The 288,358-nt window shown below is 42.1% G+C and overlaps 1 pseudogene; it reads left to right on the top strand.

The window, feature by feature from the left end:
* The first annotated feature begins 240,554 nt into the window (after nucleotides 1-240,554).
* Nucleotides 240,555-240,672, top strand: LOC126485467 (5S ribosomal RNA; annotated as a pseudogene).
* The last annotated feature ends 47,686 nt before the right edge of the window (nucleotides 240,673-288,358 follow it).

Consider the following 288,358-nt stretch of genomic DNA (forward strand, 5'->3'; position numbering starts at 1 on the left):
AAACCTCTGCCAGGCACTCAAATGTGATTTGCACAGCATGCATGTAGATGTAGATGCGGATGTACATTTGAGTGCAATAAGAACAAGAGTGTCAGTAGCACGCTATCTTCAGCTGCGTCGGACGCCTTCATTTATAAAAAGGATTCGCCATAAAATATAATCTATTCCCCTTTACATTCAATAAGCATCATTGCCTTGTGCTGATGAATTTTCCTTTCTTGTTTACTACTTTCGAGATCTGAGCATGACGTATGTTCGAATTTCTCAGTTTTGGTTTTTAGCTATTGCGGTCAACGCACTGCACTTACTACAAGGAAGTGCTTCAGATGTAAACGTCCTACCCACTATTCCAGAAAGAGGTCTTTTGTTTCTTACACGACAAATGGAATATCAGAGGCCTTGTAAGTGCAAAAGCCGGCCGGTGTGGCCGTGCGGTTAAAGGCGCTTCAGTCTGGAACCGCGTGACCGCTACGGTCGCAGGTTCGAATCCTGCCTCGGGCATGGATGTGTGTGATGTCCTTAGGTTAGTTAGGTTTAATTAGTTCTAAGTTCTAGGCGACTGATGACCTCAGCAGTTGAGTCGCATAGTGCTCAGAGCCATTTGAACCATTTTTGCAAAACCTCTTAATATCACGTTATCGCGTGTCGTCGTAACTGCCGTCTGCTTCACGTCTGCTGTGCAGCGAGCTACCTTAATTTAAGTATTAACTGTATTTTTCTTACTTGTCACTTCTTCTTCCGTGTGTATTTGCTTTTAGGAAGCTTTAATTGTCGGGTGCTATTAATAGTGTTCCATAGATTTCGTGTTTGTTTTGAATACAGTCAGAGAGAGTCCCTTTAGTCAGTCATAGTGCCAGTAGTGCTAGTGTTTGTTTTGAATACAGTCCAGAGACAGGTAGTGATATTTTAATTGTTTTCTACAAGAAGTGCCTAGCAACCACAGTTTAGTTAATAAACAGCCGCCTTTAGTGAATTAGCAGTCTAGTTAAAGGTTGATTAACTCTCTTCAGTAAATTGATTCCTTAGAATGGATAGGATGTGTGACTGCTGTGTACGGACGCAGGAGGAGCTGGCCACTGTTCGCGAACAGCTGAGCGTGTTGATGGCCGCGGTCAGCCGTCTTCAGGCTGCTGCCTCGGAGTGTAGCGGCAGTGGGGAGTCTGGTGAGTCGAAAGGTACACCTCAGGTGTTACATGCTTCACCCACTGCCCCTGCTGTCGAGACATCTTCGCGTGTACTGGGCGCGGTTGGGCCACCCTCCCCCCAAATCGAGTGGCGGGTTCAGCGGCGTTCGCGGCGCACGAGGCGGAGGGTCAATGTGGAGGCTGGCCGTGTGGCATCGCCCGCTCTGCCTGTGAGTGGACATGTGGCTGCTCCTTCAGCAAGATCCGAGCAGGCACACGGGGGGGAGGGGTTTATTAGTTATTGGGAGCTCCAACGTTAGGCGGGTGATGGAGCCCCTTAGGCAAATAGCGGGAAGGTCGGGGAAGAAGGCCAGTGTTCACTCTGTCTGCTTGCCAGGGGTCTCATCCGAGATGTGGAGGAGGCTCTGCCGGCGGCGATAGAGAGCACTGGGAGCACCCGACTGCAAATTGTTGCTCATGTCGGCACCAATGACTCCTGCCGTCTGGGTTCAGAGGTCATCCTCAGTTCGTACAGGCGATTGGCGGAATTGGTGAAGGCGGAAAGCCTCGCTCGCGGGGTGAAATCAGAGCTAACTATTTGTAGTATCGTTCCCAGAACCGATCGCGGTCCTCTGGTTTGGAGCCGAGTGGAAGGCTTAAACCAGAGGCTCAGACGATTCTGCGGAGATCTGGGGTGCAAATTTCTCGACCTCCGCTATCGGGTGGAGAAATGTAGGGTCCCCCTGAATAGGTCAGGCATGCACTACACGCCGGAAGCGGCTACAAGGGTAGCGGAGTACGTGTGGAGTGCACATGGGGTTTTTTTAGGTTAGAGAATCCCCTCCCTAGGCCCGACAAGACGCCTCCTGAGACGCAGCAAGGTAGGAGTAGGCAAAATGCAACAGGGAATAACAATATTAATGTGCTAATAGTAAACTGCAGGAGCGTCTACAGAAAGGTCCCAGAACTGCTCTCATTAATAAACAGTCACAACGCCCATATAGTACTAGGGACAGAAAGTTGGCTGAAACCAGATGTAAATAGTAATGAAATCCTAAACTCAGATTGGAATGTATACCGCAGAGACAGGCTGGACAGTGAAGGGGGAGGCGTGTTTATAGCGATAAGAAATGCAATAGTATCGAAGGAAATTGACGGAGATCCGAAATGTGAAATGATTTGGGTGAAGGTCACCGTTAAAGCAGGCTCAGACATGGTAATTGGATGTCTCTATAGGCCCCCTGGCTCAGCAGCTGTTGTGGCTGAGCTCCTGAAGGATAATTTGGAAAATATTTCGAGTAGATTTCCCCACCATGTTATAGTTCTGGGTGGAGATTTTAATTTGCCGGATATAGACTGGGAGACTCAGACGTTCATAACGGGTGGCAGGGACAAAGAAACCAGTGAAATTTTTTTAAGTGCTTCATCTGAAAACTACCTTGAGCAGTTAAACAGAGAACCGACTCGTGGCGATAACATATTAGACCTTCTGGTGACAAACAGACCCGAACTATTTGAAAAAGTTAACGCAGAACAGGGAATCAGCGATCATAAAGCGGTTACGGCATCGATGATATCAGCCGTAAATAGGAATATTAAAAAGGGTAGGAAGATTTTTCTGTTTAGAAAAAGTGACAAAAAGCAGATTTCAGAATACCTGTTGGCTCAACACATAAGTTTTGTCTCAAGTACAGATAGTGTTGAGGATCAGTGGACAAAGTTCAAAACCGTTGTACATAATGCGTTAGATGAGTATGTGCCAAGCAAGATCGTAAGAGATGGAAAAGAGCCACCGTGGTACAACAACCGAGTTAGAAAACTGCTGCGGAAGCAAAGGGAACATCACAGGAAACATAAACATAGCCAAAGCCTTGCAGACAAACAAAAATTACGTGAAGCGAAATGTAGTGTGAGGAGGGCTATGCGAGAGGCGTTCAATGAATTCGAAAGTAAAGTTCTATGTACTGACTTGGCAGAAAATCCTAAGAAATTTTAGTCTTATGTCAAAGCGGTAGGAGGATCAAAACAATATGTCCAGACACTCTGTGACCAAAATAGTACTGAAACAGAGGATGACAGACTAAAGGCCGAAATACTAAATGTCTTTTTCCAAAGTTGTTTCACAGAGGAAGATTGCACTGTGGTTCCTTCTCTAGATTGTCGCACAGATGACAAAATGGTAGATATCGAAATAGACGACAGAGGGATAGAGAAACAATTAAAATCGCTCAAAAGATGAAAGGCCTCTGGACCTGATGGGATACCAGTTCAATTTTACACAGAGTACTCGAAGGAACTTGCCCCCCTTCTTGCAGCGGTGTACCGTAGGTCTCTAGAAGAGCGTAGCGTTCCAAAGGATTGGTAAAGGGCACAGGTCATCCCCGTTTTCAAGAAGGAATGTCGAGCAGATGTGCAGAACTATAGACCTATATCTCTAACGTCAATCAGTTGTAGAATTTTGGAACACGTATTGTGTTCGAGTATAATGACTTTTCTGGAGACTAGAAATCTACTCTGTAGGTATCAGCATGGGTTTCGAAAAAGACGGTCATGTGAAACCCAGCTAGCGCTATTCGTCCACGAGACTCAGAGGGCCATAGATACGGGTTCACAGGTAGATGCCGTGTTTCTTGACTTCCGCAAGGCGTTCGATACAGATCCCCACAGTCGTTTAATGAACAAAGTAAGAGCATATGGACTATCAGACCAATTGTGTGATTTGATTGAGGAGTTCCTAGATAACAGGACGCAGCATGTCATTCTCAATGGAGAGAAGTCTTCCGAAGTAAGAGTGATTTCAGGTGTGCCGCAGGGGAGTGTCATAGGACCGTTGCTATTCACAATATACATAATTGACCTTGTGGATGACATCGGAAGTTCACTGAGGCTTTTTGCGGATGATGCTGTGGTGTATCGAGAGGTTGTAACAATGGAAAATTGTACTGAAATGCAGGAGGATCTGCAGCGAATTGACGCATTGTGCAGGGAATGGCAATTGAATCTCAATGTAGACAAGTGTAATGTGCTGCGAATACACAGAAAGATAGATCCTTTATCATTTAGCTACAAAATAGCAGGTCAGCAACTGGAAGCAGTTAATACCATAAATTATCTGGGAGTACGCCTCAGGAGTGATTTAAAATGGAATGATTATATAATGTTGATCGTCGGTAAAACAGATGCCAGACTGAGATTCATTGGAAGAATCCTAAGGAAATGCAATCCGAAAACAAAGGAAGTAGGTTACAGTACGCTTGTTCGCCCACTGCTTGAATACTGCTCAGCAGTGTGGGATCCGTACCAGGTAGGGTTGATAGAAGATATAGAGAAGATCCAACGGAGAGCAGCGCGCTTCGTTACAGGATCATTTAGTAATCGTGAAAGCGTTACGGAGATGATAGATAAACTCCAGTGGAAGACTCTGCAGGAGAGACGCTCAGTAGCTCGGTACGGGCTTTTGTCAAAGTTTCGAGAACATACCTTCACCGAAGAGTAAAGCAGTATATTGCTCCCTCCTACGTATATCTCGCGAAGAGACCATGAGGATAAAATCAGAGAGATTAGAGCCCACACAGAGGCATACCGACAATCCTTCTTTCCACGAACAATACGAGAATGGAATAGAAGGGAGAACCGATAGAGGTACTCAAGGTACCCTCCGCCACACACCGTCAGGTGGCTTGCGGAGTATGGATGTAGATGTAGATGTGAATTACAGATTTTGGTATCTCGAGCAAGCAAGTGATCAACACGATGAATCGAAATTGAGAATTGCTGGGATTTTCTTTGGTTTTAGTGAGTGAGCACAATATTTGGTCTATACGTACACAACAGTCGGCTCAATAAAGGAACATAGTTCATTACTCATAGGTTTGGATAATACATAAAGAGCTGCATAGACAAGTAAACGCATGACATGCCATGAAAGCTGTAGGCGAAGATGATATTTTGAAAGGGTCATGGGCATTTTTCCCGTTGGAGATGGTCCTTATTGGTTTTTTGTAGAACACTACAGCAAAAGGATTGGAAGGATTTGCAAACTCCTTAATATCTGTTTAACTGAAGTGAGAGATAGACGAACGGAGAATCTAGATCTTGAACTAAGAACTACGGCAACGATCTAGCAGTTATTCATTGTTCTCCAACGAAGAGGCAGCTTCTCTCCCAAAGCAAATTCGAGTCTCTAATGGTCTGGAGTGATACGTGGCAAATTACTGATTGTGTAAATTAAAAAAAAGAATACCAGATATTATTTTAAGAAATTGCATTTCATGAAATAGAAAAGAATTGCGCCTAATAACGAATTTATATGACGCGAATGGAATAAAAGTCTCACCACTTATCTAGTTTTTGGAAAAAATTATGTAAGGTAATTTTCCTGAAAATGTGTATTGACAACAGGATGTAGCTGGCCGTCCTGTGGAACGTAGCTGAACGTTTACAAGGAGTCTGATAGTATACGATCAATGCGCGGACAGGAATGTATCGTTTTACTTACCTAAACCAATGTCAGCCCCTTATTGCCATAAGCAGTACTGTTCAAAACTGTGAAAGAGCATCCTGATGACAATACAACAAAACGAAAAGACAATTTAAATATTCCATCAGATAAATAGATAAAAAATTTATTTCTCACGTCACTAGCGACTGATGTGTAACGACAGGATCCTTTTCAGTACAATATTTCAAAATATAATTACAAATTTACTGTTCATACGAAGTAAAACACATGGTAGTACACATCAATAACACATATGCGTTACATTCTATGACCGAAATAGAATGTTCAGCAAGCCATAGGCCACTTTGAGGTTCGTAAGGTTTTCGTTTTACGCCATCTGTATTACTAGCGACATCATTCGCTGCAATATTCTGCTGTATTTTCGATGTTCACTGTTATGCACTTCACTCATTCAAAATTACAAAGTAAGGGTACAAAAGAATAGATAATAATTACATATCAGTCCACTGGTTTATGAAGTAGATCACTAAAACCGCCTTATGGGATACCACAGACATCCGTAGAGGAGGGGGGGGGTGGGGAATGTGGTAACGGTTACTTATTTACTAAACGATTCAAAATATTTCTGTCAATTATTATCTGAGACTCTACTGATCTGCAGGTTTAACATATCTGAGACATACGGAAAGCAGTGTCACCTCAGCAGTCACAATAGATTTGAATACTTTTTTTTGTACTGCCCCGTTCACGAAAAATTATGCCGGTTACTGGATGCGGCGGCAACTTTGGTGCTGTTCTGCTGTCACGATGCAAGCGAAAATGCACAGATCTGTGCGCGAACAACATTCCAAAAGATTTCTCAACCACTTCCACATTTAGCCCTTGTCGAATTGCGGTTCCCGGGGCCAGTTCCCAGATTAACCTAAACATGGCAGTATTATACGCACCTGACATTAGTCGCTCCCCCCAACCCGAAAATTCCCTTATGTTCGCCTGCTTCGTTTGCCGCAGAACGGAATCATACAGTGAACTGTTTTCTGTGAATGGAGAACCCGTGTTGGCTTGTTGAACATACATTCGAGGTTGCGTGATAGAGCTACTATGAAGAACGCGGTCACGGTATACTGCTAGCGTGTAGATTTGTACTTAATATTGGTAGCTAAATAGATCAGTCAATAAAAGATAATACCGTTTCCCGCGATGAAAGAGGGGAAAGAAAGTTTAAAATTTCTAGGTCGAAGAGGTACGCTATCCACGCATTGAGGCCTTCTCACTGTCTATGGGTGCAACAACGCGCCAATTGCAATCATAGAGTTAAGAATTCTGAAGCCTTGTTGGTCTGACAGAAACTGAAGAGATATGAGTACTGTCTTGATTCAGTCCTAGGTTGTACGAAGTTAGTTCTGTCAGCCAGATAAGTGGGGTTTTGTGAGATTTGAATATTCATGCAGTGGAGTGGTGGCCATGATTTAAGCTTTTTCGAATCAACCCAAATACAAGGTGTGATTCAGAAGTTTCAAGACTGATTCATTTCTGAGTAGGGGAGCGCGTGCGGACAAGTTCCGCCGAGTGGGGGAAGTAGTGGAGGGTCTCAAGGAACGAACTGACACTGCGGGAGTTGCCTCCGAAACCCTGGAGAATGCGCTTCGCTTGCAGCGTGAGTGCGTGTCACTGATCTTGGTCAGAAAGTGGGAGAGGCGATAATGGAACAGCACTTGGAGCAGCGTAATGCGATTAAGTTTTGCGTGCGACTGAACAAAACCGCCCCGGAGAATCTCGGTATGATTCAAGAGGCCTTTAAGGAAGAAGCCATGTCACGTACAATGGTTTTCATGTGGCACAAACGTTTCAAAGATGGCCGCGGAAATGTTGAAGACGACGACCGCTCTGGGAGGCCATCATCAAGTCGAACGGATCAAAATGTGGAGAGAGTGTGAGAACTTTGAAACAATGACTGTCGTCTTAGTACTAGGTTGGTTGGTTTGGGGGATTAAAGGGAGCAGACTGCTATGGTCATCGGTCCTTAGTACTAGATTAGCTGCTGATGAACTGCTATTCACTCAGAGTATGGTGTGGAGGATTGTGACGGAGAGCCGGCCGGAGTGGCCGAGCGGTTCTGGGCGCTACAGTCTGGAGCCGCGCGACCGCTACGGTCGCAGGTTCGAAACCTGCCTTGGGCATGGATGTGTGTGATGTCCTTAGGTTAGTTAGGTTTAAGTAGTTCTAAGTTCTAGGGGACTGATGACCACAGCAGTTAAGTCCCACAGTGCTCAGAGCCATTTTGTGACGGAGAATTTGATGATGCGAAAAGTGTGTGCGAAACTGGTGCCAAAAGTGTTGTCGGTGGATCAGAAGTAATGGCAAATGACTGTTTGCCAGGAAATGCTCCAAAAGTTGAATGTTGATCCGAACCTTCTGGAAAAGTGGTTACTGGTGATGAGACCTGGGTCTACAAGCACGATCATGAGTCAAAGCGTCAAAGCTCAGAATGGCACACTGCTTCCTCAGCCGAAGCCCAACAAAGCTCGCATGAGCGGGTCGTATGTGGAGTGTATGCTGATTGTATTGTTTTGTGGTAAAGGAGTGATTCACAAGGAGTTTGTTGCTCGTGGACTGACTGTCACAGGCGACTTTTACTTTGGAGTGCCCCGCCGCTTGAGGGATCGAGTTCGCCGCGTCCGCCCGGTGATCGAGGGCGATTGGATTCTCCAGCACGACAACGCGCCCGCTGACACGTAGCGGGCCGCCGCCGTCTGAGGTTTGGTCAAGTTCAACCCAGTCAGCACTGCCGCAGGCACCCTACGGCCCCGACTTGGCTCCAAGTGACTTTTTCCTCTTCCCCCGAATGAAGAACGGCCTAAAAGGGAAGCGATTCGACTCCATCGATGACATCCAGCAGGTTTCCACGAGAGCCCTTGACAGCATGACGCCCGAGGCCTTCCAGAAGGACTACGAACATTGGAAGACGCGCTGGCAGCGCTGTGTTAATGCTGATGCATCATATTTTGAACAATTTTAGTCCACTTTACTTAAATGTCCAATAAATTACTAGTTCTGACTTAAGTGTTGAAACTTTTGGATCACACCCCGTATTTAGCTTTATAAACATATTTTTATTCTACTTTATTTGTAACGTTCAATATAAATGGTATAAAGCGAGAAAGTAACGCAATAAATCCATTAAGGTGATCGGATGTGAAGCTTTATTAGCAAACTGTCATCAAAACTAAGTAAGTGCTGTAGTGACTTTTTTCTCCTTCCTGGAAAGTTAAAGTGGCATTTTCGGGAGTTATTTCTGTTGACATCCAAAAAGAATTTTTGTATTTGAGGATTTTAATAACTATGCGAAAATCACACTATTTTGTGAATATTTTCGACCTGTACTTCGTAACTTGTAATATAACTATTGAATAAAAAAGGTAGTGTTCATAGTCATATTAATAATACCAAACGACTGCATTCACTGTTGAAATATGCACAACATTTAGTTATGCTAGTAACCTACTTTAAAATTGCTAAGTGAGTAATTATCAGTCATTTCCAATACTGTTAGTTTTGCATTATTTCTGTCAAAATTAGTGCTTGGGCCTCGATACTTTTACAAAATCATAGAACCAGTTGTACAAAAGAACCCAGTTTTAGAATATTCCCTCTCATGGATACATTTCTGTCGACGGCCATGTAGAAGACATGCGTATAATTTGACAGTAGTGGGAAAATGAAAAAAAAAAAAAAAAAATGCTCTGATGTCTGCTTCAAAGAAGTATTTTAAGAATTGTTGAAACAAGCAGAAGAGTGATGAGAATGACGTATCACACACTATTATCAGAACTTCACCTTACTATTTAATGCATGTTTGCCTGTAGCGAGGTGTAAGTATTAAATAGGAATATTTCATGAGAACGAAAAGTATCTGTGGTTTATGCTTGACTACAGTTCGTCAGGAAACGTATACTCGTGTAGTCATGAATGGCACAGGAAACACCTACAGCGAATGAAGGAATGGCGTACAGTATTAAAATCGTTTCAACAGCAAAAGGACTCATACTAGTCATAATGGTTAATATTAGGTTGGAATCAGTTCTGAATGACAAATGACGAGGTACAGATGAATGATAGTCAATCGTCGTGGGAACTACTTTCTAAAATATATTTCAAACCCTCATATCTGAAGCCTTCCTACATTTTCCAATCTTTTCACTCACGATTGTATTAATCTACGTCTACGTCTGCGTTCATACGTTACATCGCATAGGGTAAGTCCCGATATATTAAGGCTTTTTCCCGTTCCATTCACGTGTGAAGTGTGTAAAGAATGAGTGCTCAAATACCTCTGAGCGAGGTATAGTTGGTCTAATGGTATCTTTCCGATCCCTGTGGGATCAATGCGTAGGAAGACTGCAATATAATCCTAGATTAATAAGGGAAAGTTGAGTCTGCAATCTTTCTAAGTAGCTTTTCACGGCATAGTTTGCGTCTGTCTCCAAAACTCTGACGGTCCAGATTTTCCGTCCTCTTCGCGACGCACAACCTTGGGTTTAATCAACATGATACCATTCGTTTTGCCCTTCTCAGAATCTGTTCAGTATCCCCTATTAATTCTAATTGGTAACGGTTTCACACACTTGAGCAATATTATATGCTGGATCCTACATTTTCATATGCAGTCTCATTCGTAAACTGAGACGTGTGCCATCTGTTTTACCAACCTTTGAGACTATGCAATCTTTTTTTAGTGCCCATTGAAATTAGTACATCCAGGTATTAGTATGCGTTGACAGATTCGAGCTGTAAACCATTGTATTACAGTCATTGGATACTACGCTTCTTTCTTTTACAAAGTGCATAGTCTTGTGTTTCCGAACATTTAAAAAATATTGACTTTTCTTTAGCATGACTTTCCAATCTTACCAAGCTCTGACTGAATATTCATGGTGCTTATTTGAGACAATACTTCACTAACTGCGTTATCTGCGAAATGTTGAGTTACTGTTAATACTGTTCGCAAGGTCATTAACATACGATAGAAAGAGAGAGGATTCTAACACACTTCTCTGGGGTACACCCTAAGTTATTTCTACATCTGTAGTTGACTCTCCATAGAGGATAACTTATTGAGTTCTCACTACCAAACAATTCCCAATCCTGTCACAAATTTCGGTTGGTTCCCAATACGTTTGATAGCAGTCGTAGATGTGTACAGGGTCCAATGCCTTTCAGATGTCGAGAAATACAGCAGCTACCTGATTAACTTCAGCCACCGCTTCCAGTATGTCATGTGAGAGAAGTTAAATATCAGATGACCTACGTTTACAGATGCAGTTGAACTGAGAATATATTATAAGATTCTATAACAATTGGATTTCAAGGACACTGAGCTCCAGTTTTATGGATCACTTCTGCTGCTCCTTTGTACACGGTCCTTTCTTTCAACAACTGAGCTCGAAATTTTGTTCGAGAGGCCTAACGTAGATTATAGTTAAATAATGGTCTGCCCTATTGTATTTGTTATGCCGTAAGAATTAAGACACAACTCACATACGTAAAATACGTAAACCTATCTCTTTCACTTCTTTCTGTGTCCTACTTTCCGTGTGATTTCTGAGTTTATCTATGAAGCTCACTCATTTGAAAATGAGTTAAATCTACATTTCATGCTGCACTACTGTGCAAATCTTTATTCTATAAATTACTGGATCCTAACGCAGCTTTTTGATCGTAATGCAGCATCAGCAAAAAGTTAATTCCCCCCAAAATTAAGAAATAAATAACGTTACCGGGGTGGTTAACTATTACAAGGATGGTATAACCATTTCTCCTAATCAGTATTAGGAGATGGCCATAGCACAACAAACAAAGTGGACGAGAACGCAAAGAGAAGCAACATAACTTGTAGCAGCTAGAACTACACAGCCCTGAAATGTAAGTTTCCATAGTTACTCACAGCCTAACTTACGGAAAAATGGGAAAGTATTGATATGCTACATGATATTAAGATGTATCACAAATTAAAATCATGAAGCATTCTTACTTTTCGTTGAAGTAAAGAGTGAATCGAAGCACCAACTTGTCACTTGCGACCATCACTCACTATCAACTGATTAGCAATGATGTAAAGAGGGTAGTTAGACATCCACAGCTGCTGGCCATCTCCTCCCTATGCCTGTCTATCCCTGCAGTACCTACTTGATTTCAGATATCATTGTAACAAACATACTTCAGAAAATAAATAAAAGATATTGACGATACATATTTCTCGGTTTCTAGTCTCGGTTACTAAAAATACTGCTCAAGAACCCAGCGACGTATTAAACTTTATGTTATTCCGTACCCCAAGAAGATCCCTAAAATGTATAGGGGTGTACGTTTCTTCGGTTATTCTCCGTTGTCTAAGGCTAGACTGTAGACCTGTTGCACTGGCAGTCTACTGTGGTGAGCTGCTATGTCCGCACGTTCCACTAAAAACTAGCGTTCATAATGAGCAAGCCGATTTGGGAAACTATCAGTGATTTAGTCCATGCTGATGTATTAGATGGATGTACGGAAATTGATACGACGGATGAAAATTTATATCAAAGCTGGAATTCGAACCTACGGCTCCTGTTCACTAGAAACACGCGCTAACCACTACGCCACCCTGGCACAGTGTCTTTAAACAACTGCACAACCTACCTTAGCATTCCACCCCCCTCAGTCCAAATTTCCATTTATGTCTCAACGATCTTAATAGGTTGTGCACCTATGCAAAGCCACTATGCGAAGGTGGCGTAGTGGTTAGCCTACCTGTCTAGTGAGCAAGAGATCCAGATTCGAATCGTAGCCATGGTACAAACTCTCATTTGTCGCTTCGTCAACATAGAGGCGTGAATGGGTAGTTCAGTTGAAGACGTAGGGGTGCAAAGGTAGCCCATGCAGTTGTGCAAAGCCACTGTGACATGGTGGCATCGTTGTTAGCACATCGCTTAGTGAGTACCCGACCCGTGTTCAAATCCTGGCATTGGTACAAATTCTCCGTTGTTTCTTTAGTGTGCATATAGACTTCAGCGATGTTTGAGACATGAAAAGGTCTCTGGAATCATGTCGTTCCATTTGAATGTAGAGTGTAAACTTGCAGTTATCCATATTTCAGAATAAACTGGTTACAGCAGCACTTCAAGACAACTGTAAGCGTAACTGAAAAGACTATAACGATTCAAACTCTCCGAGGACAAAAGAGCACGACTGCCTACTAGCGAAGAGCGTATTCGAGAAACTTCCAGTCCTGGAACCGAAAACTTCTCGCTGCAAAAATACCTCCTCACCAGAGCCCAGCTTTCCCCTGCTTTACGTCTGAGGTGCCCTACCTCTTCCTGTGGCTTGATGTGCAGTTTCACTACAAATATTAGCGTACTTTTAACACTACAGATCGCATGTTCAGTTGAATAATCAATGAAAGCGCCTCAGCACTCTAAACATTTTGCTACAAGCTACTTATCTCTGAGTGAGGAATTAATAGAATATCACTATTTATTTACAGATCGAATGAGTTGCAAGCGTTGTCTTTAATGTAGATGAGTCGTCATTGGTAATTCTTCTTTATTTGTGTCAGACGTACACTAAAATAAACACATATGCAATACATACAAAGAAAACTATACAGTATTTACCCAGAATTAGGCAACTTTAATAGCATTGGGTGCTGCAGACGTTAAGTCCTTCATGCTACATCTGGTTGGGCATGAGTTACTTTTGAAGAGATGCCGAGTTGTCTGCAATTCACCGCATTCGCACAGTGTTTTGTTAGCAGTTGCCAATTGCAAGTTACGTTTAAGGAGATTGTGCCTCGATCTTCGTAGTTAGGCACTACCGCCTCAGTTAACTATGCAGACGCTGCGTCTGCAACTTTTGGCTAAATCTAACTACTAACCATTGCGAAAATATTCGACGCAATGTCTGGTAGTTGTGCTGTTTTACTGTTGCTTTTGTTATAATAATCTAGAATTTAGGTACGGCATGACCGCCGTATTTGGATATCGGAAATCATATGAGCTAACACTGACAGATTATGTCTAGAGATCTGCTGCATGTTTTATTGTGCATAAGTCATAATTGCTGTCCGATGTCAGCAGTCACTGACAATCGGCTTCGTTAAGTCAGAATCACGTGTCTCTCTTCAATTAAAAACTCTACTCCAACCATAGTACAGCTTTTACAGGGGAGTGCTGCGTAAACATTGTGGATAAAATTCAGTCTTGTCATCCAGCTTAGAGTCAGATGTCCCTGTGACGTGCAACTACGCAGCATAAATACAGACGTTAAGAAATAGTACGAAATTAAAGTGGTCCTAGGATGAAGAGTTCTTTGATTATAACGAGACCTTAGGTACGCTGCACTCGTCGCATTAATTCGGAGTGTTTCCTTTATTTTTTACCGTAGCTCTGGACCAGCCCCATTTGCTACGAAAGTGAGTTACATTTGTGTCCGTTTGGGGCACTTCCTGGTGTAACTGTGGCTCCTCGATACTGAACATGCCTCCCACCAAAGTTTCTACTTCGCGTGGCGGTTTTGCGTATCATCAACATGGACAAATGCAATGAGTATGGATGATATGATACTCTATGGTATTCTGCGGTTTGAATTCACTCTGATATTTAGCAGTTGCACTGATTCGATTTTGTAAATGATACTGACAATATTATACACATGTATAATGCAATATTCATACTACAACTTCTCCCGGATAATTATTTTGTTCAAATTGCGCAAGAATTCCACCTGACGTAGTGTAATAATGTTGACTGTATGTTATGTCCATATTACCAAAATTACAGATTGTATATCAGAGCATTTATAATTTTTGTCATCGATGGATTTAATTATTCTCAGCAAATTGATCATGAAAAGGAACCACAGAATACCACCCGCACACAACACTGACGTATGGTGCCAGAAATATTATTCTCCGTGATTAGTGCGTAGTTGAATTTTAGCCTCATACAACAGCAATGAAACCTTGTTCAACAATAAATACCATCAGCACTGTTCTTAGAAGATGCAGTCTGATTCTATATATATTTTTTAAAAATACAGTTCAGTACCACCGGTGCACATTTATTTCTTACACATCGGAATATTGTTTGCAGTTTGAAGTAATTTAAATTTTCCGTTGAGATAAAAGTTAAGATGGCGGCCAACAAAAGATAGAGGATTGATGCCACCAAAAAAATTATTTATATAGTTTTGCAAATTAGTTTAACACAAACCCTTGATATTTCGACCAGAAGAACAGACGAAGTTGCTATATAATCTTTGATCCCCCTGATAAAATAATTAATACAAAATTATAAATAAAAGAAGAAGTGATTTTTCAATAATTAATCATAAATTGTTTCAACGCATTTGGATCTATTTTTTTTTACCGGAAAATGAACATAAAACTACAATAACTTTACGTTAAATGTTTTTCATTCAACAGACCTCAAATTGATTCGCGTCTTGCGTCGGCGACGTACATCAGAAGAAGACGACAAAAGGGTACAAAACAAAAGAAATGAATGTCATAGATTAACAAAGAATGTAAGACAAATGTTGTCTCTGTTTTCCCTAATTATCATCTTTTTACAAGATAATTACATAATTGAATGAATGTTATTGAGTTACGTAATTTTCCACACGTTCATATTCCATTCGTCACACTATATATATATATATATATATATATATATATATATATATATATATATATATATCGGATGTTATATTCGTCCATGATGCCGGGCCCTTTCGTAACCTGTGGAAGCATTCAGGACTCTATTAGCACTGACTAACGTGTAATATCATATATTGAAATTCCGTACTGTCACACCGAACACACTGTAATAAGATTGGAAATGATAAGGTGCTAATTTCTTACTCCCCTATTTCCCAGGTCGCTTATAACACTCTTCGTATTTTATTGATTTTCATCCGTATCGTGGGATCGAACAACCGACATTCTAGTTAAAGTTACTCTGATAATAACATTAAACACACCGGAATCCTCTGAAATGGAGTTTGAAAGCAGTAAAATGAAGAAGAATACAGATGTGGGACTTTGCTTGCCTCACTGTGACTTTTTTTCCGCTACAAGAGACGGAACGCACTGAATAAAATGATTGTTCACGTACCAGACCCGACGCTGTGGTATCACCAGCGATGGTTTATATGATGGCATCGACGTGTAGGACAAGCTCTTTGGCACCTTTCGCACCAGGCTCATGATCCCTCGGGCGAGTGGCGGAGCACACTCTTGGGGGATTAGCGGCCGAGGCCTGCCATCAACGAGCCTCGCGGCAAACTTGGCACGGCGGGGATAGTTGGGTGCTAATACGAACACTCCGCTGCCAGTTTAGTGACATGAGCTAGCGGAATTTCGCCATAGTTTCTGCTAAGGGTTGAAAACTGAGAGATGGCCAATACTGAATGAACCAAAATGGCGTATATTGTGGCCGTTATTCCAGAACATCAACCTTTTTTAATTACAGTGCCTTTTAGAAACCGGGGCATATTTGACGCATTATAAATGAAAGCTGATTTGGCACATCATTTCACGTTTGATGATTTGAAGGGCTGTGTAAGTAAAGTTTAAAGAAAAACAAGGCCAACTGAAACTGTATCTAGACTAATACACTGACTAATACACCCAGAAGGGTGTGAGGCAATGAATTGAAACTTCGCGGGTTGACAGAGTATGTGATGTGATGTGACGTGACTTCAGTTACTACAAATTGATGTCATAGCCATCTGAGATCCCCTGCTATTCCCACAGGACAGGATAGATAGTTTAATTTGTGGAAAGGGGCCAAAATGAGTGGCTGTCAGTTGCACTCGAACATACTACTTTATTCATTTGTCAAACATTACAAGAGTAAAAAAGACATTAAAAACAGAGCAAGCCAAACATTAACTTTAGAGCTTAATTCCCAACTAAATGCGCCATTCAATCTCACGCCTCAAGGGCCAAACAACCTTAATTTAAAACCGGCTGGAGGCCGATCACTTAAGACTTAAAACAGATATTTGAATTTAAAAGGCAGAAGGCCTTATCTTAAAATATTTTTCTAAATTAGGCTGAAGACCCAAACAATCTCACGCCTTAAAGGCAAAATAACTTTAATTTAGAATCAGCTAGAAGCAATACGTAAACAAACAACAAGGACAAATAAGAAAAGGGAGCACGTCAAACAGCACTCAGAAGTTTCCAAGGGCCGGCCTGGAATTCAAACACAAACGCCCGCTTATGTGAGACAGGCAGTCGGCCCAACAATTCCGTTCCACCCAACCATCACACAACAGGGAGGTCAATTGAACAACGCAGAAGGTATTGGCGACCACAACGAATTACACATTGAGCTGTCAAACTATAAGCCTGCTGGACAGCCACAACACGACGAGGAAAATATACTGCCTGAATTTACGTCAATGGCCAACGCAGGTAACCCGAACGTTAACGGCCACAAGGCAGAAGATTCCGCTGGTGCACTTCAGTTCAAAAATAATCAAGTTTAGTTCAACTCCAGAGGAGGGAGTCTAGAATTTCACCTACTTGAAAGTTCAGGCGCTCAGTCCGGAACCGCGCGACTGTTACGGTCGCAGGTTCGAATCCTGCCCCGGGCATGGATGTGTGTGATGTCCTTAGTTTAGTTAGGTTTAAGTAGTTCTAATTCTAGGGGACTGATGACCACAGATGTTAAGTCCCATAGTGCTCAGAGCCATTTGGACCATTTGAACCAACTTGAAAACACACGTTGTTGCTCGCGAGAATGTCCCAACAGCCCACAACGAAATGCAAACGACTCAATGTGAACAGTTGGGGCTGGCTGGTAGATTAAGTAAAGAGTCAACTTTCGTGTCCGGGATCGGTGAGCCACGGACCTCGTAGCAATGGGAACAGCCCATCACACTCCGACTGCGCGTGGACACCGCAAGCGACCCCGGCCAGACTCGAGCCACGCCATGGGAGACTAACCTCAGAATAGCAGCCAAGGTTTAATGCAAAGCATAACACGAGCCAGCCACGGCTCACCGCCGATGGTGGACATTCCGAGTAGTGCGGACCTACGATTGAGTGCTTTACACAGTGCTACACCATTCATCATCAACAGTCCCTGCTTTCCGATAATGGCACCATTTCAAACACAGACGTTCGTCTTGTGGTGTTAACGGTAGCCCATGCATGAGACTGCATTTCTTTACTCCGGCTGCTGTTAGTTTTCGACAAATGTTACAACACATAGATTGTTACAGGGACTCCATTACTTGTTCTCGGATGGAAGGAACAGATGTGAAGGGATTACAATATGCCCGGGACACGAGAACGCGATGCACCTTTGTGTTGGTCAAACGTGGCCGACGAATATCTTGACGACGAGTATTCCTGATCTTCATGTCCCCATGGAGCCTACATCAGAATTTCGTACGAATCTGGATACTGCACGATCGGGCCACCTGGCCAAATGGAGACCGACAGTGAAATCACTTACAAAACCCGTCAGGTGCTCATAATGCTGTGTCATACGAGTACGTGGTATGTCGTGATCTTCAGTGTGATCTCTCAACATTCTGACGCTGTCCCCTACACACCCTACTGCACATGGACAAAATCCCTTTTTTGGTGGCCGTCCCACCTCTCACAGAGAAATGCAACTCTAATCATACATATACCTGCAAATGGTGTTTACGTGTATATCCAGCCTTGCCTCCTGACAGCTTCGCTTTTATGTCAGACATTATATATTTGAGTTATATATCTCAGTAGAAACTAACATTTGACATTATAGATTGTCTTTTTATAACTCAATCAGCAACACGATTGATGGATTATTTGTCTTAGACCTGTAACTAATTTTATACGGGTTTCGAGCCTCCGGTGCAAATTATAAAATATTAATTACTTCCATAAGATTATTGATTGTTTTAGCCATAGTTCGTTGAGTTCCAACCCAATAAGTTACGATCAGAACGTATGGATATCTGCACATAGATTAAAAAAAATAAACATAGTATGTTTCTTGCTAAATAGACGTGCTGAGGTGTGAATAGTTTTCAGCAGTATTATCATCGTGATGTACTAACTGTGCAAATTACTTCATGTATATACACCGTCTGCTGCAGTGATCGATCATCTGTTCTACTTTTGTAGCAATTTTCCATACTCGCCGTGCGGTGCGGGGTAGGCGCGTGGTGAGGGGCATCTTGTCACGGTCCGCGCGGGTCCCCCCCCCCCCCCCCCCCTTCGGAGCTTCGAGTCCTCCCTCGGGCATGAGTGTGTGTGTCGTCCTTAGAGTAAGTTAGGTTAAGTAGTGTGTAAGCTTACGGACAGATGACCTCAGCAGTTTGGTTTCGTAAGACCTTACACAAATTTTCTTTCCATACTGTTTTGCGTCCTGTATCATAAACGTATTATTGCACATATTAGTGGCGTTATAAGAGAAGTGCCTCGTATGCTACATACCATCACATTACAATGTTGTACGTCAGGCCAGTGGAGTATCTCTGCCAGTCCACGTCATCTTCGAAAGCCAAAGCATATACAAAGCAACTATTTTATCGTACTTACGTTGTGATATTTTTGGTGATTCCTCTCTGTTAGCCTCCTGTAATGATCACTTATTCAATTATATTTATGTATGCGTAAAATAAGATATTTATAAACGTCACATTATGAAACGTCCCCTTTGAACAATTTTACATGACTGTGTGTAAACTGACACACAATATTTTTTAGCGCAACGCAATCTGACTTTCAAAAATCTCTACAAAAGAATGGCCCTGACTAACTTAAACCTATACCTTTCACAAATCACTTACCTCACCAAAAATCTTTGTTACTCCAACAACTCCAATACAGCGAGCGGCACTACTGCCAGCTAAATAAAGGATTCAAACTACTGAAGGCACTAACTACTGATAGGCATAGTCAGCAAATGAAATATTTTGATAGAGAACAAACAATGTATTTACCTTAATAGTCATAATATATATAGTAGTTCATGACATCAAGTCTTACAAATTTTAAAACTCCGCCATTTCTCTCCCCACATCCACCACTGCTGGCGGCTCACCTCCAACTGCGCAACCCTACGCGCTGTTAACAGCCAACAGCCCAACACTACAATAGCCGATATTACAACAATGGCAGAAATGGCGGAGTTTTGAAATTTGTAAGACTGGATGTCATGAACTGCTATATATATTATGACTATTAAGGTAAATATATCGTTTGTTCTCTATGAAAATCTTTCATTTGCTAACTATGCCTATCAGTAGTTAGTGCCTTCAGTAGTTTGAATCTTTTATTTAGCTGGCAGTAGTGGCGTTCGCTGTATTGCAGTAGTTCGAGTAACGAAGATTTTTGGTGAGGTAAGTGATTTGTGAAAAGTATAGGTTAATGTTAGTCAAGGCCATTCTTTTGTAGAGATTTTTGAAAGTCAGATTGCGTTGCGCTAAAAAATATTGTGTGTTAGTTTAAACACAGTCACGTAAAATTGTTCAAAGGGGACGTTTCAATTAAAACCGTAATATGAAATGAAACGTGATTTAAAACAATGTAGGAAACAGCTATAAAACGCGCAGAATCACTCGACCACTCGAACAGTTAGCAGACGCTCATGCAGTATTTCGTGGGCGTAATATCGCAAAAAATAATGAAACAGAATCACGTTTTTTTAATATACCATTCATAATTTCTCCGTCCTTTCCAGGATGGCTTATGGTCGTGAACTAATAAATACACTAGCAAATCGGTAAAGGAGTAAAATGTTGTTCGTGGTCGTAGTAACGTAAATCAAATTGCAAAGAGTACTATCATTTTTACGAGAAAGTCAAAGAAACTAGTACCACGCATGTGCCAAACGATTAATGTGTAGTAACTTTCTGATTGGTCTCCATATCATAAGTTAGAAAGAAAATATCGTAGATTATCAACTTGTTTAAAAAAAAAGCAGTTTAATAGTAGATATCACTCTAATATGTCGTCAAACGTCTTTATTTACTCAATACTGGGGCACAGACAGGTGCGTGTGCAGTATAATGCAAATGAAATTGCTCATTATCACAGGAAATACTATGAAAACATAAGACATTGCGTGGAGTGTCATGACGCAGACTGGCTATTGAACAATTCCATTATCAAGAACGAGCTGCTCGTGCTGGTTAACGCACGCTGGACTACCTTGTGCGACACGAAGCACAGAGTTTAGCCGGACATGATCAAATCCATGCAATGGAGTAACGATAGCTGGTCCGGTACACCGAACAGCTATAATGCCCTATTTGGCGGTATTACACGCTAGTCAAATGGTTCAAATGGCTCTGAGCACTATGGGACTCAACTTCTGAGGTCATTAGTCCCCTAGAACTTAGAACTAGTTAAACCTAACTAACCTAAGGACATCACAAACATCCATGCCCGAGGCAGGATTCGAACCTCCGACCGTAGCGGTCTTGCGGTTCCAAACTGCAGCGCCTTTAACCGCACGGCCACTTCGGCCGGCACACGCTAGTCTATGTACGTGCTAAATAGGTTGTCAACCAACGCCTCAAAAAATATGATGACGCACTGAACAATGTTTATATGTTCCACAAATAGAAATTGTTCTGTGCTATAGTGTTGGAACACGAATGGAAATATATTTGAAAGATTTGTTTGGCTACATTAGTAGGGAACCAATCTAACAGAGATGTTAAGAATTTCAAAATTGGCGACAGTTCCAGTAGATGTAGTGTTCACTCTGTGAGAGATATCGGATGTGGTGTTGAATTTACTTACTTACGACTTTATTTGTAACTAACAATCTAAACTGTGTTATCTTGAGTACGCGACGAGCAACTTTTCAAGCCTATCTTATTAACCAAAAGTTTCGTTGTAAAATACAGTAATATCTGAAGTGTGTTTCGGCTAATTTAAATTGTAGGGCTGTGTTTTCAGAATATGCAGGGTGAATAGGAACAGTAGTCGTCAGTGTTTTTGCAGAAAGCATCAAGAATTTGGCGGAAATGAAGTACCACCTGGCAGTATTCTCAACCAAGGAGAATATTATATGACTAAAGTATGTGGAAAAACTAAGCAGTCATTTAGACAGTACGTATATAAATTTATTATTTGGAAGACAACTGTTATGTTACTTTTCTGTCGGTTAGAAAAAAAATGAGACAATTGAACACATTTATTTGAACAGATGAGGAGTCATTTTTAGTCAAGGAGATGCTGTTTCAAAGTCTCTTCGCTCTTTCTCGGGGTACGTCTTGCAAATTCAAAGATATTATTTTTAAACATAATGTCAGTGGCTTACTGTAGTAACTCTCACAGTACTAAGGGGAGGCCCGTTAGTTTATGACAATCTTTTAAAAATATTGAAATCTGCTCCTGTAACTCATGCGTTAAAATTCTGAAGAAACGTTTATTGTCTTGAATGACTTTTAATATGAAATTCCGAAACTGTTTCAAAATTTTCCGTAAAACTCAGCCGAAGAATTTAAGTTCAAATGACTCTGAGTACTTTGGGACTTAACGTCTGAGGTCATCAGTCCCCTAGAACTTAGAACTACTTAAACCTAACTAACCTAAGGAAATCACACACATCCATGACCGAGGCAGGACTCGAACCTGCGACCGTAGCGGTCACGTGGTTCCAGACTGAAGCGCCTAGAACCGCTCGGCCACCCCGGCCGGCCAGAATTTAAGTCTTAATAGTGAAAGTGACTGTTCACAAAAAACCTTTCGCTGTTATTTCCAAGTCCAGTGACACCTTGTGCGTATGGTAATAGAACGATGTTTTGTGCTACGTTCTGCTCTCCTCTATGGCCTTCATTCCTTGCTGAGATAGTGTGGTCAATATTCTCCGCCGACCAGTCAACAAGCTGATTTTCCGAAGTTGCAACAGAATAAAAGATGTTCTTCGCTCAAGGAAACATTCAGCTGACAAACTACATGCTGTTGTAGTTTACGAAATCAGGTGTGAATGTGGATTAGGATATGTAGGCGAGACGGGGATACCCATCAGCACACAGATATATGAACACGAAAGATATATCCAACTAAGACAACATACCAGGTCAGCGCTGCCAGGATGACTGCGGCAAATAGATTTTGGTGAAGCTCGCGTACTGGCGAAGCAGCCTCTTACTTTCAGGAGCAAGTTTAGAGTGGCAATAGAAATAGTGAAGCGACCCACCGACATGAACAGAGAAGACGGGTACCAGCTTCCGCCGTCTTGGCTGCCAGCTCACTTCAAGGTATGCACACAGGCCCACGGAAGACAGCAGCTACCGCAGGTACATAGAGCACTGGCACGCCTCAACTTGCGCTAGAAAGCAGGAAAACAGCGCCACATTTCAACTGCCGCCTGGTTTCTCCATTCGCCGGTTACCACCAGTCACAAGCAGTAATGCCAACAGCAACCAAACAGTGGGTTTCCACCAATGAAAAGAAATGATGAAAACACCAATAAAGAATTTCTAACACCCTTCTTCTTCATCCTTTACAGCCTATCAGAATTAGATAATAACCACGTTTACAGGTATATAAGCAACAAAGTTATCTCATTCAGCCGTACACAAAAACACCCTGAAGAAGGCCACTTGCAACATGTCGATAGTTTTACGTATTGAAAAGCCAGAAAAAATGCCTGCGGAAGTCTACGATTATGCGTCTTTCATTAAGATTATTTTCATACAGACTTCCAAATGCGTTTCCTTTTTCACATAATATCCTCACGTTGTAGCAGATGTAACTGCAGGGATAACAACGGCCAGATGTAAACAGTGGCATTTCGACTGTGAATCCAACGATTATAGGTCTTTCATTAACCGATTCTTTTCATACAGTCCTCCCAATGCGTTTCCTTCTTCACATAATATCCTGGCGTTGTAGCAGCTGCAACAGCAGGCATAACAACGGCGAGATGTACACAGTGGCATTTCGACTCTGCGCGCTGACTCGGTGACTGCGGCACGGTCACCAGCCGTGACTTAAGGCCGGTTCCCACTAGGGCTGCCGCGCGTCAAAACCGCGCGTCAGCGGCGTAGTTGCCATGGAAACGGCGTCAGCGGCACGGCGCGGCGGGCTCTGCGTCGCGGTTTGACCATGTCGAACCGCTTCCGCTGCCGCGCTCCAGGTGCGCGCCGCCAATCACAGAACGCGCTGAGCTTGACATCAGGTACGGAACCCCGGGCCACACGAACTTTCGCCGATCCGCTGGCGCGGACGCGGCGGCAGCCATGAAATACTTATCATCCGATTCCAAGGAAACGATTCGGTAGAAAAATTTGATTCTTGGGCTAGTTACAGTCTGATATCTTCTCTCGATAAAGGACCTAATTTATTTTCGTTATTCGTCGTGGTTACTTGCTGTATCGCATTTACGTAACGAAATTTTAATGAGTGTGCAGAGGTAAAAACGCATTGCGTGGACTTTGCGTACAGTTCATTTTAGGTAATACATTATTGCGTATGAAATTTAGTCAACATATCGAAATTGGTTTTAAAGCTGAGAGCAGAACGATAGCAATCACCGTTCTCGAGATATTGAATGATATGTCGGCGGACGGGCTGAGTGGTGACCGTGCGCGGGTCGCTCGCGACGCGACCGATACTTTCGTTCTGCTCGTCGTAAACCATGTGGTTGTATCAACTGCAAATTTCGTAAACGGTTCAAGAAATCGAAACGTGTCTTTTTGCAAACGATAACTTGTAAAAACTCATATATTTCGTCGCATGATAAATATCCAAAATCTGTTTAACTACCAAGATATGAAAGAAACTACATTTTTTTCGGAAGGGATATGAATTTTTTTAAACAGCATTTCATAGCGTGTGTAATGAGAAGTTAAACCAAGACTAATTTGCTGGTATGTGATAAGATGTAATTTGCTAATTATCTACAGCTATTGATTATTTCCTTTGGAAGTAACAAACGTTTTCTTCTTTATCCTGTGTACTTTATTGGTTCAAGATGCGTTTCGCCTTTTACTTTAAGGCATATTCGGTGGAATCTAGAATGATTCAGTGTTGTTTTGATATGTGATACTTGCAGATTATAAAACAGTTCACATCTTTTTTTACGTGAATAACTGATTACTCTGAACGGAATGGACAGTGTCTTGAAAGGAGGATATAAGATGAACATCAACAAAAGCAAATCGAAGATAATGGAGTGTAGTCGAATTAAGTCGGGTGATGCTGATGGAATTAGATTACGAAATGAGACACTTAAGGTAGTAAAGGAGTTTTGCTATTTGGGGAGCAAAATAACTGACGATGGTCGAAGTAGAGAGGATATAAAAGTAGACTGGCAATGGCAAGGAAAGCGTTTCTGAAGAAGAAAAATTTGTTAACATCGAGTATAGATTTAGATGTCAGGAAGTCGTTTCTGAAAGTACTTGTATGGAGTGTAGCCATGTATGGAAGTGAAACGTGGACGATAAATAGTTTAGACAAGAAGAGAATAGTAGCTTTCGAAATATGGTGCTACAGAAGAATGCTGAAGATTAGATGGGTAGATCACATAACTAATGAGGAGATATTGAATAGAATTGGGGAGAAGAGAAGTTTGTGGGACAACTTGACTAGAAGAAGGGACCGGTTGGTAGGACATGTTCTGAGACATCGAGGGATCACCAATTTAGTATTGGAGGGCAGCGTGGAGGGTAAAACTCGTAGAGGGAGACCAAGAGATAAATACACTAAGCAGATTCAGAAGGATGTAGGCTGCAGTAGGTACTGGGAAATGAAGAAGCTTGCACAGAATAGAGTAGCATGGAGAGCTGCATCAAACCAGTCTCAGGACTGAAGACCACAACAACAACAACTGATTACTTACGGTGAATCGAGGTTTTGGCGGACATCTGCGTTTGCCCTCACCTGGTCACATGCTGGAGGTTGAACTAAAACTTAGATTATGGAACATAAGCACATTTTCATGTTCGCTCTTTTTTCTTCTGTCACTAGCTGTAGACATTTTACCGAAAACACTGATTTGAAGTCATAACCACAGTGTGTTCACCTCATGTCCCTTCCTGTTTGGTTTGTTTATGTGCATGTTGCCAATCTAAAGAATTATATGCTGAAAACTAATGTTTGTTTATTTCTGTCCTCCTTATATCTTTATGTGTGTGTGGCTAGCCAGTGATAGTTATAGAAAGTTGAAAGAGAGTGCAGTAGTTGTCAGACAGTGGTTGAAAGATTTGGTGTTCAGCTGATTTCAGTTCTGGTTTAAATGTTTCGTGGAGAAGTGCATGGAATAGTAAATTCACTGCTTACATTAATCGATAAAATAGCAAATAGCATTTCAACAGATGATTATTATCAGAATACTATCACCCAACCCCTTTGTCCTCACTCTTTGACGCCTCATAATATGTCCTGTCAACTTACCCCTCTTGTAGTCAAAGTTGTGCCGTAATTTCCTCTTCCTCTTCCTGCTCTAATTCCGTTCCTCTTCTTTAGTTACACGATCCTCATATCTAATCTTCAGCATTCTTATTGATCACCACGTTTTGAAAGCGTCCATTGTCTTCTTGACAGAACTGTTCATAGCCCACGTTTCACTTACATACAAGGCTGCACTCCACACAAATACCTTTGTAAAATTGTACCCAATCATTAGAATTTATATTCGATGTGAACAAAGTTTCTTTTTCAGAACGTTTTTGTTGCTATTCACAGTCTTCATTTTATATCCTCTCTACTTCTGCTTTCTCAGTTACTGCTTCCCTTGCAAGTCATTAAAGTCTTAGAAATGCAGTTTGGTTTCTGTACAAGTTGTAGATAATCTTGTGGCCCTATGTTTTAGAGCTTCAAAGAATCTTTTAATTAAGATTGTCAAAATCTTTCTCTAAACATGCAAATGCTATAAACAGAGTTTCGCAGTTCTTCAGTGTGTCTACCTAACTAAGTGGTACGATCAGTATTGCCTTGCATGTTCAGACATTTCACAGGAATCTAACATTGTGCTTATGTTAGTTTGTACAACCCCTCCCCCTCTCCTCTCTACATATTCCTTCCACTTTCTAGCCTTCTCTTACTTGCTTAGTTCTGGCTTGCCAGATCAGTCCTTGGCAGTTGCTTCTCCTTTGAGCAAAGTTTTCTTTGTTCTTTCTCATTTTCATTCCCCTGTTTTCCAAGTGCAAAATCGCGTTGCAATTTTGGACTTTCTGTCAACGTCATGTTTAGACATTTCTATTTCCCATGGCCTACTTTATTTGCTACATTTTTATATATTTCCCTCGTGTCAAATTTAATATATCACGTTTAATCTAACGATTTCTACTGTACCTTCTTCCCGTTCACATACTCTGCTGCATTCACCACTTTTTCTCTCAAAGATATCCATTCGTATTCTAGCGGATTCCTTTCTCTGTTTCAGTCAGTCGTTGCATTACGGTAGCTTTAAGATTATCGATAAACTGTGGGTCTTGACTTATTCAAGTTCCATTTCCTTAATTTGCTACCGCTTACTGTCTCTTTAGTTGTAAACTGCAGCTCGTAACCAATAAATTGTTGTAGGTTAGCGTCTGCACCAGGAAATATCTTATAATTTAAAATCTGGTTTCGAACACTTTGTTCCAAGTATGTATTATTCTTTCATGATTCTTTAGCAAGGTGCTGGCGATGATTACATCGTGCCCTGTGCAAAATTGTATCAGGTGGCTTCCACTTTCATCCCTTCCCCCAAGCCTTTGTGTTTTTAGTGTTTTCCTGTACCTGCTACCGTATCACACTTTAAATTTTTGTCTCGGTTAACCATCTGTATAATCTCTTTTGTCGTACATTGTTTCAATGTGTTAGGAGATAGTGAACAATCATGAACGGTAGTCATGAAATCTGTTTATGGTGAAATGAGAAAAAATGAATAATGAAATATGTAAAAGAGTACATTGTACAGAAAATGAAAAATTTGTATGTCTTCACCCAACTTCGTCTTTCCTTCATGTAGGTATAAGATATAGTTATTCAAACACACCGGTCGTCTCGGTGGGTCCCACCCCGTACCTCAGTGGCTGTTCGTCATTGGCTATCGCCAGCGTCTGCCGCTTCCAGATGGGAACGCCAATTCCGCGAGCCGCCGCGTCAAAGCGGAAAACGCTTGCCGCTGCCGTTGCCGCACGCCGCGCTGCCGCGCTCTAGTGGGAACCGGCCTTTAGTTGCTGCGCGCTATGGAGCAGGCCAGCGGCACGGGCCGGAGAACAGGCTGGTGGCTGCCCGGACTGGGGGGCGGGTGTGATAGTCGCCTAGCCAGGTGGTGTTAGGTTCCTATGGGACCAAACTGCTGAGGTCATCGGTTCCTAAGCTCGCGCACTAGTTAAACTAACTTACGCGAAGGAAAACACACACTAATGCCCGAGGGAGGACTCAAACCTCCGGCGGGAGCAGCCGCGCGACCAGTGGCTAGGCGCTGATGACCGCGCGACTACGCCTTTCGCCTGCCGGAAGGTGGTAGAGCTACAATGAAGATCCCAGGACTAAGCCAGTACATTCACAACGACTGATACACGGCAAGCGCCGCGTATGACTTCGCTGGCTCATCTTGACGCACCCAGCACGATCAGAGTTTAAATACAGGTATTCGGTGCTGGCTTCACTGAAGATCAGGAAGATTGTCGATGACCGACGTCCATCTGTTGTCAGCCGATTGTCTGTCAAACTGTGAAGCTTCCAGGATACTATTCAACGTCCCACCAGGTCATCGACATGGCGAAATGTGTCTATACAGAAGTGGGCACATGGCGAGCGGGTGCTTCTCTCAGCGGCTGCTAACACGGCAACTGCGCTGGCTATGGCTTAATCCATTACGGCTCCCTCTGTTGGCGCCCACCTACACAGGGAGAAATGATATCATGATACAATAAGAGAAAACAGAGCTCGCACATAAGTATTTAAGTGCTCGTTTTTCCCTTGCTCCATTCGAGAAAGTAACGGTAGAAGACTAGCTTCAAGGTGATGCCATGAACCTTATGCCATCAATTTAATTGTGAATAGCAGAGTAATAGTGTAGATGTAGATGTAGGTGACAGTGAACCCAAAGCATCGGACTGTTGCAGACGTCGCTGCGCTTGTGTGTGGTCTGGTATTGTTATGCTGATCGATAGGGAGCTCCTTGTGCCGACGAACTACTCGAATTCTAAACTTAGTTACAGCACGCTGTTTCTCACGCACGAACACAGTTACGTTACGCACCGCCATGTTACAAGCTACAATTCTGAGCCCTTTAGAGGCAGAAAAATCCAAATACGTTCACATGAAAAGTAAAGATGTAGAATTTAATATTTCTTTCATTTAAAAGAAAAGAAACTTAAATGAATTTCACATAAAGAATTCGGCGGAATTAGTTTTCCGCAGGCCCTCGTATAAATTGAATGCTGTCTCTCTCTTGTTAGATAAGTTATTTACCTCTGGCCGAACAGCATTCCCAAACCTACTATCAACTTTAAATCATGACAAATACAGTCTGTCCTGTAAGAAACGAGCTCTACATGTAATTTAACGGCGCCGGCCGGTGTGGCCGAGCGGTTCTAGGCGCTTCAGTCTCGAACCGCGTGACCGCTAGGTCGCTGGTTCGAGTCCTGTCTCGGCCATGGATGTGTGTGCTATCCTTAGGTTAGTTAAGTTTAAGTAGTTCTAAGTTCTAGGGTACTGATGACCTCCGGAGAAGTACCGTGAACTCTACTTCAAAGAAAAATCATGTTTATTAGTTTCAGTATTCGGTATGCTTTTCCGCCGTTCCTCTTCGAAAGAGCTTACATTCACATTGACTGCACAAATAACTGTAACTGGAGTTTATAGGAAGGAAGATACAATACGGATCTTTTGGGAGCCTACTCTAGCTGAAATTGAATTAAATCGTAAAAAGGCTATGGAAACTCGGAAAGTAGTGTCGTTCAGATGGAGAAGTAAAACTGGTGAAGCGTATAGATGCGGAGGGTCTTTTCCAACTTGAGTAACGAAATCGGCAATGCGAATAAAGTGCTGGAATCTTATGTATAGAAATAAAAGTGGCATTACCGGAGACAGAGGTCTGTAGAGGCATCCACCGTTCTCTCACAGGCATCTTTTTCGCTACCTACGCTTTGATTCAGTCCACAGAGAAACAGTTGTTAGTAGTACTACTCAAACAAAATAATTCCTTTCGATATTCATGAATATATTCATAGAGGAGAGCAAATAGTAATACAAAATATATCAAAAAATGGTTGCGACATCTGAAATAAGAGAGAAATTCTGAAATACCCGAATTAGTGTACGGAACAGTGGCGTTTCAGCAATACGTATGTATACTGTCCTACACCTCTTCTGGTTCATTCTTCAGTACGGTCGTTTAACAAAATGAGCCTCAGTTTACGAGATGGAAGTGTCACGCTAGTAACTCGCAGCAACTTAGGCGTATAAGTAGCACTAGTGTCCACAATGACTGGAGTTGCGATTGGGAGTCAGTACTGGCTGTAATCACTACTTTTTGTGAACGTAATGTAACGGCTTGTTGGCGCTATTGTCGTTAGAGTTAATGTATTGACTGGGATCGACAAAAAATGGACGCAATCAACGATCATGTTTTGCCGAAATAATGGTCTCCGAAATTCGCTTGAGAAGAACCGATCAAAATACTAAGGATTGGTAACTTATATTTGCCGTTGCGCTTTAGCGCGTGTTTACTTTTTGTATCTGATCTGAGATCTTAAGTAGTGACACTTTTCATCAACACCGATCAACGCAGCAGCATTGGCCAATTTACGTACCATACACTTTTTCCTACATTGCTGTATTGAGACACTGTATTGTGATGACTGACAGGAACTACAGTACCGACTATAAAAAGCGTGGATTTACTATAGGTATTCAAAGGACCTAACATAAGAAGTCCACATCACAGTAGTATATAAATTACACATCCACAGGCTGAAGTCACGAAGGAGGTATATCATCTTGGTGAAAAATATGTACAGTGTGCAAAATGCAAGATGGGTCGCTACGGAAAAAGTCATTGACTGACTTCATTATTGAAGAATCACACGTTTCGTACATTGCCACCATCAGGTATCCTTCAACGTCATTTTGCACAAACTTACAAATGTTACATGTTGTAGTAGTAGTAGCAACAACAACAACAGCAACAACGTTCATAAGCAAACTGCTACTAAACGCATAATATTGGAATAAATAAGTCACCTTACGTGCAGTTAATTAATTTTTCATCAGCGACTTATTCAGCATTTAGCAGACTGCACATATCCGTATAAAAATATTTTGAGATGCTTTTCGAAAGCATCAAAGGACAAACTCACAAAGAAGAAAACTTCACACAAAATACCACGTAACAAAAAAGAAAATATCCCCAGTAAACTTAAGATTGTCACCAGAACACTGTAGTTTTTTACTGAATTGCAAATCACACACAAACATTCGCGAATTCAGAGAGCTAGACAGTGAAGCATATGAGACCCTTCCAAATCGCACACACACACACACACACACACACACACACACACACACACACACACACTTGAAATCAGAGACGTTAGCCTGTGAAGCATATTAGAACCAATGGATGTATATCGATGTATGTATGTAGCAAAGAAATGAGGGTACTAAGGACTTAATGTGGAATCACTCCAAACAAAAGCAAATTTCTCGATAAAGAAGTATAGACAGTAACTGGAACCAATTAAGTGAAACATGTCCGGTACACAAACAGAATTAAATTCAGGGTTAGTTACACAGTCATTATGTTTTACAAGACAGTCGTGTAATTGGTTTATGTATCCTGCGCCGGTCATCAACAATTAACATACATTAATATTTGAGGTGAAATATAAAAAAAAGGGAAGATGTCAGCCGTCTATAAAAGTACACTGCAGTAAGGGAAGAACAATATCAACCACCTAAAACACGTGTGCAACTGTCTGTCCAGAACCAGAATGCCAATATTAAAAGACTAGTCCCTTATAATACGAAAATCCTTGCGTGTGGAAAATTGTCCGGTCGCAAAAAGTTCGTGGGAGCCAGGCATGTCTTTAAGATGTATGTTAACAATGTTAATATACCCAATTTTAATCGACAGCTCTATTTCTAACACCTTAAGTATCCATCCAAAGGCGCTGATTTACACAAAGCTTCGTTTTAATATGAGTGGAAGGTGTCTTAACAGAAACCTTTCAGTAAACATAGTAGTGTATTGAACAAAACATAGTAAAACCGAACAGATCATTCATAATTGCTGAATGATTTACAAACTCAATGCGTAAAACTTTGAAGACTCGATTTTTAATGGTTTGTGGAGTTACTTTTCCCAACAAGGTAACGAAGCCACTCTAACGTAAAGTATCAAACAGTAATTTGGTTTGAAAATTCGTTCAGCCGAAACGAGAACAATCCCGACTGGACACCTGCTGGGTCATCAACTGGCTGGTGCAATTAGTACAGTGTTTATGATTCTGAGGCAGGTTACCGTGCAGAAATCAGAGTACGGACCAAGAATGTCTTATGATAACGTTATCGCCTCTGATTTGAAGTAAAACTTGGTTTAGCTATTAAATCTAATTTCAGTTAAATTCGAGGGTAGGTGAATCAGTAATTGAAAATTCTGTATGTGGCGTTAACGTTAAAAGACGAACTAAGGCCAAACAAGGAAAGTATTTGTCTTTGGTTCATCGTTACCAACACTATCACTTTCTTATTCCAGATTTTTGAACAAAGCTACGACCCACGGTTTGCTTGGAGAACTATTCGTTTGGCAGTTTTATTTTATTTGACCGAGAACTGAGGTAACTTATCACTTCGGAAAATATTGTCCAGGCGGATTATCTGACTTCTTAAAATAAATAAATATATTGTGGATTGTAACAATTAAAAGGTAATCATGCCCGAAATGGCTTTTAGAAAGATCGTGATCCAAAGGAAAAATCTTCGTACTTCAATATCTCACTTTTACTCTTGTGACTCCTTTTTCTACTATACATATCATTGAAAGGATTATTAAATAACTTAGACTATGTGCAGAACATACATTACCGTATGAACTAATACAGCACAGCAAATTATTGTATCGGCAATGATCAAAGACAGTGGCATAAAAGAGAGCAAGAGAACAATGGCGAAAGAGAACAAAAGAGCAGTTACACGAGCGTCTAGGGTCGACGGAACTCGTCTGGCAGTGTCCATCCATCGCTCTGGGGTCTGAAGAAGACTTTATGAAAGAGTCGAAACCGGTCACTCACTCCAATAAAAAAAAACTGAGATCATATCTGTTTTAAATTTTAATTTTAACAAATTTTAAGATCGCTGACTATGTTTTCAAAAATTTAAAAAAAATTTGCAGACTTACGGTGACGCAACAAAAGCCTCCTTGGTTGTTGAGCTCCATAATCACACCTGCATCTGACAACAACATTCAACAAAAGATCACCGTGTTTGAAGCGCATTTAGGTAATTGTTACGAATTTTTCTATCCAAAAAAAACATCATTATTTGTATGACTTTTACATTAGCTTCTCTTCATACCATGTGGTAGAGATATTTTCCCATTTTATTTATTTCTGTCAAATGCTAACTGATTGCTAGGAGTTACTGGGTTTTAATCTTTTCTTAAAATTTTGACATTTTTCATTATTGGAGATAGTTTGAGTCACTTCAATGAGGTGAGAGTTCTAGCTTCTGCCTTCGGTTGATTATGTTCATTCATCTTTTCAGGCACGATCCAATGCAAAATAAGAAATATACTAGGAGTGGACGAATAGACGTCTGCCTTTGTTTTACATTCGTAATTTAGTTTTACATTTACATAAAAGAGCAATACACCACAGGAAAACATTATTATGACCTCAGATGTTTGCACATTAAAGTTTACAGACCACACATACATTTAAAAATTGTCATTATGTTCAAATATGACCAGACCTTTGGAGAATCTTCGTTAAATTTCCATGGGTAATAAAGTTTATATCTTTCTTTTAACAGTTTTTGCTGTATACACCCTCGTATATTTTTTTGTCTTCAACTAATTAGTACTTTTTCACTCTTCATAAAAAATGGGCAAATAACTGTGTTTGTCTGTTATTCGAATTTCATTACAAACTATAGTCTCCTCATTTACACATTTTGAAACAGGTCTGATGTCATTAAACGTAGAGCGGTTGTCTGTGGAACTCCCGGCGATACGTCGAAGTGAACTGGAGGCACGACAGCTCGCTGGCTAGTTTGGGGATCGACGTCAGGACCCTAGGATGTGGACAGAAACACGGATGTGTTGGCCAAGGTGCCGAAGGTGGTCGCCGGGACACGTGATGGCCAGGTTGTGTTCTTCCATAGGTCAGCCTTCTAAATCGAAGTGGGTACTTGAAACGTAATCGTCCCGTACAAATAATTTGCATGAAATGTCAGTTCAAAAACATTAGGTGGAAACGATTCTAATTCTGTTAATATAGAGTGGTCTAGGGGTAGCGTCTCTCGGACCCTGGTTCGAAACCTGAGACTGGTTTCATTCTGATTAACAATGAGGACTAGCGGCCTTATACATTCGGCGTAAGAAGTCACCCTCATTCTGCCAAAGGCCTTGTCAAAGAGGGCGGAAGGGTGGACAGAGGTTCAAGGCACTTTGTTGTACTACAGCTGAGAAACTGGCCCTAACGGTGGAAGAATCAGCAATGAAGAAGGCAATGCAAACCACTGCATTAAAAAAAATAACGTGTGTCCATAGAACACGTGGCCTGTAATTGAAAAAGTGTCACAATAATCTCTCCAATTGCAAAAGATTCCAGAATAGCCCCCTTTCGCATCTCTGGGAGGGGCTACCAAGGGGGAGGTGACCATCAGAAAAGGAATGAATAATCAACAAATAGATAACGTTCTAAGAGTCTGGGTGTGGATTGTCAGAAGCTTGAATATTGTAGGGAAGCTAGAAAATCTGAAAAGGGAAATGCAAAGGCTCAAACTAGATATAGCATGAAGACAAGAATTTCTGGTCAGATGAGAATAGGGTAATACCAACAGCAGCAGAAAATGGTATAATCAGAGTAGCATTCGTTGTCAATAGGAATATAGGGCAGAGGCTGTGTTACTGTGAACAGTTCAGTGATAGGGCTATTCTTATCAGAATCGACAGCAAACGAACACCAACAACGATAGTTCAGGTATACATTCCGACGTCGCAAGCTGAAGATCAAGAGATAGAGAAAGTAAATGAGGATATTGAGAGGGTAACACAATATGCAAAGGAAAATCTAATAATTCTGCGGGCTGGAATTCAGTTGTAGAGGAAGGAGTAGAAGTAAATGTTACAGGAGAATATGGGCTTGAGACATGGAATGAGAGAGGAGAAAGACTAATTGAGTTCTGTTGTAAATTTTAGCTAGTAGTAGCGAATACCATGATCAAGAATCACAAAGGGTGGAGGTATACTTGTAAAGGGGCCGGTTGATACGGGAAGACGTCAGTTAGATTACATCATGGTCAGACAGAAATACAGAAATCAAATTCTGGATTTGAATGTGTAACCTGGAGCAGATATAGACTCCGCTCGCTCTGTGGGAGTGTTGAAGAGTGGGCTAAAGTCTAAGACACTGGTCAATAAGAATCAATATGCCAAAAATGGCTTACAGAAGTACTAAGGAAAGACGAAATACGCTTGAAGTCTTCTAAGGCTATACATACAGCTATAAGGAATAGCTTAGTAGGAAGTACAGTTGAAGAGGAATGGACATCTCTAAAAGGGGCCATCACAGGAGTTGTAAAAAAAGTCACAGGTGCAAAGAAGGTAACTGCGACGAAACCATGGGTAACAGAAGATTCACCTCAGTTCACCGACGAAACAAGAAAGTACGAAAATATTCCGGGAAACTCAGGAGTACAGAAACTCAAGTCGCTGAGGAAAGTAGTAAATAGGAAGTGCAGGGTAGCAAAGACGAAATGGCTGCATAAAAATGTAGAGAAATCATAAAAGAAATGATTGTTGGACGGACAGATTCACCATATAGGAAACTAAAAACAACCTCCGGGGGCATTAAAAGCAACGGTGGTAACATTAAGAGTGCAACGGGAGTTTCACTGTTAAATGCAGAGGAGAGAGCGGTTAGGTAGATAGAATACACTGAAAGCCTCTATGACAGGGAAGATGTGTCTGATGTGGTTGAAGAAGAAACAGGAGTCGGTTTAGAAAGTTGATGGAATCCAGTATTAGAATCAGAATTTAAAAGAGCTTTGGAGACCTTAAGATCAAGTAAGGGAAAAGGGATAGATAACATTCCATCACAATTAATAAAATATTTGGGGGAAGTGGCACCAAAAGGACTATTCACGTTGGTGTATAGAATGTATGAGTATGGCGACAACCACCTGACTTTCGGAATAATATCATCCTCCGAATTCCATAGACTGCAAGGATTAGCGCAAGGTCAGTTTAACAACTCACGCATCCAAGTTGCTGACAAGAAGAATATACAGAAGAATAGAAAAGGAAACTGAGGATGTGGTAGTTGCCGATCCGTTTGGCTTTAGAAAAGGCAAAGGCACCAGAGAGGCAGTTCTGACTTTGTATTTGTTAATGGAAGCAAGAATAAAGAAAATTCAAGACACTTTCACAGTATTTTTCAATTTCGAAAAAGCATTCGACAACGTAAAATGTTGCAAGATGTTCGATATTCTGGTGAAAATACAGGTAAGCTATAGGGACAGACAGATAATACACATTGTGTAGAAGTGCCAAGTGGAAATAATAAGAGTGGACGACTAAAAACTAAGTGTATGGCTTAAACAGGGTATAAGACAAGGATGAAGACTTTCACTCCTATTGTTCAATTCCGTACCTCGAAGAAGCAATGATGAAAATAAAAGAAAGTTTAAGGAGTAGAAAAAGAGTTCAAGGTGGAGAGATATCAGTGATAACCTTCGCTGAGGACATTGCTTTCCTGAGTGAAAATAAAAAAGAATTACATAATCTGCTGAATGGAATGGCCAATCTAATGAGTACAGAATATGGACTGAGTATAAATCGAAAGAAAACGAAAGTACTGAGAAGTAGCAGAAATGAGAACAACGAGAAACTTAATAACAGGATTGAAGGCCATGAAGTAGATGAAGTTGAGAAATTTTGCTACCAATCCAGAAAAATAACCAGTGACCGACGGAACAAGGTGGATATCAAAACCAGACTATCATTGGCAAAAAGGGCATTGCGTGCCAAGAAAAGTCTACTACTATTGAACATAGGCCTTAATTTGAGGAAGAAACTTCTGAAAATATATGTTTGGAGCTCAGAGTTGTACGGTAGTGAAACATGGACTGTGGGGAAACCTGAACAAAAGAGAATCAAAGCATTAGAGATGTTTTGCTACAGACGGATATTGAAACTTAGAGGGCTGATAAGGTATGGAATGAGGAAGTTCTCTGCAGAATCATAGAGGAAAGGAATACACAGAAAACAATGACAAGGAGAAGGGACAGGCTGATAGGCATCTGTTACCACATCACAGAATTACATCCATGGTACTATACGATGCTGTAGAGGGCAAAATCCGTATAGAAAGGCGGACATTGGAATATATCCAGCAAATATTTGTGGACGTACGTTTCAAGTGCTACTCGGAGATGAAGAGATTGGCACAGGAGAGCAATTCATGCCAGGTCATATCAAAATGATGATAAAAAGTAGACTGTCGCTGGCCAATCTCTAAACTTAAAGAAAATCAATGTTTTTTACTGGTTAACCAATTACATGCCTTCGTCAGATGATGACGGACAAGTGCATATGCAAGCAGTAGGGAACGTAAATAATAATTATTTGGTAGTGGATTTTGGTGACACTTTGTTGCATGACGATGATGTTTTGTTTGTGGGGCGCTCAAGTGCGCGGTTATCAGCGCCTGTAAAAAGTCCCAATTTTTACACAGTTCATTTTCTTTCCCCAATGCAGTCTACTCACTGTCACAAATGATGATGACGGTGAAATGATGAGGACAACATAAACACCCAGTACGCAGGTAGAGAAAATAGCCAACCCGGCCGGGAATCGAACCAGGGACCCTGTGATCCACAGGTAGCAACGCTAGCCACTAGCCCACGAGTTGACAGCACACACTTTGTGAGGAAAATCATTTTCTTACATGGATTCAGAGGAGAGACGAATAAATTATGTCCAGTTTGACGATATGTTAGAGACAACTTGTTGGAAGAGAGAGGTAGACAATCAGAACATCTTAATCCGTCCTATAGTGTCACTTTATGTTGGGTAGGTTTTTTATAAGTGGTATTAGACGCAGGTTGTCTCTTTTAGGTTACTAGTGAGGCAGCTTTCAGTAAGTGTCAGGAACTGACTGTTTGTCCAACATTTCCATTGCAGTGAACCGAAATTAAGAGCGCAGTACTGGTGAACTGTAGAGGGTAGAAACCAAACACGTTTGAATTTAGTTTGAAAGGTTATCTGTTCTGTGCTAACATTTTAATGGTGCTCCATCGTATTACACTAATGACATTTATTGTAGTTTTCTTGACTGAATACAAGGCTATTATTCACTTCAATGATACTAAGGCGAAAGCTGAAGTCGCCAGCAACTTATTTCTATTTGCAGTTCGAGGATTAGATTTGAAAGCTGGGAGAAGACATTAACTGTTTGAAATTTGTATCTTCGTCAAAAATCACAACCTTCCACTGAAGCTATCGATCATAAATCAACTACTTCTTAGGATATGTAAGAGTCTTTTGATGTCTCTGAAATCATACATACTAAAGTGCATGGTGTAGAGGATGCTTCTCAAGTAAATAGGTAAGAGTTATAAGATATCTTAGAGTCACATTTTGGTCTTTGTCAACAAACCACTCGAAATTATCAGTACAAATTTAAAATCAGCAAACATACGATGTTTTTTGTTCCACCTTCTGCTATACTATTAGTACACAGGGGAAATATAAAGAATGAGATGCAGTAAACTGTTAGCTCAAGGTGTCTTCTCTTACTCCTAGGTGCACTACACGTATTCTACTGTCCTGTTTAGGTTATAAGTGTAAACAAATGATTCTTACCATCCTAGTGCAAGTACAGTGAAGTAAGTTTTTAAACTCGTTGACCTTCTACTACAAGAAATTATTTTCCGAATCTGCGATAAATGTGATTTGCTATGAACTTTTGTTAATTTGTGAGTGGTGTTTCAGATGTCTGTTGTATTTATGCCATTTTGGTTTGTGTGAAAATAACTATATCAAGCTAACAATGCTCAGCTATTGACTACTTCTAATATTAAGAAATGATCTTTAAGCTTCAAATGTACATTGCACAAAATTGGACAAACTGTACGGAATGAGAGAGAAAGGATATAGTATGACATTTATACATATAAAAAATACTGAGACCAAAGGGTAGGAAGTTACAGGGTTATGATGTAGCTGTATTTTTGTGATGAAATAAGATGTTGTCATTATACAGTAACATAAATGGCAGTTATTCTGAACAATGATGAAGGAATAACGTGGTTCTGACCAATAATGAGGTAATAATGTGTATTGAATTATGATGTATACAAAACATTGTTGAAGAGATATTTTTAAGATTAGGTGTTTCTGGAATCCAATGAGGAGTAGGACATGATGTTACCTCAGTAGTGATGATGTATGTGTATGTTTTTATGGATTATTATTTCAGGTAGTGAATCAGGGGTAAAGAAAGATTTTTGTCTAAGTAATAATGTTATATATGGTAAATATTAACTTTATAGTTATATTGGCTATCAGTGTCAAAAGAAAATCCAAAATACATTTAATAAGAACATTTTTTATTCAGAACTGTGCCCTATATGAATTTCTGACGAAGAATTCTCTCAACAGATATACTATGTGATCAAAGGTATCCAGACACCCACAAGGACATACGTTTTTCATAATAAGTGCATTGTGCTTCCACCTAATGCCAGGTACTCCATATCAGCGACCTCAGTAGTTATTAGACATCGTGAGAGAGCAGAATGGGGGCCTCCGCGGAACTCACGGACATCGAACGTGGTCAGGTGATCGGGTGACACATGTGTCACACGTCTGTTCGCTAGTTTTCCACACTCCTAACCATCTCTAGGACCACAGTTTCCAATGTCATAGTGAAGCGGAAACATGAAGGCACACGTACTGCACGAAAGCGTACAGACCGACGACAGTTGAAGAGGGTCGTAATGTGAGGCAGACATCAATCCCAGTCTTCATGAGGGGTCGTCGAGCAGATGCGCAAAACTATAGACCTATATCTCTGACGTCGATCTGTTGTAGAATTTTAGAACATGTTTTTGCTCGAGTATCATGTCATTTTTGGAAACCCAGAATCTACTATGTAGGAATCAACATGGATTCCGGAAACAGCGATCGTGTGAGACCCAACTCGCTTTATTTGTTCATGATACCCAGAAAATATTAGATACAGGCTCCCAGGTAGATGCTATTTTTCTTGACTTCCGGAAGGCGTTCGATACAGTTCCGCACTGTGGCCTCATAAAGAAAGTAAGAGCCTACGGAATATCAGACCAGCTGTGTGGCTGGATTGAAGAGTTTTTAACAAACAGAACACAGTATGTTGTTATCAATGAAGAGACGTCTTCAGACGTTAAAGTAACTTCTAGCGTGCCACTCGGGGAGTGTTATGGGATCATTGCTTTTCACAATATATATAAATGACCTAGTAGATAGTGTCGGAAGTTCCATGCGACTTTTCGCGGATGATGCTGTAGTATACAGAGAAGTTGCAGCATTAGAAAATTGTAGCGAAATGCAGGAAGATCTGCAGCGGATAGGCACTTGGTGCAGGGAGTGGCAACTGACCCTTAACATAGTCAAATGTAATGTATTGCGAATACAAAGAAAGAAGGATCCTTTATTGTATGATTATATGATAGCGGAACAAACACTGGTAGCACTTACTTCTGTAAAATATCTGGGAGTATGCGTGCGGAACGATTTTAAGTGGAATGATCATATAAAATTAATTGTTGGTAAGGCGGGTACCAGGTTGCGATTCATTGGGAGAGTCCTTAGAAAATGTAGACCATCAACAAAGGAGGTGGCTTACAAAACACTCGTTCGACATATACTTGAGTGTTGCTCATCAGTGTGGGATCCGTACCTGATCGGGTTGACGGAGGAGATAGAGAAGATCCAAAGAAGAGCGGCGCGTTTCGTCACAGGGTTATTTGCTAACCGTGATAGCGTTACGGAAATGTTTAACAAACTCAAGTGGCAGACTCTGCAACATAGGCGCTCTGCATGGCGGTGTAGCTTGCTCGCCAGGTTTCGAGAGGGTGCGTTTCTGGATGAGGTATCGAATATATTGCTTCCCCCTACTTATACCTCCCGAGGAAATCACGAATGTAAAATTAGAGAGATTAGAGCACGCACGGAGGCTTTCAGACAGTCGTTCTTCCCGCGAACCATACGCGACTGGAACAGGAAAGTGAGGTAATGACAGTGGCACGTAAAGTGCCCTCCGCCACACTCCGTTGAGTGGCTTGCGGAGTATAAATGTAGATGTAGATGTAGACATCACACAGGCATTCCAAACTGCATCAGTATCCACTGCAAGTACTATGACAGTTAGGCGAGAGGTGAGAAAACTTGGATTTCATGGTCCAGCGGGTGCTCATAATCCACACATTACACTGATAAATAAGAAACGACGACTCGCTTGGTGTAAGGAGCGTAAACATTGGACGATTGAACAGTGGAAAAACGTTGTTTGGAGTGACGAATCAAAAAAATGGTCCAAATGGCTCTGAGCACTATGGGACTCAACTGCTGAGGTCATTAGTCCCCTAGAACTTAGAACTAGTTAAACCTAACTAACCTAAGGACATCACAAACATCCACGCCCGAGGCAGGATTCGAACCTGCGACCGTAGCGGTCTTGCGGTTCCAGACTGCAGCGCCTTTAACCGCACGGCTACTTCGGCCGGCAGTGACGAATCACGGTACCCAATGTGGCGAACCACTGGCCGGGTGTGGGTACAGCGAATGCCCGGTGAACGTAATCTGCCAGCGTGTGTAGTGCCAACAGTAAAATTCAGAGGCGGTGGTGTTATGGTGTGGTCGTATTTTTCATAGATGTGGCTTGTACCCCTTGTTTTATGTGGCACTATCGCAGCACAGGCCTACAGTGATGTTCTAAGCACCTTCTGGCTTCCCACTGTTGAAGAGCAATTCGGGGATGACGATTAAAGCTTTCAACGCGATCGAGCAACTTTTAATAACGCATGGCCGGTGGCGGACTGGTTATACAACAATAACATCACTGTAATGGACAGGCCTTCTCAGAGCCCTGACCTGAATCCTACAGAACGCCTGTGGGATGTTTTGAAACGCCGACTTCGCGCCAGGCCTCACCGACCGACATCGATACCTCTAGGGAGTGCTTCACTTCGTGAAGAATCGGCTGCCATTCCCCAATGAAATTTGCAGCACCTGACTGAACGTATGCCTGCGAGAGTGGAAGCTGTCATTAAGGCTAAGGGTGGGCCAACAGCAAATTTAATTCCAGGGTTACCGATGGAGGGCGCCACAAACTTGTAAGTTATTTTCAACCGGGTGTCCGGTTACTTTTGATGACATAGTGTAATAGAGATACCTTATGGTTGACACCTGATCTTTCAATTTCCAGGAACTTTCAGTTTGTTAATGGAAATATAATATGAACTGAAATAGTAAAGGTTTTGTAGTCATAATGATGCCAGTGAATATGACAAATGCTAACATGATGTTACGCCAAAGATTTTTACAGTTGTATAAGATGTTGACTGTTACATGACTGACATCAATCGTGTTCTAATAATGTTTTCTGCTCTAAGATTGTGTATACAATAATTATCTATTCTGCTGATCACCAGACTCCATCCCGAAGCTATTCTAGTGACATATGTGGTAGTTATCATTTTGGCCATACAGACAAATGTGTGCACCTTAAGAAACTGGATCCAAGTCTTTTCATTTATGTGTAATACTTTAAGAATGGAGATACGTATTCAAGATTAATATTTTGTATCAGATTGGTGATTAACTGTTTACTTGTTTATGCAGTTGGTTGAAATGACACCAGAGCTTTACTGACAAAACTTATATGGAATTTATATTATTCCCAATTTGTAATATGAACACTTCTACTGTGTAGACATCAGATAAGTTATTTTGAATAAGGCACACTTACAGAAGATTACTGTGTTTTCAGGACAATCTGTTTTGACAGTAAAATCTATGTAACTAGTTATCGAATTCCTTTGTAAATTTGTTTCATGTATACTCGACATGCAGTGGAGATTATCTTGGTTAACACACACACACACAAACATAATCGAAAGATTATGTTGAATGGCTTCTGCTATTTGCTGTGGCCATAAGTCGAGTGTCACACCATGTCACAGCTTATGAAAGATGGGCTAATGGGAAAACTGTACACTGTGGCAGTTCAGCAGCAATGAATGTAGCTTTTCGGACTCTGGGTTTCTAGTGGAAGTTGTGACATGATATTTCTCCCTGTTTGTGCCTGCCTGGATAAGACACTTATTTTTTCTGTGGGTTGTCAGTGGAGAAACTGAAGGCAAAGTACTATGATCCCTGAGTATCCCCCAGTAATATGTCGATGTTACCATGTTAGTGAAAGTGTAAGAGGCACATAATTTTTTCCTCCCATTACATGGTGTTCGTCTCATAGATTTTCTCAATAATTTTGAGAAGACAATTTTAAGCATTTTTGTACCACACTAAAAAAGTGTCAGTTTTTCTTTCTTTATTGAACTGTCAAGAAACCTCACTTGTCTTCATAAGATTTCGTTAAACATTTGAAGAAGTATTGCAACTGCTTTGTAAAATTTTGTAACAAGTTGCATGAAATGTGTGTATACTTCTTACTTCATTTGAATTAACAGGAATCTTTAATTGTCCCAAAATGTTTCTCTTAAACATTTGTGCAGATAATTGTAATGAATTACTAATACTCTGCACCTTACTCTATAACTGTACTTATTTATGCCAATTTATTTGACTGAACAAGGTTCTTGATTTACCACAGCAAGGATCTTGTTGTGCCAGGTACTTTGTGACATAACAAATACCAAAAATAATTTACTACTGAACATTTTGTACACTATTTTTCATTATGCACTGTTATTTGTATTGCAACAATGTGCCATTTTTGTATGATTTTGTATACCTTTACCAATATTTGTATAAATTGTCACCCACCCTACGAAATTGTAACGACAGATTTTGTTGCATGCGATTGCGACTGTTTTCCTTGCGGAAATTTTTGTGTGCCTCCTACTAATGTAACATAAGAAATCTCCCTGCAAAATTCTTGCTTAATAGGAATGAGGTGTAGAAAGAGGGCTGTCGTATTTTCAGTAACGATTCGCAAGAAATATTAACCATAACTGCAAATGAAGTTACGAATTTCATAAAATGCACTAAACCTCTGTAACACCATTGAATCATATTCTTGGTAAGACTGTGTTGAAGAGCAGACATAGTGGTCAGAATAAGTCACAGAGTAGCAGCAGCAGAGTGTGTGGGACAATCTGGCAATGTACGTGGTTTGAAAAGGATGGAACCGTTCAGGCAGGACTGTTTAAAACGGATTTTGTAATAATGTATTTTGAGAAACGATATTGAGCAAATGAGATGATATAAGTGGAGAAATGATAAAAGCCAAATTTTAAGTGACAAGTTGCAGAAAGGTGAGCGTTCCTTGTCCACAGGTAGGCCAACAATTCTAATTTCCATCAAAGTTCAAGTCCACGATTATGCATAATATTTGTCAGAGTCTATTTGCGAAGATAATAAATCAGTTCAGAGGTTTAATATCAGTAGAAGATTTCAGTAAAGTTCTGTCTTGCAGTTTTATCAAAAGTCAGTTGTTCTAATTTCTTTGTTCAATTGCTGTGTGATTACAATAATAGTTCTCGCACCACGATTGTTTGCAACACTAAAGGCAGAGATTAGCTACAGTCCGGGTTAACATTTTGAACTTCGTCTTTTTGTTTTGCAGTCAGATGGCATAAGTAAAACTCTTTGAAAATAGATTGCTCTCTCGAAGACGTATTGTTTATTGTACCCGCTAGCCTGGATTTCACATCGTATATTTTGAGCGCCACATACACTCCTGGAAATGGAAAAAAGAACACATTGACACCGGTGTGTCAGACCCACCATACTTTCTCCGGACACTGCGAGAGGGCTGTACAAGCAATGATCACACGCACGGCACAGCGGACACACCAGGAACCGCGGTGTTGGCAGTCGAATGGCGCTAGCTGCGCAGCATTTGTGCACCGCCGCCGTCAGTGTCAGCCAGTTTGCCGTGGCATACGGAGCTCCATCGCAGTCTTTAACACTGGTAGCGTGCCGCGACAGCGTGGACGTGAACCGTATGTGCAGTTGACGGACTTTGAGCGAGGGCGTATAGTGGGCATGCGGGAGGCCGGGTGGACGTACCGCCGAATTGCTCAACACGTGGGGCGTGAGGTCTCCACAGTACATCGATGTTGTCGCCAATGGTCGGCGGAAGGTGCACGTGCCCGTCGACCTGGAACCGGACCGCAGCGACGCACGGATGCACGCCAAGACCGTAGGATCCTACGCAGTGCCGTAGGGGACCGCACCGCCACTTCCCAGCAAATTAGGGACACTGTTGCTCCTGGGGTATCGGCGAGGACCATTCGCAACCGTCTCCATGAAGCTGGGCTACGGTCCCGCACACCGTTAGGCCGTCTGCCGCTCACGCCCCAACATCGTGCAGCCCGCCTCCAGTGGTGTCGCGACAGGCGTGAATGGAGGGACGAATGGAGACGTGTCGTCTTCAGCGATGAGAATCGCTTCTGCCTTGGTGCCAATGATGGTCGTATGCGTGTTTGGAGCCGTGCAGGTGAGCGCCACAATCAGGACTGCATACGACCGAGGCACACAGGGCCAACACCCGGCATCATGTTGTGGGGAGCGATCTCCTACACTGGCCGTACACCACTGGTGATCGTCGAGGGGACACTGAATAGTGCACGGTACATCCAAACCGTCATCGAACCCATCGTTCTACCATTCCTAGACCGGCAAGGGAACTTGCTGTTCCAACAGGACACTGCACGTCCGCATGTATCCCGTGCCACCCAACGTGCTCTAGAAGGTGCAAGTCAACTACCCTGGCCAGCAAGATCTCCGGATCTGTCCCCCATTGAGCATGTTTGGGACTGGATGAAGCGTCGTCTCACGCGGTCTGCACGTCCAGCACGAACGCTGGTCCAACTGAGGCGCCAGGTGGAAATGGCATGGCAAGCCGTTCCACAGGACTACATCCAGCATCTCTACGATCGTCTCCATGGGAGAATAGCAGCCTGCATTGCTGCGAAAGGTGGATATACACTGTACTAGTGCCGACATTGTGCATGCTCTGTTGCCTGTGTCTATGTGCCTGTGGTTCTGTCAGTGTGATCATGTGATGTATCTGACCCCAGGAATGTGTCAATAAAGTTTCCCCTTCCTGGGACAATGAATTCACGGTGTTCTTATTTCAGTTTCCAGGAGTGTATTTACGTTCAAGATAAACTATTCCCATAATTCTGTTGTCTTGCACCAAAATTTATATATTTTGATATCAAAATAAGTTGTACATATTTCTCAGATATCAACTGGACACTTACAAATACGAGTCTATAACATGCAAGAAACTTTCGCACTACCCGAAGTGCTAAAACGGCACAAGATAAGAAATCTGTATTAAGTAATACAATTTGAAAATAAGAGAACAAAACTACTAAATAATGCACCATGGATTCTTAACGGAAAGCAATGGAAGCAGAATTGCGATTGAAGTGCTTGCTACAGGAAATACTTTCCTTGTTCACAGAAGAATGACAATATACATTTTGACTATTTAATCTTGTACATACATTTTACGACTTGAAGAAGAATACGAACAGAGTACTGTTGCCGGGAGAACACAAAGCTGAAGCATGACCTGCTTGTTGCAATAGGGAAGGCTAGAGTGACATTTTTAATAGCTAACCTGACGAATCCTGAGTGTAAGTTCTTTCAACATCCTCTCCCACCCTCCATGACCAATGGCGAAATGTGCCTTTTGGGATATGTCAAATAACTCGGAGTCCACGATGTAAAGCTGAATTGTTCTCGTACCTTCCAGAGCAGGACAGATCAACTAAGTCATATTCTCGACATCATTACGTCACAATGTTTCAGCAGCCAACAGCGCCGTGTCTCCTTCTTTACGGTCGTGTTAGCCTTTTCACATCTTTGACTAACTTTTGGTAACTAGTTTCAGTTAGGACAACACAGTTTTTAGCAGCTTGGCTCTTTGTTGAGATAAACTTCGCTGAAGTGTAGTAACACGTGAGCATGGCGTGATTTCAGTCTTTGCACTTCACTCTCTTCCGACATAGTGATACGAGAACAACGGGAAAGGATGGCGGGAGAGCATCCGTGGAACTTCAGCCGGATCTTATACACTGGAGAACTATTATGGCGATATCAGTGGAGTGACAGTTGAAAGTCTTACGGCAATATGTTGTCTTCGTAACCATTAACGAAGACCCAAATGCCTCCGCAAACACTGGAGGGGAGAAAAAAAGTGTAGGATTAGGCGTATAAATGATTTACCAGCAGACAATCTGGAAAACTATACAATGCCTAGGCAACTATAGAATACTAGCAGTTCGTAGCTTTGACGTTCGATTTTAGACATTTTGTACATTTGCTAGGCACTCTGTAGTTGCAGGATTTCACACAATTCCGGTAACATTTATACAAAGATCTTCCTCTACCACTTTCTATGATATCTCTCATCGCACTGTGGCATACGACTGCACACCCAATCGTGTACCAAATAATGTCCTTCACTTATGTAATGACATAAAAAAAAATTCGCTTTAGACGAAGTTGAAACTAGCTTCCTTCATGAATCATATGTAGCTGTTCACTTCAATATTTTTGTTTACTAAGTAACAAATTTTACACTAAATTCATAAATGTGACTAACATATTTACAATATGTACAATTGGCTTTCCCACTAGTTCTCTGCATTCGTGCTCTGAAGTTGTATCTGGTCTTGTTTTATTGGACTAACTGTCTGAGCTTCACACGGGTATAGTATTTACAAAGTGTACATTAAGTGTCAAAAGTCATGGGATCGATATTCACATATACAGATGGCAGTAGCGCAGCGTACACAAGGTACAGAACGGCAGTGCATTAGCTTAGTTGCCATTTGTAGGCAGGTGATTCATGTGAAAAAGTTTACGACTTCATTATGACCGCACGACGGGAATCCTCAGACTGCGAACGGGAAATAATATGCTTAAAATACCACTTCTCACATATTACTCTCACCACTGACAACACAGTTGTCGATGGCCTTCACTTAACGACTGAGAACAACGGCGTTTACGTACAGTTTGTCTGTACTAAGAGACAAGCAACTCAGCTTGAAGTAACTGCATAAATCGACGTGGGACGTACGAGGAACGTATTGTAACAACAACGACTCGTACTATTGAACATATAAGTAATTTTCTCCATCTGATTTTTCGATAAACTTGTGTAATTGATGTTCAATATTTTTCTTTCATGTCATTGTGTTAAGAAAACTGTAAATAAGTTTCAATGTGAATATTAACGTTTATGTCAAATTTCAAGTAATATTTCAACGCCCACCCAGCATGGAAAAATTCCATAGGCACTAAATGGAAAACTATTGCGACGCTGAGAAGAATTAAAGCGCCTATACGTCAAGAGCCATAGCTGTGGTTGTATGTGTGCTCTGTGCCTCGCCACCTTGCCACCCGCCAACCGCCGCATCGATACTAGCAGGTTGAAACTTTTAGTACTGTATTCACATGGATCAGAGAGTGAACTGTGTTTGTTTGGTGCAATAATAACCTAAATTTATACAGAACTTTTCTATCATTTAATTATCCTCACAACTAACCTAGACAGGGTCCTTTCCAAACCTTGTGCAATCCGAGTGTCCCTAAATGAAAATTAAAAATTGTGTTAATAATGATTATTTGCAGAACTAGCTATATTAGAATGGTGTTTAAAGAAATGTATTGTTAATGAACCAGTAAATGAACAGCGAAGGTCTAACGATAGAAATGAAGCTTATTATTTCGAGACAGATTTAAAGGCATTTAAATGAACTGTAAATAAGATGAAAAGAGTAGTAATTTATATACTGGATATCTTGAATGAATATTAATTCAGTAATCATTTTTTTTTAAGTACATCGATCACAACAGTTTCGGAGTCCCCCCTTCATCCATTTGAATTATGAAGTGTTCTAAATTGGTTTGACCAGCAAAAGTTAAAGTCAATATAAAAGTCAAAATTTATCAGTGTTTATCTTTATCAAAACTGACATTTTGTGTGTGGCGTGAAAGTACAATTTCTATGGCAACCTATGCCCGATTTTAATCAGATTAATAGACAATATAAACTTTTGTAGTACACATTATAGTGTAGTGTTATGTATTCATGGTTTTCCATATCAGTACAGAACGTGAAACTATTAGTTCAATAGATTTTCTGGTTCTAAAATTTTACTATATAATGCAGTTTTACAACTAGTTAGCATGAATATATACCAACTTGTACAGGGAGGAAACTCAGTTAATCCCTAATTAGGATGGCGACCGTATTATTGTCACATTGGTAGCATTTTATGGTTTTCTTTTGATCCGTTCTGATGTGTGATTGCATTTCGAACTTTCTTGACGTATCTTTGTTATTACAGGGTGGATGTAAGTCTGATTTGCCTCCATTCAGGCACACGCGGTCGATATCTATGTAAAAATCCTTTCTCATAAGGTGAATCCCGCTCAATTACCATAGCACAGGCTTTAATGAGTACTGTGTCACGGAGGTTACAGTATCCGTTAGGGTAATGGGGTGATACCTGTTGATAATGGGCTATGGGAGTAGACGACCGACTTGAGTGCCTTTGCAAACAGCACGACGTGGCCGCAGAGGCTCTCCTAGGCTCGTGACCATATGGGCTGGACCCTAGACGATTAAAAAACGTGGCCTCGTCAGATGAGTCCCTGTTTATGTTGGTAAGAGCTCATGGTAGTGTTCCAGTGTGGCGCAGACCCCACGAAGCTGTGTATCCAATTTGGCAACAATGCACTGTGCTAGCTGGTAGTGGTCTGTCTTTACACGCAATGGACTGGGTCCTCTGGTCCAACCGAGTCGATAATTGATTAGAAACGGCTATGTTACTCTACTTGGAGACCACTTGTAGCCACTTATCGACTTTGTGTTCCCAAGCAAAGACGGAATTTTTTTGGACAACAATGTGCCGTATCACCAGGCCACAAATCTTCAGGATTTGCTTTAAGAACATTTTGGGTACTACGGGCGAATGACTTGGCCATCCAGATCGCCCAACTTGAATACAATGGAAAATTTGTGGGACATAATCGAGAGGCCAGCTCTACATAAAATCATGCACCGGCAATACTTTCGCATTAAAGGACGGCTATAGAGATATACGGCTTGGGACTTCCTATGACTTGTTCATTCCATGCCACGTCTAGATGCTGTATTGTGCAAGAAGAAAGGAGGTCCGACACTATATCACGAGGTATCCCATGATGTATGTCACCCCAGTGTATGTAACTCAATAAAATTGATTAATTTAAGGAAACCGCTGTTCAAGAGCTCTGTACAATCTTTGTACGGAGGAGCGAAAACCGCGAAAGAGAAGCTAAGTAGCGTTGTAAGGACCAAATCAATGTCAGAAGACATTCAGTTGTGCCAAAATTAAATGCTCACTATTCACATCCAAATGCACAAAATTTAATGATTCGTACCCTTTTAATTCCTGGAAAGCACATGCATAATCGTCAATAGCTTAGAGCTACTACTGAGAATTGCTTAAATTTTTAGGTACTTACGTACCCACTCGATTGAAGTTCAGGAAAATTGCTCATTCTAAATGCTTTCAGATTCGCATCATGGCATCCTGGTGGCATTTTTTACCCATTTCTGTATACGTGATTGTTCTTCTATTCACCATACATAATCTGTATTGGAAAAGCAGGCACGGAGATGGAAATGTTAAAGATTAATTCTATCTGGAATATCAACAAAACTTACAGACTAAATATTCGTTGAACTTACAGCTACTTTCTGATTTACGGACTACAGTGCCCCGATATACATTAAAAATCGTCCATTTGCTTGATTTTCCACTGCCACATGGGCTGATTACTGACGAAGGGTTCATTATTCAGTATCATTAGTTCCATGTGCATTAGGTGGATCACCTCATTTCTAACTTCTTTCTATGCAATCTTCATTTACAAAAAATTCTTCTGATTCCTTACTCCCTTATTGGTTGGTGTAGTAGAGTACATTAACTTACAATGCTAACAAATATGTCCAAAGAAACAATAATACATGCATCTTAATATTACAGCTGAAAACGTATGGAAAGCCTCGTAAGTACTGCGTATACTACTTTCATACCTTGATGAGGATACAATCTTGGTATTCTGTTTCGTCAGGATAGCCTAGAAAATAACTAATACTTTCTCTGCTCATTGCCTCTCCTTTGGTGCAGGCAAGTGAGTGGGTGGAACGACAACAAGTTTCTTGTGGTTTAACATGCATATGATATATGTAGCATTTTTCCCACTTCTGTTGATAAAAATTAGAATTTACACTTCTTCTCCCTATGGGTTCTATTATTCACTTAAAATAAAATTTATTTTGTTAACGAACTAAAAATTCTACGACAAATGAACGTAATGTACTAGACTGCACAGAACTCTGCCGTCTTGTGGTGTGTAACATTAACTGAAATATTCTAAGAAATCAATAATTTAACCTACATCGACTAAATTTGCTATAAAAGTAGAGGCACGTTCACCCACTTTCGGCTTTGTAACCACTGAACATAAACATTTTAACTCGAGTAGAAGCCTCGGGAACCTGAAGATCTACCAACTGTAATCATACGTAATCTGTTTCAAATTTTTTATTTGTTGATACCAGCTATGTTATTTTGTTCTTTTTATTTATCATTTTTGTTTATAGTTGTTTGCTTTTTCTCTTATTCGATGACAGGTGCCTGAACAAGTGAATTCATGACAGATCACAGAACATTTGCTTTTACAGTCTTAACAAAATGTGTGATCTGTCTATTTTGTGAGCAATCCGGTCACAATTTATAGCGTTAGCACCTATAATCTGTGTTTAGCTATCAAAACTAACAGTCGTAATTATAGAAGCTATGTATATCACTAATTAAAAATTCTGTCTTTGGCGGCAACGTCAAAGAAGAACTGAGGCCAAACATTGAAACTATTTCTTAATTTATTATAATCAGTTTGTACGACAGACAAGGATAAGTACCAATACCAACACTTTCTGTTTCTACCTTTATGAAAATAGCTGCAGCCCACAATTTGCTTAAATAACAAGTTTCTCGGACTTCACAAAAAAATATGGTTGCAGATTGTAAGGAACGTAGCAATTAAATGCCAGGCAAGCGTGAGATGGTGTTTAAAAAGATCTCATAACAAACAGAAACTCTCAGTATTTGGATATTTCACTTTCATTCACACGAAGAATTTTTACTATACCTTTGATTGACTGCATTATTAAATAGTCTATTCGAAGAAAACATATTTTTCGATTTCTTAAAAGTGAAACAACTTTCACGATTAAAACAGCGCAGCGACAATCTTGTGTCGGAAACAACAACAGAGACAATGCTATAAGGGAAGGTAGGGGAACAAGGACATTGTAGACTGAGAGAGCAAGAGAGAAGGAACTTTACGCTCTAATACCTGGCATCATATGGTAATTTAACATTATTATACTTATACATTTTTTTATTCCGATGTTCATGCATGGCATGAACAAAATATAATTAGATACTGTTTCAACGAAACACAATACACGGTGTCATTTAATAACTCATCTTTAATTCTATTCTTTAAGCCTAATTGAGACGCTACACTACCACACCAGTGCTGCAACTTACGCTCACCGTAATTATTCTCGGATAGCTGCGCTATATGCCACGGACATGTGGATGGATTTCCTGTAGGGGTCGTGGGCGCTGTGCAGTGGTTGTAACTCTTAACCCTGGCCCCTCGCTAAGATGCGCTCTGCTGACCGTAACTTTAGTGTATCTACTGCGTTCTCTCAACTCCATACCTCTAGACACCATCTCTGTATTTTACAGCGTCTTCCTATGTTCGGAAATATTTTTCTGCCAAGCCCTGCACGTCTGCCAATAGCGAAAAGCGCATGAAAGGCAGCATACATTCTCTATCGGAACACAGAATCACGTGAAGACAATTCGTCACAACACCAACCAAACCAAACTGCTAAATCGCCTTTCCAGTTCTAAACAACAGTTGCTTATGCTCCCGAGGTACTTGCTGGTGGTCCGAATCCTATGAACACAGGCATCTGAAGCCACAGTCTCCACTCTCGGCAGAGAGCAGCTCTTTTTTTGTAGCAATCTATCCGATGTCTCACAAATCCGAAGCACTGTGCCTCCAGAGAACAGGCTGTTCGAGCATCAAGTTAAAATGGAAAAGAAACGTTGTTGGACAGAGCGCAGTATGTTCAGACCCTCGGTTTTGATGGACTTTAACAAAACCGTTCATCCTTTATCGTTCTCTCCTCCGTTTACCGTTGCAATAACTAGGGTTGGAGGACATTATGCCCAAGTTTTATAAAATGTAACCTTATGTAATTTTATAGTTTGAAAAACTGTTTTTTGTTTTCAATTATATCTAATGCCACGTTCTGTAACTGTTTTAAAATATTTCAGCAACACTTATACCAAAAATTTAAGTTTGCGCAGGGAATGTGACTTTTTGCTACAAATATCAAAGTTAAATCTTGAGGGCCCTGCTTACGGATCTGTACAGGGTGTTCAGAAATTGCCTGAATAGCTTGTGACAGTGTTGTAGAGGTCGCTGCACTGCGAAATAATAGCTAAGAAAAAGATTGGTTACTTTGCGCTGTTTTCGAGTAATTTAGCATTGAAGTCAACCAGTTAGGTCGCTGCACGACCAAACACAAGCAACTTGCTGGACATGGTGTCGCCAAACCTGTTCTTCGCTTCTTTACCTCAAACTGAACAAACGTAGATTTCGCTCACATACCTTAAATTTATCACTTATGGAAAAGTCACAAGTTAACTGGTGATGAGAATTTGAATCAGTGGTAACTGAAGGATTCACATATGTATGTGCATTACCACATTACGCAAGTGCTTTAATTTCCATGCGCAATGGCCTGATTGGCTGACTACAATGCTAAATGGCTCGGAAATCGTGTAACACATCGAATTTTTTATTAACAATTATTTCTGAGCACAACTTCCACTGCAACAATATTGATGAACATCCTGTACATCTTTAAAAACACTTATTTTGAATGAACCTCAATTACAGATCAAGAAATTTGTATTTTTAAAATTTATTGTTGTGTTGTTAAAGTGCCATCTCCGTCAGTATAAACTTATGAAAAAAGCATTGGTACTGGTAATATTGTGCTAAGAGATATTCTCAGGTTCTGGGCTCTACTTATACATTGGTAACTATTTAGAGACTACGTTCTAAAACTTAATCTCTCTTGGTAGCGCACATTATGAAAAATTTGTTGGTATTGCTAGGGTTAACAGATGTCATGTTGAATGAAAAGGGCATGCTAAATGCCGCTCCTCATAACATCCCGCATCTGTGAAAATTCTGCGCTGTAGGTGGTCCGCTCGAGTTGGTAGAGAGGCAGCAATTTTGCCACTCACTTACTGTCTCGAAGTCCATGCAATATATTTGGTTTTCTGAAATTACAAGAGTTATTATGACTGACAATATCGTCCATAGAAAATCAGCTAACCACAATATGTAAACAGCTAATTAATTTACATTATAGAGTTCCATTCGCTCGCAAGGAAGCAACTTTACTTATTGCTGAACGGAACCCTGAAAGCCGTTCGTTCAGAAATACTGAAAATACAGTAACTCAATGGCAAGAGTAACCACAACACCAGCTGTATAAATGAAAAACGGACTTTCCTCACAGGCCACGGTCAATATTACGTCATAACTTTGGAATCTCTTACTCCATCTGACTTTTAATGCAGCCCCTGGGTCAATCATCACACTTCAAGATCAGTATAATTGCCCCTAAAGGTCTACTCATGCACTGTAACTAACGAATATTATTGTGTTCAAAAGTGTGTTCATAACATAATGTGCTATATGGGAATAACTGATTATGCATTGCAAATATCGTCACCAACAGCTGTGATTTTTGTGAGATTAAGAAGGTGTCTACTGTAGTTTGTTCGTGTTATACGATCATATCAGCTAGTAAACGCACTAGCAAAACATGTTAAAACACAAAATATCTACTGGGATTATGTCTAGTCAGGTTATCAGAATTACCAAGTAGTTAAATGAGTGCCGAATTGAATGATACTTGTAAAATCAGCAAGTATTAGGATCAACTAAATTACTTCATCTGCGAAAATATTGTGGGTGTAAGTCTAGCACGACAATGAAAACAAACAAAGAAATAAAGTTTGCGTGTGATAGCGAAACTGTTTCAACGGATCAACTTTCTCTTATTGACAATTTCATCTTCACCCAACTGTTATGTGAGTGTTTTATTAAGACGAAATACGTAAATTTACTCAAATAATTTCTGTCATCTTTGTACTATGGAAAGATAGGGAAGACCATCGAAATGGAAAGAGAAACACTTGAAGTACAATCGTGTGCTAAAGCTAGCGAATTCAGTGATACGACTATGGGAAATCGTCTGAAAGGAGTCGCATACTGAGAGCGAATAGGTTATTCCAATAATCAAACCTACTGAAGACCCAATTTACGGCATTATATCGAAGTATACAGGGAATGAGAAAAACATTTTTTTAACAGTTCTCAATACAGCTAAAGAAAATGTCAATTAAATGTAATTTAATGTCGTCTAAGGAAGATACAGTCTCGTCTAAATTGACCTACTTTTCAACAGACGAAACAAATTTATCATTACAATAAAATAAACTGCCTTATAAACTGACAATTCTGTCATCACAACAGAGTGTAATATAAACAATAATTTCAGATTTCGAATCAACTTACTGGGGCATTACTGACGCCAAAAGAAAGTCTAATGAGGAGCAAAGCTTGTATAATATTATCTGTCCGTAACTGAATTGCCATAGTTGGCAACTTGTCAAGTTGGCCGGCCAGTGAGGCCGAGCGATTCTAGTCACTTCAGTCTGGGACCGAGCTACCGCTATGGTCGCAGGTTCGAATCCTTCCTCAGGTATGGATGTGTGTGATGTCCTTAGGTTAGTTAGCTTTAAGTAGTTCTAAGTTCCAGAGGACTGATGACCTCTACTGTTAAGTCCCATAGTGCTCAGAGCCATTTGAACCATTTTTGTCAAGTTGAGCAAGACAAGGGAAGTTAGTTAGTTAGTTAGTTGGTTTCGTGTTCCATTTATTAAGCACACGGTATGGTAGCCGTTATGAGTGCAACGTGTCAAGTGCACAAGCAGTGCACATATGAAACAAGATTCTTTAAAAAAAATATATATATATATATATATATATATATATATATATATATATATATATTACAATACACAGTTTAGGATTAATGTTTCTATTATTTACCCTATTCCCTTAAATGGCACAAACTGCATATACCATATTTAGAAATCTATTTATTCCTATTCAAGGATTCATATATGGTATAGAAGGAGTTGTCAAGGAAATATGATTTCAATTTTTATGACTTGAAGATCTGAAATAGTAACAATAAACATCACTTTAGTATTTACAGAAAACATACCACCACACATGTCAATGTTGACAAGTCATGTTGCCACCCCATCAACAAAAAATGACATACTTCAAAGTGATGGTACACCGAATAAAAAAAAGTACCAATGAGTGACGCAGACCAACAAAATGAAATCAATATAATTAAAACAGTTGCTCATTGTAATGGATATAAACCCATAATAACAGGAAAATTCCACAACAAAATCCAGACAAAAACCACAGACACACTTCACTGCAATCCACACAACATGCACACCAAGCCAAATCAGCGTGCCACAGAAGCAAAACCTAACATGCTACTCTCCCACATGTACGTCCAGTATCATACCAAATAGCAAACTTATTTAAGAAGAAAAATATCACAATCAGCTTTTCCAAAAATAAACAATTACAACAAAAAGTAATCCATGATGTAAATACCTCCAAGACTCCGTACAGTAAATCAGGAATATACAAACTCAAATGCGATACATGTTCAAAATGCTGCATTGGACAGACAGGCAGAAGTTTTGAAGTTAGATACAAAGAACACATTGATGCTTTAAGGTTTGGCAACTTGAACAAATCTGCATTTGCAGGCAATATTGCTGAACAAAACCATTCAGTGAGAAACAATGAGAACAAATTACAGATTTTACATCTAGCAGAAGAAGGAGCCACTATGAATATATTACAAGAAATAGAAACACACACACACAAAAACAGCACCCCAGACTATATCCTTAACGAAGAAACCGAAATAGCTAACACCCCTTTCCTGAAAAATATCGAAAAATTATTTTCCGCCCTCAAAAGCAAATAATATTCCTACGCCCATCTGGAGATGAAGTAACAAATTTATATATTAATACAATTCTCATGATGCTAAATGTAAATAAATAATATACTGTCTTACCTATACAGTACTCAATAAATGAACAACTTTACAATTAATGTAATAGTATTCGCTCTAAATCTCACAAAATCAGTGTCTCTCTCTACTAGTATAAAAAGTGTTTCAGTTGAATAATTGAATATATGATCACTTTCCAGACATGGTACATCTTTATAATCCAGAATGAGACTTTTACTCTGCAGCGGAGTGTGTGCCGATATGAAACTTCCTGGCAGATTAAAACTGTGTGCCCGAACGAGACTCGAACTCTGCACCTTTGCCTTTCGCGGGCAAGTGCTCTACCAACTGAGCTACCGAAGCACGACTCACGCCCGGTACTCACAGCTTTACTTCTGCCAGTACCTCGTCTCCTACCTTCCAAATTTTACAGAAGCTCTCCTGCGAACCTTGCAGACGAGGTACTGGCAGAAGTAAAACTGTGAGTACCGGGCGTGAGTCGCGCTTTGGTAGCTCAGTTGGTAGAGCACTTGCCCGCGAAAGGCAAAGGTCCCGAGTTCGAGTCTCGGTCGGGCACACAGTTTTAATCTGCCAGGAAGTTTCATCTTTATAATGTTATAATATATCGTAGCATCTTTGATATCGATATGTTTGTAAGCACTTTGTATGTATCAAACACATCGTGCGTTTTAGTAATCTATTGTGACAAATCTAAAGTGTCCAGTGAAAAAAAGACGTATGTAACGATATGAATGCAGTGGATATGTATTCACATCTGCTGGGTGAATGTTATGAAAACAAAGACTACAAACAGACATTTCACGTAATTCACATCCAATGAAGATCTGTAACGCAACCATCTATGTGGCGTTCTTATAATTATGTATTATTTTTATTCTAGGACTATTAATCTGTAAAAAAAACGCACAACATTTTTAAGAAAATCATGAAAACCGTCTGAAGATGAATCGTAATGATTCGAAACCGGTAACGGTACCTTTTAAATAAAGGAAGTGAAAATAAATTTGTTGCTGGCAGTTGCCTGAGCACCATCAAACTACTGTATTAATTTCCTTAGCATTATTTACAAATATACAGCAGCTTTATAATGCAGGTAAGCCTCTCAGAATAATCTCTAAAATACATAGCATTCCTATTTTGAGGAAGAAGCTATCAATTTTGTGTGTGACCTTATGGACTGAATGTAGTTTCAGGCACCTTTATCAATGCAGAAGATATCGCATTGGGGCTTGAGCGATTGGACAAAGTAATCTTAAATGTAGATTAGTTTCATAGCTAATCGTACTTGTGAAGAATATATTGATTTATTAGGGAGGATGCTACAAAAGTTTTCAAGTGCTGGACTCTCCAGAAATAAATGTCCATGTAAGATTAGTGATATAAAACTGTTGTAAGAGCAAGAACGGGAAAACTGATTTGGGCTTTCGTAAGACTGCGTTCATTCTTGGATGTTTTGCACTCTTTCCAACTTTTAAACAATAATTTGTTATTAAAATTAATGTAGAGAAGTCCACAGTGAAGTTGGTGAAACAACTGTCAGGACTTTGAGGCAATCAGGCATGCCCTTGTGAATTACGAAATTTTACATTACTCTCAGATGTCGGGTATAGTTGTATTGTCACTGATGATGCTTCCTTAGGATTGCTGAATGCCTGCCAGCATCTAGTTTTGGAATTACATACTGAATGAAACGTTATGATACTTTTCTTCAAAATATGTGAGATTATATGCTACAAAATGTATCACAACAGCTCTAACTATATATCAACAGACGACAAACCTGCTGCCTGGCTTTCTGACAGCTAGTTAAATTTTACTAGTAGAAAATTGAGAGCATTTTTACATGAACACAAAATCAGGCATAGTTTAATATCGTAATTTCATCCATAAAGTAACCCATCGAATAAAAAGTTTAGCAGATATGTGCGCTTATGCAGCTAACCACCTTACATGTAGGGTAGAATATCGTCAACTGATTGAACAAACAGAAACAATCGGCCACTATATACTACATATTGGCGCCAGGTGAAGTTTTATGTAATTTAAAGGAAAGAAACTAGTGCGCTGGAACGCTCAATGTTTGAACTGTCACGGCTAGCCTGCTGAAGGGGGGACCGAGCCGCTCGTGTCCAGCCCCACACGACTCGGCTCGGTCACGTACTCGCCCCACGTCTGCTGTCCGGATTCTGGACTCGCTGATAACCGAGCATGACCAGTATTCGCTGCTGACATCTCACCTCGCCTCGTCCCGGCTCGCTGCACTGTACTGTACAAATCCAAACGCCTCGCTGTCTCTCTCTCTCTCTCTCTCTCTCTCTCTCTCTCTCTCACACACGCACACACACACACACACCCACACACACACACACACAATGTATTTATCTCTGTCTCTCTCTCTCTCTCTTTTTCCTAATACAAAAGTAACGTTTCCAAGAATGGGTACGTGAAACAGCTAAATTGATAAAGCACTTGGAAAGGAAAAATGATACTTCAATACAATCGCGGATAGAAGACGAGTCTCAAACAGAAGATACATTTCTCCTTACATTAATAGGACACATGAAATAAGTGCTGTCCCTGTAAACTAGAAGACAACCATCTCCATAAAGAAAGCATACAAAGAACATTAAACACTTACAGACGTAACTTGTCATACATTTTCACTTATTCGCGACAGAAACAAAATTACAGTCATTGTTTATCAGCAGTAAATCACTAACGCGTTCCGGATTTAATTGGCTGCTACGATTTGTTGGTAATATGCCGTCTTTAGTAAAGCATCTTTCACTAGGTGCGCTTGTTGCTGTGGTACATAAAGTCCGGCTTGCAACTGCAGCCAGGCCTGGTGGACCTGTTTCATGTCTGCTCTACCGCTTTAAGATGCTATCATCATCTCCGGGGTGCATTAAAATGTAGAGGTCAACTTCATCTGCTGCGGATGATCCGTTGTTTCTCCATTCCTTGAAACGATCCCTCTTTCTGGGTTGTGATGACACAGTACTTGAAGGATCTATGTTAATAAACGAAAGACAGGTAATACACAGAACTGATGTGGAAATCATCGAAACGTTCGCGTAAAAACGAGGTGTTTTGCGTTAATGAAATATTACACGAATTTTAACATTATCGTTTCTATATAATACACTATCCACTAACTATGCAAAAAAGATTATGTTAATGATTGCATGTTGTACTTGCGTAAGTAGCCCACATTTGTCGCACATTGCTAAGAATCTCCTGCTTTTCATTTATTTCAAGCGTATTAAAAGATCACGGAAAGACGGCCAAAGAAACGTAGCAATTTTATGTCTGGAAGTGATCACCATCTTCTCACAAACGAAAGTCAAGGCTCGATTTTTAATCCTTTATGCCTCCTGATAAAAAATTCATATCGGTTAGCACCCATAAATTACGCTAGTTAGTTACAAATCTATCTCATATCATAATGAAACAGTGCTCTTAACTCCAGTAGTTACTTACCTGACAGTGATAATGAAACTGCAAATTTGTTGCAGTTTGTGAAACCAAAGAAGAACGAACTGGATTGTCAGTTTTTTTCGCTTCTAATTCATCTGTGACCTCTTTAATTGGTCTCAGAAAATGCACAATTTTTCCTGCAAGCTCATTATCATATCCTTGCAATCTGTAAGCGGAGTCGTTTTCCGTCAGCAAAGCAGAAACTTCGTTATACTGAGTGTGTAAGGATTCCAGCATAGTGTACAAGCTGTTGCAGATTGTGTAGACCTCTTGCTCCAACGATGATTTCAAAGACGAGCAGAGGCCACTATTCTCAATGTACCTTACAATGCATTTTGCAATATATATTGTTGATGCGATGTTCGGGGCATGATGTAACAAGAAGTTATCTTCATCGAAAGTATGGCTAAGTGCTGTGTATATACAATGAGCAGCACAGGATATCCTTTAGTGATTTTTCAAGGCCTTTATTACATTGGCACCCTGGTCGGAGACAAAAACAAAACGGTGCGCATGTCTGGCGAAATGTCCCAATCACCCATCGTCTCTTCAATTTCTTCCATAATATTTACTCCCGTCTTCTTGACGGCCGGGAATTTTGACGTAATTAAAACATTGTTCACAAGAGACCAATCTGTGTTAATGAATGTTTAGTAAGCGTCAGATAGTTCACCTGATTATGAGAATCAGTCCTCATATCAACTGTCGCAGAACATGTTCTATTAACAACTTCCGCAATAACAAAAGGCATGACACTGTTTCATATTGCATCAGCTTCCTCTTTGACATGTCTTCTTATAGTAGATGGATGTGGCATGAAATCTGTCACGTTAACTTCTCCATAATGTGCACCTGGATGTATTAATTCTTGGCCTAGTTCTGTGAAACTTTCACAGGAAACAGCATGAAAAGATCTCATATCTTTAGCACACATTGAAACACACTTTGCTGTAATACTATTTTTTATTACTGCCGGTATCCCTGAAGGAGATGTATCTTTGTGAGGTTTCTTGCAACTGTGTTTCTTTAAATGAGTGAATCCCTACTGAAAACACAGTAATGTGGAGCAGTTTATGCACGATACGTACCCAGTAGACGCACAGTTTTCGTCTACAACCAAAAGAAATGTGCTCCATACTTGGCTTTTTGGACCTTCCCGTTTCTTCAGTTTGTAAACATTGGTTTCAATCTTACGTCTCGCTGCACTGGCTTCCTCGCGCTGCATGAGTACAGAGAGAGGCACACCAAAAATGAGAAGCCCGTACTGGCTGCAGTCTCACACGGATAATGAAGCGTGTAAAGTGTTTGAAGTTACGTGCTACGTATTCGGTCACGGGTTCTATGCTCAGTCACTAAAACTAGTGCGGGCAGCCTGTTTAGTCGGGATGTACTCGCCCCATCTCGTATTTCGTGCTCGCTTACTCGGGCATGCAGGACTCTAAAAGGAACAAGTGGATGGAACCACATCCACAGCGTCCAAGAGAAGATCACTGTTGGGAGATTGAGACAAGCGTTAGTCGCACTTACAGAACAAGCAAACTTGAGTAAAACTTATTATGATAAAAAGTTCGATCATGTATCAAGTTGTCAGATGGGAGACTGCGTACTTCAGTGAACTCACCTGAAATCCTCTCTCCGCCTGTGTAAGAACTGCTTAATTTGGGTCCTTAACAGATAATCAGAACTCGTTGAGAAGTGTGCTCGTTGTTAGGCTACCGTAGAACCAACAGTGTAAATGGAGGGTATTCCTATTATGATATTCATAAGTATCTGCATCAATAATCCACCTTGTTTGTCGGTTACTAACGTTTGTAAAACATTATTTACACACTGAATCGACCTAGGATTGGCGAGGTCTATAACAGCACTATTCTTTACACTTAGAAAATTATTGCATGTACATAGGCTTCATGACTAGTGCATAGAATTCACCAAACCTTGCCAAAAGATTTGCACTCACAATATGTACCGAGTACTGGACACTACCCTGCCTGTACCACACAAGGCCTAACTAAAACGTGTACAAATTACATGTAACCTAAATAGGAACGATCACATAGATAATGCCGAATGTAGACCAAACCAAGGACAGCGATTCATTGGCAGAACAATTAGAAGTTGCACCAAGTCTGCAAAGGTAACTGCTTACACCACGCTTGTCTGCCCTATTCTGGAGTACTGCTGTGTGGTGTGGGATCCGCATCAGGTGAGTCTCACAGATGACATCGAAAAAGTTCAAAGAAGGTCGGATAGTTTTGTATTATCGCGAAATAGGGGAGATAGCTCCACAGACATGATAAGTGAATTGGAACGGCAATCATTAAAACAGAGGCGTTTTTCGTTACGACGGGATCTTCTCATGAAATTTCAATTACCAGTTTTCTCCTTCGGTTACGAAAACATTCTGTAGGCGGCCATCTACATAGGGAGAAATGATCATCACGATAAAATAGGTGAAATCAGCGCTCTCACAGAAAAACGTAAGTGCTCGTTTTTCCCGAGCGCCGTTCGAGAGTGAACGGTAGAGAGACACCTTGAAGGTGGTTCATTGAATCCTCTGCCAGGCACTTTATTGTGAACAGCAGAGTAATCACGTAGATGTAGATGTAAATGATAGCTAGTAGGGACACAAGATAGACACATTCCACAAGCAAATGTGTAGAGTCATGATTCAGACAAGAGATTATCACTACGTTTGGTAGTTTACCAGTGCTACTGTGATGTTATATTATTTAAAATTATAATACTGGTGTTCTTAAAAATGTGTGAGGAGACATTTTTGTATAAAACCATATCTTTTACTATGTAATTTACTTATTCTACAGAAAACTAACAAAATTTCACCTTGCAACTGAAGGCTGAATTTCTTGATTTCTGAATAATTCACAGTTATTGAAGTGCTGCACTAAGTTAAAGATTTGTAAATTTGTACCCGCCGAGGTAAGTTGATTCAAATGGTTCAAATGGCTCTGAGCACTATGGGACTTAACATCTGAGGCCATCAGTCCCTTGGACCTAACTAAACCTAACTAACCTAAGGACATCACACACAACCATGCCCGAGGCAGGATTCGAATCTGCGACCGTAGTGGTCGCACGGCTCCAGACTGAAGCGCCTAGAACCGCTCGGGCAACTCCGTCCGACTGCTGAGCCAAGTAAAGCAGCTAACAGATACATGGACGTTGTGTATAAAGCACTTAATGAAGGTATGGCAATACCTTTCATTAAGCAATGCAAGCTCTCAAATGTAGTACCTGATTTTGTAAAAGGCTACATTAATAACAAAGATTGCAATAAGTCCTCTGGTCTTAAAAAGAAACTCTTACACCAAATTTTAAATGAAAGAAGTGCTTAGTTGTAGTCCAAGAAAGAGAGTCTGAACGAAGAAGCATATGAACTGTATCTTGAACTTTCAAAAGTATTTAAGACCACCTAAAACTTCTAATTGATTCTTTTGGCCTGTACATTAGTTTATGCTTAGAAAACTGTAAAACTGAAATTAGTGTTAGATATGGAAGAAGGCTAGCCAAATTATTAAATCGTGTTGATGCTTCTGGCGTTCATAACACATATAATGGGGCGGCCGCCCTACCCCCATTTTACGAACGCGTAGTGAACACAACTAATATTTGTTTCTCCGAAGATGAGAACGAGCTTTTATGTAATGGTGTCAAATTTAATGTACAACCAATATGCACTTCTCAAAGTGTAGAAAATTTAATTGTATACCCCAAAGTTGGTCTTGATTGCTCTAAAATAGCGAAAAATGTGCAAGCAAGAATAGCTTATGATGCCTGTAAAATTGTCCAAAACGATTACTCTGTGAAAAATCCTGTTTCTACTGTACATCAAACGTTGAAGAGTATTAATCTTAACCATAAAAATAATGAAGCACTGGTAACTAAGGCTGACAAAGGAATTTCCTTAATTATCACCCACAAATGCGAGTACATCCCCAAAACAGAAAGGTTTTTTGAATAAAATCGCATCGAAGTAGACCCCACACCCGTACATCGGATCTTAACAGTGCAATAAAGTTAATCTGCGAGTTTCTTGACAAATGCTTTATAAACATGAATCCGAAACCACCTATTTTGAGAAGCCAGTTTAAGGAGCACAGAAGTTCCCATCCCATCCGTCTGATCGTAGACAGTACCAATAGAGCATATCGCAAATGAACCTGGTTCCTACTCCGTAAATTGATAGAGAATTTGGTGTTTGAAAAAAATGTCTCTGTCAAAAATTCGGTAGACCTGCCCAACAAACTCAAAACTTTAGCGTGTTCTGACATCACAACACTCGTATCATTTGATATTATAAGTTTGTATACTAATGTACCTGTTGATCAGACGATGGACATAATAGAAACCAATTCGCCACATCAAGAAAAATCTTCTGTCCCCGTGATTGATGAACTAATGGTCCTGTTACGCCTCACCCTCAGATATAGCTACTTCTCCTTTAATAACGAATTGTATTCGCAACCCAGTGGTCTAGCTATGAGCAGCCCGTTATCTGGTATCACGTCAGAGATTTTTATAAATTCATTGGAGCAAATGTTTTTTCGGAATTATCCAGACTTGGCAAATAATGTAATTTTCTACGCGAGATATGAAGATGACTTGCTGTTTGTGTTTGGAGGTTCCCATGAAGACCTAAAATTGTTATTTACCACTTTCAATAACCTCCATGAAAAAATTACCTTCACGCAAGAAGATGAGGCAGCTGATAGGACCTTAGACTACCTCGATCTGACTATCCATTATTGGCAACAAAATAGACTTCAAGACTTTTCGAAAAGCAACCTATTCCGACGTCATCATTCCAGCTGATTCCACCCATCCTCAGGCCCATAAAATGGCCTTCTTTCACTCTAGTGTCCATCGATCCCTTTCCATTCCGCTTTGGCCAGACAGTTTACAGAACGAATTAAAGGTCCTCGAAAACATCGCTCAGAATAATGGATATAATCCCAGTATAGTGAGACAGTTGTTTAACAAAAAAACACGAAAGAAGACACGACCCTTTCCAGCTCAGGTAACCACCACCAAGACGAGGGAACGAAATACATATAATTTCCCTTTATAGGTAACGTATCCTATGAGGTAGGTCGTTTGTTAAAAAACCTATGGTGTAGATTTTCATATCCTACCACCAAAAACCTTAAAACGAAGTTAATCCGTTCTCTTGATAAAGGTACTGATAAATCATCTCTGTCAGGTGCGTATAAGATCATTTGTGCTGAATGTCCCTGTTATTACATTGGCCAGACAGAAGGGTCCTGTTTGTTAGGTTTAAAGATCATCTGCCGACTAAGAGCGATGATGGAACACGAGGATCTACATTGCTTAACATCTTGTCCAAATGGCCCATGCTCCCAAGCCTCTAAAAGATGCAGAACGTTTGCAGAATGAAGTCAAAGGATGTAATTTAGACAACGTTGACGAATTGCAATTTCTTAAATATTTTATTATTGATAGAGAAGATTTACTTAATGATCAGTTACCACTAAAAAATAAAAATTATTTGGAAGGATTTCAACCTTTACTCCAGTGGAGATCACCCACAGTCTGCTTCGAATGGCCGATGCTGTTTCGTGTCTGCTTTACCCCTTTATTATAAAGCGATTGTACATATTGTCTCTATGTATTTTACATTACACTGGTAATGACACCTAGTTGCTAAGGTGTTTCTTAATTGGCCTGTTTTATGTTGAAGATATTTTATGCTTCGCACACTTGAATTTATTAGTTACTGTAGTGGGGCTTCGCCCTCTTATTATAATATTTGAATGTAAATTTTCATGCCCTGACTTTGTAGCTAGTTCTTGGGTAAATTGTTTAATGTACTGTACCAATAGGTAGGTTTGTCCATTTGTAGGACTGCTTCCCGTCACAATTTGTTTAGAATTTACTGTTGCTCTAAGTAATTTTGAGACAGCTTGTCTCTAGCGCTTGCGCTCGCGCATGCGCTCGGTCGCTGGCCGTGCCTCGCCGCGTTGCTCCTTGCTGCTTACGTGTGACTCTTATTCCTGGCTGGCGTAACTCCATCTACGTTTGTCTTAATGTTTTTAGTTTCGACGGACATAATGTTATGACTATGCGTCTTTATTCTGTGATATGGCCAACGTTTCGTCCTCAAAATAATTATATTTTTGTAAGTACAACGATTTTCTTTATTATGGAATCATTAGATTGAAGATGTATTTCAATGTGAAACGTATGTCGGTATGGGTTAATTTATAGTTTCTGAAGATGATACCATTACTGGCATCGAAACCTAGGTAAACTTATAAATTTTTACTTTGCAACTGAAGGCTGAATTCACGATTGCTTAAGAGCTGCACTATGTTAAAGATTTGTAAATTTATTTTCTCTCTTTCCATGGCATTAAGTATATAGGTGTTAGAAACAGCTGCTTCATTCCTAATACCTTTGTACTAAATTAAATCAGTGCTAGGGGAATGAAGGGAATGTCTTTGCTACTAATTGTCCGCATATACATAATATAATTGTTATACACTACTGGCCATTAAAATTGTTACACCAAGAAGAAATGCAGATGATAAACGGGTATTCATTGGACAAATATATTATACTATAACTGACATGTGATTACATTTCAACGCCATTTGCGTGCATAGATCCTGAGAAATCAGTACCCAGAACAACCACCTCTGACCGTAATAACGGCCTTGATACGCGTAGGCATTGAGTCAAACAGAGCTTGGATGGCGGGTACAGGTACAGCTGCCCATGCAGCTTCAACACGATACCACAGTTCATCAGGAGTAGTGACTGGGGTATTGCGACGAGGCAGTTTCTCGGCCACCATTAACCATACATTTTCAATTGGTGAAAGATCTGGAGAATGTGCTGGCCAGGGCAGCAGAGGAACATTTTCTGTAACGAGAAAGGCGCGTACAGGACCTGGAACATGCGGTCGTGCATTATCCTGATGAAATATAGGGTTTCACAGGGATCGAAAGAAGGGTAGAGCCACGGGTCTTAAAACATCTGAAATGTAACGTCCACTGTTCAAAGTGTCGTCAATGTGAAAAAGAGGTGACCGAGATGTGTAACCAGTGACACCCCATACCATCACGCCGGGTGATGCGCCAGTATGGCGATGACGAAGACACGCTTCCAATGTACGTTCACAGTGATGTCGCCAAACACGGATGCGACCACCATGATGCTGTAAACAAAATTGGGATTCATCCGAAGAAATGGCGTTTTACCATTCGTCCACCCAGGTTCGTCAATGAGTACACCATCGCAGGCGCTCCTGTCAGTGATGCAGCGTCAAGGGTAGCCGCAGCCATGGTCTCCGAGCTGATAGTCCATGCTGCTGCAGACGTCGTCGAACTGTTCGTGCAGATGGTTGTTGTCTTGCAAACGTCCCCACCTGTTGACTCAGGGATCCAGACGTGGCTGCACGATCTGTTACAGCCATGCGGATAAGATGCCTGTCATCTCGACTGCTAGTGATACGAGGCCGTTGGGATCCAGCATTATCCTCCTGAACCCACCGATTCCATATTCTGCTAACAGTCATCGCGATAGACTACAATCCGACCTTTATCAAAGTCGGAAACTTGATGGTACGCATTTCTCCTCCTTACACGCTGCATCGCAACAACCTTTCACCAGGCAATGCCGGTCAACTGCTGTTTGTGTATGAGAAATCGGTTGGAAACGTTCCTCATATCAACACGTTGTAGGTGTCGCCACCGGCGCCAGCATTGTGTGAATGCTCTGAAAAGCTAATCATCTGCATTATTACAGCATCTTCTTCCTGTAGGTTAAATTTCGCTTCTGTAGCCGTCATCCTCGTGATGTAGCAATTTTAACGGCCAGTAGTGTAGATGAAGTTTTGAATCTGCACCAATAGTGTTCTGAGCTACGTGAATAAAGGTATTACTGAAAGTGCATCATCATGGAACGGCTACATTCAACTTGGCGGTTTTCCATTTCTGAGTAAATGTTCTGCTGTGATTTTGAGCATGCTTTCTGTTCTCCCTGTGTTCCTTTGCGATTCTGTACACTGATTTGATTCTTTAAAGCAATGGATAATTTTGTCCTGGCCGACCTCAACTGTGAATTACAAGGTCATGCTGAAATGTAAGGGCTCTGAATTTCTATGTAAGAACTCTGAACCCTCCTTAGACAAAACAAACTTTTGTAACATGTTACATCTCCATTCTAGATGTCTTCGCTTCTAACGGACTCACGCTGTTGACGAACACGTTTCTCTCAAAGAGAGGCCAGTATATTGATACTGTCACTGTGGAATGCTTGTCATTGTCGACGGAGCCACATCTCACCTCTGCTTGCACAGCTTCATAATCATGAAAGTGAAAGCCTCGAAGCTGTTAAGTTCTGGAAAGGAATGAAAATCGAATGGGACTACTTGGAATTGTGAGTAGGATGATCGATGGCAGTGAACCCAAGGCGTCCAATAGTTGCAGATGTTGCGGCCCTGTGTGTCGTTTGGCAGTGTCATGATGAAGGATATGGTGCTCCATGTGTGCACCAACTCTTCAAATCTGTGCTCACAGACATTAGATTATAGCGCGCTCTTTCTCGTGCATCAACGAAGTTACGTTATACACTGCCATGTTACACGCTGCAATACAGAGCCCTTTAGCAGCAGACGTTTGCAACTTGCGTAAACGAAGCAGGAATATGCATGTCATTAAATACCTCAAGTGATATTGCGAACAGAATGAAATAGTAAGAGGCATTGCTTTTCAGAATGGCCTCATACACACAGAAATCAGTGTTTTAGTAGCTCAAGCAAGAATGGAAAAGAAAAGAAATGAATTTTGTGTCAATGTATGGACATCCATTCTTTATTTTCAGTTGTTGTATGACTTATATATGAGCGTATTTTTCCTGTAAATATTTTTCCTGTGCTCTGTTTTTTAAAAAAATATTGAGATCTGTTAGGAAGGGACATCAGTGTTGATCTCGGTAAGAAATATGTAATAAAAATCAGTGATGTGAACTTATTTTTATAGAGGTTTTTTGTATTATCGAGTGCTCTGTGAAACTATAAGACAATGGTGAACACGTATGGTGCTATCGAATGCTGACAACAAAACTATTACGCCAATAACAAACCAACTGAAGAATATTACACTTACGTGAGGTGAGATTAGCGAATTTTTATCCATTGGTGGTATTGGTGTAACGCCGGAAGTGCATATCCTCCTATTTCCTTCTGCTGCACTGCAAATTTTTTTCCTCATTTTGTTACCTGAAGATATAATGTTTCTGTGTCTTTGTATATTGTAATTGTTTTACTATTTGTATATATATGCATTTATAACGATGTATAATTGGTTTGTTTTGTGAATATTATTTGTATTTATGCGCTGGGTCTGGCCTAGGCAAAACTATGCTATCGAACGAATACATCGATAGGTCATGTGGAGAACCAAAATGTTTAGGATTTTTGGTAGGGTTAACTCTGCCGCATGGAGCGCGGGCAGAGCAGAGAGGGAGTCTGGGTGAAGTAGTGCAGTGGAGCGGGTGTGTTGTGTGATGCTCCCGCGAGTTGCCGCGCTTTCGGTGTTTGGCAGCATGTAATTGCGCTCGACTTGCTATGTTAGTTTCTGACACAGTGTCGCGGACGGGAGGCGTTAGCTGGCACACATCAAGAGCCCGTTTCGGCTGGAGACCGTGTCGAGAAGAAGGCGCGCCAACATCCAGCTTCTGCAACAGCGACGGCCGACAATGAATGACTGTCGCCACCTGCTCGACCGACGACTGCAGACCTTCAATCAACCAACAAGGAAGACTGAAAGCTCGTAAAATTTTAGAACTGTATGGCAGACCTCAGCTTTTAAAATTGTTGCATCACAAAATTACAGCAACCTATTATGAACCTTTGTTGCTCATTGTCCCAATTGCATTACCAAGCAGGGCTCCCTGCTTTTCCGGAATGAACCCGACTGTCGTTGAAATTCAAACGCCAGCATTAATGTAATAGCATTCGATTTCACTGCTTTAATTTCAAAGTTCAGGTATTCATAGCTGGCTACAATATTTAGATCACACACGTACAAATTAAGAGTGCGAGTTTTGTTAGCATATTTTAGCTTACCTGCGACTGCAGCTCAGCTTGGTACGTACTAAATTTTACTATTGTTAATTGTTCAGAATCATTTAATTCAAGTTCAAAGTTAAATCTCTTATTTCTAAATTGCGTAGATTCAAGTAGCTTTTGAAATGATTGTTGAGGTAGTCCAAGACTAACCGTATTTACTGAATTTCGATGTGCTTCAGAAAGAAAGCTCACTATTAACTTCAGTCACTAAATTAACCTTTGATTTTCCGGTTTTATTAATTCTTTTGCTAAATTAAGTGAGAGTGTAGCGAAATTTATTACTTCTGACAAACTTTCAGTTTTCACACTACACGTGTCAACCTTCAGTTGCCACGCTTCTAGTGCTAATTATATGTGTAATAACCTTTCTTTTTCAGTTACTATAGTAATTGTCCTTAGGACTGGCGACCGTAATTTCCCCCAAATCTCAAATATCTAATTACCGCTAGTTAATTGTTAACGTAACTGCCGCACATTTACTTTATTTATTAACTTTACCCCTTTTCAAAATTAATTTCCACCAGTTTCATTTGCATTTTTCCTTTCATGTAGATGTAACCCTTTTCTCCCTCTTTATCGACAGATTAACTTCGGTGACGATTACTTGTCCCAAATTCCCATTAGGTACACGCGGTTTAATTTTTCACTGTCATTAGGGTCGATAAGTGAGGGGGAAGTTACATTGGGTCGAAGGTCAAAGTCTTCTACGAGTGAGAGGAGACAATTACAAATGCGTTGGATATCACTGAATGGCTATGATGGACGTGTAACGAACACTATGATCAGGCATGGAGCAACCGACAATCCCAGCTGACTCTAGCGAAACATGATTGTGTACGTGGAGTTTGGTGTATGCTGTCATTATTGCAGTAAACTGTACGGTAAACATAAATGAAAATTTTCCCAAGAGACCCCTTTCTCAGTGCATGCTGGAGACATCAACTTTACTAGACTAATGTTGATATCTAACTCAGATTCAGACCGATAATTAACTGGTTAGATTACGGTAACTTTGACACTAGCCACTGATTACAAAATTGAAATACGTAGGAGATGCAGCCAAAGCTAAACACGAATCTATTCCGTATAATCTATCAAATCTCTGTCATTCTTATCTACTCTCTCATTCTTTCCTGCATAAAATGTTAGTTGTGTGTTAACGAAGTTCTTCTTTTCGGCACTAGTTATACAAATCGTGTGTTACGTAATTCTGATTCCTTTTTACAACATGTAACGTGATTACGATGGGTTACCTGATGCCTCTTAGAGTTGAAAGCATAGTATTCTTACATCTAAAGAGATATATATGTCAAATGATTTCGTAAAATAAAGAATGAATGAAGAAATATAAACAGCAAATTATGAGGTTCTTAAAACATAAATGGTAAATGGCGCTCTCCTATGCAGTACATTCACTTATCATAATAGCAACAACGAAAAGACTCAGTATTTGTCTTGTATTTTTTACATAATTTTGAGTAAACGTCAACTCAATTGGAATGACCCCTAATGTCTTTCGTCCTGTTAATTGTTAATTTCTGAAGGCCCCGTCACAGTTTTATCAGGCTTCCTTCGTATTCCACCCTGATGGAAGCTGGAGAGTAGGGGGATAAATTTGGCTTGAATATGGATCTGGGCTTAGAAATATATCTTGATATAAACTCTCAGTCGCGACACTTTGAATGTTACTGCGATCCCTATAATGCTAATCTACCAAATTATTCCAATAACTCATTAAAGTTAGTCTATAACAAGACAATTGTGTTAACAAAACTGCACCATGTTCTTTTAACTGTAGCTACGTAGTTAATGTTATTGTATGTCAAATGTTCAGCCCCTGAGTTAAGTAATGTTGAATTGTGCAATCATGTCCTGTAACAGGAATTGTCTCCGCCAATCAAGAGGACGATGAAGCAAAATATTGTGTTTCAACGACATTAGAGATAACACCGCCTCTTACTAACTTCCCGTTAGTATCACAATTACCTATGCAATTTGCGATTACCTTCCGTTACAAAATAAGGTATCTGATATTTTGTAGTAGTTCTTCTCCCACTTCAGGCATCGCTGCTAGAAGCCTGTATTATTCTGTAATGTGACGAGTTGTAAAATAATAGCCATTTTAGCTGATTTACAGATTTATTTAATAACAGAGTGCATAATCCTGCATAAAATCTTTTGTAAATGTTTTTCCTTTTGACTCAATTGGAGGTGTTTGGTTTGGTGATACAATTTTGTGAGAAGATTCCGTCGCAACGGAAAACGCCTTTCTTTTAATGATTTCCAGCCCAAATCCTGTATCATTTCTGTGACACTCTCTCCCATAATTCGCGATTATGAAAAACGTGCTGCATTTCTTTGAACTTTTTCGATGTACTCCGTCAGTCCTAACTGGTAAGGATCCCACACCGCGTTACATTTTCTTAGTGTCCTGCCAATAAAACGCAGCCTTTGGTTAGCCTTCCCCACAACATTTTCTATGTGTTCTTTCCAATTTAAGTTCTTCGCAATTGTAATACCTAGATATTTAGTTGAATTTACGGCTTTTAGATGAGACTGTTTTATAGTGTAACCTAAATTTAATGAGTTCCTTTTAGCACTCATGTGAATGACCTTAAACTTTTCGTTATTTAGGGTCAACGGCCACTTTTCGCACCATTCAGATATTTTTTCTAAGTCGCTTTGCAGTTTTTTTTAATCTTCTGATAATCTTGTTAGTCGATAAACGACAGCGTCATCTGCAAACAACCGAAGATGGCTGCTCAGATTATCTCCCAAATAGTTTACATAGATAAGGAACAGCAGAGGGTCTATAACACTGCCTTGGGGAGTTCCTAGAATCACTTCTGTTTTACTCGATGACTTTCCATCCATTACTATGAACTCTGACCTCTCTGACAGGAAATCGCAAATCCAGTCACATAATTGAGACGATATTCCATACGCAAGCAATTTTACTACGAGCCGCTTGTGAGGTACAATGTCAAAAGCATCGGGGAATCCAGAAGTACGGAATCGATCTGAAGTCCCTTGTCAACAGCACTCAGCACTTCATGTGAATAAAGAGCTAGTTGTGCTTCACAGGAACGATGTTTTCTAAACCCATATTGACTGTGTGTCAATAGACCGTTTCCTTCAAGGTAATTCATAATATTCGAACTCAATACAGGGTGAGTCACCTAACAATACCGCTGGATATTTTTCGTAAACCACATCAAATACTGACCAATCGATTACACAGACCGAACGTGAGGAGAGGGGCAAGTGTAATTGGTTAATACTAACCATAAAAAAATGCACGGAAGTATAATTTTTAACACAAACTCCCTTTTTTTAATGGAACCCCGTTAGTTTAGTTAGCACATCTGAACATATAAACAAATACGTAATCAGTGCCGTTTGTTGCATTGTAAAATGTTAATTACATCCGGAGATATTGTAACCTTAAGTTGACGCTTGAGTACCACTCCTCCGCTGCTCGATGGTGCGGTTCTAGGCGCTACAGTCTGGAACCGCGCGACCGCTACGGTCGCAGGTTCGAATCCTGCTTGGGGCATGGATGTGTGTGATGTCCTTAGGTTAGATAGGTTTAAGTAGTTCTAAGTTCTAGGGGACTGATGACCTTAGAAGTTAAGTCCCATAGTGCTCAGAGCCATTTTAACCATTTTGTTCCATCGTGTGTATCGGAGAGCACCGAAATACGCAGGGATCCAAAGGGAACGGTGATGGACCTTAGGTACAGAAGAGACTGGAACAGCACATTACGTCCACATGCTAACACCTTTTTATTGGTCTTTTTCACTGACGCACATGTACATTACCAGGAGGGGTGAGGTACACGTACACACGTGGTTTCCGTTTCCAATTACGGAGTGGAATAGAGTGTGTCCCGACATGTCGGGCCAATAGATGTTCGATGTGGTGGCCATCATTTGCTGCACACAATTGCAATCTCTGGCGTAGTGAATGTCGTACACGCCGCAGTACATCTGGTGTAATGTCGCCGCAGGCTGCCACAATACGTTGTTTCATATCCTTTGGGGTGTAGGCAAATCACGGTACACATTCTCCTTTAACGTGCCCCACAGAAAGAAGTCCAAAGGTGTAAGATCAGGCGAACGGGCTGGCCAATTTATGCGTCCTCCACGTCCTATGAAACGCCCGTCAAACATCCTGTCGAGGGTCAGCCTACTGTTAATTGCAGAATGTGCAGGTGCACCATCATGCTGGTACCACATACGTCGACGCGTTTCCAGTTGGACATTTTCGAGCAACGTTGGCAGATCATTCTGTAGAAGCGCGATGTATGTTGCAGCTGTTTGGGCTCCTGCAATGAAGTGAGGACCAATGAGATGGTCACAAATGTCTCCGCACCATACATTTACAGTCCACGGTCGCTGTCGCTCTACCTGTCTGAGCCAGCGAGGATTGTCCACGGACCAGTAATGGATGTTCCGTAGATTCACTGCCCCGTGGTTTGTGGAACCTGCTTCATCGGTAAACAGGTAGAACTGCAACTCATTCTCTGTTAATGCCCATCGACAGAATTGCACTCGATGATTAAAGTCATCACCATGTAATTGCTGATGTAGCGACACATGAAACGGGTGAAAGCGGTGACTCAGTCCACCGGCTCTCGCAATGTCCCGTGTACTCATGTGTGGGTTCATGGCAACAGCAGCTAACACACCAACTGCACCCGCTTCTCCTGTGACGGGCCTGTTACGGACCCGTTTGCGTGCTACGACCATACCTGTTGCATACAGTTGGCGGTAGATGTTTTACAATGTGCGGCACGTCGGATGCTCTCTGTCCGGGTACCGTTCTGCATACACCCTGCAGGCTTCAACTGCGTTTCGTCAACACTCGCCATAGATGAGTATCATCTCCGCATTTTCAGAGTTCGAATACACCATGGTCACAGTTCCTACAACACTACACTATCACAGACGTCTGGTAACACGGTGTACTACAGTTGGTCTGCGTGCGGAGATGAATGCAGAATAACAATAGCAGCAAGCGCTACATGCGGCACTGCGACAGCTAGACCACACCACAACAGTGCACACTACAGCCACACTCGTAAACACGGTCGTCATCGTAAACATATCCCTGCAGATGCTGCTCGCCGACCGTGGCCCGTGTTTGTTACAACACGCAACTGAACGTCGGAGGTTTCAAGCGTCAACTTTAGATTACAATATCTCCGGATGCAATTAACATTTTGCAATGCAACAAACGGCAGTGATTACGTATTTGTTTATATGTTCAGATGTGCTAACAAAACTAACGTGGTTCCATTTAAATAAACGTAGGTTTGTGTTAAAAAACATACTTCCGTGCATTTTTGTATGGTTTGTATTAAACAATTACACTAGGCCCTCTCCTCACGTTCGGTCTGTGGAATCGGTTCGTCAGTATTTGATGTGGTTTACGAGATATATCCAGCGGTAACTTTAGGTGACTCACCCTGTATATGTTCTAAAGTCCTGCTGCATATCGACGTTAACGATATGGGCCAGAAATTTAATGGATTACTCCTACCACCTTTCTTGAATATTGGTTTGACCTGTGCTACTTTCCAGTCTTTGGGTACGGATATTTAGTCGAGCGAACAGTTGTATATGATTGTTAAGTATGGAACTAATGCATCAGCCTACTCCTAAAGGAACATAAATGGTATACAGTCTGCACCAGAAGACTTGCTTTTCTTAAGTTATTTAAGTAGCTTCACTAATCCGAGGATATTTACTTCTACGTTACTCATGTTGGCAGCTGTTCTCGATTCGAATTGTGGAATGTTTACTTCGTTTTCTTTTGTGAAGGCATTTCGGAAGGCTGTGATTAGTAGATCTGCTATGGCAGCATTGTCTTCCATAGTATCTCCATTGTTATCGGGCAGAGAAGGCATTTATTGATTCTTGTCGCTAACATTCTTCACAAACGACCAGAATCTCTTTGGATTTCCTGCCATTTTTCGAGACAAAGTTTTTTTGTGGAGTCCGTTACAGGCATCTGGCATTGAAGTCCGCGCTAGATTTCGAGCTTCTGTAAAAGGTCGCCAATGTTGGGTATTTTGTGTCTGTTTAAATTTGGCATGTTTGTTTCGTTGTTTCTGCAACAGTGTTCGAACCCGTTTTGTGTACCAAGGAGGATCAGCTCCGTCGTTTGTTTGTTTATTTGGTACATAGCTCTCACTTGCTGCCGATACTATTTCTTTGAATTTAAACCACATCTGGTCTACACTTATATTATTAATTTGGACTGAGTAGAGATTGTCTCTCACGAAGGCGTAAAGTGAATTTTTATCTCCTTTTTTGAATATGTATATTTTTGTCTTATTTTTGGAGAACTTGGGGATTACAATATTCAATCTCTCTACGACAAAGCTGTGTTCACTAATCCCTATTTAGGTTTTGATGCTGGTTATTAAGTCAGGATTATTTGTTCCTAAGAAGTCAGGTGTGTTTTCAGAATCATTTACCTTTCGCGTTGGCTCATGAACTAACTGCTCGAAATAATTGTCAGAGAAGGCGTGTAGCAAAATTTCGGATGATATTTTATGCGTACCTCCGGAATTAAACATGTATTTTCGGCAACATATCGAAGGTAAGTTAAAGTCACCGCCAACTATTATCGTATGAGTCGGATACGTGTTTGAAATCAATCTCAAGTTTTCTTTGAACCTTTCAGTAACTGTATCATCTGAACTGGGAGGTCGGTAAAAGGATCCAGTTATTATTTTATTCCCGTTGCCAACAATGACCTCTGCCCATACTTACTCAAGGAAGTATCTTCTTCAATTTCGCGACAAGTTAAACTACTTCTAACAGCAACAAACACGCCACCGCCAACCGTGTTTAGCCAATCTTTTCGGAACACCGTTAGGTTCTTCGCAAAAATTTCGGCTGAGCTTATATCCGGCTTTAGCCAGCTTTCAGTGCCTATAACGATTTGAGCATCAGTGCTTTCTATTAGCGCTTGGAGCTCTGGTACTTTCCCAACACAGCTACGGCAATTTACAACTGTTATACCAATGGTTCCTGTATCTATGTTCTTCCTACGTTCAGCCTGCACCCTTTGTGGCTGAAGCGCTTTTTGTGTTTTCCTGAGACCTAAAAAACCACCAAGTCCAAGCCACACAGCCCCTGTTACCTGTGTAGCCGCCTCCTGCGTATAGTGGACACCTGACCTATTCAGCGGAACTCGAAACCCATCCGTCCGTTGGCGCAAGTCGAGGAATCTGCAGCCTACACGGTCGCAGAACCGTCTGAGCCTCTGATTCAGACCCTCTACTCAGCTCTGAACCAGAGGTCCGCAATCGGTCCTGTCGACTATGCGGCAAATGGTCAGCCCTGCTTTCATCTTGCAAGCAAGACTGGCAGCCTTTACCACTTCTGTTAGACGCTAGAAACCAGAGACAATCTCTTCTGATCCAAAGCGACACACATCATTGGTACCGACGTGAGCTACCACCTGCAGTTGGCTGCACCCTGTGCTCCTCATGGCATCCGGGAGGAGCCTTTCCACATCTGGAATGACTCAACCCGGTATGCACACGGAGTGCACATTGGTTTTCTTACCCTCCTTGTCAGCCAAGTCCCTAATTAGCCCCATGACACGCCTAACGTTAGAGCTCCCAACTACCAATAGTCCCACCCTCGGCGATTGCCCGGATCTTGCTGGCTGAGTGGTTTCCTCTGCAACAGGACAGGCGAAGCATCCGGCTCAGCGACAGTGTCAGCCACAGACAGCACCTGTTTGTCAGAAAACTGCGGACGCCTTATGTGCGGCCGCCTGGGATGTCTTTTGCCGCCTGCTTCGCACCGGGGCGACCTCCCACTGGACCACAGGTGAGGGGTCAGCCTCAGTGCGAGCAGTAACGTAGTTGGCCACCGGTTAGGACCGTTCGGAGGACTCCCTGGACGTCCGTTGGATCCCTACAGCCGGCCCACAACAGTGCTGCCCATCCACTGCAGCCTCAAGCTGTGTAACCGAAGCAATCACAGCCTGAAGCTGAGAGCGAAGTGTCACCAACTCGGCTCGCATCCGCACACAACAGTCGCAGTCCCTGTCCATACCAAAGACCGTGGAAAGCTAAACTATGCAGATAAACTGACTATCGGCACGTGCTGCGCAACTCTAATGTAGACCCTGACGAAAACGCACGAACTGTGTTTAGTGATACGCAGATATTCAAGAACCTAACTACCGAAGCACTCGGTTGAAACTAATAATTTGCCCCTGATAAGGAACTTGTAACATGTCACAAAATCGGTTTACTTCCTGGCACAAACGAAAACTCGAGAAATGTGGCAATTAGATATTGAATTTACACGCAGAAACTCAAGAAACTTAACTATTAAAGCATACAGATCATATAATAAAACTCGCTCCTTGATAGGAACTCGTAAATATCACAAAAGAGATTTACTTATTTGTTACTGTGTCTGTCACGGTCGGCTATTTCTCCCTGACAAATCAATATAAATGAATAGTCTATCAATTTTAGCCCAGGAGCTATTAACGTTTAAAACATTAGGGATGGATGCAACATGCTAAACAACACGCAAACAATGACTGTTGAGATGGACGCTATGGTGACGCAGTATTAATTCAAGTGAGGTGTTCAAATGAGTGCGCGGTTTTCTAAATGCTATACTTAACATTTCCTATAAACGACCCGCGTATGAGATATCCAAAGCCAGAGTTCACTTCAAAGAGCTTATGGAGGAAGCTTTTCGCTTCGCTCTTCAGCTTCTTTGCAGTTCGTTTAGAAGGCTCATTGTGTTATGTGTTCAGGCAAATGTTGACCAGTTTCAGCACTTACTTGGACGAACATGGACAAACCAACACTGGACTCAAAGTGTTTTCAGGAGGCGGTAACAAGTATTTCGTAATTATTTAAAGAACGTCATAATCTACCGCCAAGAGATAGTGATGAAATCCTCTTATTGAATAACTCATTTGGTCTACGGACCATCACCAGGTTCGTAGAAACATTTAAACATCATTCAGTATGTAGAACACCTCAGTTCATAGCATTAATGATGGCTGTTGATATGGCATAAATGAGTGCACTGTGTGTCACTTTTTGTTATTGACGATGTATGACGACAGAGATGAATTTTGTTATCTAACGCAGTTGCTTTGTGTCCCCTAAAATAATAATGAAAATGCTGACATGAACCTGAAGACGATCCGTGGACCGAAACTGGTTGTCCACTTTGGATATTTTATCAGAAGCTCCTGGCGGTAAATCATGACGTTCTTCACTACTGGAGAGCTAACAACTTTGTAATGCACTGATTTGCAGTATCTGCCTCAATCTCTCAAAAATGATTTGTCTGTTCTCATAGTGTGTGAATTAACCTGAACAAATAGGCCTACAAAAGTATTTTGCTTTACGTTGCAGCTTACTGAAAGAAAAGGTCTGCTTGGTCAAAGAGTTATTTGCACGATACAGAGCGAAATTGATTCAGAATGTACTATAGGTGTACGTTTAATCACATCATGTGCTTGAGAGGAAATACGATGGGGAAATATCTTGTTTCTCCATAAATGGTGTTGGATATATATATAGAGTAATAACTTTATGGCCACTGTTATTAAAGTGGTACAAGGGCCTTTCTGCTTGAAACAACGTTCCGGTGAGGAAAATAAAATCTAGTGTTGCTCGTGGAGGCTGTCAACTTTAACTGAAGAAAGGTCTCGTCACTGGCTTTTGCGACTGTCAAGCGTCCACATATGAGACGATTTAGTGCTCTTCAGAAATTTGCGACACGGCGCTGAATTTATGAACGTGCCGCCAAGTTCTATAGATGGAAAAATTCCGATTGCGTTCTAAACAACCACGAGGAGCGCTTCGCTCCGTTCGCGTCTCTCGCCACAGGCCCTATTGTTTCTCCGTCAGCCGCCCGCCGTATTTCATTCCCTGAATCACACAGCGCGCGGAACACAAACAATTTCGTACTGAACGGTGAATTATAGTAGTCGGCAATCTCTGCTCGCCCGTCGAGCACAAAATGTGTAACGTTGTCCCTTGATGGGTTACGACTGTCTACACGTCCTTTCATAATTCGAGAATGAAGAAAACATTTCGGAATAAAAAACGAACGCACAGCTACGGTAGTCTTGTGACTAGATATCTCGGACCTAAAGAGAGCACTAATTCTCTGATATCATTAGCGGGTACTTTTGTCCTTAAACAATATCTGTATGCCGACAGATCGAGGTCGCTATGATTCGCAGTTCTCACAACCTTACGTCGTACTAATAATTAATCGTTACTGAGTCACCCAACTATCTGGCTGTATGTTACGTCAAAGACAGATGACATTATATGGTGTAAAACTGAAGTTAAATCATTTTATTTATATGAAAATTACAAATCTCATGTCTAGTTACTCATAATTTTACTTCCGTAATTAAATAAAATTAGTCATCAATGATTAGGTATCTAAAAGCTCACGCATTATCTGAATAACCATAGCTACTGAGTGACGGTTACTTGAACTATGAAGCAGAACTTATTGATGGATGGTGCCTACACGGATGGAATGAAAGGATACTTGAACACGCGACTTCTTGGATAGAAAAATATTAAAAAGGATATATTCTAGGGCTTAGTTTCCATTTTAAATAAACTAAAATTACCGGCCGTTGACAGCCTTCCAGATAAAAATGTCTGAAATTCTGGAGACAAAGGGCTAGCGAGGAAGATGGGGAATAGCAGTGAACATATGTGGGGTTGTTTATGTATTAACACAGGTCAAATAAAATTTAACAAATGCAGACACCATTGCCCATGTTAGACAGAAATGAAAAACACCGACGTATGTAATTTGTCGCATGTCTGGAAGACGCAATTCGGATTTTTAACATTTGCGCTCAGCATTTAGGCAACTGAAGCATATTGATTGGATACTGAACGTTGCAGCCGAACGCTGTGGCCGAGCGGTTCTAGGCTCTTCAGTCTGGAACCGCGCGACCGCTACGGTCGCAGGTTCGAATCCTGCCTCGGGCATGGATGTGTGTGATGTCCTTAAGGTAGTTAGATTTAAGTAGTTCTAAGTTCTAGGAGACTGATGACCTCAGACGTTAAGTCCCATAGTGCTCAGAGCAATTTGAACCATTAGAGCGATGCTGAGAATGTCACGAATAGAATATACACTACATATTAAAAAAGGAAAAGCTATGCTCATGTACCTTCTACAGATCGCAACTGACATGGTCGTAACGAATGTGGAATAAGTCAAAAAATCTTAAACATATTTCCAGCCAAACGGTAATAACAGATTAGACAGAAAGCATTTAAGTACACAATAAGCTGAGGTACCTTCCGCAATTCTAAAGCATTTGTAGGCACGTCTAACCTAAGAGAAAATCAATTTATAGTAATTACACTGAGAGGAATTAAGTCACGGGATAGTGGTATGCACATATACAGATGGTGGTATCGCTTACACATTACGGTAGTGATTTACAGGATTGTCATCTGTACTCCGGTGATTCATGTGAAAAGGTGTCCGACATGATTGTGACCCCGCGACGGAAATTAACAGACTTTGAATGCGGAGTGGATGTTGGGGTTAGGTGCTTGGGGCATTCCATTTAGGAAATCATTAGAGAATTATTAATTCCGAGATCTACAATTTTATGAGTTTGCCGAGAATACCGATTTTCAAGCATTTATAAAATAAATAAAATAAAATAAAATATTAATTATTTTTATCTGTATGATTGGCTCTCCTATGAGTCGTCAGGTTTTGATTATTCGGTATCAGACGCTTGACAATGGCTTTTTCGTAAAGGCAATGTTACTCGTACTTGACCGTGAAATAAAACTGAAATAATCGGACTTCGTAATTAAATCGTTTCCAAAGACTGCTGCGGTAGGTGCGGACTCATAAACTAAATCTCAATATTACAATAATTTGCCAGCCATGCCAAAACGTGGTACAGAGGTGATTGTCTACTAAACAAAAAATTACACAGTTAGTTAAATCAGATATATTCAATGAATAAGCCTACAGTTCATAATCCTACTTACTTTTATAAATATAAATTCTTTACAGAATCGAGTGCCTAGTATGGTTGCAACTCGCAGTAATTTTCTATATCATGAAATATGGCGGTGTGCCAGACAATAAACTAAAATACGTGCTTCTCGCACCACTTCAACCAGGGCTCTTTCTTTTTTTTAATCAAACATACGAGTAACGTAAATGTACTTTTGTTTTATCAGCGACACAGCGCTGCAGTTGTGTGCCATAGGCTTTATTTATTTGTCACTGATTATTTATTTAATTAATATCTCGCGTTTCCGAGGAAACTCACGCTCGGCATGCAAAAGTGCCTTTATATTGCCCCCTGAATTGCGAGGCGAAAGGACACACCTGCAGGCGAGCAATTCACCTAAAGGCACAAGAAAATCTAAGTTATCTACAACTACTTACATGACTTACATTATACTGTATATTATATACAAAATTTGAATGACGCGCGTGCGCCGAAAAGTTCTTATGTTGGCAGATAGAGTGCGCGCATGCGCAGAAGCGTCTGTGTAACTACGGCACTGCCGTTATTTCGTAAATTTAGATCACGCGGCACAGTATTGCAGTTCATATTGTTCGTGTGCGCGCGCATTTCTTAGTCGTTGCACAAAGAAAATATTCCACCAAGATTACATATGAAGACTACATTCTATGACAGGTAACTTAGTTTTAAAATTACAATATTTGTTATAATACAATACAACTTTAGATTGTTGAATGTTCTTAGTTACATAGCATTGCAATGAAATGCTTCAACGAAAAATGTTCTGTTGTTTCAGGTGCGTTGACCTATACACATGGTGTCGTTATCACAGTTCATATTCATCTGCTGCACAATAATTTTTTACAGGTTAGTATCGTCGTGGTAAAGTTTTTTGATCACAGTAACATCGTTGTATAACAACGTGATTAATACATAAGCGTGTCCATATCCTATTTCCATTATAGTCGTTGTGATGCAGTTCGTTGTGACAAAAAGCATTGTTTATTACAGATCAGACGTGACCCGTCGAGTAATTAGTTCATATGCAGTTCGTTTTCGATATTCCGTGGAAGCTTGGTTGCAGAACCTCGGACGGCACATAGCTGGCGTCGATCCTTGGACAGTCCAGGTAAGAGTGTCCGTCACATTTCGAGAACATTTCATTCCCTGAAGTTCCAACCAAAATTCTTCCACCCGTCGTGTTGTTTTCTGGACAGGCACTTTGTGTCCATTTAATCCAGTTAACATCTTGAAGTTGGGTACTGTAGTAATGTCACTAGACGATGCACGAATTATTCACTTCACATTTTCAGTTTTTTGCTGAATATAGCTCACCTAAATGTTCGTTAATGTCCGTGAACAGAGGTTCACTATGCAATGTCTTTTTGGCACTCGTTTTGTTCAAATTTTTACATGATACATCAGTTAAAAAGAAAATAAGTAATTATACATACACACGTCACATATTTTCTTAGCATAAACATAATACAGTTGCACATAAACATGTTTACATCATCATTACATAGCTATAGGTTATTACATTGTGTCACATTTGATTACATGAATTGCAGATATTTACATCCTCTTTAGCGGTTTTGCTGGGATATTATCGATGTTTTTTGTGATGTCATCTGAAATTAAGATAGGTTAGACACAACATTCATTACATCAGTAGGCAAGACCAGGCGTTTTCGCTACTCAATAAATATTCAAAATAGTAAGAGAGAGAAAATGTTCGATTCCTCGCGTTTTGTGCGTGTGTGTAGAGTGTCTGTGTGGCCTTGACTACTGATAGATGCTTTTCGTGTTGAGAGATGTGCGTCTAATCTATTTCTCAAAGTAAAAGATCGCTTCACAGATGACGTCTGTCAGTTCGTCAGGTGTCATACCAGGTCAGTGGTACCTACAGTCACAAATGTTCCGTGAAAAATTTATATATCATTCACTGCTACGTAATCATAAATTTTACTTTAATATTCAGTCTTCTCGGTGGAGCCGCGGCGTTAAAAGAAAAGTTCTTCTGTCTTCAACTGCGACTCTGGAACGCTGAAATGAAAATTTCTATACTACTTATAATCTATGTTGTAATTTGTTTTAGTTCTTGCCACACAGCAGGCCGTTGAGATAACGGTACGTTATATGTCTTATGGTAGAAGATCTTGTGAGGCTTAACTTCAATCTTGTACACATACGTGTTGATAACACCTAATCGTTTGGTAAAAACTTGTAAATATTTGGATAACACTTCCTGTAGTTTTATACGTTCATGTACACTGAGAGCTGTAGCTTCGCTTATCTTATGATCAAGCAATGTTTTCAAGTCCATTAGCTCTGTGTCAGATGAGTGTGTTTGCATGTCTTGAATGTCTTTGTCAAGTACTAACTGAACCTTGTACCCTGTACAGTGTTTGTCATGCTTTAGAGTTCTCCTGTCCAAATCAATAATAATTACCCTGCTTTTATCATTTAAAATACATTTACCTTTGGAGAAGTCTATAATGCAGTCCTTCTCGCTCATAATATCTATTCCTAATATGCAATTAGTCACAAGGTTTTGTACAACCAGGAATGGCCATTGTACGGTTCCATTACCTATTTTAACGTTTACAAAAACTTGCTTCGTAACCCTACATGACTTATTACCTAGTGCAGTAGTTATTTTACAGTTTTGGGCAGGAAACTCAGGCACAGGTTCCAATTCACACATCTTTTTATAAAAATTAAAAGATAAAACGCTCACAGCTGCACCTGTATCTAGGATAATAGTAGTTGGAATCCCACCTACTACACCAATAGTGGATGCTAAAACAATTTCATTTGTGTTTAAACGACATTGTGTACTGTCTTGTAAAAGTTCATCTGATATATTGTTATTGTGGTTGTATCTTATAAATAAAACAGGTAGTTTTTGTTTAGAATTACTCGGCATATCATTATTCTGTTGTTCAAGTGTGGTGTCAAATAACTGATTAACATTGAAGCCGCCCCCCAAGGATTCTTCAGCCACGACCTGGGGCAAAGTAGTGACTGTTTCTAGTTTGTTGGATTAGCATTTGTACTAGGTACTGACACAGATTGAGGTTGTGCATCAGGTGTCATTTCTATTATATTCACATTCGGATATTGCCTATTATGATCTCCAAACTTTTGCGGTTGTTGTTGCTGTTGCGCATTATAACTTACCTGTCGGTCGTAAGGTATGCTCCAATTTTGACCTGGTGGCTGCTGTGGTAAAGCAGAGTTTGAATGAAAGTACTGATCGTTACGAGTCCAACCTTGATGCTGTCTTGGCTCGTAGTTATTATTATTTCTATTTCTGTTTGTGTTTTTGTTATTACCTTTGTATCCGTTGTTACCGTTGTAGTTATTATCGCGGTGCCTTTTGTATGGATTGCCGCATGAAATGTTATTACTGTTGTAACTATTGTTCGTATTGGAATACGCGTGTTGATTTTGATTTCCGTACTGAGACGGCATGTGAGTTTGCTGTTTTTGTTGTACCGCGTATCCAACTGTGGGCGCGCCAGAATTGTGTTGGCAAGCCTGCATGTTTTGCATACCACTAGTGTAAACATTGTGGCTGCTGTTTTGCCGCGCGAAGCGCTGATCTTCAAGTAACATGTCAACCGAATCTAAAGCTGTTAAAAAATAATCTGAATCGTCATCCGGGATATGTAGAAGTTTTTCCTTAATGTTGAAAGGCAATTTGGCCTTCAACGCTCGGAGTATATCACGTGTTGCGACTGGTTCGTCTAAAAAATGTCCCATGTTCAAGTATTTTTCAAAATATCTGCGTAAGTTACCATTTTTACTGTTAAAAGTTTCAGGTTCTAAGATTTGTCTTCTGAGTCGCTCCTGGACGGATTGCGACCAGAATTTGTCCAGAAAAGCACGCTCAAACTCACTGTACGTGGTACATACGTCAGCCTGACTGTATGCCCAGACAGCTGCATCGCCTTGGATGTAACCGACAATATATGAAATCTTTTTCCGGTCACTCCAAGTGCATGGAAATGCGTTACTAAAAGATTTGAGAAAAATCACCGGATGAATGGTTCGTTTTTCTGGGATAAAAATCTGAAATTGCCTGTGTTTCATTAAGCTTTCTTCTTCCTTTGCATTATGATATGGATTTGTACCACTGTAATTACTGCAATGCTCAGCTGGCGAGTAATTACGATAATGTTGCTGTGGTTTACCATGATAATACCTTGTGTTTGTGTTTGCACGTTGTGGTATGTGTTGTTGTCGTGGTGTGTTTTGTTCTTGTGTGTATGTTGTGTGCGGTACGTGTGCGTCATACTCGAATGTATATTGATTTCTGAACTGTACATTTTGACTGATATTTTCGTTACATTCAGACTGTGGTTGATCGGTGAATTGTCTCATGGGTGCAGTGACGGATTGTACTGCGTCACTAATCAGCTGTTTGTTATTAGTGATGTATTCCGCTACGGAGTCGTGCACAATTGTTGGTAAATTTTCACGTATGCATCTATCAAAATGTTTGTCTTTGTTCTCTACCCAATCATGAAATTCTTTATTAATATTTTGAAAATGAGCTGTGGCATCAGATTGTAAGATGTCAGTCAGGTGTTGTTCAACATCGTCAAATTTATTCTGCACGTCAGTAATTCGTTTTTCAAGGTTGTCGTGTACTGAAGGATATGTTTGAATTTGTTCAGTAAGAGCTTCACACGTGACATTAAGGTTTTTTACTTGTGTCTGTAAAAGTGCTACGTCATTTGTAGTCTTTTCTTGTCTCGTATTAAGCTTGGAAAATTTCGTACTGAGTTCAGTCATCTGTTTGGTCAGTGTGGCGTCTATAAGTTCCACACGCTTACATAAAGTGTCATTAGCTGTCTTGAGTGCTATGAGATCAGATTTGATTCCGTCATTTTGTGTCTTTAAATGTTCATTTTGCATCTGTAAGGTTGCCATGTTTTCGGCGTTTTGCTTCATTAGCATTTGTAACATGTCGGCAATGTTTACCGTTTGCAAGGTCTCTGTCCCCGCCGCGTCATTAGACGTGACGTCATGCATTAACATGGGCTCTGATTGAGACTTTGAAATTTTTGTGGTGGAAGGCCTATTGTCAAAATTTTCGTCAACACTCGCGTCAATGTTTGATGAATCGTCACTACCGGTTGCTGTCGTAAAGTCATTTTCTAACATTTGTCTCTCGTCCGAGTCGGATTGCGTCTGCATAGTACGTCTTTGCTGTTCCATTTTTGCGTATTGTTTTCTAGTTATTACCATGCCACACGTGATATATGTTTCAAGAAAATATTTGACACTGATTTTAAAATAAAATACAGTTGAGTATGAATCGGTCGTAGCAACAATGGCTGTCTGTTAATTTAAAAATATAAACTGAATTTGAGATTATTGGTAATGGCTGCTGGCCATGTTACATGATATCGTACAGAAGTCGGCCATATTGTACACTCGTGTATTGGTATTGTTGCATACGTTATTGTTTAAGGAAAAATACTGAGAATGGAATTTATCACTGAAACTGTTATGCGGAAAAGAAACACTACAGAATTTTACTGAAAAGCTAATACACTGAATTATACGTCTGGTCAAGCCTGCTAATGCAAAGATGTTGCGTCTTACCTTATTTTGCTGGAAGCTTCTTTGCGTCTTCCCGCAAAATTTTATAATTGGCAAATATCTTCTGATTTTTTTATTTCTCATATAGTCAAGTCCAGGACCAGAAGGTTGATTTTTCACATGAAACAAAGAGAACAATGTAACAAATGACAAAATAACAAGTCCGACACGCAGTCGCCAATATAAAATAAATAAAATAAAATAAAATAAAATAAAATATTAATTATTTTTATCTGTATGATTGGCTCTCCTATGAGTCGTCAGGTTTTGATTATTCGGTATCAGACGCTTGACAATGGCTTTTTCGTAAAGGCAATGTTACTCGTACTTGACCGTGAAATAAAACTGAAATAATCGGACTTCGTAATTAAATCGTTTCCAAAGATTGCTGCGGTAGGTGCGGACTCATAAACTAAATCTCAATATTACAATAATTTGCCAGCCATGCCAAAACGTCGTACAGAGGTGATTGTCTACTAAACAAAAAATTACACAGTTAGTTAAATCAGATATATTCAATGAATAAGCCTACAGTTCATAATCCTACTTACTTTTATAAATATAAATTCTTTACAGAATCGAGTGCCTAGTATGGTTGCAACTCGCAGTAATTTTCTATATCATGAAATATGGCGGTGTGCCAGACAATAAACTAAAATACGTGCTTCTCGCACCACTTCAACCAGGGCTCTTTCTTTTTTTTAATCAAACATACGAGTAACGTAAATGTACTTTTGTTTTATCAGCGACACAGCGCTGCAGTTGTGTGCCATAGGCTTTATTTATTTGTCACTGATTATTTATTTAATTAATATCTCGCGTTTCCGAGGAAACTCACGCTCGGCATGCAAATGTGCCTTTATACATTGCCTCTCACTATGGACGATCAGTTGCCGACGGCCTTCACTTAACGACCGAGTGCAGCGGCTTATGCGTAATGTTTTCCACAGCTAACAGGAGAATGACTTGACAGTCGTTAATTTTGGTTGTAGAAGATAGGGAAAATAAGGTTGGAAATGATTTCAGGCAGGCTATAGTGCTGTAATTTTTTTTTTCTTTCTAAGGTGAGGGGTTGCTAACACATTCTTGAGATGTTTCAAGCAAATGTTACCAAAACTTTGGCAGGAGATTTTATTTCTTTATTTGTAGCTTACGTTACATGGGAAATTATTTAACCATCAGGGAAATGGTTAACATGAGCTGGGGGTATAAAGGAAAGAGACTGAACCAGCAACAGACACTGTATACAGTTACTGCCACGAACTTTTTTCAGAACAGATATTTTACTGTACCTTGTAATCGAAGAATCAGTGAATCGAGTATTTTAATTTATTAGTAAATAAATCTCTTGGATTCCAGGGTATTCTGCAGAAACGTAGCATAATATCATTACTGTAGGTATAATCTCCCCATTTCTGACAAAGAAACTTGAAACCTTGTTTAGCTTATATACTCGCACTCTATCGTATTCTATGGTATCACACTTAAGGGTAGCCGGCCGGAGTGGCCGAGCGATTCTAGGCGTTACACTGTAGTGTCGGCAGACTTGCCAACACTACGTACACTAATAGAAAGAGGCGGCCAAGATGCACGCGCTAACTCACGTAGGGTGGCGTGAGGTCTGAAACAGGATACGTAATGAATGCTATAAAGAAAAGTACGTAGCTGCTGGAATACTTAACTTTAATCCATCATTTGCATACAGCGTTCTTGATGATACAAGTGAGACTCTCTCTAGATAAATGCAATGTAATGCTATGGCGCCTTGCTAGGTCGTAGCCATTGACTTAGCTGAAGGCTATTCTATCTGCTCGGCAAATGAGCGAGGCTTCGTCAGTGTGCATCGCTAGCTACGTCGTCCGTAAAACTGGGGCGAGTGCTAGTCCGCCTCTCGAGACCTGCCGTGTGGTGGCGCTCGGTCTGCGATCACTGACAGTGGCGACACGCGGGTCCGACATGTACTAATGGACAGCGGCCGATTTAAAGCTACCACCTAGCAAGTGTGGTGTCTGGCGGTGACACCACATTCCTCCCCCGCAAATCGGCGAACGGTCGTGTTATAAGGCTTCCGCCCGCCGTGGGGAGGACCCCATGTTGACGTATGCGATGAGGTGGGGAGCCTAACAACAGGCGAGGCTGGGCCACCCGCACCCGGCCATTCGGTCCGAGGGGAGCTAGGAAACGCCTGAAAACCTAGTCCAGGGTGCACGCCAACATGCGGTGTATGCGCCCGTAAAGAGACAGGAGGGGCCGTAGGGTCGACCTCCATTGCGTCGGGGTACCCGACGCGCGAAGACGCCATGTGGTCCGGAGCGGGCAAGAGTTCCATGGCGGAGGACATCTGGTCACGGGAAGCGATCGGCCTCGCGTGACCCAGGGAGGCGCCAGGCGGTTGCAGTGACGCGTCCACTGCGGGCGGCGCCGGCGGGAGGACAGGCGGCTGCGGCGGCGGCGGCGGCGCGTCGCCATGGGGCAAAATGGAAGGCAGGGTCGGTAACACCTGGGGATAAGGCGAGCCAGTAGATGGGTCCCCAGGGCGCTGACCAGACGGCACCGTCGCTGAAAGCAGACGGGGAGTGGCAGAACCCGTGCGACGACAGAGGCGCAGCTGATGGAGATGCCGACGCACCTCACCAGAGGCCCCCAAAACCAAATACATCGCGCGTCCAAGGCAGCGAAGAATGCGCCCTGAGAGCCAACGCCGTGAACCGCGATAGTTGCGATAGAATACAACGTCGCCTGGAGCAAAAGCAGGAGTCTGCCGCTGCACAGGAACCTGATGCGGCGGATGCAGCAAAGACATCAAGGTTCGATGAGGACGACCGTGGAGCAACTCAGCCGGCGAGCGACCATCTCGGGGCTGAGAGCGATACGAAGACAAAAAGAGCAACAATGCGTGCTCCCGAGAATGCGACTCTTTCAACTTCAACATCTGTGACTTGAAAGGCCGGACCAATCGTTCAGCGGCACCGTTTGACTGAGGCGAAAACGGCGCGGATGTCAGATGTTGAATACCATTAGCCTTGCAGAATGACTGAAATTCTGCGGACATGAATTGTGGGCCATTGTCGGAAACAATAGTCTGTGGAAGACCTTTAATGCAAAAGATAGCAGATAACGCTTGGATGGTGGCAGATGACGTCGTGGAAGACATCCGAACAACCAAAGGAAAATTACTGAATGAATCGACCAGATAGTGTGCTGCAGTAGGGACCGACGCACAAGCAGTTTGCAGATACTGCTGAAACAATGCAGGGGCGGATGCACACCCGAATGGCAGTCTTTTGAAGCGATACAACCCAAGATGCGTAGTAACCACGAAAACGCGCTGGGATTCTTCGTCCACTGGTATTTGCAAGTACGCATCTGCTAGGTCCAACTTCGAAAAGTATTTACCCGGGCACAGTTTATCAAAAAGATCTTCCGGGCCTGGTAAAGGAAAAGTTGCAATCACTAGTTGTGGATTCACAGTTGCCTTGAAGTCCACACAAAGTCTCAATGTTCCGTAAGGTTTTGGCAAAATTACTAAGGGTGAGGCCCAGAGAGAAGCCTGCACACGTTCAATTACACCTTGGGATTCTAAATCGTTTAACGTTCTTGCGACCTCATTACGCAATGCGTGGGGAACATTGCGCGCTCTGAAATATTTCGGTTGCGCGTTGACTTTCAGTTCCAAATGTGCTTCATAGTTCTTAGCGCAACCAAGGCCCGGTGCAAAAATGTCAGCAAATTCTTCACATAGACGAGAAACACTGGCGGAAGGCACAGTCTGATTCACTGATAGGACCTGATTTACGATAGACAAGTTAAACAACTGAAATAAATCTAAACCAAACAAGTTCACTGCAGAAGAAGAACGAAGGACGTAAAATGACACAAGTTTTGTTTGTCCCTTGTATGTTGCAAGAAGGCTGCACTGTTCTAACACAGGGATAGTCTGACCGGAATAGCTAGTTAACTGAACATTTGCGGCACGCAACGGAGGTTTGCCCAGCTGTTTGTACGTGTCGTGATTGATCTATGAAACTGCAGCTCCGGTATCTAGCTGGAATGGTATCACGTGGCCATGAATGTCCAAATCTACAAAAACTTTATTGTCCTGCTGACGACAAGAGTGACTGTCCCCTGCAATTGGAACTGATACTGGTACAGAAGCACTCGCGATTTGACGGGATTTCCGGCGACGTCGACGCACACTAGTTTTGGGACGAACACAGGCTCTGTTAGAGAAAGTGGCACTGGACGGAGTGGAATTAACTACATGAATGTCCATGGGTGAAGGTTCACGAGCCTTAGTATTCTTGGTTCGATTCCGGCGCGAAGCAAAGGGCCTGGAATCGTTGTGAGTGTCCGATCTGAGCTTATTCTGGCAAACACTCTGAACATGTCCTTTTTTATTACACAAAGAGCAAATAGCTTGGCGTGACAGGCAATTCTCACGCGAATGTCTAGTAGCACACCGCGGGCATGATTTCACTGCATTTGCGTGCTTGCGCGGGACACGTAGCTGGGCGGAGGTGCGCGAGGGCTGTTTACAGTTCCGTGCAGCTCGCCCGGCGGGCCGGTTAATGTGACACACAGCTGGCGAAGTTGTAAATGATTCCTGAGCAAAGTCAAGTGTGTCTTGCCGGTCCAATATGTCTATCACTTGTTGAAGGGAGGGATTGACTAGTTTCAAAATCTGTTCCCGTATACGAACATCAGAAACGTTCTGTGCAATTGCATCACGTACCATAGTATCTGAATAAGGGAGTCCACATTCACACTCAAAAGCACAATCCCGAGTAAGGCCTTGCAATGTTGCAACCCACTCCCTATTAGTCTGATCGGCCGTACGTTTTGTACGAAAGAACGTATACCTTTTTGCAACGACATTGACTTTTTCTTTGAAATATGCGTCCAATGCCGACAAAATTTTTTTCGTCGGACAGAGTTGCTACGTCGCGTCGGGGAAACAATTTCACTATCACACGGTAGGTGGACACACCGACACAGGCCAAAAGAAAAGGCTGCCGCTCGTTACCTTGAATTCTGTAGGCGGCGAGATGGAATCCAAATTGGCGTGGCCACTCCGTCCAGGTTTCCATTGCCGGGTCAAATGGCCGGAACGGGGGTGCAACAGCATGTTGTGGCTGTGGTAGCGGCGAAGCGGCGGCTGCCGCATCGGTTTGCATTGCACGTTGACCCTGGACGAGGTGTCCAAGGGCATCCAATAACGCCTGCGTCTGCTGATTCTGCAAGCGATAAAATTCGGACAGTACATCTGGAGATTGTGGCGAAGCCATGACATAAGCAAAGTAGAGCAATACGAACGCGAAATCCTCTTTTAAGCCTCGTCGCCAAATATGTGTAGTGTCGGCAGACTTGCCAACACTACGTACACTAATAGAAAGAGGCGGCCAAGATGCACGCGCTAACTCACGCAGGGTGGCGTGAGGTCTGAAACAGGATACGTAATGAATGCTATAAAGAAAAGTACGTAGCTGCTGGAATACTTAACTTTAATCCATCATTTGTATACAGCGTTCTTGATGATACAAGTGAGACTCTCTCTAGATGAATGCAATGTAATGCTAATGGCGCCTTGCTAGGTCGTAGCCATTGACTTAGCTGAAGGCTATTCTAACTATCTGCTCGGCAAATGAGCGAGGCATCGTCAGTGTACATCGCTAGCTACGTCGTCCGTACAACTGGGGCGAGTGCTAGTCCGTCTCTCGAGACCTGCCGTGTGGTGGCGCTCGGTCTGCGATCACTGACAGTGGCGACACGCGGGTCCGACATGTACTAATGGACCGCGGCCGATTTAAAGCTACCACCTAGCAAGTGTGGTGTCTGGCGGTGGCACCACATACACTCTGGAACAGCGCGACCGCTACGGTCGCAGGTTCGAATCCTGTCTCGGGCATGGATGTGTGTGATGTCCTAAGGTTAGTTGTGTTTAAGTAGTTCTAAGTTCTAGGGGACTGATGACCTCTGAAGTTAAGCCCCATATCGCTCAGAGCCATTTGAACCATCTCTGAACTTAAGGGTAACACTGTGCTATCAAAACGACTATTGCTAGAATTTGGAGCTACAGTTCATAAACTTCCTTAACATTTACACACTAATGTGATTTGTGGTTAGTCATTTTTGCTCATTAAAATATGTACTGCCTTCATTAAGCTAACACTGGATGGAAGAAATTATATCAATATGGATAATACTTCTATAACCACTTTACGGGAAGGTGGGCACTATTCTGCAGGTTTTCAGCAAAAGCGGAAAATTTGAGTAATAAATTCCTGATTTGAAAGTATAAACTCAAAGGTTTCCTTGTGTCACATTGATATTAATCAGCAAAAGAAAGCCTACAACAGTTACGGGGTTGGCGCTACCACATATTTGTTGTATACGAATGTAATATAGTGATTCTAAAACTCGAAGACGAATGACTACAGAAATTCAGTCTTTCCTCATTTTTACAGTCTCCGGTTTCGATGATTTAACATTCTTACCATATTTCTATGACTGTTATGGTGATTCGTTCCATTTCACACTCACTGATGGAAGGAGATAAAACAATTAATTCCGCTTTGAGGAAACGACCACCAATGAATGTTCCTATAGATGGAAGGATTATTTCATAATTCATACCATTTTCGAACCTCATTTCGTTCTCCGACGCTCTTCGTAAAGACATGTTCGAGTTGAAAACGCGGACACGTGATATTCGCACATTTGACACCGACAGCAAAGATGTTGCATACAAACGAGGTCACCATCAAAGCTTTAGCAGAACAGACTGAGGTCACACTGTTGACTGCTGCGAGAACATTATTTCTGGTATCGAACTACCGCACCTTTCCGGACCTAGTATTGCTTCCTGTAGCGTCGCAGGAGCCTCGTCCCGGGCCACTTCTCTCGTCTCGTTATACCTCCGTGCAGTTTCCAGAACGCGGCACTAACAAGCGTGGCAGGAGCCACATGAATGCGAACGTTGTTGCGGCGTCTAGCGAGCCGGGTGGCGAGCTGCTGCCTGTTTATTGAATCCGTTCGGCGGTGGTGGCGGAGACGGAGGAGGCGACAGCCGTTGAGCGAGCGGGCGGCAGTCTCTCTAGCCCTCCCTCTAAATCTTTGGTTTCGCTCCCTGGCACTGGATTTTTCTTTTCCCCCGCCGTAGTTCACAGGAATCTATGAGGGGTATCATCCAACTTCATCTTTAAATCCGGCGCCTTCTCTCGTTACAGCTGGCAGACTATGTACCCCATATCTTTCAGTGACGTAACTTGTCGCACTGCAAATGAGTACGTCTATGTCTATTAATGATGTTAGATTGCTAAAGCGCTTTATCTCAAGGAATGTTGAACGACATAATTCTGATTATAGTTGTGATTATAGTTGTAATTTCCTTAGAAGTGTGTGATTCAGTAACAATTCTTAAGGGATAGACTCTATGTGTTGTTACGGACTATCAGTATTCATTAGCTATCAGCTTGAACAGTAGCAAATTCTCAAATAACTTGCAACTAATACATCCTGAAAAAACAAACGACTTGTCAAGACTGGACCGTTTCCATTGAGGATTTTGGTCAGGGAGGTCTGTTCGCCAGGCTTATAAAGAGCTTTGTTGAATACCTCTAAAGAATTTCAGAAATCACTCGTAATAGATTTATTCACATACGGAAGGATACCACCTGTATGTGGTATTTCGGCAAGCAGACGTCTTAGTTGGCTAGCACCCGTGGCGAGAGACACGGAAAGAGATAGAAGGCGGGAGCGAGTGAGTGAAAGAGAGACAGAGAGAGAGACTGACTTTATCTTTTGTTCCACCCAGCCCAAACGTCAAGCCAATCTTCCGCTAGTTAGTGTGGCTGATGTAGGATTACGCAATTACAAAACATAAAATGCTGATAGTGTTATAATAATGTAATCTGGTTTTTAAAATTAATGTAGGTTGATTCTTACAAAGAAGCAGACAGCAACCAGCTACTATTAATACTGCTATTTATTTAAGTAAATAGTGCCGTAACCGGTTTCGAACTGACAAGTTCATCATCAGACGGCTGTTCACCTGATCTGCCCGATACACTTTACATAATCGTCAGTTTTCGATTTTTATTCTTCCACTGAGGCGAAATATTCACACTAATATTCACACCAAGATTATTTCACCACTGTGGGAGAATAAAAATCGAGAACTGCGATTATGTAAAGTGTATCATGCAAATTTTGTGAACAGCTTTCTAATGATGAACTTGTAAGTTCGAAACCAGTTGAGGCGCAATTTACTTAAATAAATAGCAGTATTAATAGTGGCTGGTTGCTGTCTTTGTTTTTATGGAACAATCAGTACGCCGGGAAAGCTTTAAACATCAGAACTGAGCTCCCTACTGCTCTTCTGCCCCCTTCCCACCATATTGATATAATGCAATAGGAAACATTCGAGTTCTGCACTCTGTGATCAGAAAACACTTTGATCAGTTTCTGAGCAAATCGTTATTATTTTAAAAAACCTTCCAACAGTTAGAAATTAATATTATTTTTAAAAAATTATCGAAATGATCAGAGGGAGGCGTCGTGATGCAAGCGTCGAACTGGCGTGACGTAAGCGTCGCCCCGACGCGACCCAAGCATCGACACCGACATCGACACCGCATTTGCAAGACGTGCCACTAGCACACGAGTTTGTGAATGCACCGACAGCAGCTGTCGTCTTACGCTACGGTCGCAGGTTCGAATCCTGCCTCGGGCATGGATGTGTGTGATGTCCTTACGTTAGTTAGGTTTAAGTAGTTCTAAGTTATAGGGGACTGATGACCTCAGAAGTTAAGTCCCATAGTGCTCAGAACCATTTTGAGCTGTCATGTTACAATTGCAAATGTGGTGACGTGCGAGTATTTTGGAAACACACCAAGACGTTGCCATACACTGCTGATGTGTGCCGTCTGACAGCAATTGTACGTTAAGAGAGACATTAAACAACTTATTCTGATAACTGAGGTGTTGTTGTTGTTCTGGTCCTCTGTCCTGAGACTGGTTTGATGCAGCTCTCCACGCTACCCTATCCTGTGCAAGCTTATACATCTCCCAGTAGCTATTGCAACCTACGTCCTTCTGAATCTGCTTAGTGTATTCATCTCTTGGCCTCCCTCTACGATTTTTACTCTCCACGCTGCCCTCCAACGCTAAATATGGGATCCCCTGATGCCTCAGAACATGTCCTACCAACCGGTCCCTTCTTGTCAAGTTGTGCCACATACTCCTCTTCTCCCCAATCCTGTTCAATACCTCCAGATTAGTTACGTGATCTACCATCTAATCTTCAGCATTCTTCTGTAGCACCACATTTCTAAAGCTTCTATTCTCTTCATGTTCCAACTATTTATCGTCCATGTTTCACTTCCATACATGGCTACACTCCATACAAATAGTTTCAGAAACGACTTCCTGACACTTAAAGCTGTACTCGATGTTAACAAATATCTCTTCTTTAGAAACGCTTTCTTTGCCATTGACAGTCTACATTTTATATCCTCTCTACTTCGACCATCATCAGTTTTTTGCTCCCCAGATAGCAAAACTCCTTAACTACTTTAAGCGTCTCATTTCCTAAACTAATTTCCTCAGCATCACCCGACTTAATTCGACTACATCCCATTACCCTCGTTTTGCTTTTGTTGATGTTCATCTTATATCCTCCTTTCAAGACATGGTCCATTCCGTTCAACTGCTCTTCCAAGTCCTTTGCTGTCTCTGTCAGAATTACAATGTCATCGGCGAACCTCAAAGTTTTTATTTCTTCTCCATGGATTTTAATACCTACTCCGAATTTCTTTTTGTTTCCTTTACTGCTTGCTCAATATACAGTTTGAATAGCATCGGGGATAGGCTACAACCCTCCCCACCGACTCCAAGGTCCATAGTTCATGGGGGGCGGGGGGGGGGGGGGAACTGAGGTGTACAAATACAAATTGTATATGTGCGTGTATTAATTAAACTGCGCTGCTTAATGGTGACATTGTCTTAACAGAGGAACGACAAATTGCCCGAACATTATTTCTATAAAGTTCAGTGCCAATGCGTAAAGTACATATTTCTATTAAAACTTATTCACGTTTCCCTGCTAGTCCTTAGTAAAACTGTACTAAAAAATGTCAGTGACATGTGTAGTACATCGACGGTTGACGTATATTCAGCCACATCGAGAGCACCATGCCAATGAGAATGCAAATCATTACTAATGAGAAAGGAAGGCCTATGAAGTACTAACCATAAAAGTAATAACTATAACATTCTGTGGTGAGTATTGTGGTTCAATACTTACTTTGATCCCACACTGAGTACCTCTACCTTTGAATGTTCAACTATATTTATGGAAACGGGAATCCCTATTTCTTTATTCACGCATTGAGTGCCAGCTGGCATGTGCCATCCTTGACACCTTATGTGCTACTGAGACAGAGAGGATCACTTAAACTATGGAACGATATGAATTGTGGAAATACAGTCATGAGACGACCGAAGACGCTGACAGATGTTACTAAAAACAGAGGCTATGTACCAGCCCAAAAATAAACTGACCGAGCTTATAACTGCAGTGAAAAAATATGTGTCAGCTAAAAATATTAAACTAAGCGTGGAAGAAGACAGTCTGAACGTATTTAATGAAATGTACTTTAGATTTGAGTCATCAAATGACGCAAACCTACTGGATGTGACAGACAATTATGTTTAGTCCCCGAAATTTGCAATCAGAACAATGGCACCACAGCTCTCTGGTAGGTTTATAGATTGCAATCAGCTATTAAAATAACACACAAAGTAATAAAAAACGGAACAGCCCATTATGAAGGAAGGAGGTGTTCGGTTTCAGAAAGGAAGGAAGAAGGTTCTTATTACAGTACGTCACTTAAACGCAGAACGACATGTGTTGCTTATGGACACTCATCAGACAACAAAAAACAGTAATTGACAATGAGTCGGCATAAAGAAAATAGATAAAATTATATTTCGACTTCTACAAGTGTTTGTTTAGCTTATTAAACTATACTGAGTCCACACTTCCATCGTAAAATGCAGGACCTCAAACAAAAATTCGGTGCAGAAATAACCACAAAGACAATATCTCTCAAGTACATTGTGTTGACTCATATAGCCAGTGATACACCTTTCAATTCTCGGGAAAAAGAGTGGAGGCCAAACTATAGGTGTGAGCTGCCAACTCTTCCTGACGCAAGACAAGAAACATGTGGGTACTGAGATAAGTAACCATACATACAGCTAACTGATAATAATTTTTTATTCCTCTGGCTGTGAAACCCGGGAGCACTAGAGAGTACTGTACCCAGTGCAGTTATTTTTATAGCAATTTGGGACTGTGGCTGCTCATCTAGCTAGAATAACTACAAAGGTGTGTACTTATTCTTCCAATACAAAACGTCTACTTTCTAACAACACATGAATGGCCCACTTTGCATTGTGGCCCCTAGCGACGTAAAGGATGTACGGATCCCTGTCACCGCTCTTACTATGACGGACACACTGCGAGCTGGTGTCTGAGACTGCGTCGTTGGCACGTGCAGGCAACATTCACGTAGACTACTTGTCATCAAATGTCTCTCCCTACAGCAACAGTGCTATGTCCCAATGTGACGAGAGGTAAATCGCTCCATGTAAAACCTCGTAATTTGATTCGACATATTCTGCGCGAAAATACCGGAAAGACTTGAATTATTTGTTGGAACAATCCATTTGGGGGAGATATCGACGTAATTCGCTAAGTAATGCACACGTACGTGCCAGCAGGCGACCAGCTTCTACGCCACAGTAAACGCATATGCACGCACGTAAGCACACACACACACACACACACACACACACACACACACACACACACACATACACCTATACACACACACATACGCGTCAGCCTCATCCGCACATGGTCGGAGTATTCGATAAGCGTTATCTGGGACACGAGCTGGAGGATGAAAAAACCAGTTTGCTTCTCGTTTGTAATGCGACTAGAGCACTGCTCTTGGTCCGAAAACGTGTCGTGCTTTATTTTCCTAACAGTGTTACGCATAGACCAGAACATGATATTTTGATTTCTTCATTTGTATTGTTGCTTTATTCTTCAGTGTTGCTTTATACTTGAGTGTATTTCCGTTCTGTCGCTGTAACTACAAGAAAAGGCGTTTTTTTTCTCACCAGACGCGTTTCGCTGTATTGAGTTAAAGCATCACCGGTCTGTAATTAAGTTACTTAAATTTTGACTTGCTTTAAAATCGAAAAACAGTTCGTTAACAATATGTGGGGCTGTTTTTTTATCTTAAAGCAAATCAAAGTGTAAATAACTTAATTACAAACCACTGACGATGCTTTACCTCAATAAAGTGAAACGCTTCTAGAGAAAAAGAGCATTCGCAGATGCATCTACGTCATTCCATACTGCAGAATTTCACAAAATGTTCCACAAAACCAAACCAAACGAAAATCAAAAGAGAACCATGCTTGAAATATAGTTTACAACTAAGTATCCTCTTACTCTACGTCATCCAACAGTTAGGGGGATTCACCGTTTTCAGTTCACTCTGGTTACGTAACACTTGCCAGTTACAGATGATGTCATACATTATAAAATTGAAATTTGAACTATAAATATCAACTTTTAAACTATTATTTTCCTTACGAAAGCAAAATTATTAAAATTTTACATTAAAAATTCTTTAAAAATAACTTGTGCGCACTGAGAGTGCTGTTAGTATTTTCAAATGACAAAGGAACTTAAACTGTCGTGATTCATATTTGAATTTACTTCACTAAGTGTCGGTTAAGTACTTCTTAATAGGTTTTTCATATTTCCAAAACTATTAAAGTTACCCGCATGAAATTTTACTCACTGTTCTTCTAAGTTATAAAAGGTTCTATACAAAATTTGAAAACAAACGGATCATATTTATCATAGTGAGCTGAATAAGTGATCTTACTAGGCTCCACACGGAGCAGTTCTCACTGTCCGCACACCACGACGGATGGCATTATGAAGCCAGAAGCCGACCACACAACGGCCGGGGCTGGAGGCTTCATTGCTAGCCTCCAATACAGCTTGTCGTAACGGAATAAAACTTAATGCAAAACTCTGCTGCCGTGTAAATAGCTGCGTTGTTACACACTCTGCAAGATTTTAAATGAATTTTGCGAAATAGACATAGGTCATATGACCTACAGTGACTGTTATTCAGGAAAACAAACATAAAATTTAAAATAACGTACTCTGAAGATATAAAGCACTGAAATGTGGAATCACATACGGTACAGATCTGTGAAAACCATCTCACATAACATCATCAGCACCCTAACGATATAAAAACGCCAGTGAATAGCAATAATATTCTTTAGTTAGCTAATGCTCACCAACCACAACCAAAAAATATCCACTACAGTGACTTTAACTACAAGATATATCACCGTTCTCGCTTGAAGAAATAGTATTAGGGGTTATAATTTATATTTAAAATATTCGAGAAAGATCTTGCATACTCGCGGTCTTAAACAGATCTGCACTTGGAGTCCACATATTTCGAACTTTGTCGACGGTGAAATTTTTAAACCGCTAGATGATACATTCTTTATTGGACTAAGCGTAACAGACTCTAACAGTCAATTTTTTGTGCGTGAGAACGTCAGCCATTTGACCGAAAATTACTGATTTAAAGTTGTTCGATATCTGTATGTTCGCGGGATCGCGCACGAACATGTAGTGACATGCTCATGCGAAAACTTCAGCCGTCTTGGGTCGATGTCAGAATCTTCCAATGCAAATGCCACTGTGATCGCAGCTTTATAGAACTCCGAACGGTTTTTTTAGTCGGTGTGAACTGCGACACAGCACATTTTAGGATTGTAAAGCGAATATCGGGAAGAACTCAACGCTTCACATCTTATCTTTTTAGCAGCCGATCTCTTACCATTGGAAGTCTGCACCTACACCGAAATATACATCTACACACACAGTCCGCCAGCAAACGTGTGGTACGTGGGAGTGGGAACCCTGTACCACTAAAGTCATTTCCTTTAACGTTCCTCTCGGAAATAGCGCGAGGGAAGAACGATTGTGTATATGACGGTCCTTACACGAAATGTACGTTGGTGGCATTAGAATCGTACTGTGGTCAGCCTCAAATGCCGGTTCCCTACATTTTTCCAATAGTGCTTCTCGAAAAGAAAATCACTTTCGCTCCAGTCAATCGCTTTTTATATGCCGAAGCATCCGTAAACTTAAGTGTGGTTCGAATGGCTCTGAGCACTACGCGACTTAACTTCTGAGGTCATCAGTAACCTAGAACTTAGAACTAATTAAACCTAACTAACCTAAGGACATCACACACATCCATGCCCGAGGCAGGATTCGAACCTGCGACCGTAGCGGTCGCTCGGTTCCAGACTGTAGCGCCTAGAACAGCACGGCCACTCCGGCCGGCTTTACGTGTGGTTCAGCCGACATGTAACAAATTTAGCAGCTCGGCTCTGAGGTGCTTCGATATCTTCCTTTAATCTGACCTGTTGCGGATCCCAACTCGAACAGTACTCGACAAAGAGGCACACCAGAGGTCCATCATGCGGTCTTTTAAACAGATGAAACAAACTACGCTAAAATTCTCCAAGTAAACTGAAGCTCAAGCTCGCTGATTACTGCTTCTGTTGTCATTCTTGATCTGGAAATGCCCAGCCACTCAAAAACCCTAGCTGACGGTGCTTTCCCAGTATGCGATACAAATATTCGATACGATGCCTGAAGAATATCGTCTCCTGTGCAAAGTCACGTGACTGTGACATCTCTTCAGCACCGAGACACTGCAGGGACTTTAGGCGTACACATGCATAGAGGTTTTTCAGCAAGGACATGTCGTAAGTGCGGTGGATGTCCGCGACCTGAAATGCTTCCTTGTATGAATAAATATGCGGTATTATTTAACTGATAACCAAAAGCCGTCGGACACTGAGAGGAGAGAAAGTTCATTTTCATCCGAATTAGGAGAACACAGGAGCGTGATAGGTTGTTGCTGCTTCAGCTGCGGACTCAGCAGGCCAATCAAACTTACATATAAGCTTGCATAAATGTATTGTTCAGCCACGATTAACTACAATACTTACAATTAAAATACAAATTCCAAAGTTATGGACTACAAAAATGTGTAAATAGAAGATTAATTAAAATGGCCTATGACATTCTGATAAAGGCGCACATCATTAGCTAAAATAATATACAATATGAGCCAGATTACATTGCATAAAAATGACCTATAATAGCCGGCCGGAGTGGCCGAGTGGTTCCAGGCGCTTCAGTCAGGAACCGTGTGACCGCTACGGTCGCAGGTTCGTATCCTGGCCTCGGGAATGGATGTGTGTGCCGTCCTTAGGTTAGGAAGGTTTAAGTAGTTCTAAGTTCTGGGGGACTGATGACCTCAGAAGTTAAGTCCCATACTGCTCAGAGCCATTTGAACCATTTTGAAACCTGTTTACTTATCTCTGTATTTGAATACGCATGCCTTAATCAGTTTTTCTGGGGCTTCAGTGTATACACCATTGACGGATACATCTGAATTCCAATCTTTACCAACATTCACCTTCATCCAAAAATCAGCATTATCAGTCGACAAAGATTTTACATTACTAATGGGCTGACACTGAGTAGAATATATGTCAAAGTCAAATCCAGTTTTACAGTAGGATTACTAAACTCTTTCCGAACAGGCCTTGGAACCCCAACGGTGCCGACCGGCCGCCGTGTCATCCTCAGCCCACATGCATCACTGAATGCGGATATGGAAGGGCATGTGGTCAGCACACAGCTCTCCCCGCCGTATGTCAGTTTACGAGACCGGAGCCGCTACTTCTCAAGCAAGTAGCACCCCATTTTGCCTCACAAGGGCTGAGTCGCCCCGCTTGCCAACAGCGTTCGGCAGACTGGATGACCACCCCCCATCCAAGTGCTAGTCCAGCCCGACAGCGCTTAACTTCCGTGATCTGACAGGAACCGGTGTTACCACTGTGGCAAGGCCGTTGACCTACAATAGGATTTCATCTGCAAGAATGTATGACGTCACGATCACGTTCTTAGTTGAGCCCAATATCTTGAATCTTCCGAGTATGTAACAATGCAGTCGAGTTCAGTGCGAGCTGTGCGTCACAGATATATTTCAGCTACAGTAAGAGCTTTTTTCGCAGGAGCTGCTGTTCGTTTATTGTACGTTTTGCGGATATCAATCTACATGTATTCTCAGGAATAATAATAATACGTATGATGGAGATATTTAACGAATGTTACAAACTGTAGAAAACAATAGTGATTTATTACAGCTGCATCTTGTATACGAATTCAATACATTTTTTTCCTACTTCAAAATCACTTGCCAGAGGGCATTATTTAGAAAGTACTTTTTATGCACTCAAAATTCGTCGTGAACGTAATGCCGCCCATCGGCTGCTATAAAGTCAACTAACTCAGCGCCAACATGTTGGCGACATAGTAGAATACCTCATACGATGTTACCGAACACCTTCTCACATCATCACGTAATGTATGTATCTGGTCGGTAGCGAGTCTAGGTATTGTAAACGAACATGAAGTGGTGTAACTTCACATGTTAGATGAATCATACTGTACTGCCACCTGGCGACAATAGCTACAACCTAAGATCTAAATGATCTCTGGCAGTTAGTATACCTCTTTTCGTCAGTGTGACATTATCTTACAAATGGGATTTTGTCCAGTCTTCTGCACCATAAAAGAGTGTTCAGCACTCTAAACAATGTCTATTACTGAAAGTTCTGTGACTGTGTGAAGTTTGTATACATATGGCAAAATAGCATAACTTTAATGATGACTTCGAGTGAGTTCCATAACGTATTATAAATGGTTCAAATGGCTCTGAGCACTATGGGACTGAACAGCTGTGGTATCAGTCCCCTAGAACTTAGAACTACTTAAACCTAACTAACCTAAGGACATCACACACATCCATGCCCGAGGCAGGATTCGAACCTGCGACCGTAGCAGTCGAGCGGTTCCGGACTGCGCGCCTAGAACCGCGAGACCACCGCGGCCGGCATAACGTATTATATTTTTACGTGTTGTTCACAGACGTGCGAATTGTTACTTACAAAACTGATATAACCGCATAGGTTATATACTCTTCTTAATCGTATTCCAACATTTTTGATTGGGATGAGATATAGTAAGTCGTTGTAAATCTTTACAAATCTGAAGATGGCAGTTGAACTAGCCCAGACTGATTATTTATGCCGTCCGGGCGGTGTTATAAAGGGATACTTGACTCTCAAATAGGGAATGTCGCCTCCTACTTCACTGACGGTGTCAGATAATCATAATGTTAACTTCCGCAGCTTTAATTTACGTTTAGTAACTAACAAATAATGGGCCATATCCTCTGCGTTTTTCAGTCTCTACATCTTGTAGCTTGTAAAGTAATAAGTCTTGTGAAACTTCTAACTCTTTTCCGAAATCTTCTTGAGCGCCTTTCTTGTGGCGTACTACCTCGACTGTAAGTGTGACTTACCTTCTCAGAGAGCAACACCTGTATTACTGATGTGAGGAGAAACTTTATGATTCATTTTTGTTTCCTCACGGTTATTTAAATATGTTCAGACTATAATAACGTCTTTTGGTGATAATCTTACGCCGAATTTGTTTATCCTAATATTGCATAGCAGTAGTAGCAAGCGTATTCAATCGAACACTAATGATAATGACCAAACTAAGATATTTAGCGCTCACTCACTGAAGGAAATCAAAGTGCTCTGGTAAGATACACGCTGAAGATATTGCCATTTGTTCTGCCATCTTCTCTCTTGAGCGTTAAATAACAGAGATAGCAAAGACGAGTAATAAACACATTAGCAATAAAAATTTGCATCACGCCCACCTCGTGAATAATCGAACGTCTCTGAAACCATGAGTTTAAATCAGAGCCTGATATTGAAGCCTCCTTGTTAGAAAGTAAAAATAGTGTATTCAAAGACATATGCCACCTTTGACTGATGTTTCGCGGAAACCAACAGGAAGTGTATACACAAGGAAACAGGGTGACTGTTGGATCCTGATGTTGACTTTTCTCAACGAGATTTCGAGATTTCCCCTGCGACGGAACGGAAATACGTTTGCGGTCTGTCGCCCTTCTGCTTCGGTGCCCGGGGCTGCCACACACCCACCCAGTTCGCCACCTGCCGCAGAGGCTGCTCTTACTTCCGGTGGAAAGTGATACGAAACAGCGTGCCCGGAGGCCGTGTGTGGAACAGAGCCCCGTCTACGACAAAAAATACTGCATCTTACAGTGATTTGACAAATACCGTTTCGATGAATATGTGTGATGACTTTTTTAGAATAAATTCTCTGCCTCAGTGGTCTGGCTGCAACTCCACTGCCCGCTGATGGAGAGTAGTACGCTTCGACTACGTCTGACAAGCTAGGACTTACCACTAACGATGTCCATTCAGAATACCTCGGGTGAGCACCACAGCTTTTAGAACTGCTACGAAGACATCATTTTCACCAGTCTCTTAGTTCAAGTGAATACTTTATTGAGCATCTATAGCGCTTCAAGTGCACAAGTGCACGTGGGAACATCAGCCACGTAAGTATATAACGCAAACCACACACAAGGCAGTATTAATACTTTGCACGACAGTCAAAGGACTGAATGTCGGAATAACTGTCCAGAAACTGAGGAGACACTGCTACCACTTGGAACACAAGTCACATCGTTCGGATACAGTATGGAACGTGAGGTGCGAGGACAATGCTCTCCCAGCAGTTGAAAGTTTCCCAGACAGTGGAGCCATTAATTGTCATTCACGTAGCTACACAGTTTGTGTCACGGAACCAAGTCATCTTATGCCAGCTGACCATTGTAAATTTTTCACAAAGACCGCCTATCTTACAGAAGGAAAAATCCTGCAGTCTTTATTTAATTAGTCTTATTTATTGTTACTACCAATTCTGTTTCCGGTGGGCTTTTTACAATTTCACCATTCAGTATAACGCAAAACTTGCCGTGATAGAGTCAAATTAACACAGGGAATGATGATACAGGGCGTTATAAACCGATACCGAGAAGCTTCCGCCGGCCGTAGTGGCCGAGCGATTCTAGGCGCTTCAGTCCGGAACCGCACTACTGCTACGGTCGAAGGTTCGAATCCTGCCTCGGCCATGGATGTGTGCGATGTCCTTGGCTTAGTTAGGTTTAAGTAGTTCTAAGTTCTAGGGGACTGATGACCTCAGATGTTAAGTCCCATAGTGCTCCGAGCCATTTGAATCATTTGATTAAATTTCCACTTGTTTTACAGGGTATTTTGAAGAACTAATGGAGGATAGGCACCCGTGGGCGGAAACTCATTCAACGACGCTAAAACTAGCCGAAGTTACAGCTTCGACACAAAACGTGAATTCGAACGCCCACGGTTTCTGAGCGGACAGTCCCGTAATGTTGTTTGTTTATTCAGTGATCGGGACTCATTGCCACTACCCCCAGTGGGGAAGATGAAGCTAATTGCTGCATAGACAGACATTGTTTTCTGTGAGCGATGCTCTGTTGCCTCGGTGGATCACGGTTTAGGCCGGCCGGAGTGGCCGTGCGGTTCTAGGCGCTACAGTCTGGAGCCGAGTGACCGCCCCGGTCGCAGGTTCGAATCCTGCCTCGGGCATGGATGTGTGTGATGTCCTTAGGTTAGTTATGTTTAATTAATTCTAAGTTCTAGGCGACTGATGACCTCAGAAGTCAAGTCGCATTGTGCTCAGAGCCATTTGAACCATTTAGGTCAGGGTTTCGAAAACACTTTTCCACCCACCACTTTTCTCCTGGAACCCTCTAAAGTCTCCAGAGTTTTTCGGTAAACAGGAAAAATCTCTACTGAGTATGGAAACCCGAGGTCGAAACCTTCATTCGTTCAGGCAACAGAGCATCGCAGAAACCTGTAACTGCAGCTGCTATCTCCATCTTCTCCAATGCTGGTTATGGCAGTCAGGCACGATCCGTTGCGAAATGTTCCTTCCAACAGTCTGTCAGCGTACATAGCCACTTTTGCTGCGGAACTGGTGGCGGAGCGGCAGGTGCCAGACACAGGTTCGCATCTTCAATTTGTTCATCTCGACACCCTTCACAATCTCTGTAAGTTGTTCGTTATCGTTTGTAGCACTCTGAATAACAATACATATGTCCTATGACCAACTGCAATAGTCAATAAAGTCAACACTTCAACATATTTCCAAAAAAATGATTCAAATGGCTCTGAGCACTATGGGACTTAACATCCACAGTCATCAGTCCCCTAGAACTTAGAACTACCTAACTAACCTAAGGACAGCACACGACACCCAGCCATCACGAGGCCGAGAAAATCCCTGACCCCGCCGGGAATCGAACCCGGGAACCCGGGCGTGGGAAGCGAGAACGCTACCGCACGACCACGAGATGCGGGCACATATTTCCAATACACTCAATAAAAATTAAGGGAGGGACACTACTTGGGAGCTGTAGACAAAAAATTGAAGCACATTTTTGTCGACGACAGCCAGTTTAGTGTGAGAAAGTCCCATAAAATTCACAAATATTTGCAGCATTTGGTCTCTCATCTTTTATTTAATTTCTTATTATTTTATGCAGTGCCTATATGACCCGTGGCGCAACTTATGTAGTTTTTGGCATTACCACTGTGTTCCACTAATGTGGAATGGAAATGACTTGTTAATACTTACACAGATAAACACATTTAAAATAATTGATGACGTGATAAGAAAATGTAAGCAGATGCTGATATCTTGTGGAATTTTTAATGTCATTTATGTTAGAAGAGAGTGTCATAGTTGTTACTGCTGTGAGCATACTAACATTGATTAACCTCTTATGCGTTCATATTTTGTCAATGCTGAAACAGACAAGAAGAACCTAGAAGTAGTTGTAGTTCAGTGGATAATTGTGTTACAGAACATAAAGTATAGTACAAGTAGTCAGCTGTGGCTTCATAGCGAAAGTCATAGCAGTAACTGCGTGAAGCAACTTTGAGGAACTTCAGTAAATGTATATCAATGAGGCAGGGGAGGAGGAGAAGATAAGTAGATAATAAATACTCAGTAACAAGAAATAAAATGTTTAAGATTTCCCTATAACGTTGTCATGCTGTCGGGGACGGGGAACAGCGGTTGAACAAAATGACTAACGTTTCGACAAGGGATTACGAGGCTAGTCTCAACAAAACTAAAACATGGTAATGGGACGTAACTCACCTAAATCTGGTGAAGTCATTAGAGTACATAATGACACGTTACAAGAGGAGAAGAGTTTTGCAGTCTGGGCGGCATAAGAGCTATCCAACGCCGAAGTCAAGAGGATATCAAACAGCAACATCCAGAAAATCTCACGTGGAAAAGTGAGTTTTCTTAAAATTTACTGGAGTTGTAGTTATTAGAAACCCATTTCTGAAAGTATTTGCAATGGGTGCAGTCATATAAGCAAATGAAAAGAGGATGATAAATAACGTTGACAAGAGGAAACAATAAGATATCGAAATGTAGTTCTGTATAAGGAGGATGATGGTTACATGTTTGGAGCAAATGACTAATGTGGAGATAATAAATTGAGCCGGGAATAAAATACTGTTTTAATAAAACATTACTAAAAGAAATATTTGGACCAGTCATGAGCTTTCAAGGGAAAGTATTTTTGTAACGAAGACGTATCTTAAGGCAAGCATTGCAGAAGGGCACTAGCTTCCTACAGCATGCAGCTCAAAGTGAATGTTGCCCGCAGTGGCTGTGCGGATATGAAAAGCCTTTGCACAGTTTAGACTAGCGTGCGGAGATGTGTCGAACGAGAGGTTGGACCTAAGCCCACGACACACTTTAAACTAAGTTATGTGACAATTATCCTCCAGTTAACCATAGTTTTTTTATGCAGATATTGACGTGTAATGTTATCCAAAGAATATAATGATATGGTGAGAGATGATTACTTATCACGGTGCTGTCTGTTGATTTGTTATACGAGATTAGGAAATCTTTTTACGTTTAAAGAGGTCGGAGGTGTAGTCCGAAAGTTCTTTTTGGTGCATCAGTCTTCTTACTGTTTTGATGCGGCCCGCCACGAATTTCTCTCATGAGCCAACTCTTCATCTCAGAGTATGACTTGCAACCTATTCCTCCATTATTTGCAAGATGCATTCCAATCTTTTCCTTCCTCCACAGTTTTTGCCCTCTACACCGCCCTCTAGTACCATGAAAGTAACTCTCTGATGTGTTAACAGACGTCCCATCATCCTTCCCTGCTCGTTGTCAGTATTCTTTTCCTCTCCGATTCTGCAGAGAACCTTCTCTTTCCTTACCTTAGCAGACAATCTAATTTTCAACATTCGTCTGTAGCAACACATCTCAAATGCTTCGAGTCTCTCCTGTTCCAGGTCTCCCAAACTCCATGTTTCACTACCATACAGTGGTGTACTCCAGATGTACAATCTGAGAAACGTCTTCCTCACATTAGGACCTTCATTAATACTAGTAGACTTTTCTTAGCCAGGAATGCCCTTTTTGCCTGTGCTAGTCTGCTTTTGAAGTCCTCCTTTCTGCGTCTGTTCCTTACCTTCATTTACGTCGTGACCATCAATCCTAATGTTAAACTGCGCACTGTTCTCAATCCTACTACTTCTCATTACTTTCATCATTTTTCAGTTTGCTCTCAGTCCATATTCTGTACTCACTACACTGTTCAATGTATTCAGCAGACCACGCAATTCTTCTTCAATTTCTCTTGGGATAGCAATGTCATCGGCAAATGATATCATTTATACCCTTTGACCTTGACTTCTAATTCCATCCTGAACCTCTTTTTTTATTTCCATCATTGCTTCTTCAGTGTACAGAGTGAGCAGTAGGGGCGAAACGCTAGATACCTCTCTTACACTCTTTTTAATCGGAGCACTTCGTTCTTGCTCATCCAGTCTTATTATTCCCTCTAGGCCCTTGTACATATTGCATATTAACTGCCTTTCCCTATGGCTTACCCTTATTTTTCTCACAATGTCGAAAACCTTGTACCATATTATATTGTCCAATGGTTTTTCCTGATCGACAAATTGTGTGAAAGTGTCTTGATTTTTCTTTAGTCTTGTTTCCATTATCAACCGCAACGTCAGAAATCTTCTCTGGTGTATTTACCTTTCCTTAAGCTAGACTGATCGTCATCCAGCACATTCTAATTTTTCTTTTCTATTCTTCTGTATTTTACAGTTATCAGCAAATTGGATGCATGAGCTGTTAAGCTGATTGTGCGATAATTATCGCACTTGTCAGTTCTTTCAGTCTTTAGAATTATGTGAGAGATATTCTTCCTAAAACCAGATGGCATGTCACCAGAGTTACACATTCTTATACCAGCGTGAATAGTCGTTTTTTGCACCTGCCCCACTGACTTTATAAATTCTGAAGGAATGTTATCTCTGCCTTATTTTATCTCAAGTCCTCCAAAGCTCCCTTAAATTCTGATTCTAATACTGAATTCCCTATCTCTTCTAAGCTTAATCCTGTTTCATCCTCTATGTCATCAGACAAATCTCCCTCGTCACACCCAGTCTCTCCTCTGCATTTAACCGTGGAATATCCATTGAACTCTTATTGTTACCATCCTTTGTTTTAATTTCACAGAAGATTGTTTTTACTTTCATATATGCTGAGTCAGTCCTGAAGACAATTATTTCTCCTTCGATATCTTCACATTTTCCATGCAGCCATTTCGTCCTAGCTTCCCTGCACTTCCTATTTGTTTCATTCATCAGATATTTGTATTGCTGTATTCCTCAATTTCCCTGAACACTTTTCTACCTCTTTCTTTCGTCGACCAACTCAAGTGTTTCTTCTGTTATCAATGATTTCTTCGCTGTCACTTTCTTTATACCTACGTTTTCCATTCCAACTTTTATGATTGCCCTTTTTAGAGGTGTCGAGTCCGCTTCAACTGTAGTGTCTACTGAGCTATTCATTATTGCTGTATCTCTAGCCTTGGAGAACTTCAAACGTATCTCGCCATCTCCTAGTACTTCCTGAAACCGGACAGTCCTGGAAGGCAGGATTCGGTTACGATTGTGGACGGGGCCGTAATTAGTTGCTATTGGTTCCCTTTTGCAACTACGCACATTTATTTTAGAACGGTAATCCTACACTCAGCAATAAATCAAGATATCACACGTTATTAATGAAGGAACAAAGAAATGTGTAATTAGTGGTGCTTTCAGTGCGTCACAATTTACCAAATGAGCATAAAATACAGACACAGCAAAATAATGTTTTAAAAACAGGCCAGTGCGGTCCCAATAAAAATTTTAAGGCAAGTAAGCACAGTCATGGCTGATGGCCTTTCACCCCAAGAACGGCAAATATTAAAAATTTAACAAACATACAGAAAAACAGCAATGTAATTGCTTAGGTTAATTTGAAAAAGACAGGCAACTGATCAAAAGGGTGAGACAAAATGCTGACAAACTTGGTAGCACAACCATTTAAACATGCTGTATCGCCAAGATTAGCCATTATATCAAAAAAATTAGAAACATACAAGAATACAGCATATACAATAATAAAACACAAGGGCCAGTCACAGACTTTGCACCAGGAATCGACCTCTCAGTAGGTCCGGCAAGAAACACTTTCGCGAGCGATAAGATAGGCAGCCAGGAGTTGCATTCGCTTCACAAGATGGTAACTCAGACTAGTGGCAGTCTAACGAATGATTAATGATAATCTTGCTGGGGCTACCCGGCATCCAATAAACCAAATGCAAAGATGTAAGAATACACCGGAGCCGGAACCGGCGGTCTGCACTCCGCCCGCAAAATAGTGTGCTTAGAACGCCCACAACGAGAAAGGAGCCACTACCATCAGAGTGGAAGAATTGCCAACTAACCTACAATCATGCAAACAGTCAAAACTACACGTCTTACCAGACATCAGCGGCAAGGCAAGGAAACATACACTGCCGTTACATACACTAACCCCCAGGGCAGGTAACTGGGGCGTTAGTGGCCACGAGATAGGAAAAATACCGCTGGTTGAACTTAACAAATAGCAATAAACTGAACGCAATGAATAGTAATTGGAAGTCCACGAAAGCTAAAAAGATCCGCCTTCTCAAAGAGCTTCACTGGCTGCTCTTCAAGTCGGCAACACTACGAGCAACAACATAAACCCAAGTCACTGGAGAATCGCAAGATCTCACAGTGGTGGAGTTTTCTCTACTTGAATTCAAATGCATTCAACTTAAAGCTTGCCGGATCCAGTTTACGGCGAAGTCGTGCACCCTCGTGGCCACAGGCCTTCGATCTGGCACTCCATGCAGCCACCAGCAATCCCGGCGTTTTATCGCACTGTGCGGACCTGGCTCCTCCTGAGTCGCCATCACAACTGCACACTTACGTGACCCGGAACTACATTGACGTCGCCCCAAAGATAAGGCCACAGTTACTACATATCGATAACCGCCGCTGCTGCTACTAGCGGACAGAAGAAGACAAATAATCGCAACCATGTCAGCTAAACGATATGATCTGGCCTCCAACAGAGGACAGAAACCTACAAACAGCTCAACCTCCCCCTCTGAAGGAGAATACCAGGGGAGGTGGGAGAGGGGGGGGGTGTTAGGTGACCCTTATCTGTCGATAGGCGTTGATATACATCAACGGGGCCAGATGAAAATGTGTGCCCTGACTGGGACTCGAACACGGGATCTCCTGCTTACATGGCAGTCGCTCTATCCATCTGAGCCACATCTGAGGGCACAGATGATAGTGCGACTGCAGGGATTTATCCTTGCACGCTCCCCTTGAGAACCGCAGTCAGAACTTAATGTCCACACACTACATTCGTAGTGCCCCTGCCCACTACACTCATTACTCGTGGCAGACAATCTTACTGAGTCCCATAAGAGTTCGAGCAATGCATGTGCATCCAGCACAGAAGAAGAAGGTCAATGGCCGGTTAGCCATAACTATATGAAGATTGTATCTGTTCCTTCGGACATGTCCGACTTCTTATGCCAAAGTTGATTTTTATTTAAGTGGAGGTGGGTTTCGAACCCAGAACCAAGGACGTTTTGGTTACTAATCACGGTAGCAGGAAAAACAGCCGCAGTGGTTCAAACGCGTACGTTTCATATGTAGCGATGGCGAGGCATGACAGAATCTCTGACCAGAGAGTTGTTTATCGTTGCTAGTCTGCGCTTGACCACGCGAGTGTGCAGTTGCGAGTTGTACTCAGTAGGAGTTGTGTGTGAGGAGTCGGCGGGCGTCGACATGGGTCTCTGGTCAAGGTTCGTGACGAGGTATATTGTTAAACAAGAATTGCCCCCATAATAATTTTGTTTTCAAAGCAATCGGTTTAAAAAAAAAAAGGGAATCATTCCAATTGACACAATATTTCCTATGCTTTTCCTCCCTGAATCAATTTATCAGATTAATTATTGCACAGGGCCTAAGGTCAGCGATGCTGCCCTTCAATTTATCAGATTAATTATTGCACAGGGCCTAAGGTCAGCGATGCTGCCCTATTATTTTGGGCTTAACGATTAATCTTCCTTTCTTAATTTTTTTGTGTCGAGTGTACATTTGGGTCATTATTATTCTATAATTTTTGTGGGGAGCAAACATTTGTCTCGTTTTCATTACCATAGACTTTTCTTTTATTTCTGCTGGGAGGTTACGTTTAGCTTAAGATATTTCATTCACAATTTCTCCGGGGAGGCTACACTTGGCTCCATTTTTCTTTTTTTTTTATATTGTCATAGAATTATTTTGTTGGGAGGTTACACTTGGCGACATCCGGACCAGGATCGTATTTCTTTGAGAATCTTCTGAAAAGTAGCCAGATATATGCTCTTATTTACTAAAATATAATTAGCATTTGGCGCAACGCTTTTACTAATTTTGTGACTTTCTTTCCTCAGATCATCGGCGATTCGTTGCTCTTTGTTGTATTTGTATTTGTTGGATTTGGCATTGTCTTTGTCTCATTTGTGAATAAGTGTGATTTGTGTAAAAATGCCGCGAAAAACTATTAATAGTACATCGTGAGGTGTAATGAATGAAATTACCGACTTAATCAACTTCACCGATAGTACTTGTGATATGCAGTGTAATGATGACAATCCTGCGTTCATTGACAATCAGTGCGTATCAACCACTAATGATGATTTTTATCTTAATGATGAACAAACGAACTCAATTGTCTCCTCTGTTAATTTGACAGCAATTGATGACCCGGGGCGCTCTATTGTAATGAGTGCTGCCCAGCTTAACACACCCGGTTTGGAAAATTCAAGTAACGTACAGACAATTTTTTCTAATGAAAATGGACAGTGTACTGAAAGTATGACGGATTCATTTAATTCCGAGGTAGTGACTAACAGTGCGCATCCGATAGTCAAGCCTTTTGGTGAATCACAGAATGACCAAATGGTCACACAAAACGTAATAAATGCAGGTACGCCATCACAAAGCACGGAGAATAGAGCCGGTAATTTTGGCTTGGATCAAGTTATGGCATTTTTACGACAAATGGATGAAAAACAGAATGAAAAACTAGACAACAATAATGAAGATCTCAAACAACTTAGTGAACAGGTCAGACAACAGAGTGAAGATAACAAACAAGATAATGAAAAACTCAAACAATACTTTAATGAAAATTAGACAACAATTCCAGACAGCTTAGTGAACAGATCAAACAGCTTAATGAAAAACATGACAGCCTTAATGAAAAATTAGACAACAATTCCAGACAGCTTAGCGACCAGATTACAGCCGTTGCCGTGCAGTGTCATGACACTAAGGAACAATTACGTGTGGAAATTGAGGCTTGTGCTAGGAAAAGTAGCGAAGAAATTAGATCTGTCGCGCAAGAATGAAGAGATATGCAAACAACTACTTCAGAGTCACTAAGAGACGAAATTAATGCAGTCGGTAAACAATGCTCTGAAAAAGCAACACAATTACGCGACGAGTTTAAAGTAATGACAGCCGAACTTTCGCGCACACTGGATGCAAAGTTAGACGAGAAATTCGAACAACAGAACAGACAAGTAATGGAAACAATCACAGCACAGAGACAAGAAGACAAACGTAAATTGTTCACGAAAGCTAAAACATACGTAGACAACAATATTGCTTCAATGTCCGATGAACTTAATACCATCAAACAGTCGAACACAGAATTACTTGACGAAATTTCCGATCTTAAATCGAAAACAGACACATACACAACAGACTTTCAGACAGTGACAGACAGACTCAAACAATTAGAACTAACACATGATTCCGATGACATCAAAGCTGGCGTTAAAAAACTGAACGAAACCACACGTAAAATGCAAAAACAGATTAATGCGTCTGACAATAAAACCGATGATCAGGTAAAAATACTGACTGAAAAATGTGATGAATTGGCCAGTCGTATTGATATTATTGAAAGTAATAATGACAGCAAATCAGACGATACTGCACCGATTTTGTTTAACCAAACACCTGAATTCCAAAATCTACAACAGACAATCAGTGAGGTCAATTCATCTAATAATACATTATGTAGAAAGTTGTCAAGTTTACAGCAAGAAGTAACTGAGATAAAAAATATTTCAGTTAATAACACATCACAGCAGACGCCACTTTGCGAACATTTGTCAGACTTACGCAGCGCGTGTAATTTAGGTAATCTACTGAGAGAACGTGAGTTAGATTCAGAACAGTCACAGTCAAACAGATTCCCAAACAAACCTGAACCTGTTCCGTCATACAGAGATGATAATTTTGATTACAAACATTTTCTATCAGTGAGAAAATTTAAAGTGTTTAAAAATGACAGAACACAGATTCACCCACTGGATTGGATACAACAATTTAGCTTTGCTTTTCCACCGACTTGGCCCGTGACGCATAAACTTGAATTTATTTGCAGTTTTTTGGAAGGCGAACCGGCAACTCGTATGGCACCGATCGCGAGACAATGCTATTCGGTAGAAGAGTTTCAGAATGCTTTTCTATCAGCATATTGGTCGAAGACGACACAGCGCGGATTTAAAGATCAACTAATTAGTTTGCCAAATTATGAGAACTCAAATTTTCCCAGTGTGACGCAATTTTTTGAGCACATGGTCCAACAAAACCAGTACTTAAGTGAACCATATAGTGAATCTGCACTCATTCAATTATGTATTTCTAAATTGCCACAATCATTAAGAGTGTCACTTTTAACGGGTCAGCAAAAAGAAAATATTTCGGCATTCAGTGATCTGTTGCAGCTTTTAGAAGTGCAGCAATCAGATTATTCCTTTTTAAACAAAAATATTTCATATAACAACCAAGGCCAACAAACTTACAGTAATTATGATCAACCACGTAATTTCAATAGTAAAAGTAACAGACGCTTTAGGAACGACAACCACCTGAACTTCAAAAGCAGACAAAATTTTAATTATCAATATCGTCAAAATTTTCAGCAACAGGAACCACATTTTAGTAACAATAGACGTTTTCCACCACAACAGCATGTAAGCCAGCCGGTTAGCATAGCTAACCAACAATGTAATGCACAAGGTCAACCAAGCTTTAATGTTTCACAGCGTGCACGTATAGTCCAGGGTACAACAAATGGTAACGCACGCCAGCAAGGAAATAACTATGTACAGAAATCACAGTATTTCAATTCCTATCGTAATGCACCGTATAGAAATGACTATCACGACAGACGTAAAGACGATGAGCACAATTATCAACATACGTTTAATAACAGTCGGTCTTACCAGCAGCAAAATAATCATCAACAACATATTCTGATGAATGAACCAGACAGTAGGTATCATCCAGAGCGTAATACGTGTGGAAGAAATAACAGAACAGTTCAAATAGTCACAATGCCACAGAATCCTCCTGATAATACTAATACGTCAGGTAGAATTTGACTAGATACTGTACAGGTCGCATCTTCCAGTAACACAGGCACTACTTTAGACACGCAGAATGTTGTTCACGAAAATGTTATTACTCTTGACGACATCAGAGACACTCTTTTGCAGGAAAGACCAATTGTGCAAAAATCCATTTCACATCCTGTCATCGTAATTAAAATTGGTTCATCGAAATTTTCAGCAGTAATCGATTCCAGATCACCTATGTCAGTAATAAATGAAGAAACTTTTAACGAGTGTAACAAAGAGAATACGTATCCTACATTACCATTACGCAAAACGAAAGTGAAAGGAGCAGTATCGAGTAAAGGAGTTGATGTTATATTACAGACGCATTTATCATTTTGTATTGCAGGTCATACTTTTCACTCAAATTTTTGGATTGTTCCTTTATTGACAACAGACGTTATTTTAGGTACTAATTTTCTGGTACAACACGACGCAGTTATTGATTTTCAAAATTCCTATTTAATGTTGAAGGACGAGAATGTACAATTGGGTTTGGAATTTCAGCACTCATTATCTGCAGAAGAACAGACAATTAATCGCACAGAGGTCATTTCCGCAACACGTAACATAGACTGCAATTCCACATTGTTCACAGATACGTATGTACAGAACTATAATACTCGAGATGAAGCCGACTATGACGTAATACAGATGATTTCTGATAAAGTCAAACAAAGCAGTGCAAATACAGACGACGAACGGACGCTACTACACAAAATTCTTTTACAGCAATCTCCAGTTTTTGACAACATTCCTGGTACTATGTCCGGTTTTATGTATGAATTTCAAGTCAAACAGCATGATACATTTAAAGCCAAGCATTATCCCATTCCATATATCCACCGAGAACAAGCTAAGAAAGAATTGCACGATATGCTTGACCAAGGAATTATGGAGCCGGCAGTTAGTCCGTACATAAACCCGCTCCATATTGTTAAGAAAAAGGATGGCTCACTTCGCCTCGTACTTGATTCACGTCACATCAATAACATAATTATCGATGAAACAGATCGACCACAGACACTAGAGGAACTACTACAGAAATTTCAGGTACTGTTATTTATTCTACATTAGATCTAAAATCGGGAATTTGGCAAATTCAGCTCCATCCTAACTGCAGAAAGTACACAGCGTTTCTCTGTTTTGGCAACTGTTATCAATTTTGCAAATTACCATTCGGTTTAACTATTTCTTCTGCAGCTTTTATTCGCGGTTTGAATACAATACTTCCGACAGAACTTAAAGACAGAATTACAACGTACGTAGACGACATTTTAATTGCAGTAGCTAACTGGTCTGAACACAATCTGATTCTGGAACAACTGTAGCAAACTTTTCATGCTCAAGGACACACAGTTAATCTCAGTAAATCGCACTTTGGCAAAACTTCTATAAAATTTCTTGGACATGTAATTTCAGCAGAAGGCATTGCGCCTGATCCGGAAAAACTTCAAGCTTTACGTGACATTACCGTTCCTCCGACGAAAAAAGAACTACGCAGCTTTTTGGGTTTAATTAACTTTTTTCGTAAATCTATTCATCACTGTGCTTTAGACACACCTAGATTATGCCAATTGACAGGTAAAAACACTATTTGGTCCTGGGATAAGCAAGCACATTCTGAATTTATGAACCTGAAACATGGTTTGTTGGATGCTCCATTTTTATCGCACCCAGATTTTACCAGAAATTTTTCCATTGCCACCGACAGTTCTAACACCGCTTTAGGCGTACATATTTTTCAGGAAATTGAAGAAGATGGCTCTTCAATAATTAAAAACATCGCATTTGCAAGCCGCATTCTGTCACCTGCTGAACGAAATTATTCCGTTACAGAACTGGAAACATTATGTGTTGTTTGGGCTTTTACGAGATTCAGGCATTTTCTTTATAGCAGACATACCACCGTTTACACAGATCACAGAGCGATACAATTTTTACTTTCAGCTAAATTCACACACGATACGAGGGCGGTTCAGAAAGTAACCTCCGATTGGTCACAGTGCGGGTTGTGGGGGGAGTAGCGACGCCATCTGTGCGTTCACGCACTCAACAGGTCAGTCGGCATCAAGCCGTGGTCGAGTGAACGTTGTACCTGCGCTAGTTTAGTTTTTGTGGCAGTTTGAAATGTGTGCTGCAATAGAAAACCCCGCCAAATGTGAAGTGCGTGTTGTCATAAGGTTTTTACAGCCAAAGGATATTCTGCAGCAGCTATTCATTGTGAGCTTTGTGCCGCGTACGGACCAAGAGTTATGAGTGAAGGAGTTGTCCGTGAATGGGTACGTTTATTTAAAAGTGGACGAGAAAACGTTCATGATGAAGAGAGGAGTGGTAGACCATCATTGGTGACTGACGAACTCGTTCAGACAGTTAATGCAAAAGTTCGTGAAAATCGAAGTTTCTCAATGTCGGAGTTGTCTACTGGGTTTCCACAGATTTCTAAGACTCTCTTGTACGAGATAGTGACAGCAAGATTGGGTTACCGCAAGTTCTGTGCACGACGGTTGCCCAAAATTCTTACCGACCACCACAAAACTCAAAGAATGGCCTCTGCATTAGACTTTCTGTCACGTTATGAGGACGAAGGAGAACCACTGTTAAACAGAATCGTGACCGGTGACGAAACCTGGATTAAGTACGTGAACCCTGAGACAAAAGAACAATCAAAGATGTGGGCACATTAAAATTCGCCTACCAAACCAAGAAAAGTCTCGCAAGATTTTTCTGCCAGAAAACTGATGGCAACGGTGTTTTGGGATGCCAAAGGTGTGTTGTTGGTTGAATTCATGGAACGTGGTACGACCATTAATCAAGACGTGTACTGTGAAACAATAAAAAAGTTACGACGGGCTATACAGAACAAACGCTGTGGTATGCTGACGTCCAGTATCGTTTTTTTGCACGATAACGCCCGTCCTCGCTCTGCTCGCAGAACAACGGCCCTTCTTGAGTCCTTCAAGTGGGTCATTATCAACCATCCACCTTACAGCCCAGACCTGGCGCCAAGTGATTATCACCTCTTCATGCATTTGAAGAAATGGCTTGGGTCACAGCAGTTTGATGACGACGAAGAGCTCAAAGATGCGGTCACAGGCTGGCTCCAGGCACAAGCGGGTGATTTTTATGCAGAAGGAATTTCAAAGCTTGTGAGGAGATACGATAAGTGCCTCAATCGCTATGGAGAATATGTAGAAAAATAGTGCAAAGATGTAGTTGTAAGATGTATATACACTCCTGGAAATGGAAAAAAGAACACATTGACACCGGTGTGTCGGACCCACCATACTTGCTCCGGACACTGCGAGAGGGCTGTACAAGCAATGATCACACGCACGGCACAGCGGACACACCAGAAACCGCGGTGTTGGCCGTCGAATGGCGCTAGCTGCGCAGCATTTGTGCACCGCCGCCGTCAGTGTCAGCCAGTTTGCCGTGGCATACGGAGCTCCATCGCAGTCTTTAACACTGATAGCATGCCGCGACAGCGTGGACGTGAACCGTATGTGCAGTTGACGGACTTTGAGCGAGGGCGTATAGTGGGCATGCGGGAGGCCGGGTGGACGTACCGCCGAATTGCTCAACACGTGGGGCGTGAGGTCTCCACAGTACATCGATGTTGTCACCAGTGGTCGGCGGAAGGTGCACGTGCCCGTCGACCTGGGACCGGACCGCAGCGACGCACGGATGCACGCCAAGACCGTAGGATCCTACGCAGTGCCGTAGGGGACCGCACCGCCACTTCCCAGCAAATTAGGGACACTGTTGCTCCTGGGGTATCGGCGAGGACCATTCGCAACCGTCTCCATGAAGCTGGGCTACGGTCCCGCACACCGTTAGGCCGTCTGCCGCTCACGCCCCAACATCGTGCAGCCCCGCCTCCAGTGGTGTCGCGACAGGCGTGAATGGAGGGACGAATGGAGACGTGTCGTCTTCAGCGATGAGAGTCGCTTCTGCCTTGGTGCCAATGATGGTCGTATGCGTGTTTGGCGCCGTGCAGGTGAGCGCCACAATCAGGACTGCATACGACCGTGGCACACAGGGCCAACACCCGGCATCATGGTGTGGGGAGCGATCTCCTACACTGGCCGTACACCACTGGTGATCGTCGAGGGGACACTGAATAGTGCACGGTACATCCAAACCGTCATCGAACCCATCGTTCTACCATTCCTAGACCGGCAAGGGAACTTGCTGTTCCAACAGGACAATGCACGTCCGCATGTATCCCGTGCCACCCAACGTGCTCTAGAAGGTGTAAGTCAACTACCCTGGCCAGCAAGATCTCCGGATCTGTCCCCCATTGAGCATGTTTGGGACTGGATGAAGCGTCATCTCACGCGGTCTGCACGTCCAGCACGAACGCTGGTCCAACGGAGGCGCCAGGTGGAAATGGCATGGCAAGCCGTTCCACAGGACTACATCCAGCATCTCTACGATCATCTCCATGGGAGAATAGCAGCCTGCATTGCTGCGAAAGGTGGATATACACTGTACTAGTGCCGACATTGTGCATGCTCTGTTGCCTGTGTCTATGTGCCTGTGGTTCTGTCAGTGTGATCATGTGATGTATCTGACCCCAGGAATGTGTCAATAAAGTTTCCCCTTCCTGGGACAATGAATTGACGGTGTTCTTATTTCAATTCCCAGGAGTGTATTTAAATATTTTTATTTAACTTGGTGTATCTTTTTAAATCAACCGGAGGTTACTTTCTGAACGGCCCTCGTAGATTAAGCAGATGGAATATTTACAGGAATTTAATTTCACAATTGTTCACATTCCCGGCACACAAAATGTTATATCAGACGCACTATCTCGTTCTCTCAGCAACAAGCAGCAAGACATCGCAACCAACTTCTGCTAAGCAAATTTCAGCGTCATGTTCATTCAACAAGTTGCGTTTGAAAATTTCATTTCGTCGTCATTACAGGACGTAGCACAAGAGCAAAATAAAGACAATGTGAGGAAAGAAATTAAACACCTTTGGCAATATAAGAATAATTGTACGATTAGAAACCATTGCACTGTACGCAATGACATTCTATTTCGCTGCTCTCATCCTGACAGCAACAATTGGTTATTATGCATTCCTGATGAACTGGTTAAGAAATTAATCTGGTATACTCATCTAAGTTACGCACATTACGGAGCTAGAAAATGTTTTCTTATACTGAGACAGAACTGTTTTTTTGCCAACTTGGAGATACTTATACGACGAGTTTTAGCGTCATGTAAAATCTGCCAGAAAGCTAAGCCAGACACAACTTCACAAATTCCTCCATTATATCCCATTGTACCTGTTAAATTAAGACATATGGCTGCTGTAGACATTTTTGGTCCGATTCCCGGAACTAATAGAGGTTTTTGCCACATCTTTGTCGCTGTTGAACTCACTTCAAAATTTGTTACTTTCACTCCGTTACGCAAAGCTACTGCTAAAACCGTTTCGAAAGAATTTGTAAAGCATTTTCTATTTCATGTAGGGCATGTGTTGAAAGTAATTTCTGACAATGGATCACAATTTCGTTCTGCTATATGGACACGCATGTTACGAGCTAGAAACATTTCTCCGATCTATATATCCAAGTACCATGCTTCTTCGAATCCTTGTGAACGATTAATGAAAGAAATTGGTAAAACGTGTAGAATAAATTGCCACAAAAGACATATTGATTGGGACACACACATATTCTCATTCCAAGATGTAATTAATTCCATACCTGCCGGCCGAAGTGGCCGTGCGGTTACAAGCGCTGCAGTCTGGAACCGCAAGACCGCTACGGTCGCAGGTTCGAATCCTGCCTCGGGCATGGATGTTTGTGATGTCCTTAGGTTAGTTAGGTTTAACTAGTTCTAAGGTCTAGGGTACTAATGACCTCAGCAGTTGAGTCCCATAGCGCTCAAAGCCATTTGAACCATTTTTTAATTCCATACCAAATGAATCCACAATGCTATCTCCGTCTGTTATACTGAAAAATGTTGAACCACCAAACAAAATTACAGAATTAGTAAATTTTCCTACACCTCGTCGATTACGACACCACGAAATAGTCGACATTGCGCTGAACAACATCAAACGTGCCGCAGAGCGCCGGAGAAGACAGCAAAGACGGGTTTGTACACGCTGTGACTTTCACATTGGACAGAAAATATTAGTACGTACACACTATTTATCCAACAAAGGAAAAGGTAGGTGCAGTAAATTTGAACTTCTATACGCAGGTCCATATCGGATTCGCAGCATTCCTCACCCCAATGTTGTACACGTCGAAACTTTGAGAACCAGAAAATCCAAAGGCAACCACCATTGGTCAAACATCAAACCTTTTATTGAATGAAGACATTTTATGATTTAACATGCTATAATGCTATTTTGCTAATTTTATGATCACTTATGCAATTATATTCACGTGACTAATTACCAATGACTATCGTATTTTTTCTTGGCAAGTGCCCGGCAAGGTAAGGTTAGCAGGTCGCTTTTCTTGTCGTTACACATCAGACAGTGCATATTTTTCTAGATGAATTTACACATTTTATGACTGTTTATGCAATTATATTTATGTGATTACTTACTGATGACTATCGAATTTTTTCTTGGCAGGTGCCCAGCAAGGTAAGGTTAGTAGGTCGCTTTTCTTGTCGTTACACATTAGACAGTGGACATTTTCCAGATAAAATTACGTATGTTACGAATAATTATGTAATTCTATCTAGTTATATATTAATTTTATCAAATTTTGTCTCTATTAAAGTCTTCAATTCTCGCCTCTATTAACTACACAACATACAAGCTGAACACAAAGAAGGTCACATTTCTTGTCATCAATTTTTTTTATGTTTGTACCATTGTTTTCATATTTTGTTTGTATGCACTATGTAATACTTAAGATATGGTAAACACCAGTTGACTTTGACATTTTGCCTTATGATATCTCAACATTGTGACTACTTTACTGTTACATTGTGATACACTGAGTACATTTTTGCCTCTGAACACTATATAAGTTTTTCACATATTACGTTTTCTGTCATGTTATGCTGTATGCTTAATTATGTTACCATAAACCAACCATTATTTAGTGAGTATATGATTTAAATGCAAGACATTAATCTCTGTTCATCAATATCAGAAAGAAAAGATGCGTGAAAGAAATAAATTAAACAAAATGGGAATTTCACCTTCGGAATGAACGAAAGAGAATGCAATACTTCGTGATGAAGAGTAAATGGATCAGAATTAACAAGCATTAACAAGAATATACTATACACATCGTAGAATAGCAGTCGTAACTAATTTTTTCTTTCAGAATACGAGGCCATTGATGCAGACTGTCAGGCAGAACTACACATCTTAGTTTTAGTGATGAATATGCTTGAAATAAGGAATAGTTATATAATGAGTAATGAAGTGATTTTTTTGCAGATGAAAATGAATGCTGATGAATAATGATGAAGAATGTGCTACTATGGATAATGAAGTTTTTCTTTACAGGTGATGATAATAATGGAGTTACGATAATATAGATAATGAAGTGATGGATAATGAAGTTTTTCTTTTCAGATGAGGATAATGTGGAAGTTATATATTCATGCTATGTAGTTATTTAAGTATTTGTTGCAGTTCGCTTTAACAGCAGGTGTTATATTGCATAGTATAATGACTGAAGGTTTTGGAAAGGATAGCTATGGAACACATTTTTATACACATTTCAGTCTTAACCTGTTAATTCGAAGTGCACTACTTTTCAGCATAAAATGCATTTCTTCTTTCAGCATAATAATCCATTTTTTATATATATTTTTGCAGGAGAAATTATTTATGAAATTAATGTGCTATAAGCAGTTGTTCATTAAATCTAAGTCATTTATGAATGGGATTCCATATACTCAACTTGTTTCATAACCTTGCTACAGCTGACTCATGACGAATAACATTACACATTTTCATTTACAGGAACAACCCAGAAGCAATTTTTTTCTTTTTCTCTTCTTGCTTTCCCCCTATAAATACCCAAAGCAATGCATTGCTAACAAAAAACAAATGTATTACAAGTCCAAATAATGATACCAGTTTAAGAGAGTTCCGAGTAATCCTGATTAGCTCTGAATAGTATGTCACTTGAATAATGAATGCATAAATACTATGTGCATAATTTCATTACTGTATTGAGATGACCAATGATTAATTAATAATGCTTTGTAACTGGGAAATGAATGCTACTGATTACTGTATTGAGATGACCAATGATTAATTAATAATGCTTTGTAACTGGGAAATGAATGCTACTAATTACTGTATTGAGATGACCAATGATTAATTAATAATGCTTTGTAACTGGGAAATGAATGCTACTGATTACTGTATTGAGATGACCAATGCTACTAATTACTGTATTGAGATGACCAAAGATTAATTAATAATGCTTTGTAACTGGGAAATGAATGCTACTGATTACTGTATTTAGATGACCAATGATTAATTAATAATGCTTTGTAACTGGGAAATGAATGCTACTAATTCTGTATTGAGATGACCAATGATTAATTAATAATGCTTTGTAACTGGGAGATGAATGCTACTGATTACTGTATTGGGATGACCAATGATTAATTATCAACATTATTCTGTAATACTATGTTATTGACTACCTCCTGTTTTAAGTAATGGCTCCTGATGATTTGTAATTAGGGAATGAATGCCAATGTTCTCTGTAAAATGTTCTCTGTAAAACGAATGACTTCTATGATTAATAATTAGAGAATGAGTGCCAATGTTCTCTGTAAAACAATTAATGAACATTTTTCTGTAATACTACATACATGGTACAGAAATGTTCAATAACTGGGCACTGAATGCCAGCAACTACTAATGTAATTCCCAATGAAGACTAGTATGTGACTTAATGTCATTCACCTTCTGACCTAACTACCCTGAATTACTGCAATATCCATTTGTCCTGTATATCCTCTTGATCATGGAGCACTATATTTAGTTTTTGCACTAATTCTACGTTGGTGTGCCTTGTAAGAGTATGCTGTTGACACAACATGCTGTCCACCACCGTGAGAGATGGAGACGTTATTATGGTCCCACTGTTTGGTGTACCTGATGTACTGCCAAAATGATAACATGGAATATTACTACGACATTTCAGTGTCTTGGATACGCTGATAAACACTTCTGGGAAAAGAACTTCAGATTGTCTCACTTGGTGTTGTACTTCTGTGGAAAGATATGGACTTTCAGTGCAGCTGCGTGCAACCTAAAGTGCTAAAACCATGATGCAATCGTTCCCTATCCTATCCTAATTCTTGTAACATAGTGAAAATCATTTTTTTTGCTATCATCATTTGTATTCATGGCCTATACATTTTTTTTTCGATTTACTGATATATCCTGAATGTCAGTGCATGTGCACTTTTGTCATTTTTCTAACATGATTTCTACTTATCGTATATCCATTTTGTGATTTGCTGATATGTTTTGAACTATAGTACATGTGCACTTATGTCACTTGTCAACATGATTTTTTTGCCATTACGTTTATTTGTTGTGAAAATGCTAAAGAGTTTTTCAGTGCGAGTGCACTTTTGTCATTTTTCTAACATGATTTCTACTCATTGTATGTGCATTTTGATTTGCTGATATGTTCTGAACTACAGTACATGTGCACTTATGTCATTTATCAATGAGAGTTGTGCTCATTATGTTTATTTGTTGTGCAAACTTTGAAGAATTTTTCAGTGCATGTGCACTTTTGTCATTTGTTAATATGTTTTGTACTCACATTTTGTTATTGTCTAATATGTTTTGTACTCGGTGCATGTGTACCACATTTGCTTCATGTTCTACATCTGTAAATTCTGTGATTGTAAAGTTAATTAGTCAAGAAAAAATTTGTTGCTTATGGCAAGTCCAAATGACTCACCATCGCTGCCCAATTTTTGCCCCCCCCCCACCCCCAGTGGAGGGTTATGAAACGCGTACGTTTCATATGCAGCGATGGCAAGGCATGACAGAATCTCTGACCAGAGAGTTATTTATCGTTGCTAGTCTGCGCTTGACCGCGCGAGTGTGCAGTTGCGAGCTGTACTCAGTCAGAGTTGTGTGTGAGGAGTCGGCGGGCGTCGACATGGGGCTCTGGTCAAGGTTCCGGACGAGGTATATTGTTAAATAAGGTAATGAAGCAGCATTGCGCACATCAGATAATGTAACATATGATAATTGTAATTAATTTGTTCAAGAGTTGCCCCAATAATAATTCAAAGCAATCGGTTTAAAAAAAAAAAAGGGAATCATTCCAATTGAAACAATATTTCCTATGATTTTCCTCCCTGAATCAATTTATCAGATTAATTATTGCACAGGGCCTAAGGTCAGCGATGCTGCCCTATTATTGTGGGTTTAATGATTAATCTTCATTTCTTAATTTTTTTGTGTTGAGTGTACATTTGGGTCATTATTATTCCATAATTTTTGTGGGGAGCAAACATTTGGTTCGTTTTCATTATCATAGACTTTTCTTTTATTTCTGCTGGGAGGTTACGTTTAGCACGATGCCCATTTACATTTAATTATTGGCTTTTCAAATTCTTGCGGGGAGGTTACATGGTCACTGAATATCCACACACTGTATAAGCAGATTGCCTTTTAAAATGGTTTGAGTCTCATGCGTAATTTCCATCATATAAATAATTTTCTCTCCTTATCACCCTCTCGTACTAGACAGTAACAGATGATCTGATGCTATAAATTTTGTTACGTAATTGTTTATAGATTGTATTTCACATGTACAACTAGCATACAGAGGATTTTTCAAAGTAAATGACGGAGACGGCAGCAGCATTGGTCATTTTTAAAACTGTTCAGGACTGGCAAGAGGATTCAATCAACTGCCCCCCCGCTGTCCCTTCTGCAGTCTCGTTGGGTTTCCTTAGACGAATGGTTAGCCCTAAAATAATGTATAATGTGGCTCTACATAGAAAGCTGTTTGCATTATAGTACGCCATCAGGGTCCAAAAAAAGTTCAGTTTCTTACTGCAAAGAGGGTTCTTCATCACAGAATGAAAGCAAGTCTGATGAAAAGTATATATGTTGTACCCCAATTTGAACGCTACACTTCCAGCGGCCAAGTCCAGTCTATCATAGAGTTTTTGATGAGAAGTGACATATTTGCTCACATCTTACACGGTCACGTTCACGCACATAACACATTCATTTAACCACGATCGGTATTGAACACGTAACATGCAGAATCAGAGCTTATGAGCCGATAAACGCTTTAAAAGTTCAGCGTTGGTAGTAAGTTTCGGTATATTCGTTGTAGATCACTTACGCTATCAACAATCAGTAATCTGAAGTTCTCAATTGCGACATGATAGAACGGCAAACGGAATTTTTAAACCCCAATTGAAGAAATTCGAAACACCTCCAAACTTTGGTTACAGAACACCTCCATTATTTTCGGAACTACTCTACTACATAAGGAAACTGAATTAGAACGTCAGTACTATCGCACATAGGCACGGTTACACACGCTACTAGTGCTTCGTTACGATTTCACGAGACGACTGCATTCAAAATTCGTTTCTTCTCCAAAAGTTCTCTTTGTAGTTGATTGGAACATACTTGATGCTTAGTTATTGGACATGAGCCTAGTAATTTCCTTTCTTGACCAATTCCTATTTTCATTTTACTTAAATCAGTTCCCAGAATCTGTATTTCCCGGAAAACAAATAGAATTAAAATAACGACATATTTATTCGTCCTAGTTTCAGAAATAGAGGATTAGTTTTTACGAGCCTCCTGCAAGATAATTCGTATTACATAGAGCATAGCACTTATACACTACTGGCCGTTAAAATTGCTACAACAAGAAGAAATGCAGATGATAACTGGGTATTCATTGGACAAATATATTATACTAGAACTGACATGTGATTACATTTTCATGCAATTTGGGTGCATAGATCCTGAGAAATCAGTACCCAGAACAACCACCTCTGGCTTTTATAACGCCCTTGATACGCCTGGAAATACAGTCAAACACAGCTTGGATGGCGTGTACATGTACAGCTGCCCATGAAGCTTCAACACGATACCACAGTTCATCAAGAGTAGAGAGTGGCGTATTGTGACGAACCAGTTGCTCGGCCACCATTGACCAGACGTTTTCAATTGATGAGAGATCTGCAGAGCGTCCTGGCCAGGGCAGCAGTCGAACATTTTTCTGTATCCAGAAAGGCCTGTACTGGACCTGCTACATGCAGTCGTGCATTATCCTGATGAAATATAAGGTTTCACAGGGATCGAACGAAGGGTAGGGCCACGGGTCGTAACACATCTGAAATGTAATGTCCACTGGTCAAAGTACCGTCAATGCGAACAAGAGGTGACCGAGAATTGTAACCAGTGACACCCCATACCATCACGCCGGGTGATGCGACAGTATGGCGATGACGAATACATGCTTCCAATGTGCGTTCACCGTGATGTCGCCAAACACAGATGCGACCATCATGCCGTCGTTGGATAAGCAGCTGCAGCAGCAAGTCGTATACTCCTAGCTCACTCATTTGTTACATAGTTTAATTCTTAATTTCTTTGCGTGTTTTTGGTACTTGCATTGTCTAATTCATAAATTTCTGGCGTATTCTAGTATTTGAGAGTTGTAGCATCGAGTTTTAGTACCTGAATAGTGTAAATTCGCGTTGTCGTTTGTCTTCTGTTTTTGTTTTCAACGGCCAGTGTCGGTTGGTCACAGTCAGTGTGCTCCCTGCCGTCGTTGGATAAGCAGCTGCAGCAGCAAGTCGTATACTCCTACCTCACTCATTTGTTACATAAATTAATTCTTAATTTCTTTTCGTGTTTTTGGTACTTGCATTGTTTAATTCATAAATTTCGGGCGTATTATAGTATTTGAGAGTTGTAGCATCGCGTTTTAGTACCTGAATAGTGTAGAATCGCGTAGTCTCCTTCCGCCACCGAGCAGTGTGTCAGCAGTGCGCAAGTAGCAGCATTACTGCATTTACTAGGCAATCTTGTATTTTAATAATCGTTTAAATTTTGTGTCGATTTGTTTGCGCTCTCTGTAGATTAGTTCAGACGTTCTTTGCACAACAGTTTTTAGCATGGATAGAGACTGCAACTGCTGTGTTCGGATGCAGGATGAGTTGGCATCCATTCGCTCCCAGCTTCAGGCAGTGTAGGCTTCGGTCACACAGCTTGATGCTGTTGCCAAGGGGCATCACTGAGGGGTTCCGGATGGGGGTTTGTCGGGGACGGCCAGCTCGTCCCACGCATCCCCCGGTCGGACTACGACTCTGGTTGCCCGGGATACTGCCCGCATTGTGGCTGATCCCTCACCTGTGGTAGAGTGGGAGGTCGTCTCAAGGTTTGGCAGGGGGCGAAAGACATTCCAGAGGGCTGAACGGAAGGCCTCTCCAGTTTGTCTGACGAACCGGTTTCAGGCTCTGTCTCAGGCTGATACTGATCTTCTGCCTGACATGGCTGCTTGTCCTGTTCCAGAGGTTGCCCCTCAGTCTGCAAGATCCGGGAGGTCCCAGAGGGTGGGCTTACTGGTAGTTGGGAGCTCCAACGTCAGGCGCGTAATGGGGCCCCTTAGGGATATGGCAGCAAGAGAGGGGAAGAAAACCAATGTCCACTCCGTGCGCATACCGGGGGGAGTCATTCCAGATGCCATGAAGGGTACAGGGTGCACCCATCTGCAGGTGGTCGCTCATGTCGGCACCAATGATGTCTGTCGCTATGGATCCGAGGAAATCCTCTCTGGCTTCCGGCGGCTATCTGATTTGGTGAAGACTGCCAGTCTCGCTAGTGGGATGAAAGCAGAGCTCACCATCTGCAGCATCGTCGACAGGACTGACCGCGGACCTTTGGTACAGAGCCGAGTGGAGGGTCTGAATCAGAGGCTGAGACGGCTCTGCGACCGTGTGGGCTGCAGATTCCTCGACTTGCGCCATAGGGTGGTGAGGTTTCGGGTTCCGCTGGATAGGTCAGGAGTCCACTACACGCAACAAGCGGCTACACGGGTAGCAGGGGTTGTGTGGCGTGGGCTGGGCGGTATTTTAGGTTAGATGGCCTTGGGCAAGTACAGAAAGGGCAACAGCCTCAACGGGTGCAGGGCAAAGTCAGGACATGCGGGGACCTAGCAGCAATCGGTATTGTAATTGTAAACTGTCGAAGCTGCGTTGGTAAAGTACCAGAACTTCAAGCGCTGATAGAAAGCACCGAAGCCGAATTCGTTATAGGTACAGAAAGATGGCTTAAGCCAGAGATAAATTCTGCCGAAATTTTTACAAAGGTACAGACGGTGTTTAGAAAGGATAGATTGCATGCAACCGGTGGTGGAGTGTTCGTCGCTGTTAGTAGTAGTTTGTCCTGTAGTGAAATAGAAGTGGATAGTTGCTGTGAATTATTATGGGTGGAGGTTACACTCAACAACCGAGCTAGGTTAATAATTGGCTCCTTTTACCGACCTCCCGACTCAGCAGCATTAGTGGCAGAACAACTGAGAGAAAATTTGGAATACATTTCACATAAATTTTCTCAGCATGTTGTAGTCTTAGGTGGAGATTTCAATTTACCAGATATAGACTGGGACACTCAGATGTTTAGGACGGGTGGTAGGGACAGAGCATCGAGTGACATAATATTGAGTGCACTATCCGAAAATTACCTCGAGCAATTAAACAGAGAACCGACTCGTGGACATAACATCTTGGACCTACTGATAACAAACAGACCCGAACTTTTCGACTCTGTATGTACAGAACAGGGAATCAGTGACCATAAGGCCGTTGCAGCATCCCTGTATATGGAAGTTAGCAGGAATATAAAAAAAGGGAGGAAGGTTTATCTGTTTAGCAAGAGTAATAGAAGGCAGATTTCAGACTACCTAACAGATCAAAACGAAAATTTCTGTTCCGACACTGACAATGTTGAGTGTTTATGGAAAAAGTTCAAGGCAATCGTAAAATGCGTTTTAGACAGGTACGTGCCGAGTAAAACTGTGAGGGACGGGAAAAACACACCGTGGTACAACAGCAAAGTTAGGAAACTACTGCGAAAGCAAAGAGAGCTTCACTCTAAGTTTAAACTCAGCCAAAACCTCTCAGACAAACAGAAGCTAAACGATGCCAAAGTTAGCGTAAGGAGGGCTATGCGTGAAGCGTTCAGTGAATTCGAAAGTAAAATTCTATGTACCGACTTGACAGAAAATCCTACGAAGTTCTGGTCTTATGTTAAATCAGTAAGAGGCTCGAAACAGCATATCCAGACACTACGGGATGATGATGGCATTGAAACAGAGGATGACACGCGTAAAGTTGAAATACTAAACACCTTTTTCCAAAGCTGTTTCGCAGAGGAAGACCACACTGCAGATCCTTCTCTAAATCCTCGCACAAACGAAAAAATTGCTGACATCGAAATAAGTGTCCAAGGAATTGAAAAGCAACTGGAATCACTCAACAGAGGAAAGTCCACTGGACCTGATGGGATACCAATTCGATTCTACACAGAGTACGCGAAAGAACTTGCCCCCCTTCTAACAGCCGTGTACCGCAAGTCTCTAGAGGAACGGAAGGTTCCAAATGATTGGAAAAGAGCACAGGTAGTCCCAGTCTTCAAGAAGGGTCGTCTAGCAGATGCGGAAAACTATAGACCTATATCTCTGATGTCGATCTGTTGTAGAATTTTAGAACATGTTTTTTGCTCGAGTATAATGTCGTTTTTGGAAACCCAGAATCTACTATGTAGGAATCAACATGGATTCCGGAAACAGCGATCGTGTGAGACCCAACTCGCTTTATTTGTTCATGAGACCCAGAAAATATTAGATACAGGCTCGCAGGTAGATGCTATTTTTCATGACTTCCGGAAGGCGTTCGATACAGTTCCGCACTGTCGCCTGATAAACAAAGTAATAGCCTACGGAATATCAGACCAGCTGTGTGGCTGGATTGAAGAGTCTTTAGCAAACAGAACACAGCATGTTGTTATTAATGGAGAGACGTCTACAGACGTTAATGTAACCTCTGGCGTGCCACAGGGGAGTGTTATGGGACCATTGCTTTTCACAATATATATAAATGACCTCGTAGATAGTGTCGGAAGTCCCATGCGGCATTTCGTGGATGATGCTGTAGTATACAGAGAAGTTGCAGCATTAGAAAATTGTAGCGAAATGCAGGAAGATCTACAGCGGACAGGCACTTGGAGCAGGGAGTGGCAACTGACCCTTAACATAGACAAATGTAATATATTGCGAATACATAGAAAGAAGGATCCTTTATTGTATGATTATAAGATAGTGGAACAAACACTGGTAGCAGTTACTTCTGTGAAATATCTGGGAGTATGCGTGCGGAACGATTTGAAGTGGAACGATCATATAAAATCAATTGTTGGTAAAGCGGGTACCAGGTTGAGATTCATTGGGAGAGTCCTTAGAAAATGTAGTCCATCAACAAAGGAGGTGGTTTATAAAACACTAGTTCGACCTATACTTGAGTATTGCTCATCAGTGTGGGATCCGTACCAGATCGGGTTGACGGAGGAGATAGAGAAGATCCAAAGAAGAGCGGCGCGTTTCGTCACAGGGTTATTTGGTAACCGTGAAAGCGTTACGGAGATGTTTAATAAACTCAAGTGGCAAACTCTGCAAGAGAGGCGCTCTGCATCGCGGTGTAGCTTGCTCGCCAGGTTTCGAGAGGGTGCGTTTCTGGATGAGGTATCGAATATATTGCTTCCCCCTATTTATACCTCCCGAGGAGATCACGAATGTAAAATTAGAGAGATTAGAGCGCGCACGGAGGCTTTCAGACAGTCGTTCTTCCCGCGAACCATACGCGACTGGAACAGGAAAGTGAGGTAATGACAGTGGCACGTAAAGTGCCCCCTGCCACACACCGTTGGGTGGCTTGCGGAGTATAAATGTAGATGTAGATGTAGATGCTGTAAACAGAACCTGGATTCATCCGAGAAAATGACGTTTTGCCATTCGTGCAGCCAGGTTCGTCGTTGAGTACGCCATCGCAGGCGCTTCTGTCTGTGATGCAGCGTCAAGGGTAACCGCAGCCAAGGTCTCCGAGCTGATAGTCCATGCTGCTGCAAACGTCGTCGAACTGTTCGTGTAGAGGGTTGTTGTCTTGCAAACGTCCCCATCTGTTGACTCAGGGATCAATACGTGGCTGCACGATCCGTTACAGCCATAGGGATAATATGCCTGTCATCTCGACTGCTAGTGATACGAGGCCGTTGGGATCCAGCAAGGCGTTCCGTATTAGCCTCCTGAACCCAGCGATTCCATATTCTGCTAACGGTCATTGGATCTCGTCCAACGTTAGCAGAAATGTGTTGATACGATAAACCGCAATCACGATAGACTACAATCCGACGTTTATCAAAATCTGAAACGTGATGGTATGCATTTCCTCTCCTTACACGAGGCATCGCAACAACGTTTCACCAAGAAACGCCAGTCAACTGCTGTTTGTGTATGAGAAATCAGTTGGAAACTTTCCTCATGACAGCACGTTGTAGGTGTCACCACCGGCGCCAACCTGCTCTGAAAAGCTGATCATTTGCATATCACAGCATCTTCTTCCTGCCGGTTAAATTTCGCGTCTGTAGCACGTCATCTTCGTGGTGAATGCTCTGAAAGGCTAATCATTTGCATATCACATCATCTTCTCCCTGTCGGTTAAAATTGGTGTCTGTAGCACGTCATCTTCGTGGTGTAGCAATTTTAGTGGCCAGTAGTGTATCACACATTGTTAAACTGCACAACATTACTCATAAGCTCATTCACCACAAATTGATTCCAACGTTTATGGGTCATATACATGCTGCGTTGGCCCTCTCATTCACGTTCACGGCATATCAGTCCACGTCAATAATGTCAAACACACTGAAAGTAGTAATAACTTTTTGAAGCTAAGAACATTGCATCGTTTACACCGTTAAACAAAATATTCGTTAGTAAACTAATTCTGCAACTAAGTAGTTTTTAAGTTATTCTTCGATACATTTTCTTGTTACGAGACTACATTTCCAAAATAACGTCCATGATTTACCACGCGACCCAGAAAGCTACCGTCGCACTCTGCTGCCAAAGGATGGAAAAGTGCTGATATGACAAAGTCTGCACCCGTTCAGCTCCGCCACTGCTGCCGGGGCTGCAAAGTTGTTGATACGGCATTGTTCGAGGGCCACGACCAGCGTCGGTGTTGTGGATTACGTCACGGCTGGGCCTGAGGTGGCGGCACCCCCATGGCCTACCTGGTCAAAAAATTCATCCTGTCACCATAGGGTCCGGTCGAGCGGCCGCGTGTACCACCCACTCCATCGTACACCATCTGTTGTGGACCTCAGGCTGTCCGGAGTATTGCTTCACGCCGGTCGTCAACCCCGATGAGGGACAGCAAGCCTCCAATACCAATTAGACCAGGGCCTGGTCTTGATGCTGTCGAGAGCCAAACTTGCGTTCCAGCTGGGAACTGACTTCAGCCGCCACGAAGGGTTCCTAGGTTTGCTGACGGTACCTCAGCGGACCTCGCCCTTGACCTGCTGCCGCCAGCTGATAGCGCTCGACGTCTTCGTGGCTTGGCTTCTGGTAAGTCGCTAGTACTTCTGCGACCGAGAGGTCGCTAAGACAAGCGACCGAGTGAAGTGACTCAGTGGGTATCACACGTGACTCGCATTCGGGATGACGACGCTACCAGTGCCTGTCCGGCCATCAGACTTAGATTTTCCTTCGTACGCCTAAATGCCGCAGTGGTTCCTTTGAAAACTTCATGGACTATATCTTTCCCCATCCTTTCGTAGCCCACGCTTGTGCTCCACCACTACAGACCGCGCGCTCGACGGGACGTTGACCACAAAGACCCTTTCTTTTCTTCCTTTGAAAAAGTTTATACCGCTGGCGTAATTGCACAGCGAGGACACCAAAGATCTCATGGTGACGTGGTTTCGGCTATCTGAAGCCGTTACGCGACATCGAGATGACGCCTTCGACTGACGCGGATTTCATTTAAATGAACCCGTTTTTACTTACTCCGCCTGTATGATTCCACGACGACCTACTAGCTCATTCTCGTGTTCGCTGGCCGCTCTACATTCCTGTAAAGTCATCGCGACATGCTACGAATTAAATAACACACAGATCTGTTTATCCCACAGCATTCTAAAGCATTTTAGAGTCTGTGAACGTTGATTATACAGTGGAGTTATATGTGAGGTAATTTTAAATATCTCCGAAACTTCTTCAAGTATAAAACTGAGACCCGTATTCCATTTAACTATTGTTATTCTGAAAGGCTAAGCAAAACCTTATATCAACTGATGCATAACAAATAGCTTTATTAATTCATTGATTGGTATGTAAATTAGAGTCTAAATTTCAGATGACTGGCAAATGATGCGAGCAACTCACAAGCGAGCCCAGATACGGGGTATGGTGTGCTTGAGAGCGTGGAAAAATCTTAGTGTAGGACACCCCTGCCTCTAAGACCGGTCTTACAGCTTCTTACTCGTCAGTGGAAATCGCTGAACCATTGGAGTTTTTGATTGATTGTAGAAATCTCATACACCATGGACAACCAACAATTCTCCTCGACAATGCACGTCTTGTGTGTCCGCAAAGTCGGCAAAGTGGAATCAATTATGAGAAACACTGAAATAAAAATGACGCAAAAGCGATGCTTCCTACGATCCAGTCAGAGTACACTTTGACGTGGCATGCATTACACGAACGTAAAAAGATTTTTTTTACACCTTGCATCTGACAATCTTTTTCGTTAATCTTTTTCGGGGAATGGTTTCATGTAGCGGGAAAATGTGGTGTGAAGTGGTAATACTCTTAAAACGTATTTCACTCACACTGACGAGTTATTATGGGCAACAGCAACCCACGTTTAATACAGAAAGTAATGTTAATCACAAATGAAATTACAGTCCGTAACTTATAACGGTTGCGAGTGGAACGACAAAATACAAGGGAAAAACCTACGTGTGAACGTTGAGACGACAATAGGAGGAAAACTGGAAGATGCATTGAAAAGGAAGATAATTCATCATTTAGGTATTTATCTCACCAACATGAACGGAACATTACATTCCGCCACCAATTTAACTATTAAGGTTAGCTAGAGAGATTGCAAGTTCAGAATCGAGCTTTCCTAATGAAGTTGGTAAATTCCATATTTATTCAATAAATGTTCAAATGTGTGTGAAATCTTATGGGACTTAACTGCTAAGGTCATCAGTCCCTAAGCTTACGCACTATTTAACCTAAATTATCCTAAGAACAAACACACACACACCCATGGCCGAGGGAGGACTCGACCCTCAAGAAATATTATTCGAAGCTGGTTTGGTTCTGTATAGCATTAAATGTTCTGCGTAATGGAATAGTTTCCACCTATAATTTCATGATTTTATCCACATGTGCCCCTGATATTGCATAGAATGTTGTGCCTCAACGCGTGACAATAAACCCCCAAGTTGTGTGAGAGCTGATTTGTGTAATAATGTTATTAGTACACGAGAGTATGCCGACGACATTGAACTGGTATGAACTGCTACGAGCCATTGTTTTTCATACCTGGCTCGTTACACGAACAGATTAAGAATTTGGGGTATGGTAGGAAATTATTCAGATTTAAGCTTTGGCAAATTTTATGAGTAATGAAAAATATTTCTTTAATCAAGAAAATTTGTGTCAACTGGGGTGCTCAACGTGATCGAGATTGTTTTTAATGTAGTACACTGTACCGAATGGACGCTGGAAAATACGCAGCAAGTCCATCATACATGAACATAAGTGACAACCCCAGCGAATAACAACAGTTCGCGGTTGTCTTAGGTCACATAATAACATGTAAAATTCCTACTGTCGTGCAAAATAAATCACCGAAGACACAATTAAATACTCCTGGGCTAATGAATAGATAGACCCTCTACCTTACACTCATAAAAGTTTTGAAGTCCACTGAAAACATAAAGATTTTAAATCGCTCTCACAAAATTATCCCAAGCCCAATGAAAAGTTACATAACTAACTGTTTGCTTGGCCATACTGCCCCTTCACAATCTGAACATCAACTACCGACCAGCGCACAGAAGACACCGACAAAAGGCGAATGACACCCTACGACGATTGTTGCACGGTGTTTGCTCTCAGACGTTTCGAGGCGTGCACGCATACGACCATCCGCACAATGTAGCATAAAATATGATCCATCGGAAAATACCACCTCTCTCCACAAAGTGGACGTCCAATTGAGGTACTGGGGTGTGAATGCCAGCCTTCCTCGCCCATGAACAACCGTCAGGTTGAGTACATGAACCAGGCCCATATGCAGCCACATTCGCTGAACGGTTCTTGAGGAAACACTGTTGATAGCCTCTCTGTTCATCTGGGTGATCAATTGCCACACAGATTCACGTCTATCTGGCCACGGCTGTTGTTCACACCTGTCACGTATGGCTCGTGATGCACCACAGTAGCCTCGGCACCAGATATGCACAGTGCCGATTTGACATGCACGGTGTACTTCAACCACCGTGAGCCATGGCGGCTTGCGGTGGGGTGTTTGACTTGCATCGCTGATATCGATATTCGGCTGTCCTGCTGCCTTAGAGGTAGCCGCGGTGGTCTCGCGGTTCTAGGCGCTCAGTCCGGAACTGCGCGACTGCTACGGTCGCAGGTTCGAATCCTGCCTCGGGCATGGATGTGTGCGATGTCCTTAGGTTAGTTAGGTTTAACTAGTTCTAAGGTCTAGGGTACTAATGACCTCAGCAGTTGAGTCCCATAGCGCTCAAAGCCATTTGAACCATTTTTTAATTCCATAATAATTAGTTCTAAGGTCTAGAGGACTGATGACCTAAGATCTTAAGTCCCATAGTGCTCAGAACCATTTGCACCATTTTTTTGCTACCTTTGACTGCTCGCCCGGCAGGCTTTCCGGGTGAACGTGTCATGAGTGAGTCTCCGGTCAGCGTTCAACGAGCCAATTCGTGTTGAAAACAAGCCCGCATCCCTAACCGTGGTGCATGGGCCTGGCCGTGCTCGCCGCCCTTGTCTTTTGGCACAGGCAGGATGCAAGGTGCCGATCATTGGGCACCTTGACGTGCAAAACTGTGGTGGGCTCGTCGTCTCACGCTGAGCAGCTTCCCAGCTCGTAATTTGCAAGCTCCAAGTTGTGACTTTTATTGTGTGTTTAACTAACAAGATTGTTGAAACTTATTGTGGCTTGGGTAGCAGCCGGAGATGATTCTGAACTTGGTTCCACAGTGGCTACTTTAAGGAGGCTGATGTTCCTCATTCCGTTTTGATCATCCGTGTAGTGTGCGTTTTAAGTGGTTTTCATGCGAATTTTAAATTGTTTTAGGACATATTGTCCTCTTTGTGACCGGCTGCGGTTGTGTACGTGCCCGGCAGCCGCAGAGTTAATGGTGTCATCATTTGCCAAGACAGCATTAGGTGTGTTTATTTAATGTTGAAAGTGCCTTAAGGCAACTGGAAGTGATCTCTAAGTTTCCTGCTAATTTACTGGGGGACGGGTGGTGTTAGAGTATTGCTCCTTAAGAATTTGGGGGGCGTGCTTATTATATATTCCAGTGTGGCTGTGATTTGACCTTGTTTTCATTGCAAACTATTTTTGGTGCAGGACATTGGTTAAGACTGCTCATTCCCTTACGTCGGTGCGGTTATGGATTGTTGTCAGGACCGTTCATTGTAGGGCTGGTCGGATTATATGTAAATTTATACCGCCTGCTATGTGACCGTGTGCACAAGCCGTGGGGAGTGAAAGCTCGCATTTGCTGCCGGCCGTAGCATTATTGCTTAAAAACACTGCTATGGGCCTTAACGCTGTTCTCTAAATTGAAGTGCAATTTGGAAATCATTCTGAGTCGTTATGTCCGTTAATTAAGTGACGCCATCTTGTAAAATTGCCGTTTCTATTACTCATTTTATTAGTTGAGTTATTACTAACCCTTCTTATTTAACACTTACGTTAATCATTTGTGTACCTTTAATGAACGTGCAACTTTTTATTATTCCTGTGTGCAAGTTTTGCGACCTTGGTTGGCCCACTTTGTATTTTTAGTATGAGCATGTTTCACTATGGACCTTTACGTAGGCAGCTCAGTTTTATTAAGCTTTAAGATCTCTTTGTTTTTTATATACACTCCTGGAAATTGAAATAAGAACACCGTGAATTCATTGTCCCAGGAAGGGGAAACTTTATTGACACATTCCTGGGGTCAGATACATCACATGATCACACTGACAGACCCACAGGCACATAGACACAGGCAACAGAGCATGCACAATGTCGGCACTAGTACAGTGTATATCCACCTTTCGCAGCAATGCAGGCTGCTATTCTCCCATGGAGACGATCGTAGAGATGCTGGATGTAGTCCTGTGGAACGGCTTGCCATGCCATTTCCACCTGGCGCCTCAGTTGGACCAGCGTTCGTGCTGGACGTGCAGACCGCGTGAGACGACGCTTTATCCAGTCCCAAACATGCTCAATGGGGGACAGATCCGGAGATCTTGCTGGCCAGGGTAGTTGACTTACACCTTCTAGAGCACGTTGTGTGGCACGGGATACATGCGGACGTGCATTGTCCTGTTGGAACAGCAAGTTCCCTTGCCGGTCTAGGAATGGTAGAACGATGGGTTCGATGACGGTTTGGATGTACCGTGCACTATTCAGTGTCCCCTCGACGATCACCAGTGGTGTACGGCCAGTGTAGGAGATCGCTCCCCATACCATGATGCCGGGTGTTGGCCCTGTGTGCCTCGTTCGTATGCAGTCCTGATTGTGGCGCTCACCTGCACGGCGCCAAACACGCATATGACCATCATTGGCACCAAGGCAGAAGCGACTCTCATCGCTGAACACGACACGTCTCCATTCGTACCTCCATTCACGCCTGTCGCGACACCACTGGAGGCGGGCTGCACGATGTTGGGGCGTGAGCGGAAGACGGCCTAACGGTGTGCGGGACCGTAGCCCAGCTTCATGGAGACGGTTGCGAATGGTCCTCGCCGATACCCCAGGAGCAACAGTGTCCCTAATTTGCTGGGAAGTGGCGGTGCGGTCCCCTACGGCACTGCGTAGGATCCTACGGTCTTGGCGTACATCCGTGCATCGCTGCGGTCCGGTCCCAGGTCGACGGGCACGTGCACCTTCCGCCGACCACTGGCGACAACATCGATGTACTGTGGAGACCTCACGCCCCACGTGTTGAGCAATTCGGCGGTACGTCCACCCGGCCTCCCGCATGCCCACTATACGCCCTCGCTCAAAGTCCGTCAACTGCACATACAGTTCACGTCCACGCTGTCGCGGCATGCTACCAGTGTTAAAGACTGCGATGGAGCTCCGTATGCCACGGCAAACTGGCTGACACTGACGGCGGCGGTGCACAAATGCTGCGCAGCTAGCGCCATTCGACGGCCAACACCGCGGTTCCTGGTGTGTCCGCTGTGCCGTGCGTGTGATCATTGCTTGTACAGCCCTCTCGCAGTGTCCGGAGCAAGTATGGTGGGTCTGACACACCGGTGTCAATGTGTTCTTTTTTCGATTTCCAGGAGTGTAGTTGTGGTACTATGTGGGTCTGTAACTTTGGTCGGAGATGTAAAATGTAATTAGTCCCTTGAATCATGGTTAAACAAGAACGATTGTTTGGGATTGATTATTCACCGTGCTATTAATGATATTGGTTGTGGACGTCAAATAATATGATTCTTATTGTGGTTTATGTAATCTAATCAAAGTGAAGATTTATATATAGTATCAGTAAGAGGGCTAATGTCCGAACGGAAGTTTATAATGAAGTCTGTTTTGAGTCACATTAAAGTTGTAAAACAGTCACAAACTTGTCCATCACCAGTTATCCTGGGCTTCCTATTTCTTTTAAATAACTGTGGTGAGATTGTAAATTAGATTTTCTAAAGAATTGGTGGTACCATGGTTAACACCGCAGCTCCAGAACGGTTTAAAAACTTTGTCGTCTTCGATACGCATGCACCATTTACCCTAACGTCAATGATCATGCACTTTTGGACGTGTGATATATCGCCTTACGACAAGACCGCACTGTTTTCCTCGTGCCCCCGACATGATTTATGTACTTTCCACTGCTAGTTTTTCAATGCTAGTTTTGACACCGTCTTTGGTTGGTTATTGCACGTTGACGTCGAACTTGTGCGGTGGTCACATCAATGAGACTGGAAAGCGTAATATTACAATTCTCCAGCCGCCGTTGAGTCATCTTCGCCATTAAGCAAGCACATACGATTCGATCTCGGGAAAGGCTCACATACGGTGCACTGCTACCTGCCTTTCTCACAAACGCTGCCCAGTCAGCAGCTGCGAGCTGTACTCCTTCTCACCACTGCCTGTGGCTCGAAGAGAAGACTTCCTGAAAAACTGCACAATAAAATCACTTTGTCTGAATTTCGTTGCATTCTTAGCAAGTGTTCTATTTGTCTCAAAGGTTTGTAACGAGTGAGAGACACAGATTATCTCTGACTAGTGATATAAATTCTCTGTGGACAGAATATGGAACATCACCAGTACAACGAACTTAATGACTTCTGATTTCGGAATTGCGGAGAGTGGAATCGCAGTGGAATTGTAACTAGCGGCATTTCTGTAAGCTGCCATTTTGAATACCGATTGTAATTTGATGAATTATAGCATTTCATCTAATACAAGAGAACGATGTATACAGACATGTAGGTAGGAAAATCGTTTACGGAAAAATATAATTTCACGAATGGATAAAGGATGTTAATTTCTCGGGTTATTTTAACTTCTCCCTTGTCTGTGGCTCGGAACATTATTTGTTGTGACGTAACTGGTAGGGAACTTCGCACCCTGGGAAATCGATAGAGCCTGCATCACTTTCGTTTATGCTTAATTTTAAGAGATCAGATTCTGGCCTTTAGTGAAACTGATACACATCTTGAACACTGATTCCCATGTTGTAGAGTGAGTACGTCTTAGCACCAAAGAAGGCTTCCCCAAGACTTTTCATTGTGTTTCTGATTATTTAAGAATTTGCAGAGTCGGCGATTGCCGGAATCCTGTAGAGTCACAGAGATTTTATTCCAAGTGGAGTAATTAATTTTATACCTGGAGGAGTGGAAGACAATTGTGTCAAACGTTGGGGGAAGCGCCTTCTCTAGCCCAAAAAATTCCATTTCAAGTGATGATGATGAAGTCCCATACTCCTTGACAGAGCGTAGGGGACGATGCGGGAGATCCGCACCGCTGTACTAGCCAAGGTCCTAGCAGAGGTGGTTTGCCATTGCCTCCCTCCTACCGTAATGAAGATGAATGATGATGACGACACAACAACACACAGTCGTCTCGAGGCAGGTGAGAATCCCTGACCCCACTGGGAATCGAACCGGGACCCCGTGCTCGGGAAGCGAGAACGCTACCGCGAGACCAGGAGCTGCGGCCCTTTCAAGTGGCTACGTTAATTTTTGGACAACATGGTTAATTAATTAATTAACTACGTTAACTTCAACTTTCACAGGGGTAGGGGGGGGTGGAAGTTAAATTGGCGATCGTTTAGGCCAAGACTCTGTCTGGAATGTTTGTGTGTATGTGTTTAATGCCACAACGGAACGAGAACTACTGCTATGACATCGTTTACGTAGATCGAGAACAGCAGAGGCATTGTAACACTTCCATGCGGATGCCTGTACTACTTCTACCTTACTCGAAGGCTTTCCGTCTGTTGCTACGAACTGTGACCTATGTGACATGAAACCACGAATACAGACGCACAGCTGAGACGATACTCGATAGGCGCGCAATTTAATTAGATACCGCTTGTGAGGAATAGTGTCAGCCTTCTGTAAATCTAAAAATGTGGAATTAATTTGAGATCCCTGTCGATAGCTCTCATTGTTTTGTGAGAGAGAAGAATAAGTTGTGTTTCAGGACGACATTTCCTGAATCCGTGCTGGCTAATTGTCAATAAACAGTTTTTTAGAGTTAATAATCTTCTAGCCGAGTATATGTAATAAAATTCTATTGAAAATTGATGTTGGCAATAAGGGTCTGCAATCCCGCTGCTTACTCCTGTTTCCTTCCTCGGATTTTAGCGTGTCTTCTGCAACTTTGCAGTCTTTCCTGTCTTTCCAGTGTTCTACGTCATCACGGCACGAGCCTCACGTCGTCGCCCGCTCGCACACTAAGCGACGACTGTCAGCTCTTTTAGAAGGAGGCACGGGGACTCGACGTTGTCTTGATCGACTGTACGTGCACACATCGCGCCACACACATCACTGCAGAAGACGAGTTTCCAAACGGCCCACCACCATGCCACCGCTAGCCTTGCTCTCTCAAGAGCCCATAGTCTACTTATGGGCAGCACCCCTTTCACCATAAGAGCATGCCGTCATAGCTGGGACTCACTGCAGGCAAATATAAACCATAGAGCGTCTTTTTAACTTGCAGCATTCCAAGCTCCGGCTCTGACCTCTGATGTACTGCCCAGAAAATAATGCACCGCTTCTTTATTCTTGGACAATTCTTTATTAAACATAATGAGAATTACAAACACGAAAGCATGTTGTTCTATCTACACACCCTATTTTTTCATGTAATCTCTGTCTCGTTTTATTAACTTACTCCAGCACGACACAAGGACCTGTATGCCCTGTCGATACCAATACTTGTCCTTGTGGCAGAGCCAGTGCTTCACTGTGTGAACTTCCTTTGCTGTTTGGCAGATGCAGCGCCAACTACCGAGGCGTTATGCGTCTGTCCTCGCGAACGACATCAGCTCGCTGCAACATGTCAGGTGTGAGAACCGTGGACGGTCTCCCCGACAGCTACAAATCGTGGGGCTCCTCCGAACAGCCTTCTCATGACCTCATCCTCCGGGCCCACCGACTGACTGTACTTCGTCGACAGCAGATGGTCCACAGACTTCGCCCAGGCGTTTGTGAACATTCCCAACGATTTCTTTCTCTGCAGTGAGAAATTCAATGACGGCACGTTGCTTGTAGCGTACATCACCTACAGACGCCATTTCGAAACTGTCCTACGGCTACGCTGTGTATCGAAAGTGACGGGAACTTAGCGCGCTCACTAAGGAGACTTCGAACAATACATACGTAACGTTGTCAATTCTTAGCATTGTTTTCGAGTGAGAAAAAAAGAAATGCGTTGCGTTACATTCTGGTAAACCCTCGAATAATAGAAAAAAACTGATTGACGACTGTCCTGAGAGACAATGATTCAGTGATCCATTGCAGAATATAAAATGAAATGTCATGTGGCGACGGCCTCCCGACGGGCAGACCTCATCGCCTGGTGCAAGTCTTTTGAGGTGACGCCACTTCGGCGACTTGCGCGTCGATTAGGATGAGGCGACGAAGACGACACAAACACCCATCACTGAGAAAAAAAAAAATCTAGAACACAGCCGGGAATCGAACCAGGGCGCCCCGGTTTCAGAAGCTGGAGTGCTGTCCACTCAGTTAAGGTAGCGGACTACATCGTAGAAATGGAACATCTACATCAAAGGATATGCAGATTAGGTCTAAATCTATCAATCTTGTAAACAGAGAAAATAAATACTCTGACGTTTTAACCACTTAACGAATGTTGATGTTGTATGTGCCACATCGCCCACTTGCTGACACAGCATTGTTGTCCTTCATCTCTGTGGGTGCAGTGCGTGGTGGCTGGAGTTGATTAGCCTGGTCCCTCTGCACAGGTCGTGAAGGTTAGCGCCGAAGTCTGCTGGCAAATCCTACAGAGCCAGGCATTCGCCATTCAGGTGGACGCATTGCGGGTCGTGTATGCTCAGACAGAGATGACGTTTTGCATGTGGCGGAATTACACAGCTGACAACCAAGGAATCAGATTTTAAATCGATGATAGAGGTCATGAGAATGACTCATTGTAGAATCTCGGATCAGTACTGGAATGAACTGCAATGGCAGTTTCAGGTGGGAGAGCAGGTTCAGGAAAGGAAAAAGAGTGGAATACTCGTAAGGAAAAGTACTGGGGCAGAGAGTGAATTAGAACGACATGGAGTAGGCTGAAATCATGGGATCGGATCAGCACCAATTGTTAAAGCACACCGAGTCCTGCCATCCACGCCTGGAGGGAAAGTCTCAGCATGAAAGTTTTCGAAGGAAACATAATGAAGTCTCACTCATTACTGAATGTCTCCACCAAATATGCTCAGTTAGTCTCATCAAGGAGCTGGAAATAAGCCTCCTGCACTGTCTAGCTCACCGATTTCAATGCAATCTTGTGCTTCCAAAGGGCCAAAATTTTGTCTTCACATTTTATCATTGGATGATATATCAGTGACGGTCAATAAGTAGTTTCTACTGGTCACTTATCAGCCCTCGTTCCTTGCTGCCAATCTTCATCTGAACGTTCCGAAAAGCCCTTAGAATATTTCATTTGCGGCCGATTGTCACGTATGACCTCTCAGGTACTCGACTCAGGCGCACGTAGTCCTAGTTTTGTTCTGCGGGATGTCTTGCTAAAAGCTGTGCCCAATCAGATAGTATCTAGGTGGCTTCATGGTGGTCGGACTCCGTGACGAAGGTTAATGTCCCCCGTGTTTTTTCACGGAGGTGCTGGTTCCCGCGAAAGAATCTGTTTTCCTAGCACAGAGAGCTGGCAAGACTCCCATATGTCAATAGTAAACCTGTCGCAGTGAAGTCTCTCCCTTGTAAAACCGTGAATTTCGTTGCCATTGCTTCAAGGAAGGACTCCTGCTCCACCAACACGCACTTAGCAGTCCGTTTTTATATGACAGATAGGTGCATCCCATTCATATACTGTAATATTTTGGCACCCACTGTAATATATTAGGTTTAATTCAATCAAATGCTAATATAAGCCGGTCGCTGTGGTCGAGTGGTTCTAGGCGCTTCAGCCCGGAACCGCGTTGCATTTACGGTCGCAGGTTCGAATCCTTCCTCGGGCATGGATGTGTGTGATTTCCTTAAGTTAGTTAGGTTTAAGTAGTTCGAAGACTAGGGGACTGATGACCTCAGATGTTGAGTCACTTAGTGCTTAGAGTCGTTTGAACCATTTTTTTTTTTTTGCTAACATAATAGTTAGTAACGTTAATGTTGCTAAAGAGGACCTCCCCAAACAATATCCCTCATCCCAAATATGCAAATATTTATCAGTGTCATGCTTATGTGTATGATGGAAATATTGTATTTTCCGTTCCATCTTGTCGTTGTACAGTAATTGCAATCATCTATATATGCAACACTCACTCCATTCCCCTCCAACTATAAGAGATAAGGATAACTTCTCCTCCATTCTACCATTTTACCGTCTGTAACGCTTCATCTAGTGAGACGTTAGTCTTTATATATTGTGAACCTGTATACTGCCCACGCTAAAGGTAAAGGGAGAAGGTGAGAAACCTGCTGATTCGGCCACGAGAAGAATAGCTTGTTGGATAATGGTTTACATCTATGCAGAGGGTGGCTGTCCACTCGCTTGGGTGTTAGGGCCATGGGAACGCTGAACGCAATGAATTCAACAAGTTATAAGTAATGCCATACGGCCTTGCGATACATGGTGTCCTAATGGAACAATAGCGGCTCTGGGAACTCAGACGCTATTTGGCAAACATAGAACACAGGTCTCCCGGCAGCTGCCAAACGCCAGACGCAGTAAAGTTAAGCTATTCTCGGAAATGTTTGTAACTACGCCTTGCGACACTAGCAGTTGTTATGGAGTTATTGCGGCTCTCAGGACTCCAAGGCTATTTTGCAAGTTCAGAATGGAGCTGTGTCGGCAGCTGCCATGTGTTACTTCTCAGTTGACTGCAATAACTCCGTTTCCCAGGCCTCAGTTATACCAGGAAACTCATTTGCGTCGGGGTTAATAGTGTGTGAAGTGGTGACAGCCGCGCGTGCAGCTGGAAGCAATTCGAAGGGAGGGAATGGCGGTTCAGCCTGAATCGGTGGAGAAGGGAAAAGCAAAGTGCTGACTGTCAAAGGTAAACTGCCGTAATAAACGTTCTGTAGTTCCATTTATGGGTGACACCAGTTAATTCTGAGCGGTCAAAGAATGGAGGACAGGCAGTTTGTGGATTTCGTTAGCTATCAGGATAGACTGGAAATCTGTTATGGTGTTACAGCAGCTGGATTAAACCTTACTTGTGGTGTAAAGAATGAGCGTTTATTAGACAATACAAATATAGATATTAATTGAGACCTTGTTTGTCAGTGTAAAAGGATGGAAAAGTTTATTAAAGGATGTTAATAAAACCCTTTTCACTTTGGATTTATTTTGGCATGTTAGTCTCTTCATCGGTAAACGAGTTATTTCCAATGTGCCTCATGTCAGTTTTCAGCGTCGCCGTAATCTCTGTCTAACGAAAGATTAGTTTCGTGTTTGTTTCATCTATACTTCAGCCTTGGCTTCAATACAGTTCGACGGTCCTAATGAATGGACGCTCGATCTTCACTACCATCACACGGGCCACTTATTTCTGCTTAGCCCCAGGGAGGAACCTTGTACAGTGACGCTCGCTACCAAAATAATTAAAGGTGTAGGTGTTGTGATAGTTGCCAAGAGAAATTAATTTAAGTATTTGCTCAATCGGGGAGGGGAGTGGCACTGCATATTCCCCCACATAATTATGATTTTAATCTGTTCAAATGGCTCTGAGCACTATGGGACTCAACTGCTGTGGTCATCAGTCCCCTAGAACTTAGAACTACTTAAACCTAACTAACCTAAGGACATCACACACATCCATGCCCGAGGCAGGATTCGAACCTGCGACCGTAGCAGTCGCACGGTTCCTGACTGCGCGCCTAGAACCGCGAGACCACCGCGGCCGGCTTTTAATCTGTCTCCTCCTTTATTCTCTCCTTCCCTCCCACCCCCATCGCTTACTGTTTCTCTTTCTCTTCTCTTTCACACACACACACACACACACACACACACACACACACACAGACAGAAAGGTATCAACGTAATATAAGACTGCCGTTTACTTATGAGATCCTCAGTATGCTGTAGTGTACCAACATGTTGCCTGCGGTTGCGTGATAGGTTTGGAAAAGGGAAATAGTCGGTTGGCCTAAGTGAGAGGGAGTCTTTACCTGACTATGTTATTATAATGCCCTTATTACAAATGATATGGCTTGCTATAAGTACTGAAATGATAACTATGATGTTTTTATGACCTCTGACCTTATCCAGTAAACAGTATCGACTCCTGATATACTTGCCCTAAAGAATGTGTACCCACGAAGAGGCCAAGTCTGTACACAGCAGTGGTATATGACTATCACAGTTTCTCTGTTTAAAATGAAACCTCAGCACTGACTGAGCGGGTATCTCCGACATGACCCGCTCAAGTCCCTAGCTAAGTGACTAGGATCCAATCAGTTGCACTGCAGCAACTACAGGTAATTGTGTTTCGCTGTCCTACTCAATTCACTTCGGCTGCCTCTGCTGATGCAACAATCATTTTAGTAATGTGACTGCAATACATCAGTGGGAGCGGCCTGATTCCGTGATTTATTCAAGTTCCTCCTTCGTGTCCTAACACGGCGAGCTATCGAAGGGCTCTCTTCATCTTATTGGCTCTAATGCTGCGTTACTCTTCCGATGCTGAGTGGAGGGAGGGTGGCGTCTGTCGTTAAATTATTTCTTTAGCCTACTATAACCTGCTCAAGGCATGTAGGTTCCTATCCCAAAAATTCACTTCCATAATATCTCTCTTATCCATGCTCCTTGTCTGCCAGTATACCCCCTTTCTTTTTACAGCTTCTAGTGTTATCACTACAAGTGGTTGCTACCTTGCCGCCTCTGGTCAGTAGCTTTCCCCGATGCGTTTAGGACCCTCTGAAGTTTCATGTAATAGGTGACCCACATCACTTGTAACATTTGTTATGTTGCGAACTAATGATATTTGGCCATTCTCGTGGTTCCTACATCTCAGTTACCCGTATAACTGGTATTACCCTTCAGGTAAGCGTCAACTAAAAAACTTTATTCACCAAGTTACCTTCCATTAGGAATGTGGGTGCACTCAACGACAGTTATTGGCTTTCAAATGATAGAGCACAGCAACCTGTCACCCTTTCCTTTCAGGATTTATTACGGAAATCAGATTTCGTCTAGTGCCTAGCCATTATCAATGCACTATTTCATAGTATCAACGCATGTCCTAGTACGTCGGTCACCTGATCGTCTTCAACGAACTGTGACCGAAACCCGTACAACAGCGGACCGTCCCTATCCTAGAACCTTTGGACAGCATTTTCTCCGTTGAGTTTAGGAGGCTTTGACATTTTAGTTTAGCGCCGTCCAAGGTATCAGCAGTATCTCTTGTCTCGTAACTTTTCCTCTGGTATTTTTGCAACTATAAAGACTATGCCATATCCCACAATACCAATGTTTTCTTTTGCGTTTTGTTTTCGTTTCGTTTCCTTCATAATCACAACCTACGCTGATTTCAGCTACACACGTTTCTCCAGAAGACTGACAACCACGTGCTACATCTTAATAAATTCAGATTCATTTGTTGTACTTCCAGTGGCGTGGCGCTCCTAGTTTACTGTGTAACTAGAGTTTCATCTGTTCGTAGAATTTAGATCAAATATGCTGCCGGACCCTTCCCTTTAATAGAATTTAACTGTTAGTACTGAAAACTAATCCAATTTGAACGTAACTGCAGAAATGCAAAATATGGTGCTGCTGTGTGGAACTGACAGTGATTTATACTTCAACGAAGATCAGACTAATACGAAACATCGGACGTTTCTAGATTCTCCGTTTAATTTAACAACTGGAGGCTGTAATTAGCCTCCATCAATCTTGTCGGTTTATAGTACTTCACATCAAATCTGATGCTGACAAATTAACGTCTAAAGCAATCAGGACTAATCTGAGAACTTTTATCTAATTAAATGTCATGTTATACTGTCAGAGAAATAAACGGAGCCCGCTTCGTTTTTCGTAACTGCATGGCAAGTGAATGTTCAGGGAAGTGGTATGAGTTACCAACATATTTGTCACCTATTGGAAGCTGTTAAAAGCTTTGAAAGTTTACTGATTAGAAAAAGGATATCCTGTCTAGTGAACTTCTTGCGCTATAGTTATTTATTCCTCAAAGTCATTGAAAATGTTTATACCTTTCGAACGTTATGCCATGTTTTTGGTACCTCCGTTAACTCTGATAGTGTGACAGTAAAACATCAAGTTCAGGTGATGTTCTGCTTTTAATCTAGTTGTTTGTAACGAAGTGTACATTTTAGCGAAAAGAACAATTAACCCATTTCACTACTGGAAATGGTTTGGCTGAATCGCCCACGAATCATACAGCTGATTACTGTTCATAAAAACAATAATTTTCAGACCGTTCCATATAATGTTGGCAGTATGTACACATATTCAACTCTTGTCGTTCAAGAAACTGATAGCTAATTTCGTGTCTAATATTTATGATTATAAGAATTAATGAAATGATTCGCTGAAATCCTTGGCAATACTGTTAATGACATTACAGTGATATGTAGATAAAAACTTCGCGTTTTGTCGTAATAACTCATATGTTTGTGGTACATTTGCTGTCTACTAGAGGAAACTAAGAAATTTGTAGTGCCGGGCAGGGTGGCCGAGCGGTTCTAGGCGCTACAGTCTGGAGCCGTGCGACCGCTATGGTCGCAGGTTCGAATCCTGCCTCGGACATGGATGTGTGTGATGTCTTTAGGTTAGTTAGATTTAAGTAGTTCTACGTTCTAGGGGACTGATGACTTCAGATGTTATGTCCCATAGTGCTCAGAGCCATTTCAACCATTTGAACCAAATTTGTAGTACGTTATCATTGTGTTTGTAACTAATATTTACAATAGGTGTATTTGTACAGTACATCTGCACAGGGTGAACCACAGCCTCTAATGACGAGGGCTTCACTGCTGAAGGACTTACCATGTTTGCATATAGTGTTGTTGCTGTGATCTTCAGCCTGAAGACTAGCTTGGTACATCACTTCATATTAGTCTTTTATATGCAAGCCACTTCGTCTCTGAATAACTTCTGCAACGTACATCCTCTGGGACCTGCTTACTGTATCAATCTCCTGTTCTCTCTCTCTACCATATTTACCACTAACACTTCTGTCCATTGCCCCATCGAGAATTCCTTGATGCCTTAGGACGTGTACCGTCAACCGAGCCGTTAACTGAGTCGTCTTGTGCTATAAATTACGTATCATCCAAACTACATTCATACCTCATTTCTGGATATTTGATCTGCCAGCGTACTTTTCAGCATTCTACTCTAGCAACAGATTTCTAACGCTTGTATTCTCTTCTTGTCTGAACTGTTAATCGTCCACGTTTCACCTCCGTACAAAGCTAAATTCGAGACAAATTCTCTAAAACAATACCTCCTCTCACACAAATCTATATTGTATGGTAATAAATTCCTCTCTTCCTCAAACGATCTTCTTCCTATTGCCAGTATGCTATTTCTTCCTTTTGGTGCTAAACTCATCTACTTCTTTGTGTGTCGCGTTTCCTAGTGTAATTCCCTTAGCAATGGCTGACTTAATTCGATTACATTCCTTTACTCTTCTTTTATTGTTGTGTTTCTATTGGTCATATAGTAACTTCTTTTCAAATACACCATCTATTACGTTTAACTGCTAGTCCTAGTCCTTTGCCATCTCTCACTGGATAACGATGTCATCAGCAAAAGTCAAAGTTCTTATTCCTTCTCCATGAACTTTATGTGCATTTCATAGCTTTCCCTCTTTTTTTAATTTTCTTTTATTTTTAAACTCCCTTGTCAAAGTATCAATTGAATAAAAAATGGTGATATGCTGTAGATCTTTATCATTTCGTTCACAACTCCTCAACTCCTCATGTTCTTTGTTTACAGTTTGTCCAATGTAAAAGCAGTAAATAAATTTTCGTGCTATGTTTTTTTTTCTTTTACACGTCGTAATTGAGAATTTGAAAGCGACGATTCCAGTCAACATTGCGAAAAGCTTTCACTAAACCTACTAATGCTACAAACGTAGGCTGGCCTTTCTTCAACCTACCTTGGATATAAAACATACAGACTGTATTTTGTGGATATAATAACACACTGTAATTGGAAACCAGGTAAGATGGCGCTAAAGGCACACCGACCTAGCGTGGCCTTCTTACCCTCATCCGGAATACATTCTTGTTGGCCGCCGTACATGATAATGGCACAGAATTCAACCACGTTCAGTTATGACGGGACATGTTTTGAGAAGTCGATATTCACCTGGCATACTCTGTTGTAGACTTTTTACGTTTAGATAGTTTGCCGCATTTCCGCCTTATGACTTATCACTTTCACACATGGTCCAAAAGCTGCCTTGACGTCGTCTTCCGACGCCTCAAAAAGAATCTTACATGCTTGCAACGAGCACAGACTAAGTCCCACGTAGTTAACCATGGCTGCTTCGACGTGACTGTCGGATTGTTTGAACCTTCAGGCGTTGGCGTAGGCATTCTTACTGGCCACGTCTGCGCATACAGCCGCAAATGTCATTTTACATAATTGATATCGGTCGTGATGGAAAAATTTATGTCCACAATGGGCAATGGATTCATTTTGAGTTGGTTAGAAAATAATGCTCATCTTCGTAAGCATGATCCGCTTGATTTTCGAGTCCTGCCTATTGGAACGTGCCACAGCGAGCTGTACATAAGAACTAAACTAGCTTGTAATCGACGAGAAAATGAACACAAACTACAAGCGTGGCAACGCGCTGACAGGATGCAGCGGACGTCCTGCACCCTCCACTGTTGAAAGCGGACTGAATTCAACAGTTACGACACTTGCTGTTAATTTCACCGAAGGTTGTTTAGATTTTGGTACACACTAAGTCCCAACGATAGATTTCCTCACAATTTTCGTGAAGCCATTTTGTCTTAAATTACCTGCACATCCTGTTTATCTTATTACTAAGTGACTTGTATTCCTGTGTTTCACAAAAACTCTTGTATCTCTTTCTTTGATCAATGAAGTGAAGTATTTCTTTTGTTGCCCACGGTTTCTTCGAACTTACATTCCTGGTAACTACGTTTTTCTTTCGAACTTCCGTGACAGCTCCTTCTAGACGTGTCAATTCGTCTTCAACTGAACTCCTTACAGAGCTACTCATCATCGAATTATCTATAGCCTCACAGATCTTCAAGCATATCTCTTCAAAAAAAAAAAAAAAAAAAAAAAAAAAAAAAGGTTCAAATGGCTCTGAGCACTATGGGACTTAACATCTGAGGTCATCAGTCCCCTAGAACGTAGAACTACTTAAACCTAACTAACCTAAGCACATCACACACATCCATGCCCGAGGCAGGATTCGAACCTGCGACCGTTGCGGTCGCGAGGTTCCAGACTGTAGCGCCTAGAACCGCTCGACCACACTGAATATCTCTTCATTTCCTATCATCTCCGCATGCCAGTTCCTTACTCACTGATTCTTCCTGACCACTCTGTCCGGAAATCCGAACTGGGAACTGATACGGTATGATAATCACGGCACTTTTTCAGTTACAGGCTACTACCAAATTTACCAATAAATCCCAGTATTAGTGTTAGACTCTTGTGGTGCCCAGTGCTGTATGCCCAAGGACACATCTGGAAAATCTCATACGGTGGTTGTAGAAATGGAACTTGTTGCAAGTAATAACACTGAAGCCACCAAGCAGTGTAGGAGCGATCACGGTTTAGGAAGAAGAGCATACCCTGCCTTAACAAAACAGCAAGACTTAAAGGCTACATACCATGTCTGATCCATATATTTTGTGGATCGAGGCCGGTCTGGAAAAGGAATGAGTAATTTTGAAACAACATCATGATTAACTACAGACACTTGAATGGACCATAGCTGCTATCGAAGCTGTTCTGCACTGAAAATTTCAGTGTAAAAAATGGTTCAAATGGCTCGGAGCACTATGGGACTTAACATCTGTCATCAGTCCCCTAGAAGTTAGAACTACTTAAACGTAACTACGATAAGGACATCACACACATCCATGCACGAGGCAACATTCGAACCTGCACCCGTACAGTACCAGTCACGTGGTTCCAGACTGAAGCGCCTAGTACCGCTCGACCAACGCGGCCGGCAAAATTGCAGTGTACAGCATGTGACTAGCTAAACCAGATTATTTAATCCAGTGTAATTTTTTTTCCGAATGTACGTAATTCTTATAAAATATTGTAGCAAACTCATACATGTGCAGAATGAAAGTTCTTTTCCTGTGAGATGGTGACAGAGCAATAGGTGAAGAGAATGCTATAATATCTGCTGTTAAAATCTGTAATAAAGAAAAGAGTAGGCAGCGCCATTAACAATAGCCTGTTGAAGAAGTGTTATAATCTACCTTACTACTGAAGCAAAAAATACGCTTTAGAATTGTATAGCAGTGCCGAGCATTCTCGGAGACTTTTATTAACAAATAAGTATTTAAATTTACGTCTTTGGATTTGTTATGCTGATTATATTTTATGTATTACTCCAATATTAGTGCTCAACGGTGGTGTGTTGTAATTCACTTCGAACTGCCCTTTATGAGAATAAGCTACACTGAAGATACTGTTACCCCAGATCACGAGAGAGGGGAAACGTGTTTCAGATAAATTACACATATAACTTCGTTGGTTATGTCTTAATACATTATCATATTTTGCTTTCTTTCACTGAAAAACAGTCATATAATTCCCTTATAGAAGAACCAATGAAAGGCTACAATAATGAGTGTCTCCTTAAATTGGCGTGTGGACATGTTTAGTGTCCGCAGCTCGTGGTCGTGCTGTAGCGTTCTCGCTTCCCGCGCCCGGGTTCCCGGATTCGATTCCCGTCGGGGTCAGGGATTTTCTCTGCCTCGTGATGACTGGGTGTTGTGTGCTGTCCTTAGGTTAGTTAGGTTTAAGTAGTTCTAAGTTCTAGGGGACTGATGACCATAGATGTTAAGTCCCATAGTTCTCAGAGCCATTTGAACCATTTGAACATGTTTAGTGTCGTTTCTCTGACGAAGCTGTCCTCTTTCTGTCTTGCGTTTTACTGTGCCATTTTATTGATTTGATGCTCCCCATGTGTAATCATTGTTAATAAGAATTCACGTACAATGCAAATAATATCGTCGATATAGAAAAGTTGTGGTACTAGCAATGACGCCATCCATTCTGTACCTAACAGCTGTGGAAGACAAAGTGTAAGAAATCGTCCCGTGATTCCTGATCTTGATTGGACAAAGAGATATGAATGAATCCCTTCCAGGTTGTTCAAATATCAGTGGTAATATTAAACAGTGTACAGAGTAACACATACATTGACAGAGCGCTGAATAGAAATGACTCTGTTTTACAGTAACAGCAATTGTCGCTGGAATCGCTCAGGAAGCTATTAATCGTTGTGCAATATGTCAGTATAGTACTGGTAATCATGTGAAGCCAGTAGACAAACAGAATGCAGCCAGCGTTCATTGACTTACACTGAGGTGGCAAAACTAAAGGGATAGCGATATGCACGTATACAGATGGTGGTAGAATCACGTACAAAAGATGTAAAATTGCAGTACATTGGCGGAGCTGTCATTTGTACTCAGGTGATGCACAAGAAAGGGCATCCGACGTGATCGTGGCCTCACGACGGGAGTTAACAGACTTTGAACGCGGAATGGCAGCCGGAGCTAGACGCATGATACATTTCATTTCGGAAGTCGTTCATTAATTCAGTAATCCGAGATCCACTGTGTCAAGAGTGTGCCCATAGTGCCACATCTCAGGCAGAGAACTCAGTGTCTGACAGCTTTCACATAACGACCGAGAGTAGCGGTGTTTCCATAGAGTTGCCAGTGCTATCATACAAGCAACATTTCGTGAAGTAATCGGAAATACCAATGTGGTACGCATGATGAACGTATCCCTTAGGTTAATGCGACGAATTCAGAGGTTAATGGGCTATGGCAGCAGACGACCGACGCGAATATTTTTGCTACCAACACGACATCGCCTGAAACGCCTCTCCTCGGTTCGTGAGCAAATCATTTCGTCCGCAGAAGATTGGACAACCGTGATCTGGTCAGATAAGTCCTGATTTCAGTTGGTAAGAGCTGACAGCTGCTTCGAGCGCGGCTTAGACCCCACGAAGCTACGGACATAAGATGTCAATAAGGAACTGTGCAAGCTGGCGGTGTGGGTTAGGTTTACATGCAATGGACTGGATACTATGGCCCAAATGAACCGATCATTGACTGGAAATGGCGATGCTAGGCTACTTGGGGACTATTTTCATTCATTCATGGACTTCATGCTCGTAAAGAACGATGGGATTCCTATAGATCACAACGTGCCACGTCACTGGCTATTGCTTTTGGACAATTCGAGTTAATGATATGGCTACCCAGGTCGTCTGACATGAATCCGATTGAACATTTCCGGCTTCAACCTGCGGATTTTGGTGCTAGAATATACATGAGGTACTCTTGCCTGTCATGAGGCTACTGAAAAGCCTAATAACATGTGGGGTCTGTTTAGAGTTCGAGCTCCACCTTTCACAATTCTACAGAAATGTGAGGCATTTGGGGAAGGATGCCTTAAGTGTTGCATCATGTATCCACAAAATACTTGGACCTCCCTACAACTATTACAGTAATGGAAATGTGATCGCACCCGCAATCCAGATTTTTAGTCAAGGGTACCTTACAAATGGCCTAATTTACATCGATTTTGAGTTGTCATCCACCAAACCCTCTCTAATAATGGATCCAACGTTTTAATTCAATATCCAGCACGGTAGCCAGTCAATCTTTTGGGGTCGTCATGTACCCTTTTGGTCATAAAAAATTAAATGAAATGATGGTGTGTCATTGTTAGCCAGGAGGCCCTGTGCAGGGAAATTTGGCTGCCAGATACAAATCGTATTTGAAGTGATGCTACATTGGATGACTTGCGCCTCAGGGCTGATGAGATGTTGATGAGGACAATACAGCACCCAGCACAGAAAATCACTAATCCAGCCAGAAATCAAAACCAGGTCTTCTGCATGGTAGGGAAGCATGTTTCAAATCAGCAAAGCTTGTGGACTCTTTTGATCATAGGTCTCTGAGAACACAGGGATCACATTACTAAGGCCTCCATTGCAAACTCCTCATGTGTGCCAAGGAGTTGACGCACATCTATTGGGGCATCGGCACTTCCCGAGGTAACCATCCTGCCATCTGGCAGTTGATGTGGCTGGGTAGTGCCTGTGGGGAGAGCCCCTGGTCACAGTTGCTGGCTTCATGGTGGGTGACCAAGAATGTTGTGGATTAAGTTGCGAGACGCTAACAGTTGAACGTTCCCAGCAGTCTCTAAAACAGATAATGCACAGTATATTGCTGAGAGATATGACCCCAAATCATTCCCTTCTCTGGCTACACAACGGTAAGAATGTGGGTTAAAGATCAAGGACTAGCCTGTTCACCCTAACACTTTGTCTGTGCAAGTTCTGATGAGGATCCTTTATGACAACCATGTACCTGTTTCTCGTCAAGTCATTAGAGGAAAAGTTTGGGGAAGTGGTGGGAATGTCCAAAATGGGAAAACAGAATCCCCTTCCCAGTCGAATGCATTGCAGCTTAAATATAATCCATGGGATTATATTCTATAAAGATCTCCTCTTGGAGTCTGATGATGAGTCACACGCCAACCTAGAGCCACGAGGTGTCCACTTGGTTAGGCGTGTGTATAGAGGGCCTGAAAACTATAGGGTTGCTACCAGTGCCTTCATCTTGGCCTTTGAGTGTGATAAATTATCTGAAAAGTTAAGGTGATGGTATACTGGCGTGATACTAAACCCTATGTGGTGTTTCAAAGGCCAGGAATTTGGGCACAAGTCCTCTTCATGTAATGCCAGACCCACATGGAAGTGTGGTTGTCCGGCACATATTACTATTCCTTGTGCACCTCCTCCCATTTGTAACAACTGCAGAGAGTATTATTCCTTGTGTTCGCCATTTTATCAGAATGAGGATGAGATAATGGAATGTAAGACTAAGTACAGACTGGCCTACACAGGGGAAGAATAGAAATACAACCATGTTACCACTATACACATGATGGCCTCAGATGCAACGGCTATGACGACATAGACTTTTCTAAAAGTGGCATCCTCATCAGCTACACTTCTTAAAGTGGGCCCATAGGACCGCCAGCTTACTATTGTCCCTTCGATGGTTGGTGGCTCTCCTTCTGCCATTCCTACCATACACTTACTTCAGAAGCAATGCAATCCCGCCCCCCCCCCCACCCCGCCCCCCCCCAAGCCATTGTAGACCTCAGTCCCCATCCCTCAACTGAGGAAGCACCAAACTTCTCTGGTGTCTGTCACTAGGAAGCCGTCCCTCAGAGCACTACCTTTGAAGGGTTCAGCATTCGTGAAGCTGAACACCAGCCAGTGGCGGAAGGAGCCACAAGCTACTGGTGCTAGAGCTTCATGATCATCATTGGTTCCTGAGAGCAACTCGGCCTCCTTGTCAATGAAACAAGGAGAAGCGAGAGGAGAGAAAGAAGCCTATTAAGAAGAAAGAGGTGCCAGTGGCCCTCACACCACCAATTCTGGCAAGTTCCAATTCTGTGAAATTCTAGAGTCCCCCAAGAACCTAAATCACCCCGAGCTTCAGAACCAATGGAGACAATCCTCCACAAGCACCCAACTGGTGACAGCAGGTGACCCTGGGGCATAAACTGCCTCTCCGCTCATTTCATGCCCTCCAAGTATACTGTAATCTTAATCTTCCAGTGGAATTGCGTCTGGTTTTTGCACCACTGGCTGAGTTATGACAGGTTGTTCACCTGCCCTCTGCATTCCCCTTCAGAATATTCAATGAACTGTATTAACTATGACAGGGTGCCATGTGGAGTGTGTATACATGTTCTTGACTATGAATACAGCAAATCTGTGCCTATCAAAACAACATTCAAAGTTGTGGCCGTCAGGGTAAGGACAACATAGAATTTGTATGTTTCCCCAGACATTATAAATCACTATGCCGTGGAACCATGAGCACTGGCTGCTGCAAAGCTGTCGAAAATCTATTGACCCAAGTCGAACATAGTCTTTTAAACACTGGTGCTCCCACATATTTCGCTGTGGCACATGGAATCTAATTGGCCATTGATCCTTCAGTTTGCATCCCTGGCGTTCTGCAGTCTATCCGCTGGAGAGTTCATGACGATATGTGTAGTGATCACTTTCCGACCTTCTTGTTCCCTCCCCCGCGTCACTCCACTTGCCGCCTACCCAGATGGGCTCTTACGAAAACTGACTGTGTTGCTTTCATATCTGCTGCCACTGTTGGATCACCACCACATGGAATTATCTACGTGTTGGTCCAAAACACAACTGCGACCATTGTTTCTGGAGCTGAATTGATAATCCCTTCGCCCCAAGATACCCCTGACAGAAGACAGTGCGTTGGTGGTCGCTAGAAATCGCTAAAGCCTTTAGAGATCGCAGACGGTCTGTCCAACGTCTTAAGCGGCACCAGTCCCTGGAGCACCTCATTGCCTTTAAATGGCAATGCCCTGTCCCGCTAACTCTTAAAGAGGCCGAAGCAGGAGTGCTGGGAGCGATGCATTTCAGCCATTGGATCACGTACCTCTCCTTTTCTGGTTTGGAAAAAGATCAGATGCCTTTACAGATTCCAGACCCCAGCAGGTCTACCTGGGATTTCCACAAATGGAGCTGTATATACCGACCCAGACGCAATCTCCGAACATCTTGTGACGCATTATGCTCGAACGTACGCATCTGAAAATTATCAACCGGCCTTTTATATCCTAAAACAGCAGGTGGAACCAAAGTGCTTATCTTTTACTACACACCTCCTTAGGGCATACAATGCTCCATTCAGTGAGCAGGAATTCTTCAGTGCTCTTGTCAATTGCGCTTATACAGCTCCTGGGCCAGACTGACTTCACTACCAGGTGCTTAAACATCTCTGAATCACATTCTTGCCGTCTGCAGCCGCATCGGAAGTGGAGTTTCTGTCGCAACGGAGTGAAAGCATCGAAGCTAATGCTGAAACCTGATTAGAATATCCTAGAAATGGAGAGCTACTACCATGTTAACCTCACCAAAGATTTGTGTAAGCCACTCGAATGCATGTTGAGCTGGCGGCTATGTTGGCTCCTTGAGTCTCTGGGCCTTATGGCTCCGTCCCAGGGTGGTTTCCATCAAGGTCACTGATAATGTGGTAAACCTAGAGATTTCTGTCCATACAACCTTTGTCCGACGTCAGCCCTTTATTGCCACCATTTTGTACTTAAAGAAAACTTATGACACAAGATGGAGACATCACATTCTCGCTACATTACGCTAGTGGGGCCTCCAGGACCCGATCCTGATCTTCATACAGATTTATTTGTCGCTCCATACTTCCCGGGTTCAATGCGGTGCTTTCTACAGTTCAGCCCATATCCTGGAGAACGGGATTCTGCAGGGTTCTGTATTGAGTGTTCCTCTCTTTTTGGAGGCCATTGACGGTCTAGTAGCAGCTGTGGAGTCCTCTCTATTACCTTCCCTATCGGCTGATAACTTTTTCCTTCACTTTCTACCCTCTCGGATTTGGGGTTGCTGAATGCCGACTGGAGGGAGCCATATGAGAGGCGCAGTCATTGGAGCTAACCGACGTCTTTCAGTTTTCAGTCACCACGATTTGCGTCATGTACTTCTGTCGTCATTGTAATGTGTATCAATATCCCAGACTTTACCTTGATGTGCAACTACTTAACGTATTGCCGCCTTATCGCTTTTAAGACTGTTCATTGACAGCTGGCTAACTTGGCTTCCCCATGATCGTTAGCTTAAGCGAAAGTGCTAGGAGCATCTCAACACTCTTCGCTGCCTGAGCTGGGGCTGAAATAGCTCTGCTCTTCTACAGTTCTATGAAGCTCTGATGCAGTCCCCCTTGATTACGGGGATCTGGGTTACGGTTCACCATCACCCTCAGCATTGCAGATACTGGACACAACACACCATTGCCGGGTTGGGCCTGTGACGGGAGCTCTCTGAACTAGTCATATGAACAGCCTACTTTGGGAGGCTGGGGTACCTCCATTGCAGGTGAGGAACCCACAACTGCTAGTTAATTATGGCACACATGTCCCTAGTTAACCTAAGTATTCATATTATTGCCTACATTTCCGTAATACGGCAATCCATCTGAGACAGCGGCCCAGATCGCGAATTACAATTGCAGTATATGCCCGGTTCCTTCTCACTGAACTAGAGTGTTTCTATCTCTACACCTCTATTATGTATACCTCGATCACAGCTTCGCCGGGACCTATCACAAGTCCCAAGAAACTGAGTTCATCCTGCGGTCCTCCGGTGCCTATTTCTCTCTATTTTTGGCGTGTTTCAGGGCTCTGAGGTAGCCTACATTGATAATAGATAGTCGCGCGGGCTTCGGTTAACGCTGATGGTGGACATACTGAACAGCGCTCCAAGCCTGAAGACTGCAGAATTTATCTGCTTCCGCACGAGTGAGTCCTCTCTCATGTGTAGTGACTCCTTAACCAGCCTACTAGCTCTCGACAAGTGCTACCTTCTCCATCCTTTGCTAATGACTCTCTAGGAGTCTCTCTGTGCCCTCAAACAATGTGGACATTCCGTGGCCTTTATTTAGATCCGACGTCATGTCGGAATCTCTGGGAATGTTCTTGCTGGCAGCGTGGCCGAACAGGAAACCCGTAAACAACTCTGGAGATAGCCACACCAGAAATTGGTCTCCAAACGGTATTAGGCTGTAAAGTTTTTGGGATATGGGAATCCTAATGGCAGACCATGACTGCGCCCAATTAATTACATGCTATAAAGGAGACAACAAAAGTTTGGAGTTTATTCACGCGAGCCCCTTGCAGGGACTCCTTAATCTTTAGCTCCCTCCGCATCAGCCATGAGTGGCTGACTCACGGACATGTCCTCCGTTGCGAGGGCAAACCCCAGTGTTGCTGCGGCTCTCGATTGACTGTAGTCCGCATCTTGTTGGACTTTGTCAATCTAGCCTCCCTGAGGCGGAATTGTAGCCTTCCTTATATGCTCCCTATTGCGCTAGGTGCCTCAACGGCTGATCTAGTTGTAAGTTTTATTTGACAGTGGTTTCTATCACTCAACCTAAGTATGGGCGCCTGATCTTATCTCCCAAGCCCTCACCCTAAATCCATTCGAACTCTTCTTTGATCCCTCTGGTACTGTCTGTTCGACTTGGTATTCTCGCCATCTGTGTTTCTGCTGCCTTCAGTTTTTAGGCTGAAGATTTTAGTGTGTTGCAGAGTGGCACGCTCATCCGTTTTCATTGTTGCGATCAACCAACCAAGGCCGTTTGTTATATTGTTTTAACACCTACAGATTTTCAGTTATGCCTTGCTTCTTTCGTTTCTTACTTCAGTGCAGTTAGACACATAGTTGTACGCATTTGGTTCCTTCTCCGGATTTTGGGATATGGAGTATGGATTCAATCTGAGACAAGTGTGACGAAGGGAAAAGGGAGTAAGGGAAAAGGGCCTGATAACCTTGCAGTTTAGTCCCATTAATCTATAAACCAACCATTTATGGGACATATTCAGAAGGTCACTTGGTGCACAAAATTCTACGATGGCAACACTTTCACAACTATGGACGTCTGTACAAGCAGCATAGCTCAATACTTCGGCAGGGGACTTCCAACGACTTGTTGAGTCTATACTATGTCGAGTTGGTGCACTACGTCAAGCAAAGGCAGGTCCGACACGATTTTAAGAAACACCCCACAACCTTTACCACCTCAGTGTGTATTTCTGTGATTTTATTGAGCAAAAGACTTGGTTCTTTCTCTGTTTGTTTCAAAACTGAACACCCGTTTTGTAGGTAGTTTTATTTTCAGTGGTTTTCTACTACATATTTAGTATTGAGACAGTTCCTGTACTTTTTAAATTTTCCTTTAGTTTTCATATTTCTTGATATTTTATTCTGTGACATTTCCACCTTCATTCTTTTTAATTTAACGCAAAGGAACTTGAAATACATTTCGTGGGATGAAGACATTTTCCATTTCGCTCGAGTCGTGAATCCGACTGGACGTCCTCCCCTGAGTTGGCGAGTGGAGCTCGGCGGGTTGCAGCATGTCCCCCATCAGTCTTGCGGCACTTCTGCAGCCATGCACGCCGCGTCCGCGTCTGCTGGTGAATTAGAGCGTGTGTTTCGTGGCCGGAGTGCGTCCCACGCCGTGCCGGGGTCATCAGTCTCCTCGTCGCTCCCGCGCGTCCGGCGACGTCATTAGGCGTCGCTACGCCCCCATTGTGTTACACGATTCACTCAGCGCAGTCCCACTGTCTATGTTTACACTGATGAGCTTGTCGTTTAGCAACTGAGAGAGAGGGAGGGAGGAAACCAAATCACACCGAAGCAGTACAACTCTACTCAGTTATTCTAGAAATTCTTACAAGTTCACTTTGATCTACATCTACATCTACATCTACATCTACATGATTACTCTGCAATTCACTTTTAAGTGCTTGGCAGAGGGCTCATCGAACCACAACCATACTATCACTGTACCATTCCACTCCCGACAGCACGTGGCAAAAACGAACACTTAAACCTTTCTGTTCGAGCTCTGATTTCTCTTACTTTATTTTGATGATCGTTCCTACCTATGTAGGTTGAGCTCAACAAAATATTTTCGCATTGGGAAGAGAAAGTTGTTGACTGAAATTTCGTAAATAGATCTCGTCGCGACGAAAAACGTCTTTGCTTTAGTGAACTCCATCCCAATTCGCGTATCATATCTGCCACACTCTCTCCCCTATTACGTGATAATACAAAACGAGCTGCCCTTTCGATGTCCTCTGTCAATCCCACGTGTTAAGGATTCCACACCGCGCAGCAATATTCTAACAGAGGACGAACGAGTGTAGTGTAAGCTGTCTCTTTAGTGGACTTGTAGCATCTTCTAAGTGTCCTGCAAATGAAACGCAAGCTTTCGCTCGCCTTCCCCACAATATAATCTATGTGGTCTTTCCAACTGAAGTTGTTCGTAATTTTAACACCCAGGTACATAGTTGAATTGACAGCCGTGAGAATTGTACTATCTATCGAATAATCGAATTCCAACGGATTTCTTTAGGTACTCATGTGGATCACCTCACACTTTTCGTTATTTAGCGTCAACTGCCACCTGCACACCATACAGCAATCTTTTCTAAATCGCTTTGCAACCGATACTGGTCTTCGGATGACCTTACTAGACGATAAATTACAACATAATTTGCGAACACCCTAAGAGAACTGCTCAGGTTGTCACCCAGTTCATTTATATAGATCAGAAAGAGCAGAGGTCCCAGGACGCTTCCCTGGGGAACACCTGATATCACTTAAATTTTACTCGATGATTTGCCGTCTATTACTGCGAACTGCGACCATCCTGACAGGAAATCACGAATCCAGTCGCACAACTGATGCAATATTATGCAAAGAAGTGCACAGATCTCCCAGTGCGTGTTGTATTGCGTACCTTTTATTACCCTTTTAGCTCTCCGCGTTCTTTCTAAGGCTGTGTATTCGTATCCTATATTCAAAATTGAAGTTATACAAGATGAGCTGTGAAAACGTTTAATATACTTCAGTGAGGTATGCACTGTTTCCACCTAGCATTTTCATATACCTACACATTATATTCAGTGACGTCCTCTTGATGTTATTCATTTGTGCGCCCTAAAACACTAATAATCATTATCATCATGTTGATGTTATTCATAGTACAGCAATATGTTGGTGGGTGACTACTGTCATTGTAATATTTTTCTGCAGTGCTCATTTTAGTAATCTTATCAATATGACTCCACCGCTTAACGAATGAATAACCCATATCCCTCAGTAGCTATACATCTCTAACTACATTCGTTTATGAAAGGCAACAGGCGCCTGTATTTTTGGATATCCGTGCACCATTTCACATGGTTCTGTCGACATTTAACGAAGGTACAAGCCTGCGGAATAGTTTCCTAGGTATGTGACTGGCTCGAGGATTTCTTTAGTGACAGAACCCAGTATGGTTTCATAAAGGCCGAGTGATCATCAGGAACAAGGGAATTGTCAGAAGTTCACCAGAGAAGCGCGGTTGGACCGTTGTTCTTTTTATGTACATAAATTATTTGGCAGACAGAGTAAGCAACAGTCCGCGGTTGCTTGTTGATGATGCTGTGGTGAACGGGGAGGTGTCGTCAGTGTGCGACGTAAGGGGATACAAGATGACACACAAAATTTGTATTTGGTGTGATGAATGGCAGCTAGCTTTCTGTATTAAAACGTAAGTTTATGCGTATCAGTTGGAAAAACAAACCTGTAGTGTTCAGATACAGAATTAGTAGAGTCTTGCTTGACGCTGTCACGTCGTTTAAATATCTGGATGTAACACTGCAAAGCGAAATGAAATGGAACGGGCATGTGAGGATTGTGGTAGGAAAGGCTAACGGTCGACTTCGGTTTATTGAGAGAATTGTAGGAAAGTCTGGTTCATCTGTAAAGCAGACCATTTACAAGGCGCTAGTGCGATCTGTTCTGGAGTACTCTTCCAGAGTTGGGGATCCGCACCTGCAGTTCTGGGGCAGGCAGCTAGATTTTGTTACTGGCAGTTTCGAGCAAAACACAGTTAGTACGGAGATGTTCGGGAGGTCAAATGGGACATACTGGAGTGAAACCAACGTTATTTTTTACGAGCACTATTGAGGAAATTTAGAGACCTTGTATTTGAGGCTGACTGCAGAACCTTTCTGCTGCCTCCAACGTACATTTCGCGTGAAGACAAATAAGATAATGGGTCGAAGGTGGAACACAGACTATCATTTTTCCCTTGCTCTGTTTGCAAGTGGAACAGGAAAAGACAAGTAGTGGTGCAGGATACCCTCCGTCACGCACCATATGGTGGCTTTCGGAGTATGTATGTAAGTGTAGTGGTAGATATAGATATAGGTACAGCTGTTACAATGGGTTTTCCTGCCTATGCTTGTAAAAGCAGCTCATCAAATGCTTTAATCATGATACATGACTGTATTCGGGATATCTCATCCGTAAACTGTGACTATAAAACGCATATGGATACGTCTGTTATTTTTCTGTGATATTTTTCATCAATTTATCGATTTACTTCATGACAGATAGTGTATTATTTTACTGCAGATACCACTGATTTAGCATATTGGTTTCTTATATAGTGATGTTGTTGATTATTCTGGAGCGCGTTTTGCCGAGTGTGGTAGCTGCAGATAGAATCTGGACAGATTCTGTCATTGGTCAGCTGTGCTCGCTGAAGACGGGCTAATTATCCGTGACGCATTGTGTCGGTCGGATTGCAGTTACAATGTGAAATGATTGATGTTGTACTGTGCCACATGGAAATTTGCTAAAACTTGGTGTGGTGAAATTTTTTGAAATGTGTTATGAAATCAATAATAAACAATAATATTCGTGATTCGCTAATAACTGTTCTCAATCTAAAAGGTCTGGTACGCTTCCTAAAATTACCAGCCAAAGATAAGATGTCATTACATCATTTATGTAGTGTTGTTTCAGGTGGCATCTTTAATATATTCCACCATGCCATGAAACATTGCCTTATGTATGGATATATGGAACCCATGGAAGAACTTCACATCCTACAATCTTTGTCTCCAGTGTCTGATGATCAACAGAAATGTAGGGTGAGTAATAGGACTTTTCTGATAGACACCTGACTTTTCAAGCAACGTTGAACTGGAAAACTGATTTAGAGAGTCAACTATTATTTGGCTATAAATGATGTCCAGTGTACGTGTCTGAATAACAATGGTGATGCAATTAATGGAGAAGACTGTGTGGAACAGGAAAGTGTTGATTTAGATTTCATTAATGAATTGGGAAACTGAAAAATTCAATACTAATATGAATGTAAACATTGAATTGTGAAAAGAGAATCACAGGTAACAATCATGTTGCTAATGTAGGAAGGGAGACGCGTTAGTGCAATTTTAACAACTGATTGTAGTTTTGAGGGCAGACATTCTAATACTAAGACATAATACAAAGTACATAATAAAAAATGAAAAAATTATCTAGTTCATCATGAAGAAAACTAAGGGCAAGTATTTAACGACTGAGTCAATGGTCGAAGGCAGACAATAAATAAAATTAATAACAGATTTTAATCAAATTGTGGATGTGAAAGTAATAGAGATTTGTAATTAGATTCTCGAAATGTCCAACTAATTTATGAAGGAATGTAGGGAGTCACTGAAGCAGTCTGAATTCTAACGTAGGATTCAGACATATTGCCAGGAAACAGAAGTGTGGGCAACTAAAGTGTAGACGCAAGTAAACTCACACTAGGAGACAGTGAAACAAGTTTTAATTGATTATGCAATAGCAAATAACAATGTAATTCACGTTAAAGCTGTATGTGAACAAATTAAAAATATCTGTCATTAACATAGTATCAGGTTACCAAAAACAGTATTAGGATTTAGATGCAAGCTTCATCTAAAAGAAGTAGAAACCAATTGCCAGAAAACTATTGCGTTGGTTGTCACACAAATATTATAGTCGATAATACGCAGTAAAGGACAGTTAAAGGAATCTCACCTACACAAACTAATACATCCAGCTGATTTCATGAAATGCATTTGAGCTGTTTTCGCACAAATGACTAGTGAGTCTTACAAAATTTAAATCTGTGTACGACAGATCAGTGCATCTGTTATAACATGCAGAAAACATGTGTCTGTTCAATATAATACCTTTGCAGACCTAGAAAATGCGTTTCTCCACATGTAATAGTAGTGAGAGAAACAACGAATCATCAAAGATAAACGGTTTCTAACCACAGTTTCGATCATACTGAAGGATCCATGCGTATCTTTTATGAAAAACACTGGATTCACAGGGGTATATATATATATATATATATATATATATATATATATATATATATATATATATATATATATATATAAACGTCCCCATCTGTGACGATAATCTGATTACCATTTCGATACAATATTTGCAGCGAAGAGTAGGAAGATATTCAGCTTCATGAATATTCGATTACTAAGACGAGTTATTACGAATCGCTGAACACTGAGATGATGTCGAGAATCAACCTGCAGCACAAGATAGAATGTTTCAGAACTCTCTGCCTACCCAAGATATGGATCAATGACACTGTCAACACTAGTGAATACTGGAAAACTAAATTTAGTTTTGGACGAGTTTGGGTCATCTCCTAGGTTTCAATTGATTGAGTTTGATTCAAAAAATATGAAGGGAAGTACGTTCATCCTACGCCTACAGTGTCAAATTTGCAGTATTGATGACCCATTGTCTCAGAAACTTCGACAAATAGAGATCTGAAATTTTAGGGAGATATAGTTTTAATTCTTTTCTGATTAATGAACCAGAATCATAACACACAGTCAAATAATTAGTTAGTTATGATGTTGTAATTTATGTTCAATGTTTTTTAAAATCCGCTTTCGCCTCTGTAAGTAAAAAACCCTTCTGGAGAGGAAGGCTTTGGTGGTTCAGTAGCACCAGTATACTAAGCAGTAACATTGTGCAAAATGAGATAGACGTATCTGTAATAGTTCCTGACATAATGGGTCAAATATTTAAAACGTGTAATTTTCAGGAAATCAAGTTTAAATTGCTCATTGAATATTAAGTCACTGATGGAGGCATGGCAGCTCCCAGAAAAAGCCAGGTCAATAAACAGCATTATCCGGATCCTGTTCTTGATTAATCTGTTACCCTGTCTCAAGCTACTTTAGTCACCTCTTCTGCTGCACTCTAGGCTTTCATGATCCTAAGACGATGCATTCATCAGTGAGCCTGTGTGATACCGTGCTGCTATGGTATATTAATTGTTCCCTTATTAGCATCATTAAACATTAACACAGTGTCATTAACATACAAGCATAGGGTTTTCATTCCTATAAAGATATTTTTTGGTATACGGATCCAAATAGCATTACTTAAAAACTCTTTTCATTCGATGTAGATAATGTGTATTCTTTCTTATTGCCATTCCACAATTTTGCTAGCATTCATCATTATTTTTGTATGTCTTTCTTTACCATTTAGAACGTCCTCAAAATGCTGGTGCAATACCGCCATTTCTGTTTATACACTGCTACCAACCTATTTACACAAACATTACTGTAAATACAAGGAGTTAATAGCTGAAATACACAGCCTTCTAGACCGAGGAGTTCCAGAGATACAGATACTTGGGCTATTAGCATTGAAGTAATAAAAACTACACTTCCAATTGGATTATAATCGACAACTGATGCAGCAAATTTTCAGTAGAGACCAAAAGTTATAAACAAATAATTATCGGGAAATGTCACTTTTTCACCAGTTTCATAAGTAGTCCCCTTAAGGACTAACTGCTAAGAAGAGAAGTCTTTAACCCCAGTGGCTGAACTTAGTCTAAATGGGAGTGCCATTACAGCTGCCCTAGATTCTGGAGTGCTGCTACTGCTACATCCTAGAGTTTATATAAACAGATTACTTACTGGGTGTCCTGCTTTTATAGTTACAGTAAATGATCATTAAAGTAATGCTGCTTCTGGACAAGGGCTCATCAGGAGCCAGATGTTAGTGAGATACTTTGATTATTATCTCGTAACTGCTGACAGAATTTTGATGACAATCGGTTGACCAACATATGATATAGAATTGAATTTGGAAGAGGATGTTTAAGCGTTTATGACACGAGTGAAGAATTGGAGCCTAATTTGGATGAGGTAGTCCTAGAAGAGGAATGAACTTCTGCATTATTAAGAGTTTGAATTATCAAGGAACAGGTAGATAATGGAAACGAAATACCAGTTTACATAAAGGGTATTTGGTTCACAGTATGAGAAAGGGGAATACGAAAAGTCATGCCATAACTTCATGAAGATGTCGATGACTTCAGTACTCTGCTCCCATTCTATGGGAAAGAATTGCGACGGGTTACATGTAAGTAAACAGCGGTAATTTCATGTAAACTCGGAATGATGAAGAGATGAAGAGAATGTCAAATTAAGGAGCGACCACAACACCATTCAAATACAACAGTATTCTGTTCCGTTACGTAGGAGACAAGCTGTAGAAACGAACCAATGTACCATAGGAAACGACACAATTATTGAGAGATCAGCCACGAAAAATGGCAATACAGTACACACAGTAAATAAAAATGACATCTCCTTCAGACTAGTTTAGAATGCGTTTGCTATTAATTGCTTCGTTCCGCCTCAGTGAGCTCAGCTCTAAGACACAGAAAAGATTTAGCAAAATTTCACTAGCAGTTGCTATACTGGTAGTTTGGAAATGATAAGTAGCTACTACTCGTAGTACTTCAGGGTGGAGGAGGAAAGTCAATGCATCACCACATACTTTACGTTACCATTTCAAATGGTTGCCATGTGGTTTAAAGGAATTTCAGGATAATGTTGGATACATGGGCTCATGTGTCGGCTGCTAGTGGGTATCCAGTGGAAAATAAGCAATGGAACCCACCACGCTACATTTTACGTGGAGTTTGGGATAAATATGTAATGCCATTCAGATCAGTGGACATAGATGTTTCCCCCCTGGGTTCAGTTCATATCAGATAACCTGTAGACAGTTTTCCATACATGAGTGAGCCTTATGACATGAATCTGGTGTTAGATGTCTTATATCAGTATTGTGCAAAAATCGATTGCTGGTAATATGTGGTGGAGCTTGATGGGAAACTACTTGACTTAGGTGACACTGCTGCCGATGCAGTAATGTCACAAGGTGTATCTACGGCATATGCCAAACCATTTAAACCACGAACAATCACAATAAGGCATTATAAATGAATAGCACCAGTTTGATTTTGTTCTACAGTATTAATTTTTAATTGTGTTAACTGGTTTCCGGCTTACAAGGCCATTTTCAGATATTTGATAGGTATTGTATTAACACAATAACACATGATTAATGCAGTTGTTTACCTAAGTCTAGAAGGAAATATCTTTGGGTGAATGTTAAGTCAAGCCTACTTGTAGGAATTTCGTGTGTGCTGGAACCGTTGGAAATAAATGAACCGTTGTGTAAGGCAGGTTGCTTAGTGAAGAGACGTGTGATGTGCGTATGCGAGATAAGTGGAGATAAATGGCACCTGTATATGTGGATAATATCAGCACCGAGTGTTTACAGTTAATGAAGGGGTGGTTTATTTCTAGCATGGATATCCTGGATGAGGGAACAAAGGATGTCGGCCACAGATGACCACCAAACGCCACAGAAACTGCATTAAAACAGAAAGTAAAAAAGCCATAGGGAAGTGACAGCGAATGAATGGAAAACTTACTTGGAATTTAGAGATTTGTTTTTTCCGAAAGGATAGTTGCTAGCTGCACATGTTACACAACACGAGATAAAAACAATAAAATGAATCACCAGCTTCCTGCACACTGTATGCGCTACCAAGTTTCTTGCTGCCAAAAGTATGGGTTTTGTAGCGATTATCCACATCTGGATGCTAAGAATGTAATGTATGCCTATCTACTGCTGCACATTACGAACTACATAGACTATCTGGGCCAGTACAAATAGCTTTCTCAGCAATGGGCTTAAGAATTAGCTACCAACAGCTTTAAGTCACTCCAGAAAATTGACCAAAAACCACATTTTCTTCTTCGTTGGGTCCTTATTAGTGCAGGAGAATGCGACATTTAAGGAATCGTTAGATGGAGTTTGTGTACCTTGATGGCGTAATCATCCCCAAGAGTGTATTGGATCGGCACATACTATGATTGAGTGAAGTATGAATTTAACGATGACTGTAGAAGAGTGTAATTTTATGTTACAGCAGGTGGCGTAACTTGGCCACATAATTAGTACAGTTAGATCCCGAGACTGATTAAAACTAAACGTGAATTTTCTTTACCTGAGTCGTTTAAGGAATTACAATCATTACGTGGAATCACATACTACTACCAAAGATTCCACAAGGGATTTGCGGATTGTGTCAGGTCACTGAAGCAATCACCGAAGAAATGTTCATACCTGATTTTGCCAGACGACTACCAACATGGTTTTGAAAACTGAACGAGGGTTTGGCATCAAGTCCGATCTCAGTGCCTCCAGATATCAGTATGAAATTCATTCTCATCCAAGGTATCTAAATATGTACTTGATTGTGTGCTGTCTCAAGAAGTGATGTAGAGCACAAGGTAGCCTTGGCATCAAGGAAAATGATTTCAGCTAAGAGGAGTTACTCCATGACGGAGAAAGAGGTGTTGAGCCTTATCTATGGAATCACCCGCTTCTTTATTTCTGCTAAAAATGTTTCAATTTGATAATGGAACATCCAGGGTATATATTACTGCTGTCTAGCAGACTGACACGATGGGGACAGCTGAAGGTGTCTGAATTTCAGGTCATTTGTAAACGCAGAAGGAACATGGGGACGCAGGTGGCTCTAATGAAAAAGTAGTAGTGTTGCAGAGAGGTAGTATTGAGCTTAAGGAGAGGCAGAGAGCGATGACGATGGATGATAAGCTTATGCATATAAGCTTATGCATTGTAGTAAACAACCACAGTTTACTATGCAGCGTGGATTGTTGTGCATAGTGACCAGGTTGGGGTCATGATCAGTAGCGCAGCAGAACTGGGAAAAGAGTGCTATAGAAGACATGAGTTCAAGTGTTAGTATGTCTTCGAGGACGTAGTCCAATCAACAGGAGGAGAGCAGAGAGGTATAGGTGGATGAACAGGAAGACAGATATGAACTAATATGTGCATAACTGCATACAGTGTGCACAGAGATCGGATTTATGATTTATGTCGAATCAGATCACGACTGCAGAGTTTCTCTAAAGAAATGGTACAATCTGAATCTCTCGACAGTGATATTTTAGGTCCGTTCAACAAAACACTGGCTGTGAATAAATACATACTTGCGTTTACAGATCTTTTTCGAGATGTATAGAAGTGGTTGCAATGCAAAACCAACAATCAGGGACAGTGACACAAGCACTACTAAACCATTGGGTGCTGAAGTTCAGGGTAGCTGAATCGATAATAACTTTTAAGGAACTGTGTAAGCTGTTATGAATTAAGGACGAGTCCTCTACATTCTCAAGCTAATGAGAGAACGGAAAAGGCACAGAGAACTCTAGGAAAGATGCTAGAACACAATGTGGATGCACACCATACCAAAGATAGTATCTATTTGAGATGTCTCAGTGTACAGCTCAAAGCAGCACACAAATATAGGATTATCGGATATCAGAAAGTATATGGTTGCAAAATGCGGTCACCATTCGACATGTTAAGACCAAGAAGAGGAAAACGGGAGAATCGTTTAAGCAGTTCAAGGGAGTGATAAGAGAAATATGGAAATGGGTGCATGGGGCAACTACTCGGGCGCTGAAAGAGCAAGAGGAAGCAGGGAGTCACACAATAAGAATGCCACACAGTAGTACTGGACAATCGACCTCTCGCACTTCAAAGCGGAAAGTGAAAAAAATTTTACGAGTTATCAGGGACCGTATGGAATTGTGGATACTACATCAAGATTCAGCTGCTGATGAGAACGACAACGGAGCATATGGTATGTTTGAAGCTTTATCAAGGAAGTGTGGAGGATATCAAAGGAATTGAATGGTCAGACCAGAAGTTGCAGAGGAATGACCGAAAGATTGTAGAAGAAGCAGCAATAGGAAATCCTCATAGTTTACAACTAGAAGATAACAACAGATATAAGTTTTCTTTACGTTAGCTATAGGTGCAGCTTAACGTTAGTATAGGTGAAACGAACAGCTGCAGGGCATCAGGGGACCTTAGGGAGAGGATAGCGTAATATGTATCTTTGTACACGGGTGAATACGCTGGCAGACAACGTGATGCTGCTTCACAGTCGTTGGTTGTCACCAGAGTGGAAGCACTGCAGTATCCGCACCAGGAAGGGGGAGTGCTATTCGTAAACCAAGAAAATGTGGTGATTACCAGACATTGCTGGGTGATGTATATCGTATTTACAAATGGGAGATTCGGAATAAGGTGAGACGACAACAGGAAGCCTTCCATAACTTTCGACAAGGGGCAGAGAATCACAGAGTGCTTACAATAATTACTTGGCTGTGTAGGAGGATACATGGGACTTCTGAGAACTTTAGGGATGAATTGACTCTGGTTCTGTGGATTCTACCACGTACAAGAAGGAGGAGAGCTTGAATCAATGTGGGTGGCAGTCCTCTGAAAACTGTATTTGGGACAATGGATGAGGAGGATATCTGGAAGGTGAGTGACACAGTGGAAATAATGTAACAATGAGCGAAAGGAAGAAAGGCAGAAAGTGAGAGATACACCACGGAAATCTCGTGTTTGGAGAAAGATGTGTTTAACAATACCAGGTTACAAAGCCATATGACTGGGGGGGGGGGGTGGGAAGGTAACACCACTACGCCGAAGAAAGTGCAGCAGCGCTGAAACCATCCTTCATATTGAGAACCGCTTTAACTGATTCGCAGCATGACAAATTAAACACAAAAGTCCTGACAGACGTACAGCCTCAGGTGCTGGGGCTATAATGCATAGGCAGCCGCAATTTAATCATCGAGCTCAGGGCCAGTCATGACTGATCAGCCGAGCGAGATGGATCTGTAATATGTTATGCCTTCTTTCTTATAACAAATGTACTTTGCTAGAATTGTACAAATTAACCGGTGAATGACAAATACTTTTTAGTTGTTTTATTTTGTTGCCAAAACCGGTTTTGGGCTACTGTGCCCATCTTCAGATGGCTAATATTTTTCATTGCATAGATGTTTCTGTCAGCAGACTTCTCCCTACTGCAAAGACATATTTGAGTATTTAGTGCCACTTTAGCGCTTAACAAAATTACACTATATTTATATATATTATTGCGTGTTGGGAATTGGACACGTGTTTGTAACTTTGGTGTTTTTCGTTGCAAACATTATAATTAAGCAAAGGTACAACGATATTATTCATTAAATATGTACCACGATGTAAGCAGAGAAAGATAGTGCAATATCTAACATATTAACAGTATAAAAATTTTTGCACTTTAAGTGTAAACTTAATCTTAAAAGACAGTAGGATACATGGTTTCTAGTAGAACACTTTTTTGTCAGTGGTAACTATTGACAAAGTACTTCAAAGCCTACTGACTGCATATTATAGAGTAGACATATGTATACAAATTTATATAAAACTGAATTTTCGTTTCACAACAGTTCATATGTTAATTGCACGAAATCCTAAATTAAGAAGTTGGAGGGTGGGATGAAACCTACATCACGGTAGTTCATATTTATACAATTATGTACTGGTATCTCAAACTGCAGTGATGGACTGTTAAGGATGCCATCTGTGTTTGATATCTGTGAACAGCCCAAGGATATTATTTAGAAAATGTTTACTGGCTATCATTGGCAAGCTCCAGCTGTTCATTAAGAATGTACTGTGGTGAGCTGAGGATATATATGTATTCAGCTCCTCTGGGAGGTCGATTCTCTTGCCCTTGTTAGTGGTATGTATTATCTGTAGGTTGTCATTAATGTTAGAAACACTGTACCCACATTGGTACACATGAGTGGCTGTTATTGATTTATTTAAATTTTGTAGTCTTAGGGGATTCATGCGTTCATGATATCTTATACTGAAGCTTATGCTGGTCTGTCCAAGAAAACTATGTCTATTTTCACCAATAATTTTGTAAAGCTCTAATTTTTCTAGGCATAGTTTGGTGGTTTTGATGCTGTGGCTAATCCTTGGTTGCACAGTGTTATTGACACAGAAACTTATCTGAACTCTTGTCCATTACAAAAGATCAGAAATTTAGCATGAGTGTGTGCCCAGGAAGGGAATGCATACAATTGTTACATTTTTGCTGCAGGTTGTGAATTTCTTGCAGGTGAGTTACTATCTTTAATTTTGTTGCACAGGCAGACAATTATTTGTGGCTTATAGCCATTAATTTAAGCTACAATTTTGATGATATTGATTTCTTTTGCACTAGAAGATGAACTGAGGGGAATTTTATTTATATGGTGTAACATGGATCTGCATAGCACATTTTGTGCTGTGTAGGGTGTCATGAATAATTATTTATAATTACATCTTGGTGGTTGGTTTTGTATGAATTGCAAAGGCATGGTTTTGATTCACAATTTCTATTCTAAAATCAAGAAAATTGTTACCCTCTCCTGTACGACAATCAACAGTGAATTTGATGTTGTGGTTGTGGGTTAATGAGCATTTCGCTGACATTTAAATATATGGCCAACTGAGTCATCCTACAGGAACTGTGAAACGAATCCTGTCGCAGAGGGCCGTGTGCCACAAAGGGCACAGACCCACCACGAGATGGGGGAACTCAGAGGCGTCTATTGTCTATTAAGGCCTAAGTGCAGCAGTGTGCGAGTGAGACAGGTGAGAACCTACATCACAGGGAAACCAGTAGAAGCCGTTTGTGGCCAAGGAGACATAGCAAATTTAAATACGGCGGACCTAAGGTTGGCCCTAAAGGGAAACATTCATGGAAATTATTTAATTCTGTAGTAATGCAGGGAGTGAAGCCAAAGCAATTTTAATCTGCCATCCTTCATAAATTTTCATGATAATTCCAATAAAACTTTAATATTGTTCATATGTATAATAGTTTAGGATTTACTGTGAAAGTGAAATTCACAAGTTTTGTAACAAAGAGCTGAATGCTACAATCTGAATACTTTGGTCGATCGTAACGATCGATTACTCATATTGAAGAGCAGCATAAAACTGACAAACATTGTAAATATCAACTCTGTAACTTTATTTGCTTAGAGGACATAGTAAATTTAAATTATCAGTATTTTCAGTTAAGCATCAGATCATCATTTCCGCCACACAGAACATATAGAACGATGACAGTATGACACATTATTGAATCATTAGGTAAAAGAATATTTGTTGTAAAGTTTAGTGTATATTAGCCACTTATCTTTTTCATTTGTTTATCAGAAAGCACATAGGTGTAAGGCTATTGGATAAGAAGCAAATTCTACTGGTTTTATGTAAGACAATTTAACGTTTATTATGTAATGGATACTATTTGTTACATTAAAAATGGTTCAGATGGCTCTGAGGACTATGGGACTTTACTTCTGAGGTCATCAGCACCCTAGAACTTAGAACTACTTAAACCTAACTAACCTATGGACATCACACACATCCATGCTCGAGGCAGGATTCGAACCTGTGACCATAGCGGTCGCGCGGTTCCAGACTGTAGCGCCTAGAACCGCTTGGCCACTCTAGCAGCCATTTGTTACATTATTTAGAATGTTAAAGTGGTCAATTTTTGATTATTTAAATATGTTAAATGTAGAATAAACTGTAGCCAATCAGATGGACGGTTTCAGGAAATGGAACACCCCTAGTCAGTTGAGCGTGGATATACAGCGCGCTGGAAACGAGGCCGGAAACGGGCAGGTGGACACAGCTGGTGCAAGCGCGAAAGTAGACAGTTTGGCTGGAGACACCAAAGGCTACAGTTTGGATTGTGACGCGAATGCGGACATTCGGTCATTGGGTATCTAGGAAGTGAAAAAAACTAGAAAATTTCGCATTGTGTGGTATCGCAGAATTTAGTCTCTGAGCGGTTAGCAGCCACGCATCTGCTGTGATTTCTAACTTTTAGCGTAGATAATTTGTATTTTGCGATAAGATTGTGAATGATCGAACTGTGTCAAATGGATATGTGCTCGAGTGTAATGGTAAATCTAAATACGACCACATTGGCTGTTAGTTTGCTTTCTGAATAAACATTACCCTAACCAAATCGTAACTGTATAGCCTACATTATTTATGGGTCCTTAATTTAGTTCCCGATATTATCATTACTGTTATTATATATTATATTAACTTTGTATTTCGCAAACATGCCAATAGCCAGACATTTTCACCAAACGGTCACAAGTGTCTAATTTAGTGCGTGTAATGTGACACGTGCAGTTCAACCCCTAGATGGGTTTGAGCCAAGACATTTTGACAAAGAGGAACCTCATGTGAGCCCAAACATCTTTAGGGTGTTAGCTCCCAGGGGCCATGTTACTCTATGAATTTGCAAATTATTCTGTTTCATTCACTGAACAAGTTGTTTGTGTCATCAATATACCTTTTGTAATAAATCAGTTTATCTTTTGAATGGGTATTGGCCATGAAGAATTCATTTTCGTAATGGTTAATGTAAATGTCATCTAAAAGTCCTACGTGACCCCTTCCCATAGCTAGGCCTTCTAGCCACATGTAGATTTTTTTGCTGAATGAGAAATAGTTATTTGCTAGAATTAATTCTGATACCTCTATGAATTCTCTTATCCCTGCCTTGGAAATAAGTGTGCTTTTCATTAAATTGTACTTCGTTATTTCAATAGTGCCACCGAGAGGACAGCGAAAAATACAGAAACCTCAGTGTTCATTATGTCGAATTGTTATCTCAAGGAACAGCCGTGAGTATCTCCAAAAAGCTCAAAGATTTCCTTAGAACCATTTACACGTTTGAAGAGAACCTCTCTGTCAGAAACCCCCAACAATTTCTTAATGATGTAAGTGATGTGCACAAAGCAAACACTGCAAGATTTGTATCCCTACACCTTGTATAACCTGTACAGATATATACCTGTGAATGAAACAACAATAATAATGATAATCTTAGCACTGTAAAGAAAAATATCAAATGTATAACACATTTGTGATGTTCAACATGCATTTTAATGATACTATAAAGTGTAATACAATACCTAATTTACAAAATGTGTGTTTTGGAGTAATTCAAGAACATACTGATCGAGCTGGAAATCCCCATAGACTAAAAAAAACTAACCTCCATCTACTGGAACATATGTAAGTCAATACAATTATTTTGCATCATACATAACTTTAGCATGTTTTATTAATGAAACAGTTGATAAAGAGGCACTAAGTACTCAGATATTCATGTGCGGTATGAAGCAGATGACACACTGTCGACCAAAACATTATTTTACGAACATATTTGTCATGTGAAGCTGGTATGGTAGCCCAAACTGGTTATGGCAGTAAAATAAAACATACAAAAAGTATTTATGCCTGGTTGCGTCTATCACTGACCATCATTAATGGCCATGGAGTTTACAAGATCTAGCTTGTATAAAATCAATAAAATGCATATTTGAACCATCAGCTGCTTTTATTTTAAACCCAAATATCAACACGTTTCAATCTTGTACCATTCACACATACTATCCAAAGATATAAATAATTATATGTAGTACACAGGAAATTTTAACAGTTCTTTACAAAGGAGTGGAAAACAACATTACTTACATGTTTAAAATGGTTTAAGCCGCCACATTACATTAATCATTACTTTAAATGTGTAGTACATCCCATGACTGTCAATAGACGACACTGGACTTTTAGAAGCAAACATACAAATACTAAATGCACATAGGGCAGTACTGAAGAGATGATCAGGACTGTAAAATACCTTGTAAAAATATTTAGAAATTGGTCAATGATCTTTACAAAATACTTTCGTCATATAATACAAAAGTATCTCAATGACAAGTTACTTGTTAATATAGAGGACTAGACTACCTTCAGTGAACATCTTTGATATAGTTTCGTATGTAAAGAAAAAACAAAGTTGTTACCTCCAAGCATAAGCTAATGTAGATGTTACAATACAAGGTAGAAAATATTACAAAATTATAATATTACACAGTATCATATTCATTGCATATGGTTGATGAAATATATATTAGAAAATGACAATTATATCATAAATGTAATGGAAAGCGCATCTGTAACATTAAAACAAGCTAAAGTACGAGTACAATGGGCTGAAATGTCACTCAGGTTCAGATGCATCTATGTTATAGCAATGAACCAATTAGTGTCACATATGTGCTATATTTACAGGAAACCTTCATATGTAAATCATATTTCATTACAGTGCTTAACTGGAAGCTTAGTATATCAGTAATGATAATATCAAAGAATGGGAAGGAAATAAATCACAACAGCATAACCAACCACATACCCAAATTTTGGTTTAAGGAATATTGACAACAACACAAGTGCACAGTATTGACAGCGGTGAGTAACATTCCTTAAACATTGTTGAACTTTAGTTATAGGCATTAGAGGCTCAGACATTAGTACATATTTTGAGAGGCATACAGAAAATATTCTTCACACAATCAAGACAACTGATTGCTAAGCAAAATATGTACTTGCATAAGTACAGACTTAAAAACATTACATGGAATGTAGGAAATATCCTAATTTTGTCTAGAAATTTTGCAGTAGGATTCTTCTCAATTTTACTGACCCCATTGTCAAGAAAAAATTTGTTTTGTCAATACAATCACTGATATACATTGTAACAACCTAATTTCCTTTATCAGCTTTCAAAGCAAGTGCTTCTTTTTCACTTAATTTTTATGGCATGTATTTGTACTGCATCTCTAGTATTCTCTTCTTCCTCCCCTCATCTATTATAATACAAATAATTATCAGACACCTGTACTACTTTATTTGTCAGTGTGTTTTTGTATGCTGCTGATGTGGCTCTTTTTGTGTGAGCAGCCAAATGCTTAACACATTTTTCACACGGGTATACACTTTGTAGTTTTGATTTTTGCAGAGAGTACAAGTTTCATGTGGTTCACGATGTACAAAAAAAAAAAAAAAAAAAAAAAAAAAAAAAAAATTGGATATATATGACATTATACAAATTATTTTTGTGTCGTTTACTTCTTTTATGCGCTGCGGATTGTTAGTTCACTTGCATAGATGTTGAAGTATACGGAAGATGTACTGACCTTTCTACTTTTATGCAATGTATTTTACAAATTTCGGAGAAAATCCCCATATCAACCTAGGGATTACCGATGCCACGCGCCATTGTGTGAGACGAAGTATTTGGTATATCCTTAAATTTAAGGCGTCCTAGTGGAGGACGGATTTCAACAAACAATAAAAGAACAATAAAAAGTTGTGTGTCTCGGATTAGGAAGTTTACAGAACACTCACTGGCAAGTAAAAGGAGAACGGAGAGTTCTTCATCGCCCGATTGATGTTCGAGATGAATTTGCGATTGCCATAGTATATGCATGCTTTGTTTGACAGAATGATATACCATAAGGAGATGGCTAAAAATTTCATGACATATCGTACGTCCCTTCAGAACTGGAAAGCTGTCAAAAGTAAACATGAAATGTGACAAGTGGACCGACACTGAAGACCACATAATTTCTCCACGAGACAGCCAGCTCACAAGTGGCAGCTCGGAGCCAGCTGCCTGTCACAGAGTCCCAATAGGCAGGCTACAATGCACTCACTTTTTTATTGGCTCCCGCAGACGGCCTGTCTAATACTACACTACAGACTCGCCCCCCTGCATGTGTCTCTGTACCTGCCAATACGCCTCCCCCACCCGCTGCTAACATGGGGCAAGAACTCCACGCAAATAGCCAACGATGAGAATGCAGGCAACAAAAAAACTCAATCTTCAGAATCTTTCTTACATTGCTAACACTATCGAATATGCATTTCTCCTTAGTATAACTACACAATTCGTGGTCGTAGCGCTACAAAATAGGGAACCAAACAAGAAATCGGGGCTCCTCAAGATTAACATCCACAGACTCTCAGTCTAAACCCTCCTAAAGCGTTCATGGAATGCTGTCGGACGTCTAGACTCATCATAGGTGTTTAAGGATTAACTTTGAGTGAGCTTGCCGTTAGAATATGGAATAGTTTTCCGATCCGACATCCCTCTATGCTGTTAGAGCTTTGAGATTTAGGTCTCAGAAGAGACATGGGTTTAAGCAAACAAAATGTTTAAATGTGTTTGAAATCTTATGGGACTTAACTGCTAAGGTCATCAGTCCCTAAGCTTACACACTACTTAACCTAAATTATCCTAAGGACAAACACACACACCCATGCCCGAGGGAGGACTCGAACCTCCGCCGGGACGAGCCGCACAGCCGATGACTGCAGCGCCTAAGACCGCTCGGCTAATCCCTTGCGGCTTAAACATACGGAAGAGATCGTGATATTCCAGCACATTTGCAACTTATGCATCGTGAAAGTGTCAAGAGCCAACTGGAAGACGTTTTCCAACTTGCTATACCGACTGAAAATGTTGCAGCTAAGTCTTACTATTTAAAAACACGTAGTTCTCCTCTATTGCTGTCCTTGGCCACGGGAGTCTTACAACAAAGTTCAGACATTTACTAGACAAAGAAACGTAAAAAAAAAAAAAAAAAAAAAAAAACGGGTGTCACGTGTCCAGTGGTGGTATGAGTCAAAAAGAATTTGTTTGGAATGTGATTTGGGACGTGCAGTTAAAGTGGAATCACAACGAATTGTTCGCTAGAAACTACAGCGGAACTGAGTTCTCAGTTTTTGCTGAGGAAATTATGATCTCAAAGTCAAACCCCGAGGTCATGATTAAAGACGAATTCAGAAGTGCATTACACGTATAGAACGTATTTTCTTTCATCTCACAACGGTAAACCTCTGTAAATCGTATTAAGTTTCCTATGAGACGATTCAGAAAAGAGCTATTCTGTAAAATGATCTAAGAGAAACGAGAAGCACATTCGTTTAATAAATGACGAAGAAATATAGCTATAGACGCAAGACTTACGATTCATCTACTATTCTTACATTTTATTCACAGGTAACGAATAAGTGTTTCTATATATGCAAGTGAATAATGTTTGGAATTGCATTTATTATTTACGAATAACGAATAGTAATTTACATTTATGTTCGTTATTCATCATTCGCATAAATTTCACTCAAGTCTTATGCTAAACAAAGTGCATCGCATATATGCACACACGTAATTCGCTGCCTGTGTGCAAGTGAGTGCAGGTGCGTGAAATCCGCGTAGCTCATTCCGCGTGTACATTTACACACGCTGCTGTCACTGGCATCGGTAGTCTCCGGCAACTTCCGCCAACACTCGCGAAGAATATGAGCGCCATCACTCGCACACTACGGGCACTTGCGAGCCACGGGAATATGCATGCAGTTGCAGTGCTCTAAGCCACACCCCACGACCTCACTGTCTCCACGCTACCCTCTCCGGATCCAGGCAGCACTATTGGGAATCTTCTGGATGTGTTAGCCTTCACCACTGGATTGCAGATCTCTACTGGCTGCGCAATGTCCCCTGTTGCCAACAGAATGAGGCACTCACGATACATGTCACGTGCTGTAGGCTACCTCACCCATGTCCCACCCTTCAACACGACCGCCAGCCAGGGGAATGGAAAATGTGCGACAAGACATGGCACAAATCGTTCCTCTTTGGGCCGATATACAGCTTTCAAAGTGTTTCGGACCGTTTAACGTAACGATACATGGATAAGTCTCAACCGTTGAGACTCCATTTATACCTAAATATCAGATTCGAAGTTAAATGATGGTACGATTGCGACTTTGCATAATTTTTAGGTTACTGAAAAAGACACAAATAGTTTAGTTGAAGCTAGTTAAAAGTGGTATACTTGTTACCCTTGGTTTCACACAGAGCTGGTATTTCTCCGGATTAAGCGACCCATAGAGTCCCCATTACCTCTATAACTACCATCCCACTTATCGGGATTATATTTCATCCTTTTTAGCAAAGGCAAACTACTATGCACCTTCTCAGATTCTTATTAGACGAACCATAATTTAAAATGCTTTCTGGTACAGAACTGCCTTATTTCATTTTGGAAACCACGCTTATATTTTCAACCCCCTATCCTTCGTCATTAAAAATGTGCTTAGCATTATAAATACTGCAGTAAATTATATTACAACTTTAAGAATTAATTTATTTTATTGAACTACCTGAAAAATGCAGCCAGTTTCAAACTATACGCCTTACAGGCAGCCGTAATTTTGTCATCATGGGTAGCGGCAGTTTCCTTTCCTCATTTACGTTGCATACACAGGCCAGCTCTTGTTACCGAATTCTCCGTGAGGCATCCGTTTATAATAGAAAATAAATCAAAATCGTATGTTGCACCTGTGAACATCTTATGTGGTACAAAACCTTCTTCCGTTTCAATGTACAGGAATGTGGTCGACCGATGAATTAAGACTGAACCATCCACTCGTAGTAATCTGTGTCCCAGGAGGAATGGGCTATATTCAGGGGCATGACACGAGCGATCATTGTAAACAAGAATGTACAGTAAACATTGTTCTAAAATGCATACCTCCAGAGCTATGAGCACTTCTTCACTCTTAATTCCATGAAACAAATTTCCTCTGCGACAAGCTCTTTGCATTCCATATATTGTGACGTGATAACATGGACCAAAACAAGAAAAAGTTGTCATATAAACATTGGCGCTGAAATGCGTTCCTTTGGAGCTAAGAACGCTTGTTCATCTTCGGTTGTCTAATGAAGTAGTACTCACAGTTCATAAGGTGTGCTTTTTAGAGCCCATGTTCACCACATAACTTCCTTCTAGCCAATACTACCTCCTTTCAATCAGTACAAAGTAAAGAGTGTGCAGCAGCAGAGATTTCTTTCACTGTTAGAAACTGATGTCGTGCCTGTAGCTCTTGTGATATGGAGTTCAGAGCTTTTGTTTACTTGACTTTTTTGCTTCGAATGATCGTTGCTGTAGTAGCCCTGGGTATTTACCTTTCCTCTTGGGACAGTCTGTACTATGAATTCCAATCTAACTTATATTTTACTCACTCTACACTTCTGTAACTAAAGTATTAACAATATTTTCGAAATTCTTTTTGTAGTATCGATAGTTCCGATGCCGCAGCGTAGGTTGGCTCTACGAGAGCGGAACTTCGCCGACCACAGTGCCCTCTAGCCGACACTGTGCAGCTCTACGAGCGCCGCTCCACTTTGGCCCAGTTAATGAAGAGCAGAAGGCCGAGAACCATCGGTTAAGTCTAGCTTGCTATTGAGACTTTCTTATCTGGACTTTGGCTGCACACCTACGTGCTCATCTGTACAAAGTTACGTATACATTTGTATATATTCATGCACCAGTATAAACCTTCTTTACTTTACTTGCACTACCGACGTGCTTTACCTCACCTGCTCCGACTCGCTTACTTCGTTCGGCCCCTCTGGCAGCTTTATGAACAGACCCACGCGGCGTCCAGGCGGGATACAAAACTTTTAATATCACTTAAATATGTAGACCTCACGATGTTTACAATCGGCTCACAAAACACAGTCTCATTTGTCTTATAACAACCCAAACAGGGGAGAACGCGAGGAACTGTGCCGACCTCTTGTCTTTATTCCTTAATTTGATTCTAAAATCGGTCAACTGAGTGCTGCATCTACCAGGAAACATCATGTGTTCCTACACACAATGTCCACAAGGTACAACACCCTAGGTTTGTAGTGTCTACAACATTATCTCTCTGTGATTATTTTCCATCTGTGCCTTGCAAAGGATCCTATTAAACTTTCTTGCAGTGATGTAGGTACTTTTCGTTTTGTGTTATTGTAAATAAGTTGTCTTCATCCCTCCGATCAAAGTGTGATTAATTTTGTGGCACATTTCTTGTCTGTAATCCCAAGTTAATGAAAATATTCAGCAAATCTTGTCGCGCTTTCCGCAAAACCCTTTCACTAATTCGTTAGTTGCACCCAGTTTTGTGAGGTAATGACAGTAAAAGTCGTTAGTGTTCATGTGAACAGAAGTATGTATTAAAATATCATACCTTTACATGGCGTAAAAGTCAAACCACTATGGATACACGTCCATCGCATTCTCCCTCGTGCTCCGGTTTTCTGTTCACAAGAGAATGATCAGAAGCGTTCGATGGTCGCCTGGTATCCATATACTATTTAAACAAGGAAGTTCCTTTTTGTGCTTTTATACACAGAGGAGAAACGAAATTTGAAACACCTCATGACACCCTCATTCCAGCGACAATGCATTATGACACGAAAAAAATTTAGGCATGAACGAAGCACAACATCCTATCAACACAGAATTACAATACAGAGATGGACACTGGTCAAAGCTTCTGTTAGCCTTTCCTGTTGCATTATGGTACCTCCTCTTCGTTAGAGTAGCTGCAACCACATGGCTACCAAGCGGAGAAAAACTTAAGTCCAGTCTAACAAAGAAAATACTAAATGAACTTAAGAAAAACTAAACAAAATGAATAGGCTGTAGCACACCGTGACGTAAAGTCATCGTACACTACACGTACTGTAGTCACCCTGTAATTGGAGACACCCGACAAAACATGAAGACTGAGTTTAACTTCCCGTCGACCTCGAGGTTATTTGCCTGGATTAATTTAGGGAAATCTCGGAAAACCTAAATCTGTGAGTGGTCGATCATGAAGGGCCCGTTAGAAAATTAAAACGAGATTAATAATCTTAAATGTAATACATTTCATCTTAATACCTGACTAATAAACTTGGCAAAGCAATCACAGACTCCATCCATTCGCTTAATAAGTAGGAACGTGAATGCTGAAAATGGTGATGAATCACCTAATAGTGACCACCCACAGACGGTGGGGAGAACGGTTTACAGATGCTGAGGACCTATGAAGGCTCAACACTCTCCGCAACACGTATGTCTCTGATTTACTTTTCTTGTTGCCAAACATTACTGGTTCAAATGGCTCTGAGCACTATGGGACTCAACTGCTGAGGTCATTAGTCCCCTAGAACTTAGAACTAGTTAAACCTAACTAACCTAAGGACATCACACACATCCATGCCCTAGGCAGGATTCGAACCTGCGACCGTAGCTGTCTCGCGGTTCCAGACTGCAGCGCCAGAACCGCGCGGCCACTTCGGCCGGCTGCCAAACATTATTCACCCAGGTATTAAGTTACAAGAAAACTCAAGTAACACTCTCATGTTTGAACTACCACTTCAAGAAATTGTTAGAAAAAGGGAAAAATGAATATTCTCCAGAAATATTAACAGTTTTGTCCATTCCTTCTCCCAAGTCTCTCTGTGCTTGTGCAGATTATAAACATGGCCGTTTACGTTTGCCTTTGATACTAAAACCCACAGTGTATCACGAGCAAATACAATCGGAAGATGTGAACAGCTGTCTCATCATCTCTTCTCTTGGTGAAATATGGACGTTGTCTGTCTTTGCCGTGGGAGAAAGAGTCAGATAACAGTGTTTCATCTGCCACTACGACAAGACGGAGACTAGCTGCAAGTTGGGGCACACTAATATTGACCCAACAATTATTATACACACACGTAAGAAGACTCATTAATCATGAGCCACACAGGCACACAATTGTTTCAGAAAATATGTTGAGACACTAATAACCCCAAATTTGCTAGGCTGTCAGGCAGTCTCAACAATATAGACACCACATGGTAGTAAAGGAAAATTCATACGTTGTACTCAATTCCCTTAAATGCCCATAAGGAATATCACATGTGATATACTGTAACTGCTGAGTAAGAGTCCATACATCATTACCGACAGTAGCCTCAAGAGAATGAACTAATCCAATGACACACCAATGTGATCGAAGCGCTGGAGTTGCCCAATGACAACGCTCAGTCATTCAGGACAAAGATACGCTAGTAGTACGCAAGAACAATTGGTACATTCCACCATAATTAAACACAAAAATTAAGAAACATCATAACTGTATTACAAGACAAATCACTTTTTTATCGATGTCCAAGACTGAGAGAATTAAGGTAAAATGCTCTTAATTTGTAGATAAAATATCATTTATAAAAATGGAGTAAATATAAATAGAATATCTCTAAGAGACGTCATTCAAATATCAATGTCATAATTAGAAACTACCCACTATTATCGTTTGTATTAAACTCCATAGCATTAAACTGTACAAATTTGCTTGAGACATACTATGACTATATATGGCTAAAACCATATGTAGCAGAATATATCCATCCCATGGTTCTTGGTGATAACGCAGAACAGAAGCAATCTCTACTTTATGATTGATAACCACATGGGTTGCATGTACAAAGCACATTGTGTTCATCCTATAGACACTCTACCATGACACTTAAAAACATTTCCCATGACTACTAAGACAATTCCAAGACCATATAATAAATGTAAGCAAAATAAGTGTAATCCTAAAGTCCAAGTTAACACAAAAAACACACATTCTTGAAAAAGTGATTGACAAGAGTGATGAAATACTACCTAACTGTTGTCATTACCCACGAAAACTAAACAATTATTTCCTTTCTGGCGCCCTAGAGGTGAACGTGGCGGAAGAACACAGGGCTGATGTGAATTTTTTTTATTTTAATTTTTTTTACGGCGAAGGACTTGTTTCCAAAGCTTGTTTCTTGCTGAATCTAGACTACTGAACCAATGACCAAACCTTTCCATCGACTCCCCAGGTTTCATAGTTTTACTCACAGTTCATGGCAATTAAGGCACACAATGGACCTTTATGCCCCTGTTCAGAAAGACAAAATGTAGCTTCACGATAATACGGTGGTGAATCCAAGAACCAGTTAACCCAATTAGGAAATGATGTTGTTCCTTTCACAATACTGCTCCTACTCCGATCGTGGTTTTGCATTAAAACGTTTAGAGTGCCCCATACATATCTAGGAACAGTATCAATGACCATACATTTTACATCTCCGACTGGCTGCAAGTGTGAACTTATTACCGTTATGCCCAGCTGGTCTCAAAACCTCCTGGACATTAGTCTTCTGGTCCTTTCAGAGGTGTAAGTGCGCACACCTCAAGAAATCTGCTCATAGGCTAACGGACATGGCCTCATTGGATGTCAGGTGTGTGATCCAACAACAGCTGCTATCTGCCAAGTACTCGTGACGTGAGTGCCTAAGAGCGTCAGCATTGGACTGCGAGAACGTGACACTTCGAACGTTCATGTACACAAGGCTTAACTTAAAATGGACAGGTCCTCTCCCACACAGTTACACACTCCTCTGCATTGAAGGCGTATGCAACATATACAATTACAAACATTAGTAACAGTTACTGCCAAACTCTCGAACATGTGTGTTTATATACACATCAAAAAAGGTTTTGCATCACCCCGGTTCCCAGAACTCCTAAGGGTAGACGTTGACTTAGGGTATACTGTATCACAGACACTGTCCCTTTGACTATTCATAAATGTCTCTAAACCCCCCAAAGATGTAAACAACCATGCATGAGCAGCACCTCTTAGACGAAGGGGGTACGGCAGCCGATCACTTCCCGTCATTCCACCACCGAATGAGGTACACGACTTGTATTGTCTGTAGTTCAACCATGCCTAGACGGTCAGTACCGCGGTTCGATTGCGTCCACATTGTTACTTTTTGCCAGGAAGGGCTCTCAACAAGGGAAATGTCCAGGTGTCTCTGAGTGAACCAAATCGATGCTGTTCGGAAATGGAGAAGATACAGAGAGACAGGAACTGTTGCTGACATCCCTCGCTCAGGCAGCCCAAGGGCTACAAGTGCAATGGATGACCGCTACCTACGGATTGTGGCTCGGAGGAACCCTGACAGCAACGCCTCCATGTTGAATAAAGCTTTTCGTGTAGCCACAGGACGTCGTTTTACGACCCAAGCTGAGCGAAATAGGCTCTACGATGCGCAACTTCACTCCCGACGTCCATGGCGAGGTCCATCTTTGCAACCACGACATCATGGTGCGCGGTACATTGTGCCTAATAACATGCTGAATGGACCGCTCAGGACTGGCATCATGTTCTCTTCAACGATGAGTGTCGCATATTCCTTCAACCAGACAATCGTCGGAGATGTGTTTGGAGGCATGCTGGTCAGGCTGATCGCCTTATACACACTGTCCAGCGAGTGCAACAAGGTTAAGGTTTCCTGCAGTTTTCGGGTGGCATTATGTGGGGCCGACGTACACCGCTGGTGGTGACGGAAGGCGCCGTAACGGATATACGATACTTGAATGCCCTCCTCCGACCGACAATGCAACCATGTCAGCAGCATATTGGAGAGGTATTCGTCTTCATGGATGACAATTCGCGACCCCATCATGCACATCTTCTGATTGACTTCCTTCAGGGTAACAACATCACTCGACTAGAGTGGCGAGCATGTTCTCCAGACATGAACCCTCTCGAACGTGCCTGAGATAGATTGAAAAAGCTAGTTATGGTCGACGTGACCTACCAACTACTCTGAGGGGTCTACGCTGAATCGCCGTTGGGTGGGACTATCTGGACCAGCAGTCCCTCTGAACTTGTGGATAGTATGCCACGACGAATACAGGCATGCATCAGTGCAACAGGACGTCCTACTGGGTATCTGAGGTAAGGGTGTGTACAGCAGTCTCGACTACCACCTCTGAATGTTTCGCTGTATGGTGGTACAACAAACAATGTGTGCTTTTCATAAGCAATAAAAAGGGCGGAAACGATGTTCATGTTGATCCCTACTCCAATTTTCTGTCCAGGTTCCGGAACTCTCGAAACCGAGGTGATGCTAAACATTTTTGATACGTGTAATTTGATGTCACCCATTTCTACACAAGGAAAATTGTGAACTCCCCTTAATCAAGTACAATAATCGTAATGAATAACCGAAAAGTACCACACTGACACTCATATCCTGAAAAATTAAAATATTTACAAAAGTTGGTCCTTTTTACATTATTTACAATCCGCTGCTGCACTCGAACGTGTTTGTTGCAAAACATACTTATTCACATATGTAGACACATTAGCATACACTGCTCCAGTAGAATCACACATAGTAAGCAAGAGGAGGCAATTAATTTGGATCATTCTGAACGGTCTTTTCCTTATTCCTTTTGATATAAGAATGATGTGTTACCCAACACCAACTCATTAGTAACAACAAGACCTCATTTGTTAATCTCTTAGTTAGACTTCACTGCCAAAATATAGATTTTTTTAACTTTTACTTCTCAGTATCATCCAAAAAATGATTACCGAAGTAGCAAACCGTAAATCACAAATATAAATTAGCAAATCACCACCACATGTGCCGTGAGTGCTATAAAATCGACATAATGGTCCACTGGCGTAGATGAACTAGTTCAGTTGATACATATCGTTATATCCGCTTAGGAGTCCACTCGAGCACCGTCTGGCAGAGCAGCGAAATAAAACGCCTCGTTTGAGTACACGTATATTAGCTTCCTGGGAAATATTCCAAACAGTCTTTATCACAGAAACGCTAACCATACTCCATGCAAATCGGTTACTTCCTGCTCTACGACTCTGCACTCATTTTCATGGAATAATTTGCTTATGCATGGGCATGGCAGCTCGAAATTCGTAGATCCTACATTTTTTTGCTGGTGGGTCCCACATCGCACCTGCATCTCTGTAACATTTGTTCGAAGTGAACATCTTACACACAACATTTGAAATGAATTGCCTGCTGATCGCAGAAAAACATATGATTAATTTCTTCATGTGTTTTCAAATCATACTAAGATAAAAGAGTCACCATTTAACACATCGTCTGAAATAAAATACAGTATTTAGGCATCCTTAGTAACTACTCTACTTAAGTTGGTCACATACTCATTCTCCTTTTGATTCGATGCAGGGTCTTCATACCCCTCTCATTCTTCATTAAACAGCTCTTCGTCGCCACCTCTCCTTCATTTGGTCACTATTCACTCTTTGTGTCAACCGCGACTGAGATACACTCTACCTTCCCTGAAACATAATAGGCTGAAGCAGCTTCTGCTATCAAGATTTCCTTGACTCAACTCACACTCACCCAGGGCTCCAACAGAGCAACAGAAATGACGTCCTTGGTCATTTTTCTACGGACGTAACTGTAAGACCTAGAAAAACCACATAAAAAATCCTTGCGATCCCTTGGTGCGATGAAAGCATTCTTCATTTTAACGGACACATCTTTAAACCTCTCGTCTTACCGATATTGAAAATAAAAAGACTTGCTCTTTTCAGCGTGCTTTTTCTTTTTCATTTTCTGAAAGATTTCACGCTCGAAATGTGTAGCATTCCACTAGATTTCTCTCCCCTACACGTTCCAACATCCACATTGTTTTTGTGGACCACTCTTCATACATGGAAATGACCTACATACAAACTAAAAAATTTACGTACAAAAATTGATGCCCCTTGTTCAGGTTTTTATCACCCAGTTTCAATACCAGGTGACATACTTCACCCGTCTGTCTCCATTGCTTACTCAGTGCTTCTTTCTTGTCTGTGTTCTATACTGACTGTTATGAATGCCGTTGTTTCCCACTCTGTGGAAGGTCTACTAATTCCCTCACCCTATTAGGTGGTCCCAGTTTCCTTAATACCGTCGATGGACACATACGGGCCACTTCAGGAAGCAACTCAGTGACGACATCTTGAAAATCTTGGAAAATCAGATCCAAGCTACGATGATTTTGGTTACGGTGAATGCGATCAACTTACGTAATTCTTTAATTATGCATTTAGCTGGTTTGAGGCTAGGTGCAACTTTGAAATATAGTCAGTTTTAGTCCCATTCCTTCTTAGTAGTGTCTTTCAGAGTCTCAACCTGTACTGAGGTCCATTGTCAGCATAACCTTTCTTACATGGCCTACTTCTTTGCGGAAACGCTTTACAAAAGTAGCAAGCATTGTTGTCACAGATGCTTTCCACAAGGGTGTGAAAGTCACGAGCTGTGACACCATTTCCACTACTAAAAGCACATACTGATGACCAGTTATCGTTTTGAGCCGGTGTCATACTGTTCAGTCGCTGCAGTTTCTCTTAAATGAACTGAGATGATCCGCCATAAAGGAGACTTACATGAGCTGGTAGACAATTTTGTCTTCTGACAGACTTGACATGTACAAAGCATTTATTCAGTCACGTCTCTATGTAGTTGAAATACAGAGACTGTCTGTTACTGGTAAAACTTTCCAGGTCCGAAATTTCCATAATAAATTGTAATACCAAATCAATTTATTAAATATTTCCTCTGGAAAGCATAGGCTTATTTGTGTGTAACCTATAGAACAGAATTCTACCCCTTACTGAATTTCCTTAACTGCACTTCCCCCTCGTTTTGGAAACTGGACTTAATAATACACAAAACTTGATCTTTACCTCTCAATCTAGCAATGTTTGTGAGAGGCGTTAGAACCAAATTCTCTAAAGCAACACCATTCGTAACGTCAAACTGTATGTTTTTTTTCATTTAATTCTTCAGAATTACGCCATATGTGCACAATTGGACCACAGGAAAGGGTCTCTGCCACAACATTCTGCAGACCTGGCATGTAAACGATCTTAAATTTTTCTGGTACAGTGCCCATCTCGTTCATCACGTCAGGTTAGCAGACGTGATGAATTGCAATGTTTCGTGATCGGTACAAGTTTTAGTCTCACACCTGAAGAGGTAGGAGCGAAATTTAGTGACTCCTCATATTGCCACCAAAGTTTCAAGTACAGTGACAGCCTTACTGATGTCGTGACATTCACATGCATTTGGTTTGATAACAACCTCACCATCCCGCTAAAGCTCTTGAAACACATCCATACCTGAACCACTTTGTGAACTGTCTGAAGTCGTAGGGAACTTATTACGAAGACTGGGACATACTAGTACTGGTGCATATAAAAGTGCCTCTTATTGCAGCAAATGCTCTTTGGGTCATGTCCTAGTTCAATACTTTTTTTCCCCTGTCAAGGCGTCAGTCCTTCGAGATTGTTGAAACGTTCCCAAAAATTCACTAATCCTAGTACAGCACAAAAGCTCCTTTTAGCCTCATGTGCAGAATACTCCCTGCCTGCCCCTAATATCTCATTACCTGGTCGAATTCCACCTAGAGTCACAATGGGCCGAAAAAATTTAACTTCCTCCCTTACCAGTTCGGTTTTTTGTCAAAAGCATGCGGTACTTGATCTAGGAACTCATTATATTCTGCCCAAGATTGCTCATCAACTAATGTCATCAACATAACTAGTGACTTCCTTCCGTGATTCCAAAGGGCAACTTTTTAAATATAGTATATAACACCTTCTATTCCACATAAAAGCGGTACACTTCCGACAAGACTGCTCCAGCTCCAGCTCCCAGAACTGCTCCTCTACGTTTTATTTTTATTTTTTATTTTTTAAGGACAACTTTTGCCAATTCTTTTTCACATAGCGGTAAGCAAAACAATTTTCCTTCATCATGGCGTCCTAGTCACAAGAAGCAATTATATTATAACTACATTAATTGTTGGATACTGGAAGGATTACATCTCTTCTTTCTCTGCAAGTTGTGTCTCTCTCATGCCTTTATAATTTAAGTACAACACATCTCTAGTGTCTCTGTTCGATTCCAACACATCTCTAGTATATCTGTTCAATTCCAAACCAGTCCTCACGTTCCTTAGTCATCTTCTATTCAGTGGTACCCACTGATTGTTGATTCACAGACGGTTTACCTTTAAACCTAGACTATAAATGTCGGGGGGACCCTGTTCCTACGATTCTAAGTTTTTGATCCTGTGTCACGGATCAAAATCTTGATTTGGTCCAAGGCTCATTCATCTACTTCCCTGATCTTGCCCACCATTATAAGCACGTACAGTGTCTTGCATTCTTCTTTGGATTGGTGTACTTGGTCCCATAACAACAATTACTTGGTCCCACAACAACAACTAAGTTCTTGCAATAAGTTTTCAAAAGACACTATATCCTGCATATTCCTTCCTGCTATGAATATTTCTCTCTGCAATTTATATGACAGATTCTTTAAGCAGATCTGAATTAAATCTAGGCGCCTAAGGTGTGTCTAAATATTCAATTTGCTTCACCATATCCCAAAAAAATTTTCACAGGGTCCTCACATCCAGTCTCACTGATATTCTCTTTCAAATGTATGTTACGCGTAATTCTATCCTGAATGCTTTAGGACCAGAATTTATTCAGAAATGCTTTCGAAAGTCATCATACGTTTGATAATTGTGCTTACGGATTTCCATTTGCACACTTACTTCTCTGCACAGATGGCTGGACTATCTCATTCTCATAAAATGTCCCCATGATAATGGAAGGATATTGCCACACTGACATAGTCACAACTTAGCATGTTGTTTGTTAGTTGCAGCTAGAAAATGCAAGTAACTCAGGACCGCCAGAGAACTTTCTTGCATTCTAATTCATTCATGGCTACGTAACTACTACATCTCTCCGAGTGATCTCCCTGTCACACAACCGTTATTCCAGTAGTCTAATCTCTTTCGATTCCTTTCACTTCGTTTAATTCGCACTGCTTTTACCATTCATACCACTCAGACTAAATGCACTGAATTTACCATCATTTCAGTTCGTTTGCTGAAATTCTGCTAAGGTTTCCCGATTCCTCCAATTTATTTGCCTCTGATGAGGTTTAAACCATAGAAAAGCTGGTACTTCCTCAATATCCCTTGCCGATAACGGCTGTGTCCTATCGGATTCAATTTTATAGCAAGACTTTCTAGATTGCCTTAGCAGGTACTTCAGTCATGGCTACTACTTAGTTTGATTGGTTTAGTGTCTGAAGGACAACTTCCTGTGGTGCTACTTGCCGACATACTCGTTTTACGACGGTTGGAACATTAATAGTGGCAACTATTTATTTACAGCTCGTACGAAATAGATACGTGTTTCAAAGTTTTACTGACCCTCAAAGTAGTCACCAGCGTTGTGTATAACCCGTTGCCAGTGATGTGGAAGTCGTAGGATACTCTTAGCAGTGACAGTTATGTTGACAGTTCGAACGGCGCGGTATATTGCCCGACGAATTTATAGCAGTTCTGAATCGAATACTGTGAAGCGTTTCCTTCAGTTTATAAATCGAGTTGAACTTACCAGGGCGTTAGTCAGGGGAGCGCTGTAGGCAGTATAGCACTTATCAGCCCCATGAGTCTAAGAAATCAGTAACAGCTTGGACTGAACGTGCTTCAGCATTGTCCTGCAAAATGATGGTCAGGTCCTGCAGGAAGTTTCATCACTTCCGTTTCTATGCTGTTCGTTTTTGGAACACAACCTACGAGCACCTTAGAGACGGAAGTGATGACACTTACTGCAGGACCTGACCATCATTTTGCAGAACAATGCTCAAGCGCGTTCAGTGCAAACAGTTACTGATTTGCTTGACTGATGGGGCTGCTAAGTGCTATACCACATACTGCACTCCCCTGACTTAGGCCCTCTTAAGTTCAACTCGATTTATAATGTGATGGAAACACTTCACGGCATTCGCTTCAGAACTGCTACAAATTCGTCGGGCAATTGACCTCGCTGTTCGAACTGTCAACACAACTGGCACTGCTAAGAGTATCCTACGACTTCCACATCGCTTGAAACAGGTTAAACACATTGCTGGTTACTACTTTGAAGGTCAGTAACACTTTGAAACACCTATCTACTTTGTACGAGCAGTAAACAAATAGTTGCCACTATTAAAGTTCCATCCCTGGTATATCGTGTTGTTTTGAACAGACGTCTACCACTACCCCTTTGATCAAATACTTGTCTAGTATGACACTACCATGAAGCTAGAATGCGTGTACAATTTAGGGAAAACGAATTTCGTGGTACTCACTTATATCACTTAAGGTTTGTCCAATTTCTTTCATGTCATTCTAGATGGTTTTAGTTATCAAAATAATTTCAGCAAATACATTATCTACTCTGGCATTTAACTCTTTTAATCTCTTTCCTTGGTCGTCAAATGATTTACTGAGGATATTGCTTGCTCATCGACTTTTTTATCTAGTGTCTTGTATTGACTGCATAATTTCTTTTCTTAACTGACTAACTTCTTATCTAGCCTCTTTATGCCTTTGCTTAAATCCTGTAGAACCAACATTACGGAATTCGGCTGCAATCTGATGGAACACGAATCGTTTTCTCCGCCCCAGTGTCATCAGAGAGTGCACGCTGAGCAAATTCCGAGCTGGCTACAGTGCCCGCATCTTCGCCTAATAGTACTTCGACCGCCACTTCGGCTGGAAGGGACATAACGTCCGTGCCCTGGCCTCGCTATCTGCCAAACACCATCACCGCAACACTTCTCGCAGTGAATGTCAGTGAAAAGGTACCTCGAACAACCCGTTCGTTCACTTCCCTCAACTGTACACAACCCATGATATCCATAGCTGCAAAACTCTTTGCTTGCTACCTCATACAAAACTTCGTAACATTAATCGTAAGTATGAAACTCAATAATGAATACTTTTCACGTATGTGAAAAATTATGCCTCTGCCTCACACCACATACACATTATTGTGATATCTTATTGAAGTTTCATACAATATTTTCCAATTTTCCTCCAAAACTTTACATCATGTCAACGACGCAATCAACACCCTGAACAACGTCGTGTGCGTTAAATAAGATGATTCGAACCTGATAATAATTAATTAGTACATCTGTTTATTTCCGTTTACTACATAAGTAGGATTCAACTTTTCAGGAATAAAGCAAGAGTAGAGTACCCCAGATGAGTGGGGACTAAATGTCTTCATTTTTTACATGGGGGCATGCGAGGACAGTAGGTAAAATTTTCGTAGCCAGTGTGAGAAGCAGTACTAGTGACTTAATATTTCCGAAACTGCTTGCGATCACTCTGTTTTCTCTGATTTAATGCTTGTTAGGAAACAAAAGGGTTGGCCCGAATTGTTACTAAAGCAATTACGTAGTCTGAATACGAATCAAAGTAATCAGCATAACGACTAACGAGACAGATAAAAAGAAACTAAAGAATTTAAAATATGAGGACGAACTACACCTTTGTCCTACAAAACTACTATCCACATATTAATGTAATATAATTACTTATTAACTTAAATATGGTTATTTAATGGAGATAGACGTGCACAGGGTTAAGGTATCAGATGCGATATGGTACGAGAAATTAGGAGCATAATTTTGGGTAAAAAACAGTACATCTGGCCATGATGGCCTTCAATACCTACGCGTAAGTGTTCTTGTAACTTATACTGTTAAACACCAGAAAGGGTTGTGCGACATAAACAGTTAGCAGGCTTGTTTCCACATCCGATAGACGATGTCTGTCAGAATTTCACACCAGTCGAGTAAGACTGGCGCTGGTGGGCCCGATATGAGAATGCAAATCATATTTATTTAAATACACGCTGCAATGGTTACGATTAAGATTGGACGTGGTGAGTTGATTGTGAAGGACACCTTTAAGGCAACAGATGTGACATCATCAACACCTCAATGAGTTAGAACGATCTGTTACAAGTCGGTTAGTTCAAAAACAGCTCCGAGCCACATCGTGTAACGTGCATTCCACTAAATCCAAAGCACCGCCATTTGCCACTTCAGTGACGTCAAGGGACAATTCATATGAGGGCAGGGTGAAGGTCTCTTGTTTTCTGATGAAAGCTTATTGCGCCTCGATGCCAATGATGGCGGTGAGTCACTTAGAACGATGCCCCTTTAGAGACCGCGAACCAACCTGCCTGCGAGCTAGACGCACTGGACCTAAACCTGGAATTACGGTCAGGGGTGCAATATTGTATGACAGCAGGAGTACTATCGTGGTTATGCCAAGCATCCTGACTGCAAATTTGTACGTCAATCTAGTGATTGATGTTTTGTGCTGCCATTCATAAACAGCAATCCAGGCGGTGATTTCCAACGGGATAACGATCGCCCACATTATACTGTTGTAACCCAACGTGATTTACAGAGTGTCGACTGCCTCTGCTTGCTCAATCACCAGATCTGTCTTCAATCGATCACCTATATCGACCGACCGAGTGCTACAGGCATGAAACTCCTTCCTATAAACTGACATCAGACACCTGTACAACATAATTATTTCACGTCTGCATGCTTGCATTCAACAGTCTGGCAGTCACACCAGTTCTTAACGTACCAACATTTCACAACGGCAATGGCTGTCTCGCACTTACATTAACTAGTGATCTTGCATTGTTAACCACTTAAATATGTTACGTAGACGAATATATTTCAGAAATTTCGTTACTCTACATTTATTATTTTCTGTGTGGCGATTTTTTCCATCAATATATGTAAAATTTGGGGTCATAGGATAGGTATTTGCAGTAGGAAGAAACATTGTTAGAGAGCGTACGATCGGTTAGCATACACTGCATTCATAATCATGCAATATAGACACAGAGTGTGATTACCTTTACTGTTAATTCTGTGTAAAGAGCGTGTACTGTACCATATTAGTTTATGTGGGAAAAAGTATTATGTAATCTCCTACTATATTAAGGGCCAACAGACCTGCCGCAGTGGTAACATTGGTTCCCGTTAGATCACCGAAGTTGTTCGGGCTGGGCTAGCACTTGGATGGGTGGCTATCCGGTCTGCCAAATGCTATTGGCAAGCGGGTTGCACTTAGCCCTTGTGAGGCAAACTGAGCAACTACTTGATTGAGAAGTAGCGGCTCCGGTCTCGGAAACTGACATATAGCTGAGAGTGCGGTGTGCTGGCAAGATGCCCCTCCATATCCGCATCCAGTGACACGTATGGCTGAGGATGACACGGCGGCCGGTCGTTCCGTTGGGCCTTCATGGCCAGTTCGGGAGGTACTATATTAAGCAATCACGACAGGTAGAAACAAATACACAATATCGGCTAGTACATAAACCATAATTTTATTTTAACAAAACGTCACATGGTCACTTGCATTGTCTAACATGAAAATCTTCATGAACTGTCGGGGCTCACTGAGTATGCGTCCATCTTCTCGTGGGTGTGTGGATGTCAGTGGCAAATTACGTACTCAACATTTGAGATTCTTATTGGACTGCAATAAAAGTTGTTCAAGTAAGATACACAGTAATTAGCCTAAACTTAATAAGGGTAAGTACAGTTTGTTTCTGTAAACAAAATCAGTTACCTTCACATGCAAAAATATTAAGACATATTTTGATTCACCAGTTCTAACCTAGAAGGTAACAAATGCTTAGTGCCTAATGCAAGGACCATAAACAGATCACCAGTTATGCTCAGAACATGGCCATAAGACTGAACAGAAAAGATTCTGATGTCCCACAGAGTCAAATAACGATCAGGTATTGAGTGAAGTGAGTTGTACTGGCAGATACCACTTGCCAGAGATTCACACGAATACACTGCGAACCCGTTAATGAACTGGGAAGCTGTTTCACATATGCAAAAAAGCAATATTTTTACATTGTGAAAAAGGCTTCAGGCCCATCTCACGAAGAAAATTTTGAAGAGTTTACGAATGACTTCAGAAAATATAGTGGTAAAAGCACATGATCGTGTAAAGTTGGGGCACTTTGGGTAGTATGAAATAACCACAAAAGTCCCATTAGAGAATTAGAGATGAAACAATGTACTTATATGAAAAATCATTTTAAAAAGGGCTTGCAGCATTACCCTAATAGAAACAGACCCAAAAAAATCTATTACTAATCTTTAATATACCTCATTCTGATGTTGATGTTGCTATTCTCCATGCTATGGTCTCCATGCTACTCTATCCTGTGTAAGCTTCTTCATCTCCCGGTACTTACTGCAACCTACGTCCTTCTGAATCTGCTTAGTGTATTCATCTCTTGGTCTCCCTCTACGATTTTTACCCTCCACGCTGCCCTCCATTGCTAAATTTGTGATCCCTTGATGCCTCAGAACATGTCCTACCAACCGACCCCTTCTTCTAGTCAAGTTGTGCCACAAACTCCTCTTCTCCCCATTTCTATTCAATACCTCCTCATTAGATACGTGATCTACCCATCTAATCTTCAGCATTCTTCTGTAGCAGTACATTTCGAAAGCTTCTCTTCTCTTCTTGTCCAAACTATTTATCGTCAATGTTTTCACTTCCATACATGGCTACACTCCATACAAATACTTTCTGAAACGATTTCCTGACACTTAAATCTACACTCGATGTTAACAAAATTCTCTTCTTCAGAAACTCTTTCCTTGCCATAGCCAGTCTACATTTTATATCCTCTCTACATCGACCATCATCAGTCATTTTACTCCCTAAATAGCAAGACTCCTTTACTACTTTAAGTGTCTCATTTCCTAATCTAATTCCCTCAGCATCACCCGATTTAATTTGACTACATTCCACTATCCCCGTTTTGCTTTTGTTGATGTTCATCTTATATCCTCCTTTCAAGACACTGTCCATTCCGTTCAACTGCTCTTCCAAGTCCTTTGCTGTCTCTAACAGAATTACAATGTCATCGGCGAACCTCCAAGTTTTTATTTCTTCTCCATGAATTTTAATACCTACTCCAAATTTTTCTTGTGTTTCCTTTACTGCTTGCTCAATATACAGATTGAATAACATCGGGGAGAGGCTACGACCCTGTCTCACTCCCTTCCCAACCACTCCTTCCCTTTGATGCCCCTCGACTCTTATAACTGCCATCTGGTTTCTGTACAAATTGTAAATAGCCTGTAGCTCCCTGTATATTAGCCCTGCCACCTTCAGAATTTGAAAAAGAGAAGCCGCCATTAAACCTGACTGACATGAACACAGAGTCAGACCATTCCGTAGCAAACCAGACCCCAAATGCCAAAAGCTATGGAGAACTGCATTTTGTTCCCTTTGAGTTACCAAGCTGGAGAAGGTATTATTAAATAGGCATCAAAACTCAAATAACGGATCTGTATTTGAAATGCCACTGCTCTACTGAAGAAGCCACACACGCAATTCATTCCCACGTTACGCATCTGATACCAAGATATTAGAAAAAGAGCAAAACTATACGTGCACCAGAAAATAAAGTAACGCAGTCTTGTCCATGCCATGTCCTAAGGCTCTCGGTACTTACACAGATTATCAACAATACCAGTATGTCATTGATACTAAAACCAGGGTATTACTAGTGAAACTGACGAGGCTGTACTATCGCTATCGTCTCAATACTTTTGGTGAGCATTGTTTATAGGTATGATTGTTTCTTGGGCTATCAGAAGGGCACAGAACAATGGCTACAATGGAACTCGCGAAAAAGGGGGTAGAGGCAAAGATTGTGTTATAACGTGACACCAGCGGCGATCAAGAAGGACTATTTCAGAAACTAACTAAACAGTGATTAATGAGCATATGAGTGGAGAAATAATTTCCTAAAGTGAAAGGTATGTCCGCAAATGCCGTTCTGATTTTAGACTGTCGTCGGCCGCTGCCTAATTAGTAGCCCATCTTATCAAATACTTCGATAGTGCCAAAGTGACTGGCAAAATGATATGGATGAGCAGAGTGTCTCCAGGAAATATAGCTCCGCTATTTTTCTGGCCTTGGTCAACCGCGCATACTAATGAGAAGAATAATTACAAACATACTGTAGAATCTATTCGATCTTGATTATAGGGTTGAACAGCAATCGTATGGTCGTGGGTAGTTTAGGGAACTCACATATGTGTGGTAAGAGGAAACGCTATCTACCAGTTGGGTCGCTCGTGCATAAGAGACTGTGATCACAGGAAAGGCCTTGAAATTAGATCTATATCCTTCATGAATATCACATTAAAGAGTCGTGAAAGGTAACTGGCACAAAACTATTAAGCGGAGACGCGGTGAAAGTGAAACTTCTGTGGGCGCCACAGGATGACAACACTAAACGGGCATGGGAAAGGTGCAGGCCATTTATCAGAAGTCATCTGTTACTTCACAAGACACCAACAGTCGTTTGCTGTACCGGTATCAAAAATACTAACAAAATACAAACAGTTCAGGCAGCTACTACAAATTTCTTCAGTTAAAGAAATTGGTGATTAATTGGTTAATTTAAACGGAGAAAACGCACCATTTAAGGAAGGAGTAACAAGCAAGTAGCGCAATCAAATAACTTAAACACGCGCTTAGCGTTGGGCAAACAGTGACAGCAGTAATGTTAAAGATTACAATTACAGCATTTGGCTGATCAAAGGGGATGGTTAACATTCTTGAATATTAATTACAAGAAGTGTAGTAACTTTAAATTACACAAGTCAGGTATCAGACGACCTGAGGCCCGTTAACTACTCATATTTTATGTAACGAGAAAGAGAATAATTCTCAGCGCTTAAATTCAATATTTGATCAGTCAGAGAAGCCCATTTAGCATAGTCAAGATGCTGATGTGGAAAACCAATTACATACCATTTAACAATTAGAGCATTACACTAATATTACATGTATCACATGAAAACCAAACTTGATACTGGGAAAACATGGAAGGGGAAGGTACGTCTGGCCAGGTACGAATGAGATGGTTTAGCACGACGGGCACCACTGGTTAAATTAATGTCCGACTGCTACGAGATGGAAACTCAATATACGAGTGATGGCGTAATAAGCCATGAGGCCGTAACGTCTCAGAGGCTACTGTAAGAGAGGACGCCCCGCCCACGAGCACACACGCTGCCGACGCGAGCAGGCTGCACCAGAGGAAGCCGGCGGCACCAGAAAATGAAGAGCACTCAAAGACCCACATCAGCAACTATGCTTCCTTATTATAGGGTAAACCGGCTGCTTCGACATTAAGCCTAAGTATTGCCGACCAACACAGCTCGACCGACCACTTGCCGCTTAGACAATAGTGCGGCCGTTAGGTCCGTGAACAGTTCACCGTACGTCACATGTGCCTCTTGTCTCTCTCCTCCTTACTGTGACTGACTACCTGCTCGTAGGGTCAACAAGCGGCCTCAAGGAACTACAACCAATAAAGTAACAGGCCACCGAAGCTCCACCCGGCGACTACACAAAAAAGTATCGTGACAGTAAGCAAAGATGTAAAACATTTAACGAGCCAACACGGTTCAGTAGCTTTCTTTGAAAATTCCAGGAATTGCGTCTGTTATTTTTACGAATCGTTACGGGAAAACGACTGAGCAATAACAGTTAGGTGTTTGCGTTTGTAACTAACTTGAATAATGTTTCTAGTTGACACTGAAATATGTGCTCTTAGCACAATTTCTTCTGGAGAAACTGCAGTATGTTACGATATTAACACTTTGCCGTCCGGCGACTCCACAGTGGTTTCGTGCGCGAAATAGCGGTCAACGCCCGGCGACATCACAGTGGTGTTCTGTGCACAGTATCGCTCAGCGGCCAGTGACACCACAGTGGTGTCGTGAGCATAGTATTGCGCAGTGGCCGGTGATAGCACTACAGTATCTTTTTCATTCTTTTGGTGTTCTGTATAGGTAACAATAAGTTACACACGTCAACAACTTTTTTCTTTTTATACGTACTTGTGCACTTTCATCATGGCAGACTATACAATTATTTACGATGAATGCGCGGACGTCGTTCCTGACGTTTCGGACGATTTGGCCGATTGGGATGAAGACATTGGATATTAAAAAAAATGAAAGTGAAGAAGAATCGGCGGAACATAGAGAAATGCGCCCAAGAAGTATTCGGCGAACGCTACGGTTGCCAACTGATTCGGGTGATTCAGACGAAGAACACAGACTATGATTTACTGAGGACCAATAATAAATTTGAAGGATATACGGGTCCACACATACTTCCCAAAGATACACAGAGCGTCGTGGACATCGTAGAATTGTGTATTAGTAACGATCTATTTTAATATATTAACAACGAAACCAACAAGTATTACACTATAAATTGCAATAGAAGGAAACTCGACAAAAAAACTGCCAAATTTGTCGACGTTGCGGAACCCGAACTTAGAAATTGGTTTGGGCTTGATATCCTTATGGGAACAGTAAAAGAAGCAAGGATCGATGATTACTGGTGAACGAATCCATTGGTAGACACACCGATATTTCGCAAAACGATGTCCCGCAACCGATTCAGACAAATATTGTCATTTCTACATTTTTCCGAAAACAACAATAAACCGGATAATGTTGACCGGCTTTTTAAAGTGCAATTCGTAATTGATTATTTTTCCTAAATGTTTGAAGAAACGGTTGATCTAAGTCAAAACATCTCAACTGATTAATGTGTGTGTGTGTTTGAGGTTTACGGGCGCTAAACAGCGGGGTCATCAGCGCCCAAACGCATAACAACGGGAACACATGCAGTGAAGGTACTAAGACGAACAGCGAACAAGGGGAACAGCTAAAACACACAGACCTGACGCAGTTCCAAATCCTCACATACAGAGGCAAAACAAGAGGAGAAGGAGTGCACTATAAAAGGAAAGGAAACACAAGGAAGGGAGGACAGAAACCGAAGGGAAACAAGGAGGTATTCGTGACTGGCGGACCTCTTACCTAAAATCTGGGTGAGCCAGTCATCCAGCAGCACATTAAAACCCTCTCCCTAAAATCCGAGGCTACGAATTGGACAGGACACAAAACAGTAAAACCTTAACCACAGACGTTGCGTCGTCTTTCAAAATAGAGGGCAAATCCGGTGGCAAAGAAACCACCGCCCTCTGGTCAGAGAATAAAAGACAGTCAAGTAAAATGTGGCGGACAGTAATCTGGACGCCACAAGCACTGCAGATTTGGGGATCCTCCCGCCGGAGTAAAAAACCATGTGTGAAGGGACTGTGCCCAATGCGGAGGCGAGTGAGGAGAACCTCATCCCGCCTGCATGACTGGTAGGACGTACGCCATGGCCGCGTGGTGGCCTTGACCAGACGCAGCTTATTTTCACCGACTGCCAGTCACTCCTCTTCCCACTGACGCATAACGCGAAAACGCAGGAGGGAGGTAACAGCATGGAGGGGGACGGCAAATTCAACAACGTGAGGGAGGGAACATGCATCTTTGGCAGCCACATCCGCCAGTTCGTTTCCCCTAATACCCACGCGCCCCGGCACCCAGCAGAAGGAAACCTCCTTCCCCTGCCGCTGCAGGTAGAGTAGGGCATCATGGATGTTCTGGACGACCGTATCCGCTGGGGACAAGTGTTGCATGGTCTGAAGGGCACTCCGGGAGTCAGAACAGATGAGGAACTTACGACTGGGAACACATCTCATCTGCTCCAATGCCCGCAAGATCGCAAACAATTCGGCATCATACCGTGGCGTGGACAGTTTGGCATACTCATTCGGATGCTGTGTGATTCGAGTACCGGATACATTTCCTCATTCAAGATATATTACGGCGCTGACAATCTTTAGCAAAAACAGAGATGGAAATATTGACACCTTGTTATGGAAAGTGCCATCACCACTACATTATTATAACATGATTATTATAACAGTGTAGAGCTTGCAGATAAATTATTTGAAATGAAAATTCGAGTTTGTGGAACGACACGACAAAATAGAGGATTTCCGGAAAAATTAGAGCTCGTAAAAGTCAATATATTCGAAGCTTGTCATCAACTTAAAGGTGAGAAGCGGCCGGCATCAAGCCAAGTAATCCGAATTAGCGCTGCCGGTACCAAGCGAATACTTTTGTATGAGACGTGCGTACGGCAAAATGTTAATCAGATACGACCCGGTTAAGTAAGGAGAACCAGAAATTCTCGATACTTTCAAAGTGAGCATTACTGCCAGTTCATTCCGTTAAGAAATATTTTGGTCTTTTTTTCGGAGTGTAGACATCTCCTCCGCTGTTACCAACCCACTTGGTCTCTGTAGACACGCTTCTGCCACCATCTAACGCAGGATCAATACAAAAACATCCGTCTAATAGTTTTCTTGGTAAAATCAATTTCTGCGCAGCACCTGCTTGTGACATCGTGTTTTTTTCCTTGGGATAGTTTGAGCGTAATGGCATCCCTATCATTTCCCGTAAGGATGCCATGTAGAAGATCATCCTGTGTGTCATTTATGCTTTTCGTGACTTATCCCTCTCACTGAAGTCACTGACTGTATTAAAACAATCTACTGTGTAATTAAATACTAATATGTGTGCTTATGTATATTTAATTATTTACGCTTTTATTACAATTTAACTTAAGGCTTTTACTTTTACGTATGCTGTACTAGTTCATTGGCAGTCTCCGGTTGTGTGGTAACCAATTGAAATGTTTCTCTCGCACAAAATTCCCCCACTGATTATATAGGTGGCGTTCTACTGAGACAATAACATGCGACACGTTACCACTAGTGTAATGCTGTATGTTCTGTTGCCATACTAAGTTTTTCTGTGCGACATGAAATAGTGCTACAAAGTTTTTGCTGTCCAGCACACTTCGTTGCCTGACGTAGCATGGAAGAAGTGATTGGTGTACGAAGCAGGCACGTCGGTAAATTCCGCTGAAGAAACATCAAAATAGTAAAAAAATGGCTCTGAGCACTAAGGGACTTAACTTCTGAGGCCAGCAGTCCCCTAGAACTTAGAACTACTTAAACCTAACAATCTAAGGACTTCACACACATCTATGCCCGGGGCAGGATTCGAACCTGCGACCGTAGCGTTCGCGCGGTCCCAGACTGTAGCGCCTAGAACCGCTCGGCCACACCGGCCGGCTTCAGAACAGTACATCAAGTCCTTTAAAACAATAGCAGCAGCAAAGATCTTGGTCACTGCTTTAGGAAACCAAAGGAAACAAAGAATTACAAGCAGAAAACATAGACGATGGAAACAGGAATTATTTATAGGAGGTCAAGAATCATGCTACGAGAAGCCGAAACTTTGTTAAAACATTATACGACGCAGGCTGGAAGATCTTCCATATTTCTTAGATGGGTTCCCGTCAACAATAAGAAAATCAGCCACCAACGATCGTGAGGCAATACCAGATGTTAGCTTCTTAGTGAGTCTGAGATTTACAGGGCAACGGGTGATTGTTATTGTTCATTTCCAGATTTGTCAAACGAGTATTTGAAGAAGTATCACCCAAGAATGCAGTGGTATAGTACGTGTTCTCCATTTGTTTCGACTGCTGAATGGGAAAATTGTGTCACTCCAAACTGTCGCATATATACGGTGTAACGGGTATGAGTACAGATATTTTTATGTGTCGTACCTTAATATGTACAGATATCGGTGTGCTGGTTGTTTTTTCTCTGCGTAGAACAGTCTTCCTACAAACACGCCCCTAACTTTAATACTTAATGTGTTCTGCATGGCTGTACAGGGGATAGGCAAAATAATGTGAACACCTGCACTTACTTGGGAATTATTTATTAATAAGGGGCTGGACCCCCATGTGCCTGTAATAGAGCTGGTCATCTTTTTGTAGTACTGGTATATAGTGATTGTACAGTCTCCAGTGGAATGATATGCCACTCTTCCATCAGAGCCTCTTGTAACTCCTGTAGTGACGAGGGAAGCGGAAATCTGCTAGGGAGTCATAGAGGAAGTGAGACAATACACGCGATCCTGATTTGGAGGTAGAATACTTTTACCCTCGATATACTCTTGACGCCCATAATTTCCAATATCAACTACTGTAAAGTCTTAGTACGGATCAACGATCGCCAGGAGAACCAGCGAAAAGAAGTGTTTGTAACAGAAGAACTGGTATCCACTACCCTTCGGGCATTTTAACCTGATATGCTTTCCGTCTATGCTTCCAAGGCAGTTCAGAAACCCCCAAAGTTCTAGAAATCCTTCTTCAGATATCTTCCACATCTCTGTTGTAGAACAGTCCATATTGCCCGGCACACTTGTTTCACAATTTCTGAGAATGTTGAACGTCGTAACCGAATAGAAAAAGCTATGGTCTGGTGACTGTCGCCTGTAGTCAAGTATCTGGAAAAGATTAAAATAAATAATGCGATAGAACGAGTAGATCAGTTAACGACCAAAGATATGTTTGTTTAAATTCAATGACAATGGTATGAATACAATGAAGCAAAACAATCTACTAAGTAGAAAGTTCTCTCTAGCGGAACATGATGCTACTATCGTTTGCTGTATTCCTAAACACTGCAGATAAATTTATCACTCCACCCGTAACTACGTTGTGCGATAGCACTTTCTTCCGCCGAATCTTTCATAAAACAAAACTGAAATGGAGTAAATTATATGACTTACACTCCTGGAAATTGAAATAAGAACACCGTGAATTCATTGTCCCAGGAAGGGGAAACTTTATTGACACATTCCTGGGGTCAGATACATCACATGATCACACTGACAGAACCACAAGCACATGGACACAGGCAACAGAGCATGCACAATGTCGGCACTAGTACAGTGTATATCCACCTTTCGCAGCAATGCAGGCTGCTATTCTCCCATGGAGACGATCGTAGAGATGCTGGATGTAGTCCTGTGGAACGGCTTGCCATGCCATTTCCACCTGGCGCCTCAGTTGGACCAGCGTTCGTGCTGGACGCGCAGACCGCGTTAGACGACGCTTCATCCAGTCCCAAACATGCTCAATGGGGCACAGATCCGGAGATCTTGCTGGCCAGGGTAGTTGACTTATACCTTCTAGAGCACGTTGGGCGGCACGGGATACAAGCGGACGTGCATTGTCCTGTTGGAACAGCAAGTTCCCTTGCCGGTCTAGGAATGGTAGAACGATGGGTTCGATGACGGTTTGGATGTACCGTGCACTATTCAGTGTCCCCTCGACGATCACCAGTGGTGTACGGCCAGTGTAGGAGATCGCTCCCCACACCATGATGCCGGGTGTTGGCCCTGTGTGCCTCGGTCGTATGCAGTCCTGATTGTGGCGCTCACCTGCACGGCGCCAAACACGCATACGACCATCATTGGCACCAAGGCAGAAGCGACTCTCATCGCTGAAGACGACACGTCTCCATTCGTCCCTCCATTCACGCCTGTCGCGACACCACTGGAGGCGGGCTGCACGATGTTGGGGCGTGAGCGGAAGACGGCCTAACGGTGTGCGGGACCGTAGCCCAGCTTCATGGAGACGGTTGCGAATGGTCCTCGCCGATACCCCAGGAGCAACAGTGTCCCTAATTTGCTGGGAAGTGGCGGTGCGGTCCCCTACGGCACTGCGTAGGATCCTACAGTCTTGGCGTGCATCCGTGCGTCGCTGCGGTCCGGTCCCAGGTCGACGGGCACATGCACCTTCCGCCGACCACTGGCGACAACATCGATGTACTGTGGAGACCTCACGCCCCACGTGTTGAGCAATTCGGCGGTATGTCCACCCGGCCTCCCGCATGCCCACTATACGCCCTCGCTCAAAGTCCGTCAACTGCACATACGGTTCACGTCCACGCTGTCGCGGCATGCTACCAGTGTTAAAGACTGCGATGGAGCTCCGTATGCCACGGCAAACTGGCTGACACTGACGGCGGCGGTGCACAAATGCTGCGCAGCTAGCGCCATTCGACGGCCAACACCGCGGTTCCTGGTGTGTCCGCTGTGCCGTGCGTGTGATCATTGCTTGTACAGCCCTCTCGCAGTGTCCGGAGCAAGTATGGTGGGTCTGACACACCGGTGTCAATGTGTTCTTTTTTTCCATTTCCAGGAGTGTATGTTTGAAGCACAAAGAGGTCACAAATGGTAAAACTTACCCCAAACAATAGCTAGTCTGTGCCTTGTATTAATTGGCTTTCTCCAGTTCGTTGTGCACTTCTCGGTGCTACCTTTTTATCAGGCGATGCAGTTCCTCGAAACATTCTCGCGACATACGAAAATATTTGAAGAATCTATCTTCGTCAGACTCTAGATCAATACACAGACGATGGTATTCTCCTAAGCTTTCTCTCTTGCTATTAATGTCTTGCACCCATGTCTTGGTGCCATTTCGTATCGCTAGTGCGAGCTAGTCATTTCTTCGCACAAAGATAACGTGTCCCGCGCGAAGCTTCCAAATCGTCTGACGCCAAGACAATCGCGCTACGCATTCAAGCTTAATAATGGGTTCGGCCCCTTCCACAGTGTTAACAGCTGACGCATCAAGAGTCGCTCCGGCCGGCCGTTGCGTGTGTGGCATCCCTGGCCGCTGACTGGCCCGGCCTCCTGCTGCGCCGTCCGTCTCAGCGGCAGGGCGGATTCTGTCTGGCCAGGTCTTTACTTGGTGCGCGTGCTCATTGCGCGTGGTATTACTGGAGTGCTGCGGCCGGAGACGGCGGAAAGGTTTGGGTTACGGCACGTTGAGAAGAAGAGCTTGCCGGTGCGTTGCCTGGCATTAACCGTTCGCCTGGGCATATGGTTTGCGCTTATCTATATTTGTTAATGGTTAATTAATGTTGTCTTCAGTGTGAATTTGGTGCCAAGTCTGATATGTCAAAGTTATGTCACACGTGGGATGATAATGGGATTTGGGCTTTACATCTTAATTCCCTACGACTTGATGAGGGATCTGCAGTTGTATGTAAGGAAGCCCGGTGAGCTGCTCATTACTGAGTAATTGTGACTTTAAAGTTGTTGGAACCTTGGCGATTAAGCATCAAAATTTTTAGTTTACGAGTAACGAAATACTATGTTGTCTCGCAAAACTACATCAGATTCCATGAAAGTGTAGTCCTGGTGGGCTCTTTCTCGTTTAAAATAATATTCAGCTGTTGCTATCACGTTTCAAGGAACAATGTTATCTAAGTGTGTATTGTAGTGTTTAAATGAATTCGTAAGTGTTGAGTTTAGAGTAATTTTCTTGCGCGCTTTCCTGTTTTAATATTAAATTTCATTCTTTTAATTAATACGAATGTGCAATTGTAAGTGTGTTGTTGTAGTTGATTTATGTTTCAGTTGTGCGGAGCGCAGTGTATTTCTTTAGGTACAGTGGGGCGTAACACCAGGGCTTCACGGCTGCGCCGTTGCCAGTGGAACTGTGATTCGTTAGACTGGGCTCCTTGTTGCTGGCCTTCTTTCTCGATATCATCCTTAGGTTGAGTATTGCTGTTCTCTAAGGTCCTGACTCTGTCTACATCTACATCTACATGACTACTCTGCAATTCACATTTAAGTACTTGGCATAGGGTTCATCGAACCACAATCATACTATCTCCCTACCATTCCACTCCCGAAAACCGCGCGGGAAAAACGAACACCTAAACCTTTCTGTTCGAGCTCTGATTTCTCTTATTTCATTTTGATGATCATTCCTACCTATGTAGGTTGGGCTCAACAAAATATTTTCACATTCGGAAGAGAAAGTTGGTGACTGCATTTCGTAAATAGATCTCGCCGCGACGAAAAACGTTTTTGCTTTAATGACTTCCATCCCAACTCGCGTATCATATCTGCCACGCTCTCTCCCCTATTACGTGATAATACAAAACGAGCTCCCCTTTTTTGCACCCTTTCGATGTCCTCCGTCAATCCCACGTGTTAAGGATCCCACACCGCGCAGCAATATTCTAACAGAGGACGAATGAGTGTAGTATAAGCTGTCTCTTTAGTGGACTTGTAGAATCTTCTAAGTGTCCTGCAAATGAAACGCAAGCTTTCCCACGCCTTCCCCACAATATAATCTACGTGGTCTTTTCAACTGAAGTTGTTCGTAATTTTAACACCCAGGTAAGTAGTTGAATTGACAGCCTTGAGAATTGTACTGTCTATCGAATAATCGAATTCCAACGGATTTCTTTAGGTACTCATGTGGATCACCTCACACTTTTCGTTGTTTAGCGTCAACTGCCACCTGCCACACCATACAGCAATCTTTTCTAAATCGCTTTGCAACTGATACTGGTTTTCGGATGACTTTACTAGACGGTAAATTACAGCATCATCTGCGAACAACCTAAGAGAACTGCTCAGATTGTCACCCAGGTCATTTATATAGATCAGGAACAGCAGAGGTCCCAGGACGCTTCGCTGGGGAACACCTGATATCACTTCAGTTTTATTCGATGATTTGCCGTCTATTACTACGAACTGCGACCTTCCTGTCAGGAAATCTCGAATCCAGTCGCACAACTGAGACGATACCCCATAGGCCCGCAGCTTGATTAGAAGTCGCTTGTGAGGAACGGTGTCAAAAGCTTTCCGGAAATCCAGAAATACGGAATCAACCTGAGATCCCCTGTCGATAGCGGCCATTACTTCGTGCGAATAAAGAGCTGCGGCGTTGCACAAGAACGATGTTTTCTGGAACCATGCTGATTACGTATCAATAGATCGTTCCCTTCGAGGTGAATCATAATGTTTGAATACAGTATATGCTCCAAAACCCTACTGCAAACCGACGTCAACGATATACGTCTGTAGTTCGATGGATTACTCCTACTACCCTTCTTAAACACTGGTGCGACCTGCGCAATTTTCCATCTGTAGGTACAGATCTATAGGTAAGCGAGCTGTTGTATATAATTGCTAAGTATGGAGCTATTGTATCAGCGTAATCTGAAAGGAACCTAATCGGTATACAATCTGGACCTGAAGACTTGCCCGTATCAAGCGATTTGAGTTGCTTCGCTACCCCTAAGGTATCTACTTCTAAGAAACTCATGCTAGCGGCTGTTCGTGTTTCAAATTCTGGAATATTCCATTCGTCTTCACTGGTGAAGAATTTCGGAAAACTGTGTTCAATAACTCCGCTATAGCGGCACAGTCGTCGGTAACAGTTCCATCGGCACTGCGCAGCGAAGATATTGACTGCGTCTTGCCGCTTGTGTACTTCACATACGACCAGAATTTCGTCGGATTTTCTACCAAATTTCGAGACAATGTTTCGTTGTGAAACCTATTAAAGGCATCTCGCATCGAAGCTAGTGCCATATTTCGCTCGTCTGTAAATTTTAGCCAATCTTCGGGATTTTGCGTTCTTCTGAACTTCGCATGCTTTTTCCGTTGCCTCTGAAACAGCGTTCATATCTGTTGTGTGTTCCGTGGGGGATCAGTTCCATCTCTTACCAGCTTATGAGGTATGAATCTCTCAATTGCTGCTGCTACTATATCTTAGAATTTGAGCCACATCTCGTCTACATTTGCATAGTCAGTTCGAAAGGAATGGAGATGATCTCTTAGCAAGGCTTCTAGTGACACTTTATCAGCTTATAAAGTACCACTAGATTTGGAAGAAACGGTATTGAGCCTAGCTACTACGACCTAGTGATCACTAATCCCTGTATCAGTCATGATGCTCTCTATTAGCTCTGGATTGTTTGTGGCTAAGAGGTCAAGTGTGTTTTCGCAACCATTTACAATTCGCGTGGGTTCGTGGAGTAGCTGCTCGAAATAATTTTAGGAGAAAGCATTAAGGACAATCTTGGAAGCTGTTTTCTGCCTACCACCGGTTTTGATCAAGTATTTTTGCCAGCATATCGAGGGAAGGTGGAAGTCTCCACCAACTATAACCGTATGAGTGGGGTATTTATTTGTTACGAGATTCAAATTTGCTCTGAACTGTTCAGCAACTATATCATCAGAGTTTGGGGGTCGGCAGAAGGAGCCAATTATTAACTTAGTTCGGCTGTTAAGTATAACCTCCACCCATACCAATTCGCACGGAGTATCTACTTCGACTTCACTACAAGATAAATCGCTACTGACAGAACAAACACTCCACCACCAATTCTGTCTAATCTATTTTTCCTGAACACCGTCTGAGACTTCGTAAAAATTTCTGCGGAACTTATTTCAGGCTTTATCCAGCTTTCTGTACCTATAACGATTTCAGCTTCAGTGCTTTCTATTAGCGCTTGTAGCTCAGGGTCTTTCCCAGCACAACTACAATAATTTACAAGTACAATTCCGACTGCTCCTTAATCCAAGCACGTCCTGTATTTGCCATGCACCCTTTGAGATAGCAGCCCACCCCGAACTTTCCCGAGGTCTTCTAACCTAAAAAACCGCCCAGTACACTCCACACAGCCTCCGCTATCCGTCTAGCCGCCAGCTGAGTGTAGTGAACTCCTGACGTATTCAGCGGAACCCGAAACCCCATCACTGTATGGCGCAAGTCAGAGAATCTGCAGCCAACAAGGTCGCAAAACCGTCTGAGCCTCTGATTCAGACCCTCCACCCGGCTCTGCACCAAAGGTCCGCAGTCGGTTCTGTCAACGATGCTGCAGATGGTGAGCTCTCCCTTCATCTCGTAAGCAAGACCGGCAGCCTTCACCAAATCAGATAGCCGCTGGAATCCAGAGAGAATTTCCTCAGAACGAAAGCGACACACGTCATAAGTGCCGCCATGTGCCACCTCCTGCAGCTGGCTGCACCCTGTGCTCTCCATGGCATCCGGAAGGACCCTTTCCACATCACGAATGTCTCCACCCGGAATGCACACTGAGTGTACACTGGATTTCTTCCCCCCCCTTACCCGCCATATCCCTAAGGAGCCCCACTACGCGCCTAACATTGGAGCTCCCACCTACCAATAAGCCCACCCTCTGCGATTGCTCGGACCTTGAAGGCTGAGAATCATCCTCTGAAACAGGGCAGGCAGCTGCATCTGGCTCAGCCAGAGACAGTGCCAGAAACCTATTTGGGAGACGCACCGGGGAGGCTTTCTGATCAGCCTCCGGGGAAGTCTTTCGCTGCCTGCCACGCCTTGGAACGACCTCCCAATCAATCACAGGCGAGGACTCAGCCCCACTGCGGGCAGCAACCGGGGCAACCACAGCTGCAGACCGATCTGGGGACAGACGGGACGAGGTTGACATTCCCGTGATACCCAAGTCCGGCTCCCCACAGTGGTGCCCATTGGCAACAGCCTCAAGCTGCGCGACCGAAGTCAGCGCCGCTTGCAGCTGTGAGCGAAGGGATGCCAACTCAGCCTTCATTCGAACACAGCAATCACAGTCCCTGTCCATCGCAAACGAGAAGTTCTGTCAAGTCGGCAAGCCATGTAGCTCGCTCCTCCGTCGCTTTGGCGGATGCACCTTTCGCTCCAAGTACGAATTTAAACGTGTAAAACTTTGTTTCACTCTGTAATTACTGCCTAATCAGATTTTTGGAGGCTCCACCTTATTAATTCTGTATTCCCTTACCAGTCAGTTGTTATTACATTTGTACGTTGTGCGCTGGTTGTGAAGTTTAATTTTTTATAAAGCAAGGTTTCATTTGCGTGTGTTGTGAGGGAAAGTTTACGTGCTGAGACGCTATTTTTTATCAATTGTTTGTTATTTCAATTAGTGCCTCCCTATATTGGCATCAACAGAAGTTAGTGTGCCTGGTGTCTTCATTGCCGAGCGTTGATGTTTTAGAAGCTGCTTTTATTATTACTTGTGTGCCTTATGTTATGCCTTAATGTTACAGCTTGGTATGAATTTATATCGCAAACGAGAAGTACAGGATACACTTGCGGATTCAGAATTTGGCAAGTTTTGATTCTATTAAGTATTTATACCAACAGCTTGTTAAAGTTTTGTAAATTCGCTATGTAGATTTTAACAGGGATTTAAGAAATATTTTTGTTGTTCTCTCGTGAAGTTGTTAAATTTGTTTTATTGTACTGACTAGTGTAAGATAATAAAGGTCGTTTTACAGAGGCTGTGGATGGTTGATAATTATGGCCCTGCTGCTTCCTACCTTATTATCGGACGCAAATAGCACGTTCCAAACAACTGATGTTGTGTTGTTCACTGGGCCGTCCTCATTCACGAATAGAAATATCTGCACTTGTACCTGTTACACCATGTGTAAATATAAAAGATCAAAAATAGACGATTTTCCTTCTTTCTTATGGTAAGTCTGTTGAAGTTGTCAACATTCGATATAGAATGCTGGCTATAAAATCTTAATTTTCTTGCGTACTCCGAAATACCATAACCAAATTCCTTCTCAGCTGCCACAGCTTATGGCTTCGCTATTTACTATCTTTGTAGTATGTACTGTTTCTTTTTTTTTTTTTCTCTTCAGTCTACTGACTGGTTTGATGCGGCCCGCCACGAATTCCTTTCCTGTGCTAACCTCTTCATCTCAGAGTAGCACTTGCTACCTACGTCCTCAATTATTTGCTTGACGTATTCCAATCTGTCTTCCTGTACAGTTTTTGCCCTCTACCGCTCCCTCTAGTACCATGGAAGTCATTCCCTCATGTCTTAGCAGATGCACTATCATCCAGTCCCTTCTCCTTATCAGTGTTTTCCACATATTCCTTTCCTCTCCGATTCCGCATAGAACCTCCTCATTCCTTACCTTATCAGTCCACCTAATTTTCAACATTCGTCTATAGCACCACATCTCAAATGCTTCGATTCTCTTCTGTTCCGGTTTTCCCACAGTCCATGTTTCACTAACATACAATGCTGTACTCCAGACGTACATCCTCAGAAATTTCTTCCTCAAATTAAGGCCGGTATTTGATATTAGGAGACTTCTCTTGGCCAGAAATGCCTTTTTTGCCATAGCGAGTCTGTTTTTGATGTGCTCCTTGCTCCGTCCGTCAGTGGTTATTTTACTGCTTAGGTAGCAGAATTCCTTAACTTCATTGACTTCGTGACCATCAATCCTGATGTTAAGTTTCTCGCTGTTCTCATTTCTACTACTTCTCATTAGCTTCGTCTTTCTCCGATTTACTCTCGAACAATACTGTGTACTCACTAGACTGTTCATTCCGTTCAGCGGATCATTTAATTCTTCTTCACTTTCACTCAGGATAGCAATGTCATCAGCGAATCGTATCATTGATATCCTTTCACCTTGTATTTTAATTCCACTCATTAACCTTTCTTTTATTTCCATCATTGCTTCCTCGATGTACAGATTGAAGAGTAGGGGCTAAAGGCTACAGCCTTGTCTTACACCCTTCTTAATAGGAGCACTTCGTTCTTGAGCGTCTACTCTTATTATTCCCTCTTGGTTGTTGTACATATTGTATATGACCCGTCTCTCCCTATAGCTTACCCCTACTTTTTTCAGAATCTCGAACAGCTTGCACCATTTTATATTGTCGAACGCTTTTTCCAGGTCGACATATCCTATGAAAGTGTCTTGATTTTTTTTTTTTAGCCTTGCGTCCATTATTAGCCGTAACGTCAGAATTGCCTCTCTCGTCCCTTTACTTTTCCTAAAGCCAAACTGATCGTCACCTAGCGCATTCTCAATTTTCTTTTTCATTCTTCTGTATATTATTCTTGTAAGCAGCTTCGATGCATGAGCTGTTAAGCTGATTGTGCGATAATTCTCGCACTTGTCAGCTCTTGCCGTCTTCGGAATTGTGTGGATGATGCTTTTCCGAAAGTCAGATAGTATATCGCCAGACTCATATATTCTAAACACCAACGTGAATAGTCGTTTTGTTGCCACTTCCCCAGTGATGTACTTCTTATGTACCACATTTCACCTGAATTATAATAATATTCAATAATGAAGTCGTTTTCTCAGTTGTCCACTCCGGATCGCAAGCAGCAAGCTGTACTGATCCACTGACTGACTGACTGATTCCTGGCGACACGATGGAACATCTTTTCCTGGCCACACGTTCCGGAAGCGTCTTGGAAAAATTGTTTTCAAGTGCGGCATGCTACAGTGTCGCCTGTGAACTGTTGCTTCAGATAGACCTGGTAGAATGTTCCTAGTAGCATTCGCAAAAACAGCACATCACACACCCTCTCAGTCGAATTCCGCCTTTACATTTGCAAATAAGTCATAGGATATGAACCGGCCAATAAATTTAATAAATAAATAAATGAATAGAAAGATATTTTCCAGAAAATAACGCGTCACAGCAGCGGGTCGTGACAGAGATTTAGTGTGGAGAATGTGCGCGGTGTCTTTTATGGAAGGGAGGGGTGGTAGGAACGCTGGAGGCACACGGATCGTGCTCTCGAACGTGAGCGTGCCGTGTTCAGTGTGCTGCTGATCCCTCGGAAACGATGCCGCTTGTGCTGCCCCTCAGTCTGCAAGATTCGGGCAGTCGCAGAGTGTGGGCTTACTGGTAGTTGGGAGCTCCAACGTCAGGCGCGTAATGGGGCCCCTTAGGGAAATGGCGGCAAGAGAGGGGAAGAAAACCAATGTGCACTCCGTGTGCATACCGGGGGAGTCATTCCAGATGTGGAAAGGGTCCTTCCGGATGCAATGAAGGGTACAGGGTGCACCCATCTGCAGGTGGTCGCTCATGTCGGCACCAATGATGTGTGTCGCTATGGATCGGAGGAAATCCTCTCTGGCTTCCGGCGGCTATCTGATTTGGTAAAGACTGCCAATCTCGCTAGCGGAATGAAAGCAGAGCTCACCATCTGCAGCATCGTCGACAGGACTGACTGCGGACCTTTGGTACAGAGCCGAGTGGAGGGTCTGAATCAGAGGCTGAGACGGTTCTGCGACCGTGTGGGCTGCAGATTCCTCGACTTGCGCCATAGGGTGGTGGGGTTTCGGGTTCCGCTGGATAGGTTAGGAGTCCACTACACGCAACAAGCGGCTACACGGGTAGCAGGGGTTGTGTGGCGTGGGCTGGGCGGTTTTTTAGGTTAGATGGCCTTGGGCAAGTACAGAAAGGGCAACAGCCTCAACGGGTGCGGGGCAAAGTCAAGACATGCGGGGACCAAGCAGCAATCGGTATTGTAATTGTCAACTGTCGAAGCTGCGTTGGTAAAGTACCAGAACTTCAAGCGCTGATAGAAAGCACCGAAGCTGAAATCGTTATAGGCACAGAAAGCTGGCTTAAGCCAGAGATAAATTCTGCCGAAATTTTTACAAAGGTACAGACGGTGTTTAGAAAGGATAGATTGCATGCAACCGGTGGTGGAGTGTTCGTCGCTGTTAGTAGTAGTTTATCCTGTAGTGAAGTAGAAGTGGATAGTTCCTGTGAATTATTATGGGTGGAGGTTACACTCAACAACCGAACTAGGTTAATAATTGGCTCCTTTTACCGACCTCCCGACTCAGCAGCATTAGTGGCAGAACAACTGAGAGAAAATTTGGAATACATTTCACATAAATTTTCTCAGCATGTTATAGTCTTAGGTGCAGATTTCAATTTACCAGATATAGACTGGGACACTCAGATGTTTAGGACGGATGGTAGGGACAGAGCATCGAGTGACATTATACTGGGTGCACTATCCGAAAATTACCTCGAGCAATTAAACAGAGAACCGACTCGTGGAGCTAACATCTTGGACCTACTGATAACAAACAGACCCGAACTTTTCGACTCTGTATGTACAGAACAGGGAATCAGTGATCATAAGGCCGTTGCAGCATCCCTGAATATGGCAGTTAATAAGAATATAAAAAAAGGGAGGAAGGCTTATCTGTTTAGCAAGAGTAATAGAAGGGAGATTTCAGACTACCTAACAGATCAAAACGAAAATTTCTGTTCCGACACTGACAATGTTGAGTGTTTGTGGAAAAAGTTCAAGGCAATCGTAAAATGCATTTTAGACAGGTACGTGCCGAGTAAAACTGTGAGGGATTGGAAAAACCCACCGTGGTACAACAACAAAGTTAGGAAACTACTGCGAAAGCAAAGTGAGCTCCACTCCAAGTTTAAACGCAGCCAAAACCTCTCAGACAAACAGAAGCTAAACGATGTCAAAGTTAGCGGAAGGAGGGTTATGCGTGAAGCGTTCAGTGAATTCGAAAGTAAAATTCTATGTACCGACTTGACAGAAAATCCAAGGAAGTTCTGGTCTTACGTTAAATCAGTAAGTGGCTCGAAACAGCATATCCAGACACTACGGGATGATGATGGCATTGAAACAGAGGATGACACGCGTAAAGCTGAAATACTAAACACCTTTTTCCAAAGCTGTTTCACAGAGGAAGACCGCACTGCAGTTCCTTCTCTAAATCCTCGCACAAACGAAAAAATGGCTGACATCGAAATAAGTGTCCACGGAATAGAAAAGCATCTGGAATCACTCAATAGAGGAAAGTCCACTGGACCTGACGGGATACCAATTCGATTCTACACAGAGTACGCGAATGAACTTGCCCCCCTTCTAACAGCCGTGTACCGCAAGTCTCTAGAGGAACGGAGGGTTCCAAATGATTGGAAAAGAGCACAGATAGTCCCAGTCTTCAAGAAGGGTCGTCGAGCAGATGCACAAAACTATAGACCTATATCTCTGACGTCGATGTGTTGTAGAATTTTAGAACATGTTTTTTGCTCGAGTATAATGTCGTTTTTGGAAACCCAGAATCTACTATGTAGGAATCAACATGGATTCCGGAAACAGAGATCGTGTGAGACCCAACTCGCTTTATTTGTTCATGAGACCCAGAAAATATTAGATACAGGCTCCCAGGTAGATGCTATTTTTCTTGACTTCCGGAAGGCGTTCGATACAGTTCCGCACTGTCGCCTGATAAACAAAGTAAGAGCCTACGGAATATCAGACCAGCTGTGTGGCTGGATTGAAGAGTTTTTAACGAACAGAACACAGCATGTTGTTATCAATGGAGAGACGTCTACAGACGTTAAAGTAACCTCTGGCGTGCCACAGGGGAGTGTTATGGGACCATTGCTTTTCACAATATATATAAATGACCTAGTAGATAGTGTCGGATGTTCCATGCGGCTTTTCGCGGATGATGCTGTAGTATACAGAGAAGTTGCAGCATTAGGAAATTGTAGCGAAATGCAGGAAGATCTGCAGCGGATAGGCACTTGGTGCAGGGAGTGGCAACTGACCCTTAACGTAGACAAATGTAATGTATTACGAATACATAGAAAGAAGGATCCTTTATTGTATGATTATATGATAGCAGAACAAACACTGGTAGCAGTTACTTCTGTAAAATATCTGGGAGTATGCGTGCGGAACGATTTGAAGTGGAATGATCATATAAAATTAATTGTTGGTAAGGCGGGTACCAGGTTGAGATTCATTGGGAGAGTGCTTAGAAAATGTAGTCCATCAACAAAGGAGGTGGCTTACAAAACACTCGTTCGACCTATACTTGAGTATTGCTCATCAGTGTGGGATCCGTACCAGATCGGTCTGACGGAGGAGATAGAGAAGATCCAAAGAAGAGCGGCGCGTTTCGTCACAGGGTTATTTGCTAACCGTGATAGCGTTACGGAGATGTTTAATAAACTCAAGTGGCAGACTCTGCAAGAGAGGCGCTCTGCATCGCGGTGTAGCTTGCTCGCCAGGTTTCGAGAGGGTGCGTTTCTGGATGAGGTATCGAATATATTGCTTCCCCCTACTTATACCTCCCGAGGAGATCACGAATGTAAAATTAGAGAGATTAGAGCGCTCACGGAGGCTTTCAGACAGTCGTTCTTCCCGCGAACCATACGCGACTGGAACAGGAAAGGGAGGTAATGACAGTGGCACGTAAAGTGCCCTCCGCCACACACCGTTGGGTGGCTTGCGGAGTATAAATGTAGTTGTAGATGTAGTACTTGTGTGCCAACGTTTTATGGGCGATCGTAGCGCACTCCATCAACAGTTGCGTGTAACAGGCTCGTAAATCGCACTGTTCACGAAATGGGTAGGCGTAAAATTCGTATGATAGCTCTATTAAAACGGACATTTCTTCCATCATCCAAATTCTCTCTTACATACATAAATAGAAAATTTAATATCCACGAACATGTTATAAGGCAAAGTGGCATGTACCATCTCCAGTCAATAACGACATTGTCCTATGAAACTTCAATTACAAAAAGTACGATGCAAATTTACAATACCTCTGCACATAAGGTAAAAATTATTTCATCGTTCTCACTTTTTAGTAAATCTGTAACGTCATTCATACTTGATCACTGCCCTTATTCAGAACCAGAATCTTGACAAAACGTGAAATACAATATTTGAAACAAGAAAGTGGAAAACTTGTACCTGCACGTAGTGGAAAGCTGTTTTGTAAATAAAGCCAATCGAACAAACTCAGTCCTCTGTAAGAGCGTACTTATATTTACATAACAACGACTATAATGGAACATTCTTCTATTAAACATAGTATCAGAAGCTATTAGAAAACGCAAAGATTAGTAAAAAGAATGTTGGGCTACAGTGGGACGCAACCAAGCGACACATCACATACGACACTTTGTCAAACAACAGATGTATTCTTTACGCTTCACCGACCATTAACTAGTTACGACCATGGTTTTCCTCTTAATAGCTTCTTAAGGCATTACTCGGAGATATATTATTAAATGACGTTTAGTTATAGCAAAGCGTATGAAAAACAATGCCTTCTTGATGGAACCTCGATGTTCCTTTGTCGTCCGCAAGACTCACGTTACAATAATTCTTGAAACGCCATTTCGACGGTTTTCTTCATTTCCTTACTACAAACTGTACAATTAACGACAGCCTATCGAGATCCGTAATTTGGTGGTGCATGGAAACTAATGTTGTGTAGGTCGACAACGCACAATGTTTAAGCAACTGAAACTTGGCTCCACGCGCTCCGATTGGCCACGGGATTGCCCTGTTGCCGGATGCTCTGGTCAACGCACAACCGCGAATGCTTTGCCTGCCGGAGATCGCGATGCTTCCAAGGCGCCCCACGCTAGGTGGTATTACGCAAGCCTTTCACTCTGGGGGCCTAGGAGCGAATCCGCCGGGGTCGCGAAACATCCATTATAGTTACACCATTTCATGATAAGACGTACCGGGAACAAACTCGTCAGAATGTCTTTTAAAAATTGTGTCGGCCCTGAAAACGGCCTTTTTTGTAGCTAGGACATTGTTTACTTACAGCAGGGTCTCGAACTGATGACCCTCTGACGCGACACAAGTTTGGTAACGTCTAATGGTGTTTTGCCGAACTCTTTCAAAGATTCCTGGCATGGCCCTGATGTGACTGAATGCGATCTATTAATTCCTGTTCGTTTCTAGGTGGTTCGCGTCCGGGTGGGTGGACTTGAACCTTGAACAATCCCCACAGGAAAAAGTCCGCTGGCGTGGAGTCTGTTGATCGCGAAGGCCATGTCCTATGAGAACCTCTGCCAATTACCCGGTCGTCGAAGAATTCATTTAAAAATCCCGCACAGCACGACTGTTATGTTCGGGCGCCCCATCCTGCTGCAACCACATGTATAGCCGCATGTACAGGGGAACATCTTCCAGCAGGCCAGGTAGAGTTTCTGGCAAAAAGTGAACGTAATTTGCCCTGGTAAATCGAGGAGGTTGACAGACCGGTCCAATCAGATGGTCGGCCACAACGCCTGCCCAAATGTTGAGCGAAACTTGTTCTTGATGTCCGTGGACGTACGTGACGTGAGGAATCCCCTTGCCCAGTAATGAACGTTTAGAGTGTTGTAAAGGCCACCGTGATGGACTGTACACTCGTCGGTAAACAAGACAATAGCGGGGAAGTCGGGATTTCGTGCAACACGTCGCGGAAACCTCCGGCAAAACCCCAGCCTCTGTTCATAGTCCGCCACAGGATTTAGGTCTTTGACAGGGTGAATACTAGATGGATGCTGGCCATCTTCCCTCAAATCCTCCGAGACTAACCGATGAGAGACTCCCATGTCGATTTGAACAGCTTCCTCGAAGCGCTAGAGAACAGTCTCTTCACATGCAGCACTGCGTCGTGTTCTATGTCTTGCAGCATCACCATGATAACCCCGCTAACGAGACTGTTATGCCAAGTCGCCGGTAAATTGCTGTAAACGTTTGCGGGTGTGGATGGCGTCTTGCTGGGTACAGTTCGTCATACAACCGTGAAGTTTCATGCGCATTATGGTCGGGTAGTCAATAAACAAAAACCATATTTCGTTGTTCTTCCAACGAATACTGTGCTTCCATTCTCACTGTAGGACTAAACCGCAGGTGACGTGTGTGTGCTCCGAAGCGAAGCTTACGTACGAGTGTATCTGACTTGAGGTGGAGACCAACAGCAAGGCCTGTTCCACACGTGTACGTATCACGTTGGGGCTGTGACGCGGTGAAGGACGTTTGTATGTGTGAAATGACAACCGCAGCGCTGTCCGTTAAACGACAAACGACAACAGGCTAAACCCAAGGTCAATAGAAGCGCGTGGCGCGAAGTTTCCGGAGTTTACGAATTGTGGGTTGTCGACTTACCCAACTTTATCAATTTTGATTCCTACTCGCATCAGCTACCCAGGGCTAAAATTTTGTGACATTATTTATTTCTACCCTGTACCTGAGTCTCAATCCAAAAACGGTGTCTCACGACTCTGTGCTGAAGAAAGTTGGCGTCATTTGAAGTAGATGGCGTACTTCCATCTCATTGGTCTGCGTTCAAAGACACGTTCAAAACATCAAAATATGTGACACGTTAGATAATTCCCTGCACGTTCGGAAAGACTCACCACCGTGCTTTTCCACGCTTTTGATGTTGTTGTGGTCTTCAGTCCTGAGACTGGTTTTATGCAGCTCTCAATGCTACTCTATCCTGTGCAAGCTTCTTCATCTCCCAGTACCTCCTGCAACCTACATCCTTCTATATATGTTTTGGGTATTCATCTCTTGGTCTCCCTCTACGATTTTTACCCTCCACGCTGCCCTCCAATACTAAATAGGTGATCCCTTGATGCCGCAGAACATGTCCTACCAACCGATCCCTTCTTCTAGTGAAGTTCTGCCACAAACTTTTCTTCTCCCAAATACTATTCAATACCTTCTCATTAGTTATATGATCTACCCATCTAATCTTCAGCATTCTTCTGTAGCTCCACATTTCGAAAGCTTCTATTCTCCTCTTGTCCAAACTAGTTATCGTCCATGTTTCACTTCCATACATGGCTACACTCCATACAAATACTTTCAGAAACGACTTATTAACACTTAAATCCATACTCGATGTTAACAAATTTCTCTTCTTCAGAAACGCTTTCCTTCCCATTGCCAGTCTACATTTTATATCCTCTCTACTGCGACCATCATGAGTTATTTTGCTCCCCAAATAGCAAAACTCCTTTACTACTTTAAGCATCTCATTGCCTAATCTAATTCCCTCAGCATCACTTAATTCGACTACATTCCATTACCCTCGCTTTGCTTTTGTTGATGTTCATCTTATATTCTCCTTTCAAGACATTATCCATTCCGTTCAACTGCTCTTCTAAGTCCTTTGCTGTCTCCGACAGAATTACAATGTCATCGGCGAGCCTCAAAGTTTTTATTTCTTCCCCATGGATTTTAATACCTACTCCGAATTTTTCTTTTGTTTCCTTCACTGCTTGCTCTATATACAGATTGAATAACATTGGGGAGAGGCTTCAACCGTGTCTCACTCCCATTCCAACCACTGCTTCCCTTTCATGTCCCTCGACTCTTATAACTGCCATCTGGTTTCTGTACAAATTGTAAATAGCCTTTCACTCCCTGTATTTTACCCCTGCCACCTTCAGAATTTGAAAGAGAGTATTCCAGTCAACATTGTGAAAAGCTTTCTCAAAGTCTACAAATGGTAGAAACATAGGTTTACCTTTCCTTAATCTAGCTTCGAAGTTAAGTCGTAGGGTCAGTATTGCCTCACGTGTTCTAATATTTCTACGGAATCCCAACTGATCATCCCCGAGGTCGGCTTCTACCAGATTTTCCATTCGGCTATAAAGGATTCGAGTTAGTATTTTGCATCCGAACTGATAGTTCGGTAAATTTCACATCTGCCAGCACCAGCCTTCTTTGGGATTGGAATTATTATTTCCACACTATGACATCAAAAACTCGGCACAGTCAACGCTTATCTTTCGAATGGACGGTCCGTGTGCACGGCTTAGCGAAACGCAGCACACGGGTAGCCATTCAGCCGCGACGTGTTGAGCTCCGCTTTTCTCACCCAGATACCCGCGTGATGGTAACGACTACCGTTCTGTACCTTCATATCGCCAGTGCTGAAAGTGGTCGACACGAGGCAATCGACACGCGAAATGGACCCTCTGGGGGGTGGCCGTTCATTTCGGGCGGAAATGAGGAATGCTGACCCGCACCTTTGGCCCAGGGTCGTTAGCGGGAGAAAAGTTCATCAAGGCTGGCGGTGGCGACACTTGCTTTGTCGTCCTACTTTGTCCTCATTAGCCCCACATCCCAGTGACCCGAAATGGGCGCCGCTGTGGACTGCAACCAATCAGCGCGACACGGAAACGCTCTCGCCTCCCTCCGTCCCACACCAGGGCGCCACGCCTCGCACCTGCTGCGTGGGCCGGCGTCGGCGTCGGCGTCGGCGTCGGCGTCGGCGGCGGCGTCGGCAGGCGGTGTCGGCGGCGCTGCTGACAGAGCTGAGTGGACACGCAGCCGCGGGCTGGCCCTGTTGATCCTGCTCCGCCGACCCAAATCGCATTACCCCCGCTTCCACTTGGCTGAGGATCCACAAAGCCTGTTTTCACACAAAACAGCCTATTACTTTACGCTACGCAGTGCAGTGTAGTGATGTCAGACAATAGAGCTAGAGTTGAATAAGGGCACTATGAAAATTTACATGACTTTCTTAATCAGAATATGTAATTCATATAAATTAGATGTTTCGATATTCGAGTGTCACAAAATAATAAGCTCGTACACTACAAAATAAATAAATAAATAAATAAATAAAAGTATTAATATTTGTATATGTATGATAGTGATTAGTTGTAATTAATATTTGCTTTTCTAGAACGAGGACGTTTAATTATTTGGTATCAGACGCTTGACAATGGCTTTTTCGTAAATGCAATGTTATTCGTAGTTGACCGTGAAAGGTAACTCAAATAATCGGACTTCGTATTTAAATCGTTCCAAAGACTGCTGCGGTAGGTGCGGACTCAAAATCTCAGTATTAGAATAATTTGCCAGCCATGTCAACACGTCGTACAGAGGTGACTGTCTACTAAACATAAAAAAGTTTACACAATTAGTTAAATCAGATATATTCAACGAATAAGCCTACAGTTAAATAATTCAACTTACTTTCATAAATATAGAATTTTTACAGAGTCGAGTGCCTAGTGAGTTTGCAACTCGCAGTGTTCTTATATAACATAAAATATGGCGGAATGCCAGTTAATAAAATATACGTGCTTCCCGCACCAGCTATTGTACAAGACCTACTTCTTCTTAATGAAACATAAGAGTGTCGTAACTGTAATTTGTCTTATCAGCGGCATAGCGCTGCAGTTCTGTGCCATAGGCTTTATTTATGTGTCAGAGATTAATTATTTATTAAGATTTCGCGTTTCCGAGGAAACTCACGCACGGCATGCATATATGCCTTTATAACACTCTCTAAGACAGTAAGCTGTTGTATTTACAGGTATCTAGTAGTATCCGTCGAGAGTAGCTTAAAGTGAATCGATCACATACAACTAGCAGAATGAAATGTTGATTCCACCCTCAGATTTATTGAAATTTGTGTGACCCTTGCAACAGATAGTTGAAATAAAAGATAATAGACCACTATCAGTTGACCTATTGTTCATCTGTCTATGATCCTTACCGAGTAGGGATAATAGTAGAGAAGGAATACGAGATAGAGATGATCGAAAGAAGAGTGGCGAAGGCGTATTTTCAAAGGTTTTTTATCTTTTTTTTCTTTTTCACCAGTCTTGTCACAGATTTGATACGGCCCACGACGAATTCCTCTCCTGTTCTCACATCTTCATCTAACAGTAGTACTTGCAACCGACGTCCTCAATGATTTGCTGGATATATTAGATTCTCTGTTTTCCCCTACAGTTCTTGCCAAAAAAATGTGTGTGAGATCTTATGGGACTTAACTCCTAAGGTCATCAGTCCCTAAGCTTACACACTACTTAACCTAAATTATCCTAAGGACAAACACGCACACCCATGCCCGAGGGAGGACTCGAACCTCCGCCGGGACAGCCGCACAGTCCGTGACTGCAGCGCCCAAGACCGCTCGGCTAATCCCGCGCGGCAATTCTTGCCCTCGCTTAGTGCGTGCGAATCTGTGGCAGAAATGCTCAGTTATCTTCTGTAGCATTTCTTACTAGCGTTGTAATGTGTTAAAAGGAGACACTGAGTACTGAAATTTGTAAAGCATCTGTTAAAAAAAATATTACATCAACCTACAAAAATCTCACGAAATGAGTACGATGGGATATCTCATACGGAGCTTACACATAATCGCGCTTTCTGCTTAACAGTGCGGAAGGAACGGAAAGAGTGATCCTCCGTCTCACATCGACAAGTGTCCTGCGGACACTTGTAGAAGTGGATCCTCTTTGTAATTCTACAAAACCTGTTATTCTTTCGTTAAAAGTTGACATCTGCAGCTTAGAAATTCTCAGAGACATCGATGTAATCTATAGGTAAAGACGGGTAATACACAATAACGTACCCCGGTAAGAAAAGTGACGCTAGTCAAAAAACAGAAATTTTAATGGCCCCTGTGGGAAAATAAGTATGGAGTGCCCAGACGTGCACTCCCAAAAAACCACAAATCTCTATCCTCTCAGTTTTTCCACTTCAGAGCAGTTATGTCAGCTTTGTCATAGGCTAATTCACGATTCGCCACAGGAACAATTGTGCTGCTTCAGCGTCTCTACTGGTAGGAGTGCATGGGCCATTCAAGCACAACGGTATATCCCCAGATGTGACTCTCTTCATTAGCTTACGTTGGATGTAATTTTTAATATTATTGATTATAAAAATCTCGGAGTTCACACAGTACCCGTATCTTACCTTACTCTGTCCTTTAGACATACATGTATGCATATCTGAAACACCAAACATTGTTTTGACGATTACAGCTGTTATAAGTATTGCGAAACTTCGTGGGTTGAAGCGTACAAGAAAAAAATAGAAATGTAAATTTTTGCTTAAAAAGGGTTGTTATATTATGTAAATTGATTTATGACTCCCTGTTTTCGAAAATTGCTTTCCCTAAATTTTACCTAGTTGACATCTCTTATTAAATTGCATCAATTTTCATAAATTGCAATCTTGCACTTTTTAATGTTGTATTACAACAATTTCAACTTGATTTCCATTTTTTATTTCAACTGAAGTATTCATTTTGCCTGACTGAGTTTCGGTTGTCGTATTAAATTGCAGCAAGTAACATATATTATGTTACCTGCGGTGAAAAAGTGGCGGAAGTAGAAAGCCTTCAAATTACGTTTCAAATCTAGGATTTAATAATAATGTGGGAAGGTACTGTTAATCAGAACACAGAGAGAAGTTGTGACCTAAATGACAATAGATTTATTCATCCTTAAATCACAAGACAAGAAAAGTGACTGAAGAAAAGTCACACAAACATTTTCATTTGACAAACGCTTTCACTAACATGAGGTCTATGGTGGACAAAGTGATCAGCTGGAGATCGACACACGACACTAACCGGAACATTAATGGCTTTATCTGACTTCATACAAGTGAATCCGGGATGTGACACAAAACTACACCACCACCAAGCATCTATATTCTACCATTCCAAAAAGAAAAATATGGTTCGAAAGAACAGGGTGCCGAGAAACGTATATTGCAGCCCTATGCTGTAGCAGCGAATACCTTACCCTGCTGCTGGTCAGGGCGGCACACCACAATGCGTTCGGCGACTGAAGTCATGGGCGGCCACAATCTGTTATTAACGGCGCGCGCCTAAAAAATGAAAGTATGCGGTCTCGCGTTCGGTTAATTTGGAACGCATGTACTTTCCTATGAGCCTCTGAAACCCCAGTGGATTCCAGTGTGCAGGTGGACCCGTTTGCTGGTCTGCCAAACCAATTTGACTCCATGCTACGATTATGCGCTATGGAATATGTCAAATGTTTAGGCGGCTCAGTTAAGACAAATAAGTACACCCACGTATCACTCGTTGCATGCGTGATGCTATAAGCAGTACCTCTGATGGTTCAGAAGGTGCCTGGTACAGGCTCTAAGTGGCATACTAGCAAAGGACAGAAGTCTCACCATTTAGGTAGAGAGCTGCAGTTCTTTAATAGCGAAGCGCGAGTACAAGAGTGATCTTCTCTTTCTGTCCGCTTCCTCTTTAGCTCGGTAGGAAGAGCCCATTTCCATCTTAGACTTTGCCCACTTCAGCAGCAGTCAGTCACGGGCTGGGGCGCGGCATTCGAAGCTGGGAGAGCGCCCTTTGCTCTGCATACACCGATGTGACCAATAAGAGACTTCGATGTTAATTGGGACAAAAGGGAAAAAACAATCAGCTTCGCGGCCTCTTTCCCACGCGTTTACACCGTGACTTTTGCTAACAACATGACCAGGATGGAATCACAGCCCTCCATAAAAACGCTTGTTATCTCTCCTGTTGCGTCCATTTGGAAGTTTCCAAAGAACGGCCATGAACCTGCTATGAGCGTCGTGCTTTCACAAATATGCTTTGCAACACAGCTTGAACATCTGGGCACCAGTGGCCTGTCCCACGGAAATTCTCAGAACGCACACAGATGTCCCGTTGGCTCCCTGCCTAACAAGTCCCCATCCTCTACTTTATTGCCTGTCTACAATGCGCTGGCCATTTCAGCTACGACTTCTCGCCGTTAGTTATTCTAACTAGACACGGATGCCGGCAGATTCGCGCCAGCCAACGTGTCTGCACAATGAGACCGCATAACTTGGCAGCCCAGAAATGTTTCCACCCAGGTGCCGCAGAAAAAACGCGGTTCCCTCGGCCCACCGTCCCCGTGCTCTTTTAGTGCAGCCGTTTACATCAGCACCCTATTGCTTTGAACGCAGGTAAAGCTTACCGTTACTCCTTCCCTAGAGCACGCAACGAAGAACATTAATTACTGGCTACCATTTCATCATGATGTATGAAGTCAAATCGAAATAAGGATCATATTCGCTAGGAACATGAAGCGGCATAACACCGAATCAGAAGTAAGAGTGCCCTGCACTCTCAAAGTATTACACGAGGGGACATAACGAAAACAGATAATTAATAATTGGCTGATTACACCATACATTCGACAAGAACAGAACTAAACATCCTAATTACTGTTGCGTGAACTATAACAGAATTTTATGCTAAAATTACATACCAGAAATTTAAAGGAAGTTTAATATGTCAGTATAAGTTTCATAGAATACTTCATTAAGCTGGTTTTTCTTAAATATTGAAATTTTGAGTTGCAACTGTTCTTGCCGGGATGCGATGTAAACCAGAAGGTAGATGGAACAGTAGGAAAGGTGGAGGAAGAACGAAGTCCGCGGATTAGAAACGCTGTGACACATGGTTGCAGACTTTTTTGCCTAGTGTTGAACATCTACGTCGAAGCACCAGTGATGGAAATAAAGTGAAGTTTTACGCCAGGGATGAAGATTAGTGGTGAAAAGATATGAATGATAAGATTCGCTGATAACATTTCCACCCTCGTAGAAACAGAGAAAGAACTACACGGCATACTGAATTGAATTAACAGTCTACTGTCCGTAGAATATGGACTGCGAGTAAGCCGAAGAAATATAACTGTAATATCAAATAACAGAAATGGGAGTACTGAGAAACTTGCCATAAAAATGGGGAAACTTATTGAATTCAGCTACTTTAGAAGGAAAATAACATGTGACGGATGAAGCTAGAAGGACGTAAAAGACAGCACAGCACAGGCAAAGAAAGCATTCCTGGGATTAAGAAGCATATCAGTGTGAAACATTCCGCCCCCGGTAGCTGAGTGGTCAGCGCGACGCACTGTCAATTCAAAGGGCCTGGGTCCGATTCCCGGCTGGGTAGGAGATTTTCTCCGCTGAGAGACTGGATGTTGTGTTGTCCTCATTATCATAATTTCATCTCCATCGACGAGCAAGTCGTCGAAGTGGCGTAAAACCCAAAGACTTGCACCAGGCGAGTGGTCTACCCGACGGGACGCCCTCGTCACACGACATTTATTTATATAGTGTGAAACACAGGTCATAATTTGAGGAAGAAATTGCTGAGCACGCAACTACGTTTAGAGCACTGCATTATATGGTAGAGAACAACAGACCGTGGGTAAAACGGAATAAGACGAGAATCGAGATGTTTAATATGTGGTGCTGTAGGAGGATGTTGAACATTTGGATCACTGACGGGGATGAGAACTTTATCCGCATAATCGAGAAAAAACTGCGGAAAAAGCTTACACGTTTTAGAGTGTTGACAAAAGCACGAAGAACAGTGATATTTTATTACGGTGACATAATTGTCTTAAACGTTTGTCTACAATCGTAAAAAAAAATGTTTCTTTATTGGTGGTGACGGATTTTGTGCATTTTCTTCCTATTGGTAGTGCAGCGGAGCAGTACGAATACCTGCAACGCTATAGATCTTCAAACTGAGTTCTGTCGCTGGAATTGTAGACAGTCCATTTAGAGCCTGATATCTGGCAAGTCAACTAAGTCTGTAAGATGAAAGGCCAGTGGTGAAAATCAAGAGAAAAACTTGAGTTTTATATATTTCAGCGTCAGGGAAATATTCATATAATCTTGGCTGAATGACATAGTGGAACATATCATCATAGGAAAAATGTCTGTCAGATCGGTACTCACTGAAGATATACTGAGAGAAAGCAGTCCACAAAAGAAAGGGATAGGTGGCAAAACAGTCGTTCAACCGATTCTTAACGCATTGAGTGCCGCACGTTTACACCCAAACCTCTTGAAGTCAGGCACTCATATCAGTACCAAACATTGTGTATCGGTAGAGTACCAACCAAAACATTGGCTTAGTTCGTGCTGTGTGCTCTCATCCAGTAGAAGATCTGTAAACTGTAACTACACTCATGCTCATAAATTAAGGTTAATTGCAGAATGTGGTACCACACAACGTGGCACTACACAAAATTTGCGCTAAAAGCATAGGCACAGGAGGCACACACACGACACAGATCTGTAAGTCCACGTTATTGGTGGTAAGTTGAGAAAACCGTCCTGAATCACAAAACGCCACTGTTTCCTGCGCATGTACCCCGACATCAATATCATATATGATCACCATGCACACGTACACAGGCCGCACAACGGGTTGGCATACTCTGTATCAGATGGTCGGGCAGCTGCTGGGGTATAGCCTCCCATTTTTGAACCGGTGCCTGTCGGAGCTCCTGAAGTGTTCTAGGTGTTTGAAGACGTGCAGCGATACGTCGACCGAGAGGATCCAAGGCGTGCTCGATGGGGTTTACGTCTGTAGAACAGGCAGGCCACTCCATTCGCCTGATATCTTCTGTTTCAAGGTACTCCTCCACGATGGCAGCATGTGCAGGTTGCTGTGCGTGGACGGGTTACTCCTGTAACCCAAATTGCAGGTACGTTCTAGTGCAATAGATGTTGATCGTATGGGAGGACATAGGTTTGCATTTGTGAAATAGTAAATTAGTATCTTTGTCATCTCAGATCTGAAGATGGTTCTAGAGGAACCGAAACCGGTCATGTGAATAAACATTTCTGCAATCAAGACGGATTATAAGTAACATTGTATAACCAGTGAATTCGGTACCCCTTCAGACATTATGTCTGGTTTTGCAAAGTCTGCGAACTTTAGCACCAACCCAATTATCACGCAACCGGAATAAGAATAAAAATAACAGAAAATTGTAAGACCCTCACCATTATTGGGGATAGGTTAATGGGACTTCTACTAAGGCACTCAGAAACAGCTAAAGTGGTGGTGTAAGACTACCTGGGACGAAAAATGCAAGTAGAATATGCAAAATAGTGTGGATGTAACATCTCCCCGTTGATGAAAACACTAAGACATTTTTGGAAAAGGATAATACATTTAATTTTTGGATTCTCTCATGTGAAACTTACGCCTTAGAGGCTCTTGTTTGAAAGTGGCAGCTGCGTGGTGGAAGAGGCGCACGTGGTCGTCGCGACGCGGAAGCGTTGCGGCTCCAGCTTAACTCGATTCGACGTCCAGAGGGGTTTGCGACGCGACGCCGCAGGCGGGAATATTGAGCAGCAGGGCGGACGTGTCGGCACGCCGGCCTACGCACGGCGGCGTGTCGCCGCGTAATTAAGTTGTCACTTCACGACGAGGCAACTGGCGGCGCCGGCTGCGCGGGAGGCAGCAATTAGGCGTGTGTCGTGTAGAACAGCTGGACACTGCGCGGCCGGTCTCCCTGCCCCTCAGAGGAAGGGCCGTCCTCCAGCAGAAGAGCTACACCGCAGTCACCTGCGCTCAACAGCTTTCACTGTGTATACTACTAAGTGCAGTATCATACACTTTCCAATCGAACGAAGTGCAGTACCCCCTTGCAATGCACAATTGACCACCAGATGACACAGACAGATGTACCAGCTAGTACGACGGGTGTTTAGTGAGTAGTGCAACACTCTTCTGTTTCTTACGAAAGTAGGTTTGTTTTATTCTGAATTCCAATACACCGTATGGTTCCTCGTTCTTTCCACTTACAACTTTCGACTCAGTCCTTTACCTAAAATTGATATATTCACCCTTGTGCATCATCTAAGAAAGTTTGCAACATCATCACGCAATCACAGAATAATTGTACGTAGTATAGAGTGACATGGGTGCACAGTACGATCACGTCTTGTTTGCATATTCCTGTTGCATTCCACATTTATTGGCATAGTTTCGACAGTGACTGATTCATTACTGATGTGTTAAGGCTTCTTCAGCAAGATAACGAAACATAGCTTGGCCCAAGATGAGCTGACTTAACTCGTTATAAACTGTAAAAGATAGTTGACTGACCAGCACGCTTTCCACCTTTTGAAACATTCGTCTACGAGGCAATAGCATGCCACACCTAGGCCACTATGAGTGACGAACTGTGACGTACAGCTGAAGCAGCGAAGAATGACGTACACATATCGGTTTTTATATACTCTTAAATCATCTACAGGTTATAGAACGAGTTGCTCTCAGGCAAAAATCCAACATTTCTTCTTCAGAAAATACTGTCCTGTGCATCGTGTCGTTACAAGTAGAATGTCTGTCTGTATTAATCGTGATATTGTATTAATGTATTGTAAAGACGTGAACACCCGGTTCAATGTGTCTTACGAATCTGATAAAGCTGCTTTGTGTACAAATGGTTCAAAATGGCTCTAAACAATATTGGACTTAACATCGTAGGTCATCAGTCTCCTCGACTTAGAACTACTTAAACATAACCAACCTAAGGACATCACACACATCCATGCCCGAGGCAGGATTCGAACCTGCGACCGTACCAGCAGCGCTATTCCGAACTGAAGCGCCAAGAACTGCTTGGCCACAGCGGCCGGCTTGTTTGTGTACAGTAAATCTGTGAATGTGGACCTAGTTTAATACTGTTTGCGTTATACGTTACGTGAAACTTTTAAAGAATAAACGGAAAACAATCTGCGCGGATCTTGGATGTATTAAAATGCAGGTAGCTAGTTTTGCATCTGAAACTTCCTTTAAACTGAAAAAAGAACCATACAAATACGTAATAACAGTTCTCTTTGGCAGTAAGATTCTGTTAATTGTTCATGTGCTTTATCAGAAAATACGTCTCACATGGGTGGTGTCTTAGCTTGAGCAACTGTATGTACCATTTCGTAATCCTTGAATCTTCTCTCGATAAATATTTGATTTCTTCAAGTACCGATAAAACACGGAGTCTATCAGCACATTAAGGCACGATGTTTTTACATAAATTAGTTGAAATTAAGCAAAATACCTGTCCACTCTCAAGGAGTATTATTGGTATTATTACATTTTTTCCAAACACGTCTGACTTGAAAATTATTAATCAGCTCAGAAATATAGTGAAACAACGTTACCGGTCTTAAGATGGCCGTCAACAGTAGGTATAGCATTTACGTCTCTTGCTCGTTATTTAAAATATTCACACTTCTTAAAGCGTAGGCTGGTGTGGTTTGCAAATACTACATTAGGAGAGTACAAAATTGGGTCACATTTCAACTATTGCTTAAAGTTACCAAATTACACTTGCAGTCATGTCTGACCTCGAGCTAGCTCAGTATCAGAAATCGAATAAGAAAAAGTGAGAAAAAAATTCATCAGAGGATTTGTTCTAAGATTGAAAGTGATCATAGATATTAGTTTCCCATTAACAGTTCTTTGTAGGTCATGACACATTTAATTAATACTTTTCTTAACATTTTTGTAAAGAAAGTTCGTGAGTGCCAGTTCTTGACATTTCATAACTGGTAACGAAGTTTTCCGTGGTAGATAAAGTTCACTTTCACGAAAGTTTATCGCACAAGAGTCTGTTCGAAGAGGCAAGCAGTACAATAGGTTATCTTTATTCAGGATTCCATACACCATATTATTGCCCACTCTTTTGCTACAAAACTCTACTTTTCAACATAATCTCCGTTCAATGCGACGGCATTACGACACCTTACTGGGAGGGCAGGTACGCCTGCATGCTACCACTCCACTGGTCGACGTCGGAGAGAACGCCTTGCTGCGTCACTAACCTCCCCATCATCAACGTACTGGTTCTCGCAGAGCGAAAAAATAGATGCATTTCGGAAGGTGCGAGATCAAGGCTGAAGTATTGATGAGGAAGAACAGTCCAATTATGAAGTTACCTTCTGTTCGGATGTATTCAGTACTGTTACAACGTGGCATGGACGGTTGAGTCAAACTTTTCTTATTGCAAAATTGTACCAACGTGTGGAGGAACCTCGTGAGTAAAATGGTACCTTCGTTTGATCGCCCTTTTGATTAACTTAATACTCACTTCTGTACCTAAGTCCTCCAATATTTAGTCACTACCGATAGACTGCTAAGCAAATTGAAATTCTGAACCGACATTTGAATGCTTCACGGGCAAGGCGAAACAGTGTATCTATCTTTGTTATCTTGTCTGCATGAATAGAAGTCTCAAATCGAATAACATTACCTTAACTATTTTTCGCGCGTTACTGAAAAGGTTCCCGCACTAATCACTGGTATTTAGAGTTTAAAATTCTACTAACTTTTACTACATGAAAAGATTAATTAACTTTCCCACTGAAAACGTCGTAATAAATTCAGCCTCGTTTTCTACATACCACCATAAACCTACAAAATGCTAAGTGCATGAGAAAATAAGGACCTCAGAGTCATTCTTACGAAAGGGTAGTACCAAGTCTGCTTTCATAGATACATTTTCCACTTTAAAAAGAATCCACACTTACAAGTCATCTAGAATGGTACAAACACAAACAACAAAAATACTCTCCAAGGATATGACTAATAAACTACTAATACACAGCTTACATATAATCATGGAGTATTATTAGCTTTTTTGAAATAACGTTATTCGTAATACTATTTTTGCTCCTTTTTTCCATGCAAATTCTTCCAGAATTAGGTTTTGTGGTTGGAATAACATATACAATTTTTTTTTGTCATACGTAACTTTAGTGTGTTGGGGAAACTTCTAGGATCGTTTAGAGTAGGAAGTTTAGCGAGCTCCTCTCAGGTGCGCAGATTTGTGTGAGGCCTTGAACTGTCATGGCAACGGCCTTGCCGCAGTGCACACACCGGTTCCCGTCAGATCACCGAAGTTAAGCGCTGTCGGGCGTGGCCGGCACTTGGATGGGTGACCATCCGGCCCGCCATGCGCTGTTGCCATTTTTCGGGGTGCACTCAGCCTCGTGATGCCAATTGAGGAGCTACTCGACCGAATAGTAGCGGCTCCTGTCAAATACCACCATCATAATGACCGGGAGAGCGGTTTGCTGACCACATGCCCCTCCTATCCGCATCCTCATCTGAAGATGATACGGCGGTCGGATGGTCCCGATGGGCCACTTGTGGCCTGAAGACGGAGTGCTTTTCAACTGTCATGGAAAAGAGAAGGTCTTTTGAATTTTTGTGATGACGAGTCGTTTCTTTCGTCTTCTGTGGGTAGCACAGTACACTTCAGAGCTTATTTTGTTGCCCCATGAGAGAGGACATCGAGCACAATAAAGCTTTATAGTCCTAGGAGACCGTCGCCATGACTTCACCGGCAGAGGATGCCATTCTGAACTTTCTCTTTCGGAGGAGAAGTGGTGTGGCACTACTCCATGGATTGCCGTTCTGTTTTCGGTTCGAAGTGATAAACGCATGTTTCATCGCCTGTGACGATTTTCGACAAAAACTGTCGTGATCAGTCTCGTAACGCGCCAACAATTCCACGTAGATGGCCGTTCGTTATTCTTTCTGGTGTTTTATTATATGGCGAGGTGCCCAGCGGGAACACGCCTCCGAATACCCCAGCAGGTGGATGACTGTGTCGGCACTGCCGACAGAGACGTTCAGTTGACTGTGCGGCCGGCTGGGACGCGGGAGAGCGGACGCGTTTGCGGGACCTTGTTGTGATGATGAGAAACACTTCGCCCAACGAGTCATCGGGCTTTACTTCACTACCAGGTCCCCGTAGACATTGTGCAAGCGCCTATAAATATCTGCGATACTCTGGTTTTTCGCCAAAAGAAAATGAATGACAGCTCTCTGATTGAAACGCAGCTCCCTTAGAGATGCTGTTTTGAAGGCTACGTATGGCGTCGCCGCCTATCGGAACTTCGTTAAACTATAGTCGCTGAACGGGAATTTTCAACTATGTTCCACTATGTCCACATTTCTTCATCCGAAATTAGCCGAGAAAGAAATGTGTCGCAATAACTGTTAAACATTTCTCGTATTAAAAGAGTCGGCAGAGAAGCAGTAACAGTAGAATAGCCCGATAACAAAAGCCCAGTGATATCTAAGGTGGAGCAGTCATTGTCTGTCACCTGAGTAGGGAATCAGGGATGGAAAAATGATGGTATGGAGTCAGTGGCCGTTAGTTCCCACGCGGGAAGTTCGGCCGCCCAGTGCAAGTCTTATTGAGTGCGACGCCACATTGGGCAATTTGGGCGTCGACAATGGGGATGGAATGGTGATGAGGACAGCAAAACACCAAGTCCCTGATGAGAGAAAATCTCCCACCCCAAACGGGAATCGAACCCGAGCCTCCATGCGTGTCATTCCAACGCGTTGACAGTTCAGCTACTGGGTCGGACAAATCAGGGATGTTTCAACCCTTCTAAGGCTTCGTAAGTCAGCTGTTGGCGGGGTGACTGTGAGGTGGAAGCACGCAGGGAACAACCACGGCTTAAGCAAGACCAGACATATCTTATGTATTCACAGACAGGACCGTCGAGCACTGCGGATGGTCATTCTAAAATACGTCTCATGATCTCAACACAAACTTTCATTCGTGAATTACCAATTGCTACCAGCAATCTAACCAGTTCACTGACGGAAAAATGAAAAGGATATAATGGCCGAGCACCTCCTAATAAACCACGTACTTCTGTAGTCGAAGCAAAGCGACGACTGAGGTGACGCAAAGAGCGACAGCACGACGCTACACCCCCCAGTCCGGTGGGAGGGGTGTGGGGAATGCGTGGATATTATTAACAACTATCATGTGTAGCACCATCAGTGAGATACGGAGGAAGTGTTTTGGTTAGGTTGTGGTTCACATATTGGGCTTAAGAGAACGGTATATGTGGAATACAATGAAAACAATTTACTGCACCGTGTAATGATTACAGCAGAGGTACTGTTCACAAACGATAATTGTATCAGCATGACAGTGCACCCTACGACAAAGCAACATTGGCGACTGAATCGTGTCCTGACAACAACATTCCCGAATTGGACTGCTCTGCTCAGAGTTAGAGAGTGGTCTTTGCTGCCGGCCACAGGGTCCTTATAACTACCTCCTCCAATTTAAGCTCTTGAAGAAGAGGGTGCTGACAACCCTTCGCAGGCACTCAGACACTTGAAGAAAGTTTTCCCAGGAGCCTTGAAGCCGTTACAAGGGCGAAGGGTAGACGTCCAACATTAGCGTCCTCAGATAGATGACGGGATACTTTCGATCAGGTGGTTCCGCCTGTGTAGCCCGATGAAAACGACTTTTGTTTAGGCTGAATACGATGGGTCCTACCAAACTGGTTGCGGTCTCGAGCTTACTAGACTGTCTTAACCCTAGGACTCACTCTGGGGTCATAGGTGACCCCAATCATCTTTACTATGGATAAAATAATACTTCCATTTCTTGTAAAAATCCAGAATTTTATGACTTTTACCACACAGTATTGTAGTTCTCTCACAAAATTTTTTAGAGCGCTTGACGCAGCATTTAAATCAATAATTAACAAAAACTACTGTTGGGGTCAATTATGACCCCAGATAGATTATATGTAACATTCATAGAATGTATAGATTACCAACTATCAATCTCTTTCTTAGGTATTTTGTGTTGGTAACACTGAATTCAAGTGTTATTCAGGTGTTACTCAGAACTAACCTCAAACTAGAAGTTCGTTTGTACGTTTGTTGTACGTTTGTTGTTGCAGTGTAATTTCAGCATGGAGGGAATACGTTTTGCTCCGGGCTATGGTGTAGAACAAGCTATGGAAGACTTATTTCGTAGCAGTAGTGATTCAGAAGGTAGTGACGCCGAAGATGATGGAACAGAGACACAGGTAGACCAAAGTGATGAAATTTGTTTACATGAATTAGAAGAAAATGATATTCTTGCGGAAAATGGTGACAGTGGAGAAGATGAAAGTGCAGTACTGGTAAGCAGGGGTCAGGATATTGCATGGAATACAAAAGAACCATCAATTCGTAGGTTTCCAATCCGCAACATACAACGATTTTCAGCAGGTATTCCTAGTACAGTTAGTGTTAGCTCAGCTGTTGACTGTTTCTGTAGTTTATTAATAATGAATTGCTGGATATAATAGTTCAGTTCACAAATCAACGAGGAAATGAATTGAAAGTGTCTGGAAAATTAGTTGACTGGCGTGATACAGACAGATGAGAGCTTCTTTCATTTTTAGGCTTGCTGATTCTGTATGGCGTACAGAAGAGCCGGGGGAAACCTATTCACGAATTTTGGGACTTAGAATATGGTACTCCTCTGTTCCGTGCTACTATGTCGAGGAGGCGATATCAGGACATTCTGCGTTCACTTCGTTTTGAGGACCGCATCACAAGACTTGAAAGGAAAGGGAGGACTGGAAATAAGGCTGAAGCTGTACAGGAAATATTTGATTTCTTTGCCGTGCAATGTCAAACATCATTTATACCTTCCAGCAACATTACTGTTGATGAACATCTTTGCGTATACAGAGGTCGGTGCAGTTCCAAGGTCTACATTCCTTCAAAGCCAGGAAAGTATGGCATCAAGATATGGTGCGCAGTAGACTGTGAACATGGTTATCTGACAAATCTTCAAATGTACACTGGAAGGAGTGGTGATGTGAGAGAAGTGAATCAAGGCACGAGAGTGGTCTTAGATTTAGTGCGTCATCTGGCTGGCAGTGGTAGGAATATTACCACTGACAATTTTTTCACGAGCTATGACCTAGGCCAAGAATTGTTGAAAATGAAGTTGACACTTGTAGATACTCTACGTTCTACAAGAAAATAAGTCCCAAAAGTGTTTTTGCCTTCAAAAACTAGGGAAGAATGCACTACCAGATTTGGATACAGTGGTAAACCCTATTAGTTTCGTATGTTCCAAAAAGAAATAAGGCTCTGCTACTCCTGTCAACACAACATCAATCATTTGAAGTGCCCAAAGAAAACAACTTACCAGAAGTAGTGTTGTATTACAGCTCAACAAAATCAGGTGTTGTTACGCTAGATCAAATGAGCTCTTACTATTCTGTGAAAAAGGGCACAAAACGTTGGCCATTAGCAATATTTTATGATCTTGTCGATCTAGCTGCACTCAATGCCTACAGACTCTTCTGTGTTGCTGTTGAAAAAACAGAGAGACGTCTTTTTCTAATGAAGTTGGCCAAAGAAATGGCAAAGCCCCAAGTGGAAGGTCGTTTGAGTTTACCACAAACAAGGAACAAGGATATTATTAGCAGTATCAAACGGTTTGGATTTGATGATCTGTTAGACAATGGACATCCAGACGTAATACCCGACAATCAGAAGAGAAAGCGAGGCAGATGCTCCATTTGCCCCCGATCAAAGGACACAAAATACAGTTCAACACGCAAAGAGTGTGACAAATTTGTTTGCAAGGAACATTCTGAAATAGTTACTACTTGCAAAATATGTGCAGATGACTATGGTACGGATTCCGGTTAGAATTATGTTTCCTGTTGAGTTGTTCATCACATTTTCTGTAAATTTGAAGCCATTGTGGAACATTTATGAGTGAAACAAATTATGACATAGAGTAATATTGTAACTTCTGATATGTAATTACTCTGCCATATGTAATTTAATTCTACTATGTACATACCTGTTAAAAAAGCTGTGAAATGTGTCTAAATAATAAATAAAATGTAAACAAACAGTATTAAACGACAGTACGTTGTTCTCTGAATGATTAGTACACACAGTCAATTATATATTGATTGGGGTCATGTATGACCCCAGATGGAGTACTAGGGAAATTTTAGCAGAGTGAGTCCTAGGGTTAATAGCCGGTAATTTTTCAATGCTTTGCATTGTCTCACAGAGTGATGCATATAAATTTCTGAAGTTCCAGCAAGAAGCAAAGCCTCACTAAGGAGCGCGCGGAAGCATGGCAAGTGCAAATGGTTGTATTTCGTTCCTGGACCTCATTGTCTGAATCAGCTATATGCTAAATATACTGTGTTACGCAGCTGAAGCGTCACTTTCTTCAAACCACATAATTGTCTCTCAAAGCGACGCAGAACTATGAAATCTGGCTAAAAGTAGCCCACATCTTTGTATCGGTGCAAAAGGATAGTGACCTGCGAGATCACCCTCAGGCTCATCGACGTTTCACACAGCAGGGCGTCGACAAATGCAGAAACGAGACCAGAACTGCGATGTCCATATGAGCTGTAGTGTTGGTTAATTGTGTCACATAGCCTTCAAATTTCAGTACAATTCATCCCAACGCCACTGTGGTCGTAGCACATGGTGGGAAGGTCATAGCATCACGCGTACCTACATTTCACTCCTACTTTTGACACCCCTGTGAAGGAGGTCAAAACCGCGACAGCCATCGTTGAAATCACTCGTTATTATAAGGGGTAGCCGAGGAAAACATTTCAGACACATCATAGCTCAGGATAGACTGGAAAAGGCTTCAAAAGGTGATACAAAGAGAGTCAATGAAACCGCACCTTCCCTTGGGGCGTTGATTCTCACAGATTTCGCAAACAAAAGAGACAGTTCTTAGTTCGATGACCAACAGAACGACGTTCTTGGCTATGTTCGCCACTGCTGACACCACCCGGACGATTCAGCCCTTCTGAATCGAGAGTATTGTGCTGAAATCGCATTGAATGTTGTCTGAAAACTGGAGCGTAGTGCGACCGCTGATTCATGATTTTCCAGCTCTCCTTAATCGTGCCCTCCTACGGTATATTTGAGGTAAGTAGGGCTATTGACATGAGCGTGAATGAAAAGCAAAGGTTCCCTCTAAGGCACCCCAGGTTGGCAACACACTCTATGCCACCCACGTACATTTTTTGAGCAGTATAAAACTATACCTGTTAGACACTTCGACACCCATCCAGCTGGTAAACAGAATGCATGGTGGATCGAAGGGATTGCCTGCCCTCAGGCGTTTTGCAGCCCAAGAACGCAACTAAGCTGGTTCAAATGGTTCTGCGCACTATGGGACTGAACATCTGAGGTCACCAGTCCCCTAGAACTTAGAATTACTTAAGGGGGGTAGGACGTCAAACGGGCCGACTGGGAGCAGGAGAGGCACCACAGGACATTTTAATTTCCACTGTCTATACTTTTACAAATAAATTGATAAAACTTTGAAAGCATGATCAGGAAGAATTCAGGATTCATACTCATAGCAGTGGAAGCTCATAAACGTAACAAAATACATTTTTTACATGTGAAATTTCATCATTTTTTTCACCTACTACTGGCTGCACTTGTTGCTATAGGTACACTTTTCTTCCTAAGTAAGAGAGATTCTTCGATGAATTTTGCACAGCAGACAAATTATAATTACATGTGTATGAAACTCAAGAATTTATTTAATTTATGAAAATATGATTGAACTGTTACATTTTAAACTTCATGTTTAGAAAAAAAACAAATTTTATAGTTAATTATCTCAATTTTTACCACAGTTTTTAATAGATTTCCATAATTCTAGAGTTTCATACACCAGTAAGTACTGCTTGTATGCTGTGCAAAATTCATCGATGAATCTCTCTTACTAGGAAAAAAAGTGTAACTACAGAAACAAATGCAGCCAGTACTAAGTGAAAAAAATGATGAAATTTCACATGTAAGAAAAAGGTATTTTGCTACGTTTCTGAACTTCTGCTGCTATGAGTGTGAGTCCTCAATCCTTCCTGGTCATCCTGACAAAGTTTTATGAATTTATTTCTAAAAGTATAGACAGTAGAAATTAAAATGTCCCGTGGTGCGTCTCCTGCTCCAAGTCGGCCCGTTTGACGTCATACTCCCCCCTTAAATCCAACCAACCTAAGGACACAACGCACATCCAAGCCTGAGGCAGGATTCGTACCTGCGACCGTAGCGCTTGCGCGGCTCCAGACTGAAGAGCCTAGAACGGCTCGGCCATTCCGGCTGACAACTGAGCTGATGTCCAAGTACCTGTACAGGTATATCTTAAAGCGCTCGTCAAAGATGTACATTGACACCGAGTTTGTATCCCAACTGTGGGGAAGGGGGGTGGGGGCCTTACACGGATCCCTTGCCGTTTCATTCACAGATGTGTCAGTTTTGCATCTGGGACGATCACGCCATTGGATAGCGCCAAATGAGAAGGTTGGAAAAAGCATTTGTTGTTGCTGTGCCCTTTTGTGAGGTAGGGTGGTATGATAGGTGGATGGCCGGTTTCCTCTCAGTACAACACACAATGCACACGTGGTTAAAGTAGATTTTATCACAGGAATTTAATTTCGATGATGTCCAATCTGAAGTTCTGTGGTTAACAGCAATCAAAAAATATTTACTAATTCTAGAAGCTTGTCCGTGTTCACATCACACCTATATACAGTGACTAATGTTTCGTCACAGCTAGCTGAGGTGCGAGGCGACGAGTATCGCCGTGGAAGACTAGAGCACAGTGCTACATATTGAGGGGCAATGTGAACTGAGTCCGAGTGTGACGTACTAAAATGTCGTGTGACTAGGGCCTTCCGTCGTGTAGACCGTCTGCCGGGTGCAAGTCTTCCGATTTGACGTCACTACTGCGACTTGCAGCGGCCGGGATGGCCAAGTGGTTCTAGGCCCTAAAGTCTGGAACCGCGCGACCGCGACGGTCGCAGGCTCAAATCCTGCCTCGGACATGGGTGTGTGTGATGTTCTTAAGTTAGTTAGGCTTAAGTAGCTCTAAGTTCTATGGGATTGTTGACCTTAGAAACGTCCTATAGTGCTCAGAGCCATTTGAAACATTTGAACTGCGACTTGTGCGTCGATGGGGATGAAATGATGATGACTAGGACAACACAACAACCAGTCCATCAGTCCCTGAACGAAGAAAATCTCCGACCCATCAGGGAATCGAATCCGGGCCCTTAGGACTGACATTCTGTCACGCTGACCACTTCTTTTTTTTTGTACGTTGCGTTTGGTCCTAGCGGACGACACACGACATCCTTTGAAGTTCGTTGTTGATTCTTTCACTCAGTTTTTTTATTACAGAGATCAGGCGGCTCTCTGATCGAACACGCTGAGCTACCGTGCCGGCATCACTCAGCTACCGGGGGCGGACAGTGCGACGTGCTCAGGTACTGAGATTGAGACAGCACGCTCAGCGGCGGGCCTACATGCACACTGCCCACGGAGCGTTATCGGCGCGTAGCCTGGGGGCTTTTGTTGGTATTCTCTTGTCATAGGCGCGCCTAGTTCAGCACCTGCTACACAGTGTTTCCTAGTACCGATTGGTGTGCTGGAGAAGGCACACGCTAGCACAGCATTAACAACCATTGCTGCTTCAGATCAAGTTCAAAACTCATCGAATGTTATTAAACGGTTCCTAGTGGTTCCACCCTGAATACGAGAGCAAAGACTGCTGTTACGCTACACAACAAAGGCGTCAGGTCGCGTGCAGTGTTGTGGCATCCACACGATATCCTTAAAAAAAAATTTGAATCATCCGGGAACGTGACAGCAGAGTAAAACGTTGTCAAGAAAGTCGTCTTGTTCCTCATTGTACGGAAAACCATTTTCGACATCAGAATCTGTGGGGACCAAGACCCCAACGAAGTATGTGGTTTCATTGACGCCATTTATGTAACCTCGCGAGGCCTTTTCGTGTATATTGTAAATGGCTGCGTGTCTGGAATGTTCACTTTGGCCATTCATAAGAAAGCAGTGTGATGTCAGCGCTGGGCGTCACGTTTGTGACGTCGATCACATAGGCGTCAAATGAAAGGGAGAAATGCAGGTAAGAGGGGGCGTGTCGACCTTCTAAGAGTGTGTCACGCCCACGGTGGCGTTGGGCTGAATTGTGGTGAAATTAGGTGCCACTTCACTTCAGCTTCTGAGCTCCATCCTTTCCTTTGCTTGTGTCGACACCTTGCTCTTCGAAGCGTCGCGGAGCCGGATGGTGACGTCGGTGTGCGCCACACTTTCGCCCTACTACAAAGAAAATAAGTAGATGCCTTCAAGGCACATTTCAAACTTCTGCGTCGCATTGGGAGACAAAAGCGTGGTGTCAAAAAAGTGAACCTTTACTTGTCGTCCCTAGCGTAGTTTCGTGGAGACGTTTGGAGTCTGGGAAATCGGCGAGTCGTCCGACAGCTGTTGAACAGTTTAGACATTTTGAATGGAGTTGATATTTTAAACTGTTTAACTTAATGGATTCGGAAGTGGTGATATACTGATTGCCTGGAAACGTTCGTTGTTATCAGTAAAAATAGGCTGCCACGTTCATACCATAGTTAAAGTTTTGCGAGAGTTTATACTGTTGGTGGGATGATGTTGGTGTGACAGTTTAGTTCCGTCGTCCGTTCTCTTACACTTGTGTAGTTTTGATTGGTAATATTATTTTACATTTGCGTGTTGCTTTTATGACCCGCTGCAGCTCTTGCTGGGATTAAATGAACTGAAATAATTAAATAAAATCCAAAGTACGTAACTCTTCTTAATCTACAAATAATCCGAGAGCCATTTTTCCATTCTCCCGTTCATCTAGGCCACTTTTTCCGGTTTCATGACTGTAAATGGGCTCAGCAGGCAGAGGCCTTAAGTTCAATTGTGAGTTCAGTATCTGCCTGAAAGTACTGATGAATGAGCAAAACTTACTTAACAAGCCCGTTAATTTTATTTGTTTAAGCACGGAAGTGGATAGTGATGTTCCTTTGCGTCTTTCCCCAGTCGACTTTAAACTTTGCACAGCTGTTTGGTGTTGTAGAGATTACTGACGGAAGCTGGTAGGAGCCAGCCAGACGCTGCATATAAACTGTTAGTGGTATATATTTTGCAGTCCATTAGTCACGACTTGGAATTATCCCGAGACAATTTTGAAACAAGAGAGCTTTTAATTAGTGACCTTGAAGTAGTAACAAGTTTAGCCCCGTCTCGCTGGTCAAAGTGAGGCTGGTGCCTCTTATTTAAACCGATATTACAACTGTAGCAGTGCTGGGATGAAATCTGTTGGTTGGTTTTGGGGTTTGATGGGGGCTAAACATCGAGGTCATCAGTCCACTGTTCCAAACAGACATACCTGTAAAAGGCGTATACAGTAAAAGCGTAACCTCTGCACCCAGAGGGAGGGAACACCATGGGATACAGAGCTAGAATGAACACCGCAGTAACACAAACTAGAGGACACGTAAAAGGAGCAGAGCAATTAATTGACTAGAGTAAAACATACTAAGGTGGTCGATGGATTAGGTAAAAGGTCAACCACTCTACTACAAACGAAGAACCTCCAGCTGGAAAGCGTTGACAGAGGTACCAACACAACTTGTTACCATAAAAGACACTATCTTGGTATCCACGTCACAATTAAAAGTCGCTGTAGTGGGTGTAGCCTGAGAAGCCATGCGAGAGCGCCCTCACTATAGCGAGTGATAAAACCCAGCTGCACGGATAAAACGTAAAACTGAGTCAGCTATAGAGGCATTTAACTTAGAATTAAGGGAAGTGCAGCTAGTAAATTGAACGACTGCCGTAAGGGGGCTAAAAGGGGACAGTCCATCAGAAGATGGATCACTGTCAGCCTTTCATCACAGCGTCACTTGGGCGGGTTCTCACGACGAAGGAGATAGCTGTGGATCAACCGCGTATGTCCAATTTGGAGACGGCAGAGAACAACTGAGTCCCTATGTGTGCCCCTCAAGGATGAGTTCCATACGGCCATGGACGACTTGATCATGTGGAGCTTATTTGGCGTGTTCAAGACAGACCATTCAGAGCTCCAGACATCGCGGACCTTGCGATGTAGGGCTGACCAGAAGTCTCTTTCCACGAGCCCAAGCTCCAGGGGAGGCGAAGTGGTGGCCTGTTTGGCCAACCGATCGATACGTTCGTTTCCTGGAATGCCGATGTGGCCTGGGGTCCACACTAACGTCGCTGAACGACCATACTCGGCAAGAGCAAAAACAGCATCTTGAATACCGAACACCAAAGGGTCCCGAGAAAAACACTGGTCGAGTGCTTGCAATCCACGCAGGCAGTCACTGCATATGACAAATGACTCCCCATGACAGGAGGAAAAGTGAGCGAGTGTACGATAAAGAGCAACCACCTCCGCAGTGAAAACACTGCTCCCAAAAGGCAGGGAATGCTGCTCAACGTAGTCGCCGTGGATGAAAGGAAACCCAGGGCGTTCATCGACCACAGAACCACCAGTGTAGACTACATCTGAATCGCAAAACGAGGCAAGAAGAGCCAGGAATTGTTGACGAATACTGGCAGGTTGAACAGAGTCGCAGGACAAACCCAAGCACAGCCACAAGCGAGGGAGGGACCAAGGAGGGGTAGAAGAAGAGGGCCGGAAGGATGGAGGACTGGAGTGCCGAGAGAAGGGAACGAACGCGGACAGTGATCGGGAGACACGACCTAGGACGCCGTCTTGGGGAGGGGGGTGCAGAAGATGGAAAAAGGAGCCTGCGGTTTGGGTGGTTGGACGAGCCATGGACGTGGGCGATGTATGAATCAAGCAACTGTAGTCGGCGGAATCGTAGTGGAGGGATGCGAGCTTCTACAAGAAAGCTAGTCACTGGAATTGTGCGGAAGGCACCTGTCGCCAGTATGACGCCACAATGGAGAATCGGGTCGAGGATCTGCAACGTTGAAGGCGCTGCTGAGTCGTACACCACGCACCTGTAGTCGAGACGGGACTGGACTAAGGCCTTATAGAGCTGTAGGAGGGTTGTTTGTGCAGCCCCCCAAACGGTGTGGCTGAGGCAGTGAAGGATGTTGAGGTGCCGTCAGGACCATTGTTTAAGTTCACGAAGATGAGGAGTCCAAGTGAGCTGAGCATCAAACAGCGTGCCAGGGAAGCGATGCGTCTACTCAATACAAAGGAGTTCATTGGCAAGGTAGAGCGCTGGATGGAGGTGGACCGTTCGACTTTTCGGAATTGCATCACTCGGGTCTTAGAGGCTGAGAACTGAGAACCATGGTTGGATCCCCAAAACTGTGCCTTACGGATAGCTCCCTGCAGCTCCCGTTCAGCAGTGCTCATGCTTGGGGAACTGTAATAAAGACAAAAGTCATTGGGATATAGAGAGGAACAGACTGATGAGCCCACTGCAGCTGCAAGACCATTAATCACCACCAAAAAGAGGGGAACACTGAGAACTGAGCCCTGCAGGACACCGTTCACCTGAATGTGAGCAGAGCTTAAATAAGTGCCAACTCTAACCCGAAAGGAGCGATTGGTGAGAAAATTCCATAGAAAAATCGGAAGTAGACCCTGTAAGCCCCATTCATGCAGTGTAGCAAGGATATGATGTCGCCAGGTGGTATCAAACGCCTTCCGAAGGTCAAAGAAAACAGCAACTAGATGTTTTTGCTGACTAAAAGTTGTTCAAGTAGCCGACTTTAGCAAGACTAAATTGTCAATCGCTGAGCAGCCCTGACGGAAGCCCCCCTGTTGCTGGGCTCAGAGGCTCCAAGCTTCGAGCCGCCATCTCACTATCACTTCCAGGAGTTTGCACATAACATTGGTATGGCTGATAGGGCGATAGATATCAACCACCAGCGGATCTGCACCAGGTTTCAGCACCGGAATGGTAACGCTTTCCTACAAACGAGTTGGGAAAACGCCCTCTGTCCGAATGCGGTTAAACAGGGCGAGTAATTCACCCTGACAGTGCGTCAAGAGATGGCGAAGAAACTGGTTGTGAATTCGGTCTGGACCTGGAGAGGTATTGGGGCAAGCTGTAAGGGCACTTTGGAACTTCCATTCACTAAACAAAGCGTTGTATCGTTCCCAACAGTGCGTGCGAAACGACAACTGCGTACGCTCAGCCTGCCCTTTAATGAGGCAGAATTCTGCGCTGTAGCCTGCTGTCGTGGAAATACGAGTGAAGTACTCTGCCAGATGTTCGGCGATGGCGATTGGGCCAGTACTAAGTGTACCTCGACGAGAAAGGCAAGAGACAGACATATGAGGGCGAAAGCCAAAAATGCCCCGAACCCGCGGCCACACCTGAGATGGGAAGTTGCGATAACCTATGGTGGCAACATATCGTTCCCAGCAGTCCTGTTTGCTCCGCCGGATTAACCGCCGAGCCCAGGCCTGCAGCCGTTTCAAGGCAAACAGATTCTCAAAATGGTTCAAATGGCTCTGAGCACTATGGGACTCAACTGCTGAGGTCATTAGTCCCCTAGAACTTAGAACTAGTTAAACCTAACTAACCTAAGGACGTCACACACATCCATGCCCGAGGCAGGATTCGAACCTGCGACCGTAGCGGTCTCACGGTTCCAGACTGCAGCGCCAGAACCGCACGGCCACTTCGGCTGGCCAAACAGATTCTCTAGGGAAGTATGAAGCCAGTGTCGTTGCAATCTCTGGTGTCCACCAAGGGACTGACTTACGCCTTAGGATAATTGAAGAGCTGGGGACAGTCGCCTCGGCAGCAGAAACAATCGCCATAGTGACCTCGTCCACTGCCAAATCAGTGTCACCAGGAAGTGGGGCAATGGCCACAATAGCTGAGCTGTAGGCTGCCCAATCAGCTCCACGAAGAGACCATTGTGGCAGCAGGTCAGGGGTTGGGATTGAATAAAAGAAACCAGGATAGGAAAGTGGTCGCTACCACAGAGGTCGTCGCGGACCCTCCAACTTAGGTATGGAAGAAGACCTGGGCTACTAAGAGAGAGGTCAATGGCCTAGTATGTGCCATGAGTGGAGCTAAAATATGTGGGAGCAACAGTGTTACAGAGGCAAATGTCCTGCTGTGCCAAGAGAGCCTCAACTTTCCTACCCTGACCTGAAACCTGGTCCAACCCCATAAAGGGTGGTAGGCATTAAAGTGCCCCAAATGGAGGAATGGCAGGGGGAGCTGGGCGAACAAGGCAGCTAGGTTGGCAAGAGGGACAACCTTATCTGGGGGAAGGTAGAAGGAATAGGTGGTAAGCTCCACTCCTGCCTGGATTCTAACAGCCACAGACTTGAGAGCCATTGGAAGTGGCACTGGGGCACTAGGAAGAGTGGCAAGAACATAAACACAGACACCGCCATACACCCTGTCGTATTCTAAGTGATTCTTATAGTAACCCCGGTAGCCACATACAGTCTTGCTGTAGGGCCAGACAAGTGGCAGGGAAGGAGCACAAAAGCTGTTTCAACTCAGCAAGGTGGTGGAAAAAACCACAGCAATTCCATTGAAGGATAATGCTATCCGACTGTGAAGACATGAAAGAAACTGGAGGGGGGGGATGGGTTACGCCTTAGAAGTGCTCGCCACCACCGATTGCGAAGTAGCCTGATCAACTTCCATAGGAGCTGTGGGTCGAGCCACATCTAGCTCCTGAGTGGACGCTAGATGCTCCACATCATCTTCAGTTGCAGTGGTGAACTCCTTTTCTGTCTCTATGTCCTTCTCCTTTTGCTTTTTCTTCTGTTTGGTAGGGTCTCGTTTGTCCCTCGGTTTATCAGGCTGGGTGGGCTTTTCCGACCCAGTCTCATGGACTGAGGAAGACCTAAAAGTCCTACGGCCCTCAGGTGGTGACTTTTTCAGCCACTGGCTGACATCTGGAGGGGCAGTAACCGTGGAAGGGAAGGCACCAAGCGATCCCTTCCGCGCGAGAGGAGCCGGAGGAGGCGGGCACTTCTGCTCATAGGTGGGGACTAAAGTCCTCAACGAAGGAGGGGTTGTTACTCCCTATGTTGATAACAGGGGTGCAATGGGAGAGTGTGGTCCCCCAACTACCTGGGGGTAGGAATAGATGGCCGGCCTGGAGGGCCCACAAAAAGTGCCTGAGCTTGGGGGCTCGTCGCCAGGGATGGAGACATTGAAGCAGCGGCAGCAAACGTCGATGAAATGCGCACAGGGTGAAGTCAGTCGTACTTGCGTTTTGCCTCTGAGATAAGTCAGCGTGTCCATGGTCTTATACTCCATAATCTTCCGTTCTTTTTGATAAACCGTGCAGTCTGATGAACAATGTGAATGTTTCTATCCGCAGTTGACATCAACAGGGAGCAGCGAACATGGGACGTTGGGGTGGGAGTCACGTCCACAATCCCGACAGATAGGGTTGGCGTCACATCTCGATGACATATGCACTTAAAGCAGCATATGCAAGGAGGGACGTAAGGCATCACATCACATCGATATATCATCATCTTGACCTTCTTGGGCAGGATGTCTCCCTCGAAAGCCAAAATGAAGGCGCCGGAGGCGACCCTACTATCTTCAGGACCCCTGACGACACATCGTACAAAGTGGACACCACAGCATTCCAGATTTGCACAGAGCTCGTCGTCAGACTGCAACAACAGGTCACGATGAATAATAAGTCCCTGAACCATATTGAGGCTCTTATGAGGCATAATGGAGACTGCAACATCACTGAGCTTGTCACAAGCAAGCAATGCCCATGACTGTGCTGGGGATACTGTTTGTTTGATGACTGCTCCAGACCTCATTTTAGACAAGCCCTCAACTTCTCCGGACTTGTCCTCTAAATTTTCCACAAAAAACTGAGGCTTTGGGGTCAGAAATGAGTCCCCATCTGTTCGGCTGCAAACCAGAAATCGAGGAGAATACTTCTCATCAGGTAATTTAGACCGCCGTTCCTTCCCTGGTGCGGGCAGGGAAGGGAACGATTGGGGGTCATACTGCAAAGCATTGAACATTCCTTTCTTAGAGACTCGTGCTTGTGCACTATTCGTATTCCTTTTCATGGTGGTCCCACGAGCAGCTAGGGAAAGCAATATCCACCCAGACAGAGCCCCGCTTGCCTGGGTAAGCCTAATAAAACCGGTGGGTGGCAGGTTCCCCAGAGGTTGCCCGCTAGCAACTGTCTAAACATTCTACAAGGTGTCTGTTTGTACTATATCGTGTTCTATTTTCGCGCAACGACGCTCTGAGCGTGTTGTCTAGGGAATTGACTAGTTTGAACCTGGTACCTGTTGCTGGTAAGGAGATGTCAGACCACACATGACATGTAGAATTCAGCAGAGTTCAGTGTGACTAGCGATGATATAACGAACTACTTAATGATTTCAGCGTCGGCTCCACTGCACTCCCTGTAAAGGAATCTTAATACTAACTAAATTTAGTGGAAGGGTTCAAGGCTTTCCTATTTTTAGTTAGCTGGTAAAATAACGTCGAAAAAGCAGTTAAGTTTACCATTGGAAATTTTATTCTACTCACAAAACATCGTTTATAAATTGCACTATTGATAAAAGGAAATGTTTTAATACAGGATGGTAAAAACCACCTGCGTTCAACAAAAATGTGAAAGAATATTCCCTGAATGGGTTTCCAAGTTCTACAATGGATCGAAGGATGACCTATGCCATATCACATCTATAATCTAGATTTAAACTAAGTTTCACAAAAGAGAAAACTATCAAAATGGTCTACAGTGACCCTCAATTATCTTTAATTACTTATGTAACTTGTCGTAAATTACAGTGGCTGCTGTGGCTTCTCAATAACTATATAACCGAAAAATCACCGCGTTTCTGATTTTTACTTCAAGTGGCAAATGTGAATACCATGAGCTTTAATTGACGATCGACACTAGTATTACGTAAAGGGGATGTAACAGATGAGACTTCTGCAGTTCCGAGTGAAGCCTTATGCGTTCAAAAATGTGACATCGCGTGCGTTCATTACCTTGTTGGTGTTCGTCAGTGGGCGGCGGGCAGCACAGCTCCCCTCGCTGTCTTGGAAGCAACTCTCCCCTAGCTGCTCCGTACTACAATTTACTGAAGTTGGTTTAAAAAAAACTATCTGGCTGTGTTTTCATCTGACCAATCAGGGTCTCAATGTTAACCTTAAGTTCCGCCTACAAAAATTCTGTCTATCTAATAAGAAACGTTATACTTTTCGTGGTGGGGCAATGTTTTTTAAAGTTTGCAACGTAACAGAGACACGAAAAATTCTCACGCTAAAACTTGCAGCTGGTGTGGTCCTTTTAGCATCATCGTAAGATCTGTTTTATAAAGTTTGCAACATAACAGAGACGCAAAAAAGTCTCACTCTAAAACTTGCTGCTGGTGTGGTCCTCTTAGCTGGGGGGTGGTCCTAACGTAACAGAGACCCGAAAAAGTCTCACCCTTAAACTTGCAGGTGGTGTGGTCCTAGCAGTTAGTTGGCGACGTGGGTGTCCATCGTTCCTAATCATAGGGCCTTCCAGCTTAACACGGTTCTGCTCTCGGCTTCTTTTCTCGTTTCTCCCCTCGGAACTGCGTCTGTCTCACGGTGGGAAGGTATGACATGCATTTAGGTATTATTGTGTTAGTCTGTGGTATTCCATTTGCTCACTCGTTACTCGTATTACTTTGGTTAATTTAATGTCACGATTGATTCGGAGCTATGTCACATACTACTGGATTTGCTTATCGTGTCAGGGTTTTCATGGAAGGTGTTGGATTTGCCTGACACCTTACATATCACCACCCTTCGAACATAATTTTTGTACTGAAGTTAGGCAATGATTGAACCGTTGTCTATGTTCAGTGAAAAATTATTGCTTTATCTAAATTTTGTTGCCTACTGTTCAGCCATGTTATTCCGGTTCTATGCTAGTTTGTATTACTAATTTTTATTTTTATATTCTTCCACATTATTCTTAAAAATGACAAGAGAAGAATATTTTTATGCTATTATTAATTTTTTAATTATTTTCTTTCTTTATTTAAGTGTGAAGTTTGTTTTTTAAGAAGTTTGTTATCGGAAGTGAGGGGTCTTTCACATCGATTTTCTTAGAAATATTGTTTTTATAAATGTAGTAATTAAGTAAAATCTTTTCCTAACCCATTTTTAAATATCATGTACAAGTAAAATGTTTTTGTTTCTAGAGACTCATTTCAACATTGTTACACTAACAAATTAGAATTATTTCCAAGAATTGCTTTGACAAAGAAACGTACATACACAAGTATTTAGATATTATCCTAAAAAGTGGTGCAAATGTTAAAAAAAAGGGAAATCAAGATAATTTTTTATTCTTTGCTTTTATAAGGAGAAAATAAGTAAACTATAGCTATTCTTTTATTTTTATGAGGAGAAAATAAGTGGCATATAGTTTTAGTGTTTATTATGCCTTACTTTTGTTCTTTATATACTGTCCATTTCAGAATTAATGACATATTTTTATCGATAGTCTATTTTTTATTTAAGTCCAGAGTCAATTACTGTTATTTTGTAGTTTATTAGCTGCCTGGTATGCTTAACTTATTTAGTTTTTCACATGCTTCTTTTGCACAATTCCTACATCACATAATTTGATTTTACACATTCACAGAATCCTATGAATGTTTAAGCATGAGGTTGGCAAATGTTTTTCCACGAAGGTGATGGACTTGAGCGAGATGGATGTGGGAAAGTATTGGATGTACAGCTTCGTTCGTCGTTCCTTGTTGGCTTTGCAAGTGTGTGTTGCTGTTGTGGAGGTCCCATAATGGAATGGAGCTGTGAGTGCAGAATCTCGTGGTTTACTGGCTTTGTATGCGTGAAAGTCATCGTTATGTGTCGCTGAAAGCGGTCGTTTTTCGTTGTAATACTTCGCAGACGACTTGTTTACAACAGGAGAGGTATTTGGGAAGGTATGTCGTCTATTGTACACCTATCTTCTTTCTTGGTCTCAATCTTGTGAATCTTCAGCTTCTGTTCTTCCTGCTTTTTGTCTGCTTCTTACTTGATTCTTGGTTCTTCTCTGAGCAGGACATGGAAATATTTATTGATAACTAGTCGCTTTGAAGTTCTCCTCTTAGTAACAGTTTGATAAATTGTTTAGGAATGTCATTTTTACTTTGTGGACGTTTTCTTCAGTTTCGTGCATCAGCATGCTGTTTAATAGCAGTAGTGTGACTTTTACACATATTTTTTGCCAGTGGTGGCTTGCCCAAGCAGTCTTCTCATCGGGCCGTTTTTTGCTCACTCCGTTGAGTGGGGGCGCTCGGAGACATTTCCGGCGGTCGGCGTTCGGCGTCCCGTCGCATCACTGCAGGGTTCTGCTACTGTGCGGGTCCGTGTTCTGTCCCACCAGGGTTCCGCCTAGCGGTCAAATTTATTGCCCACTCTACAAGGGCCTTCCATTGGTCTCGATGTCCTTTCCCGGCTCTTGACGCTTCTTCCTTGTAGGAATCGTGTCCTGCTAATTACGTCCTTTTCTTTCTTGATACTTCTCGCATTGCAACTTGTGGGTCATTGCATCTGGTCTTTGCTGGAGTTTTTACACTAGTTCTTACAAAAAGTTTTACTTATAATCATCTAACATATGTCTAGTACCTACATTGTTTTACGCCTTCTTAAAAAGCTTTACAAATTTCGGCGCCATTTCCATGTTACAATTCTAAGATATTTTGCATCTTAACTTCTATAAAAATCCTCAAATTCGTTTTATTTTTATTTTTTGTGTAGTGTCGTTGTGTATAGCATTTTAGTATTTCATGCTGCTAGACTATCTACACTTTGTCCCGTCACCTTAATCTACGGTACTATTGGTGTTATTTTTGCTTTCATGGAAACTACTTTCTTTTTCCCACCTTCCTCTCTCTTCATTCTTCTTTCTCCTGACGATCTTTTCTGCAAACATAATCTTGAAATATTGTGCTGATTATTTACCAGTAATAAAATTAGAGTTCAAACTTGTACTGAAAGTCCTTAATACTGCCAGTCTTAGGTAAAAACACCTCTGCTTTATCTCTTAAAATACCCTCTAATTCTCTTTTACCGTGTTCAATATGCCTTGAACTTCTTGCAATTTTTCGTCGATTTCTTTATGGACTTCTAACATGAGTTGAGGCGATTCCCCCTTTTGTGTATACCATTCTAATTCTCATCCTCTTTATCTCACACCATTCTTAATTGTGTGTTTATAACTGGTATTTCTTCTAATTTTGGCTTTTGCTCAAAGAGAAGTGGACATTCGCGAATGTTACGCTACCTTTCCCCATATCTATTATCGCTCGTCTCTCATTTAAAAAATTTGCACCTATAATCAAATATACAGTTAGTTTAGGTATAATCACGAAGTTGGCTTCGATCTTTTGACCTTGACACGAAACAGTTAACCCTGTTTGTCTCGTAACTTCCGCAACATTGTTTCTAATAGGATCTCTTACGTTTATCTTACGTGTTTTCAGAACTGGCAATTCCTCATTGGCATTACACTGCATGAATAAATTTTCTGAGATCGGAGTCAGTTCACTTTCGCTATCAATTACAATATTGACTGGGATATGCTTTACCATGGCCTTCACAATTGGTTGAATTTGAAAGAGCTGGTCCTGTTATTCTTCTTCTTGCATCAACGAATCCTTCACTGAATCATACATGAGTCTTTTTAGGAATTTCCCTTGTGAATTCGAACTTTCTGTAGGATAAGCTTCGACTGCTACTTCTCTCTCTATTATTTCATCTTCTCTGTTTCTTCCTTCATTTACACTTTCTTCAACATCCTCTACTTTTTCCTCATCCTCGTCAATATTCTCCTTCTTCGCCGCTACTTCCACATAATCGCATCTAAACGCTCTAATTATCGCTTCATAACTTCCTTCATTATATACGTTGGGTTGTGTGCCCACTCGTAACTTCTGTCGACTGAGCATTATCGACATTGATTTCGCTTTCCCTGGTTTCCATCTCAAATAGTTCTGCAATACTCATTACTTCGTCCTTTCCTCTTACATTCGTTGTGCATGCCTCTGGTAATTCATCTTCCTCGTTAGTATTCTCCCATTTAATTTCGTCCCAACACGATATTGTTATTTTCTTGTCCTCGTTTTCATCTGGTCCCTGCGTATTTGTTTCTTCCTTCTTCTCTTCTCGTGATAAGACTTTTACTTCTCTGTTCAAGGTACTGCAATTGTCCTGGGTCTGTGCGTCATTCTCTTTGGCATGGGCGCTTAGCTGTCAATTCGAACGCTTATCGGGGTTTGGGGGGCTTACCTCCATCTCTTATATCTGTATTCTCTTTTCTTGTTCAGCTTGTTGATAGTGGTTTCTTTGTTAATAATTTGTCGGTATATTGGTTCTCCAGTACCCGTTCCGGTTGTCGTTATTCCCTCTGTAATAATTGTTGCCGTTCCTGGGTGAATTACAGTTATTGCCATATTCTCTTCTAAATCCATAACCGGTTCTTTGTTGAAATCTATTGTCGTTTCTTAGTGCGAAGTCATCACGTGGTTCGTAATTATTGTTTCTTCGTACTGTGTCTTGTGGATTCCACTGCTTTTTGCTTTCGTTTTCACGTGCGCTTCGTCTTTTTCATGCGTCATCTTCCGAAAATATGAATTCTAGTTCCCTTAGAATACCTTTAAATGCTTCGACGTCATTGCCTCCACGACCTACTAATGATTGCTGGTATTTCATTGTTAGCTTTATCGCGCATAATTTAATCCACTCTCCGTCACTGTATGGTACATCTAAGCATTGATTTTTCTTTGCCATTAATTCGAATAATTTCACGGGACTCTTCTCTCCTGAATTTTCAAAATATGGGTTCTGTAATAATTCGTACTTCACTCTGTTCTGTGCTTCGCTGGACCAATATCGTGAGAGAAACTTCTCTCTGAAATTTTAGTACGATCGGCATGTCGCTGCAACATTTTGCATGGTTTCTGCGACTGTTCCTGACATGTGTGCACATATAAAGTCTAATTTGTGTGCTAGCGTCCAGTGTTCTGGTAATCCTACTCGGAATCAATAAAAGTTCGTGGATGTAATGAGTTTCCTTCTCGAAAGTGTTGAAATTTTCTGACTGTGTGGAAATGATCGTTGTCGTACTTTGTCATAGTTCCATATGAAATTCGCGATTCTTCGCCACTTTTGTTTCTGATCATTTCTCCCGTCGTTCTTTCCGGTTGTGGTATATCCATTGGATATTGTCCACTGTAACTTTCGCCTACCCTTGCGTAGTATCGTTGGAGTGGTACGCAATAATTTTCTTCCATCGGTTGTGAACGTGTAGCTGAATGCATTGCACTGTACTCTTCGCGACATGGCTTTCCATTATCAGGTATTAGTTTGGTATCTTGTCTGGCTAACCTTGCTGCTTCATTGCACGATCCAAACTGTCTTGAAACATACATTTGTGGTTCCGCATGTGTTTGTGATGACGTTTGTTCATTAAGAATTTCGAAACGTGTTTGTTGCTGTGCAGGCTGTCTTATTTCAAGTATGTTACTTTCCGCCTGTGATTGGAATCACAAATGCGTAATATCTTCGTTAATTGCTTGTTTTTCGGGTGCTCTTACAGATACGGATGTGGTTGCAGACTCTGTGTTTGTTCGATCCTGTTCACTACACTCTTCAATGGTTTGAACAACTCTCTTCGCAATTTCTGAAATTGTCGTTTCGTTTACGCTTCTACTTTGACTATGCGGTTACCATATCTTTTCAGCGCTGCTTTTGTGATACGTTTGTGTAACACACTGTTTTCAACAATTTCACGTGCCGTACCTGCTGCTTGTCTAGTAATTACGATTACCTGTTTCTCTAGTTTCTTGACTTCTCCCTGGGTGTTGTTACGTAATGTTTTGATCACGCAATGTTTGTACGTCCGCTTGTACCTTGTCAATGTCTGTTCTCAATTGATTGTGACCTGTTATTAAGTTTCCTATAACTTCTCGAGATTCTTTAGCCTCGTTTTCAATATGACTTAGGTGTAACTGAATTTTTTTGTTTTGTTCTTTAATCGCACGCATTTGTCTCGTGGTTTCTGCATTTTGTTTCTTTATTTTTGCATTCTGAATTTTAATTCGGTTCGCAATTTCTTTATTTTGTCTTGTCATGGTTTCCGTCATTAATTGTAATAATTCTGCCAGATTGATAGGTCCTATTGCGTTTTCTTCCGACGTCCTACGCTCTGTGTTTTCGCCCAAGTGTTGGTTCGCAACCGATTGCATTGAACTGTGCTGTGACACGTTTCTGCTCGCATTCCTTGTACTCTTTGGTGAGGGAGCTCTGATTACTTGTACTATGGGTTCTACGTATTCAAGACGCAAATTAGAATCCTCATCGACTGTCTCTCTACTTTCCTGCTCCTCTGTCGTATGCTGACTTACGTTTTCTGTGCCTTGGCGTACATTATCCTCGTTATGGTGCGTTATATGTCCTATTTCTCGCAATACTGCATCGTCTGTTGTACTGTCCTCTTCTCTCTGTCCATTTTCATGCTGGGTCTCTACATCAATTCGGTCAAGGTCTCGATCTGCCTTTGCTAATCTTTCCGAATTCCTTATTTTCTGTTTTAAAAGCAATTCACGCGCCCTACTTCGAGTCAACATGCGCTCATACGATCTCACGCGTATCATAAACTTTTTGTTCACACGACTTGACACTACCAAGATTGACAATCCATTCACTTACTTGTTGGGTCAGAACCAACTTGTCAACGATGTATCCGCCACCTGTGCGCTTGCATTGAGGAGAAACCTTAATTCTAACAATTTTTAAAATTCATAACTTAATCATGCTATTTTCTCTGCTAGAGTGTCTATCTATTGAATACTTTATTACTATCTATCGCTGCAGCTACTGTTTTCGAATATGTATAACTTTAAAAAAAATTTTTTTACTACGAAAATTTTTCAACAGGATATTTTTCTGACCTAGTTAGGCATGTGGTCGACCTTCAAACATGGTATTTTACCATCCTAGCAGGGTCACCATTTTCTAAACAATCTGCATGGTGTCTGTTTGTTCTATATTGTGTCTCCCTACCACTTTCACGCAACGACGCTCTGAGCGTGTTTTTTGGGGAATTGACTAGTTTGAACCTGGGACCTGTTGCTGGTAAGGAGACGTCAGACCACACATGACATGTAGAATTCAGAAGAGTTCAGTGAGACTAGCGATGATATAACCAAATACTTAATGATTTCAGTGTCAGCTCCACTGCACTCCCTGTAAAGGAATCTTAACACTAACTAAATTTAGTGGAAGGGGTTCAAGGCTTTCCTATTTTTAGTTGGCTGGTAAAATAACGTCGAAAAAGCAGTTAAGTTTACCATTGGAAATTTTATTCTACTCACAAAACATCAATTATAAATTGCACTATTGATAAAAGGAAATGTTTTAATACAGGATGGTAAAAACCACCTGCGTTGAACAAAAATGTGAAAGAATATTCCCTGAATGGGTTTCCAAGTTCTACAATGGATCGAAGGATGACGTATGCCATATCACATCTATAATCTAGATTTAAACTAAGTTTCACAAAAGAGGAAACTATCAAAAAGGTCTACAGTGACCCTCAATTATCTCTAATTACTTATCCAACTTGTCGCAAATTAAAGTGGCTGATGTGGCTTCTCAATAACTATATAACAGAAAAATAGTCGTGTTTCAGATTTTTTACTTCAAGCGGCAAATGTGAACACCATGAGCTTTAATTGATGATCGACACTAGTATAACGTAAAGGGGATGTAACAGATGAGACTTCTGCAGTTCTGAGTGAAGCCTTATGCGCTCAAAAATGTGGCATCGCGTGTGTTCATTACCTTGTCGGTGTTCGTCAGTGGGCGTCGGGCAGCACAGCTCCGCTCACCTCGCTGTGTTGGAAGCAACTCTCCCCTAGCTGCTCCGTACTACAATTTACCGAAGTTGGTTTAAAAAAACTATCTGGCTGTGTTTTCATCTGACCAATCAGGGTCTCAATGTTAACCTTAAGCTCCGCCTACAAAAATTCTGTCTATCCAATGAGAACGTTATAGTTTTCATGGTGGGGTAATGTTTTTTTAAAGTTTGCAACGTAACAGAGACGCGAAAAGACTCACGCTAAAACTTGCAGCTGGTGTGGTCCTTTTAGCGTTATCGTAAGATCTGTAGTGTTCTTCTGGAGGGCTCTATCTTTTAACATGGGCTGGGGGGTGGTACTAACGTAACAGAGACGCGAAATAGTCTCATGGTAAAACATGCGGATGGTGCAACCCTTTTTGTGTTATCGTAAGATCAATACTGTTCTTCTGGCGGGCTGTAGCTTTTGACATGGGCTGGGGGGTGCTCCTAACGTAACAGAGACCGCGATAAAGTCTCACGCTGAAACTTGCTGGTGGTGAGGTCGTAGCAGTTAGCTGGCGACGTGGGTGTCCGTCCGTCCCTCATTGTAGGGCCTTCCAGCTTAACACGGTTCTGCTCTCGGCTTCTCGTTTCTCCTCTCGGAACTGCGTCTGTCCACGGTGGGAAGGTATGACAGGCATTTAGGCATTCTTGTGTTAGTCTGTGGTATTCCATTAGCTCTCTCGTTACTCGTATTACTTTGGTTAATTCAATGTCACGATTTATTCAGAGCTATGTGGCATACTACTGGATTTACTTATCATGTCAGGGTTTTCATGGAAGGTGTTGGATTTGCCTGACACCTTACAAGTGTTCTACCTCAACAGCCGTGCGTCTCCCCAGCGCGCGGCACACTTTGAGATTGAAGGCTTTTTTTTTCTTTTTTTTTTTTTTATAGAGGTTTACACTATCCTCGCGAACCAGACAGTTAAGCCGAGATCCCTGGGCTCTTTACCTTACAACATTCCACCGAAGCACGTTACGGTGGTCGTTGAAGCACGCTCAGAGATTACGGTATTGAAGACGTGATGGTTCCCAGTCCCCAACTCAGGGACCCCGGGGTCGCCAAGCCCGTACCCAGCAACTAAATGCTGAGCCCCCTGATGGTGATGAAATCTGTAACTGTCAATAAAGGTTTCCGAGTAAGGCCGTGGTACAGTACACCACGTAATATGCCTCACGCCCAGCTCATCGCTGAGAAAACGTAGATTCTTCCTTAGTCCGACTGTGCGACTTAACTGGATGCCACGGGGTCTCCGAGGATGGACACAAGGAGCGTTTCAGTGAAACATCAGAATGTCGAGTCATCTCACTACCTATGTAAAAATTTGTGCCGAGACTTCACCACTGACAATCCAGAGCGCAAGCGTTTGTTGACACAGTAATGGCGCGCCAGTAGTGGCAGTCGTAGTTAAGAAATTACTTCCAATACGTAGAACACTAAGTATAACCTTGTCTATAAGTTAATGACTTTACATGTAAACCAATAATACCAGTGGGGCTCTGCTGAAGGTTTTAGATATTTTCAGTGAAGATCAAAAGTGGTTACTAGAACTGACACATGAAAATTTCGCAATGAGCGAATGACGTCAACAAGCTGTCACTGTTGCATTTTCTGCAGGCGATGACTCACAGCTCTTAAATATTTAGGGAAAGTCATTTACATGTAGCACTCCGAGCTGCTAATAAACAGACCTGTAATTGTTGCCGATTGCAATCTGAGCATCCTCTGGAAAAATAAAAACCATTTTTCAAGCCTGTGGCTCCTTGACTGCTGTGGCCTCGTTAGTCAAAATAAGATTATAACGCCCAACGTCTAGGTCACATCTGCTTCATTAAAATAAATCCGCTCCGTGCGGCTCCCCCCGTCGGAGGTTCCAGTGCTCCTAGAGATCGATGACCTCAGCGGTCTGGTCCCATAAGACTTTACCACAAATTTGCAATTTCCAAACCCGTGCCAGGATTCAGTTTTGCTGTCACCATCAGATCTGAAAACTAGAAAATAATTACAAAAAGATTTCAATTCGTTAATAAAACAAACGGACTTACTAAACGAAACAATAAAGTGAACAGTTTACCTAACAGTTACAGCAGTAGAACTATGCGCCTGTGTGTCGCTGCTGAAATTATCAAATACATTAATAATAAGTCTACTTCCTTGTTTTATAAATCTCCTGGTATGTTTCTGTTCATATTTTTATTGTTGTATGAAAAGTTGGCAGCAAAGCCTAAACAGTAATCAGTTTCAATAAATTAGAATGTAACCAAGTCAATGACTCTCTCTCTCTCCGTAATCCGATACAACGGCCATGAGTCTTCTTTGCAACAAAAGGCGATCACATTCTCAACGCCCTCGTGAATAAATATTGAATGAAATACTGTCACCTCTTCGTAGAACCTTTATTACGTGTTCACAATGAGACGGAACGCACGAGAGGCGAAGCCTTAACATACCCTTCCTGCAACACATTTATGAACCGCAACTGCGCGTTTTAAGGTTCCGGGTTAGTGCTATGGTAATGTTTATTGTTTTATTACTACTGGACATTCAGTTTCAGTAAGCTTAACCATTCATAATAAAGTTTTTCATAATTAATATCTTTTAAGTTCAGCATCCCTTGCTTTTTACAGTCATTTGTTCAATAACGAGCGCGTCGATGGATGAGTTTCAAAAACTGAAGACAAAAGGAAATGTTAATTTATGTTCACCAGGATATTCCTGCCCATGCTCTAAACGGAAAATATAAAGCACCAATGTCCTGATGGTTAGTTGAGAATAATCACTTTTGCGGTGAGGTGGCTGAAATTTTACTACTTAATACTAGTTAATAACTTACAGTCCACTGAGTACTGCTATATTTGGTCAATAACGATACTTATCTAGCATACACGATGCATTACTAGGTACTGTATAAAACTACTGCTGCACTCGCTTCAATAAATAGCCATACTAACAATATTATTTATCATGCGTTTCCATGTCCCTCTCAGTATTTCGTACGCATTTTGAAATATCAATTAATCAGATACAAATTTGTTTGGGGCCGTATTTAAGCTACTTTAATCTTTATGTTTTTCTATAAACTGTGAAATCTGTAAAGTAACTTCAATTACTAATAGGCAACATTTAGGAAAATCAATCATTAATCTATAACAATAATTTTTTTGTTTTTGTTTTGATTCAGTTTGAGCCAATGTTTCAGCGAAAGTTTATGAGATGGATCGAAACACTTAAACAGATAATTCATATGATAATAGTAATGTTCGTTTATGACAGGGCTCAGTCAAAAGTGTGCGACCGACTACAGTTCCTGGGCATCGCTTATGTCTCAGCAATGGATGCAGACTATTGCATCAGACGATAAAACTGTCGTACTAATTTCGGGAAACTATGTAAAATGTAGGTGGTTTATGGATGGTAGGCTATCATTATCTTCAAGATAATTTAACTCTAGTCCAATGAGTAAAGTTTCCTTTACTGACTTACATATGCTTGGTGCATATGTTAAGTCTGAAATGCTTTCCTCTTGGTCTATGCTTATATCTATTTATGGTGTTCCATGTGACACTCACTAATTTGTTAAATTCACTGAGGTGATTACTATGAGTCGACAGACTTGCACAAGAATTTACTACGCACTGAACGCCACACTGTGGCTCAGAATGTGACTGCACAAAATCTATTAAAGATACGTTTTCTTAAGTCCATGAACATGAGAAGAAATTTTTCAAAACTCCAGACTTGGAACTTGAAAGTCATCAAACACTTTAGGAACCGGCTGATACACTCCACATGTGCAATGTTTAACATGACTTGGTAAGTCCTACATCTGCAAGGGTATACAAAGGGCTTCCCTAGAAAAAACATGACCATGCCCCCTATCTATATTATCAAGAAACAGTGTAAACTTCATGCCTGTGCACTGAAAATATTTGGCAAAAACTGCTGAGTGCTAGTGGCCTGGCGAGTGTAAAGGACTAAAGAGAGCCTAGTCTTACAACTTTGTCTGTCTGTTTGAAATGCTAATCTTCAAGACTACTGCACGAATTTCGATGGGCATTCTGGAGGTAACTTGAGTGTTGCTTCGGTTAACATGTAGGCCTTATTTCATCAAAATCAGATCACAAAAAAGGGATATCTTAATTTAAGTTTTTAGGAGTCTTTTCAGCTCGGGTGTTTACCCCAGATACATGATCATCAAGGCATAGTACACCTAAGAATCGATAGATGGTACTGTTAGTTTCGTAATACGTCAGTGCACCAATAAATGCTGCTGTAACTTTTTCTCATCCCAGTGACAGAATTACTTTCGGAAGTTTACATCTGCGACAGAACTATGAGCCACAATCTTATCTTTAAGAATACTTTCCAATATTGAATGAAGTTGGCTAGAGTATACGAATTTACTCATATAGCTTATGTTTGTTGCAAATTTAATGAAATTGCTTTGCTTTTTTCGGTAGGTTCAGTTTATGTTTGACTTCTTGCATAGGAGAAACGAATTTATTGTGATTGTTTCGTGATTATGGTGAGTGCACATTAAACTTTGATTTCGTTTTCTTTATGAAAGCGGCTGAGTGTTTCTCAGTCACTAGATGGGCTAAGACACTGAAGATTATGTTTTATTAAAAATTCAGTGAAGATAATGAGGTGAGATTTGTTGCAGTTCGAGAACGTCACGCCATATCTTACTCGGGAAACTCTTTCTGAAAGCAATATGGAAATTAACACTGATCAAGAGCGTCATCCAATATCTCACTCCTCACTACATACTAAAAGTCCGCAGCTCGTGGTCTTGCGGTAGCGTTCTCGCTTCCCGCGCACGGGGTCCCGGGTTCGATTCCCTCGAGATGATTGGGTGTTGTTGTGGCGTCTTCATCATCATCATTCATTCCCATTACGGTCGGAGGAAGGTAATGGCAAACCACCTCCACTAGTAGAGCGGAGCGGGTCTCCCGCATCGTTCCTTACGCTCTTCGGAGAATGCGACTTCATCAACATTCTATAAACAAGTCATCCAGCCACAGATATCTATTGCCGTCTTTTTGAAACTGAGTTGATCCACTAGTATAGCCTGAAATTGCAATTGGGGAACTCATATAAATGCATTTCTTATACATATTACCACTTATTAAAAGATACTTCCTCATATATATCAAGCTCAAATAGCGATTCCTTTGTCCTCTTAGGATGTGGCAATGTCACTGAGATTCACAGATAAATTTTGCACACCGTTTTTCATTCATCAACTTCAGAGTTTTCAGTGAATAATAGCGAAGTTACTGGCACATATAACTAAGCGTCGTTATCACATTATCAGCCACTATTTCGTGGTCATTTTATTGAGAGTAACGGAATGTGGGCTTGGGAGGAGGTTTTCGCATTTTTAGCACTGGGTAGGTGCACAACCACTGCCGTCTCAAGGTCCTGTTATTAGCAGAAGGTAATCAGTGAATCTCGTTAGGAAAGACGAGCGTTCCCATGCAGCAGGGCAGTTTTCACAGAAATGAGGGTGTGGCCTTCGCGGTTTTCTGGATAGAGTTGGCGCTTGATTTAGATGAGGACACACGATGCCATGCCTCCACTGTAGCATCCCAGAGAACAGTTGAGTGTTACGTTTTGGTCTTCTCCACATGAACATCAAAGGTCGATGTACTACGGTGCCGCTTGAGAAGCACATGAAAAATGGTTGCCTTTTCTCCGAAATTTTCGTCATCCAACGGAACTGAGCCACACTGTCACTGTACTCGGCGTAAAGAGATCGGTCACTCGAGGAGACACTGATACATTCCTGTACCAACCTTCCATTTGTTTATATTCAGAATGTACGCCAACAATGGGAACTTTCTTCTGTGTTCTATTTTTTCATGAAATCAGCGATATGCTCTTCCATCGCACTGGCATTGGCCATGACTCGTATCCTCTACTAATGAATTTTGAGTATAGAGGATTGAGAATGGAGAAAGAAGTTTCATGGTCACTTATCTCCCGGCTGCCATATGGTATTAGTGGGCACATGATTTTCTGATTTTGTCGAAATATAAGTTGCGCTGTCTCCACTAGTGCGATCTGTAATCTGGGCACTACTTACTTATTTCAATATGAAAGTGGAGTTGCCTATGTTGTTGTAACTTGTGATTTTGTCTCATTAACTTTTAATTCGCACGTAATGGAGCTGCACCAGTATTAAGACAAAGACGTTACTATTCTCTTTAAGGAAACCACCCGTCCGGTTGACCTACCTACCCTAATGTAAACAAACTGCTCTCTACAGCTCTTGTTTGTTATTTACGATGCAATTAATGGGTTAAAACTCATTATAGCTACAATCAATCGTTTGCATCTTTCAATACACTTGGCGTTATTCGTAGCCAAGCTGATGATCGTTTAGTGCACTTGCGCCAATGTTTATCCAAGTGTTAGTTAATGGTCAAATGCTTTCAGCCTAAAGTGATAACTGTAGTCGTAATGTTGCTAATTATGACCAAAAATTGCGTCTCCCGTCCCCCATTAGTGATTTTTCGCCCACTCACAGCACCCTGTCCCCACCATCGTGAGAGGTAAAATGGCATTCTTAGCATATATCATGCTCGAGCAACAGCACAACCAAGAATCACTACTGATTACCCACTGCCTCCTAGGAGAATAAAAAAAATTATCGTCTCATTTGACAGTATATATTAATTTTTCCATTGTAATAATAATAATTATTATTATTATTGTTACTATTATTACTTGACCATTTAGTAATATTTCCTGTCTGTTAAAGTGCGGCGTACTTCTGATGATAATGTAGTTGACCTGTCTGATTTATAGGAACCATTGGGTTTCCTGCCACGCTTACCACATTTGTCACACTTAAAGTTTCCACCACCTGGTTTGTCCAATTGTAGCAGCAGTTGTTCATTGACACTGTTTCGCAAGGCGATATTCCCTCAAAAGAACTGTTCTTCTACCACAGTTACTTCTGTCACGAACGTTGGCACCACCACCTCTGCAGTGAACAGTGACTACCTCACATATTAAAATGTCTCTGTACACAGTTACGTACAGTTTTAATGTGAGTCATTGTATTGGAGACGTTATAAATTTATTAAGTAGTGTGGACAAGAATCACTCTAACAGTTTCAAACTTCTCAGTACCAGGTTAAAGAAATTTAACTCTCTATTTGCAAAACTCTTATTTCTCCAGACAGGCTGTAATGTCAATACCAACAAAAATTTCCAATAGCCATTTCAAAATATGTGTTCCGACCAAGACTTCTCAGCAGTAGCTATGTCGGCAATATAAATGTTATCCTTCAGATAATCAGGAAGGATAGGGCTTAAACCATGAATGATGGCAGCCGAGAAAATATTAAAGTTGAAAGACAATTCACAAAATTGGTAACATACACCAAAATCTGGATGTATGTCAATCTGTCAAAAATTGGCTCGTAATTCAAAAAAGATAGTACCTTTACACCCAAGAGCGGTTGAAGAATTTGGTCTTAATTTTGTGTTCTGTCATTCTCCGGTAAAAGGTCAGTATTAATGAGTCGCGAGTGAAGCTCATGTCTGACACGTCCATCTTTCTTCTTTGTAATATTAAGAGAAATGTTATATGTACTAACTACCGGTTCCTTAATTCCTTGGCACAACAGTATTGAAATTTCGGTCTTGAATTGGCCCATGTAATGCACTGGATTCACATTTGACGGAACACAAAATTTGTTGTGTTCTTTGACTTGGACGTTTTACTTAAAACCTTCAACAGTACCCGGCTGACGAGTAAACGTAAGAGAATGGGATTGAAAAATGTGTTAAATATTTTCTCTGTACCTCAGAACCATCTTCCATCTCATCTACTGTCTCCAGCGTCATGCTCTGTATCTCAATAATGTGCTCTGTGTCGTCGCGAAAGGTATGTACGTAACCTCTATCATTATAAAAAAGCTTTGTGTGGAAGAAACTGTGTCCGCTGCATCAGTAAACAAAAACAATCTGCCTCTTCTTCTTGTCTGGAAATCCAATCCTCAAACTTCCATCATACTGATTTATCTTCAACCTCTTATCCTACGTCATCAACTTTACAATTCAAAACTGATTTAGGCTAAATTAGAAAGTTTATTCCTAAAATTATCTGAGTACACAACAGAGCTACAATCAAACAATTCATAGAAAACTCATCGCCTTGAGAATCAACATCTAAGTAGGTCTTTTGTTTGACATCCACACTCCTTCCACAAATCCCACCTTTCGGTTTTGTCTTCCATTATGGTAAGGTTGGTGAAACAGTCACTTTTTCACATTTGCTGCATGCATGCAGCGTCACTAACTACCGACACAAGAATTCCTGAATCGAAAATAGCAGAAGGTATAGTATTTCCTACAGAGATGGTGATGACAGTGTAGACAACAGAATTTTGATAACTTTCATTGTTTTCTAGCAAAGAGTCTTTAATGATGACTGTATCTTGGATGTCAATGATGTGTGTTTTACGGTTACTGTCTGTTTTCGGCGTGGAATCGTTTTGTCTGTTGCTATTTAGTTTGTAAACATCGTGACTGTTTCTTACCAGGTGGTCATTACTATCTAGCTCCAGTTTCCGTAATAAACTTTTAAAAGTTTCCATATCGTCTCTGCATATTCCTGCCAGAATAATGTGTCATAAGAGTACCGACAATTTGATCAAACAAGAGTGTGTGGAATTCGGAAGGACTACAAGGGGTTTGAAAAATATTGAGTCTTCCTGTATCATGTCTTCAAAACAACGTGCTTGGCTTGAAGATTCTGATTATCAAAGTTTTAGTGGATAATGATTCCATGTCTTAATCGATCTTACGTAGGCTGTGACCAATATGCTGACTAAATGCGAGGTAAAAGTCTCTTTAATTTCGATATTTTTTCGCTATAGAGCGCGTCCTTATAGATGATTTATTTTCTAGGAATCCACACATGAATCCTAATTTGTGATCAAGTGATAAGGAAAATTGAAAATACTCATCCAGGTTTGAGGGTGAATTTCGTTTAAAAACTTCTGAAACTCTTCATAGCGTCTTACCATCAAGAAATGCTTGTAGCAAAACAATCACGCTTTAGTGTACTTGAATGTTCTTTATGGCACCACACTGGCTGTCCACCATGTTGAATACAAAAAAAGTTCCGTTCCCACTAAAGATTACGTAACCTTGACTGAATCGTTACAGGATTTCGAACTACAGGGGCCTGACGTAATAGAACATCTGTTGAAACTCTAAGACACTGTGTTGATAACGGTTAGTTACTAGCCGAAATCCAAATTTGCTTTAATAAAGCCGGAAGTAAAGCATGACTAATTTCTGTGCACCATCGTTTTGAAAGTCATATCACAGTTGTATTCTAAAGGAAGGTAACTCGTTGATTTTATGAATACCTTCGCACTTCCAAATCAACATCCTTTGCGATTGCGTCTGCGTAACTCGCTAGCGATTCCCATAGCGCTCAGCAGTGTGACCAACATCAGATTGTCTCAGTTAATACTCTCTAATGCTACTGTGGCAACGATAATAGTACTTATGTGGCGTAACATATCGTCAATTAAGGACTTCTAGCTGAAAAATGTCGTGCGTCCATGTATAAAGCATTACTCATCGCATAGAAAGAGAACTCGTATCAAACTCCTAGAATACCGTAAGTATACTAGAAACCTTAGACTACAACTTCTGGCGTTTACCTCTACGAAAACGAACACAAGATACGACTTCAGTCAGGCAGTAGATCAAAAGTTACACCGAAACGTACCAGTTTCCACACGAACATATGTAACATATTTACTTGATAAACGTAAACATGGTCTGTATTAGGCCATAATGACGTGTTTATTTAATCTTGCTACAGCCAACTACGGACTATGTTTACGTTTAATAAGTATCTGGAAGCTGTGAATTGCCAAACATGTAAAATATTTCTTTAAGCTACAGTCCTGAGAGTACGACTCGTTCTATAATCAGTCGTCCAATTTGTTAATGACTATTTGCTCTGATGTGACAATTCTTGATAAAGAGCACGTGCAGCTTCACTGAACTCAGACACTAGTCTACAAAACGACAAAGTTACTTAGTCATTGCATTGGAATGAATATTCTAATTCTTATAACTTTACCATGTTGAAAAAATGAATGTGTTGATCACTGAGGACTACCAATTCCCGCTCTCTAACAAATCATTTAGTTTTAAACACAACTTTTGCTCCAGAGACACAGAACTAGGTTCCTACTTTCGCAAGGCTTTCCAAACGTCTCAGCGATTTCATGCACTGCTAACTGCTCTACCAAATTGTCTCAGAATTCAGGCTTTTAGTTGATCTGTCGCAAGAGCAGAATGATGATATTTTCGCCGGTCATTTTCTGCTCCCTCTGGCAGCATTCCTGTCCAAACTGCTATTTTCTACCAGGACTCCCAGTAGTTTATTTCCAATATATTCAGGCAAAAATCTGCGTTCACGGGAATTTTACTTGCAATTAAGACTACCTAGGAAGAGAAGTCTGAACCACAAACTACTTAGACAGATTGTGTGAAACTGATCTAAAACCTCCAGCTGTGCCAAATATAGTGCTACATTCCATCAGCCGTACTGATTACCTATTGATTATCGCTGACGCAGTAGTGATGCGTCGATGTGGAAAGAGAAGAAGCAGTGATCAAAGGAATAAGCAACAGCTGTTGCTGTGAGTTGATTTTTTTTTTCAACGTATTACGTATTTCAGAAAGGTAGACTGTGTCAGCAGGGGTGGTAACCAGAATGATTAGAGCAGTCAGTCGAATGTACAAGCAAGGTAGATCAACAACGACAATATTAAGAGCCTCACAATGGCTAGGTTCCCAAAATAGGCACTAGTCACTTACCGTGCTCACAAATTTAGATGAACGGTACTGTCTGGTCAGTCGTTAACCCTAATTACTTTCGCGGTGTGCGGCCGGCTAGCGAGGCCGGCTGCTGTGAACGAGGCGCGAATGTCAGAGAGTCCGCAGTAAATGTAGTACGGTTTGTCGCGCTAGCTTTTCTGACATACAAAACGTGAACGCTCAAAAATAAAAGTAAGTTACTCAGGTTATTAAAGAAGAATGTGCTAGAACTGCATCCCTTCGTTATTCAAGCATTTGGGACACGTGGTTAAGTAATTGCTTATTACAATCTGCCGATCCCTCTGAGCAATGGCAGAAATTTCTTGACGGTTTTAAGTTCATCTAAGGTGTGTGGATTTGATTTGTATACTTTCTCTATTAACGCCCGCACTGAGTTAAAAGTCGCAGATGGTTAAATTGGGCAAATGTGGGGGCCATATGTCTTGAAAAATGTCCCGAATTTCCTGTAATGAGAAGGTGGATGTATGTCCCGTCGCTAGGTCCTGCTGCAAGGTAGCGAAAGCTTTTTATCTCACAGTTAATTAATCAAAAAAGGGAACAAATTTTCCCTACATTTCTCTCACTGTTAATCGAAAAATCTGGATCAATGGACCTATTATTCTCTCACCGTAATAGCGAACCACACTCTTATTTTTTTAACTTGCAAGGACGTTTCATGTATTACGTTATGCTTGTCGGGACTCCAGTAACTGGATATTTTGAAAATTAACATATCCACTTACGTGGTACCATGATTCGTCCTAAAAGAATGTTAGGTGACGTCAATTTCTGTCATGCACTAGATTCAGAATAATTTCTCAAAACCACATTCTTTTTGCAAGGTTACCCGGCTTAAGTACTTGCACTGAGTTATTTTATAGGACTGCAATTGCAGTAACTTCATACACCTTTTATCAGAGCCATAGGAAAATCCAGTTTGCTGAGAAAGAGGTGGAAACGAATTTCTAGGAGACATTTCCAGACCATACCCAATGTTCCTCACAGTTTCTTCTGTGAGTACTGATGTGGCTCTGTATATTCCCTAATAAGAACACTCCGGCTTCGCGAAATTTGTTTATCAACCAAAGAACAGTATTCCGAATAGAAGCTTGAACATCAGGAAATTTCTCTTAAAGTATTCTCAATGCAGGCTCTTACTTTGTCCGTACGTATGATTGCACTTGAATACTTTTTTTTGCGAATATAATAGTTGTACGAGGGCTATTCGGAAAGTAAGGAACGATAGGTAGCGAAATGGAAACAACAGTGAAAATCAAAACCGTGTTATTAGCAACAGTGATTTACAACTTCCAGCTACTTATCTCCATAGTCGCCGATCCGACTTAGACGTTTGATGTAGCATTGTACCAACTTTTCCACACCCTCGTTATGTAAAGCAGCCGCCAGTGCTTTCCACCAATTCTCAACGCTGGTCTACAGCTCGTTGTCTGTGCCAAAATCTGGTCTTCATAGCCAGTGGTTCAAATGAGCAGAGATGAAACAAGGGAGACAATTACGGGCTGTGTTGTGCGTAATCAAACATTTACAAATGAAAACGATGCTGGAACATCTTTATTGCCTCTGCAGAATGCGGCTGAGAATTGTCTTGAAGAAGAAAACGGACGACAGTTATCTAAGTTTGGCTGCATAGCTTCAGGCGAAATTTATCACCAGTCCCTCGTACCTGGCGGGAGACACTATTGTTATAGGTATTTTTATGTGCTCCCTGTGTGCGCAGAACTAAAAATAATGACGTAACGCAATCGACGGGAACACAAGAGACAATGCCCAACACACATGTGAAAATTTCACCGGATTTTCACTGTGGCTTAATCCCACTGTATTTTTGCTCGAACAGACCACGGGTGTACTGCCGGTGCAAAGTGTCCAACGGGCACGATATTTCGGCGATCAGACATGTCGCCATCGTCAGGTGCGCTGACGAACTGGGCTCCATGACGCAGAGACTCTGCCCAAAAGAGCTTGAACACCTCAAAACTGCATTCCGGAAAAACGGATACTCGGAATAGCAGATCAAACGCGCTCTCCGCCCCATTTCTACAGTACAGCGTGTGGAGACGGAAGAAGTCGCGGAGAAAGAGATAGCCACTGCCTATATACCATATACTGGCGCACTATCGGGGAAAATAGGACGAATATTGAGGAAACATCAAGTAGGAACTGTCTTTTGCCCACCAGATAAAACATAAGCATTATTGGGAAGTGTCAAAGACGATCTCGGTTTTCGGAAGGCCGGCATACACCAGATTCCGTGTTAGTGTGGGAAGACTTATATAGGACAGACAGTGCGCTCTATCCAAGATCGTTGCCGAGAGCATCAGGGGCACACTCGACTTGGATACCCCAACAAGTCGGCTGTCGCAGAGCACTGTTTGTCCGAAAATCACGAGATGGACTACCAACATAACAGGGTCTTGGCACAGACATCTAAATACTGGGACAGCGTCGTTAGAGAGGCTATCGAAATTCGTACCAAGTACGGAGTCAACAACCGAGATTGCGGCTACAACGTCAGCAAGGCATGGGAACCAGCATGGAGTCTAACTAAAAAGACGCTGAGCAGATGAAACGGACGGGCGGCTAGGGTGGACAAGGCAAATACATCGACGTCACCACAGACGCTAACGGCAGCGTCTCAGCGACCGCTGAAGAGCGGGTGCGGACGGCGGAGAGAACGCCTCGCGAAGGAAGGGGATTTAAGACTGCCGCCCGCCTCTAGGACCCCAGTTCGTCAGTGCGCCTGACGATGGCGACACGTCTGATCGCCGAAATATTGTCCGCCGTTGGATACTATGGGCCGGCAGTACATCCGTGGACTGTTCGAGCAAGAAATACGCCGGGAGAAGCTGAAGAATCACACCCTGTATTTTCTTTTTCACACTACTTCACCTGGTGATAAAAACATTAAGTGTTGTTGAGCCTTGCAGCGAGTGCGATAGCTCTTACTAGGACAGTTGAGGTGATTCTTTGTTGGTTAGGCGGTCCCTGGTTCTCTGTCTGGTGGAAGAGAGGAGGTGGGTTGTGCGGAAAGACAGGGGAACCGTCAAGATTGGGCTGTTATTGGGGATGTTCAATCCGGTGGAACATAGGGCCTCCCTGGAGAGGAATTGGTTAGCACCGCCGGCGCACCGGTTTTCTGGTATGAGCGTTGACGGTCGGCGTTCTCAGTGCAGGGCGGTGCGGCTCTTGACCCGCCCTGCTGGGTCAACCTAGTCCTGCCCTGGCTGCACTCGTTTGCGCAGTAGTCAGGGTGCTCCCGGAGAACCTGGAGCGATTTGGTGAAACCCACTGGTTGCATCCCCTTCTGCACTAGACGACCGGAACGCCATCACCAGAGGATTTTGCCCGGCTCCAAGCCAACGACTTTTTTGGGTTCCTCGGTGGAAGAAAGAGCCAAGTTCCGCTTCCCTCTGTTTATGGTGAGTGTCATTTGCTCTCCAGAGGCTTTTCTCCACGACACGCTGTTGACTGTGTTTGAGGGACCTCGGTGCTGGCCTCCCGCCTGGTTTATCTAATAGTTGAAATGGCTCTGAGCACTATGGGACTTAACATCTGTGGTCATGAGAACTACTTAAACCTAACCAACCTAAGGGCATCACACACATCCATGCCCGAGGCAGGATTCGAACCAGCGACTGTAGCAGCGGCGCGGTTCCAGACTGAAGCGCCTAGAACAGCTTGGTCACAGCAGCCGGCTTGGTATCTCAGTTTTTCTAGTTGCACAGCGCTACGCCGTTTTTCTTTTAACCTGATCTCGAAGTAATTTGTGGCATGTACTCAACTCTCTCCTATGAATAAATTCGCTTAAATATAAAGTAAATGTTTTTAAAAAGGTTTAGGTTGCCTATTTAAAGTAAAATGCTTTCCTTGTTTTGGTGATTTAATTTTGAGGTCTAGAGGTTTGTGCCTAACGCTAAGTCGCTTTTTGTCAGTATGTTGGTTTTAAGAGAAGAGCTCCGCTTTATTTGTACTGTATTGTATTGCATGTGAACTGGGGGCCTAGAGACGACGGAGAGTCACCGTCTCCGCCGCAGCCGCAGTGGTCCACAATCCCCCCCCCCCCCGCCCCCCGATGACTACCGCAGTCCACTTCACCCCTCCGCTGCCCCACACCGAACCACTCTTTCAGGATCATTGTGTAGTATGGCCCCTGGTGCACCCCCACACCAGACGATTGTAACCCCTATGTTTGCGTGGTAGAGCAGGGTCATTGTGTAGTATGGCCCCTGGTGCACCCCCACACCAGACGAGTGTAACCCCTATGTTTGCGTGGTAGAGTAATGGTGGTGTACGCTTACGTGGAGAACTTGTTTGCGCAGTAATCGCCAACATAGTGTAGCTGAGGGGGAATAAGGGGAACCAGCCTGCATTCGCAGAGGCAGATGAAAAACCGCCTAAAAGCCATCCACAGACTGGTCGGCTCGCCGGATTTCGACGCAAGACCGCAGTCCGGATTTGTGCTGGGGACCAGGCGTTCCTTCCCAATCCTGAAAGACGTGGCAATGACTTGGTTTTTGCAACCAGTAATTTTTTTTCTTCTTAGATATCACAACAACGTTCACGAGAAATGCTCCGAATGTTTTATATGATGCTTAAATGATGCTTGCCTCTGTTAAATTACTTGTACATCTATGACAAATACTGTTTCATGAGGGCAACTGAAGTTCTTAAGAAACTTTGATTTGATCATTAAGCTAATAATAGACTATTGGTATATTTGGGATTGTGGGTGTTAGTTTGAAGGCAGCTTCTGCCTTTATTAAGATTTTGGTGATATTTATTCTAGACGTAACATACTGACAATTTTTGATACAAGATCGGTAGAAATTCCAGTTTGAAGTGTGTACCTCTTTCTAATCTATTAACATCAACTAGCATCGCGAGGCGTTAACATTCGGTGGTGCTTTAATGACGGCTTAATGTTAGTTATCGGATTTTCTTTAGAGCTGGGGCAAAGGTTTTGGCTATTTAACCTATTAACTGCTCAAGAGAGCTTTGGTATATGTGTTGTAGTGCACTACCATAGGGTTTTGTCCTCGGGGAGAGGGGAGGGGGAGCGACTGGTTTCTGAGTTCTACATCTGGGGTCCATTGTCTCGTCTGTGGGTTTGTTCCTTGACCTGAAGTGGCATCGCTTTATTATTCTGCTGCAATGTTCTGGTTATGGTGCGCCTTGGCATGGCTTACAATATAAATTATTGAATTTAATATCTCGATGAACTGTAATTTAATGTAAAAAAATTATAAGTATATCTAAATTGCTTCGCATCTAGTACTTCACGTTTAACGCCTTTTCTTGGGGATACATACGGAAATTTAACTTTTAATGTGTTTTTATTTTTTAAAGTGAGCCTTGTACCTCGTTCCTGTTAAGGGAAGGAAATTACCGTTGGTTAATACATTGATAAGACTGGCTGACGACATTGCAATCCTCAGTGAAAGTGAAAAAGAATTACGTGACCTGCTGAAAGGAATGAACACTCTAATGACAAAGGAAATGGATCGAGAGTAAATCGAATAAAGATGTAAGAAATGGGAAGAATCAGAAATAAGGACAGTGAGAATATCAGAACTGGTGATAACGAAGTAGATGAAGTTAAAGAATTCTTCTACCTGGGCAGCAAAATAACCCGTGACAGATGCAGCAAGGACGATATGAAAAGCGGACTAGCACTGCCAAAAAGGGAATTTCTGGCCAAGAGAAGTCTACTGGCGTCAAACATGGTCTTTAATTTGAGGAAGAAGCTTATGAGAATGTACGTTTGGACGATAGCATGGTATGGTAGTGAAACATTGTCTGTGGGAAAACCGGAACAGAACAGAATCGAGGCATTTGAAATTTAGTGCTAGAGAAGAAGGTTGAACATTAGATGGAATGATAAGGTAAGGAACGAGAAGGTTTTTCGGAGAATCGTGGAGGAAAACGCTGACAAGAATAAGGGACCTTTTGATAGGACATCTGCTAAGACATCATGGAATAACTTTCACGTCACAAGTGGAATCCGTTGTGGGTAGTAATATAAGGGATGAAAGAGATAAGATTTTGCAATGTTACCTATAGTCTGTCTTGATCGCAAAATGTTTATTCATATGACCGGTTTAGATTCCTCTAGAACCATCTTCAGATCTGATATTTCGCTTACAGGAGTAGCCCGTCCAAATATAGCAACTTTCACACGCGGTCATACGCATAAACATTTAGCAATCAAGACGGACTATACGTAACATTGTAAAATCACAGATTTCGGCTATCCTATCAGACATTGTATCTGTTTTTTCAGAGATAATATTACTTGCTGCAAATAACTGAGGACACAGGTTGTGGGTGCAGTACCGGCCGCTGTGGACGAGCGGATCTAGGAACTTTAGTGCGGAACTGCACTGCTGCTACGGTCGCAGGTTTGAACCCTGCCTCGAGCTTAAATGTGTGTAATGTCCTTAAGTAAAGTTCGGTTTAAGTAGTTCTAAGACTAGGGGACTGATGACCCCAGATGTCAAGTCCCATAGTGCTTAGAACCATATGAACCATTTGTTGCGGGGGCAGGTGCTTCTCTGAGATGAAGACGTCGATGCAGGAGAGGAATTCGTGGCAGGCTGCATCAAACCAGTGAGAAGACTGATGTCAAATGAAACAAAAAAAAAAAAAATTAAAGATTCAGTAGTCTTTGGATCAGAGCAATAGGAAATTGCTGTAGGCTGAGTAATAAAACGAACTGATTTCCTAGAAGACCTTTCCACAGTAGACCCAGTGTTACTCAGAGTATCTTCTGCGAGTACCATACGTGGTTGTCTAAGTTTCGTATAAATAATACCTGAGATTTCGCGAAATTTTTTCATCAGTCGATGCATCGTACTCCAATTGGGAACCTGAAGGTCAGAAGATTCCCCTTGAAACATTTTCCTTACTGCTCGAGCTTATTCTGTACGTACGCATGACTCATGCAGGAATACTTTTTGGTGAATAGAATACTTGTATTTCGGCCTTTCAGTTGAAACACTTTGTCAGCAAAGCGTGTTGCGTCCTCTGCGCATACATATACCTAGCAGTGGAGGTGAAATATACTCCCCACAAACTCTGCCACCAGCTGGCTAACAAAATACCCCCTCCGAGCTGGTTGCGTTAAGAATTGATCATCCTACATTATTATTCGCCTTACCGCACCCGACAATGGAAGATAAATCTCGGGAATCATTTGGTATTGTGACAAAATTAATGAAACATCGATCGTGTGAGACCCAACTCGCTTTATTTGTTCATCAGACCCAGAAAACAATTGATACAGACTTCCAAGTAGACGCCATTTTCCTTGACTCCCGGAAGGCGTTCGATACAGTTCCGCACTGTCGCCCGATAAACAATGTAAGAGCCGACGGAATAGCAACCAGCTGTGTGGCTGGATTGGAGAGTTTTTAGCAAACAGAACACAGCATGTTGTTCTCAATGGACAGACGTCTACAGACGTTAAAGTAACCTTTGGCGTGCCACAGGGGAGTGTTATGGGACCATTGCTTTTCCCAATATATATAAATGACGTAGTAGATAGTGTCGAAAGTTCGATGCGGCTTTTCGCGGATGACGCTATAGTATACAGAGAGTTGCATCATTACAAAATCGCAGCGGAATGCAGGAAGATCTGCAGTGGATAGGCACTTGGTGCAGGGAGTGGCAACTGACCCTTAACATATACAAATCTAATGTATTGCGAATACATAGAAAGGAGGATCCTTTATTGTATGATTATATGATAGCGGAACAAACACTGGTAGCAGTTACTTCTGTAAAATATCTGGGAGTATCGTACGAAACGATTTGAAGTGGAACGATCATATAAAATTAATTGTTGATAACGCGGGTGCCAGGTTGAGATTCATTGGGAGAGTCCTTAGAAAATGTAGTCCACCAACAAAGGAGGTGGCTTACAAAACACGCGTTCGACCTGTACTTGAGTATTGCTCATCAGTGTGGGATCCGTGCCAGGTCGGGTTGACGGAGGAGATAGAGAAGATACAAAGCAGAGCGGCGCGTTTCGTCATAGGGTTGTTTGGTAAGCGTGATAGCGTTACCGATATGTTTAGCAAACTCAAGTGACAGATCCTGCAAAGAGAGGCGCTCTGCATCGCGGTGTAGCTTGCTGTCCAGGTTTCGAGAGGTGGTGTTTCTGGATGAGGTATCGAATATATTGCTTCCCCCTACTTATACCTCCCGAGGAGCTCACGAATGTAAAATTAGAGAAATTAGAGCACTCGCGGAAGCTTTCCGTCAGTCGTTCTTCCCGCAAACCATACGCGACTGGAACAAGAAAGGTAGGTAATGACAGTGGCACGTAAAGTGCCCTCCGCCACACGCCGTTGGGTGGCTTGCCGAGTATAAATGTTGATGTAGATGTAGACCAGTGACAGAGATTTAGCATGCTTATTCACAGGCTGTAACGGTGTAACAGTGCCACAGGCTGTCACGGTGTAACAGTGTCACATTTTCGTGACGGCTAAGTTTAGAAAAGAGACGAGTTGTCCGCCGCTGTGCTAAGACCTGGAACCGGCCCGCAGCTATGCGGGTTGCTCCGGCGTCGAGCACTGTGCTAATCCGAGAATGCAGGCGGGAGGCGGTGAGAGCGGCGCCGTCGCTGCCGGGTCCCGCGGCGCCCGTTCCCCCTCCCCCCCCCCCCCCCCCCGAACCGCCCATCCAGCGCCCCCACCACCTGCCGTCCAAGTAAACCCCCGCCTCTGCCCCCGCCGCCACACCCGCGCACCGCACAGTGGTTCAGCCGGCGGCGGTAATTGCGGCGGCAGCGGCGCCCCCCTCCCCGCCCACCACGTAACGAGCGGCGGTCACAGCTGCGGCGGACAGCGCTGGACTGGCCGCTCCCAGCAGTCCACGCCTCGCCGACTCCAACTCCAGCTCCAACCCCGGCCCTGCCGAATGGAACGGCGCTCCCTAAAGAAGCGCACCTCCAGTGCCGCGGGCCAGTGCGCGCCCGCTGCGCACGGCTCCCGTCGACTGTGGCAGGCTGCTGTCGCGGCGGCGAATAATCTGAGGCTTGTTGCCGTAGAAGATCTTATGGAAACATCGCTGTATTAAAATACATAATTCACATATAGTATGGGAAAATTATAAGTAATTATTCGTTGTCGCTTTACGCCATGTAACCTAACTGGAAAATTACACCGATTTGGTTCGTCTTTTGCACAGCTGTAATAAAAACGCATTTGATACGGGCCTTGATGCCCAATGGATTTATGGAAGAACTGGACCACAAGAATTTTCTCCTCAACAGCATTCAGATTTTCACAAAAAGATACTCGTCCTTACTACATAAATAAGCCCGCATCTCGTGGTCGTGCGGTAGCGTTCTCGCTTCCCACGCCCGGATTCCCGGGTTCGATTCCCGGCGGGGTCAGGAATTTTCTCTGCCTCGTGATGGCTGGGTGTTGTGTGCTAGCCTTAGGTTAGTTATGTTTAAGTAGTTCTAGGGGACTGATGACCATAGCTGTTAAGTCCCATAGTGCTCAGAGCCATTTTTTTACTACATAAATAACAAGTGCCAGCAGTAAACAATAGCAACTGCCGAATAAGAAACTGAAAGCGGCCGCTAAAATTGTTAGCTGATCGAGCTCTGATAGCAAGGAAAAAATTTAAAGCAACACAATATTGTCCAATAAGAGTAGCAACAAACAAGACAAATATTATTCTAATTATGGCACAACACGTATCCATCAACAGTGTAATACCCACAAAATTATTGCCTTTATCAGGTCACTAATATAATAAGTATTAACATCCTCGCCGGCCGTGGTGGCCGAGCGGTTCTAGGCGCTTCAGTCCGGAACCGCGCGATTGCTACGGTCGCAGGTTCGAATCCTCCCTCGCGCATGAATGTGTGTGATGTACTTAGGTTAGTTAGGTTTAAGTAGTTCTAAGTTCTAGAGGACTGATGACCTCAGATGTTTAGTCCCATAGTGCTCAGAGCCATTTGAACCATCTACATCCTCAGTTTCTTAGGCATTCAATATTATTTCAGCAAATAGGCTTCCCCCAAAAAAATTGACCACAGAAAACCCAAAGAGGTCCTAACAATAATTAAACGACAAAAACTTGCCAGTAATACAAAAATAAAAAAAAAATCCTAGTAAAATTTTACTTTTAAGGAAATTCATCATTTGACTAATTTCTTTAGCTGGTACACTACAACAGGAGGCACATCTGAATCTAAGAAGATAGCAAACGGAAGAATTATATTACATCTGAAGACCAGGGAGCCGAAAGTATACACACAATTTTTGACAACAAACTTGTCTACATGATCCGCAGATTCAAGAAGACAGGCTCTATGTATAGACTGAGAACCTCTTGCCGCCATTACACACATACGCTAACATTTACGATGTTTATCTTCCGTTTGCAGGACACAAGATCCCGGTAGTACCGACCGTACGCTCCGAAGAGATCCGAGTTACTCCCACCGATACAAGGACCCAGCCGAACTGAAATAATAAATATAATAGGCGCACATGAGATACAGAAATTGTTATTAAGACAGATATACCAAATCTTCATATGACCCACATACAGCGGAAAAACAACGTATTGAGCCTCATCCTGGGTACAATAATATTAAGCAAGTGTTCGTGCTTGACAGTTACATTTAAGACTAAAAAACTCGTAAATAATCGGCCGAAATACAAGGGCACCTGCAATTCAGCCACCCAAGGAGCATATTCCGACTAACAAATATAAGGTGACATAAGCCCGTAAACAACTTCCGCTCTAGGCGACACAACAAATCTAAATAAATATGATAGAAAGGGTATTCTATTACAATAAAAAATTAAATCAGCTTCATTAAATGGAGTACTATAAGCAACTCGGTACCCTGGGTCACCCTCCATTGACCGTAGTTTGCGTCCCTCCCGCCAACAGACACACAGATAAATAACACGTCGTTGTCATCCTCCGGGCGCAACAACAGACTGCCAGGCCCAAAACAACACGGCCTGGGACCGCCGAGCTGGACGTCACAGGACAACCTTCTGTGAAATTAAAAGCTAATGTGGTAACATTAATGGCACAATGGTAATTCCATAGAGAAATGCAGAGAAGAGATCGGCTGCGTGGAAAGAGGGAAGATTTGTCTGATGACGTGCTAGAGGACACATGTGAATCACATCACGTGTGACCTGCAATTTAAAGTAAACAGGACGATCTCTGCACCAGTAAAAAATAGTCAGTCTTTTTGATCGCCGGAAGAGAAGTGCCAAAGGGGATGTGACCATGAAATAAAGTTGAATAACCACTGGAATTGTAACAGAAAACGAGTCGGAGCGTAGCATGTCAGAAATATACATATAATAGGGAAGTTACAAAATGTGAGAAGAGCATGCTAAGACTCAGACATACTGAAGCCAGTGAATTGGGAAATGGAGAGGGGTTTCTGTTCAGTCGTATATAGGATAATATCAACAACATCACAATATAGTATAATGCGAGTATATCATGAACAGAAAGGTAGGTCTGATAGGGAGTTACTGTGAACAATTCAGTGATAGGGTTCTTCTTAACAACATCGCCAGCAAAACAGCAACGACTGCAATGGTTCAGGTATACATCCAGTCGCCCCAAGGAAAAGATAAAGGTATAGAGAATTCTGTACATAAGGCGAATAGAAAAAATGACCTGCCAGGATTGCCGCATGTGTTAGCACGTCGCTTCCGGAATATGGGGAGGTGTGTCAGAAACGATCGAATCATGGCACCTTGCTTGGATGTTGGTTTTAGATCGTTTACAACATTCGCGTAGGTGTATATCACGTTGAGACGTAGTAAAATTTCAGCTGTATTACTTCATGGACAGACAGAGATGCTAAAATTGAAAATTGAATTTCCAGGGCTACTTACATACCCAGTTTATAAAACACTAGTGATGAAGAGTCGACTGAAGTTTAAAAGAATCATCTGGCAGAGCCAGTGTCTTAAGAAGAGGGACACTGAAAAACTGAAGAATAGTCGTACTTTCTCTCAGGCTGTAGATACTGCGATAGTGAATACCATACTATGAAACTGAACTGGAAAGTAATGGACAACTCTGAAAAACGAACTCACAGATGTTGTACCGACAAACATGCTTACAACGAAAGATACTGTGAAGAAAATGTGGACAACAGATGAGCAGTCACTTAGGACTGAAACTGATGTAGGTAACATTCAAAGAAAACGAAGTAGAAGTGATGGGTGGTGCTTATGAATCTGATATTCACAG

The sequence above is a fragment of the Schistocerca serialis genome, chromosome 6, assembly GCF_023864345.2.
Source record: "Schistocerca serialis cubense isolate TAMUIC-IGC-003099 chromosome 6, iqSchSeri2.2, whole genome shotgun sequence".
Lineage (NCBI taxonomy): Eukaryota > Metazoa > Arthropoda > Insecta > Orthoptera > Acrididae > Schistocerca > Schistocerca serialis.